The sequence below is a fragment of the Tachyglossus aculeatus genome, chromosome 16, assembly GCF_015852505.1.
Source record: "Tachyglossus aculeatus isolate mTacAcu1 chromosome 16, mTacAcu1.pri, whole genome shotgun sequence".
Taxonomy (NCBI): domain Eukaryota; kingdom Metazoa; phylum Chordata; class Mammalia; order Monotremata; family Tachyglossidae; genus Tachyglossus; species Tachyglossus aculeatus.
The window spans coordinates 46,822,859-47,111,216 of record NC_052081.1 but is presented as its reverse complement, the minus strand read 5'-3'; the positions used below and the strand labels follow the sequence as shown (position 1 = coordinate 47,111,216).

The following is a 288,358-nucleotide window of genomic DNA, read 5'->3' as shown; positions in this document are numbered from 1 at the left end:
GAAGCTCTAGGGGACAGGACGTGTTTTCAAAGGTTTGAGAGCCCAGGGAGACTGGTTTTTGGCTTTTTTTTGCATTCTTTGCTTCTTTATGGTATTTGTTAAACACTTACTTTGTGTCAGGCACTGGGATAAGTGCCTGGGTAGACACTAGCTAATCAGGTTGGGCACAGTTCCTGTCCCTGTGGGGCCCACGGTCTTAATCCGATTTTACAGAGAAGGGAACTGAGGGACGGAGAAGTGACTTACCCAAGGTCATGCAGCAGACAAGTGGCAGAGCTGGGGTTATTATCCAGGTGCTTTTGACTTCCAGGCTGGTGCTCTAACCATTAGGCCACGCTGCTTCTCTTGGAGGGCAATCTTGCAAATATGCTACAAATATATAATTTTTTTTACACTGTTACACAGTCTTTACCAGGTAACCAGGACCAGAGGAGAGCAAGCAGGTGGATGAGGTGTAAGTGCCAGAACTTCCCGTCGTTTTTCCATTTTTTTCAAATACCAACTCCCTCATGGTCTAATAATAATAATAATAATAATGGTATTTGTTAAGCGCTTAGTATGTACCAAGCTCTGTTCTAAGCGATGTAGTAGATACAAGGTAATCAGGTTGGACACAGTCCCTGTCCCACATGGGGCTCACACTCTTAATCCCCATTTTCCAGATGAGGTAACTGAAGCACAGAGAAGTTAAGTGACTTGCCCAAAGTCACACAGCAGACAAGTGGCAGAGCCTGGATTAGAACCCATGACCTTATGGCTCCCAGGCCTGTGCTCTCTCCACGACACCATGTCGCTTCTCACTTTAGGCCCATCTCTTTCTTTTGGGGTACTGGATTCTCCCGAGCACTCTCCATGCAGAAAGCATTCAATAAATACCACTGATGGACTGATCGATTGATTGACTGATTTGGCAGGAAATGTGTCTGTTTTTGTATTATGCTCTCCCTAGCACTTGCTACAGTGCTTTGCACACAGTAAGCACTCGATAAATACGATTGAATGGATGAATAAATGAATGAATTTGGGCCCGGGTTGCCTAATGCTTTCAGGCGGCATTCTTCCGGATCCTAGCAGCGAGGCGTCCTCCCTTGTTTCCCTGGTCCAAACTACCTCACCTTCCTGTCTCCACAGGGAGTCACCTCCACAGTCGACTACTCTCTGACAGATTATTCCTCCTTGTGCAGTCCCAGAGTTGCTAATGGGAGCTTCATTATCTGGATTTTTAGACTGTGAGCCCACTGTTGGGTAGGGACTGTCTCTATATGTTGCCAATTTGTACTTCCCAAGTGCTTAGTACAGTGCTCTGCACATAGTAAGCGCTCAATAAATACAATTGATGATGATGATGGATTGTTTGTAGACTCGATTCCGGCAAAGAGAGAGAGCCCCGGCTGATCGGGAAGGACGGCCTCCGCCTCACCCATTTGTGCCAGATGAACTGGCTAGTCCGTTTGACTGTGGGGAAGAGGTTGGGCATGAGAAGGGGAGGTGGAAAGTCCCTTGAGTAAGATTGGGGTTTAGTGCACCCCAAATCTAGTTCTTAATCTTCCCACAGTCACTGGCTCAGTAGATCTCAGTTCAGACTCTCCTGCCTCCTCCCGTGTTCACCATTTCAGTATTCCTCACTTCAGGCTGTCCTGCTTCCTCATGGGCTCACCGTCTCAATATTTCTCACTTCAGACGCTCCTGCCTCTTCCCGGTGTTTACCACCTCGGTATTCCTCACTTCAGACTCCTCTCTTGCCTCCTCCTCCTCTCGCCGTCTCAGTATTACCTCATTTCAGACTCTTCTGTCTCTTCCTGGTCATCCTCTCAGTATACCTCACTTCAGGTTCTCCTGCTTCCTCCCTCACTCACTATCTCAATAAACCTCACTTAAGACTCTCTTACCTCCTGCCATGTTCATGTCTCAATATTCCCCATTTCAGACTCTCCTACCTTCTCCCATGCTCACCATATCAATGATCCTTACTGAAGGCACATCTCCTCCAAGAGACCTTCCCTGACAGAGCTCTCATTTCCTCTTCTCCCACTCCCTTCTGCATCACCTGACTTGCTCCCTTTTATTCATCCATCCACCCAGCCCCACAGCACTTATGTATATATAATATATTTATTTCTATTAATGTCTTTCTCCCACTCTCTTCTGTAAATTCACTGTGGGCAGTGAACGTTTCTGCTATACGGTTTTATTGTACTCTCCCAAGCACTTTGTATGGTGCTCTGCACCCAGTAAGCGCTTAATGAATACGACTGATTAATTGATTGAAGTGGCAGAGCTAGTATTAGAACCCAGGTGCTCCGAATCCCAGACCTGTGCTCTTTCTCCTGGGCCACGCTGCTTCCCGTTAAATCCCCACTGATGCATGGATTGACTGAGCAACCCGTAATACAAGTGCTTCGTACAAGTCACTTCACTTCTCTTATCCTCCGTTTCCTCGGCTGTAAAATGGCAATTTAACACCTGTTCTCCCCCTCACTTAGAATTTAAGGCCTAAATGGGCGACAGAGACTGTGTCCGACCTGATTAGCTTGTATCTGCCCCAGCCCTTAGAGCAGTGCTTGATCCAGAGTAAGCGCTTAACAAATACCAGCATTGTATTTTATTAATAGTCCTAGCCTAATGTCATTATCCCCCCGGCCTTACCTCCTTCCCCTCCCCACAGCACCTGTATATATGTATATATGTTTGTACGTATTTATTACTCTATTTATTTATTTATTTGTACATGTTTATTCTATTTATTTTATTTTGTTAATATGCTTTGTTTGTTCTCTGTCTCCCCCTTCTAGACTGTGAGCCCGCTGTTGGGTAGGGACCGTCTCTATATGTTACCAACTTGTACTTCCCAAGCGCTTAGTACAGTGCTCTGCACACAGTAAGTGCTCAATAAATACAATTGAATGAATGAATGAATGAATCAGAAAGGTGGGCAGCTGGGCCTCTAGTCTGACCCAAAGCCAAAATATACTCTGTTTTTCTTATTTTTTTTTTTTTGGTATTTGTTAAGTGGATACTATGTGCCAGGCACTGTACTAAGCGCTGGAGTAGATACAAGCTAATCAGGTTTGACACAGTCCCTACCCCACATAGGGCTCACAATCTCAATCCTTTTTTTTACAGAGGAGGTAACTGGGCCCAGAGAGGTGAAGTGACTCTCCCAAGCTAACACAGCAGACAAGTGATGGAGCCAGAAGTAGAACCCAGGTCCTTCTGACTCTCAGGCCTGTGCTCTATCCACTAGGCCATGCTGCTTCTTGAAACTGCTTTCTCATGAATATGAGCAAATGTCCAACTAATACAGCAAACAACAAAGCAGTCTTATCTTATTAATATAGAAACGAACAGCAAACAACATACCTATACCTCTGTAGCATCTTATTGCTCCCACAGTAAACCAAAACAAAGCAGCAAACCTGTTTACTGTCATCAGACAGAAAATCAATCCAAAAATCTGAGGCAGGCATCAAACTCAGAGTATTCTATTAATCTCATTGTAAACCGATACAGAAACAGACATAAGGGAATCCTATATGCCTCCTCAAGTTATGATCGGATAGGCAACTCTATGCGCTTCGGGTCTGTTGCCAGAACCTATTTGAAATTTTATTTGGTAGGAATACAAGAAAACGGCAACCAGATAGTTACTCGTGTTCCAAAATGATAAGCCCCGAGGTATTTACTTACTCTATTTATTTATTTATTACTCTATTTATTTATTTATTACTCATTTATTTATTTATTTATTTATTTATTTTACTTGTACATATCTATTCTATTTTTTTTATTTTGTTAGTATGTTTGGTTTTGTTCTCTGTCTCCCCCTTTTAGACTGTGAGCCCACTGTTGGGTAGGGACTGTCTCTGTTGTCTCTGTTGCCAATTTGTACTTCCCAAGCGCTTAGTACAGTGCTCTGCACATAGTAAGCGCTCAATAAATACGATTGATGATGGTGATGATGATCTACTTGTGTTCCACTCTGGAGCTCACGAGAGTTTTTTGAGGGGGGATTTGAAGGGCCGGTGTCCAAGCCCTGTACTATGAAAAGTCTTCTGGGCATGGGAAATCATTAGTCATCTCTAGACTGTAAACTCGTTGTGGGCAGGGAACTTATCTACCAATTCTGTTACATTGTCCTTCCCCAAGCACTTAGTACAGTGCTCTGCACACAGTGAGCGCTCAATAAATACCATTGATTGATTGATTGAGTGCTTACTCTATGCAGAACACTGTTCTAGGCATGTGGGAGAATACAATGCATTAGAGTTAGTAGAAACATTCCCTGCCCATGACGAGCTTATAGTCGGTCCTGTCTTCTCTTCAGGAAATGGCCAAGGCAAAAGGGACTGATGGGAGCTTGGGCAGCAAGCAGTGATAATAATTATAATAATATTTTTTTTATGGCATTTGTTAAGCACTTACTAGGTGCCAAGCACTGTACTAAAACTCTGTGATAGATACAAGCTAAGCAGTTGAACCCAATCCCCGTCCCACAGTCTTAATCCCCATTTGACAGATGAGGTCACCGAGACCTAGAGAACTGAAGTGACTTTCAAGGTCACCCAACAGACAAGCGGCAGAGCCAGGATTAGAACTGAGTTTCTTTTGATTCCCAGGCCCAGACTCTATCCCCTAGGCCCCACTGCTTCTATTTGTTAAGCGCTTACTACGTGTCAAGCGTCGTTCCAGGCGCTGAGGAAAAATCAAGATGATCATGTCTGACACAGTCCCTGTCCCACAGAGCGTTCATGGTTGGAGTGATTGCTTCACAACCGGGCTGCAAAACAGCTGTCCGGGCCTCCCTGTCTGCATGCCGGCAGAAAGAGGAGCGCATTTCTAGACTGAGAGCCCATTGTTGGGTAGGGATTGTCTCCATTTGTTGCCGAATTGTACTTTCCAAGCTCTTAGTACAGTGCTGGGCATACAGTAAGCGCTCAATAAATACGATTGAATGAATTAATTCAGCTACCGTTGTCCCTTCTCATCATAAAAAACCCTCCCCACCTCATAAAAGTACCGGAGAAGGGAAAGGCACCGTCCCAGGGCCGGGGGAAATGCAGCTGGAGAAATGATACTCAGTTGGAGCCTCCAAGCTGGGCTATAAAAGCCATTGCCCAGAGCAGGGGCCGGGGAGAGGGAGGTGGAAGAAGCTGTGTCCAGACTGAGTTGTGAGCCCCATGTGGGACAAGGAAGTGTCCAACCTGATGAGCTTCTATAATAATAATAATAATAATAATAATGATGGCATTTATTAAGCGCTTACTATGTGCAAAGCACTGTTCTAAGCGCTGGGGAGGTTACAAGGTGATCAAGTTGTCCCAAGAGCGGCTCACAGTCTTAATCCCCCATTTTACAGATGAGGCGACTGAGGCTCAGAGAAGTAAAGTGACTTGCCCAAAGTCCCACAGCTGACAACTGGCGGAGTCGGGATTTGAACCCATGACCTCTGACTCCAAAGCCCGGGCTCTTTCCACTGAGCCACGCTGCTTCACTTGTCTGCTGTGTGACCCTGGGCAAGTCACTTCACGACTCTGGGCCTCACGGCCTAAAGGAAAGAGCACAAGTCTGGGAGTCGTTCTAATCTCAGCTCCGCCAATTGCTTGCCTTGTGACCTTCGCTTCTCTGTGCCTCAGTTTCCTCAACTGTAAAATGGGGCTTAAACCTGTTCTCCCTCCTACGTAGGCTGTGAGCCCAATGTAGGGCAGGGATTGTGTCTGACCTAATTAACTTCTAGACTTTGAGCCTGTTTCTAGACTGCGAGTCCATTGTTTGATAGGGACTGTCTCAATATGTTGCCAACTTGTACTTCCCAAGCGCTTAGTACAGTGCTCTGCACACAGTAAGCGCTTAATGAATGCGATTGAATGAATGAACTTGTACCTACCCCAGAGCTCAGAACAGTGCTTGACACATAGTAAGCGCTTAAGAAATACCATTTAAAAAAAAACCAACAAAAATTATTCCATCTGTAAAATGGAAAGAACCATGCCTGAGACTTCCGAAGGCCGTTTCCGGCTCTGCGAGAGCCTGGAACTATCCAGAAGCTCTGAACTGAGAAGAGATTGGGGCTGGGAGGGACAACTCTTGGGTTTTCATCATTGTTCCTCTCCTTGCCTGCCCCCATGTGACTTCATTTCACTTCCCGGGGCCTCAGTTTCCTTTTCTGTAAAATGGGGCTCACCTATCCTTTCTCCCTCTCCCTCCCCCTTAGACTCTGAGCCCCAAGTGGTGAGTGACCGTCTGATCAATCAATCAATCAATCAATCAATCAATCGTATTTATTGAGCGCTTACTGTGTGCAGAGCACTGTACTAAGCGCTTGGGAAGTACAAGTTGGCAACATATAGAGACAGTCCCTACCCAACGGTGGGCTCACAGTCTAAAAGGGGGAGACAGAGAACAAAACCAAACATACTAACAAAAAAAAAAAATAGAATAGATAAGTACAATTAAAATAAATAAATAAATAAATGGAGTAATAAATATGTACAAACATATATACATATATACAGGTGATCCCATTGTAGTTTTTCTAACCCTGTGCTTAACAGTGCTTAGCGCCCAGTAAGTACTTATCAAATACTGTGATCACTCTTATCATTATCATAATCATCATTATCCTTGTCAATCAATCAGTGGTATTTAGTGAATGTTTACTTTGTGTAGAGCACTGTTTTGAGTGCTAGGGAGTCCCTCTAGAACGTAAGATCGTTGTAGGCAGGAAACAAGTCTACCAACTCCATTCATTCATTCAATCACATTTATTGAACGCTTACTGTGCGCAGAGCACCGTACTAAGCGCTTGGGAAGTACAATCCATTATATTGTACAGAGAAGCAGAGTGGCCTAGCGTGAAAGAGCACGGGCCTCGGCATCAGAGAAAACACGTTCTAATCCCCACGCTGCCACACGTCCGCTGTGTGACCTCGGGCAAGTCATTTCACTTCTCTGGGCCTCTGTTACCTCATCTGCAAAATGGGGCTCAAGTCTGTGAGCCGCAGGTGGGACAGGGACTGTGTCCAACCTGATTACCTTGCATCTACCCCGTGCTTAGAATAGTGCTTGACACATAGTAAGTGCTTAACAAATACCCCAGTCATTGTTATTATTACTGTTATTGCTCTCCTGAGATATTTATTTATTTATTTATTTTACTCGTACATATCCATTCTCTTTATTTTATTTTGTTAATATGTTTTGTTTTGTCCTCTGTCTCCCCCTTCTAGACTGTGAGCACACTGTTGGGTAGGGACCGTCTCTATATGTTGTCAACTTGTACTTCCCAAGAACTTAGTACAGTACTCTGCACACAGTAAGCGCTCAATAAATGCAATTGATTGATTGATTGATTGATCTTTACTCAGTAAGCACCCAACAAATATGATCAGTTGATTGATTGATTGATTGGGAGAGTATAAAACACAGTATTAGTCGATCTGTTCCCTCCCCACAATTATCATTACTGCGTGACTTTGGGCAAGCCACTTGACTTCTCTGTGCCTCAGTTACCTCGTTTGTAAAATGGGGATTAAGACTGTGAGCCCCATGTGGGACAACCTGATCACCTTGTATCCTCCCCAGTGCTTAGAACAGTGCTTTGCACGTAGAAAGCACTTAACAAATGCCATTATTATTATTAAATTCATCTCAGAGCAGGGACTGTGAGCCCACTGTTGGGTAGGGACTGTCTCTATATGTTGCCAACTTGTACTTCCCATGCGCTTAGTACAGTGCTCTGCACACAGTAAGCGCTCAATAAATATGATTGATGATGATGATGATGACTGTAAGCTTTAGACTGTAGGTTTGTTGTGGGCAGGGAATATGTCCACCAGCTCCATTATACTGTCCTCTCCCAGTCCCTTAATAAAGTGATCTGTGCAGAGTAAGCGCTCAATAAATGCCATCGGCTGATTGATTGATTGGGACGCGGTGAGAGGTCCAGGTGGAAGAAGGGAGAGGAAGAGATCGGACACCTCGCAGCTGCAACAGGCCAAGGGACCCAGGAAACTCGAAGAGGAAAACGGAAAAGTGACAGCCTCTCGAGGGACCGAAAGAGGAACCGTGAAATTCGGCCGCACCCCCGACACGTGTTTCCCCCCGTAACCCGTTTCCCCTTCTTCAACTCGGGGTCCGCGAGTCCTTGCCCAGAGACCCCGCTGATTGGCAACAGCCGGGCCTGGGCATCCTTGAAATGCTAGCCCTCGGAACGATCTCCTTGCGCCTTTGGCTTAGGTCTCTCTCCCACTGACAATGACCCTGGCACAGGTTTCTGAAGAATCTCTGTAACAAAAAGAGGCTTTCACTCAACGGGTCGTAAAACCGGGATGGGGACTGGGCGGGAAGTTCGGCTGCACCCTCCAGACTTTCCTTTGGATTGAATTTACAAGCTGAAGGAAATAAAATAGAACGGCCTGGTGGTTCGTATTTTTAGCCGGTGGCTTTCCGTTGCTGTATTCGTCCATCCCTCCCAAGATGTGCACCGCATTAATCCCGCTCGTTTTATGGCTTTAAGGCCCCACGGAGAGTCAGACGGCTCGATATTAAATCTGTCAGGGGCCACGCCCGGGACACATCATTAAGGTCATGCTACATTAGTCGGCTAGAGAGAAACACCCAGGGAAATGGTGTGGCCTGAATAATAATAATAATAATGATAATTTTGGTATTTGTTAAGGGCTTACTATGTGCCAAACACTGTTCTAAACGCTGGGGTAGATACAAGGTAATCAGATTGTCCCACCTGGGGCTCACAGTCTTAATCCCCATTTTCCAGATGAGGGAACTGAGGCCCAGAGAAGTTAAGTGACTTGCCCAAGGTCACACAGCTGATAAGTGGCGGAGGTGGGATTTGAACCCACGGCCTCTGACTCCCAAGCCTGGGCTCCTTCCCCAGAGCCACGCTGCTTCTCTGGGTCCGGGACTGGGAGTCAGAGGACCTGGGTTCTAATCCTGGCTCTGCCACTTGTCTGCTTTGTGACCTGGGGTGAGTCATTTCACTTCTCTGGGCCTCAGTTCCCTCATCTGGAATATGGGGATTCATTTGCTTGTATCCACCCCAGTGGATACACCCCAGTGCCTGACACCTAAGTGCTTAACAAATACTATTATTATTATTAATAACAATCGATAATTGTACTAATAATAAGTAATATAATACTTATATTATAATATAATATATAATATAATAATAATAATAATAATAATCCACCTGCTCACCTTGATTTCCCTTGACCGCCCCATCTCCTCTCTTCCTTCCCCTCCCAGATGGCTCTTGGGGAAGCCAGAGGAGTTGAGTAGGGAAGAGGAGCAGGGGCGGGGAGTGGTGACTGATGATAGAGTTGAAAATAATAATAACAATAATAATAATAATACTGATGGTATTTATCAAACACTTACTATGTGCAAAGCATTGTTCTAAGCGCTGGGGAGGTTACAAGGTGATCAGACTGTCCCACGGAGAGGTCACAGTCTTAATCCCCATTTTACAGATGAGGTAACTGAGGCACAGAGAAGGGAAGTGACTTGCCTAAGGTCACACATCAGAAAAGCGGTCGGGCTGGGATTAGAACCCATGACCTTCTGATTCTAAGGCCTGGGCTCTATCCACAAGCAGCGGGGTCTTGTAGAAAGCTCCCGGACCAGAGGGTCAGAGGCTCTACCACAGTCCTCTAGACTGGAAGCTTATTATGGGCAGGGAACATGTCCACTAAGTCTGTTGAATTGGATTCTCCCAAGTGCTTAGTACAGTGCTCTGCACACAGTCAGCTCTCAACAAATACCATTGATTGATTGATTGACTGATTGCCTGCTAGGTGAGCTTGGGTAAGTTACTTTTTTCTGGCATTTGTTAAGTGCTGACTATGTGTCAGGCACTTTACAAAGCACGGGGGTAGATACAAGACAATCAGGCTGGACACCGTCTCTGTCCCACATGGGGCTCCCAGTCTTAATCTTCTGTTGCCAACTTGTACTTCCCAAGCGCTTAGTACGGTGATCTGCACACAGTAAGCGCTCAATAAATACGATTGATTGATTGATTGATTAATCCCCATTTGGCAAATGAGGGAACTGAGTTCCGGAGAAGTGAAGTGACTTGCTCAAGATCATGCAGCAGACAAGTGGAGGAGCTGGGATTAGAACCCAGGTCAATCAATCAATCAATCAATCAATCAATCGTATTTATTGAGCGCTTACTATGTGCAGAGCACTGTACTAAGCGCTTGGGAAGTACAAATTGGCAACACATAGAGACAGTCCCTACCCAACAGTGGGCTCACAGTCTAAAAGGGGGGGGGACAGAGAACAGAACCAAACATACCAACAAAATAAAATAAATAGGATAGAAATGTACAAGTAAAATAAATAAATAAATAAATAAATAGAGTAATAAATATGTACAACCATATATACATATATACAGGTCCTTCTAATTCCTGGGCTCAGGCTCTTTCCTCTTGGCCAAGCTGCTTCCCTGTGCCTCTGTAAAATGGTGATTCGATGTCTGTCCTGCCTGTTACGGGCTTAGTCAGGGAAGACCTTTGGGAGGTGACTTTTGAGGAGACTTTGAAAGTTGAGGGGGATGAGAATTGGCATCACTGAGGCAGACCGTGCCCTCCACGGGACTCACGATCTAAGTAGGAGGGAGTATGATTTAATCCCCATTTTACAGTTGAGGAAACTGAAGCAGAGAGAAGCGAAGTGACTTACCTAAGGTCATGTAGCAGACAAGCGGCAGAGCCGAGATCAGAACCCAGGCCTTCTGACTCCCGCCCCCCTGGGCCGTGCTGCTTCTCATTGTTGGACACAAATTTAGGAGGAACCAGAAGTGAGGTGGCTCTGTGAGCTGGCTGTGGGCAAGGAATATGCCTGTTTGTTGTTATATTGGCCTCCCCCAAGGGCTTAGTATAGTGCTTTGCACACAGTAAGCACTCAATAAATACGACTGACTGAGTGAATCAACGAGTTGAGAGAGGATAGCTAAGATTGAGGCCACTGATGGAGAATCTTGCAGGTTTCTGGCTCGAGAAGAATTGGGTGCGTGAGCTGGGGAGCGTGGGAAATTCAAAGGGAGGGGTTCAGTGTCAGTTTTGACTTCCTCTCAGTCTGGTGCCCTACTATCGGCCCCAGGTGACTCATAACGAGATTCATGCTAAAGACAGAAGGGATTGAGGTTAGACTCTAAGAAGAACTTTTTGCGTGAGACACTTGCAAAGCAAAGGAGGCCAGAGACCGCAGGATCAATCAGTCAATCGATCAATGGTATTTATTGAGGGCTTACTTTGGGCAGAGCACTTTACTAAGCATTTGGGCGAGTACAGTTGGTAGACACCTTCTTTTAATGGAGAAGCCAGACATGTAAATAAATAAATTAAGGTAATTGAAGCAACTATCAGGATTGATTTTTTTTTTTGGTGGGGGGTGGTAATTAGTTTCAATAGTATCTGTTAAGTGCTATGTGCCAGGCACTGTACTAAGCACCAGGATAGATGCCAGATAATCAGGTCCGACAGGGGTTTGTCAGGCACTGTTCCACATAAGGCTCACAGTCTAAATCCCTATTTTACAGATGAGGTATCTGAGACCCAGGGAAGTGAAGTGTCTTATCCAAAGTCACACCGAAGAGAAGTGGAGGAGCCGGGATTAAAGCCCTTGCTCATTCCACTAGGACATGCTGCTTCTCAGGATAATAATAATGATAATAATGATGGCATTTATTAAGTGCTGATTATGTGCAAAGCACTGTTCTAAGCGCTGGGGAGGTTACAAGGTGATCAGGTTGTCCCATGGTGGGCTCACAGTCTTAATCCCCATTTTAGAGATGAGGTAATTGAGGCACAGAGAAGTTAAGGGACTTGCCCAAAGTCACCCAGCTGACAAGTGGTGGAGCTGGGATTTGAACCCATGACCTCTGACTCCAAAGCCTGTGCTCTTTCCACTGATCCATGCTGCTTCTCTAAGCAGGATATGCACATTAATGCCCGAGGGAATCAGGGTTGGGGTGGGAATAACTAAGTACCATAGGAGTCCATTAAATCTTCTCTGCTGAGTTTAAGGATGGACTAGAAACACCCTTGGTTGGGATTGGCTAAATATAGTCTAGCCTGGAGGCCAGGGAGTGGACCTGATGACCTTTGGAAATCCCCTACAGCTCCTGGTTTCTATTATCCTTTGAAATTTGCCGCATGCAAAATTCTGGAAAAAAAGGAAAAAAGGTTTGTTGTTTCACTGGGGCTTTGTTTTTTCCTGCCATGAGTTCTCCATCTTCTGTATTTCTGGTTCAGAGCAGTTGTTTTTGGCTGCTTCTACAGCTAATCTGGGTCAACTGAGTCATCTAAGTGAAGAAAATCGATAGCGAATCCAATTTTCCTGTTTCAAATTTAGAGCTTTTTAAGTTCACATCAAATTGACTCAACTGGCCCAAATCTCAGCAGAAAAGGTTCCCATCTCTGGAGATGAAGCTTCCTTTAGAGACTCTCTCTTTCTCTCTCTCTCTCCATCTCTTCGTCCAGAAAAATCCAATAATGGGGCCTCTCCAGCGATCTCCCCTCTGATGGGTCGCGGAGTTTCTGGTGGGTTATTTTGGTTCCACTCGAGGTGATTAAGCTCTGCAAGGGAGAGTTCTACCGGACGCCCTCCGGGTGGTTAAGAGATGAAAGGCCACGCAGATGAGATTTGAAACCACGGCCCTGAACGCTTGTGGTCATTAAAAGGTGGCGTTACCACCCCCCCAAACATGCTTTCTAAATACAGAAAGTGACTCTCCATCCATCTGAACCAGAGAGAAACTTCAGGGTTTTATTTTTAGACTCCGGCCCGTTGGCCACAGGCCTCCGCTTCCTGCTCGTGAGGAGAGGCGGGTGCCAGAGAGGTAGAGTGGGCCCCCAAGAGCAGGGGGCAGGGGAGCAGGTGGGAGAGACCCCCAAGGCTAATCCTCACCCTCAACCCTCTACCACTGCTCTTCGCCTCCTCCTGCCCCCCAACTCACCTCCTCTGACTCCCCCCAAGGACCAACTGGGAGGAGAAGGAAGTGGGGAGATAGGGTGGTTAAGGGAAGTTCAAGATAAGATGAATTAATACTACTACTACTACTACTAATAATAGTATTTGTTAAGCATTTTCTATGTGCCAGGCACTGTACTAAGTGCTGTAATGATAATGGCATTTGTTAAGTTCTCACAATAATAATAATAATAATGGCATTTAGTAAGCTCTTACTATGTGCAAAGCACTGTTCTAAGCGCTGGGGAGGTTACAAGGTGATCAGGTTGTCCCACGGGGGGCTCACAGTCTTAATCCCCATTTTACAGATGAGGTAACTGAGGCCCAGAGAAATGAAGTGACTTGCCCAAAGTCACACAGCTGACAATTGGCGGAGCCGGGATTTGAACCCTTGACCTCTGACTCCAAAGCCTGTGCTCTTTCCACTGAGCCACTGAGAAGTTAAGTGACTTGCCCCTAGTCACACAGCTGACAATTGGCGGAGTCAGGATTTGAACCCATGATCTCTGACTTCAAAGCCCAGGCACTTTCCACTGAACCACGCTGCTTCCCAGGCATCAGGTCCTGCGGTGGATGCAAGCAAATCTGGTTGGGCGCAGTCCCTGTCCCACAGGGGGCTCATAGTCTTAATCCCCATTTTACAGATGAGGGAACTGAGGCCTGGAGAGTGAAGTGACTTGCCCAAGGTCACCCAGCAAAGTGGAGGAGCTGGGATTAGAACCCAGGTTCTTCTGACTCCAAGGCCTGGGCTCTAGCCGCGCTGCTTCTAGACTCTGAGACCGTCAACTCCACGAAGACAGGCCTGCGTGCTTCCATCTTCTGGCCCCTTCCTCCCAAGGTGGTCCATATGGGATCACTGGGATAATAATAATAACAATAACAGTAATGGTACTTGTTAAGCGCTTACTATGTGCAAAGCACTGTTCTAAGCACTGGGGGGATACAAGGTGATCAGGTTGTCCCACATGGGGCTCACAGTCTTAATCCCCTTTTTACAGATGAGGGAACTGAGGCACAGAGAAGTTAAGTGACTTGCCCAAAGTCACACAGTGGACAATTGGCGGAGATGGGATTTGAACCCATGACCTCTGACTCCAAAGCTCGTGCTCTTTCCACTGAGCCACGCTGCTTCTCTAAGCTGCAAGATGCAAGAGGGAGGGCAAAGGGAGAGAGGTGATCTTTGCCCCCTGACCCTGGAAGCGGTCCGTGACTCCCCCGACTCTTGTCAATTCCATCCATCAATCGAGGGTATTTCCTGAGTACTTACTGAGTGCAGAGCGCTGTGCTAAGCTCTTGAGAGGCTTCAACCTGATAGAGTTGGCAGACCCCATCCCTGCCCACAAAGCACTTACAGTCTACAGGGCCTCATAGGTCTGGGCCTCTAGACTGTAAGCTCGTTGTGTGAGCCCGCTGTTGGGTAGGGACCGTCTCTATATGTTGCAAACTTGTACTTCCCAAGCGCTTAGTACAGTGCTCTCACACAGTAAGCGCTCAATAAATACGATTGAATGAATGAATGAATGTTGTGGGCAGGGACTGTGTCTATTGTTCTCCCAAGTACTTAGTACAGCGCTCCGCACACAATAAGAGCTCAATAAATACGATTGAATGAATGAAAGGGGGATCCTCAGAGCATAATTAGAACAGTGCTTTGCACATAGTAAGCGCTTAACAAATACCATCATTATGGGGTCGAAACCCGTGACAGGGAGACGATGACTAGCAGCAGCAGGGATTTATTGCCTCAATCAGTCAATCAATGGTATTTATTGAGCGCTTACTGTTTGCAGTGCACTGTACTAAGCGCTTGGGTGAGGATAATATAACACAGCTGACAGACCTGATCCCTTCCCCTGAAACCATAGCAGAGAGAAGTTAAGTGACTTACCCAAGGTCACATAGCAGACAAGCGGCAGAGACGAGATCAGAACCCAGGGCTTCTGACTCCCGGCTTCCTGGGCCGCACTGCTTCTTATTGTTGGACACAAACTTAGGAGGAACCAGAAGTGAGGTGGCACTGTGAGCTGGTTGCGGGCAAGGAATGTGTCTGTTTGTTGTTATGTTGCGCTCAGTATAGTGCTGTGCACACAGTAAGCACTCAATAAACATGACTGACTGAATGAATAAATGAGTTGAGAGAGACAGAGCGCTTAGTACAGTGCTCTGCGCACAGTAAGCGGCTCAGTAAACCTGATATTGACCGACCGACTGACTGATCTTCCCCACCAGCGGGCCGCCACCCCGTCTTCAGAGGGACTGGCTTCTAGAGGCGATGGCCCCCCCGAAAATGGCCTAAACTTTACCTCAGTCGTCCATTCCCCGGGCAGCGCAAGCCAGGGCCAAGGCCGGGGACGGGACAAATGACCTCTGCGCTTCCTTGGCTTCCGGAGGCTGAGATGGAAAGCCCGATCAACCCCCTCTCTCTCCCAGGGACACTGCGGTCACAGGCAAAGTTTCCTCTTCCTCCTCCTCTCGCGCTCGAAATGGGCGATTTCAAATTATTCATGACTATAACCAAATGACATCTCTCGGAGACCCGTCCTGGGGGACCTCAGAGTGGAAAATATCTCCTACTCTCTCTCACCATCATCTGTCCCCCCTCCTCCGCCGCCCCCCACTTTCTTAACGAGCACATTAACAACAAAGGCCGCCAGCCCCAGTTTATTTATATCAATTTCAAAATCTCCAAAGACTCCGGGCCCCTGTAAGCCCTGCATCAAATCCAAGGGCTGTAATGGGTCGTTAATGTATTTTAAGTGAGAGGCAAGTTTGCATTGGCAGTAGATTGGCTCAGAAATGTTTTAAAGGACCAAGAGTGCCTTTTGATTGCTTCTAAATTCCCAATGAATAAATGAATAATAGAAAATAAATGAATAATAGATATATCAGTGGATTAGGTATTATAATGCAATGATAATAAGTCATCCTGTACGTCTGCCAGAATATTTGGTTAACGGCACAAATTGGGAAAGTCAATATATAAAATGGATGGGGAGGAGGTAATAAAACTCCCCCAATAGGGCTTCTATCGGAGCCTGGCTGCTTTGAGGCTCAAGTGGCGGATTTGGGGGCCAGATCTGACAGGTGCTTCTTGGGCTAGAGCCATCTTCCCCCTTTTAGACTGTGAGCCCACTGTTGGGTAGGGACTGTCTCTATGTGTTGCCAATTTGTACTTCCCAAGCGCTTAGTACAGTGCTCTGCACATAGTAAGCGCTCAATAAATACGATTGATTGATTGATTGATTGATCTTCCCTCATCTTTGGGGAGACGGGCCTGAGGTGGGGGAGCTCAGGTGGGGCACCACACCCCAGATGTGGAATACAGAAAGAGACCTGGCCTGGGAGCCTCCTAATTCCAGTTCCACCACTTGCCTGCTACGTGACCTTGGGCAAGTCACTTCACTTCTCTGGGCCTTGGTTACTTCGTCTGTAAAATGGGGAATGGGACTGCGAACCCCATGTGGGACAGGGACTGTGTCCAATCCGATTTACCTTTAGACTGTGAGCCCACTGTTGGGTAGGGACTGTCTCTATATGTTGCCAATTTGTACTTCCCAAGCGCTTAGTACAGTGCTCTGCACATAGTAAGCGCTCAATAAATACGATTGATGATTTACCTGTATCCTCCCCGGCGCTTTGTACAGTGCCTGACATCACTTAACAAATACCACAATTATTATTATTAAGGTGTGTGTCCCCTCTCAGAGCCCTGTCATCTCCCCCTCCATCCCCCCGCCTTACCTCCTTCCCCTCCCCACAGCACCTGTATATATGTATATATGTTTGTACGTATTTATTACTCTATTTTATTTGTACATATTTATTTTATTTATTTTATTTTGTTAATATGTTTTGTTTCGTTAATATGTTTTGTTTTGTTCTCTGTCTCCCCCTTCTAGACTGTGAGCCCACTGTTGGGTAGGGACCATCTCTATATGTTGCCAACTTGTACTTCCCAAGCGCTTAGTACAGAGTTTAAGCACTCAATAAATACGATTGAATGAAGGAATGAATCCCTCGGGCTGCTTGTTGGCAAATCAGAACCTTTTAAAGTGGTTACGCTATTTAATCCACATCATCATGATCACCAGTTATATTTATTGAGCACTTACCGTGTGCAGAGCACTCTACTAAGCACTTGGGCGAGCATGCTACAACAGAGGTGGTAGACAGGAGGAGGAGGACAGATGAGAGAGACAGAGCGCTTAGTACAGTGCTCTGTGCACAGTAAGCGGCTCAGTAAACCTGATTGACCGACCGACTGACTGATTTTCCCCACGAGCGGGCCGCCATCCCGTCTTCAGAGGGAACTCCCTGCCCACAGTGTGCAAATTGGAAAAGAAAGTTCGGAGCTCTCGATTTGATTTTAATCTCTTGTGTTAGTGACGCAAGCCCAGAGAAATCAATCAAGCAATCATCCTTAGCTATTGAGCACTTCCTGTTTGCGGAGCACTGTACTAAGCGCTTGGGAGAGGACAGTACAACAGAGTGGGTAGACACGTTCCCTGCCCACACAGAGCTTACAGTCTAGAGAGGGAGCTTACAGTCTACACCGCTCACCCTAGCCCTAGTCCCTCTCCCCGCTCCGTACCTCAGTTTCCCTATCTGTTCAACGGGGACGAGAGAACCCGATCGCTTTGTTTGTTGCCCTTTCAGTTTCAGGAACCCAGAATCTCCTTATCATTTTTCCTGGAAAGTATGGTGGAATTTTGTTGGACAAAGAGGCATTGAGGTCTCGAATCTGCCTGTTCCTGGTTCCTACCTGTTTATTTATTCACTAAGAATTTAGAAGCGATCAAAGGGAGCACTTGGTTCTTTAAAGCACATTGAACCCATTCTGCTGCCAAGTGAGAATATCAAAGGAAATCGTACTTTTAGGATTCTGCTAAAAAACATCCTCGCCACCTTTCTTCTTCACAAAGGTTTTACTCTGTTAACTTGGGAAGGAGGAATTGACTTTTCAAGTCAAGGGCTCCGGCCCTTCATATCCAACAGACAATGACTCTCCCCACCTTCAAAACCTTATTGAAGGCCCATCTCCTCCAAGAGGCCTTCCCTGACTAAGTCCTCCTTTCCTCTTCTCCCACTCCCTTCTGTGTCACCCTGACTTGCTCCCTTTATTCACCACCCCCTCTCAGCCCCGCAGCACTTATGTCCACATTTGCAATTTCTTTATTTACATTAATGCCCGTCTCCCCCTCTAGACTTTAAGCTCATTATGGGCAGGGAAGGTGTCTGTTGCATTGTTGTGCTGTATTCTCCCAAGCGATTAGTACAGTGCCCCGCACACAGTGAGCCCTCAATAAATACAATTAATTGATTGATCTGTAACATTTATTTCTATTAATGTCTGTCTCTCCCGCTAGTCTGTAAGCTCGTTGTGGGCAGGGAACGTGTCAACCAACTTTGTTAAGCTGTACTCTCCTGAGAGCTCAATAAATACGAATGCTTTATTGATTGATTGATTGATTAATTGAGGATGTGCTACCCTGGAGCTACAAGCCCGTGTGGATGTTCTCGGTTTCCAGCTGTTTCTCTCTCTCCCTCTCCAGAGTTTCACTGGAGCTATGGTTTTCATTTTGTGTTGATACCCTTACCTGACCAGTTCCGTTCATCCCGTCTCGGTAGATGCAATTTCTTCTTTCCTGAGACAATGTTCTCTGTTTGGAGCCTTTCCCCGTTAAGAATTAGTGGCAAAATGGAGAAGGTAGAACGGAGAAGGGCTTCCAGAAGATTCCACAGGAGATTCCTGTGGAAAGTTTGCTGTTGTAGCTAAAACAGCGGGGCAGGGACCTTATCTGATCTGATTAGCTTGTATCTACCCCAGGACTTAGAACAGTGCTTGGCACATAGTATGCGCTTAATTAACAAGTACCGTTAAAAAACAAATACACTGGAGGGTGATTCCTAATGGAAGGGGCAGATGCTTACTTGTGTTTTGCCATTCAGTACTCCTCTAGATGGTTAGCTTGTTCTGGGCAGGGAATGTGCCTGCGATACTGCTGTGTTGTGCTCTCCCAAATGCTTAGTACAGTGCTCTGCACAGAGTAAGTGCTCAATAAATACGATTGATTGACTGATTGAGTATCCTGTGACTGTGAGTCAACATAAGGGGCTGGGAAATGTAAAAGGGAAAGAGTATACTGATATTTATCCGCACTATGGGGAGTCGCTTGTTCTATTACAGTTCTTCCTTGAGAGGCGATGGGTCGGTTGGGTGCTTGAAATTGGTCTTTTTTATGGTATGTATTTGGCGCTTACTATGTGCTGTACTAGGCGCTGGAGTAGATATGAGATAATCAGTTTGGACACAGTCCTTGTCCCACAGGGGACTCGCAGTCTTAATCCCCATTTTACGGATGAAGGAATTGAGTCGCGGAGAAGTGAAGTGACTTCCCAAGGTCGTTCAGTGGACAAGAGGCAGAGGCAGGATTAGAACCCAAGTCCTTCTGACTCCAAGGCCCAGGGTCTATGCAATAAGCTTTGCTGCTTCTCCTTTTGAGCAGACTGCTCTGGGCTTGCATCGGGGGAGGAGGAAGCATTCAAAGGGTCCGAAGGAAAGGATCAGTGGACAGAGCCCGGACCTGGGAGTTGGAAGAGCTCGGTTCCGATCCCAGCTTCCCCACTTGTCTTCTGTGTGACCTTGAGCAGCTCACCTGACTTCTCTGAGCCTCAGTTACCTCATCTGTAAAATGGGGATTAAGACAGCGAGCCCTAGATGGGACTGGGACTGCACCCAAACCAATTGTTTTACACCTACCTCAGCACTTAGTAATAATAATAATAATAATAATGATGGTATTTGTTAAGTGCTTACTATGTGCCAAGCACTGTTCTAAGCACTGAGGTGAATATAAGGTTATTGGGTTGTCCCACGTGGGGCTCACAGTCTTAATCCCCATTTTACAGACGAGGTAACTGAGGCACAGAGAAGTTAAATGACTTGCCCAAAGTCACACAGCAGACAAGTGGTGGAGCCGGGATTGGAACCCATGACCTTTGACTCCCAATCCCGTGCTCTTTCCACTAAGCCATGCTACAGTGCCTGGCACATAATAAGCGCTTAACAAATACCATTAAAGAAGAAGGAAGTTCCCAGCAGGACTGCTGGGAGATCCAGTCTCGTGGTCCTCCTGCTTCTAGACCTGAGATGGCCTAAAGGTCGATCCCTAGCCAATGTGACCTAGGAGTCCGAGGACTCGGGTTCTAGAGAAGCAGCGTGGCTCAGTGGAAAGAGCCCGGGCTTTGGAATCACAGGTCATGGGTTCAAATTCCAGCTCTGCCAATTGTCAGCTGTGTGACTTTGGCCAAGTCATTTCACTTCTCTGTGCCTCAGTTACCTCATCTGTAAAATGGGGATTAAGACTGTGAGCCCCCTGAGGGACAAACTAATCACCTCCCCAGTGTTTAGAACAGTGCTTTGCACATAGTAAGTGCTTAATAAATGCCATTATTATTAATATTATTATTATTAATCCCAGCACTGCCAATTACTTGCTGTGTGACCTCTGTCAAGTCACTTTGCTTTTCCCTGCCTCAGTTTCCTCAACTGTAAAATGGGGATTCAATACCTGTTCTCCCTCCTACTTCAACTGTAAGCCCCATGTGGGTATGGGACTCTGTCCAACCTGATAAACTTATATCTACCCCAGTGCTTGCAATGGTGTGTGACACAGAGTAAGCGCTTAACAAATACCATGGTGATAGTTACCATTCTTTCCCAGAGCTATAGATCTCAGGAGCTGTAAGACTTTCCTCCTCTGCCCAGGACCACCCTAATAATAATCAATGTGCTATTTGTTAAACTCTTACTATGTGCCAAGCACTGTAACAAGCACTGGGGTAGATACAAGATAATCAGGTCCCACATGGGACTCACACTCTACTAGCACCTATCCAACTTCATTCAATTATTGAACGCTTACTGTGTGCAAAGCACTGCACTCAGTGCTTGCGGGAGTACAGTGCAACCATAAACAGACACATTCCCTACCCACGATGAGCTTACAGTCTAGAGGAGGGGACAGACATTAATGTGCCTCAGTTACCTCACCTGTAAAATGGGGATTAAGACAGTAAACACAATGTGGGGCAGGGACTGTGTCCAACCCGATTTTCTTCAATCTGCCCCAGAGCTCAATACAGTGCCCGGCATGTAGTAATTGCTTAACAAATACCATGATCGTTATAATTATTATCATTATATAAATTGAATTAAATTAGAGATATTCTGCTTGGAAGAGGAGCAGTGGAGTCACCATTTGGCCAAGGAGAAGTTTGGAAGTGTCTTTTTTTAGAACGCACTGTTCACGCTGAATCAGTCTTCTCCTGAGGTCTCAATTTCATGGTTATTCAGTGACTCATTATCCCAACGACTGCCCAATATTTGAAAGGCACAGAAAGGCTTTAGGAGGGCCTTTAAGCTTGTTGTGGGTAGGGAAAGTGTCCGCTATATTGTACTTTCCTAAGCATTTAGTACAGTGCTCTGCACACAGTAAGCGCTCAATAAATATGACTGACTGACTAAGCACCGGAGTAGCACAGCCCCTGTCTCACATGGGAGTAGGAGGGGAGGGAGAATGGGTATTGCGTGAGAAGCAGTATTGCCTAGTGGATAGAGCCCAGGCCTCGGAATCAAGAAGGACATGAGTTCTAATCCCGGCTCTGCCACTTGTCTGATGTGCGACCTGGGGCAAGTTTCCTAACTTCTCTGGGCCTCAGCTACCTCCTCTGTAAAATGGGGATTAAGACTGTGAGCCCCATTCTATTTATTTATTTATTTATTTATTTTACTTGTACATATCTATCCTATTTTATTTTGTTAGTATGTTTGGTTTTGTTCTCTGTCTCCCCCTTTTAGACTGTGAGCCCACTGTTGGGTAGGGACTGTCTCTATATGTTGCCAATTTGTACTTCTCGAGCGCTTAGTACAGTGCTCTGCACACAGTAAGTGCTCAATAAATACGATTGATGATGATGATGATGATATGGACTGTGTCCAACCTGTTTACTTTGTATCTGTCCCGGTGCTTAGAACAGTGCCTGGCACACAGTAAGCGCTTAACAAATTCCATTTATTTTTTAAAAGACTGTAAGCTCACTAGATGCTGGGAACCTCTATGCTAATTCTGTTGTATTGGACTCTCCCAAGCGCTTAGTACAGTGCCCTGTAGGTAGAAAATGCTCAATAAATACAATTGATTGATTGATTGATCGAATCCCCATTTTACAGATGAGGCTTAGGAGAAGTAAAGTGACTTGCCCAAGTTCTCACAGCACCTATTCAGGACAGAGGTCCGAAGCGTGAGCCCCACACTCGGGAGTCTGATTTACTTGTATTCACCCCGGTGCTTAGGACAGTGCCTGACACGTAGTAAGTGCTTAACAAATGCCACAGTTATTATTATAATTATTCACGAAGGGTCAGCCAGCTGGGGGGAGTTAGATGGCAGCCACAGCCTCCAATCGACGTTGGCTCCGCCACCACAGCGGTGGCCGGGTCAACCCCAAAGGGCCCCGGGAGTCGAACAAACCGAGGCCACAGTCCCCGTGGTGGGTTCCCCCAGCCAGAAGGCATGGTCTGCGTGGTCGGCCTCTCCGTGGCCGGTGGCTAAGACACCGAAGCCACAAATGTCTAAGGCCGCCACCTCGATCCCAGCCTCTAATGCCTATCGATCGGGAGTCGGTCGGGGCCTGGTCCCCGCTCAAGTTGCCGATTCTAGGAGAGAGAAGGCGGCCGGCCCCCTCCCCCTCGCAATCAGTCGGGCTCTCAGCAGTTTGGACGTGGCGTGGCCAAGGTCTTAAGTGGCTGCGGGTTCAGGGTGAGCAGAGAGAAGCCGACACAGTGGCAGTTACGAACAAGGGGTGAATCCCGGTCCTTGTCCAAATTCTGGTCTTAGAGAGGGTTTGGCTCACTTAGTTTCATTTCCTCTGGGCTGACCTCAACCCTCTGAGACCGACCCCGCCTCCGAGTTTTCCGCCTGACCTCTCTTCGGTCCCTCAGAGAGCTGGAGGGATTGATTTTTGATGTTCACCCTGACTTCAGTCAGTCAGTTGATCAGTGGTAATAATAATAATAATAATAATAATGACATTTATTAAGAGCTTACTATGTATATAATAATAATAATAATAATAATGGCATTTATTAAGCGCTTACTATGTGCAAAGCACTGTTCTAAACGCTGGGGAGGTTACAAGGAGATCAGGTTGTCCCACGTCGGGCTGTCTTAATCCCCATTTTACAGATGAGGGAACTGAGGCTCAGAGAAGTGAAGTAACTTGCCCAAGGTCACACAGCAGACATGTGGCGGAGCCGGGATTCGAACCCATGACCTCTGACTCCAAAGCCCGGGCTCTTCTCCACTGAGCCACGCTACTCCTCTATATATGTATATATGTTTGTACATATTTATTACTCTATTTATTTATTTATTTTACTTGTACATATCTATTCTATTTATTTTATTTTGTTAGTATGTTTGGTTTTGTTCTCTGTCTCCCCCTTTTAGACTGTGAGCCCACTGTTGGGTAGGGACTGTCTCTATATGTTGCCAACTTGTACTTCACAAGCGCTTAGTACAGTGCTCTGCACACAGTAAGCGCTCAATAAATACAATTGATTGATTGATATGTGCAAAGCACTGTTCTAAGCGCTAGGGAGGTTACAAGGTGATCAGATTGTTCCATGGGGGGCTCACAGGCTTAATCCCCATTTTACAGATGAGGTAACTGAGGCACAGAGCAATGAAGTGACTTGCCCAAAGTCACACAACTGACAAGTGGCGGAGCTGGGATTTGAACCCATGACCTCTGACTCCAAAGCCCGTGCTTTTTCCACTGAGCCATGCTGCTTCTCTGGTATTGACTGAGCGCTCACTGTGTGCAGAGCACTGGACTGAACGCTTGGGAAAATATGCAGCATGTAGCGGACTGGGCAAGGGCCTGGGATTCAGAAGGTCATGAGTTCTAATCCCGGCTTCACCACTTGTTTGCTGTAGGACTTGGACAAGTCACTTCACTTCTCCGGGCCCTTGTTACCTCATTTGTAAAACGAGGATTACGACGGTGAGCCCCGTGTAGGACAGGGACTGTGTGTGGTCTGATTACCTGATATCTACCCCAGTGCTTAACAAATACCATTAAAAAAAAATCAATGAATCAGTGGTATTTACTGAGCACTTACTGTGTGCAGAGCACTGTACTAAGCCCTTGGAAGAGGACAAGATAACAGAATGAGCCCGTAATGAGCTTTACAGTTTTCAGTGGCAAAACTGCCTTCCATCCCTTTTCCAGAAGACATTCCTGTTTTGGAATAAGAGTCAGATCCCACCTCCCTTGACCCCAGAGGGCCGTGAACCCTGGCCATCCTCCCCTCTCCCCCCCGATCATGAAAACCCTGAAGACGGCCTCCCACGGCCAGCTGATTGATCCGCCGGCGGGCTGGCAGACAGAAACTGACCGCGAGGCCGGAAGGAACTGAAATCGAAGGTCCATCTCACCGAATCTCTCTCACCGCCCCGCTGGCTGCTCGGAGGAGGCCGAAGGACTTCGCGGAGTGCTCCTCGGCCGCTGAAAATCTGTTTTATTGCGAGGTTTGACCACCTAAAATGAGGCGTGTGTCAGGTTTGCCAGTCTATTACTGTAAATATCATATATCATGGCTTAGAATAACTTCTTCCAGCTCCATGTGCTCCGCATTAAGCATTCCTAACTACTCCTGGCCTTTGCGGCACGCCCGATAATGCCTTAAAATAATATCTGAGCTGCGGATGTATATTATTTTAACGCTCCGTTGAGCCTCCGACGATGGGCTTTTGTGAAACTCTCTCCCGGCTGCCTCGTTCAGAAAGCAGTGTGAGCAAGTATCCTGTGTCTGACTTGTATCTGTCCCAGAGATTTTAGTACTGCGCTTGGCTCATAGGAAGAACTTAATAAATGCCATCCTTCTCATTATTATGAGGGCCAAGAGTTGATCCAAGAGGGAAAGGATTTCAGCTTGGAGTGTGCTATTTGCATATAACTTTCGTCTGTCTGTCTTCCCTATGAGACTGTAAGCCTCTTGAGGGCAGGGAACGGGCATCTTGCAGCTACTGCACTCTGCAGAGCGTCTTGTACAGTGCTTCCTATGCAGTAGGTAGTTGGGAAATATGGCGGATGGACTGCTGCCCTTGAAGCTCTTATGTGGTCAGGGGCAAGAGAAGATACAGGCTTCAGGAAGGAGCCAGGAAATGAGAAAGTAGAACCCTGTAGACTGTAAGCTCCTTGAAGGCAGGGGAACGTGTCTACCAACTCTGTTCTATTGTCTGTGTTTCCCCACTTCTCAAGAACCTCCAGTGATTGCCCGTCCACCTCCGCATTAAGCCAAAATTCCTTACCACTGGCTTTAAAACACTCAATCACCTTGCCCTCTCCTACCTCACCTGATTTCTCCCCAACTACAAGCCAGCCCTCACACTTCGCTCCTCTAATGCCAAGCTACTCACCGTACCTCAATCTCGTTTATCTCATCACCGACCTCTTGCCTACATCCTGCCTCTGGCCTAGACCACCTTCCCGCTTCATATCAATCAATCAATCAGTCAATCGTATTTATTGAGCGCTTACTGTGTGCAGAGCACTGTACTAAGCGCTTGGGAAGTACAAGTTGGCAACACATAGAGACGGTCCCTACCCAACAGTGGGCTCGCAGTCTAGAAGGGGGAGACAGACGACAAAACAAAACATATTAACTAAATAAAATAGAATAGATATGTACAAGTAAAATAAATAAATAAATAGAGTAATAAACACGTACAAACATATATACATATATACAGGTGTTGTGGGGAAGGGAAGGAGGTATCTGACAGACCATCCCTCTCCCCACTTTCAAAGCCTTACTGAAGGCCCATCTCCTCCAAGAGGCCTTCCCTAAGTCGTTTCCTCTTCTCCCACTCCCTTCTGCATCACCCTTGCACTTATATTTGCTCCCTTTATTCACCCCTTCCTCAGCCCCACAGCACTTATGTACATCAACTTGTACTTCCCAAGAGCTTAGTACAGTGCTCTGCACACAGTAAGCGCTTGAATCTCCCTCATTTATTTTTTTATAATTAGTGTCCGTCTCCCCCACTAGAATGTGAGCTCATTATGGTCAAGGAACATTTCTACCAACTCTGTTCCACTGTATTCTCCCAAGCGCTTAATACAGTGCTCCCTTGCACTTATATTTGCTCCCTTTAGTCACCCCTTCCTCAGCCCCACAGCACTTATGTACATCAATTTGTACTTCCCAAGGGCTTAGTACAGTGCTCTGCACACAGTAAGCGCTCAATAAATATGATTGAATGAATGAATGAATGAATGAATCTCCCTCACTTATTTTTTTATAATTAGTGTCCGTCTCCCCCACTAGAATGTGAGCTCATGATTATGGTCAGGGAACATTTCTACCAACTCTGTTGCACTGTATTCTCCCAAGCGCTTAATACAGTGCTCTGCACACAGCAAGTGCTCAATACATGTGATTGATTAATCGACTAATCCAGAGAAGGTCCTTGTTCAGTTGGAGTATCTTCTGGAAACATAGTCCTCAGAAGCAGCATGGTGTAGTGGATACAGCATGAGCTTAGGAGTCAGACGGTCATGGGTTCTAGTCCTGACTCTGCCACTTGTCTGCTGTGTGGCCTTGGGCAAGAACCTTCACTCCTCCGTGCCTCAGTTCCCTCATCTGTAAAATGGGGATGAAGACTGTGAGCTCCATGCCGGGCAGGGACTGTGTCCAACCCTATTTGCTTGGATCCAACCCAGCGCTTCGCACAGTGCCTGGCACCTAGTAAGCACTTCACAAATACCACAACAATTATTAATCAGCCATCCTCTCAGGCCCCTTCTTCCCAGTGACCCTCCACTGAAGGCCTCCGGCGACTCCGGCTGCCTTGACGGGATTCCGTGGGGTGACCTCCAAAACGGGGCTTGGAGCTGGCCTTTTGGTCCAAGTACCCTTCACCAAAACATCTGGGTCATTAAAAACCACAGCGTCTCCTCTGTTGACATCCCCATTAATGAGGAAATCGTTTCTGTTTGCAGGTCAAGGGCTGTGGTTTGCCAGTTTTCCTAATGAAGACTGTGGTGTGCCCTGGACCTGCCTGGGGCAGAGCCAAACCCGTGGAGAGTTTAACCGCCTTTGGTTAACTTTAACCAATCAAACAGAAGCGTGGCCTAGTCGTTACGGCCCGTGCCTGAGCATCAGAAGGACCTGAGTTCTAATCCACTCATCCGCTGGGGGACCTCGGGCGAGACCCATAACTTCTCTGGTCCTTGGTTGCCTCACCTGCAGAATGGGGAATAAAGACTGTGAGCCCCATGTGGGATGGGGACTGTGTCCAACCCGATAAACTTGTAAGTACCCTAGTGTTTAGTACAGTGCCTGGCACTTAGTAAGCACTTAGAAACAGCGTGGCTCAGTGGAAATAGCCCAGGCTTTGGAGTCAGTGGTCATGGGTTCAAATCCCAGTTCCGCCAATTGTCAGCTGTGTGACTTTGGGCAAGTCACTTCACTTCTCTGCACCTCAGTTCCGTCATCTGTAAAATGGGGATTGACTGTGAGCCCCCTGTGGGACAACCTGATCACCTTGTAACCTTCCCAGCGCTTAGAACAGTGCTTTGCACATAGTAAGCACTTAATAAATGCCATTATTATTATTATTAACAAATACCATTAAAAAATGGAGATCAAGCAGGGACTATGGCAGAGATCAGTCAATCAATCGATGGGATTTATTGAGCGCTTACTATGTGCACAGCACTGTACTAAGAGCTGGGAGAGTACCCCAAACGGCATCTGGGGATAATAATAATGATAATAATAGTTGTGGTATTTGTTAAGCACTCACTACGTGTCAGGCACTGTACTAAACACCGGGGTAGATACAAGATCATCAGGTCCCACCAGGGGCTCACATTCAAAATATGAGGAGAATGGTATTGAATCTTCATTTTACAGCTGAGGGAGCTGAACCACAAAGAAATGAAGTGACTTACCCAAGATCACACAGCAGGGAAGTGGCGGAGCAGGGTTTAGAATCCAAGACCTCTAACTCTTAGGCCTGGAACTCACGAAACTGCGGGAGCGATTTCCCATGCAGGGATCACAGTCTTGGAGAGGCCGGTAGATTCACCCTCTTTCTGAAGATCAGTCAGTCAATCGATGATATTTATTAAGCATGTACTGTGTACAGAACACTGTACTAAGCACTCAGGAAAGTACAGGGTTGGTGAACATGTCCTCTGCCCATAATGAGCTTACCACTTGCCCCACCTTTGAAGCTCTCCGAAAATCATGTCGCCTCCAAAAGGTAAGCGCTCAATGCCCCTCTTCGCCCTACCTTCTCTGTCCCCTCACCCCTTTAGCACTGATCTGAACCCCTTTAGTACTTGATAGTCACCCCAACCCCCAACCCCACAGCACTTTTATACAGATCATCCGCCTCTGCCAATTTCCCTATCTGTAGTCTATGTGAATGTCTATCTACCCCTCTAGACCATAAGCTCCTTGTAAGCAGGGAATGTGTCTTCTGTTGTATCGCTCTCTCCCAGGAGCTTAGGGCAGTGTTCTGCACGCAGTAAGTGCTCAAAAAATTACCACTGATTGACTGATCGAAAGGAATGAAAACCTCGGAATGTCCCTCATCCTATCAATCGATCAATCGATCTTATTTACTGAGCACTTGGGCTTCTACTAAACTTTAGGAATCTGATCGCTCTGGGATGTTTGGCATCAATCCTTCCACGTGCAGCAGGCTGGATGTGGTGACTTGTAGAAGATTTGGTCATCCCAAAGACACCATTGTGTCCTTCCCGTTTACGTAATTGGCCATTTTCATTTGTTGAGAACTCTGAGGAGAATGAGAAGCAGCATGGCCTAGAGGGCAGATGATGGGCCAATCAATCAGTAATATTTATTTAGCTCTTGCTATGTGCAGAACACCGTACTCTAGGTGTTGGGAAGAGGACAGTACAGCAGAGCTGGTAGACACATTCCCTGCTCACAGTGAGAAACAGCATGGAAAGAGCCCGGACCTGGGAAGCTTCTGCTTCCCAATCCCGGCTCCGTCACTTGTCTGCTGTGTGACTTTGGGCAAGTCACTTCCCTTCTCTGGGCCTCAGTTCCCTCATCTGGAAAATGGGGATTGCGATTGTGAACCCCACGTGGGATAGGGACTGTGTCCACCCCGATTTGTTTCCGCCCCAGCGCTTTGTACAGTACCTGGCATTTAGGGAGCGCTTAACAAATACCATTATTATTATTATTAAGTAAAATCCATCTGCTCCGGCAAAACTATTTCTATGCCGGAATCCTGCATTCCATTTTGAAAGACTTTTAAATCGTCTGCACAAAAGGACTCTATGTGGTTTACAGGGCATTTTCTGTTTAACTTGCATTAAAGTGTTCCAGAGAGTTACAAGTGCATTAGTGGTCTGGGTCAGGATTTGCTGTTGTAACCTTTGACCTCAGTCAATCCATCTTGCTGACACCCATTAAAATGAGCTCATGGTGCTGTTTTTACTGCCGGATTAAGTGGTGTATTTGTAGCACAGGCGGCTCTGGAGGGGGCGTCACGCTGCTAATGATTTCTTTATTGATCTTTAATGATTTCCTACATTAGTACGAGCAGCATTAGCCTCGACAACATGCTCCCCGTGAAGTGGACTGAATAATTCACCTCCCCAAACTGCAATCACGTTCCCCCTTGATTGGAAGAGCTTGCAAAAACGCCCCGTGGAACTCGGGGAGCGGTCGTGCCCCCACCTGGTCCCAGTCCCCCCTAAACCCCCTGCCCAACCCGGCTCCCTCACTAGACTGTAAACTCATTGTGGGCAGGGAGTGTGTCTTTTATATTGTTCTATTGGACTCTCTCAAGTGCTTAGTACAGTGCTCTGCACACTTCATTCGTTCATTCAATCATATTTATTGAGCACTTACTGTGTGCAGAGCACTGTACTAAAAGTCTGGGACAGTACAATATTCATTCATTCATTCATTCAATCATATTTATTGAGCGCTTACTGTGTGCAGAGCGCTTGGGAAGTACAAGTTGGCAACATATAGAGACGGTCCCTACCCAACAGTGGGCTCACAGTCTAGAAGACTCCGGAATATAACAATAAACAGATGCTTTCCCTGCCCACAACAGGCTTACAGTCTGGAGGGGGTAAGCGCTCAATAAATACCATTGATTGAGTGATTGATTGATCATTTGGGCTGCATCCAGGCTTCCCGTACTGGCTCCCATCCCCTTTCCCGCCCAGCCAGCAGGGATCGCGACTCGGCCCGTTCGTTCCAACTGGGATGAGTCTTCAGGAGGGGTCGGAAGTCACTGAATCCTCGAGCTGGGAAGCTCCTCGAGAGGTCAACGTGTCCATCCTCCCACCCTGAGGCAGCTGTGTACACACACATCCAGGCTCAGAAAGCCTTTACTCCGTTCCTGGTGTTTGTTTGCTTTTTAATGGTATTTGCTAAGCGCTTACTATGTGTCAGGCACTGTGCTAAGCTCTGGGATAGATACAAGCTAATCAAGTTGGACACAGTCCCTGTCCCACGTGGGGCTCACAGTCTTAATCCCCACTTTACAGATGAGGGGACTGAGGCACAGAGAAGTGAAGTGACTTGCCTGTGATCACTCAGAAGACAAGTGGCAGAGCCCTGCTCTTTCCACTCAGCCACGCTTCTTGTCAGCGTGGTGAAGTGCTCTAATAAGTGCTTACTTTGCACCAAGCGCTATACTAACCGCTGGAGTAGATAGAAGATAATCAGGTCCCATAAGGGGCTCAATGTCTAAGTAGGAGGGAGAACAGGTACTCAATCTCCATTTTGCAGATAAAGGAACTGAGGTCCACAGAAGTGAAGTGACTTGTCCAGGGTCACACAGCAGACAAGTAGAAAGGCCAGCGTTAGAACCCAGGTTCTTCTAACCCTCAGGCCTGTGCTTTAATCACTAGGCCACACTGCTTCCCCATCCGCCCACTACTAAGGGCTTGGGTGAATGTGATACAACGATATAACAGATGTGTTTCCTGCCCACAATGAGCTTACAGTCTAGTGGGGCCCTTTGGGAGCAAGTGGCAGTCGCCGCTTTGGGTTGTTGCTCTGAGCCCTGACTGAAGCTAGGGGTGGGAGGAAACGGAGATGGTGGGAGGGAGCGGCAAATTCACTGCCACAACTAAGATAGCTGCTGCCCCGGATTGTGTTTGTGGAGGGTTGAGGGCTGGAGAGGGGGCTGGGGAGTGGTGTCCCAGGTATCCAAACTTAGGGATGTGGGTTGGGGCCTGGTGAGGGCTTCCGGCTCCCAACGGAGAACTAAAAGTGACCAAGATGCCAAAAGGGAGTCCAGGATTCAGTGCAACATACCAGGAGGTTGGGTGGTTTAACTCCAGAAAATCGGTCTGCTGACAAGCATTGCAGTACTGGAGGGTCCTCCGCAGAAGCCCCATTGGGTATGGCATCCCAGGATGCCCAACCCAGCGTGGCTCAGTGGAAAGAGCACGGGCTTTGGAGTCAGAGAATCCCAACTCCACCACATGTCTGTTGTGTGACCTTGGGAAAGTCACTTAACTTCTCTGGTCCTCAGTTACCTCATCTGTAAAATGGGGATTAAGACTGTGAGCCCCACGTGGGACAGCCTGATCACCTTGTATCCTCCCAGCGCTTAGAACAGTGCTTTGCACATAGTAATAATCATTATGGCATTTATTAAGCGCTTACTATGTGCAAAGCACTGTTCTAAGCGCTGGGGAGGTTATAAAGTGATCAAGTTGTCCCACGTGGGGTTCACAGTCTTAACCCCCATTTTACGGATGAAGTAACTGAAGCACAGAGAAGTGAAGTGACTTGCCCAAAGTCACACAGCTGACAACTGGCGGAGCCAGGATTTGAACCCATGAACTCTGACTCCAAAGCCCGGGCTCTTTCCACTGAACCACGCTGCAAACGCTTAACAAATGGCATTATTATTATTATTAGCTCGGGGAGAGGGCAACCTGGACTGGGAGTGGGCAACGGTGATTTGTCCTAAAGCGTTCCATCTCCACCTGCCTCTCGTGTCTCCTCAGGAGGCCTGGTTCAGGACTGGGCCTGGCCCATTAGTTGAGCTCTGACCCTTGTGGTTGGTCCTTAGATGAAATCAGTCGGTCGGTCAGTCAATCATATTTATCAAGCCCTTATTGTGTGCACAGCACTGTACCACACACTTGGGAGAGTACAATAGAACAATAAACAGTCACATTCCCAGCCCCCAACAAACTTACAGTCAAGCGGGGGAGATAGACATTAAGAGAAATAAATAAATTACAGTTACGGACATATCATTGGCAAAGGGCTCCCAACGCAGGCTTCTAGGAAGAGGAGCCAAGTTTTGAAAGCTCATCTTTTTTGTTGGGCACACACACGCACAAATGCAAAACACACACACACATCACACAAACACTCACACCCCTTTTTTATGGTATTTGTTAAGCACTTACTATGTGCAAACACTATTCTAAGCTCCGGGATAGATATAATTTTTATCAGATATAATTTTTATCAGGTCAGACACAGTCCCTGTCCCACGTGGGGCTCACAGTCTCAGTAGGAGGGAGTAGGATTTAATCCACTTTTTACAGGAAACTGAGGCTCAGAGAAGTGTGTCTGTTTGCTGTTATATTATGCTCTCCCAAATGCTTAGTGCAGTGCTTTCTACAAAGTAAGCACTCAAATATGATTGAATGAATGAATGAATGAATGAAGCGATTTGACCAAGGTCCCACAGCAGTCAAGTGGCAGAGCCGGGATTAGAACTCAGGTCCTCCGACACACAGGCCTGGGCCCTTTCTACTAGGCTACGTTACTTCTCTTCTTCACAGCCTGCAGGTGCAATTTATCAGACGCCTCCTTTCCAACTTGGGACTCTCATCTTGGAAACAGTTCCTTTCTCGCCTGGAAAGCCTCTAAACATGACAAACCCATCAGCAACTTTTTGCCCTTCTGAAATCCCCATTCATCATTTGGCAGGAAAACTGAGGAATACGTGAAGGTCACTATCCCAACTTAGGTTGGTAGTGACATCTCCCTCCTCCCCTCAACAGCCAACTCAGAAACGCAGCCTAGTAAAAAGAGCTGGGAGTCAGAGGACTTGGATTCTAGTCCTGTCTCTGTCACTTGTCTGCTGTTTGCTCTTGGGCAAGTCACTTCACTTCTCTGTGCCTCCGTTACCTCACCTGCAAAATGGAGAACCAATACCTGTCCTCCTTTCTCCTTAAACCGAAAGCCCCATGTGGGACCTGATTATCTTGTATGTTTCCCAGTGCTTGGCACATAGTAAGCACTTAAAAAATGCAATTATTATTTTTAATAATAATAATCTATCCTACTTAAACTGTGAGGCTCATATGGGGCAGGGACTATGTCCAACCTGATTATATCTTGTATCTTTCTCAGTGTTTTGAAATTGCAAGCTTCACGTGGGACAGGGATTGTGTCCAGCCCCATTTGCTTGTATCCACCCCAGTGCTTAGTACAGTGCCTGGCACAAAGTTGGTGCTTCGCAAATACCTCAATTATTATTATTACAGTGCTTGGCACAAAGTACGTGCTTAACAAATACCATAATAATAATTGGTGTTAGCATGGGGGGAAAAATTGGAGGCTCTTCTTCTCCATAACTGAGTCACTCCAATTTCTCCCCTCAGGGGCCTGTCTTCTGGCCCTTGTCAACAATATTCTTTGAGTTTCTCCCCTTCCCTCTATCAGCTGCCCACGGGTTCCAAGCCCCAATAAATCTGCAGAGCTGAAGAGTCCATTCAATACAGACTGCATCTGCCCCAGAGGTTGGGTCTTCTAATCCTGACGAAGTCCCTGGATAAAGCTGGAGGATCCTAATACCAAAGAAGGGAAACTGTGGTGATAACCATAAATACGCTGAGCAATTAGTGGGAAGTGTTGCTCGTCGCCGGTCTCCACGGTTTAAATTCTGTGGTCTCTCACATCTAATGAAGGCCCATTCAAGAGGAGGCACGTCAGCTGTGACCTCCTTGTTCTTCGCAGTGGCCACACACACCACAGCGATACCAACAACGATTTGAGGGTGAAAGGAAAATTACTTATTGCGAGAGAGTGGGCTAATGAAACCCACCCCCTCCGCCCCCTCGACCGAACTCAGCGAGTCTGAAATAATGGACGATGTGGTTTCTGTCGGATCATCTGTCACGATGAAGGGATGGAAGGTGGATGGAGGGGAAAGATGGGGATTGGGAGGGTTGAATTTGGGGCCCCCCGGGGATCGGAGCGATCCTCTCAGGAGCAGCTTGGGTACATTGGTGCCCACTGCTCAAATGAGGAACGAGGGGGCCCACTGGGAAGGGTGGGGAGAAGCAGTTTGGCCAAGTGGAAAGAGCCCGGGCCTAAGAATCAGGAGACCTGGGTTCTAATCCCAGCTCCACCACCTGTTCGTTCAGTCGTATTTATTGAGCGCTTAATGTGTGCAGAGCACTGTACCAAGTGCTTGGGAGAGTACGCTATAACAATAAGCAGACACATTCCCTCCCCACAATGAGCTTACAGTCTACAGTTCACTGTCTGCTGTGTGATCTTGGGGCAAGTCACTCAGCCTCTCTGAACCTCAACTTCCTCCTCTGTCAAATGGTAATTCAGTATCTGTTCCCCTCCCCTTTAGAGCCCCTTGTGGGACAGGGACTGTGTCTGGCCTGATTATTTTGACTGTACCCCAGCGCTTAGTATAGTGCTTGGCACAGAGTTAGGGTTTGACAGATGCCACTATTATTAATTATAATAGTCGCAGCAGTCAGGGGACACAGGGATGAGGAGAAGCCTTATTCAGGGTGTCTTCTGGGGGCTTTTTTTTTGAGGGGAATAGGGGCCCAGGAAGCAAACTAGCTACAGGAGAGAAATTGGGGAGGAAGCAGGGTTGGCGACTGCAGATTTGGAGAAGAGGAAGGATGTTCTGTTCCGCTCTGTTGTCTTTCCACCAATCAGAGCAATTGACTCTGCTTAGGAACCATCCTAATTCTGGCCCTGGCTAATCACCGGTTCCAATGCACTTGGACTTGCTCTCACTGGGCCCCGGCTCTGTGGGCAATCAATCGATCAATCAATCGTATTTATTGAGCGCCTACTGTGAGTAGAGCACTGCACTAAGCACTTGGGAGAGTACAATACCACAGAGTTGATCGACGTGTTCCCTTCCCACAAGGGAGCTTACAGTCTAGAGGGGGAGACAGGCGGGAATATAAATAATAAATAAATAACAGATATGGACATGAGCGCTGTGGGTCTGAGGGAGAGGTGGGAGCAAATCCCAGTGCAAGGTTGATGCAGAAGGGAGAGGGAGTTTTAAGGTCCTGTAGACTTCAGCAATAATTTTATTCCTTTAGAGCCCTGTGTCTTAAAATCTCTTGAAGGACTTCCCAGAGGCTGATTTGAACAGTCATAACTATTCCATAAATACTCCAAACTATTTTCTTTCCACTTTATCAGGGGAGACAACTGAGGCACAGAGAGGTTATGCTCCATGCTGAAGCTCACACAACCAGTCATCGGCCGGGCGGGGAATAATAATGATGCCAAGCACTGTTCGAAGCACAGGAAGGGGATACAAGGTAGTCAGGTTGTCCCACGTAGGGCTTACAGTCTTAACCCCCATTTTACAGAGGAGGTAACTGAGGCCCAGAGAAGTTAAGTGACCTGCCCAAAGTCACACAGCTGAGAAGTGGCCGAGCTGGGATTAGAACCTAGAGACTTTATGATTTCCATCCACTGCATCATGCTGCCCCTTTCACATCAGTCGGAGTCTCAGCCCACAGACTGTTAGGGTGTCTGACCCACCGTTGTGAGGTGAGGAGGGGGCTTGGTTTCTCTCCATCCGGATTCTGCCATGTTAGGGCAGTTTCTACTTCCACTGTCCCATTCTCTGGGCAGGGAACTTGCAGACTGGCCTCAGGCAATGGGAATCTATCCAAGTCCTCCCTCTGACCTGTATCTTCCTCCCCGTCCATTTATACTAGACAACCACTCTCCCCACCTTTATAGCCTTATTAAAATCATATCACCTCCAAGAGGCCTTCCCTGAACAGCTCCCTTCTACATCACCTATGCACTTGAATCTTTAAGCGCTTGACATTCACCCCACCCTCAGCCTGGCAGAATGTTTTTTTTTAATGGTATTTGTTACGCACTTACTATGTGTCAGGCACTGTACTAAGCACCGGAGGAGATACGAGGTAATCAGGTTTTACACAGTCCATGTGCCACGAGGGGCTCACTATCCTAATCCTCATTTTACAGTTGTGGTAACTGAGGCCCAGAGAAGTTAAGTGACTTGCCCAAAGTCACCCAGTAGACAAGTTGTGGAGTTGGGTCCTTACGTACAGGGCTGTAATTTATTTGTTTATATTAGTGTCTGTGTCTCCCTCTAGACTTTAAGCTTCTTGAGGGTAGGGAACAGGTCTACCATAGCTGTTGTATTATCAATCAATCGATCGACTGATGGATCGATGGTATCTATTGAGCACTTACAGTGTGCAGGGCACTGTACTAAGCACTTGGGAGAGTGCAATATAACAGCGTAACAGAGTCCTCTCCCAAGCTCTTTAGTAAGTGCTCAGTAAATTCCACTGATTGGTTGTGATATGGAGAGAGATTTTCCAAGCTTGTGATCAAGAGATGCAGCTCAAAGGGGAATCTGTCTCTTCTGGGGCTCTGCTTCGACACTAGCAGTGTGGGGCAAGATAATTGGCACTGAGATGCTGGCGGTGAACCCTGGCAGCTTTGGGAAAGGGTTGAGAAGATTTCCGGGTCCCAGAGTAGGGCAGAGGGTGACGGGAGCTGGTCCAGCCCTTTTGGAGGTGGAACATAGGTGTGAGGGGGAAAGGACATTCCTGTGTCCTGGGGCCAAATCGGGAGGCTTGGGAAAGGGTCGAGAAGACCTCCGGGTACCAGAGTGGGGCACAGGATGATGGGAGTTGGTGCAGCCCTTTTCCAGATGGAACACGGGCGCGGGGGACAGGACGTTTGTGTGTCCTGGGGCCAAATTAAGCGGGGTACATCTGCTGTAAACCAATTAATAACAAATGAGAGATGGCTTTCCTCCAAAACCTCTGGAGGAGGTTTTATTTCCTTCAGGAATGCTCTCCAAGGGCCCTGGAGTGTCTCCATTTTCTAGCAGGGGGAAACTGAGTCACAGGGTGAAACATGCTGTTTCTCGTTCTCTCTCACACACACACGTGCACGCGCGCGCGCGCGCACACACACACACACACACACACACACACACACACACACACACACACACACTCTAGCTGCCTCCTTAGGGCTGACCTGCCACTTCCCAGGGTGTGGACCTGAGGACCCAGTCTCTCTCCAACTCCATTCACTCATCCAGCGCTTAGTGCAGTTCCTGGCACATAGTAAGCACTTTTAATAAATACCATAATGATTAATTATTATTATTATTCAGTCAATCATATTTAATGAGCATCCACTGTGTGCAGAGCACTGGACTAAGCACTTGGGAGTGTACAATACACCACTTAGCAGATATATTCCCCACCCACAATGAGCTTACAGTCCAGAGGGGGAGACGGACGTGAATATAAATAAATAATGACAGGTACGGACATAAGTGCTGTGGGGGCTGGGAGGAGGGATGAATAAAGGGAGCGAGTCAGGGTGACGCAGAAGGGAGTGGGAGAAGAGGAAAAGAGGGCTTAGTCAGGGAAGGCCTCCTTCTTTAGAGGTTCAGCTCATGTCCCAGTCCACACCCCAGACCCTTTAGAGAGACAGGGATAACGGGTAGGTGGGAACGAGAGAGAGAGAGTGAGAGAGAGAGGAGCAAAAGCCACCTCATCCGACCACAGGCCCTTGACCAAAAGCTGCCATCCATTGAGACCCCCAGGAAGAGAGGGAAGAGGGTGAGGTTTAAAACACGCCGCCCACCTCGTCCATACCCCAAGGTGGACCCTCTCTCCCTCTCCCATCCAACGCCGACCCGGGGCCATCTTCAGACTTTCCAGGAACTGGGCTGGGCATTAGTCTCCCGAAGCCATTTCCTCTAAAATCGCAGTCCACACCCCAGACCCTCTAGGGAGACAGGGATGAGGGTTAGGTGGGAACGAGAGAGAGAGAGGAGCAAAAGCCATCTCATCCGACCTCAGGCCCTTGACCAAAAGCTACCATCCATTGAGACCCCCAGGAAGAGAGGGAAGAGGGTGAGGTTTAAAACACGCCGCCCACCTCGTCCATACCCCAAGGTGGACCCTCTCTTCCTCTCCCATCCAACACCGACCCGGAGCCGTCTTCAGATTTTTCAGGAATCGGGCTGGGCATTAGTCTCCTGAAGCCATTTCTTGTAAAATCCCAGTCACCCCAGACCCTCTAGGGAGACAGGGATGAGGGTAGGTGGGAATGAGAGAGAGAGAGAGGAGCAAAAGCCACCTCATCCAACCACAGGCCCTTGACCCAAAGCTGCCATCCATTGAGACCCCCAGGAAGAGAGGGAAGAGGGTGAGGTTTAAAACACGCTGCCCACCTCGTCCATACCCCAAAGTGGACCCTCTCCCCTCTCCCATCCAACGCCGACCCAGGGCCGTCTTCAGACTTTCCAGGAACCAGGCCGGGCATTAGTCTCCTGAAGCTGTTTCCTGTAAAATCCCAGTCCACACCCCAGACCCTCTAGGGAGACAGGGATGAAGGGTAGGTGGGAACAAGAGAGAGAGGGAGAGGAGCAAAAGCCACCTCATCCGACCACAGGCCCTTGACCAAAAGCTGCCATCCATTGAGACCCCCGGGAAGAGAGGGAAGAGGGTGAGGTTTAAAACACACTACCCACCTCGTCCATACCCCAGGGTGGACCCTCTCTCCCTCTCCCATCCAACGCCGACCCGGGGCCGTCTTCAGACTTTCCAGGAACAGGGCCGGGCATTAGTCTCCCAAAGCCATTTCCTGTAAAATCCCAGTCCACACCCCAGACCTTCTAGGGAGACAGGGATGAGGGGCAAGTGGGAACGAGAGAGAGAGAGAGAGGAGCAAAAGCCACCTCATCTGACCACAGGCCCTTGACCAAAAGCTGCCATCCATTGAGACCCTCAGGAAGAGAGGGAAGAGGGTGAGGTTTAAAACACGCCGCCCACCTCGTCCATACTCCAAGGTGGACCCTCTCTCCCTCTCCCATCCAACGCCGACCCGGGGCCGTCTTCAGACTTTCCAGAAACCAGGCCAGGCATTAGTCTCCCGAAGCCGTTTCCTGTAAAATCCCAGTCCACACCCCAGACCCTCTAGGGAGACAGGGATGAGGGGTAGGTGGGAACGAGAGAGAGAGGGAGAGGAGCAAAAGCCACCTCATCTGACCACAGGCCCTTGACCAAAAGCTACCATCCATTGAGACCCCCAGGAAGAGAGGGAAGAGGGTGAGGTTTTAAACACACTGCCCACCTCGTCCATACCCCAAGGTGGACCCTCTCTTCCTCTCCCATCCAACACCGACCCGGAGCCGTCTTCAGACTTTCCAGAAACCAGGCCAGGCATTAGTCTCCTGAAGCCGTTTCCTGTAAAATCCCAGTCCACACCCCAGACCCTCTAGGGAGACAGGGATGAGGGGTAGGTGGGAATGAGAAAGAGAGGGAGAGGAGCAAAAGCCACCTCATCCGACCACAGGCCCTTGACCAAAAGCTGCCATCCATTGAGACCCCCAGGAAGAGAGGGAAGAGGGTGAGGTTTAAAACACGCCGCCCACCTCGTCCATACCCCAGGGTGGACCCTCTCTCCCTCTCCCATCCAACGCCGACCCGGGGCCGTCTTCAGACTTTCCAGGAACCGGGCCGGGCATTAGTCTCCCGAAGCCGTTTCCTGTAAAATCCCAGTCCACACCCCAGACCCTCTAGGGAGACAGGGATGAGGGGCAAGTGGGAACGAGAGAGAGAGAGAGGAGCAAAAGCCACCTCATCTGACCACAGGCCCTTGACCAAAAGCTACCATCCATTGAGACCCCCAGGAAGAGAGGGAAGAGGGTGAGGTTTAAAACACGCCGCCCACCTCGTCCATACCCCAGGGTGGACCCTCTCTCCCTCTCCCATCCAACGCCGACCCGGGGCCGTGTTCAGACTTTCCAGGAACCGGGCCGGGCATTCGTCTCCCAAAGCCGTTTCCTGTAAAATCTATTTCCACTGACCACAAGATGGAGCTGGGCCCGATCCTCTCCGTGTGCCGACCTGTGGTCCCCGCAGACTGGCTGTGGTCCTGGGCAGGAATGTTAACTAAATCGAAATTGGTTTTAAAGGATTTACTTTGCTACACTGAAAACATTTCCTGTACCACACATTACCAGCCGACATGTTTTCTGATTACAGCGTGCGTAGTAAATTAGAGCCCGGAGGCTGTAAAAAAAAATAAAATGACCGTGGGCCGCTTTCCTCACACTCGACGGACACGTTCCGGTCGTTTTCCCTCTCCTGCTCCGCGGTCTTGCTTACCATCTCGGACCGCTGGGGTCACAGAATGCTCTGGGAGTGGTGACTGGGGCTGAGGGGAATTCAAAAGGGCCTGAGACTAGATTCCCCCTGCCCAGGTTTAATAATAATGACAATAATAATAATAATAATAATAATTAATAATAAGTGTAGTTTTTGTTAAGTGCAACTGTGTGCCAGGCACTGTATCAAGCACTGCGGTAGATACAAGCAAATTGGGTTGGACACAGTCCCTGTCCTATGTGGGGCTCACAGTCTCCATCCCCATTTTACAGATGGGGCAACTGAGATTCAGAGAAGTGACTTGCCCAAGGTCACACAGCGGACAAGTGGTGGAGCCGGGACTAGAACCCATGATTTTCTGACCCCCAGGCCGGGGCTCTCTCCGCTACATCATGCTGCTTCTCCAGTGGGGGCTTACACTAGCCCGGCAAGTGGTTTATTTCCCCATTGCCATCTCCCAGATGCAGCGTGGCTCAGCGGAAAGAGCCTGGCCTTGGGAGTCAGAGGTAGTGGGTTCTAATCCCAGCTCTGCCACTTGTCAGGTGTGTGACTTTGGGCAAGTCACTTAACTTCTCTGGGCCTCTGCTACCTCATCTGTAAAATGGGGGTGAAGACTGTGAGCCCCACGTGGGACAACCTCATTTACCTTATTTTCAGTGCTTAGAACAGTGCTTGGCACATAGTAAGCGCTTAACAAATACCATTATTATTACTATTATTATCTCCCAACCCAAGCCAGACATTCAGAACTCTGTGGGCTCCACAACACAACACAACACTGAGTTTGGGGAAGTACAGTACGACAGAGTTGGGAGGCACGATCACTGTTTAGAAGGAGTTTAAAGTCTCATGGCCATCACAGGTTACCTCAATAGTTGAAGCATGGCCTAATGGATGTCCTAATCCCAGCTCTGTCACTTGTCTGCTGTGTGACCTTGGACAAGTCATTTCACCACTCTGTACTTCAGTTACTTCATCCATATAATGGGGATTAAAACTGTAAGCCTCATGCGGAACAGGGATGGTGTCCAATCTGACCAATTTGTCTCTATCCCAGAGCTTAGTACAGTGCCTGGCACATAGTAAGCGCCTAATAGATATCATTAAAAAAAAAAGAAAAGCATGAGACTGTAAACTCACTGTGGGCAAGGAACCACATCCACCTACTATGTCAGAGAAGCAGTGTGGTTTAGTGGAAAGAGCACAGGCTTGAGAGTCAGAAGTCATGGGTTCTAATCCTAGTTCCGCCACTTGTCTGCTGGGTGACCTTGGGCAAGCCGCTTCACTTCTCTGTGCCTCAGTTCCCTTATCTGTAAAATGGGGATTAAGACTGTGAGCCCCATGTGGGACAACCTGATTACCTTGTACCTCCGCTAGTGCTTAGAACAGTGCTTGGCACATAGTGCTTAACAAATATCATTATTATTATTATTATTGTACTCTCGCAAACATTTAGTACAATGCTCTGCCCACAGTAAGCGCTCAGTAAATACGATTGATTGATTGATTGATTAAAATAAATTACAGTTGGGGAGAGAATAGGAGAGAATACAGCTTTGGACATATAATAATAATAATAATGGCATTTATTAAGCGCTTACTATGTGCAAGGCACTGTTCTAAGCGCTGGGGGTATACAAGGTGATCAGGTTGTCCCACAGGGGGCTCACAGTCTTCATCCCCATTTTACAGATGAGGTAACTGAGGCCCAGAGAAGTTAAGTGACTTGTCCAAAGTTACACAGCTGACAAGTGGCAGAGCCAGGACACATATGTGTCACATGTGTGGTGAGGGGCCAGGGGGAGTAGGCTCTGTAGATCAATGCTGTACATACAACTTTCTAGTTACCAGATCTGACATCTGTACATACAACTCTCCAGTTACCAGATCTGACATCTGGACCAACCGATCATGCCAATATTAGATACCCGGAAGGCCGCCGGCATCTAAGAGGACGAGGCTGAAACTATCAATCAATCAATCAATCAATGGTATTGATTGAATGCTTACTGTAAGCAGAGCCCTGTATGAAGCACTTGGGAGAAGACATCGGTACAGAATTAGTGGACACGTTCCCTGCCCATAAAGAGCTAGGGTAGTAATAAGAATGATGGCATTTGTTAAGCACTTATTATGTGCCAAGCACTGTTCTAAGCACTGTGGGGGATACGAGGTGATCAGGTTGCCCCACGTGGGGCTCACAGTCTTAATCCCCATTCTACAGATGAGGAAACTGAGGCCTGGGGAAGTTAAGTGACTTGCCCAAAGTCACACAGCTGACAAGTGGCGGAGCTGGGATTAGAACCCATGACCTCTGGCTCCCAAGTCCATGCTCTTTCCACTGAGCCATGCTGCTTCTCTAGTTTAAGGTCCCTGTCCCACATGGGGCTCAGAGTCTTAATCCCCATTTTACAACTGAGGTAACTGAGGCCCAGAGAAGTGAAGTGTCTCTCCAAAGGTCACACAGTGGACAAGCAGTTGAACCAGGATTAGAATCCAGCTCCTTCTGATTCCCAGGCCCACGCTCTATCTACTAGGCCACGCTGCTTCTCGCTCGATTAATTGATCGATTGATGGTGCCTGTCACCCTCTCTAGGCTGTAAGCTCTTCGTGGATAGGGAACGTATCTACCGACCATTGCGTCGTCCTGTCCCAAGCGCTTAGTACAGTGCCATGCACACAGTAAGCGCTCAATAAATTCCACTGATGATAACAATCCAGTAGGGTTCTGTGCCCCTGTGGGAATCTCGTTCTCCCCACACCTCCAGACCGCCCACCTTGTTCCCGTGTTTAAGAGCGTTTTTCTGACGGTAGCTAGGGAGAGGCCAGCACAGAGGAGCCGCTTCCTCCCGAGAGATTAAAAGCTCATAAATTCCCATCTAAGTGCTGCACCCATTCCTTCTCTCTCTCTCCCCCTCTGTTTCCTGCAGAGAAAAGTGATCTGCTCCGACCCAGGCCTCGGCGGTGAAATCGAGTCCATTGAAGGATTCAGTGGAAGACGGCTGGGTCGAATTTTGGGTGAAAATCTGAAGGAAAGGGAAGAGGTCGTTGAGCCCGGAGAAGAGAAACCTAAAATCAACCTCCGAGTCCTTGGCGGACGTAAAAGTCATAGCATTTATTAAGCACGGATTGCGGGCAGAGCACTGTGGTAAGCGCTGGGAGAGGAGACACAGGTGGGGATCAGACATTGTCCCTGTCCCTCGGGGGGTGGGATCACCATCTAAGAGTCTGTGAAGGGTGATTATCTAGAGGATAGTTAATGGCCTTGACCGTACGGGGCAGAGACTAACGGCAGGTTTAAAAAATGTCCTGGATCCCACGGACCTCTTAATGGAGCTAATGGCTTTCTAAGGGGGATTTGATATGAGCACTCTGTCACCATTCATCACAGGAAGACAGGGTGTGAGCCAGTCAGACGGTCTGCCACCCTCTTACATCTGGACAGGGAATGTGCCTGTTGTATTGTTCTATTCTCCTCTCCCAAGCACTTAGTATAGCACTCTGCACGCAATAAGCGCCCGATAAAGACGACTGACTTGGTGCAAGCTGCTTAAGCCAACCTTCCAACCCGCTACTCTGTTGCCAGTGTTTGCCCCACTACCCTGCTCCAAAAACTTTCCTTGGGACCACTTCCCACCCTCCCACCCCCGCACCCCAAAAAGAAAAGTCGTATATCGGGCCCGGCCTGGACCGCTGGATCGGACAGCTGTCGCTTGCGCTGTAACAGTAGTTATCACTGTGGTATTTGTTAAGCGCCTACCATGTTCAGAGCACTGAGCTCAGAATCAAATCAGTCACAGTTCCTGTAGAGTGTGGGGCTTTCAGTCTAAAGGAGAGGGAGAACCGGTAATTCATCACCATTTTAAGGGTGAGGAAACCGAGGTACCAAGAAGTGAAGTGACCTGTCTTAAATCACGGAGGAGAAGAGTGGCGGAGATGGGATCAGAGCCTATGTTTCCTGACGCCCCAGTCTGTGCTTTTTCAACTAGGCTAGGTTGCTTCTCATTGCCTGTGATTTAACATCTGTTATAAAAGCTGGCTGTGAGCGATAACATTAGCAATACATTCATAAGTTCTCCTTGCATCCCTCACAAATCATTTTGGGGATTATTTGCTGAGAAGCAGCGTGGTTTACTGGGTACAGCACGGATCTGCGAGTCAGGAGGTCCTGGGTTCTAATCTGGACTCCTCCACATGTCTGCTGGGTGACCTTGGTCACGTCACTTCACTTCTCTGTGCCTAAATTAACTCATCTGTAAAATGGCGATCCAGCATCTCCTTCTGGAGATGGGCATTGATATAAATAAATAGATAAATAAATAAATGACGGCTATGGACGTAAATGCTGTGGGGCTGGGAGGGGGCGGTGGATAAAAGTCAGGCCAACACAGAAGGGAGTGGGAGAAGAGGAAAGGAGGACTTAGGGAAGGATTTTTGGAGGAGATGTGCCTTCGGTAAGGCTTTGTAGTAGTCATTGTCTGCTGGATTTGAGGAGGGAGGGCTTTCCAGGCCAGTCAGGACATGGGCGAGGGGTCGGCGGCAATAGCTTTAGCATAGTGAAGTGTGCAGTCTGGATTGTAATAAGAGAGTAGCAAGGTGAAGTAGGAGGGGGCAAGGGGATTGAGTGCTTTAAGGCCAATGGTGAGGAGTTTTACATCGATGTAGGGGTGGATGGGCAACCCCTGGAGTTTCCTGAGGAGCCGGGAAACATCCTGAACATTTTTGTAGAAAAATCATCCCAGCTTGGGAGAGGACAAGACAAAAGAGTCGGTAGGCGTGATCCCTGCCCACAAAGAATTTACCGTCTAGTTGGAGAGATAGACGTTAAGGGAAATTACAGCTAGGGGAAGCTAGGAGAAGAAGGATGTATCCTCACTGGACCTCAGTTTCCCCCCTGGACCGATCAGCCCCTTGGGCTTGATCGATGGCAGTCTAGAGCCATTGTCCTTCTGCTGGACAGAGAAGTCTGAGTCTTTAGTTGGTGGGATGGCTGGACATTCCCATTAAAATCCCAAAGCTCCTAATCTAGAGGTAGGAAGGTCTTGTGGCTCTCTGGGCCATGTTTTGTTTTATTTTGTTTTGCTGTCTGTCTCCCCCTTCTAGACTGTGAGCCCGTTGTTGGGTAGGGACCATCTCTATATGTTGCCAACTTTGTTCTCCCAGCCTAGGAACAACTGGAGGGGTGGTGATTTAATCATTATTTCTGAAATGCTACTACCTTAAATTTCGCTAAATTAGTACAAGAGAACACAGAAGCAGCGTGGCTCAGTGGAAAGAGCATGGGCTTTGGAGTCAGAAGTCATGGGTTCAAATCCCGGCTCCACCAACTGTCAGTTGTGTGACTCTGGGCAAGTCATTTAACTTCTCTGCCTCACTTTCCTCATCTGTAAAATGGGGATGAAGGCTGTGAGCCCCACGTGGCACAACCTGATCACCTTGTAACCTCCCCAGTGCTTAGAACAGTGCTTTGCACATAGTCAGCGCTTAATAAATGCCATCGTCATTATTATTATTGAACTTCCCAAGCGCTCAGTACAGTGCTCTGCACACAGTGAGCGCTCAATAAATACGATTGAATGAATGAGTGGGCTCTCTCGGCCACTAGGGGGCGACATAACCGCACACACAAAATCAAGGTGAATTGCACTGAGGCAGGGGGATTAAAGACCCCCCACTCTGCCATCTGGCCCATCTCTGGTAGCAGGCCTCTCCCATCTGCCAATCAACCAATCAATCGATCAACGATATTTATGGAGCGCTTACTACGCACAGCGCGCCGCACTGCGAGCTGGGGAGAGGACAATCCAAAGGCCGACTGATTCCCCTGCCCATAAGACGCTTCCAATCTAGACAGGCGATCCGACTCATTCTTCTCACACCGGATATGATCCCGAATCCAAGACGTTCCCCTGACCGGTGGGAGCTGAGAACTAGGGCCTCAAAGAGGGGCAACCGATGACGGGACAACGGCCACCATCTACCTCCCAGACTGAGCCCCTTCCTTCCTCTCCCCTTCGTCCCCCTCTCCATCCCCCCCATCTTACCTCCTTCCCTTCCCCACAGCACCTGTATATATGGATATATGTTTGTACATATTTATTACTCTATTTATTTATTTATTTATTTTGCTTGTACATATCTATTCTATTTATTTTATTTTGTTAGTATGTTTGGTTTTGTTCTCTGTCTCCCCCTTTTAGACTGTGAGCCCACTGTTGGGTAGGGACTGTCTCTATATGTTGCCAATTTGTACTTCCCAAGCGCTTAGTACAGTGCTCTGCACATAGTAAGCGCTCAATAAATACGATTGATGATGATGATGATGATACCTCCTCTTTCCCATCCTACTTTCTGCTTCCCGCCATCCTCCGCGCAGGCCGTACGTTATTCCCACTCTGCCCCCTTCCTTAGACTGGCAGCACTATAGACCCCAAAGGTGTCCTGGAATCCAAGGCCCCCCATCTCATCTCACCGGATCCCGCCGGGCAGGACGCAGAGGAAGAACAGCCGGGCAACGGGACTCTTCCAACAGCCTCCCTCCTCCGTTGGTGGGATACTGCAGGCCTCGAGATCCGGCAACCATCTCATTCTCCGGTCAGGTGTGAGGGCAGCTGGCTCCCTCAGAGGCGAGCACGCGTTTCTCATCTTCCTCCACTATTCCTGGAGATTGTCTGGAGCATCTGAGGGCAACGTCGAGACCCACAAGAGTTGAGAAAACATCCGTCTCCCAGGCAGCAAACCAGGAAAGCTTTCCCCCAAGTGTTTGTTGGTTTACTGAAGTAACCATGAAAGGCATGACTGAAAGATGAAGCTGATTTGGGTTTTGTTTTGTTTTCGGTGCATTTAGGTCAGCAAAAACCTACAGCTGTGGTCTCCGGGGTTTTGCGCATCATTGGAACCCCAGCCCCCCGCTCTCGCCCCAGCTGCTGGAAGGGTCCGCTCCACGCCACTCTCTCCCCTCCTCTGCCCGGCCCCCGCCCCCCACCAGGTCGGTTGGCAGGATGCCACGGCCCGGCCCGGGGTGCGGTGGGTGAAGGTGCTGGGTTGTGTTTCCTCCTTGGGGGAAGACACAGCCCAGGAGGGCGGGTGCCCCATGAAGGGCGTTGCCAGTCTGAGCTATGGTCCCTTGAGACTCCCTCGGGGCTACCAGATAGACCCACGAGCCCATTGTCCTCGCGTGGATCAGATGGGGCAGGTACTTGAGGTGCAGGCCTGCGCTCAAGGGGCCACCTGAAGGACTTGTCACATTTAATAATGATAATAATAATAATGGCATTTATTAAGCACTTACTACGTGCAAAGCACTGTTCTAAGCACTGAGGGAGATACAAGGCGATCAGGTGGTCCCACGGGGGGCTCGCAGTCTTAATCCCCATTTTACAGATGAGGGAACTGAGGCACAGAGAAGTTAGGTGACTTGCCCAAGGTCACACAGCTGACCATTGACGGAGCCGGGCTTTGAACCCATGATCTCTGACTCCCAAGCCTAGGCTCTTTCCACTGAGCCACGCTGCCACATGGGGCTCACAGTCTAAGTAGGAGGGAGAACATTTTACAGACGAGGGAGCTGAGGCTCAGAGAGGTGAAGTGACTTGCCCATGGTCACACAGGCAAGTGGGGGAGACGGAATTAGAACCCTGGGCCTCTGGCTCCCAGGCCTTCATTTTCCCCACTAGGCCACACTGCTTAGCTAATACCACCATTAGGATTATTATCACTCTGATCCGAGACATCTGCACCATCACGGGGAGGAGGGATGGAGAGACTCGAGGGAGGTGGGCCTGTGTTTGGGGCCCAAATGAGAAGAGGCAAGCACTGAGATTTTCCGCAGCCCAGAAACCTGCACCTTCCATCTCGGAAGGGAAGCCAGAGGTGGATCAGGATGCAATTCCTAAACCACTGGCCTGTGGTTTGACCCAAAGTCACAGCCGGATCGAAAGTCTGCCAGGTCGGTTGGAAAGCTTTTTCTCTGAGCCAACTACCGACTCTGTTATATTGTTCTAGTGTCCTCCCGCAAGCGCTTGGGGAAGCAGCATGGACCGGTGGATAGAATCGGGCTTGGGAGTCAGAAGGATCTGGGTTCTAATTCCGGCTCTGCCACTTGCCTGCTATGTGACCCTAGGCAAGTCATTTCTCTCTGCCTTAGTTCCCTCATCTGTAAAATGGGGATCAAGATTGTGAGCCCCACGTGGGACAGGGACTGTGTCCAACTCGATTAGCTTGTATCTACCCCAGCATTTAAAATAATGTATTAACAAAAACTGCTATTATTATTAGTAGTACAATTTTCTGCACACAGTAAGCTCTCAATAAATCCCATTGATCGATGGCAAGATCGGGCCCCGTGGGCAGGTAGATTCCGTGGGAGACGTGGACCTTCCAAGTGGATACAATCTACAACGGCTGACGTAGGTGAGCTTTTGATTTACAGTTTACCCAGTTTACAAATGACTAAGTGAACTATCACAGGGGAAAGAATTTGATGATGTTCTGCTTCTGCTTCATATCGCGTAATCCCCGAGTGGGTGGAGGTTTGGGAAAAGACAGTTCAGAATGGGGCAGGAGGGAGGGCAGAGCGAGTAAACAGGGTGGACTAGTGGAAAGATCCCAGGCGTGGGAGTCAGAGGACCCGGGGTCTAATTCCGGCTCTGCCGCTTGTCTGCTGTGTGACCTTGGGAGGGTCACTTTGCTTCTCTGTGCTTCAGTTTCCTCATCTGGAAAATGGGATTCAATTCTCCTCCTTCCTACTTGGATTGGGAGCCCAACCTGAATGTCGTGTATTTACCTCGGTGATTACTACAGTGTTTAGCGCTTAACAAGTGCCATTAAAAAAAATGGACAGGGAAGGGAGCTAGGTAAATTGGCTCTGGTATTTTTTAAACGCTTGCGTATGTGCCAAGATCGTGGGGCTCATAACCAATCCCTGATTTCCTGAGGGGAAAATTGAGACATGGAGCCGTTAAGCGACTCCCCGAAGATTATAGAGTGAGCCAGTAGCAGAGAAAGGCTTAGAATTTAGGCCTCTTATCCCCCATCCTCGTGTTCTTTCCATTAGACCACACTGTCTCCTAGGAAGGAAGAGAAACAGCAGGGCCTAATGAAAAAAGCATGGGCTTGGCTGTCAGAAGACTTGGGTTCTTGAGAAGCAGCGTGGCTCAGTGGAAAGAGCCCGGGCTTTGGAGTCAGAGGTCATGGGTTCAAATCCTGGCTCCGCCAACTGTCAGCTGTGTGACTTTGGGCAAGTCACTTAACTTCTCTGTGCCTCAGTTACCTCATCTGTAAAATGGGGATGAAGCCTGGGAGCCCCCCATGGGACAACCTGATCACCTTGTATCCTCCCCAGCACTTAGAACAGTGCTTTGCACATAGTAAGCGCTTAATAAATGCCAGTATTATTATTATTGTTATTATTGGGTTCTCATCCCAACCTTGAGCAATCCACTTTATTTCTCTGGGTGTCAGTTTCCTCATCTGTAGAATGGCTATGAAATACCTGTTCTCCCTCAAACGTAGACTGTGAGCCCATTGAGGACAGGGACTGTACCCAAACTAATTAACTTGTATTAAATTTAACTTGTAATCAGTCATGGGTTCAAATCCCGACTCTGCCGACTCTGCTGCTTGTCAGCTGTGTGACTTTGGGCAAGTCACTTAACTTCTTACCTCCGTCCCTTCCCCACAGCACCTGTATATATGTATATATGTTTGTACATATTTATTACTCTATTTATTTATTTATCTTACTTGTACATATCTATTCTATTTATTTTATTTTGTCAGTATGTTTGGTTTTGTTCTCTGTCTCCCCCTTCTAGACTATGAGCCCGCTGTTGGGTAGGGACCGTCTCTAGATGTTGCCAACTTGGACTTCCCAAGCGCTTAGTACAGTGCTCTGCACACAGTAAGCGCTCAATAAATACGATTGATTGATTGATTGATTCTCTGAGCCTCAGTTACCTCACCTGTAAAATGAGGATTAAGACTGTGAGCCCCCCGTGGGACAACCTGATCACCTTGTATCCCCCCAGCGCTTAGAACAGTGCTTTGCACATAAGAAGCGCTTAACAAATACCATCATTATTATTATTATTACTACAGTGCTTGGCACATAGTAATAATAATAATGATAATGATGGTATTTGTTAAGCACTTACTATGTGTTGGTCACTGTAGTAAGCGCTGGGGTGGATACAAGCAAATCGGGTTGGACACAGTCTCTGTCCCACATGGGGTTCACAGTCTCAATCCTATTTTACAGATGAGGTAACTGAGGCCCAGAGAAGTGACTTGTTAGTGAGCACTTAATAAATACCATTATTAATCAGCTTAATTGTCGGTTTCACTTGAAAGGCAGATTGTAGACTCTTCCCCTCTAGAACTGTGGGCAGGGAACATGTCTACCAGCTCTATTGTATTGTCCTCTCCCAAGCGCTTAGTACAGTGCTCTGCCCACAGTAAGCGCTCAATAAATACCATTGATTGATTGTAAAAACTGGATAGCATTTTACCCATCTTTCCTCGTCCAATTTTTGTGCCCAGAACTCCAGGGGAGAGAAGGACAGGGCATTCTAAGATACATTACGTGGCTCAGAAGAAGGAGCATGAGCTTGGGAGTCAGAGGTCATGGGTTCTAATCCCGGCTCCGCCACTGGTCAACTGTGTGACTTTGGGCAAGTCACTTAACTTCTCTGTGCCTCAGTTCCCTCAACTGGAAAATGGGGATTAAGACTGTAAGCCTCATGTGGGACAACATGATTACCTTGCATCCTCCCCAGCACTTAGAACAGTGCTTGGCATATAGTTTAGCGCTTAACAAATGCCATTATTATTATTGTTATTATCATTATTCACTAATTTGTGAATAACAATAATAATAATAATGATATTTGTTAAGTGCTTACTATGTGACAACTACTGTGGCAGATACAAGGTAATCAGGTTAGACACAGACCCCATCCCTCATCATCATCATCCTCAATCATATTTATTGAGCGCTTACTATGTGCAGAGCACTGTACTAAGCGCTCGGGAAGTACAAATTGGCAATATATAGAGACTGTCCCTACCCAACAGTGGGCTCCCTCATGAAGCTCACAGTCTCAATCCCCACTTTACAGATGAGGTAACTGAGGCAAAGTGAAGTGAAGTGACTTGGCAGAAGATCCATGGTAGAGATCGGATTAGAATGCACCTCCTCTGACCTCCAGGCCCGAGGTTCTTTCCACCAGGCCACGCTGCTCAGTTCGAACTGAGAACTTCATTGCCTTCCTGGACCTCAGTTTCCCTAGTTTCCCCAGTTATCCAAATTCTCCCTTCAATGATCTGCACATAGTACATGCTCAATGATTGATTGATTGATTGATTGACGGGATTGGAACCAGTTCTCTTTTACTCCAAACCCAAAGCTCGTGTCAGTCGCTCTGATTCTGCCAAAATCTTCCTCTCAGAGCTGGTTATGAAGAAGAACAGAATCAGAGCGATTGACAAGAGCTTAGGGTTTGGAGTTCAAGAGACTGGGTTCCAACCCCATCAATCAATCAATCAATTAATGGTGTTTACTGAACGCTCAGTATGTGCAGAGAAATATACTAAGTGCTTGGGACTGTGAGCCCACTGTTGGGTAGGGACTGTCTCTATATGTTGCCAATTTGTACTTCCCAAGCGCTTGGTACAGTGCTCTGCACACAGTAAGCGCTCAATAAATACGATTGATGATGAAAGCAGAAAATCATAGACTTGGTAGGCGTGATCCCTGCCCATAAGGAGCTGTCTGTCTACAGGGGGAGACAGATATTAAAACAAATTACAGAGAGGGGAACGAGTCGAGTATAAGGAAATTTACGTGCACGCTGTGGGTCTGAGTTGAGTATCAGAGCGTTTAAAAGATACATAGCCAAGTGCATAGTTGATGCAGAGGGGAGGGTGGAGAGGTGAAATAAGGACTCGGTGGGGGAAGGCCTCTTGGAGAAGAGGTGATTTTAGGAGGGTTTTGAAAGTGGGAAGAGTGATCGTCTGTCATCATCATCAGCATCATCATCATATTTATTGAGTGCTTACTGTGTGCAGAGCACTGTACTAAGCTCTTGGGAAGTACAAGTTGGCAACATATAGAGACAGTCCATACCCAACAGTGGGATCACAGTCTAAAAAGGGGGAGACAGAGAACAAAACCAAACATACTAACAAAATAAAATAAATAGAATAGATATGCACAAGTAAAATAATTAAATAAATAAATAAATAAATAAATAAATAAATAAATAAATAAACAGAGTAACAAATATGTACAAACATATATACGGGTATATCTGTCAGATATGAAGGGAAGAGAGTTCCAGGCCAGAAGGAGGACGTGGGCGAGGGGTCGGTGGTGGGATAGATGAGATCCAGGTTAATACAGTAAGCTCTCAATAAATACAATGAAATCAAGGTCGGTTGCTGGTAATCCCGGCCTCACCCCCGACTCGTTGTTTGATCTTAGTGGAGCGGTTTAATCACGCTGGGCCTCATTTTCCCCATTCGTAAAATGAGATTCAAAATTCCTGCCTCGTGGGAGCCAGAGGGTACATGGTCAATCAATCCATCAATCAGTCATATTTATTGATTGCTCCCCGTCTGCAGTGCAGCTTGGGAGAGCTCAACAGAGTTAGAAAATACGATCCATACCTGTAAGGAGTTTACAACGTAGCAGGGAGACACTGAAATTATTTCCAGTCAGTCAATCGTATTTATTTACCGCTTAGTGCGTGCAGGGCACTATACTAAGCACAGCGTGGCTCAGTGGAAAGAGACGGGGCTTTGGAGTCAAAGGTCATGAGTTCAAATCCCGGCTCCGCCAATTGTCAGCTGTGTGACTTTGGGCAAGTCACATAACTTCTCTGTGCCTCAGTTACCTCATCTGTAAAATGGGGATTAAGACTGTGAGCCCCCCGTGGGACAAGTTGATCACCTTGTAACCTCCCCATTGCTTAGAACAGTGCTTTGCACATAGTAAGAGCTTAATAAATACCATTGTCATTATTATTCCCTGCCCACAAAGAGCTTACAATCTAGAGTCTCCAGAGAGGTAAAAGTAGGAAAATCGATCAATCGGTGGCATTTGTTGAGTGCTTACTATGTGCAGAGCACTGTACTAAGCGCTTGGGGGAGTATGATTTAACAGAATTAGTAGACACATTCCCTGCCCATAATGAGCTTGCAGTCTGGTGGAGGAGAAAGACATTGATGAATAAATGAGTAATTTATATGTAATTTAATGATACGTACATAAGTCAAGTCATATTTACAGAAGCTTACTGTGTGCAGAGCAATGTACTAAGCGCTTGGGAGAGTACCGTATACAGTATACTTTCCCTGCCCACAACAAGGTTACAGATTAGAAGGGTGCTGTGGGGCTCGGGGGTGGCGCGAATATCAAATGCAGTGTGGCTCAGTGGGAAAGAGCATGGGCTATGGAGTCAGAGGTCATGGGTTCAAATCCCGGCTCCTCCAATTAGCTGTGTGACTTTGGGCAAGTCACTTAACTTCTCTGTGCCTCAGTTACCTCATCTGGAAAATAGGGATGAAGACTGTGAGCCCCCCCCGTGGGACAACCTGATCACCTTGTAACCCCTCCAGCGCTTAGAACGGTGCTTTGCACATAGTAAGCGCTTAATAAATGCCATTATAAAAAAATGTCCAGAAACCCCCAGGGTGAAGAAGAGAAAGTTGGGCTTTCAGATCAACATTTCCACAGTTCTGTTTCTGGTTACAGCCCAACCTCAGAGCCTGGGTTATTTCTGTCCAGACCTCTGGGCTGGCATCTGAGTTAGGAAGCTTCTGCTCACTCCCCCTCCCTCTGCTGACCCCTTGCCTTGCCGGGTAGACCTGACGGCAAGCCTAGTGACCAGGTAAGCCTCAGTTTCCCCACTCACCATCGTGGGAGGGGATAGGTGGGCCGTGCATGTTTCTCCAGAGCGAGCCCGAAGGGAGAAGGTGTTTGGCCTGGAGGGTGGAGAAACCTGCCACCACACTTCCTGCCTCTCGTGGGCCCTAGCCATCCACCTCAGTTAAGCAACAGAATCGGCAGTGGCGGAAGACCACACCGCTGGCCATCAGAAACCTAGAACTTCCTGGTCTGGCACCGACTTCCCTTTCTCAGGGCTCGAAAGGAGACGTGGTGGCTTTGAACCACTCCGTTGGCGTGCTGGAAGCCCCGACTGACTCTGTCTAGCATCTCTTATTCCCCTCGCCCCCACTGCCTTGACGTCACGGCTGTCGGAAGTTGCACCGGTGAGCTCATTGTCTGTCCCGTCCCTTGACTCTGAGGGGAATCCACCCCACAGATCGTGGGGCCCCCGGATCTGGGCCGAGCCCGTGGATTCTCCCCCTTTTAGACTGTGAGCCCACTGTTGGGTAGGGACTGTCTCTATATGTTGCCAACTTGTACTTCCCAAGCGCTTAGTACAGTGCTCTGCACACAGTAAGTGCTCAATAAATACGATTGATTGATTGATTGATTGATTGATTCGCCCCCTGAGGGGGCTTCCGGCTCCTGGACCTCAGGTCTCTGGGGAGGCGGGAGAAGCGGTCCAGGACGAAACTCGTCCTCTCCGCTTTGAAGATGGCCTCATCGGGTCTTGAGGCCTGGGAAACTCAAGACACTACTCTAGGAATTTCCATTCCTCATCGGCACCCAATCCTGGGTGTGGGGCCTCTGGTCTTCCCAGTTTGGAGGGAGGAGAATGAAAAATTTAGTTTTCAACCCAGATCTTGCAATGTCTTCCTCCTTGTGGCACTTCCAGCCAAGACCAGCTCCGTGCCAGATCTTGAGGGTGGAGACCATCTGGAGGCCAGCTTCAGCAAAGCGTTGATAGAGCAATCCATTAATCAGTGATATTTAGTGAGCAGTACCGGTGAGCAGAGCACTGGACTAAACGCTCCGGAAAGTATGATACAAGAGAGTCGGTAGACACATCCCCAGGCCACAAGGAGCTTACGGGCTATCGGTCGATCGTATTTATTGAGAATTTGCTTACTCTGTGCAGAGCACTGTACTAAATGCTCGGAAGAGAACAATATAGCAATGTAACAGAGTTAGTAGACATGTTCTCTGCCCACAGTAAACTGACAGTCTAGAGGGGGAGACAGACATTAATAGAAGCAGATGAAGGGGTGAATTAAGAGAGCAAATCCAAGTGCATGGATGATGCGGAAGGGAGAGGGAGAAGAGCATACGAAGGCTTAATCGGGGAAGGCCTTTTGGAGGAGATGTGCCTTCAATAAAGCTTTGAAGGCGGGGAGAGAAATTGTTGGATATGAGGAAGGAGGGCGTTCCAGGCCAGAGATTGGACGTGGGTGAGAGGTCTGTGGCGAGATAGACGAGATTGAGGTACAAAGAGAAGGTTAGCCTTAGAGGAGCCAAGTGTGTGGGCTGGCTTGTAGTAGGAAAGTAGCTAGCTGAGGTAGGAGGGGGCAAGGTGATTGACTGCTTTAAAGCCAGTGGTGAGGAGTTTCTCGTTCATGTGGAGTTGGATGGGCAACCACCGGCGTTTCTTGAGGAATGGGGAAACATGGCCTGAACATTCTTGTAGAAAACGCTTTGTAGGAACATTCAGGCCACGAGGTGACTGAGGCAAGTGAAGTGACTTGCCCAAGATCACACAACTCAGTTACCTCAGCTGTAAAATCAGGATTAAGAATGTGAGCCCCATATGAAGCATGGACTGTGTCCAACCTGCCCCACATGAGGCTCGTAGGAGGCAGAACAGGAGAATGAGGCATAGAGAAGTGAAGTGGCTCGCCCAAGGTCACACAGCGAGCATTTGGCAGAGCCAGGATTAGAATCCAGGTCCTCTGACTCCCAGGACCGTGCTCTTTTAAGTAAGCCATGCTGCTTTTCTAAAATCAATTTAACATCAATTATAGTTCGGGAAGCCTCAGAATTTCCCGAATTCTGGAAATACACCAAAGTGCCCTGAGGCTGGGGGAAGTGACCCCCCTTTTTTAATGGTATTCATTTGGCGCTTACTATGTGCCATGAATTGTACTAAGTACTGGGGTAGATACAAGCTAATTAGATTGGACAAAGTCCCTGCTCCACATAGGGCTCCCAGTTTTAACCCCCATTTTCCAGATGAGGTAACTGAGGCCCAGAGAAGGGAAGTGTCTTGCCCAAGGTCACACAGCAGAGAAGTGGTAGAGCTGGCATTAGAACCCAGGTCCTCAGACTCCGAGGCCTGGGCTCTTTTTTTTTTTTTAATTAAACGCTATGTGTAAAGCACTGTTCTAAGCGCTGGGGAGGTTACAAGGTGATCAGGTTGTCCCACGTGGGGCTCACAGTCTTAATCCCTATTTTACAGATGAGGTAACTGAGGCACAGAGAAGTTAAGTGACTTGTCCAAAGTCACACAGCTAACAATTGGTGGAGCCGGAATTTGAACCCATGACCTCTGACTCCAAAGCCCGGGCTCTTTCCATTGAGCCACGCTGCCTTTCTCTTTCCACTGCGTCACACTGTTTGACCTGTTCTTCATCCCTGTTACTACTAGTTATCCTTCTTCCCCGTGGCCTCGCTCTCTCATCTCCTCGTCTCTGTACCTGCCCCTGTGGAGAACTGTCTCTGGTGCTGCCGGAGAGGATCAGGAATCTGATCTGAGAAGGAGACGAAGCAGCGTGGGGTAGATTGAATATGGGCCAGGGAGTTGGAAGGTCACGGGTTCTAATTCCGCTCCACCACTTCATCATGAATCGTATTTATTGAGCGCTTACTGTGTGCAGAGCACTGTACTAAGCGCTTGGGAAGTACAAGTTGGCAACCTATAGAGACAGTCCCTATCAATCAATCAATCAATCAATCGTATTTATTGAGCGCTTACTATGTGCAGAGCACTGTACTAAGCGCTTGGGAAGTACGAATTGGCATCACATAGAGACAGTCCCTACCCAACAGTGGGCTCACAGTCTAAAAGGGGGAGACAGAGAACAGAACCAAACATACCAACAAAATAAAATAAGTAGGATAGAAATGTACAAGTAAAATAAATAAATAAATAGGTAAATAGAGTAATAAATATGTACAACCATATATACATATATACAGGTGCTGTGGGGAAGGGAAGGAGGTAAGACGGGAGGATGGAGAGGGGGACGAGGGGGAGAGGAAAGAAGGGGCTCAGTCTGGGAAGGCCTCCTGGAGGAGGTGAGCTCTCAGCAGGGCCTTGAAGGGAGGAAGAGAGCTAGCTTGGCGGATGGGCAGAGGGAGGGCATTCCAGGCCCGGGGGATGACGTGGGCCGGGGGTCGATGGCGGGACAGGCGAGAGCGAGGTACAGTGAGGAGATTAGTGGTGGAGGAGCGGAGGGTGCGGGCTGGGCAGTAGAAGGAGAGAAGGGAGGTGAGGTAGGAGGGGGCGAGGTGATGGAGAGCCTTGAAGCCCAGGGTGAGGAGTTTCTGCTTGATGCGCAGATTGATCGGTAGCCATTGGAGGTTTTTGAGGAGGGGAGTAATATGTCCAGAGCGTTTCTGGACAAAGATAATCCGGGCAGCAGCGTGAAGTATGGATTGAAGTGGAGAGAGACACGAGGATGGGAGATCAGAGAGAAGGCTGGTGCAGTAGTCCAGACGGGATAGGATGAGAGCTTGAATTAGCAGGGTAGCGGTTTGGATGGAGAGGAAAGGGCGGATCTTGGCAATGTTGCGGAGCTGAGACCGGCAGGTTTTGGTGACGGCTTGGATGTGAGGGGTGAATGAGAGAGCGGAGTCGAGGATGACACCAAGGTTGCGGGCTTGTGAGACGGGAAGGATGGTAGTGCCGTCAACAGAGATGGGAAAGTCAGGGAGAGGACAAAGTTTGGGAGGGAAGACAAGGAGCTCAGTCTTCGACATGTTGAGCTTTAGGTGGCGGGAGGACATCCAGATGGAGATGTCCTGAAGGCAGGAGGAGATGCGAGCCTGGAGGGAGGGGGAGAGAGCAGGGGCAGAGATGTAGATCTGGGTGTCATCAGCGTAGAGGTGATAGTTGAAGCCGTGGGAGCGAATGAGGTCACCAAGGGAGTGAGTGTATATTGAGAACAGAAGGGGACCAAGCACTGAACCTTGGGGAACCCCCACAGTAAGAGGATGGGAGGGGGAGGAGGAGCCTGCAAAAGAGACTGAGAAAGAACGACCGGAGAGATAAGAGGAGAACCAGGAGAGGACGGAGTCTGTGAAGCCAAGGTCAGATAACGTGTTGAGGAGAAGGGGGTGGTCCACAGTGTCAAAGGCAGCTGAGAGGTCGAGGAGGATTAGGACAGAGTATGAGCCGTTGGATTTGGCAAGCAGGAGGTCATTGGTGACCTTTGAGAGCGCAGTTTCCGTGGAATGAAGGGGACGGAAGCCAGACTGGAGGGGGTCGAGGAGAGAGTTGTTGTTGAGGAATTCTAGGCAGCGCGTGTAGACAACTCGTTCAAGGAGTTTGGAAAGGAATGGTAGGAGGGATATGGGACGATAACTAGAAGGTGAGGTGGGGTCAAGAGAGGGTTTTTTTAGGATGGGAGAGACATGGGCATGTTTGAAGGCAGAGGGGAAGGAACCAGTGGAGAGTGAGCGGTTGAAGATGGAAGTTAAGGAGGGGAGAAGGGATGGAGCGAGAGATTTCATAAGATGAGAGGGACCCAATAGTGGGCTCGCAGTCTAAAAGTGGGGGGGCACCACTTGTCTGCTGTGTGTCCCTGGGCAAGTCACTTCAATTCTCTGGGCCTCAATAACCTCATCTGTAAAATGGGGATTGAGACTGTGAGCCCCACGTGGGACAAAGACTGTCAAACTCCATTTGCTTATATCCACTCCAGTGCTTAGTACAGTGCCTGGCACATAGTAAGCACTGAACAGATACTATTATTATTATTATTATTGATATCTGAGAGGGTTGTAGGAGGGGAGGAGCCAAAGAAAGCTCCCTTCCTCCATCGGCCCCCACACTCTATCCCCCACACTCCATGTTGGAATCACCCCCAGAAGGGTTAGGGGTAGGGTTCCATTTTCCAAGAAAGTTTTCCTGTGCCCAGCGAAGAAGAGTCTTCCCTCCCTTCATTCCTTCATTCATTCAGTCCTATTTATTGAGTACTTACTGTGTGCAAAACATTGTTCGAAGCACTTGGGAGAGTACACTATAAAATAAACAGACTATCCCTACCCACAAGCCACGCTTCCGGAGGCAAGCTGCCATATTTCCCACCTCACCCCCCAGCTCAGAGGCCTTCTTCCTCCCAGAGGCCTTCCTCGACTAATCCCTCCTTTCCTCCTCACCCACTCCCTTCTGCGTCACCCTGACTAGCTCCTTTTATTCATTCCCCCCATCCCAGCCCCTCCGCGCTTATGTCCATATCTGTAATTTTATTTATTCATATTCATGTCTGTCTCCCCCTCTAGACTGTAAGCTCTATGTGGGCAGGGACTGTGTGTGTTCTATCATTCTAATTTACTCTCCCAAGTGCTTAGTCCAGTGCTTTGCACATAGTAAGTGCTCAATAAATACGAATGACTGACTCAGAGCCTTCCGACTCTCTAGCAAGGGCTGAGGTGTCCGCCTTGAAATCTGGCGGCCCTGCCTCTCCTTAAATCTGTTTCCAGGGGCCCCGTGTTCCGAGACTGTCACACAGACACACAGACACACAGACACACACACAAACACACACAAACCCCTCCCCTCTCGGTGACCATAAACTGTCATTCTGTGGTGGGAACCCCTCAGGTCCCCAAAAAGAAACAGTACCCTGAGGTCACAGCCTCAACCCAGAGTGGCAGGTCGTGAAGGAACCCAGAATGAGGGGGTGGAAGGGAAATGTGGACCACCCCTCTGCTCCCACACTCCGCTAAGTGGCTTACTTCTTTTCCCCGGACTAGCCCATTCCCCCGCATAGAGACCGGCAGGCCCAGGGAACCTTGGGACTGCTGGTTTGGGGAAATAGGTTGTATTGTACTCTTCCAAGTGCTTAATACAGTGCTCCGCACACAGTAAGCACTCAATAAATACGATTGAATGAATGAATGATAGGTTGCCATGTTTTCTGGAAAACAGGGTGGCTTAGCGGAAGGAGCCGGAGCCTGAGAGTCGGAGGATGTGGGATCTCATCCCGGCTCTGCCATTTGCCTGCTGTGTTACCTGGACAACTCACTTTACTTCTCTGAGCCTCAGTTCCTTCACCTGCAAAATAAAGATTCCATACCTGCTTAGTCTCTGGGAACCCCATGCAGAGCATAATTGTCTTATATCCTACCCCAGCACTTAGTACAGTGCCCGGCACATAGTAAATGCTAAACACATTTCACTCCTCTAAAGCTAACCTCAATATATCTCAATCTCGTCTATCTCACAGCCAACCCCTCACCCATGTCCTACCTCTGACCTAGAAGCCCCTCCGTCCTTATACACAGCCGGCAATTATTCTCCCCACGATCCACATCTTACTGAAGGCCCATCTCCTCCAAGAGGCCTTCCCTGACTAAGCCCTCTTTTTCTCTTCTCCCACTCAGCTTGACTTGCTCCCTTTATTCGCCGCCCCCTCCCAGCCCCACAGCACTTCTGTCCTTATCTGTCATTTATTTATTTATCTATTTATATTAATGCTTGTCTCCCCCTCAAGACTGAAAGCTTGTTGTGGGCAGGGAACGTGCCTGTTTATTATTATATTGTACTCTCCCAAGCACTAAGTACAGTGTAAATGGTCAATAAATTCATTCATTCGTTTATTCAGTTGTATTTCTTGAGTGCTTACTGTCTGCAGAGCACTGTACTAAGCACTTGGGAGGGACAAGTTGGCAACATATAGAGACGGTCCCTTCCCAACAACGGGCTCACAGTCTAGAAGGGGGAGATAAAATATGATTGAATGAATGAAATACCATAATTAATATAAATATAAATATGATTGAATGAATGGAATACCATAATTAACAAACACGACTACTATCATTATTATTATCATGATTATGTTTTCTTGGCCTGCTCAGCAGTAAAAGAACTAGTGTCTAGAGCACAGGCCTAGGAGTCAGAAGGCCCTGGGTTCTAATCCCAGCCCCGCCACTTGTGTCTTGGTGACCTTGGGCAAGTCGTTTCACTTCTCTGTGCCTCAGTTACCTCATCTGTTAATCAGGAGTTAAGATTGTGAGCCCCATGGGGCTCACTTAGTGCTTAGTATAGTGCCTGGCACACAGTAAGCACTTAAATACCATAAAAAATAAAAGGCAAGGGATTTCCAGACATAGGTGACGAGAGGAGTCAGGGAAGCCTCAGACTAAGATTTATGCAAATTACCAGGGGTAATCTCAACACGGACTGTTCATCTCCTTTCCTGGGATGAATGAATGTGGTTTCGAGATTTGCCCTGGATGAATCATCCCCTTCACCCTCTCTGTGAACATGATTCAGAGGGAGAGCAATTACAAGAATTCAGAACTGAAATCTCCAGGGCGTGTGAGGGAGACGCAGGCCTAAAACCGGGGGGCCGAAGTGGGCGTCCCTGACGAATTTGGTGACTGAGGGAAGACCTTTTCTCCCTCCCCCTTAGACTGTTGAGCCCCATGTGGGACAGGGACTGCATGTGACCTGATTAACTGTATCCATCCCAGCGCTTACAACCGCATCTGGCACGTAGTAAGCGCTTAACAAGTCAGTCATTCAATGGATGGCATTTATCGAGCGCTTTACAGTGTGTAGGGCACTGTATTAAGCGTTTGGGAGAGGACAATACAGCAATATTACAGACACATTCTCTGCCCACAGTGAGCTTACGGTACCTCAATAATAATAATGAAACGCTGCTTTCTTCTTCCTGCTTCAAAGCTTTCCCGCTTAATAATAATAATAATAATGGCATTTATTAAGCGCTTACTATGTGCAAAGCACTGTTCTAAGCGCTGGGGAGTTTACAAGGTGATCAGGTTGTCCCATGTGGGGCTCACAGCTTAATCCCCATTTTACAGTTGAGGTAACTGAGGCCCAGAGAAGTTAAGTGAGACTTGCCCATAGTCACACAGCTGACAAGTGGTGGAGCCGGGATTTGAACCCATGACCTCTGACTCCAAAGCCCGGGCTCATTCCACTGAGCCACGCTGCTTCTCTTCAGCCATGCCGCTTGAAGTTAAATGATGTTAATTGAAGTAATGATGGCGGCTGAGGTGTTTCAGAAACCATCAGGCTCCTCCTCCACCTCTGTGGTAAAGAGGCCCACCCTCGAAAAGCCCCCCAACCCGGTGGGGGTCCCCCACAGAGCAGGGGTGAGTTTGGCAGCGACGTCCTGAGTCGGGTCACGGAGATGTTTCTTCAGATTCTGGGTGACTTGAAAGGCTAGAGATTGATCTGTCCCCCTCTGTCACCTCTTTGCTTTGGCAGGGAATGTGTCTGCTGACTCTGTTGCACTGCCCTCTCCCAAGTGCTTAGTACTGTGCTCTGAATATAGTAAGCGCTCAATTAATATCTGTGATTGATTGACTGATTGATCTAAAACAATGAACTGGGCAAAGAAACCATCCTGGGCTTGTGGCAAGAAAGGGCAGAGAAAGTACGCCCAGACCACAATGAGGTGGGATCTGAACCCTGAACCTTGACACTTAGAAGTAGAATCAAGGGTAACCTTCAGATACCTTGCAGTGCCAGTGTGTTTGTGCATAACGACAATAAGAAGAGTTAAAATCATAACATTATTATTTGTAATAATAATAATATTTGCTAAGTGTTTACAATATTATTATTCATTCATTCATTCAATTGTATTTATTGAGCACTAACTGTGTGCACAGCAGTGTACTAAGCGCTTGGGAAGTACTGGTATTTGCTAAGTACATTTACTACATGGAGAAGCAGTGTGGCTCAGTGGTAAGAGCACCAGCTTTGGAGTCAGAGGTCATGGGTTCAAATCTTGGCTCAGCCAATTGTCTGCTGTGTGACTTTGGGCAAGTCACGTAACTTCTCTGGGCCTCAGTTCCTCATCTGTAAAATGGGGATTAAGACTGTGAGCCCCCTGTGGGACAACTTGATCACCTTGTAACCTCCCCAGTGCTTAGAACAGTGCTTTGCACAGAGTAAGGGCTTAATAAATGCCATTATTATTATTATTATTACATGCCAAGCTCTGTATTAAGAGCTGAGGTAGCTTCAAAATAATCCAGTTGAACACAGTCCATGTTCCACAGTGGGGCTCACAGTCTAAGTGGGTATTGTTTAGCCGTGTCAAGGGACTGGTTTTGTAGTGGAGAAGCAGCGTGACCTAGTGGCTAGAGCACAGGCGGGGAGTCAGAAGGACCTGGGTTCTAATCCTGGCTCTGCCACTTGGCCTCTGTGTGACCTTGAGCAAGTCACTTTGCTTCTCTGGACCTCAGTTACCTCAGCTGTAAAATGGGGATTAAGACCGTGAGCCCCATGTGGGACATGGACTGTGTCCAACCCGATTTGTTTGTATCCACCCCAGCTCTTAGCACAGTGCGTGGCACATAGTAAGTACTTAAATGCCATTGTTATTATTATTATTCCACCCCAGCTCTTAGCACAATGCATAGCACATAGTAAGTGCTTAACAAATGCCATTAATATTATTATTATTTCTAGCAAGCCTGAGGTGTTTGACTCTGCTTCAGAGCATTTGGGTGGATGAGGTGCACGTTTTGCATCTGGGGAGGGAGGAGGAAGGAGGAGGAGGAAGGGGAGGAGGAAGAGTAGGAGGAAAGAAGTGGCAGAGGAGGAAAAAGGAAGAGGAAGAGGAGGAGGAGAAAAAAGAGGAGAAAAAGGAGGATGAAGAAGAGAAGGAGGAGGAAGATGAGGAGAAGGAAAAAGGGAGGAGGAAAATAGGGGGAAGAGGAGGAAAAGGAGGAGGAGAATCAAGAGGAGGAGAGTGGGGAGAAAAAAGGAGGAGGAGGAAGAAAATAGAGGTGGGGCAGCACCTCTGACCCGCCCCAAGCCCTAGCTCCCATCCCATCCCATCTGGGGTCTCCACGATTCCCCATGGACCTCTCCTCTGGAAGCAACACCCAGAAAGCTGGTGTGTTTGAGGAGACTGGTCAGGCTGCTGTGGGAAATCATCCAATCCCGCCTACCAGCCTCCAGCAGGAGCACGTCCTTCTAAGACTTCTTCTCATCAGCTCTTGTAGTCAACTTTGCTTTATCCCCGGGGGTAGAGAAGCATCTGGAAAAGACTACATACACACAGACCAATAAGCATACATAGACATCCCCCCCACCACACACACACACACGCACACACATACACGCATACGTGTGCACGGGCAAACACACATACTCTCTTTGTGGTGTCTCTCACCTTGGTAGCAAGATGCACAGAAACGAAACGCATTAGCTGAAACCCAGCACCCTTGTGGCAAGCGACACGTCTCCCAGCCATTTTGGTTCGTGGTGAGGGGTTAGAGTCGGCTTCCTGTCCCTGCAGACCCCAGTTTCCTTTTAAGGGGATGTCGTCTGAGCTTAAGAAACAAACCCACGTCCCCTGGGCCTGTATCTATCTCTTGTTGGGGCGCCTTTGGGGCTCTCAAACGTCTTCAAACCCACGGCTTGAGTGCCCCCAGCATACCATGGGGCGATGGTGGGTTTTGCAGAACCGGAGCTGCAAGTGGGGAGGTGTCACCTTCAACTTTCTGGCTTGGCTACAAGCCCCTCGCCCCAGATGTTACTAGCTGGAGACCGATTCTCCCAGCCGTGGTTGTGCCCTGAGCTGGGCAAGTTGTAGCCACACTTTCCCCAGTGCCCTCTAAAGTGGCCAGCTACACAGTCCCCCACCCCAACTCCTGCTGACGCTTAGTTTCCCCCCGCTTTCCGGGGACTCTCTACAGGAAGCGGGATTCTTCACCAGCCCAGGCTGGTCCTTTCCCTCCCTACTGCCTCAGCTGGGGTGGCAGGGATTGGGGAGCGCAAGAAAAGGGAGCAGGCGAGGAGGGCGAGAGGAAATCCTTGGGGCCAAACCTCTTTGGATGAGCCACCAGGCTGGAGCTGGAAGACGGGAGTTGGGTCCAGGAGCTAGGAATCAGAGCTTCCCTCCCCGTCACCATCGGTCTCAAGATTGAAAGGCCAGAGTTTGGACTGAGTCTCTAGGGGTAGAGAAGCAGCGTGGCTCAGTGGAAAGAACCCGGGCTTTGGAGTCAGAGGTCACGGGTTCAAATCCCAGCTCTGGCTGTGTGCCTTTGGGCAAGTCCCCTAACTTCTCGGTGCCTCAGTTACCTCATCTGTAAAATGGGGATTAAGACTGCGAGCCCCACGTGGGACAACCTGATTACTTTGTATCTGCCCCAGCGCTTAGAACAGTGCTTTGCACATAGTAAGCGCTTAATAAGTGCCATTATTATTATTATTATTATTCCTTCACAAAGAACCCCCACACCTGGCCCTGTTCCCCACCGAGATAGAGGACGGGTTTGAGTCAACTCGATTTCCCACAAACAAGCACCACCCTCAGCTGCCCGAGGCCGGAGGCTCAAGCCCAGTTTGGGGAGGCCGTCGGCCGGAGCAAGATCAGGTGAGGTGGTCCCCGATTTATCTGGAGCCTTGGGGTCTCCGGGGCAGGAGGAGCAGGGGCCCTGTTGTGTTTTACAGTGAGGAAACCAAGTCAGGAGGTGACAGAGACGGCCTGTCGGCCAGGGGAGCGGCAGTCAGACCTGCCCAGAAGAATTCTCGTCGGGGTCCACGTCCTGTCACGCTTCTTCACTTTCTGTCGCTTCTCTTGGCGACATTTTCAGACAGCAGGAAACGCCTGCAGCGGAGGGCGGGATTGGACAAGAAGATACAGGGGGCGGGTGCTGTTTTACAAACAACCTAAAATCGAAATTCAAATGATCGGGCATCCATCAATCAGCCAATAGTATTTACGGAGTGACTTCTATGGGCTGAACACTGGATTAAGGGAGCATTCCATAGAGGCAAATGACAGATAAGCGGCACTGCATAGTGGATAGACTAAGGGCCTGGGAATCAGAAGGTCTTGGGTTCTAATCCTGATTCCACCACTTGTCTGCTGTGTGAACTTGGGCAAGTCACTTCACTTCTCTGGGTCTCATCTGTAAAATAATAATAATAATAATGTTGCCAACTTGTACTTCCCAAGCATTTAGTACAGTGCTCTGCACACAGTGAGTGCTCAATAAATACAATTGATTGATTGATTGATTGATAATAATGTTGGCATTTATTAAGTGCTTACTGTGTGCAAAGCACTGTTCTAAGAGCTGAGCACTGTTCTAAGCACTGAGCACTGTTTGAACCCCACAAGGACTGTATCCAAGATGATTTGCTTATGTCCACCCCAGTGCTCAGTACAGTGCCTGGCACACAGTAAGCACTTAACAGATACCACTATTATTATTATAATGGGGGCTTTCAAACAACTTTTGACCCAATCGGCCTCCTTCAAGACGCTCTCCCTGACTAAGCCCTCTTTTCCCACAGTTCCTCTCCCTTGTACATCACCCTAGCACTTAGATCTGTAACCTTTAAGCACTTGATATTTACCTCACTTTAGCCCGACAGCACTTACAGACAAACCCAAAATTTATATTAACATCTCTCTCCCCCTCTCCCCCTCTAGACTGTAAGCTCCTTGCCGGCAGGAAACGTGCCTTCCAACTCTATTGCATTGTCCTTTCCCAACTGCTTAGCACAATTCTCTGCGCAGACAGTAAGCGCTCAACAAATACCGTTGATGGATTGATCGATCAGGGTGACAGACACTAAATCATTCAAAATTAGGAGGATAATCAATCAATCATATTTATTGAGTGCTTACTGTGTGCAGAGCACTGTACTAAGTGCTTGGATAAGGATAAGGATACCATCAGTTTCACCAGAAGACTGGAAAGATGGAGAAGTGAATAAATAGGTTCTTAAATAGTAGAGAACATAGACTGATATTTACATAGGTGCCTCCTGGGAGTTGGGAGCAGTTGACCTGAGGAGAGGAAAAGGCTTCCAGGAAGAGATCGGCTTTGAAATCAATCAATCAATCGTATTTATTGAGCGCTTACTGTGTGCAGAGCACTGTACTAAAGCGCTTGGGAAGTCCAAGTTGGCAACATATAGAGACAGTCCCTACCCAACAGTGGGCTCACAGTCTAAAAGGGGGAGACAGAGAACAAAACCAAACATACTAACAAAATAAAATAAATAGAATAGATATGTACAAGTAAAATAAATAAATGAATAAATAGAGTAATAAATATGTACAAACATTTATACAGGTATATATGTGAGGGGACCCTTGGTCTGGCAGATTTGTAAAGGGAGAGGGGGAAGCATCGTGGTCTAGTGGAGAAAACAAGAGCCTGGTAATCAGAGGATCTGGGTTCTAATCCCATCTCTGCCACTTGTCTGCTGTGAGACCTTGAGCAAGTTGCTTCACTTCTCTGTGCCTCAGTTACCTCATCTGTAAAATGGTGATTTAGATGGTGAACCCCACATGGGACAACCTGCTTACCTTGTATCTACCCCAGGGCTTAGAACAGTGCTTGGCACATAGTAAGTGCTTAAGAAATACCATTATTATTATTATTATTATTATTATTATGACTTCTCTGCACTTCAGTTTCTGCACCTGTAAAATGGAGACTAAGATTGTGAGCCCCATGTGGGACAGGGACTGTGTCAACCCTGATTAGCTTGTATCTACCCCAGTGCTTAGTACAGTTTATGGCATCTACTAAGCACTTAACAAATATCACAACTATTTTTTAGGGTATTCTGTAAGCACTTACTATGTGCCAGGCACTTTACTAAGCTCTGGGGTAGATACAAGCTAAAAAAGTTGGACACAGTACACCTCCAAGGGTCTCACGGCAGACAAGTAGCGAAACCGGGATTAGAACCTACGTATTCTGACTCCCAGGACCATGGTATTTCCAGTAGGTTACCATTTTTTCAAGGTATTTATTAAGTGTTTATAAACTGACAAGTCAGAAGGGCCTGGGTTCAAATCCCGGCTCCACCATTTGTCTGCTCTGTGACCCCGGGTAAGTCAATTCACTTCTCTATGACTCAGTTACCTCATCTGTAAAATGGGGATCAAGACTGCGAGCCCCATGTAGGGCATGTACTGTGTCCCAACTTTTTAGCTTGTTTCTACCCCAGTGCTTAGTACAGTGCTTGGCACATGTGAGCGCTTAAAAACTACCATAAAAAATAAGGGACTTGCTAAGCACTTACTATGAATCAAGCGCTATTCTAAGTGCTGAGGTAGATGCAAGTTTATAAGGTTGAACACAGTACTTGTCCCTCATGGGACACCCAATCTAGGTAGGAAGGAGAAGCAACGTGGCTCGGCGGAAAGAGTACGGGCTTGGAAGTCTGAGGTCATGGGTTCGAATCCTGGCTCCGCCACTTGTCTACTGTGTGACTTTCGGCAAGTCACTTCACTTCTCTGGGCCTCCGTTACCTCATCTGGAAAATGGGGATTAAGACTGTGAGCCCTCTGTGGGGCAACCTGATCACCTTGTAACCCCCCCAGTGCTTAGAACAGTGCTTTGCACATAGTAAGCGCTTAATAAATGCCATCGTTATTATTATCATTATTATATCATTATTATCATTATTACCATCTGGGATGCTGGCTGGGCTATTCCCTGGGGAACTCCCCTGTTTCCCCAACCCAAGTTAGGGTTCAATATAGGGGCAGGAGGCAAGGTGAGTGGATCTAGCCTAAATCACAGGGGAAACTTGGGTCTAATTGCTAGAACTGGAATTCAGCCATGGCCCCGTGACAGCCCTCTCTCAGTTTATGCAAAGGACCTGGGGATTTTCATTCCCACAGCGGTCTAGCCGTAGATTTGACATCTCCTCCGAGAGACGGCCTTCCCCTTTCCGAGAGAGGTCTGAAACCCAAGTGGCAGACGGCCGCCCGGGGTGGGGGTGGGGGGTTCAGGAAAGAGGGGAGCGTTCGTCGAGATCCTTTCTGGACGGTCACAGGATCGACGAGAAAACCCCCAACCCCGGATTCCCATTGCGGGGAGCCGGCCGTGAGCGGACACTGAGGATGCGGTCGATCCTTGGGGCCGACCCCACCAGAAGTCCCACGGCCGGTAAGGCCGTAGAAAATCCTGAAATTAGTGGCCAATAAAGTCTGGGGCTAGAGGATGGTCAAACCAAAATGACTTTTCTTGTATCCACTTCTGCTTCCTGACATAGCTGCTGCTGCTCTGGGCCTCCATTGCTCCCTCCCCATCAATAATAACAATAATAATAATAATGGCATTTATTAAGTGCTTGCTACGTGCAAAGCCCTGTTCTAAGTGCTGGGATAGATACAAGGTGATCACGTTGTCCCACGGGGGGCTCGCAGCCTCAATCCCCCTTTTACGGATGAGGTGACTCAGGCACAGAGAAGTTAAGTGGCTTACCCAAAGTCACACAGCTGACAAGTGGCGGAGATGGGATTTGAACCCATGACCTCTGACTCCAAAGCCCAGGCTCTTTCCACTGCGCCATGCTACTTCTCAATCAATCAATCAATGGTACTTGTTGAGCACTTTCAAGTGCAGAGGACTGTGATAAGCACTCAGGAGAGAAGCTGCATGGCTCAGTGGAAAGAGCCCGGGCTTGGGAGTCAGAGGTCGTGGGTTCTAATCACGGCTCCGCCACTCATCAGCTGTGTGACTTTAGACAAGTCACGTAACTTCTCTGTGTCTCAGTTACCCCATCTGTAAAATGGGGATTAAGAATGTGAGCCCTGCGTGGGACAACCTGATTACTGTATATAACTCAGCGCTTAGAACAGTGCTTGGCATATAGTAAGCGCTTAACAAATACCAACATTATTATTATTATTATTACAAGGCAACAGAATTTGCAGACATGGAGGTCTTAATAATAACCGTGGTATTTGTTAAACGCTTACTATGTGCCAGGCACTGTTCTAAGCACGAAGGTAGATATGAACTAATCAGGTTGGACCCAGTCCCTGTCTCACATAGGGCTCGCAGTCTTAATCCCCATTTTACAGATGAGAGAACAGAGGCACAAAGAAATGAAGTGACTTGGCTAAGGTCATGCAGCTGACTCCCAGGACTGTGCTCTATCCACTAAGTCATATTGCTTCTCAGTCTTGAGGCACGCTCTGAAAATAAGAGCTTCCCCTTCTGTTAATCAATCAATAGACGGTATTTATTGAGTGCTTACTGTAGACTGAGCACCTTCAATACAAATCTCTAATTTTTTTATTTATATTAATGTCTGTCTCCCCCTCTAGACTGGAAACTCATTGTGGACAGGGAATGTGTCTGTTTATTGTTACACTGTACTCTCCCAAGAGCTCAGTACAGTGCCCTGCCCATAATGAGCGCTCAATAAATCAGCAGAAACGTTCCCTGCCCATAATAAGTGCTCAATAAATCAGCAGAAACGTTCCCTGCCCATAATGAGCTTACTTGACCTTCTGGGTCGGGAATGCATCCGCCATCTCAGTTGTTTGATCCTCCCAAGTGCTTAGTACAGTGCTCCGCATGCAGTAAGTGCTCAATGATATTTATTGAATGCAAACCCACAAATCCCTTTCTTAAAAGTCTCCCGGGAAGAGACTTGCCCAACCCCCCTTAGGAAATGCCCAACCCTCCCAAGCGCTTAGTACAGCGCTGTGGACACAGTAAGCGCTCAATCAGTACGACTGAATGAATGGGAAGTCAGAAGGACTTGGGTTCTAATTGGACATTTGTTATTTGATTCACCCCCAACATTTATGCACATATCTTTAAATTATATATTTTAAGCTACTTATTTATTCATCTTAATGTCCATCTCCCCCTCTATAATAATAATAATAATGATGACATTTATTAAGTGCTTACTATGTGCGAAACACTATTCTAAGTGCTGGGGAGGTTACAAGGTGATCAGGTTGTCCCACGGGGGGCTCACAGTTTTAATCCCCACTTTACAGATGAGGTAACTGAGGCCCAGAGAAGTGAAGTGACTTGCCCAAAGTCACACAGCTGACATGTGGCAGAGCCGGGATTTGAACCCATTACCTCTGACTCCAAAGCCCGGGCTCTTTCCACTGAGCCACGCTGTATTCTCTATGGACAGGGAACATGTCTGCTAATTCTGCTGTATCATACTCTCCCAAGCGCTTAGCACAGTGCTCTGCACATAATAATAATAATGGCATTTATTAAGTGCTTACTATGTGCAAAAAGCACTGTTCTAAGCGCTAGAGGTTATAAGGTGATCAGGTTGTCCCACGTGGGGCTCACAGTCTTCATCCCCACTTTACAGATGAGGGAACTGAGGCACAGAGAAGTGAAGTGACTTGCCCAAAGTCACACAGCTGACAAGTGGTGGAGCTGGGATTAGAACCCATGATCTCTGACTCCAAAGCCCGTGGTCTTTTCACTGAGCTGCTTCTCTGTAATCTCTGAGTAGAGTAAGCGCTCAATAAATACGAATGAATGAATGAATGAATGAATGAATGAATGAGCCGCCTCCTTCCTCTCCCCTCCCCCCCCCAACTTACCTCCTTCCCCTCCCCACAGCACCTGTATATATGTTTGTACAGATTTATTACTCTATTTTACTTGTACATATTTACTATTCTATCTATTTTATTTGGTTAATATGTTTTGTTTTGTTCTCTGTCTCCCCCTTCTAGACTGTGAGCCCACTGTTGGGTAGGGACCATCACTATATGTTGCTGACTTGTACTTCCCAAGCGCTTAGTACAGTGTTCTGCACACAGTAAGTGCTCAATAAATATGATTGAATGAATGAATGAAAGGTGCTCAACAGACGCCATTGATTGATTGATCAATTCTAATCCTGACTCCCTCATTTGTCTGGTGTGTGACCTTGCCAGTCAGTCGGTCAATTGTATTTATTGAGTGCTTACTATGTGCAGAGCACTGTATTAAGCGATCAGGAGAGTACAATACAACAATAAACAGACACATTCCCTGCTTACAATGAGCAGTCACTTCACTTCCCTGGGCCTCAGTTCCCTCCTCTGTAAAATGGGGATTAAGACTGTGAGCCCCATGTGGGACAGAGACTGTATCCAACCTGATCAGTTTGGATCTATCCTGGCACTTACTACACTGCCTTGCACATAGTAAGCACTTAATAAATACCATTAAAAAAAGGGGGGGCCAGGCTCCCCTGACCATCACCAACTCCTTTCTAATTTTCAATGTAGCTGTTTCTCCCACTGCCGCTTAAAATGGGGATGAAATACCTTTCTTTTTTTTTACCTTTCTTCCACTTGTTTTCCCTCCTACTTAGACAGTGAACCTATCGAGTTCTGATACTTCCCAAGCGCTTAGTACAGTGCTCTGCACACAGTAAGCACTCAATAAATACAATCGAATGATTGAATGAATGAATGTGCCAAGCACTATTCTAAGCTCTGGGGTAGATACAAGTTAATCAGGTTGGACACAGTCCCTGTCCCACATGGGGCTCACACTCTTAATCCCCATGTTTTACCAATGTGGTGACTGAGGCATGGCGAATAATAATAATAATAATACTAACCGCTTACCATATGTCGAGCACTGTTCTAAGCGCTGGGGTGGATACAAGGTAATCAGGTCGTCCCACGTGGGGCTCACAGTCTTCATCCCCATTTTACAGATGAGGCAACTGAGGCACAGAGAAGTGAAGCGACGTGCCCAACACAGCGGACATGTGGCAGAGCGGGGATTAGAACCCATGACCTTCTGTCTCCCAGGACTGTGCTCTATCCACTATGCCATGCTCCTGCATCAAATCCCCTGTCACTCACCCTGCCTGGTTTGGTGGTGTCTCTGAGCTCAGCCTGGCGATTTTTTTGGTCCTATGCCCCCGGCTCCCTCCACTCAGGGCCCTGGAGTTTTCCGGGCAGTTAGAACCACATGTTTCCGACTCTTTGGCCCATAAATCCCGATGACAGGGAAGAGCTGTCCGATTCTGAGCACAGTCCAGGCCCTTCGGGGTTTTCCCGGTTTTCATAGAAGCAGGAAGCATTTTCATCAGGCCTGAACCAACTTCAGTTCCGCTGGAAGGAATTTTTTGTAATGGTATTTGGTAAGCGCTTACTAAACGCCAGGCATTCTACTAATGGCTGGGGTAGTTTCATTCGTTCAGTCATCATCATCATCAGTCGTATTTATTGAGCGCTTACTATGTGCAGAGCACTGTACTAAGCGCTTGGGAAGTACAAATTGGCAACGTATAGAGACGGTCCCTACCCAACAGTGGGCTCACAGTCTAAAAGGGGGAGACAGAGAACAAAACCAAACGTACTAACAAAATAAAATAAATAGAATAGATATGTACAAGTAAAATAAATAAATAAATAAATAGAGTAATAAATATGTACAAACATATATACATATATACAGGTGCTGTGGGGAAGGGAAGGAGGTAAGATGGGGGGATGGAGAGGGGGACGAGGGGGAGAGGAAGGAAGGGGGAGAGGAAGTCATATTTATTGAGCGCTTACTGTGTGCAGAGCACTGTATTAAGTGCTTGGGAGAGTACGATATAACAATAAACAGACACATTCCCTGCCCACAGAGAGCTTATGGTCTAGACTGCCATCTAGATACACGACAGTCAGGTTGGCCACAATCCATGTCCCACATGGGGCCGACAGTCGCAATCCCCATTTTACAGATGAGTTAACTGAGGCACAGAAAATAATAATAACAATATTTGTTAAGCACCTACTACGTGCCAAGCACTGGTCTAAGCACTGGGGTAGATACAAGGTGAGCAGGTTGGACACGGTCCCTGTCCCTCACGGGGCTCACAGTCTTAATCCCCATTTTGCAGACGAGGGAACTGAGGCCCAGAGAAGTGAAGTGACTTGCCTAAGGTCACACGGCAGACATGTGGCAGAGTTGGGATTAGAACCTGTATCCTCGGGCTCCTAGGCCTGTGCTCTTTCCCTTAGGCCATGCTGCTTCTCTATTAGGCCACGCTGCTTTTCTGAAGTGAGTTGACCAAGGTCACAGAGCAGACAAGTGGCGGAGCAGGGATTAGAACCCAGGTCCTTCTGACTTCTAGGCCTGTGCGCTAGCCACTAGGCTGTAGTAGATATAAAATTTTCCCTGGCCTGGAATGGCCTCCCTCCGCACATCCGCCAAGCTAGCTCTCTTCCTCCCTTCAAAGCCCTACTGAGAGCTCACCTCCTCCAGGAGGCCTTCCCACACTGAGCCCCCTCCTTCCTCTCCCTCTCTTCCCCCCCGCCTTACCTCCTTCCCCTCCCCACAGCACCTGTATATATGTATATATGTTTGTACGGATTTATTACTCTATTTTATTTGTACATATTTATTCTATTTATTTTATTTGGTTAATATGTTTGGTTTTGTTGTCTGTCTCCCCCTTCTAGACTGTGAGCCCACTGTTGGGTAGGGACCGTCTCTATGTGTTGCTGACCTGCACTTCCCAAGCGCTTAGTACAGTGTTCTGCACACAGTAAGCGCTCAATAAATACGATTGAATGAACGAATGAATGAATGCTGCTTCTCTGGCTGTGAACTGCCATGCGTCCCACAGTTTGGGATGCGTCCATCCGTCCCTTGCCTCATTCCCCTCCCCTGGCAGGTCTGCCCCTTGGCTGAGCGCTCTCTGAAGGGGCTTGGGCAAGATGGTAGAGGTGGCATCTAGCACACTATCAGTACTGGACCCAGAGTGACAGAGCTTCATCAACCTCCATCTTGGCCGGGGTGCTTTGTCCCAATCTGCCAATCGATCGATGGTATACTTTGCGCAGAGTAAGGGAAGACCTTATGGAGAAGCAGAGTGACTCAGTGGAAAGAGCCTGGGCTTTGGAGTCAGAGGTCATGGGTTCAAATCCCGGCTCTGCCAACTGTCAGCTGGGTGACTTTGGGCAAGTCACTTCACTTCTGTGCCTCAGTTCCCTCATCTGTAAAATGGGGATTAAAGCTGCCCGTGGGACAACCTGATCACCTTGTAACCTCCCCAGCGCTTAGAACAGAGCTTTGCACATAGTAAGCGCTTAACAAATACCATTATTATTATTACTATTACCTTCGGAGAAGCAGCTTGGCCTAGTGGAAAGAGTACGGGTCCAGGAGACAGAGGACCTGAGTTCTAATTCCAGATCTGCCAGTTGCTTGTTGGGTGACCTTGGGCAAGTCACCTCACTTCTTTGGGCCTCAGTTTCCTCAACTGTAAAATGGGGATCGAATACCTGTTCTCCCTCCTACTTAGACTGTGAACCCCATGTAGGACAGGGATTGTGTCTGACTTAATTAAGTTGTACCTACCTCAGTGCTTAGAATGCTTAACGAATACCATAAAAAAGGAGGTGTAACTGAATGGGAATGGCCCTGGGATGAGGCTCAGGAATTCTTGATCTCATTCTAGCCAACTATGACTTTCTCTTCCCACCCGTCTTGCCCCAGATCTGGTAATCGAGGTTGAATTAGTCCAGAGCCGTTTCCCAATGTGGGGGTCGAGCATTTTCAGAGATGATATTCAACCCAGCCATCCTGGTGGTTAACATAGGGGACTGATAATAATAATAATAATAATGATGGCATTTATTAAGCGCTTACTATGTGCAGAGCACTGTTCTAAGCGCTGGGGGGGATACAAGGTGATCAAGTTGTCTCACGTGGGGCTCACAGTCTTAATCCCCACTTTACAGATGAGGTAACTGAGGCTCAGAAAAGTTAAGTGACTTGCCCAAGGTCACACAGCAGACATGTGGCGGAGTTGGGATCATCATCATCAATCGTATTTATTGAGCGCTTACTGTGTGCAGAGCACTGTACTAAGCACTTGGGAAGTCCAAGTTGGCAACATATAGAGACAGTCCCTACCCAACAGTGGGCTCACAGTCTAGAAGGGGGACACAGAGAACAAAACCAAACATATTAACAAAATAAAATAAATAGAATAGATATGTACAGGTAAAATAAATAGAGTAATAAATATGTACAAACATATATACATATATACAGGTGCTATGGGGAAGGGAAGGAGGTAAGATGGGGGATGGAGCGGGGGAGGAGGGGGAGAGGAAGGAGGGGGCTCAGTCTGGGAAGGCCTCCTGGAGGAGGTGAGCTCTCAGTAGGGCCTTGAAGGGAGGAAGAGAGGAAGGGAGGAAGAGAGATGCTCGGGTTAACCTGCTCCAAAGCGTCTGGGACATTTTCTGAACCTAACGGACTCTGAGCATCATTCGAAGGGTCTTGGAGAGGGAGCTGGAGGAGTTTTGGAGCACCTCGAGATGAGAAGCTCCTTGGGGACAGGAATTGCGCTTACCAACTCTAGTGTATTGTCTCCTGAGAAGCAGTGTGGCTCAGTGGAAAGAGCCCGGGCTTGGGAGCCAGAGGTCATGGGTTCTAATCCCACCTCAGCCGCTTGTCAGCTGTGTGACTTTGGGCAAGTCACTTAACTTCTCTGGGCCTCCGTTACCTCATCTGTAAAATGGGGATTAAGACCGTGAGCCCCATGTTAGAGAAGCAGCGTGGCTCAGTGGATAGAGCCCAGGCTTTGGAGTCAGAGGTCATGGGTTCAAATCCCTGCTCCGCCAACTGTCAGCTGTGTGACTTTGGGCTAGTCACTTAGCTTCTCTGGGCCTCAGCTATCTCATCTGCAAAATGGGGATTAAAATTGTGTGAGCCCCCCGTGGGACAACCTGATCACCTTGTAACCTCCCCAGCGCTTAGAACAGTGCTTGGCACATAGTAAGCGCTTAACAAATACCAACATTATTATTATTATTATTATTATTATGTGGGTCACCTGTATCCCCCAGCGCTTAGACCATTGCTTTGCACATAGTAAGCGCTTAACAAACGCCATCATGCTCTCCCAAATGCTTAGTCTGATGCTCTGCTTATAGTAAGCGCTCAATAAATACCAGTGATTGACTGATTAACTGATAGGCTGTAAGCTTTTTTGAGGGCAGGGAGTGGTGGTTTTACAGTCCTTTAGACTAGAAGCCCTTTGTGGGCAGGGACACAAAGTATTGTCCTCTCCTGGCACTCTGCCTACAGTAAGTGCTCAATAAATACCACAGACAGACTGATTGACTGGTAGGCTGTAAGCTCTTTGAGGGCAGGGACAGTGCTTTTACAGTCTTCTAGACAAGAAGCTCTTCGAGAACAGAGATTGTGGCTTCCCATTCTAAGGTTTTGTCCTCTCCCAAGCGCTTAGTCTAGGGCTCTGCCACCCAGGAAGCGCTCAGCAAATATCACTGATTGAATGATTACACTGCTTTGGCCACCGGGCCCAGCTCTGCGACCCAATGTTAAATAGGAAGAATTAAGGCGATGCTATCAGATCGCACCCGTGAAATTATCATCCGACTGAAGATATTCTCAGACAGTGCCTAACTGAATGGGGTTATCAATTTCTGTCACCTATGCAGGATACCGTACAACATTATAATGATCCACAAGGAACCCAATCAGGGTAGCCGGAATACGCAAAGCCAAAAATTCAGAGTACACTGAAGATGGATGAAGCAACATTGTTGTCCAATCCATCAATCAATCAAGCAGTGGTATTTTTGGAGTGTTTACTGTGTGCAGAGCCCTGTATGAAAGGCTTCGGAGAGTCCGATATGACAAAGGTGGTAGACATGTTCCCTGCCCACAAGAAGCTTACCATCCAAACTTCTATATAATAATAATAATAATGGCATTTATTAATAATAATAATGTCATTTGTTAAGCGCTTACTATGTGCAAAGCACTGTTCTAAGCCCTGGGGGGATACAATGTGATCAAGTTGTCCCACGTGGGGCTCACAGTCTTAATCCCCATTTTTCCAGATGAGGTAACTGAGGCTCAGAGAAGTGAAGTGACTTGCCCAAGGTCACACAGCAGACTTGTGGTGGAGCCCGGGATTCGAACCCATGACCTCTGACTCCAAAGCCCGGGCTCTTTCCACTGAGCCACGCTGCTTCTCCAAGCGCTTACTATATGCAAAGCACTGTTCTATATAGTTATGTGACCTCCACCCTCCACAGTTGCTAATTTCTGGCTCTGTGACCAATCGATCAATCCATCTATCAGTGGTGTTTATTGAGAGTTTCCTGTACAGAGCAGAGCACCGGGCTAAGTGCACCGCAAAAAGTTTAGAGTGCGAAGGGGGAGACAGACATTAAAATAAATTACAGATAGGACAGAGTATGAGGAAACTGAGGCACAGAGAAGTAACTTGCCCAAGGTCACAGAGCAGGCAAGTTGGGATTAGAACCCAGGACCTTCTGACTCGCGGGCCCGGGCTCTAGCCACTAGGCCATTGGGTCCACGTGACGAGGGACCGCCTTCAATTTCAGTCTTCTTTATATATTCCCGAAGGCCCGGGGAGCTCTATTTGTGCTATGGGCTTCTGGGAAACGTTTTTGTCCATGATGATGATGATAATGATGATGATGAGAAAGACACAGACGTGGAGGTCTTGACCTCATAAATCATTTAACACTCTCAGCTGTCCTGGCCTCTAGCAAATATTAAAAGCATCTGGTCGCTCCGAAATGTTTATCGAGATGTTTATCGCCCCACCCTCAACCTCACAGGACGTATGTACATGTCTTTAAATTATATATTATTAATTATTTATTTATATTAATGTCTGTCTCTCCCTCTAGAGCATAAATTCACTGGTGGGCAGGGAACAAATATAATAATAATAATAATAAGGGCATTTATTAAGCACTTACTATGTGCAAAGCACTGTTCTAAGTGCTGGGGAGGTTAAAAGGTGATAATAATAATAATAATGGCATTTATTAAGCACTTACTATGTGCAAAGCACTGTTCTAAGGTGATCACGTTGTCCCACGGGGGGCTCACAGTCTTCATCCCATTTTGCAGATGAGGTAACTGAAGCACAGAGAAGTGAAGTGACTTGCCCAGAGTCAAATCTGCCAACTCTGTTTTATTGTACTTTCCCAAGCGCTTAGTACAGTGGTCTGCATACAGTAAGCACTCAATAAATACTGATGATGACGATGATGATGATGAAATCTAAAGCTGGTGCCAGAATATGATTCAAACATCCCAGAAACTCTTCCAACTCAACAGGTGAGATGGTCACCGAGAGTCTTTAATCCTTCAAAGAGGATGACGAACAAGAAAACATGCAGATCAGTATGAATCTCTTTTTGGAATCAGTCGATCAATCGTATTTATTGAGCGCTTACTCTGTGCAGAGCACTTTCCTAAGAATACGGTAGAACAGACTCTATCCACGAGGCCACACTGCTTCTCAAAAGAGAGGACAGAAGAAATCTTTTAAAGACACATGAAATGATCCGGCTTGATGAGAGGCAGCAGCAGAAGACAGACTGGTCTGGCCTGCAGCAAATAGAAACGGGGAGATTGTCGCGGAGTAGGGCCAGGTATCAATCAATCAATCAATCGTATTTATTGAGCGCTTACTGTGTGCAGAGCACTGTACTAAGCGCTTGGGAAGTCCAAGTTGGCAACATCTAGAGACGGTCCCTACCCAACAGCGGGCTCACAGTCTAGAAGGGGGAGACAAGAGAACAAAACCAAACATATTAAAATAAAATAAATAGAATAGATATGTACAAGTAAAATAAATATCAACCAATCATTCAATCGTATTTATTGAGCGCTTACTGTGTGCAGAGTACTGTACTAAGCGCTTGGGAAGTCCAAGTTGGCAACATACAGAGACGGTCCCATCGGAGATAGCAAACGTGACGATGCTGACCGGCTGACAATATCAGCCACATTTCATTCTTATCAACACCACTCACACACCAAAACACACAAGCACATACACACAGACACACACTCTCTCAGTTCTTTTCCTAAATTGGAGTTAATTCCCCGATGAAACTCGCATTAAGGAAAAGTCCAGCATCACCTGACTGGAAACCCATATGCTGCGGACGAGCATTTCTCTGGACCTCGCGATCAATCAATCAATCAATCAATCAATCGTATTTATTGAGCACTTACTATGTGCAGAGCACTGTACTAAGCACTTGGGAAGTACAAATTGGCAACACATAGAGACAGTCCCTACCCAACAGTGGGCTCACAGTCTAAAAGGGGGAGACAGAGAACAGAACCAAACATACCAACAAAATAAAATAAATAGGATAGAAATGTACAAGTAAAATAAATAAATAAATAAATAAATAGAGTAATAAATATGTACAACCATATATACATATATACAGGTGCTGTGGGGAAGGGAAGGAGGTAAGATGGGGGGATGGAGAGGGGGACGAGGGGGAGAGGAGGGAAGGGGCTCAGTCTGGGAAGGCCTCCTGGAGGAGGTGATCAATTGCTTTTATCAAGTGCTTGCCGTGTGCAGAGCATTCATTCATTCATTCAATCGTATTTATTGAGCGCTTACTGTGTGCAGAGCACTGGACTAAGCGCTTGGGAAGTACAAGCTGGCAACGTATAGAGACGGCCCCTACCCAACAGCGGGCTCACAGTCTAGAAGGGGGAGAAAGACAACAATACAAAACACATTAACAAAATAAAATAAATAGAATAAATACGTACAAGTAAAATAGAGTAATAAATATGTACAAACATATGTACATATATACAGGTGCCGTGGGGAGGGGAAGGAGGTAAGGCAGGGGGATTCATTCATTCATTCAATTGTATTTATTGAGTGCTTACTGTGTGCAGAGCACTGTACTAAGTGCTTGGGAAGTACAAGTCAGCAACATATACACAGTCCAGAGAAGCAGTGAGGCCTAGAGGATAGAGCACGGGCTCCGGAGCCAGAAGGATCTGGGTTCTAATCCCGGCTCCACCTCTCGTCTGCCGGGTGACTTTGGGTAAGTCACTTCACTTCTCTGGGCCTCAGTTCCCTCATCTGCAAAATGGGGATTAAGATTGTGAGCCCCACGTGGGACGTGGACTGGGTCCCACCTGAGAGCACTGTACTAAGCACTTGGGAGAGGACGGTGTAACACTATAACAGACTCATTCCCTGCCAAGATGAGCTGACCGTCATTGCATTCTATCCAGAGAGACGTGCTTTGTGAGAAGAATGGGAAGCTGCATGGTCTAGGGGAAAGAGCACAGGCTTGGGAGTCAGAGGAACTGGGTTTTAATCCCGCGTCCCCATTCCCGCCCCCCGCCGCGTGTCTGCTGAGTCACTTCCCTTCTCTGTGCCTCAGTTTCCTCATCTGCAAAATGGGGATTAAATCCTATTTAAACAGTGAGCCCCATGTGGACAGAGACTGTGTCTAACCTGATTAGTTTACATCGACTCCAGGATTTAGTACAGAGCTGGGCACACCGTAAGCACTTAACAAATACCACCATTACTATTAGTACAAATGTTCTTTTAGACTGTGAGCCCACTGTTGGGCAGGGACTGTCTCTATATGTTGCCAATTTGTACTTCCCAAGCACTTAGTACAGTGCTCTGCACATAGTAAGCGCTCAATAAATACGATTGATGATGATGAAATGTTCCCTAATCCCCTAACAGCATTCTATGCAAAATGAATCATTCAAACACATGACGGATGAAATGAATGTGCATAGATCTGTGCAAATCTGCATGTATCTACATATATTCATTCATCCAATAGTATTTACTAAGCATTTATTGTGTATACTGTACTAAGCACTTGGGAAAGAACAATACAACAGTGAACAGTGACATCCCTGACCACAACGAGCTTATAGTCTAGAGGCGGGGAGACAGATATCAATACAAATAAATAAAATTACAGATACATACATAAGTGCTGTGGGGATGTGGGAAGCAGACAGCAGAAAAGCAGCATGGCCCAGTGGAAAGAGCATGGACTTTGGAGTCAGAGGTCATGGGTTCAAATCCTGGCTATGCCCCTTGTCTGCTGTGTGACTTTGGGCAAGTCACTTAACTTCTCTGTGTCTCAGTTACCTCATCTGTAAAATGGGGATTATGACTGTAAGCCCCCCATGGGACAACCTGATCACCTTTCAACCTCCCCAGTACTTAGAACAGTGCTTTACATATAGTAAGCGCTTAATAAATGCCATTATTACTATTATTATGTGGGGGAGAAGAGCAAAGGGACCAAGGCAGGGTGACACAGAGGGAGTGTGAGATGAGGAAAAGTGGAAAATATGTATGTGCAGTTGTGTATATTTACGTGTATATTTGCACAAATCTCTCTGACCTTCAGGTCAGTCAATCAATCAATTGTATTTACTGAGCACTTACTATGTCCACTTCTCTGCTGGGTGACCTTGGGCAAGTCACTTCACTCCTCTGTGTCTCAGTTCCCTCATCTATAAAATAGGGATGAACTCTGTGAACCTCATGCTGGAAGTGGACTGTGTCCAACCTGATTAGCTTATATCTACCCCAGTACTTAGTACAGTGTCTGGCGCATAGTAAGCATTTAACAGATACTATAAAAAATGCAGAGGGCTATACTAAGCGCTTGGGAGAGAACAATATAAAGTCACGCAAATACATGTATGTTGGCTGTGTTCCAAAGTCTAGGATCCTAGCTAGTCCCCCATATTAGCTCCTTCCCTGGGCAGAATATCCGAGGAGAATGAATTCATTCATTCATTCATTGAATCGTATTTATTGAGCGCTTACTGTGTGCAGATCACTGTACTAAGCGCTTGGGAAGTACAAGTCGGCAACATATAGAGACGGTCCCTACTCAAAAATGGGCTCACAGTCTAGAAGTGGGCGACAGACAACAAAACAAAACATGTGGACAGGTGTCAAGTCATCAGAATAAATAGAAATAAAGCTAGTTGCACATCATTAACAAAATAAATAGAATAGTAAATATGTACAAGTAAAATAAATAGAGTAATAAATCTGTACAAACAGATATATAGGTGCTGTGGGGAGGGGAAGGAGGGAGGGCGGGGGGGATGGGGAGGAGGAGAGGAAAAAGGGGGCTCAGTCTGGGAAGGCCTCCTGGAGGAGGTGAGCTCTCAATAGGGCTTTGAGTGAATGAATGATAGCAGGATACCCAAACAGATGCCACACGGTGAACCCAAATTGGGGGAAAGCAAATAAAGAGAACAAAAGAACTGTTGTGAGACATATGGAAAGGAAACCTCAGGCATAGTTTTCCAACAGGTCAAAGCAAGGACCACAGCAGCAGTCTGGTTTAATGGATAGAGCACAGGCCTTGGAGTCAGAAGAACCTGGGTTCTAATCCCACTCCTCCACTTTTCTGCTGCGTGGCCCTGGGCAAGTCACTTCACTGCTCTGGGCCTGAGTTTACCTCATCTGCAAAATGGAGATTACGAACCCCATGTGGGACAGGGACCGTGTCCAACCCGATTTGCTTGCCTCCACCCAAGCACTTAGTACAGTGCCTGGCACATAGTAAGCGCTCAACAAACACCACAGTTATTATTAGTAGTAATTAACACACAGACTTGCTGCCTTTTAGGAATGGGCCAATGCTCTCTGACAATCAATCAGTCAATGGTAGTTATGGAGTACTTACATGAGCAGAGCACTGTGATAAGCCCTTGAGAAGTACAACAGAGTTTTTTTGTGTGTGTTTCTTTATGGTATTTGCCAGGCACTGTACTAAGCGCTGGGGTCAATACCAGTTTATCAGGTTAGACACACTCTCTATTCCTAATGTATTTTAATGTCCATCTCCCCCTTCAGACTGTAAGTTCCTTGTGGGCAGGGCTTGCTTCTACCAACTCTGTCATACCTTCCCAAGTACTTAGTACAGTGCTCTGCAGACAGTTAAGTGGTCAATAAATACCACTGATTGATAGATTGATTAAAGTTCTTCTGCAATTTGGTACGCCCAAAAAGTCACCTGATGATGAAAACACACCTTCCAGTGTGTAAGACATGGCCTAAAGTTTCCCGACAACACTGTGTGTGTGTGTGTGTGGTATTTTTAAGCACTTACTATGTGTCAGACACTGCACTAAGCCATGGGGTAGATATTCATTCATTCATTCAATCGTATTTATTGAGCGTTAGACTGTGAGCCCACTGTTGGGTAGGGACTGTCTCTATATATTGCCAATTTGTACTTCCCAAGCGCTTAGTACAGTGCTCTGCACACAGTAAGAGCTCAATAAATACGATTGATGATGATGATGATGATGATATGAGCTTAACAAGTTGGACTCATTCACATGGGACTCACAGTCTCAATCCCCATTTTACAGATGAGGGAACTGAGGCGCAGAGAAGTTAAGTGACTTTGCCCAAGGTCATACAGCAGACGAAGTGGTGGAGCCGGGATTAGAACCCAGGTCCTCCTGACTCCCAGTGCTCTATCCACTGGTGGGGAGGGGGAGGAGGAGGAGAAGGAGAAGGAAGAGGAGGAGAAGAAGGAGGAGGAGAAGAAGGAGAAAGAGAAGGAGAAGTAAGTGGAGAAGGAGGAGAAAGAGAAGGAGAAGGAGAAGAAAAGAAAGACTCAGCTGCCAGTAGACTTGCTTAGAGCGAAGAGAAAAGGCCTAGGTGGTGAGGGAGGTTATGTGGCCTGGGGCAGAACCGGCGGAGCCCTTGAAACAAGAGTGAGAAGCGTGGGCTGGATGCAGATGCAAAGCATGATTGGGATCCAGGGGAGGCTTTTGAGGCTAAGTGTGATGTGGTCAGAGCGACTGGCTAGGAAGATCATTTTAGAAGCAGCATATCCACTTGGAAAGCCCCACGGCCACCTCTCGCTCCACCCAAGATATCCCAGCACCTTCCAAATGGCTCCCCTTTCCCAAGATCCCCAGCCCCGCAGGGACCCCGGGCCAAAGGTGGAATTTGCACTCTGCTCCCTGGGTCTTGATCCTCACAGTGGGGGAAGAGTTGAGGCCGACAGATTCCTCCCACCCGGAAAATAAAGGCCCCCACAAGGCCCAAATGCAGACGGACTGTTTTTTGTTCTCAGCCCGAGTGTAAAAAAAAAAAAAAGATTCTCGCTCTAAGTGACTCTGAGTCACCAGACAAGAGAAGAGACCCACGGCTCCCTCCGTTTCAAGAAACCACACATCTGAAGAAGTTTCCCACGGTGAGGGCTTTAAATAGACACAGAGAGAAGTGGATGGACCATGTTCCGTCTAAAAAATGGTCTCTCCCCTTGTCCCCCACCCCAGACACGGTCTCCCCCGACCACCCCAAATCCCCAGCCTCCGGTCCTGCTGCAAGAAACAAATCCAGCCCGGTGGGGCCGTGAAAGCAGATCAGACTTGCTTTCTGAGAGTAAGAAGCGTGAGATCCGGTGCAGGACTTTGAAGTCCTTGTGGGGGGACGGTGGGGGAGGTTGGGGAAGTGGGGGCTGTGGGGGTCGGGTGGGGGGGGGTACTCTCTCCAAACGGCTGAGGGCCAGGAGGAGCCGGGCCGAGGCCAGGTTCGCGCCTCACAGTCACTCAGGGAATCCAGGTGCAGGCAGATTCATAGGTTTTCTGGTGCTGACTGTGGCTTCCTCACTGTTCTGATCGCTGCAGATAAGCCTGGGGGGGCTGGGAGGCCTGGTTGGGGAGCAGGGGGGGTCAGAAACTGCAAGCTTTTTGCACTAGAGCGGAGCTTTCTGCTGTGCTGAGCTTCCTTATAAGTCACCTGATCGTCTCCCCCCCCGCAACCCCCCGTCGGTGTTCGTGACTGAACGCCAAGCTGCGTTTCCGGAGCGAGGGAGACGGGGCTGCTGACGCATTTGTCTGCTCCCCTGGTCCGGCCCGAACATGGTGAGAAAAGTAATTGCCCACCAAAGGGGGCCTGGCCTGCCTCTTTCCAGTAAGTGAGCTCAGCTGCCACACACTCCAGCTCAGCTCACCTACCTTGGGGGATGCTGGGTGTTGGGTTGAGCCGCCCCGGGCCTACTTCCTTTCAGCGTTTTCTCATCAGGCTGCTGGGCCGCTCCGGTGGGCGGCCGATGGCCCAGATCCCAGGCCCCACCGGGTGGGCCTCCCAAGGGTTCTGTCCCAGGGATAGAGCCCTGTCCACCGATATCACTGAAGACCGGAACCTAGCCGGTGGATGAGTAAACTGAGGCAGGGAGGGAGGAAGCCGTTTCCACCCACTGGCTTCTCTGTTACCTTATCTTATAAAATGGGGATTCAGAGTGTGAGCCCATGTGGCTCCCCACAGATCGTATCCAACACAACTTGCTTGTACCACCCCAGTACTTAGTACAGTGCTTAATGTGTGTGAGTCCGCTGTTGGGTAGGGACCGTCTCTATATTTTGCCAATTTGTACTTCCTAAGCACTTAGTACAGTGAGCACTCAATAAATACGATTGAATGAATGAATAATAATAATAATAATGATGGCATTTATTAAGTGCTTACTATGTGCAAAGCACTGTTCTAAGCGCTGGGGAGGTTACAAGGTGATCAGGTTGTCCCACGTGGGGCTCACAGTCTTAATCCCCATTTTACAGATGAGGGAACTGAGGCACAGAGAAGTGAAGTGACTTGCCCAAAGTCATACAGCTGACAATTGGCGGAGCCAGGATTCGAACCCATGACCTCTGACTCCAAAGCCCGGGCTCTTTCGTGCTTTACTGATATCACAGTTATTATTATTACTATTAGAAGGGGCTGATGCTGGCCAAGATTGGAGTATTTCACAGGCAGAATATTTTAACTGCTCTAATCTGTAAGCTCCCTGTGGGCAGGGTATGTATCTACCAACTCGACTGGGCTTTTCCCTCCCAAGCACTCAGAACGGTGCTCAGAACTCAGTGAGTGCTCAATAGATAGCACCAATTGAAGCCATACACAGGTCCCTGTAGTGTCCCCTCCCAGTCAGGACCAAGGACGTTCAAGCAGACGACGACTCTTCCCTCCGGGGAACCTGGTTTCCGGGACCTCCCAGGGAGGACCAGCCTGTGGAATTTGTCTGGGAAATGTGCCCACCAATGGAATTTGCCTCATCTAATGTTGCTGTCAATAATAATAATGAAAGTATTTGTTAAGCACTTACTATGGACAAAGCACTGTTCTAAGCACTGGGTGGCTACAAGGTGATCAGGTTGTCCCAAGTGGGACTCACAATCTGAATCCCCATTTTACTGATGAGGTAACTGAGGCCCAGAGAAGTTAAGTGACCTGCCCAAAGTCACACAGCCGACAAGTGGTGGAGTCGGGATTAGAACCCATGACCTCTGACTCCCAAGCCTGTGCTCTTTCCACTGAGCCATGCTACTGTTCTGCACACTTAACGGTATCTGGATTCACAATCCAGCCCAGAACACTGGAACTTCCACATTCCTCTGGCAAAAGCTGCTGTGCGAAGCCTGTCACCCTTTTTGGTAATTTCCCTGGACTCGATCAGTGGTATTTTTTGAGCGCTTACTGTGTGTGGAGCACCGTGCTAAGCACTTGGGAAGGCACGGTACAATAAAGTTGGTAGGTAAAATCCCTGCCTTCAAGGATCTTACACAGAATCAATCCATCAATGGCATTTACTGAGCACTTTCTAATCGCAGAGTCCTGTACTAAGCACTTGGGAAAGTACAATAAAATAAAGTTGGGAGTTGGTAGGCACAGTCCCTGCCTTTAGAGATATTACAGCTTATTAATCAACACTATTTATTATTTACTGCATGCAGAGCACCATACTAAGAAGTTGGGGAAACACAAATAAAACAGTTGGTAGACGGGACCCCTTCCCAAAAGGAGTTTAGACTCTACAAAGGGAGGTAGACAATAAAATGAATTATGGAGAGGGGAAATAGGAGAGAATTAAGGCTATTTACGTAAAAATTGTGGGGATGGGGTGAACATAAGAGGTACTCAGCCTACAGTCGATGAAGAGGGTCGGGTGGATAGAGGAATTGAAGCTTAGTCAGGGGAGGCATTTTGGACGAGATAGGATTTTAATTGGGCTTTGAAGCTGGAGAGAGTCCCACGGAGGGCTCACAGTCTTCATCCCCATTTTACAGATGAGGTAACTGAGGCACAGAGAAGTTAAGTGACTTGCCCAAAGTCACACAGCTGACAAGTGGTGGAGCCGGGATTTGAACCCATGACCTCTGACTCCAAAGCCTGGGCTCTTTCCACTGAGCCACGCTGCTTCTCGAAATGAGTCGAAGATGGTGCCAAAGTTACGTACAGGCTGGTGAGACAGGGTGGATGGTAGTGCTGTCTACAGTGATAGGAAAGTCTGAGGGAGGACAGGGTTTGGGTGGGAAGATGAGTAATTCCATTTTGGACATGTTAAATTTGAGGTGTTGGCAGGACAGCCGAGGACAGATGCCTTGAAGTCTCAAGGAAATACTAGACTGGTCAGAGAAGCAGCGTGGCTCAGTGGAAAGAGCCCAGGCTTTGGAGTCAGAGGTCATGGGTCATGGGTTCAAATCCTGGCTCTGCCAATTGTCAGCTGTGTGACCTTGGGCAAGTCACTTCACTTCTCTGTGCCTCAGTTCCCTCATCTGTAAAATAGGAATTAAGGCTGTGAGCCCCCCGTGGGACAACCTGATCACCTTGTAACCTCCTCAGCGCTTAGAACAGTGCTCTGCACATAGTAAGCACTTAATAAATGCTATCGTTATTATTATTATTATTAGACTGCAGAGAAGAGGGGCCAGGGCTGGAGAAGTAGATTTGGGAAGTCTAGTGGGGAAATTCAAGAAGTTGGGGCAAAGATAATTTTCAAAGGATAGAGGCTCCCACCACATCAGGAAAATGTCATCTTTGCAAGCCACTTCCCTTTGGAAAGGGACAGCGTTATTTAAGGAGAGAAGATAGTTTGCAAGAGTAATTTGGGATCAGAGCTTCATAAAAGAGAACAGGCATAGGGTTGGTAAAAAAAAACTTTCGGTGGAAATGGAATGCTGCATCATTGTCTTCTAGACTAGGCTGTAAGCTCATCAGTCAGTCAATTCTATTTACTGAGTGCCTACTGTGTGCTAAGCGCTTGGGAGAATACACTGTAACAAACAGAGAAGTAGCGTGGCTCGAGGGAAAAAGAACGGGTTGAAGAGCCGAGGTCATGGGTTCTAGTCCCGGCTCCACCACTTGTCAGCTGTGTGACCTTGGGCAAGTCACTTAACATCTCTGGGCCTCAGTTCCCTCATCTGAAAAATGGGGATGAAGACTGTGAGCCCCACCTGGGACAACCTAATTACCTTGTATCTATCCTGGCGCTTAGAACAGTGCTTGGCACATAGTAAGCGCTTAACAAATACCAACATTATTATTATTGGCACATTTTTTGTTCACAACAAGTTTACAGTCTTGTGGGCAGGGAATGTATCCACTAATCCTGTTGTCCTTTTCCAAGCGCTTAATTAACTGCTCTGCACATGGTAAGCGCTCAATAAATATCATCGATTGATAGACTCACTGAACCCGACTCCCATGGTTGACTTTCTCCCCTGGTATCAGAGTTTCCCGGGGGTTTACAGGAGTGGTCAAGAGCATCAGGGAGAAGGGCTTCATAAACACCTGGAGAAATTTCGGCTGCTTGCAGTCCAGAGGGAGAGAAGCACGTTTTAATCATTTACAGAGAGGTGGAAGAAGGAAAGTTAGATATGGAGATGAGTTAGTGCTTAACAAGGTATATAAACAGCGTGGTCTAGTGGAAAGAGCCCCAGCCTGGGAGTCAGAGGACCTGGATTCTAATCCTGGCTCCTCCATTTACCTGCTGTGTGACCTTGGGCAAGTCGCTTCACTTCTCTGAGCCTCAGTTTCAGGCACAAGACAGGATTCAATATCTGTTCTCCCTCCTCCTTAGACCATGAGCCCCACGTGGGACAGGGACTTTGAATAATCTGTACCTTTCCCAGTGCTTAGAATAGTGCTGGACACATGATAAGCATGTAACAAATATAATCACAATAATGTAAACTATATTCAGAAATGTTGTAGGTTATTGTGAGTTCACAACTATTGAGAAGCAGCAGCGGCCTAGTGGAAAGAGCGCAGGCTTGGGAGTCAGAGGTCATGGGTTCTAATCCTGACTCCGCCGCTTGTCAGCTGTGTGACTTTGGGCAAGTCACTTAACTTCTCTGTGCCTCAGTTACCTCATCTGGAAAATGGGAATTGAAGACTGTGAGCCCCATGTGGGACAACCTGATTACCTCATATTTCCCCAGTGCTTAGAACTTAATACCAAAATTATTATTATTATAGAGCACGGGCCTGGAAATCAGAAGACCTAGGTTCTAATCCCAGCTCTGCCATTTGTCTACTGTGTTACCTTGGGCAAGTCACTTCAAACTTCTCTGGGTCTCAGTTATCTCATCTGGAAAACTGGGATTAAGACTGTGAGCCCCTATGTGAGACGGGGACTAGGTCCAACTTGATTTGCTTATATCTACCCCAGTGCTTAGTACAGCACCTGGCACATAGTAGGCATTTAACAAATACCACAATTATTATTATTAGGTGGGGAGTCGGCAGGAGACATTTGTTTGGGCCAGGCTGACCGGAAAAGTAGTTTATTCCTTGCAACAAGCTGGGCTGTGGAAATCCTGTCATAGAGCCGAGCCAAGAAAATGTTGGGATGAGTCTTCATTTTAGCCCCAAACCGTTTTCCTTCGATGGTGTCAGAGACCAGGGAATCGCAGAGGTTCTGGGATGACTGATCACTGACAGCAAGACTTTTCTTGTTCCATCGATCAATCCATTGTATTTATTGAGCGCATCCTGTGCGCGGAGCACTGTACTAAGAGCTTGGGAGAGCACAGTGTAATAGCGTGGTAGACATGTTCCCTGCCCACAAGGAGTTGTCAGTCTAAGTGATATAGTCCTGTTCCATTTTAACCTGGCAGTCAGGACCTGGAACTCTTTGGGTGGGACAAAAGAGAGGAAGATAGAGCCTCCAGAGAAAATAACTGGTCTGGACTGTGAAGTTATCCTTCCCCTTGTCCTCTCTCTGGTCTGAAACTTCCTCCCTCTTCATATATGACAGACCACTACTCTCCCTATTTTCAAAATATTACTGAAATCACATCTCCTCCAAGGGACCTTCCCCAGTTAACTCCTCTTTTCCCCAACTCCCTCTGTCTTCTGAGTTGCTCTGTACTCTTTAAGCACTTGATGGTCACCCCACCCCTCAGCCCCTCAGGATTCATGTACATATCTGTAATCTATTTTAATGTCCGTCCGTCCTCTCCGCTGTAAGCTCCGTGTAAGCAGGGAACATGTCTACCAACTCTTGGACTGTATTCTCCCAAGTGCTTAGTGAAGTGCTCGGCACACAGTAAGAGCTCGATAAATGTCACTGATGGATTCATTGACTTGTTATTCAGCAGCCTGGAGGCAGTTTGTGTACCGATTCTTGTACGGTACTCTCCCAAGTGCTTAGTAAGTGCTATACATACAGTAAGGGCTCAATAAATGTCACTGATGGATTAATTGACTTGCTATTCACTGGCCTGAAGGCAGACAGCAGAATCAACAGCAGCAACCGGAAGTCCTTATTATTATTATTATTATTATTATTATTGTATTATACTTCAGTGCTTTCTCTGTGTCAAGCTCAGGACTGGAGTAGAAACAAGTTAATCAGGTTAGAAACAGTCCTTGTCCCTCATGGGGTTCACAGTTTGAGTAGGAAGCAGAACAGGCATTGATTCTCCATTTTACAGATGAGGAGACTGAGGCCCAGAGAAGTGAAGTGACTTTCGCAAGGTGACACATCAAACAACTGGCAAGTCCTCCAACTTCCAGGCCCGTGCTCTTTCCACTACGTCACGCTGCCCCTTTCAGCTCTGAGAGTCCGTGATCTCGTCGGAAATTGCAAGAGGGTCCGCGAGTCGCCCCCAGGCCTCGGCTTCTGTCTCGTGCTCTTCAGCATCGCCGTTCACACGCTCCTCGCTGAGCCGCTCGACAGCGCACACTTCCTGCTCCCTGCGATTTCCTCTCTGGAACTAAGCGTGTCCCAGGAACCATTCCCAGCCACAGTCCGGTGCAGACAATAGTCAGAAACGGCCTAGAGTCAAGTGATCTGTCTGGAGATGGGGAACTCCTGGAGGGGAGGGGACAACGACTCCGAAATAGCCCATGACCTCACCCAGGCTGAGCTTTTCTCGGTCTGAAACGAAGGGTCTATTTATAAAAATCCAGCTTTAAGCAGCTGGCTTGGATTTCACTGCAAAGAGGAAGTTTCAGTGTAGAGTGCTTTGGTGTTCCTTTGAAAGGTTCCCCCGTACCCAAGCTGGTTCCTAGGGGATTGGAATTTCTACCCTTGCCGAGGGAACAACCCATCCGCTATTGGCCTGGAATGCCCTCCCTCCACACATCCGCCAAGCTAGCTCTCTTCCTCTCTTCAAAGCCCCACTGAGAGCTCACCTCCTCCAGGAGGCCTTCCCAGACCGAGCCCCCTTTTTTCTCTCCTCCTCCCCATCCCCCTCAGCCCTACCTCCTTCCCCTCCCCACAGCATTTGTATATATTTGTACAGAGTTATTACTCTATTTTACTTGTACATATTTACTATTCTATTTATTTTGTTAATGATGTGCATCTAGCTTTACTTCTATGACTTGACACCTGTCCACATGTTTTGCTTTGTTGTCTTTCTCCCCCTTCTAGACTGTGAGCCCATTGTTGGGTAGGGACCATCTCTTTATGTTGCCGACTTGTACTTCCCAAGCGCTTAGTACAGTGCTCTGCACACAGTAAGTGCTCAATAAATATGATTGAATGAATGGTTGTGGCCGAGGTAAGGGAGTCTAGGCCTGTCTAAACTGGAATCTCTTTGAGGGCAGGGAATGAGACTTCCAACTCTGTTATACTGTCCTCTCCCCAGTGCTTAGTGCAGTGCTCTGCCCACAATAAGAGCTCAATAAGTACCATTGATTTCCCAACCCGAGTCACAGTGGAGAACATGGCTCCCTTAGGACCCCCCTACTTGGCCACTCCCCAATACCTTCACTAGAGTGAAAGCTCCTTGAGTGCAGGATCATGTCTTCCATCTCTGTCGTGCTTTCCTTAGTGCTTAATTCAGTGCTCTGCACACAGTAAGCCCTCTGTAAATACTACTGATTGATTGAAGGATCATCACCTTTAATAATAATGATGGTATTTGTTTAGTACTTACTATGTGCAAAGCACTGTTCTAAGCGCTGGGGAGGTTACAAGGTGATCAGATTGTCCCACGGGGAGCTCACAGTTTTAATCCCCATTTTCCAGATGAGGTAACTGAGGCCCAGAGAAGTGAAGTGTCTTGCCCAAAGTCACACAGCTGGCAGTTGGCAGAGCTGGGATTTGAACCCATGACCTCTGACTCCAAAGCCCATGCTCTTTCTACTAAGCCACGCTGCTTCTCAACCTTTACCCAGGAATGTCTCTAATAATGGTATTTGTTAATATCAGTGGTATTTCTTGTGTTTATTATATGTTGAGCACTGAACTAAACCCCATGGTAGATACAATATAATCAGAATGGACACAGTCCTGCCACGTGAAGGGCTCGTGCTCTAAGTAGAAGGGAGAAAAAGTACTGAATCCTCATTTTACAGATGAGGAAAAAGCATATAGAAGCAGCGTGGCCTAGTGGATTAGAGCCCGGCCCTGGGAGTCAGAAGGACCTGGGTTCTAAACCCAGCTCTGCCGCTTGTCTGCTGTGTTACCTTAGGCAAAATCATGTCACTTCTCTGTGCCTCAGTTCCCTCCTCAGTAAAATGGAGATTAAGACTGTGAGCCCCATGTGGGACACGGACTGTGTCCGACTTGATTAACTTGTATCTACCCCAGCGCTTGGTATGGTGCCAAGTTTTCTGGACTGTGAGCTCGTTAAGGGCAGGGAGCATGTCTGCTAATTCTCCCGTATTGTACTTACCCAAGCACTCAGTACAGTGCTCAGCACATAGTAAATGCTCAGTAAACACCACTGATTGCTGCAGGACCAGGACTGAGAAGCAAAAAATCTCCCCCATTCCTCTTCTACTGGCAGCCGATTAGCTTGTACTTACCCCAGCACTTAGTATAGAGCCTGGTACATAGTAAGCGCTTAACTACTATAGTCATTATTATGATTATTGTTAGGTGGGATCTGACCTGGCCTGAGAGGAAAAGGAAGAAAAGGGTGAGGCTGGGATGGACAGATCCCCACCCTCTGCTCCAATTAGTTGCAATGAAGCCCATTCTTCGGACTCCCGCTTCACAAGCCTGTAGCCTTGGCTCTGTCCTCTACTCAGCTCTCTCATTCCACCCATATATTTGATCTGTCACCAAATCCTGTCCGTTCTACCTTCTGATTGATTAATTGATTGACTGATTGATTCAGCTCCCACTCAGCCTTCACTTCCCCAGGCTAAACCATCTCTCTTTCTCCAACACGCTCCCAGGGCCTACCTTTTGTCATCTTTGTGACCCTCTAACCACAACGCAGAAACCGGGGAGGGAACGGGAGGGGAGAGAAGCTCAGAGAAGTTGAGAGACTGATTCAAGGTCAACCGGCACGTCAGAGAGAGAGCCCAGACCCCCAAGCTGTGTAGCCACCTCTTCAGGTATAAGAGCGAGTGGGAAATTTCCCTCCCTCTGCCCATTCATCCTACCTGGGAGTCAGGTCAGACTGGTTCTCGTGGTTCTTCCACGTGTCGGACTTCACTGAATGAGGGCGGGTATCGTATCCCCACGGGGCAGACTGAGTCGGATGGAAACCTGCGGAGGTCGAGGGTAACCACTTTCTACTCCATCCCTAAATCCTCAAAGGCTCCTCAGGGATAATGTGCATCATTTCCCCCTAAGCGTTTAGTACAGGGCTCTGCATGCTCGATAAATATCGATCTACTGATGGACTCGCTGCATTTTAGAGAAATGACTAGTCTCCCTTTCTAGGTGGAGCCAAAGGCAATCTGACTTCAAGGACTCTTACATCTTGTTTCACGATGTGTGCTTGTATGCTTTGACCTCGCTGTGCTTCACTTCTCCTATCTCGGCTGCTCCAAATATAGGTGGCAAATGTGTGAAGAACCGTGTGAAGAGCCCGCCTGGGCCACCAGACTATGCAAAGGAGGTTGGTCCGTGGGGAAGGCCCACCAGAGAGAATCGTTCACTCGCCTGAAATCTGTACCGTGGAATATCTGGGCTTGAGCCTAAGGACCTCCACTCCTCCCCTGCCCCTAGGACACATCCTTCGCCCTCCTCCAACACCACGTCGCCCTCAAACGTAGGCCGGCTCCCCTTCAAAGCAACACACATCTGGCAGCCCCATCTCCTCTCCAGCTTTCCCTCTCAGCCGCCTGCTCCCCGCCTCCTCTTCCTTCCTGGCTGATCCCGTTGACTCCTTCATCTCTCCTTCTTGGCCTGGGCTCCTTCCACCCGTTCTATCACTCCTGACAGCCTGGAGAAGCATGGTGACCTTAGTGGAAAGGGCTCAGGCTTGGGAGTCAGAGGAGCCAGGTTCTAATCCCACCTCTGCCACGTACCTGCTGTGTGACCTCGGGTAAGTCACTTCACTCCTCTGGGGCTCAGTTCTCTCATCTGCAAAATGGGAATTCAATACCTGTTCTCCACCTTACTTAGACTGCGAGCCTTAAGGGGGACCTGATTATCGAATAATAATAATAATAATAGCATTCATTAAGTGCTTACTATGTGCAAAGCACTGTTCTAAGCGCTGGGGAGGTTACAAGGTGACCAGGTTGTCCCACAGGGGGCTCACAGTCTTAATCCCCATTTTACAGATGAGGAACCAAGGCACAGAGAAGTTAAGTGACTTGCTCAAAGTCACACAGCTGACAATTGGCGGAGCTGGGATTTGAACCCATGACCTCTGACTCCAAAGCCCATGCTCTTTCCACAGAGCCACACAGGGAGTGAGGCCTACGACTAAGAAGACACACAGCTACTTACCTGCTGTGTGACCTTGGGCAAGTCCTTTTATTTCTCTGCGCCTCAGATCCATCATCTGCAAAATGAGAATTCAGTACCTCTTTTCTCTCCTACTTAGACTGTGAGCCTCACATGGGACAAAGACTATGTTCAACCTGATTATTTTGTATCTACCCAGTACACAGAACAGTGCTTGGCACATAGTAAGGACTTAACCTGTTATTATTATTGTTATTATCATTATTACCCCAGCACTTAGTACATTGCTTGGCACACAGTAAGTACTTAACAAATACTACATTATTATTATTACCTCAGCATTTAGTATTCTGCCTGGCACACAGTAAACGTTTAACTAATACTACATTATTATTGTTATTATCGTTATTGTTAACCCAACGCTTAATACACTGTTTGGCACACAGGAGGCACTTAAAAAATACTACATCATTATTATTTTTATCATTATGATTTCTTTCCTACCATCCTCTGTTCTCTTTGTCTGCCCAGCCTGCGGTGATTGGCTCAGGCTCACTTATCGCCTATCGCTGACCCACCTTGGGATGACGTTTGGGTCCACATCCGTCAGGATGGGTGAAGGGAGAGGGAAGAAGAAGGGGGGCTTGACTTGGGGGCTGTCAGCCCAGAGATTCAGAGGGAGGTGCCACCCCTAAAGATGGGAGAGCTTGTCGACCAACTGAAAGTTGCGGAGTGTGGTGAGGGCTTCGTCAATTCCAGGTTAAGAACCAAATCTGGAACAGGAAAATCCGGGTCCCCCCCCCAACCCCCCTCCACAGCGTGAGCTAACCGCCTCCGAGCTCCGAAACACTCCATGTTTTCGGATTCTATTTCCCCGGTGGTCCTAGCAGCCGAGACAAGAATTACTCTCCAACAAGCATCTTTATTGTTTTCACAGTACAAGCTTCCATTTAGGGAGGAGAGAGCCATGTGGCTTTGATTTAAATTTCACCCTGGAAAAACAATGGTTTGGATTAAGGGGAAGAAATATTTGGTGAAACTTTGGGGGAAAAAATATGGTTTGCGAAAATCCAAACTTTCAAACCAACATTCCAGAGGTTTTTCAAGGCCTGAAATGTAACAGGGCTCTCCATCCCCAACACGCTTCTGGGTGTGCTTCGGTAGCTCAAGACATCGCTCCAGGAAAAATGGGCAGAGGGAGGGAAATTTCCCTTTTGTTCCTATACCTGGAGAGTGTGCCACGCAGCTGGGGGTCTGGACTCTCCATCTGAGGTGCTGGGTGACCTTGTATCAATCACTCAACTTCTCTGAGCTTCCGTACCCTGCCCGGTTCATGCAATGTGACCTTGATCACTCCTGCCCCACTAGACCTCTTGGAAGCTACGGAAGCGAGAGGGAGGTTATGTTAGCGAGCCTCAAAAATGGTAAAAACTGGACTTTGGGAGGTTGTTGAAGAAGGAGAGATGGTTTAGCCTGAGGAAGGGAAGGTGGAGGGGGAACTGAACTATGGACTTCAAACTTCTTTCCACACCAGCTGAATGAGAGGGTTCTCTTCATTGTGACCAGTCTGTGGTATCCATTCATTCACTCATTCATTCAATTATATTTATTGAGCACTTACTTTGTGCAGAGCACTGTACTAAGCACTTGGGAAGTACAAGTTGGTAACACAAAAAGACGGTCCCTACCCAATAGCGGGCTCCCAGTCTAGAAGAAAAGGTGATCAGGTTGTCCCACGGGGGGCTTGCAGTTTTAATCTCCATTTTACAGATGAGGTAACTGAGACACAGAGAGGGTTTACTTTATGTAGAGCCTTCCAATAAGCACTCAAGAGAGTACAATCATCATCATCATCATAATAATAACAATGGTACTTGCTAAATGCTTACTATCTTCTGAGCACTGTTCTGAGCGCTGGGATAGATACATGTTAATCAGGTTGGACACAGTGTCTGTCCCACATGGGGTTTACACTTTTAATTCCCTTTTTACAGATGAGGTAACTGAGGCACAGAGAAGTGAAGTGACTTGCCCAAGGCCACAGAGTAGACAGGTGGAGGAGCCAGGATTAGAACCCAGGTCCTTCTGATTCCCAGGACCATACTCTATTCACTAGACAATGCTGCTTCTCATCTAAGAAAATGAAACCGGCAGACATATTCCCTTCCCACGAGGAGTTTACAGTCTGGAACTAGTGTGGCCTAGTAGAGAGAGCCCAGATCTGGGGCATTAGAAAGACCTGGGTTCTAATCCTGGCTCTGCCATTTGTCTGCTGCATGACCTTGGGCAAGTAACTTAACTTCTCTGGGCCTCAGTTACATTATCTGTAAATAATAATAATAATAAAGATGGCATTTGTTAAGCGCTTACTATGTGCAAAGCACTGTTCTAAGTGCTGGGGGGGGATACAAGGTGATCAAGTTGTCCCACATGGGGCTCACAATCTTAATCCCCATTTTACAGATGAGGTAACTGAGGCTCAGAGAAGAGTACAGTGCCTGGCACACAGTAAGCCCTTAACAAACACCATTAAAAATAGAAGAGCATCTCACCTCTCCAGAGTTGGTTAGGTGTCAGAGGCAGCAACAGTTTTTATTTAACATCCACCTTTGAGCAGTACAGCGAATTAATAGCGCCAGGACGTACCCTAGATGTGAAAGTCAGGCTCTCCACCCTCGAGAAACTCATAACTCCTAGACAAACAATAGGCACAAAAGTAAAATCAAAGATTAAAAGGGTGCAAATAAGAGCAAAGATTAAAATGGTGCAAATTGAGTAAGCAGTTCATTCATTCATTCAATCGTATTTGAGTAATTACTGTGTGCAGAGCACTGTATTAAGCGCTGGGGAGAGTACAATATAACAATAAACAGAAGCCTCCCCTGCTCACAATGAACTAAATCAATAGCTAGCCTGTAAGCTCTTGACTGTAAGCTCGTTGTGGGCGGGGAACATGTCTGTCGACTCTGTGGCACTGTCCTCTCCCAAGCGCTCCTCAGTACTGTGTTCTACCATCTCCCCGTCTAGACAGTAAGCTTGTTGTGGGCAGGGAATGGATCTGTTATATGGCTGTGCTGTACTCTTCCAAGGGCTTAGTAAAATGCTCTGCACACAGTAAGCCGAAAATAAACACCACTGATTGGATTGATTACTGTGTGCAGAGCGCTGCAATGGAGAAAGCCCAGTATGATGAAGTCGATGATACACATGATCCCTGGCCACAAGGAGCCGACCGTCTAATCATCATCATCGTCATCATCATCAATCGTATTTATTGAGCACTTACTATGTGCAGAGCACTGTACTAAGCGTTTGGGAAGTACAAATTGGCAACATATAGAGACAGTCCCTACCCAGCAGTGGGCTCACAGTCTAAAAGGGGGAGACAGAGAACAAAACCAAACATACTAACAAAATAAAATAAATAGAATAGATATGGTCCAACATTCAAATAAAATTCAGATGGGGGAATGGCAGAGGACAGGGACACGGATGTTGGTGCCGTGAAGCTGCACATTCTCTCCTGGGCCCAATCTCCCTGTGCTTGGCCCTGTCTCCATTCACAAGTCAGCCAGGAGCTGAAAATCCATCAATCAGGTGTATTTATTGAGCACTTATTTGGTGCAGAGCACTGTACTAGACTCTTGGGAGAGTGCAATACAACAGTAAGACCCTTTTATGGTATTTGTTAAGCGCTTACTATGCTCCAAGTACTGTACTAAGCGCTGGGGGAGGTACAAGCTAATCAGGTTGGACACAGTCCATGTCCTTCATGGGGCTCCCAATCTTAATCCCCATTTTACAGATGAAGGAACTGAGGCAAAAAGAAGTGAAGCTTTCTTATGGTATGTGTTGAGCACTTGATATATGCCAGACACTGTAGTAAGTGCTGGGGAGGAACAAGCCAATCAGGTTGGCTTGTTCTCGCCTGTCCCGCCGTCGATCCCCGGCCCACGTCACATCATGGAATGCCCTCCCTCCACACATTCACCCAGCTAGCTCTCTTCCTCCCTTCAAAGCCCTACTGAGAGCTCACCTCCTCCAGGAGGCCTTCCCACACTGAGCCCCCTCCTTCCTTTCCCCTTCCTCCCCCTCCCCATCCCCTCCGCCTTACCTCCTTCCCCTCCCCACAGCACCTGTATATATGTATATATGTTTGTATGTATTTATTACTCTATTTTATTTGTACATATTTACTCTATTTTATTTTGTTAATACGTTTCATTTTGTTCTCTGTCTCCCCCTTCTAGACTGTGAGCCCACTGTTGGGAAGGGACCGTCTCTATATGTTGCCAACTTGGACTTCCCAAGGGCTTAGTACAGTGCTCTGCACACAGTAAGCGCTCAATAAATACGATTGAATGAATGAATGAAAAGGTTGGACATAGTTCCTGTCCCACGTGGGGCTCACAGCCTTATTCCCCATTTTACAGATAAGCTCATTCATTCATTCGTATTTCTTGAGAGCTTACTGTGTGCAGAGCACTGTATTAAGTGCTTGGGAAGTACAAATCGGCAACATATAGAGACGGCCACTACCCAACAACGGGCTCACAGTCTAGAATAGGGAGACAGACGAAAAAAACCCCCCCAAACCAAACCAAATAAAAAAAAAAGTAAGATAAAGAAACTGAGGCACAGAGTGAAGCAAAGTTACGTGCCCAAGGTCCTACAGAGGACAAGTGATGGAGCTGTGATTAGAAGCCAGGTCTCTCTGTTTCCAAGGCTGGTGATCTAGCCATTAGGCCTTGCTACTTCTCCTTCTTCACCCATAAGAAGGTCCCGTCAAATCTTGGCCTTTAGGGGAAAATCACCCGCCTCATTAAGAAAAGTACCAACTGGAAGCCATCCGCTCTGTCCCTAAAGGGATTCGCATCTCTGTTGCACATATGCTATCTCTCAGATCAAACTCTAACGCTCCCATTTTTCTCCCCTCATATTTTGTGCTGTCAGTGGGAGATTAACTACAGATTTGCCCCACATGTGATCAAGAGAAAACATCTGAAGGCCGGAGAGAAAGAAAAAAAAAATCGGAGGCAAGATTATTTCGTTTAGCCAGTAACTCGTTTTATGAATGAGAAGGCGAGCAGCACCATTCCAATCCCTCTAATTTCACCACCAGCCTTTAAGCCATTAGGCGCTCTGGTTTGAATCTACATCCCCTGGAGGAAAGCAAGTAACTCGCTAAATGGCGTGGTAAAGCGCTCTTTTCGGTGTCTAATGTTTCAAGTTTGGAAGCTGGAGACCGAGCCCGGAACAAAGCTGGGAGCTGAGAATTTGTCAGAACCCCAAGTAACCATCACCTGAACCTTTTATTTTTATGGTCTCTGTTAAGCGCTTACTTTGCACCAGACACTGTACTAAGCGCTGGTGTAGATACAAGCGAATCAGGTTGGACACAGTCCCTGTCCCACGTGGGGCTCCCAATCTTTATCCCCGTTTTCCAGATGGGGTAACCGAGGCCCAGAGAAGTGATGTGACTCGCCCAAAGTCCTACAGTGGTGGAGCTGGGATTAGAATCCATGTTCCTCTGGCTCCCAGGCTGGAGCTCTATCCACTGGGCCACGCTGCTTCCCAACCCGACGGGTGGGAGTCGAAAACACGTGTGGCACAGCCGTGAGCAGGACCCCGAAATGTCTCAGCCTCAAACGGGAGCTCCCAGGGCTGGAAGTGGAATTTTTTTTTTTTTTTTTTAGATTTTGGGAGAAGATGTTTTGTTTTAGGACATGAACTTTTACCACCCCACACACCATCCCTATGAGGCCAGCTGGAGAGAGAGAGTGAAGGGAAGAGAGACCAGAAAATGTGAAACAAACCAGCTCCCCCTTTCAGAGGCCCCTGAAGGCATCACCCAGATTCTCTGAGCATGCGCTTCAGAAAGGCAATCTAAGCAGCCAAGATCTCCCCTAGTCAATCAGTCGATCCAGCGTATGTATTGAGCGCTTCTGCATGCCGAGCCCTGTACTAAGCACTTAGGAGAGGACAACAGTGTTCCATATTTTTCTACTACTATTTTTGTACATATCTATCCTATTTATTTTATTTTGTTGGTATGTTTGGTTTTGTTCTCTGTCTCCCCCTTTTAGACTGTGAGCCCACTGTTGGGTAGGGACTGTCTCTATGTGTTGCCAGTTTGTACTTCCCAAGCGCTTAGTACAGTGCTCTGCATATAGTAAGCGCTCAATAAATATGATTGATTGATTGATTGATTGATTGATTACTACAACCCCCAGCCCACGTGCTTTGCTCTTCTAATGCTAATCTTCTCAATGAACCTCGATCTCGTCTATCTCGCCATCGACCTCTCGCCCACGTCCTGCCTCTGGTCTGGAACGCCCTCCCTTTTGATATCCGACAGACAATTACACTCCCCACCTTCAAAGCCTTATTGAAGACAAGTCTCTTCCAAAAGGTCTTCCCTGACTAAGCCCTCTTTTCCTCTTCTCCCTCTCCCTTTTGTGTTACCCTGACTTTCTCCCTTTATTCATCCCCCTTCCCAGCCCCACAGCACTTAATAATAATAATTTTGGTATTTGTTGAGCACTTACTATGTGCCAAGCACTGTTCTAAATGCTGGGGGGAGATACAAGGTGATCAGGTTGTCCCACGTGGGGCTCACAGTCTTCATCCCCATTTGACAGATGAGGGAAGTGGGGCACAGAGAAGTTAAGTGACTTGACCAAAGTCACACAGCTGAAGAGCCAGGATTAGAACCCACGACCATGAATATCCATATCTGTCACTTACTTATTTCTATTAATGTCTGTCTTCCCCTCTAGGCTGTATGCTCATGGTGAGCAGGGAATGTGTCTGTTATGTTGTTCTATTGTACTCTCCCAAGCGCTTAGTATAGCAGAGAAGCAGCGTGGCTCAGTGGAAAGAGCACGGGCTTGGGAGTCAAAGGTCATGGGTTCTAATCCCGCTCCACCACTTATCGGCTGTGTGACTTTGGGCAAGTCACTTCACTTCTCTATGCCTCTGTTACCTCATCTGGAAAATGGGGATTAAGATTGTGAACCCCATGTGGGACAACCTGATCACCTTGTATCCCCCCAGCGCTTAGAACAGTGCTTGGCACATAGTAAGCGCTTAACAAATACCATCATTATTATTATTATTATTACTCTGCACAAAGTAAGTGCTCAATAAATACAACTGAGTGACTGAGTCTGTAGACTGGTTCCCTGCCCACAACGAGCTTACTATCTCGTCCCCCTCTCCCCCTCATCCCCTTCTCCATCCCCCCCATCTTACCTCCTTCCCTTCCCCACAGCACCTGTATATATGTGTATATGTTTGTACATATTTATTACTCTATTTATTTATTTATTTATTTATTTATTTTACTTGTACATATCTATTCTATTTATTTTACTTTGTTAGTATGTTTGGTTTTGTTCTCTGTCTCCCCCTTTTAGACTGTGAGCCCACTGTTGGGTAGGGACTGTCTCTATATGTTGCCAATTTGTACTTCCCAAGCGCTTAGTACAGTGCTCTGCACATAGTAAGCGCTCAATAAATACGATTGATTGATTGATTGATTGATCTAGCAGGAACTAGGCTTGTCCCAGAAACCAATTTCTCTCAGCCTCAAATCCACCCAGCACCAAAGCCAGGCTCCAGGGGTTTGGGTGTTCAGATGAAATTTTCGGATCATCGATCGATCAATATATTGAATTTATGGAGCTCTTACTGTGTGAGGAACACAGAAGCAGCGTGGCCTAGTGGATAGAGCAAGGGCCTGGGAATCAGAAGGACCTGAGTTCTAAAACCTTCTCCACCTCTTGTCTGCTGTGTGACCTTGGGCAAATCACTTCACTTCTCTGTTCTTCAGCTATCTCATCTGCAAAATGGGGTGAAAATTGTGAGCCCCACGTAGGACAGGGACTGGGTCCAACCTGATTAGCTTGAATCTACCCCGGGGCTTAGGACAGTGCCTGACACATAATAAGTGCTTAACAATAACAAATACCATCATCACCATCATCACTGGTGGTGATGATACCATTATCACCATCATCACCATCATCACAGACTATGATGGAGTTGGCTCATCTGATTCCTGTCCAGGAAATGCTTACAGTCTAATAATTATGGTACTTTTAATTTTTTTTATGGGATTCGTTAAGTGCTTACTATGTGTCAAACACTGTTCACCAGGGTAGGTGCAAGTTAATTAATCTGGACATAATCCCTCCCCCGCATGGGACTCACAGTCTAATTAGGAGGGAGAACAGGTTTAAGCCCCATTTTACAGTTGAGGAAACTGAGGCCGAGAGAACTTAAGTAACTTACCCAAGGTCCTACAGCAAGCAAATAGCAGAGCAGGGATTAGAACCCAGCTCCTTCTTATTCCTAAGCCTGTGCTCTTTCCACTAAGCCAGAAGCACTGTTTTAAGCACTGAGGTATATACAAGTCAATCAGGTTAGACACAGGCCCAGTCCCATTTGGGGCTCCCAGTCTAAGTAACAGGGAGTAGGATTTAATCCCATTTTAGAGATGATGCAACTAAGGCTCAGAGAAGTGACGTGACTGCCCAAGATCACACAGCAGACAGGTGGCGGAGCCAGGATTACAACCCAGGTTCTCTGACTCCACGCTTTTTCCACGCTACCTTTCTGGGGGATTCGGGTGGGAGAGCCAGACTCTAAGGTAATTTATGGAGAAGGAAAGAGAAAAAATGTTTGGGGGCAGAGATAAGTCCCTGTAGCCCCCGCCTGGAGCTGCCCTTTGGAATTCTCTTCTGCCCTCCTCTTTGTAAGAGAAGTGACATGGATTAGTGGCTAGAGCACGGGCTTGGGAGTCAGAAGGTCATGAGTTCTAATCCTGGCTCTGCCACTTGCCTGCTGTGTGACCTTGGCCAAGTCACTTCACTTCTCCGTGCCTCAGTTCCCTCATCTGGAAGATGGAGATTAAGACTGTGAGCCCCGTGTGGGACAGGGACTGTGTCCAACCTGACTTGCTTGTCTGCATACCAGCACTTAGTACAGTGCCTGCCACATTCATTCATTCATCCATTCATCCTTCCAATTGTATTTATTAAGTGCTTACTGTGTGCAGAGCACTGTACTTGGGAAAGTACAATACAACAATAAACAGTGACATGCCCTGCCCACAATGAGCTCTCAGTCTAGTAAGCACTTAACAAATACTACAATTATTATTATTAATAATAATAATAATAATAATAATTCCACTATTGCCACCATAGGATCTAGGGGATTCATTCATTCATTCACTCAATCATATTTATTGAGCGCTTACTGTGTGTAGAGCACTGTACTAAGCGCTTGGGGAGTACAAGTTGGCAACATATAGAGACGGTCCCTACCCAACAGTGGGCTCACAGTCTAGAAGGGGATCAGTCCCACATGACCCCAGCAGGTCATCTTGTCCCCACTTTCACTGCTCCCCCAGTCTTCCTCTCCCCCTCCTCCCCCTCCCCATCCCCCCACCTTACCTCTTTCCCCTCCCCACAGCACCTGTATATATGGTTGTACATATTTATTACTCTATTTATTTTACTTGCACATATTTATTCTGTTTATTTTGTTAATATGTTTTGTTTTGTTGTCTGTCTCCCCCTTCTAGACTGTGAGCCCGCTGTTGGGTAGGGACCGTCTCTATATGTTGCCAACTTGGACTTCCCAAGCGCTTAGTACAGTGCTCTGCACACAGTAAGCGCTCAATAAATACGATTGAATGAATGAATGAAGAAGAACAGGTGCCACCGCAGGGGGATGGCTATAGAGGACCAAGGAAAAACAGGGCTAGGGGACATCAACTGCCAATCATGTGGCCTCAGGCGTCGATTAGAGGTCACAAAAGGCAACCTAGGCCCTAGACTCACCTCCGTGAGCCCATCTCTGTCTCCCCCTTTTAGACTGTGAGCCCACTGTTGGGTAGGGACTGTCTCTATATGTTGCCAACTTGTACTTCCCAAGCGCTTAGTACAGTGCTCTGCACACAGTAAGTGCTCAATAAATATGATTGATTGATTGATCCTGGCCTCTATCAGCAGATTGGGCTGCTCTGGGATAAAAATGGCTCAGGCCCGGACTTCCCTCTCCCGTGGAAGACAAGCCTGGAACCCCCTATCAGTTGAGCAGCTGCAGGTTGGACCCAAACCATTTTTTCTTGTTTTTCAAACTGCTATGTCGTGCGCCCCGTATAGATAAGACCTCAAAGAGCTCTTTCTTTTTAACCACTTGAGTCTGTCTCAACTTTCGCTTTCCTGCTGGAACTCGAGAGGAGAGTGACCTGAGAGTGACATCAAAGTGAACCCCCCCCCCCCAAAACAACCAGAAAACCAGTTATTATTGTAAAAGGTTGAGATGGGGTGTGAAGAGTTAATACAGTCCCCTCCCCTTCCCGACCTCCAACACAAACAACTCACGCACATCCACACAAATACAGATGCTCACACAAAAAACGGAGGATTTTTAAATCGTCTCCCTGGAGCCCAGAGGAGGTTCAAAGCCAGAAAGTGTGGATGTCTTTCCATTCTAGAACATTCTGGAAATCCTCTTCATCACCCTTAGTCCCTCGCCCCAAAGGTGGGTGAGGAAAAACCCACAAGCAATTACCAACAAACTTCACACCTGCTGTTTTTTCCACTAGCGGATTTCCCCTCAGCCCTCAGTCTCTAACTCCACAATTCTGTCAGCTCCAAAGCTGCATCCTGGGGGCAGAGCAATGTTTTGTAGGAGTGGATGGTCCGTAGAAGACAAAGGGGATGGTTGGGAGATGGAGTCGCAGAGGAAATTTGGTGTCCTCCAAGATTTTTTAAATGATATTTGTTAAGTGCTTCCTATGCTCCAAGCACCGAACTAACTCCTGATGTAGATACAAGATACTCCCATGTGCTGGCAGTCCAAGTAGGAGGAAGTAGGATTTCATCCCCATTTTACAGATGAGGAAACTGAGGCCCAGAGAAGTAAAGTGACTTGACCAAGTTCACACAACAGACAAGTGGCAGAGCTGGGATTAGAGCCCAGGTCCTCCATCTCGCAGGCCCCTGCTTAGTACAGTGCTCTGCACACAGTAAGCTCTCAATAAATGCAGTTGAATGAATGAATGAATATCTACTAGACCACACTGCTTCTCTTGCCCAGATTGACACCAGAAAAGTCAGAGCGTTATGCTGGTCACCCCTAGCTTGATTAAAGCAGAAGAACTGGAAAAACCTTCCGGAAATCAGATCGAGTAGATGTCATGAGGCTGGAAACCAGGCCCGATGACTCTCCTCACTTTCAAAGCCTTATTGAAGGCACATCTCCTCCAAGAAGCCTTCCTTGACTAAGCCCTCATTTCCTCTTCTCGCACACCCTCCTGGATCACCTTTGCACTTGGATTTGCTCCTTTTATTCACCCCTCCCTCAGCCCCACAGCACTTACGTCCGTATCCGCCATTTATCCACATATGTTAATGTCTGTCTCCCCCCCAGACTGTCAATCAATCAATCAATCGTATTTATTGAGTGCTTACTGTGTGCAGAGCAGTGTACTAGGCACTTGGGAAGTACAAGTTGGCAACATATAGAGACAGTCCCTACCCAACAGTGGGCTCACAGTCTAGAAGGGGGAGACTTCGTTCGTTTGTCAGCTCGTTATGGGCAGGGAATAATAATAATAATAATAATGGCATTTATTAAGTGCTAACTATGTGCAAAGCACTTTTTCTAAGCTCTGGGGAGGTTACAAGGAGATCAGGTTGTCCCACCTGGGGCTCACAGTCTTAATCCCCATTTTACAGATGAGGGAACTGAGGCACAGAGAAGTTAAGTGACTTGCCCAAAGTCACACAGCTGACAATTGGCAGAGCCAGGATTCGAACCCCTGACCCCTGACTCCAAAGCCCGTGATCTTTCCACTGAGCCATGCTGCTTCTGTTTACCAACTCTGTCACAGTGTCCTCTCCCAAGTGCTCCGTACCATGCTCTGCGCAGAGGAAGCACTCAATCAATACCACTGATTGATGCCTAGGAAGATATCCTCTCTTTCCATAATTGGCGCTCATCTGATTTTTGCTCTTAAACAGCCAGCTTCTCCCAGGCCTTAAAATAGCTTGCTTTTCCCCAGATCCTGGGTTGAAATCCACAGAAGAAGCGGCTGTTGAGTTGCTAGGGTTTTTTTTCAAATGGTATTTGTTAAGTGCTTACTCTGTGCCAGGCACTGTACTAAGCGCTGGAGTAGATACAGAGAGCTAGAGTCCATGTCCCACATGGGGCTCACAGCTTTCATCCCCATTTTGCGGGGGAGGTAGCTGAAATACAGAGAAGTGAGATGACTTACCCAAGGTCGCACAGCAGACAAGTGGAAGAGGTGGGTTCTGACCAGTAGGTCTAGCTGGGTTGGGTGCTGGGTGCGGGGTAAAGGTAGGGAGCAGTGTGAGGTGGACATTCCGGGGCTCCGGTCTCCCCCACCACCCCGGATGACCCTTGGGGAAGTGGCCAGAGCATCTCCCGGGACTCCGGACTCCCACCTTTTGGGCCGGTCCCTGGACAAGCCAGGCAGGCAGGTTCCAAATGTCGACCAGCCTCTACAAGAGGGGCTGTGGGAGGCTGGCTACCTGTCAGGAGGCCAACGGAGCCAGCCTGAACCATGTCATCACCTAAGGAATTATTTCCTGGGAAGGTCCAGGAGCGCGGTCTCTTCCTCTTCCTCTTCCTCCTCCTCCTCTTTCTTCTCCACCTCCTTTTCCTCCTCCTTCTCTTCATCTTATTCCTCCTCCTCCTCATTCTCATCCTCTTCACCCTCCTCGTCCTCCTCCTCCTTCTCCTCCTCCTCATTCTCTTTCTCCTCCTTCACTCCTACCCTTCTTCTTCTCCTTCTCCTTTTTGTTCCCTCCTACCCTTTCCATCCTCCTCCCTCCTCCTCCTCATACTCTCTTCCTCCCCTTTCCCTTCCTCTTCTTCCTCCTTTTCCTCCTCCTCCTTCTCTTCTTCATCCTCCTTCTCCTTCACTTCCTCCTCTTCTTCCTCGTTTTCCTCCTCCTCCTTCTCTTCTTCTTCCTCCTTCTCCTTCACTTCCTCTTCTTTGTCCTCTTCCTTATTCTCCTCCCCCTTCTCCTCCCCCTACTCCACTTCCTCCTTTTCTTCTCCCCTTTCCTCTTTCTCCTCTTCCTTCTCCTTCTCCCCCTCCTCCCCTTGGGAAAGCAGGGGAGAGGGACAGTATGGACACCTTGGACACTGACAACAAGGACCTCCCCTGCAGAGGACGGATGAGCTAGAGAGGGCAGTTTCCCAAGCCTTGTTTTCATTCTCCACTTACAATAAAGAGCATTGTTTGGAGCGGAAGGGGGGGAACTGGAGAGGGGAAGGGGCAGGAGGAAAGCATTATTTATTATTTTTATTGCCCTACTCAAATTTACAGTCTTAAGCCCCCTTTATGAGAGTCCTGGGATTTTTAAAGTCTCCATCTCAGACTTGGATCACAAGCAGAAAAACTCCAACGGCTTTCTACCACCCTGGAACTGAAAGCAATCGTCAGAATGGGACTCTGGTTTTCAGGCTACTGGATAATAATAATAATGATGATGATTGTTTCTGACGCTAAGGTGGATTAGCAACCACTGGAGTTCCTTGAAGAGTGGGGAAACATGGACGGAAAGTTTTTGTAGCAGCATAGCCTAGTGAAAAGAGCAAGGGGCTGGGAGTCAGAGGACCTGACTTACCACCACTTACCTGCTGTATGACCTTGGGCAAGTCACTTACCTTCTTTTTGCCTCAGTTTCCTCAACTGTAAATGGGGATTCAATACCTATTTTCCCTCCTGCTTAGACTGTGAGCCCCAAGAGGGCTAGAGACTGTGTCTGACCTGATTACCTTGTATCTACAGCAGCACTTAGAACACTTCTTGACACATAATAGACTGTAAGCTCATTGTGGGCAGAGATTGTGTCTGTTTATTGTTATACTGGACTCTTCCAAGCGCTGAGTGCAGTGATCTGCATACAATAAGTACTCAATAAATATGATTGACTGACTGACTGGCTGATATAGTAAATGCTTAACAAATACCATTTAAAAAAACCAGTGCGGGCAGAGGAGTGAAGTATGGAGTGGAGTAGGGAGTGACAGGAGGCAGGAAGGTCAGCAAGGAGGTTTGACGGAGTAAGTCATCAAGGCGGGACAGGATAAGTGGCAACCGTGGAAGTGGGTGGGATGGCGGTGATGGCCATGTTAGCACTAAAATCCTTAAGTTCCAACCATAACTATGGAAGAATGGATGGAAGGTGGGAAGTCCAGGGAGTCGGGGGGGCAGTCCATGGTATGGAGGCATAGGAGAACACCTGAGAGCAGGGCAGGGGGTACTGTTACTTCCCCGACAAATTCACAAAAGTGGAAACCCCTGCTGGCAGCCGCTACCTACGAGAGGAAGTGGCATGGCCTCAGCTGGGCCCCGACCCACCGTGTCTCTCCGTCCTCCCGCTCTTAGGGTCTCAGGGAAGGAAAGCAGGGGGGTGGTGGAGCAAACCACAGCTCCGGGGAAAGGTAAACTTCTGCAGGGTCCCCTGGCCTCCCGCAGTGGTTTCAACCATTTCCTCCTGTGCTGCCCAGCGTGGAGCTGGAGAACAGCTGGCGCCCACCTTCAGAGAGAATCCCCCTTTATGTAAGCCGAGGCTATTTTTAACTTTCCTTTTAGCCTTTTCCGATGAAATATTCCCAACTCTTTTAACCTCCCCTGATATTTTCCAACCTCTTAATCATTTTCATGAATCTCCAATGGACCCGCTCCAGGTTCTCCCGTGAAATACGGAGCCAAAAATCGGGCCCAACAAGCCCCAGCCAAGTTTGCTGTGTCTCCCAAAACTCACCTCCTGGCTTCCCTTTACATTCGTTCCTCGTCACCTGGACTCAATAGTCCCTGGCCCTGGGAAATTGAGGAGCAAGCAGAGCAGGGGGGCATGGGCAGATCCTCATTATTAGTATTATTATTATTGTGATATTTGTTAAGTGCTTACTATGCACCAGGCACTGTACTGAGCGGTGGATATCAGCAAATTGGGTTGGATACATTCCCTGTTCCCCATAGTCTTAATCCCCATCTTCCAGATGAGGTAACTGAGGCCCAGAGAAGTGAAGTGACTTGCCCAAGGTCACGCAGCAGACAAGTGGAGGAGCCAGGATTAGAACCCAGGTCCTTCTGATTCCCAGACCTGTGCTCTATCCACTAGGCCACGCTGATCTTTGCAAATCTGCTCTGCTGGAAAGTATTCGGCCTGGAGATATTGGGTCTCGGCTGACTCCCTACTTTCCTCTTCTCACACTCCTTTCTGTGTCACCCTGATTTGCTCCCTTTATTTTTCCCCCCTCCCAGCCCCACAACACTTATGTCCGTATCTGTCATAATGTCCACCTCCCCTTCTAGTCTGTATGCTCGCTGTGGGCAGGGAATGTATCTGTTTATTGCTATATTGTACCTTCCCAAGTGCTTAGTACAGTGCTCTGCACACAGTATAGGCTCATGATTGAATGAATTTATTGAGTACTTAGTGTGTGTGCTGACCAAATTTTCTCCATCTCTGCAGAGGATCAAATGGAAAGACATGGGCATAAAATAAAGCAGAGGAGGTAGCAGGTGCTCTCAGTGTGGAAAAAACCTTGGGAAAGGCTTGAGGACTGAGGAGTCTTCTCTGGCTGGGAAATCCTCAAGGAAAACAATCAATCAAAGGTATCTGTTGAGCGCTTACTATGTGCAGAGCAATGTACTACGCACTTGGGAGAGTACAATACAACAGCGTTAGCAGGCACGTTCCCTGCCCACAATGAGTAGACACTAATATAAATAATTTATAATGTATAATTTATAGATACCTAAATCCTGTGGGGTTGAGGGTGGCAAAAATATCAGATGCTCAAAGGTCACAGGTCCAAGTGCATAGAAGATGCAGAAGGGAGAGGGGGTGGGAGAGAGAGCAGGGAAAGAGAGAAGGAAAGAAAGGGAATGTCTCAGCCCTGGATGACTTACTGGTTGTCTTTCACCCATTTGGAGGCAGAGGGCTGGACCAGATGACCTCCTAAGGTCACTGGGAATCTGAAAATTTTAAAATTCTGGGCTCCCGCCACCTTAAGCTCTGTTGACCAAGAGTGGAAGTCAAGTATAAAAGGTTCGTGGCCTTACTCTGCCGGAGTCACCTTGACCATCTGACCAGGCTCCTTCTCCGAGCACCATTTCTTCCATCTTTAAATGCCTGCCTCATCCTCTGTTCCTGGGAGGTTGTGGGATCTCGGAAGCTGAGGCCTGAAATAATAAAAATGATGGTATTTGTTAAGCGCTTACTACTACTAATAATAATGATGGCATTTGTTAAGCACTTTCTATGTGCCGAGCACTGGCGAAAGCCCTGGGAGAAATACAAGGTAATCAGGTTGTCCCATGTGGGGCTCACAGTCTTAATCCCCGTTTTACAGTTGAGGTAACTGAGGCACAGAGAAGTTATGACTTGCCCAAAGTCACATAGCAGACAAGTGGCAGAGGTGGGATTAGAACCCACGACTTCTGACTCCCAAGCCTGTGCTCTTTCCACTGAGCCACGCTGCTTCTCACTTCTTACTATGTACCAGGCACTGTACGAAGCAACTAACTGGGAATAAATCATGCGGCAGGAAAGAGAATTCAATCAATCACATTTATGATTAGCAATAATGATAATGAGAATGATAATAATAATGACAGGTGTGGTATTTGTTAAGTGCTTAGTATGTGCCAGGAATTGTACTAAGTGCTGGGTTGCATACAAGTAAATCAGATTGGACACAGTCCCTGTCCCACATGGGGCTCACAATCTTAATCCCCATTTCACAGATGAGGCAAATGAGGCCCAGAGAAGGGAAATGACTTGCCCAAGGTCACGCAGCAGAAAAGTGGAGGAGCCGGGATTAGAACCCAGGCCTCTCTGACTCTCAGGCCAGGGCTCTATCCACTTGGGCTTGCTGCTCGCGCAGAGCACTGTACTAAGAGCTTGGGGAAGTACAGTCCACCAGAGCTCGTAGATGGGATCTCTGCCCACAAGGAATTTACAGTCTGTGGGGGAGTTTTCAAGGGTCTCGAGCTTCTCAGGTGCTTAGTACAGTGCTCTGCACACAGTAAGCGCTCAATAAATACGATTGAATGAATGAATGAATGAATGAAGATAAAGAATCACCTTCCTGAGGGGAAGACTTTTAATTGTCAGAGGGCTTATTTAGCAACTCTTCCTCTTTTGTGCACCTTATTACCGTTGTGGAATCCTTTGAAATGAGTAATTATGAAGCTGGGCTCTAGTCCCAGATTGAGGATGATTCACTCTGTGACCTTAGGCAAGGCACTTTCCCTCTCTGGGCCTCTGCTTTCCTCACTCATACCTCTCCAGGAGAGCTCATGAAAACAGAGCGGGGTGAAAATTTGGTCCTCTGGAGGAAAGGCGAGATAGAAATACTTCTGGTCCTCCATCCGGGCCTGGGTGTGGGTAGGCAGGAAATGTGTCTGCTTTAATGTTCTACTGTATTCTCCCAAGCACTTAGTACAGTGCTCTGCACACAGTAAATGCTCAATAAATACGATCAACTGACTGATTAGGAGAGGCTGGCTTACATCCAGAGGAGGAGAGCAGTTCTGAAGAATAAAGATAACTCTTCCCCCCTACCTCTGTGGGCAGCTATCACAGTTCAGCAGAATTCACACCCTCCACGGGGGAGTCAAGAGTGAGGACTCTGGTGAACCCCCTCAGCCAGGCAAGGTCTCTGTCAGCCTTTTGATCTCTTGACTGTAAGCTCATCGTGGGCAGGGAATGTGACTACCGATTCTGTTATATCATATTCTCCCAAGTGCTCACTTCAGTTCTCTGCACTCAGTAAGCACTCAATATATGTCATTGACTGAATGATTGATCGATTGATAATAATAATAATAATAATGGCATTTATTAAGCGCTTAGTACGTGCAAAGCACTGTTCTAAGCGCTGGGGAGGTTACAAGGTGATCAGGTTGTCCCACAGGGGGCTCACAGTCTTAATCCCCATTTTACAGATGAGGTAACTGAGGCCCAGAGAAGTGATGCGACTTGCCCAAAGTCACACAGCTGACAAGTGGCGGAGCCGGGGTTTGAACCCATGACCTCTAACTCTAAAGCCCGGGCTCTTTCCACTAAGCCACGCTGCTTCTCACCAGGCTCAGTATAATGAGGGTGAGCAGGCGATCATCACCCCTACCCGCCAAACACCCCCAGCCGGGTTGGTGTTAGGGCTTCAACCAGGAGGTGGGAAAAGGGGAGTCTGAAAGTTTCGGGTTTTGCGAAACTTTCTGGAGTTTCGGAAAATCTTGTTTTCCCCTTAATTTAAACCATTGTTTCCAATGGAAATTGAATTAAAGGGGGCGGGCGAGGGGGGGGGGGCGTGTAGTGGGGAGAGAGGGAGATCACCAACCAACATGTTTTTCTAACTAAATGAAAATCGGTGCCGGGCAAACAATAAAGAGAGTAATTCTCGCTCAGCCTCCCGGACCACCAGGGGTAGAAAATCCAGTCGGACTCCCGGGACAGCTCAAGCGGCAGTGTCGGACTCTGGCATGGCCCAAGATCAACAGAGATATGGGAGAGTTGGTTTAAATATAGCCACCACCCTCTTGGAGAGATCATCAAACTGACCTTGGGGGAATCCATCTTACACCCCACCAATGCCACGCACCCCAAGACCCCCTCACAAGTCCCTGGCCATGACCGCCAGTCCTCTCCCAGCCATCCCCTTGTCCCGCCAGGATGCTTGGCCCAGGCCGGACCAAACCAGGGTGACCTTTCAGACGGAGGCACGAGGCTTGTTTTTAACTTTGCTACCCACTCTGCTTTATCAGGGGCCAGCCGAGGAGGCTGTTCTTAATAAGACCAGACCATAACAAAGTCATTTGCCCCGAACATCAAGAAATAACAGAGTTGAAAACCAGATGACAGTTCTGGCTTCCCCATAAATTTTGCAAATTGAAATACCTTCAAGGGTGCGGGGCTTGATTGAAGTAATTTACCTTGTTAAAAAAAATATTTAGACTCATTTAAATTGTAAAAATGTTACTGTGGAGAGCGGGCCCCCGCCCAAGCCAGAAATGAGGAAAAGAATCCAAGATTGGGTTAGTGGCTGCCACTAGAGGATTTCCGTGGAGCAGAGGGAGGCGGAGATTTAAACTGGAATAACAACAACAGCAAAAATCCTAGACTAGGTCAGAGTAGGTGGACCCGGAGGGGTCATTTAGTCTATCCCCCTGTCTCTGAGCAGGACTGCCAGGACAGTAGCCTTCCTCCCACTCCCCACCATTTTTTTTTTGCGGTATTTGTTGAAAGCTTACTGTATGTCAAGGACTGTTCTAAGCGCTGAGGCAGAGACAAGTTAATCAGGTTGGACACAGTTCCAGGCCCACGTGATGCTCACAGTTTCAAATCTCCGGCACCGGGGGGGGCCACAGTTGCCCTGGTAATGCCAAGATCTCTCACCCATTCAGGCCGAAAGTTCTTTCTGCAGTCCAACCTAATTGTTCCTCCTGCAGTTTTAATCTGTTCCAGTCAAACAATCATATTTATTAAGCGCTTAACTCTGTGCAGAACACTGTACTCTGTCCTGACGATGCCTCGCTGTGGAGTTGGCCCCTTCTTGGGGGTGGGGTGCTTCAATCTCTGATCTCTGATTTCAATCTAATCCTGATCTCATTCCAGCTCCGCCATTTGTCTGCTGTGTGACCTTGAGCAAGGGGCTTCACTTCTCTGGGCCTCAGTTATCTCGTCTGTAAAATGGGGATTAAGACTGTGAGCCCCGTATTGGAACATGGACTGTGTCCAATCTGATTATCATCTATCTCAGCAATCAATCTATCAACCGTAAATCCGGCGCTTAGAACAGTACTTGGCACATTGTAAGCGCTTAACAAATACCATTATTATTGTTATTATTTATTGAGCACTTACTATGTGCAGAGCTCTGTACTTGAGTGCTTCAGAGAGTACAATATAATGGACACATTTCCTGCCCACAACACGTTTACAGTGTAGAGGATAAGCTTAGAGTCTAAAGGACTGTAAATTTAGTATAGTGCCCGGCACATAGTAAGCCTTTAACAACTTCCATTAAAGAAAAAAAAAGGATCAGTCTGGATCTCTCATTCATTCACTCAGTCGATCGTATTTTTTGAGTGCTTACTGTGTGCAAAGCACGGTACTAACTGCTTGAGAGGGTACAATACAACAATAAGCAGACACATTCATCTCTCCTCCTGATCATGCTTGGAAAGGTGAAAGAAGAATGATTCTCCCAGTTTTAAAAATGAACTAATGGGGGTCTAGAGGGGACAAAACACCCATCTTGGGAAACACTAAAATCAGCGGCAAAAAGAGGGACAGCATTGCCTAGAGGATAGTGGCTAGGCTTGGAAGTCAGAAGGAAGAAGCATGGCTCAGTGGAAAGAGCCCGGGCTTTGGAGTCAGAGGTCATGGGTTCAAATCCCAGCTCCACCAATTGTCAGCTGTGTGACTTGGGCAAGTCACTTAACTTCTCTGTGCCTCAGTGACCTCATCTGTAAAATGGGGATTAAGACTGTGAGCCCCATGTGGGACAACCTGATCACCTTGTATCCTCCCCAGCACTTAGAACAGTGCTTTGCACATAGTAAGTGCTTAATAAATGCCATTATTATTATTATTATTAAGGACCGGGGCTCTAATAGCTCTGCCACTATCTGCTGTGTAACCTCGGGCGGGTAACTTCACTTTTCTGTGCCTCAATTACCTCATCTGTAAAATGGGGATTAAGGCTGTAAGCCCTACGTGGGACATGGACTATATCCAACCTTGTATCCACCTCAGCACTTAGTACAGTGCCTGGCATACAGTAAGCACTCAACAAATACTATATAAAAGAAAGAGGATGGACATATCATAGAATAGATCCTGGCACTCGTGTTGTTGAACAAAAATGTGCAAAATCCCAGAACTTTATGGCTAAAAACAACTGGGAATGGGACAGCTTTGAGAATATTGAAATATGCCTCAGAAACTTCTTGGGTAAGGAAAAAATGCCGGCACCTCTCTGCCCTACCCCCAAACTGCAGTGGTCTACAGTAGATGTCCTCTTTTAATCAATCAATCGATTGAGTGCTTAATAAAGCGCTTTGCACACAGTAAGCGCTCAATAAATACGATTGAATGAATGAATCAATGAGTGGTATTTATTGAGCGTTTATTGTGTGCAGAGCACTGTAATAAGTGCTTGGGAGAATATGATATAATAGAGTTGGAAATACGATCCCTGCCTCTAAGGATCTTACAGTCTATGGGGAGAGACAGACATTACTGAGCGCTTGGAAGAGTATGATACAATAGAGTTGGTAGATATGATTCCTGCCCACAGGTAGCTTACAGTCCACAGTTTATACTGAGTAAACTACTAGGTATGAAGTCTGTCTCTCCCATCAAATTGTAAATTCCTTGTGTTCACGTGCCTTATTATGACTGTATCCTCCCAAGCACTCATTACAGTGTTTGGCATTCAGTAGATACTCAATAAGTGCCAAGGGTTGATTGGACTGATTAGATTATTCTACTATTTTCCCTACTTATAATCTGTTTTAATGTCTGTCTCCTGTAGGCTGTAAGCTCCTTTCGGCAGGGAACATGCCTAGCAACTCTGGTGTTACGTACTTTCCCAAGCGCTTAGTACAGTGCTTTTCACAGAGAGAGCATTAATAAATACCTTGGATTGACTGATTGATGCCTTTCTCCCCGCCAAACTGTAAAATCCTTGTAGGCAGGGATCATATCTAGCAACTCTACAGTACTCTCCCAAGTGCTTAGTTCAATGCTCAGCACATGGCAAGCACTCAATAAGTACCAATGATTGATTGATTAGGTCCTATTTGATCCACTCTCACCCCCAAAGAGTGACCCCCGTGTTTTTTACCTTCCTTGAAGATCAGTCACAGGGTGGTGAGCCTTGGTTGGAGACAGAAAAGGACCTGTGAAGGTAGGGTAGATCATGACTAGTTGGAGAAATCTCCCATCCTGGAGTCCTTGAACAGGAAGAAGCAGCTTGGCCCAGTGGATAGAGTCCAAGACTGGGAGTCAGAAGGGTCTGGGTTCTAATCCCGGTTTCCACCACTTGTCTGCTGTGTGACCTTGGACAAGTCGCTTCACATCTCTGTGCCTCAGTTACCTCATCTGTAAAATGGGATTAGGACCGTGAACCCCATGTGGAACTTGAATTTAGATCTGTGACCTTTGGACATTTGATATTTGCCCCCAACCCCGCAGCAATTACAACCACATCTTTCAATTATAAATTACTTATTCATTCATAACAATGTCTGCCTCCTCTTCTGGACTGTAAGGTCATTATGGGCAGGGAAAGTGCCCGCTAATTCTGTTGTAGTGTACTTAGTACAGTGCTCTGCACATAGAAGCAGCTTACGATTGGATAAGCGATAAGCAGCACCACGTCTTAGTGGAGAGCATGGGCTTGGGAGACAGATTGTGGGTTCTAATCCCGGCTCCGCCACTTATCATCATCATCATCATCAATCTCATTTATTGAGCGCTTACTGTGTGCAGAGCACTGTACTAAGCGCTTGGGAAGTACAAGTTGGCAACATACAGAGATAGTCCCTACCCAACAGTGGGCTCACAGTCTAAAAGGGGGACTGCTTATCTGCTTTGTGACTTTGGGCAAGCCACTTAACTTCTCTGTGCCTCAGTTACCTCATCTGTAAAATGGGGATTAAGACCATGAGCCCCATGTGGGACAACCTACTTACCTTGTATCTACCCCAGCACTTAGAACAGTGCTTGGCACATATTAAGCGCATAACAAATACTATAATAATAATAATGATTATTTTTATTATTATTATAGTAAGCTCTTAATAAATACCCTTGATTGATTGACTGACATGGACAGTGTCCGACCTGATTTGTTTGCATCTACCCCAGCATATAGTACAGTGCTTGGCTCATAGTACGTGCTTAACAAATGCTATTAAAAAAAAAGAAAGAAGGAAAGAGTCTCGCCTTTCTGGGGATGCTGACATGGAGGCAGGAAGATTCCCCATCGTGACCTCATAAGGTCCCTTCCATTTTACAGAGTTTCCTCGCTGTGGTTTTCCACTCTCCAAGGTGAAGTTTCATGACAGACGGGGAGGGGAGGGTGATGAGTGAGGGGGAGAGAAAAGGAGGAATTCTCCATTGGAGTCGGTTTCTTTGAGTGAAATTTTCGCACTCAGCTCCTGCCAGAGGACATTAGCCGTCAATGGCTGCATTGGACACCGAGAGTCTCACAGATGTGGTGTTTCAGTAAATGTCTGGAGATGGTTGTGGCGGACCCGGGACACGCCCCAGAAACCCACTCAGAACCCTGCATGCCTCCTTCAACCCAGAATGCTGGGATTGGATCCTAGATCCGAGAAACTCAGCCATCCCCTCTGTAACCTCAATCCAGCCAGGAGGCGGGGAAGAGGGGTAGGGAAGTCGGGGAGACCAAGGAAGTGAGAGAGACAGAGGCAGAGAGTGTGTGAGAGAGAGAGCTACCTTCCAAACCTGGGTTCTAATCCTGTTTGCCTGCTGTTTGTGACCTTGGACAAGTCACCTCATCTGTAGATCAGTTACCTCATCTGTAAAATGGAATTAAGATCCCCAGTTACCTCATCTGTAAAATGGGATTAAGATTGTGAGCCCCATGTGGGACATGGAGTGTCCAACCCTGTTACTGCCTCAGTGCCTAGAAGAGTGTTTGGCACATAGTAAGCACTTAACAAATAGCATCAAAAAAAAAGGAATCTCAGGCATCAGACTGTGAAGAGTGAAATTTGAAAATACTAACTACACCTTCCTTCGGATTGAGTGCCAAGCTCATTCTCCAGGATAATTCCACTTCTCCCTAGGGCAGCCTGTTGTTGGGTAGGGACCATCTCTATATGTTGCCAACTTGTACTTCCCAAGCGCTTAATACAGTGCTCTGCATACAGTAAGCACTCAATAAATACGATTGAATGAATAAACCCCCAAGGTAAAAGATAATAATAATGGTAATAATAATAATAATAATAGTGGCATTTGTTAGGTGCTTACTTTGTGCCAGCCACCGTACTAAGTGCTGGGGTGGAAACAAGAAAATGGGGTTGGACACAGTCCCTATCCCATGTGGGACTCACAGTCTGGATTCCCATTTTACAGATGAGATAATTGAGGCCCAGAGAAATGAGGTGACCTGCCCAAGGTCACAGAGCAGACAAGTGACAGAACTGGAATTAAAACCCATGACTTTCTGACTCCTGAGGCCTGTTCTCTATCCACTAAACCATGCTGCTTCTCATATTATATTATTATTATTATCGTCCTGGAAGTGGGGAAGTCCACTGGGTCTGGTTACTAGTATCCCAAGGAGGATGTAAGACCTCTACCTAAGGCACAGAGGCAGCAAAGTCACTGCCCACCTCCCTCTCCTTAGCTGCTACCCAGCTAACCTGCTTGGCAGGATGGAGGAAACATGGGCCTTAGTTGCAAAGGTGAATTTCCCCCACGTATCCCTGCCCGGGACGCATTCGGACACACTAAGGGCTAAATTTTGAGGGAAGAGAGAAGCAGAACTGGATTGCTTTTGATATTTTAAGCCTAATAAATGTCCCCTCCTCACCACTGGTGCTCTAAAACCTTTTTTCTTTTTTTAAAGGTATTTGTTAAGCACTGACTATGTGGCCTATGTGCACTGTACTACGAGCTGGAGCAGATACAAGGTTGGACGTAGTCCCCGTCCCACATGGAACTCACAGTCTAACGGGGATTAAGCCCCGTTTTACAGATGAGGTAACTGAGGCACAGAGAAGTGAAGTGACTTGACCAATGTCACACAGCAGACAAGTGGCAGAGGCGGGATTGGAACCCAGGTCCTTCTGGCTCTAGGGACCGTGCTCTACCCACTAGGCCATGCTGCTTCTCTAGCCCTTCTGCCCCTCTCTTTCCTTAAACTGTCCCTGGCCCAAGTTCTTCTTTTTTTTGAGGGTTTTTTTTCTTTCCATCTCATGTCAGTTTTCACTAAACCGGCATTCTCCCCATTCCACTCTGTCTCTAGCCTTGGGCTCATTTTGCTCTGCTTAGGTTCGTTCTATTTTTAATTTTGGTTTGCTGTGGTTTTTCCACTTAAAGGTGGGAGGCGATAAGAACACTTTCAACCAGTCAGTCAATCGATGGTATTAATTGAGCACGCACAGGGTGGAAAGCACTGTACTAAATGCTTGGGAGCTTGGGACAGTACAACACCACAGAATTAGTAGATGGTTTTCCTGATTACCAAGAGTTTACAGTCTAGAGGGAGAGGCAGACATTAAAATAAATTATGAAAAAGTGTATAAATGCTGTGAGGCTGAGGGCAGGGTGAATTTCTAGAGCTTAAAGGGCAAAGGTCTAGATGCTTATAATGATAATAATAATAATATGCATATGCAATGCAGAAAGGGAGCAGGAGTAGAGGAAATGGGGGTTTAGGGAAGACCTCTTGGAGGAGATAAGGGTTTGAAGGTGAGAAGAGTCATTGTCTCTAGGATATGAGGAGGGAGGGAGGGCATTCCAGGCCAGAGGCAGGACGGGGGTGAGAGTTTGGCAGTGAGATACAGTGGATTGAGGTACAGTGAGTAGATTGGCATTAGAGGAGTGAAGTATGTGGGCTGGGTTGGATTACCATAGTAGCAAGGTGTGGTAGGAGGGAGCAAGGTGACTGAGTGCTAGATAGCCTGGGGGAAGGAGTTTCAGTTTGATGTGGAGGTGGTTGGGCAACCACTGGAGGATCCTGGGGAGAAGTTAACCTAACTTTTCTTTCGTATAAAAATGATCTGGGTAGCAGAGTGACTTATGGACCAGAGAGAGAGGAGGCAGGGAGGACAGTGCAGACACTGATGCAGAATAGTCAAGGTGGGATTGGACAACTGTTGGGATCGGCATAGTAGCAGGGTGATAAGATCCTTTTCCACCTTGGAAGGATGTACCCTGATCTCGTCTATCTCGCCGCTGACCTCTCGCCCACGTTTTGTCTTGTCCTGAAGTGCCATCCCTCTTCATATCAGTCAGATAATGACTCTCCCCACCTTCAAAGCCTTATAGAAGGGGGCATCTCCTCCAAAAGGCCTTCCCTGACTAAGCCCTCATTTCCTCTTCTCTCACTCCCTTCTGCTTTGCCCTTATGTTTGTATTTACTCTCTTTATTCGCCCCTCCCTCAGCCCCACAGTGCTTATATCCATTTCCATAATTCATCTATTTCTATTAATACAGGTCTCCTCCTCTAGACTGTGAGCTCACTGTGGGCAGGGAATGTGTCTTCCAATGTCCTCTCCCAACCTCTTAGTAAGCACACAGTAAGCGCTCAATAAATATGACTGATGGATTGGATCATCCTGATGATCATCCTGATGGATGGATGTCCTCAACTCAGTTTGCAGAGAGATTCTGGCTGGGGAGTTTGATAGTGGGAAAATCCTGGAGGGCATTCGGCTACGGGTCTACTTGGGAGGTGCCGCTGGATGCAGGGGGTTTTCGCCAGGGGTCCAAGCACCCTGAGGGGCCCTTGAGGAACAGTAGGAAGTGTGGCTAGTAAGGGTAAGGACATGGTCTCTTGGGCCTGCTGCTGAGTAATAATAATAATAATAATAATGATGGTATTTGTTAAGCGCTATGTGCAAAGCACTGTTCTAAGTGCTGGGGAGCTTACAAGGTAATCAGGTTGTCCCACGTGGGGCTCACAGTTTTAATCCTCATTTTACAGATGAGGTCACTGAGGCACAGAGAAGTTAAGTGACTTGCCTAAAGTCACACAGCTGACAGTTGGTGGAGCCGGGATTTGAACCCATGACCTCTGACTCCAAAGCCCGTGCTCTTTCCACTGAGCCATGCTGCTTCTCAAGCCCAGTGAGTACCTTCTCACTGGGCTCTGGGACTGAGGTGATCAACCAGTGGAATTTATTGACCTCTGACTAATAATTAATAAGCATAATTATGGTTCTTGTTAAGCTTTTACTATGTGCCAGGAGCTGTTCTAAGTGTTGGGTAGATACAAGGTAATCAAGTTGGACACAGTCCCTGTCCCACATGGGGTTCACACTCCTAATCCCTATTTAACAGATAATAATAATAATAATTATGGTATTGGTTAAGGACTTACTATGTGCCAAGCACTGTTCTAAGCGCTGGGGTAGATACAAGGTAATCAGGTTGTCCCACGTGGGGTGCACAGTCTTCATCCCCATTTTACAGCTGGGATTAGAACCTGGGTCCCTCTGACTCCAGGGCCTGTGCTCTATACACTAAGCCATGCTGCACTAAGTGCTCAGGAGAGGACGATACAACCAAGTCGGTAGAAATGTTCCCTGCCCACAAGGAGTTCACAGTCTAGAGGGGGAGGCAGACATTAATATGTCTTTAGACATATTAGACTGTGAGCCCTTTTAGACTGTGAGCCCACTGTTGGGTAGGGACTGTCTCTATATGTTGCCAACTTGTACTTCCCAAGCGCTTAGTACAGTGCTCTGCACACAGTAAGCGCTCAATAAATATGATTGATTGATTGATTGATTGATGAATAAATAAATTGCGGATATGCATGGAGGGGTGAATGAAGGATGCGAACCCCAGTGCGAGGGCAACGCAGAGGGCGAGAGAGATGAGGAAATGAGAGCTTTGTCACGGAAGGCCTCTTGGAGGAGGTGTGCTTTTAATATGGCTTTGGAAGTGGGGAGAGAGATAGTCTGTCGGATATAAAGGACGAGGTAGATGGGGAATCTGGCAGGAAACTGAGCTGGAGGAGGCGAGAAGCAAAACCAACCCTGCCGCTGCCAAGTCCAGAGTGCGCATCTGGGCATGGAGCACTGCTAAATGGAGCTCGGGAGCAAGAACTGGAAGGAGCAGGGGTGGCGGAGGATGTTTCTCTTACCTCCTCAGACTCCAGCTGCTCCAGACCCATGTGTAAGTGGAAACGGGTGTACGAGAGGGCCCGGAAGGAGGGAGGGAAAGGGCTGAGTAGGAGGTAGAGCTGGGGGAGAGGAGGAAGTTGGGAAGAGGGTGGGTGTGAAGGGAGGCCAGCAGATGTGAGAGAGGCAGGCGCGTTTGGGTGCGAGGTGGGTGGTGCCCGGGTGAAACTGCCAGAGCGGTTTGTAAAAAGGGTAAAATCCCCCTGTTCCAGAAAGCACACTAGGCGAGCCAAACTGCTTCGTTGTGTGACCTTGGATAAGTCACCTAACCTTTCTGGGCCTCCAATTCCCCACCTGCAAAAATTTCTTTAGTCTGTAAGCTGGTCGTGGGCTGGTAACAAATCCACCAACTCACTCTCCAAAGTGATTAATAAAGTGCTCTGCACCAAGTGTTCAACAAATACGACTGATTCATTTTTTTTGTTTTGTTTTTTAGTATCTGTCAAGCACTTACTATGTGTCAAATACAAGTTAGGTTGGACCCAGTCCATGTCCCACATGGGGCTCGCCACAGTCTTAATCCCCATTTTACAGATGAGGAAACTGAGGCCAAAAGAAGTTAAGTGACCGGCTCCAAGGTCACACAGCAGATGTGTGGCGGAGCCAGGATTAGAACCCAGGTCCTACCACTCCCAGGCCCGGGCTCTATCCATTAGGCCATGCTGCTATTCTTTGCAGTCTGGAGTCGTGATAGATAAACCTGTGCATCTAAATCCAACCACAAGAGTAAATAACAGGTTTATTTTTTTTCAGGAAGGTGCAGGCACTGGTGAACGTTTTAGCTGGCGGATTAATTTTTTTAAATCTGGAAAGGCCAAAGCAAGAAATTTATAAAAAAAAAACAATCAGTAGTATTTATTGAGTGCTTACTGTGTGTAGAACACTCTTCTAAGCAATCGTTCAATCAGTGGTATTTATTGAGCATGTGCAGAGCACTTGGGAGAGTACAACAGATTTGGTAGCCAAGTTCGCCGCCCACAGGGAGTTTACAGTCTAGAGGAGAGACCACTGCCTCCAGAGAAAAGGTCATGGGGTTCAAATCCCGGCTCTGCCACTTGTCAGCTATGTGACTTTGGGCAAGTCACTTAACTTTTTAGACTGTGAGCCCACTTTTAGACTGTGAGCCCACTGTTGGGTAGGGACTGTCCCTATATGTTGCCAACTTGTACTTCCCAAGCGCTTGGTACAGTGCTCTGCACACAGTAAGCGCTCAATAAATATGATTGATTGATTGATTGATTGATTAACTTCTCTGTGCCTCAGTTACCTCATCTGTAAAATGGGGATTAAGACTGTGAGCCCCCCGTGGGACAACGTGATCACCTTGTAACCTCCCCGGGCTTAGAACAGTGTTTTGCACATAGTAAGCGCTTAATAAATGTCATTATTATTATTATTAATACTAATCATGGTACTTGTTCAGCTCTTACTAGGTACCAAGCACTGTCTTCGTTCGTTCATTCATTCCTTTAATCATACTTATTGAGCACTTACTATGCGCAAAGCACCATACTAAGAGCTTGAGAGAGTACAATGTAACAATAAACAGATTCCCTGCCCACAGCTAGCTTACCCTGGGTCGATACAAATCAGACCGGACACCATCTCCGCCCCACATGAGGCTAACAGTCTAAAGGGGAGGAAGAACGGGTATCGAATCCCCATTTTACAGATGAGGGAACTGAGCACCCGAGTCGATACAAATCAGACCGAACACCATCTCCGCCCCACATGCGGCTAACAGTCTAAAGGGGAGGGAGAACGGGTATCGAATCCCCATTTTACAGATGAGGGAACTGAGGCCTGGAGAAGCTAAACGACTAGCCCAAGGGCCTCAAGGCAGGCAAGCGAGTAGCAGGTCCGGGATTAGAATCCAGGCCTCCTGACTCGCTGTCCATCAGTTAGGCCACCCTGCTTCTCTGGGTTGAGAGAGGCCGGGAACCATGGCAGGAGACAGAGCAGGGGCGGGTTGGGCTCTGTACATGTCGATACCAACCTGGGCGTGGGCATGGCCCAGGAGCATCGGTGGCTAGGGGCTGGGAGGGTATGGGGAGTTGGTACCCCCCACCTCTTAGTCATTTACCGAACCACTTCAAAGGCAGTTGATAACAAACACCAACCCACTGCTGTTCCTCGGTATCACAGATGTGAAAACAAAGGGAGTTTCATTCTCTGGACCAACCCTGGGTGGGATAAAAGGACCCGGTTTTCTATCAATCCATCAGTGGTACTTAGTGAACGCTTAGTATGTAGAAAGCACTGTCCTGAACACTCAGGAGGGTACAACAGAGTTAACAGACACGTTCCCTGCCCTCAGTGGTTTCCCTCATTTAACTGCTGGGGAGGGGAAGAGGTGTGTGGGAGAAGACCATTAAGCCATGTGCTTCAGACCTCGGGTTTGGGGTGGGGATGGGTGGATTTTTGGGGTTTTTTTATGGTACTCGTCAAGTGCTTACTTATGCATCTAGCAAGGTACTAAGCACTGTTCTAAGATACAAGCTAGTCAGGTTGGACTATCCCATGTGGGACTCACAGTCTTGGTCCCCATCAACTTGTACTTCCCAAGCGCTTAGTACAGTCCTCTGCACACAGTAAGTGCTCAATAAATACGATTGATTGATTGATTTTACAGATACAGAAACTGAGGCCCAGAGAATAATAATAATAATAATGGCATTTATTAAGCACTTTCTATGTGCAAAGCACTATTCTAAGCACTGGGGAGGTTACAAGGTGATCAGGTTGCCCCACGTGGGGCTCACAGTCTTCATCCCCATTTTACAGATGAGGGAACTGAGGCCCAGAGAAGCCAAGTGACTTGCCCAAGGTCACATAGCGGATGAGTGGCGGAGCCGGAATCAGAACCCACATCCTTCTGACAGCCAGGCCCGTGCTTTAGCCACGCTGTTTTCTCCGCCCCGGTTCCTGTTCAAGGCCGGACATGCCAGGATTGGAGTCCAAAATGCACCGCGGGAAATTAATTCACTCAACTGGATTTATTGAGTGCTTACAGTGTGCGGAGCGCTGTACTAAGGCTTGGGAGAATTAACGCCAGCAGTTGATTCTGCTGCAGAGAGAGTCACCTCCAAAGCACCTCTCCTCCACCCGCTGGGCAAAGTGGATTCTGAGCCAGTCTATCCAAGTGGGGTTCCCCAGGGTGCAAATCCAGCCTGACGGGGTCTTCCGGACGCCTGGGTTCTGCCGCCTCATTTTGGGCCTCTGGCTGGGGGGATTATTGGTCACCGAAGGCAGCCAGGCCGACCTAGGGTGTGTCTGCCATCCGATCCGGGGGGCGAAGAGGGGTGGAAACCGAAGCACTCGCGGGGGGCAGGTTTCTCCTGTGAGTACGGAGACTGTTTTGCAAAGGAGAGGGCTGTGGGCTCTCCCCTCTGCCTCTGTTGAATGTGGTTTGCGAGCGTAGGAAACAACAACAGAGAGAATGAGAAGAGACGGCCGTGGAGACCAGGCTGGAGAAGAAGAGTGGAAAGTTACCGTGCTGAGATCTTTGAAGCTGCCAAATTGTTTTCACCACAGCTATTTGCAGCCAGAATAAACCCCCAAGTACGTTCAAAGCCTTAGCCTTGATCGAGGGTTTTGCATTTTCAACTAGCTCCCGGGCTCACGGACGCATCTTGCCAATCGGGATGGACCTGGGATGCGGAACACCAGCCCCGGTGCTTCGTTTCCGAGGAATTTTCCGGCTGGCGAGCGGTGGGAAGGTGGGAGAGAAGGCAGATGGCTCCTCACTAGCTTCACTGTGGGAAAGGAAGCGGAAGGATGGAAACAACCAGTTGGTCATGAGGCAGTATGGGGATTATCAGGCGATTTCGTTGATCCATCTGACCTCTGACCCCTCCTGTATGGAAAACAGAGTGGCTGTACTTATGAGGCGGTGTGGCCTAGTGACTAGAGCCCTTGCCTGGGAGTTAGAAGGACCTGGGTTCTAATCCCAGCTCTAATTGACTGCTGTGTGACCTTGGGAGAGTTACTTCACTTCTCTGGGCCTCAGTCCCCTCATCCGTAAAATGGGGATCCAATACTTGTTCTTCCTCCTAATCAGACTGTGAGCCCAAAGTGGGACCTGATGATCTTGAATCTACCCCAGAGCTTGGCTCGTAGTAAGCGCTTAACAGATACCCCAATTATTATTACCTGGAAAAGTCACATGGCCTAGTGGATAGAACACGACCCTGGGAGTCAGAAGGTCATTGATTCTAATAATAATAATAATAATAGTGGCATTTATTAAGCGCTTACAATGTGCAAAGCACTCCCACAGCTCATCTGCAGTGCGACCGTAGGCAAGTCACTTCACTTCTCTGTCTCAGTTACCTCATTTGTAAAATGGGGAATAAGACTGGGACCGTCATGTGGGTCCCCTGGGCTGTGTCCAACCCTATTTGCTTGTACTCCCTACCAGTGCTTAGTACAGTGCCTGGCACATAGTAAGCGCTGAACCAACACCACAGTTACTACTATTATTATTATGTTATGAGTGTTTGGGAAAAAATTTTCCCTGCTTACGTTGGACCAATAGAGGTTTGGCTCTGAGCTAATAGAAAACTCTTCCATCCCTTTCTTCCTTCCGTTGCCCTGAAACACAGTGAAAAGCATTCTCCCATCAGAGGCCCTGGCTCTCAGAAAGCTGCGGGAGACTCTACTCCTCCAAACAGGTGAATTCAGAGAATCGAGTTACAGTTTCCAGGAGTCCACAAGAAGCGGTGTGGCCTAGTGGATAGAGCATGAACCTGGGAGTCAGAAGGACCTGGTTTCTAATACCAGTTCTGCCACTTTTCTGCCATGTGACTTTGGGAGAGTTGTTGAACTTCTATGTGCCTCGGTTACCTCATCTGTAAAATGGGGATTAAGATCGTGAGCCCCGTGGGGGTCATGGACTGCATCCAACCTGACTAGCTTGTATCTACTCCAGCGCTTAGTAAAGTACCTGGCACATAGTAAGCACTTAAAAAATACCATAAACCACCCCCTTCAGTCCTCAATCTGTTTCATTCCCCAACTCTCAGTTAGCGTCACCTTTAAATCGTCCAGGAGACTCCATCCCATCTTGACAGATTCAACAGTCATTATTATTAGTTGTATTGATGTCTGTCTCCCCCCGCCCAACCCCCCGCCACCCCAGATTGTGAGCTCATGGTGGGCAGGGAATGTGTCTGTTTGTTGTTGTATTGTACTTTCCCAAGCGCTCAGTACAGTGCTCTGCACACAGTTAGCACTTAATAAATACAATTGAAAGAATGAATGAATGAATGATGTCTTTGTCGATCGCATTTTTAGTGTACTCGATAAATACCTACTATGTACCCAGAACTGTACTAAGCACTTGGAGTAGAAAACAGTTAATCAGATCAGACATAGTCCCTGTCCCACGTGGAGCTCGCAGTTTTGGTAGGAGGGAGAACGGGTCCTGAATCCCCATTTTGCAGACGAGGAAACCGAGGACCGGAGCAGCTAAGCGACTTGTCCCAAGACACACAGCAGGCAAGTAGCAGAAGCCGGATTAGAAGCCAGGTCCTCTGATTCCCAGGCCCGTGCTGTAATAATAATAGCATTTATTAAGCGCTTACTAGGTGCAAAGCACCGTTCTAAGCGCTGGAGCCACAGAGCTATACCAGCTCCCATGAGGGAGAGAACTGGGGTGAGGAAGTTTAAGGCTGAGAGGTTCCTTGAGGCTTGGAGGTTAATTAGGGACCCCCTAGAAAGAGAGCCTGGAGCCTGCCAGACAGTAGGAGCCGAAACCGAAAGCAGGAAAACCTCCCAGGGGTCTGTCCCCATCTCTGGATCGTGTGATGTGGTTATTTCCGCAGAGCTCCAGGGATTCTGGATAAGTAATGGCGTGGACTCGGGAGGGAGGGGCCAGGCCTCATGGGGTGTCCACCAAGCGAGAGCGGGAGACATTTCCCTGGGGCTACCGCGGAGAGGGCGATTAGTTAATAATAATAATAGCGGTATTTGTTAAGTGCTTACTATGTGCTGTGGTTATAAACAAGTTAATCGGGTTAGACACAGCCCCTGTCCCCCATGGGACACACACTCTTAACCCCCATGTTACAGATGAGGTAACTGAGGTCCGGGGAAGTGAAGTGACTTGCCCAAGGTCACGCAAAAGATACGTGGCAGAGCCGAGACTAGAAACCACATGCTCTGATTCCCTGGCCCGTGGTCTCTCCTCTAGGCCATTCCGCTTCTCGACTGGATGATGAGCCAGGGGCAGGGGTGAGATGGAAGGAGTCCCACTGGGGAGCCCTGCTAGCCGAGGTCAGGGTGGGAAAGATGGGATGGGGTGGGGAGGGGGTGCTGATGGGCTCTGTTCAGGGGCCCTCATTTTAGTCTCCCATGTGGGTGCCAGAAACAGGGCAGATTTGCATCTCGAAGGGAGGGGAGGCTTCGAACTTCTTCCCGGAGATCAGCCGGGCAGGAGGGACCCCTCATCTGAGCCGGGGGAGGGCCATGTGACTTCCGCTGATGTGGATTCCCAGTGGAAGTGTCCAGTCCAGGCCAGGCAGGGACAGAATCCCCAAAGGCCTCGGCCCCTGCCCTTGGGAGCCACCGTGGGGAGCTCGGGGAGCCTGTGGAACCGCTCTCTCATTCACCCCTCACATCCAAGCCGTCACCAAAACCTGCCGGTCTCAGCTCCGCAACATTGCCAAGATCCGCCCTTTTCTCTCCATCCAAACCGCTACCCTGCTCATTCAAGCTCTCATCCTATCCCGTCTGGACTACTGCACCAGCCTTCTCTCTGATCTCCCATCCTCGTGTCTCTCTCCACTTCAATCCATACTTCATGCTGCTGCCCGGATTATCTTTGTCCAGAAACGCTCTGGGCATATTACTCCCCTCCTCAAAAATCTCCAGTGGCTACCAATCAATCTGCGCATCAGGCAGAAACTCCTCACCCTGGGCTTCAAGGCTCTCCATCACCTCGCCCCCTCCTACCTCACCTCCCTTCTCTCCTTCTACTGCCCAGCCCGCAACCTCTGCTCCTCCACCGCTAATCTCCTCACTGTACCTCGTTCTCGCCTCTCCCGCCTCGACCCCCGGCCCACGTCATCCCCCGGGCCTGGAATGCCCTCCCTCTGCCCCTCCGCCAAGCTAGCTCTCTTCCTCCCTTCAAGGCCCTGCTGAGAGCTCACCTCCTCCAGGAGGCCTTCCCAGACTGAGCCCCTTCCTTCCTCTTCCCCTCGTCCCCCTCTCCATCCCCCCATCTTACCTCCTTCCCTTCCCCACAGCACCTGTATATATGTATATATGGTTGTACATATTTATTACTCTATTTATTTATTTATTTATTTTACTTGTACATTTCGATCCTATTTATTTTATTTTGTTGGTATGTTTGGTTCTGTTCTCTGTCTCCCCCTTTTAGACTGTGAGCCCACTGTTGGGTAGGGACTGTCTCTATGTGTTGCCAATTTGTACTTCCCAAGCGCTTAGTACAGTGCTCTGCACATAGTAAGCGCTCAATAAATACGATTGACTGATTGATTGATTGATTGAGAGGAGATCGACGGCGGTCAAAAAGGGGGAGACAAGCCGGCCCGGCCAAGGCCCGCTCCCGGAGACCCAGGACTGGCTAGGTCTCCGTTGCTCCCCTCAGGCCTCAGGTTCTGCTGCGGGAACCCTGCTGACCCTGGCCGGCCCTGTGGGCAAAGGTTCTTTCCACAGCGGGTGGTCAAGGGGGAGCGAAGGCGGGGAGGGCTGCCAAGGGAGACTGGAAGAGCAAACTGTGCAGTTGAAAGCTTCCAGGCAGTGGATGGATTGTTGGCTGCCCAGGGTGGCCCAAGGTACCTCCACCAACTAGCTCTGTGGTTTTTGTCAGATGAGGAAATGGAAGATACTTGGTGTTTCCTGGCCTCCTGGAGGCCTCTTGGCCTGGGTGGGCCGTTCTGGTCCACCCGGCCCTCGCCATCCAGGGGACTTAAAAGAAGGCGGCTAGCGGGTCTTGGGAGGCAGAGCTCCAGTCGGGCCGGCTCCCAGCTCGACAACCTGCCAAGAGTCGCCTCGGTTCCAGGCAACAACGACACGGACAGTCCTCTAGACTGTTAGCTCCTTGTAGGCAGGGAAGGTGTCTACCAACCCTGTTGTACTGCAATCTCCCAAGCGCTTAGTACAGTTCTCTGCACAAAGTATGCCCTCAATACATATCATTGATTAATTGATAAAAGAGAAGCAGCGTGGCTCAGTGGAAAGAGCCCGGGCTTTGGAGTCAGAGGGCATGGGTTTGAATCCCGGCTCCGCCACATGTCTGCTGTGTGATGTTGGGCAAGTCACTTAACTTCTCTGGGCCTCAGTGACCTCATCTGTAAAATGGGGAGGATGACTGTGAGCCCCACGCGGGACAACCTGATCAACTTGCCCAGTGCTTAGAACAGTGCTTTGCACATAGTAAGCGCTTAACAAATGCCATCATTATTATTATTATAATTATTATTATTATAATTATTATTAATTGATTGGTCTGCTCCTTTCCGGGGCACTGGACGCCTTCATGTCCAGAATTTTGATTGTCAGAACCTCCTCTTTGGTTCCCGCCATCCAGGTCCGTGGCTCAGATTGGAGGGGTCTTTGAGGGGAGCACATGGCTGAGGGTTGGGGGCTCCCCCTGGGGATGCGGTCTAGGTTTGGGGCAGGGGGTGCTCATGGTATTTGCTGAGCATTTACTATGAGTCAAACACTGTTCTAAGCGCTAGGGTAGATACAAATTAATTAGGTTAGACAGAGTCCCTGTCCCGCAAGAAACTTAAAGTCTAAATAGGAGGTAGAACAGGAGAACTGAGGCACAGAGAAGTGAAGTGACTTGCCCAAGGTCACACAACAAACAATTGGATGAGTCAGGATTAGAACTCAAGTCCTCTTAATAATTATGGTATTTGTTATGTGCTTACTATGTGCCAAGCACTGTTTTAAGCCCTGGAGTAGATACGAGGAAATCAGGCTGTCCCATGTGGGGCTCACACTCCTAATCCCCATTTTACAGATGAGGTAACTGAGGCACAGAGAAGTTAAGTGACTTGCCCAAGGTCACACATCCGACAAGTGTACTAAGCACTTGGGAGACCACAATACAAGGGAGTTAGTAGAAATGTTCCTAGATACAACATAAGGAATGGCTCTAGCTACTGAATTGGCCAAGGGGCACCCAAGTAACCCCAGAGCAGGGGGTGTCAGGACCACCCTACTCACCAGATAATCAGCCAAGAACCTGATATGAAAAATAATTCTGGGGGTCTCTTCTTACAAGAGTAAGGGTGCAGCATGCAGGACCACCCTACTCACCAGATAATCAGCCAAGAACCTGATATTAAAAATAATTCTGGGGGTCTCTTCTCACAAGAGTAAGAGTGCAGCATGGCATAGTGGATAGAGCATGGGCCTGGGAATCAAAAGGTCATGGGTTCTAAGCTAATCAAATCTCCCCCACTTGTCTGCTGTGTGACCTTGGGCAAGTCATTTCACTTCTTTGTGCCTCAGTTATCTCATCTGTAAAATAGGGATTGAGAATGGGAGCCCAACACGGGACAGGGACTGTGTCCAACTCAATTTGCTTGTAACCACCCCAGCACATAGCATAGCACCTGGCACATAGTAAGTGCTTAACAAAAGCCATTATTAATTCTATAATTCTTTTGCCTGGTTTGCAAGACACATGAGCAATCCCCTGCCTCCAAGCTCAGGGAAGATTCACCAAATGGATGCAAATGCTTAGAGCTTCCGTGGCCCCAGCAGGATTTATCCTGATCTTCCCCTCGATTAAAGGGCAAGACATTGTGTGGGAAAGTGGCTCGGAAAGTCGAAACTGGGAAAGAGGAGTGAGTAAGCTAGTCCCTAGTGCCCCATGGAGGCCTGCCAAGCTGTACCTCCTCGCCCCCCTCGCCCTCCACTCACCCCCGGCTCCCTGCCCAGCTCAATAACGCTAATGATCCCCTCTCGAGAAAGAGTAGGTGTCATCAGGGCCTAGAGCTTTTAGCCCAAAGAGGGAGGGCGGCTTCTCCATTTCAGAAAGGGCAGCCAGGCCTGCATCATGCCTCCGGCCTCCTGCTTCTGTAGGGTTCATCTGTGGGGTTGTCCTCTATTGATTTCAGATTGGGATAAAAACATCTGCTTACCCCAAAGCTGATGGCACCGGATCAATACAGCCTGCCCTTTCTGCCCACCTCCCAAGACCTACCGGAGACCAATCCCTCCTGGAGTTACTTTGCCGTTGAGCTAGGGATTTGGATCTATACGGGCTTGAGATCTTTTGAACTCTCCCATTTTTCAGCATCTGTCTTGGCTTCTTTCCCACTCTCGTATCCTCCCCGTTCCGGTCTCCTTTCCCTCCTTTCCTTATTCATTCCCTAGCCGGATAGGGAATGAAAATTAATTGCTTGGTTCTTTCTTCTAGAAGCGGGACCGAAGAAGGCAACTGAATCCATTGAAATGTTTTCCGTTCCATTGTGAGAAGAAGAGAAGCGATGATTTTTTTTTTCTTGACCCTTGATAAATACTTACTCCATGCCAGCCACTCTATTAAGTGCTGGGAGAGATAATTTAGATAATCAGATGGTACACAGTCCCTGTCCCACTCGGGGCCTCACAGTCTAAGTAGGAGGGAGTAGGATTTAATCCTCATTTTACAGACGAAGTTACTGAGGCAGAGGGAAGTGAAGTGACCCTTTCATTGTATTTGTTAAGCGCTATGTGCCAGGCACTGTACTAAGAGCTGGAGTAGATACAAGATAATCAGGTTGGACACAGTCCGTGTCTTACATGGGGCTCAGTCTTAACTCCTATTTTCCAGATGAGGGAACTAAGGCCCAGAGATGTGAACTGACTTCCCCAAAATCACACAGCAGACAAGTGGCAGAGCTGAGATTAGAACACAGGTCCTTCTGACTCTCAAGTTCCCATGGCAGGCAAGTGGTGGAGTCAGAATTAGAACCCGGGTCCTCGATTTGTCAAAAAGGCAATGAGGCTCATTAACCACCCCTCAGGAAATTCAGTTTGAGTTTCAAATGAATCTATTCTAGGAAAAAAGTCTTGAGGGCAAAGAGAGATAACGATAATGATAAAAACGATATTATCCCTCCAGACTGGAAGCTCATCGTGTCCGTTTAATGTTGTATTGTACTCTCCCAAGCGCTTAGTACAGTGCTCTGCCCACAGTAAGTGCTCAATGAATACAATCACTGACTGACAATAATAATAATGATAATAGGCTCTGTTATATTGTCCTCTCCCAAGTGCTTACTACAGTGCTCTGTACATAGTAAGCATTCAATAAATACAGTTCATAGATAATAATAATGATTGTGGTACTCATTAAGCACTTACTATGCACCAGGCACTGTACTAAGTGTTGGGGTAGATACAAGGTAATCAGGTTGGACACAGTCCTTATCCCACATAGGGCTCTTATTCTTAATCCACATTTTACAGATGAGGTAATTGAGGCACAGAGAAGTTAAGTGAATTGCCCAAGGTCACACAGCAGACAAGTGGTGGAGCTGGGATTAGAACTCGGGTCCTTCTGACTTCTAGGCCCCTGCTCTGTCCACTAAGCCATGCAGTTTCAACAGTCACAACAACAACAACAATGATGGCATTTATTAAGCGCTTACTATGTGCAAAGCACTGTTCTGAGCATTGGGGGGGATACGAAGTGATCAGGTTGTGCCACGGGGTGGGGGGGGTTTACAGTCAATCTCCATTTTACAGATGAGGTAACTGAGGCACAGAGAAGTGAAGTGACTTACCCAAAGTCACACAGCTGACAATTGGCGGAGCCAGGATTTGAACCCATGACCACTGACTCCAAAGCCCAGGCTCTTCCCACTGAGCCACGCAGTCCACACTGCTTCAACAATTAGTAAGCAATGGTGTTTGCTAAGTAGTATTAATAAGCATTAGCATTTGCTAAGCACTTTTTATGAGCCAAGCGCAGCAGAAAGCACTGGAGTAGATACAAGATAATCAGGTTGGACACAGTCCCTGCCCCACATGGGGCTCACAGATTAAGTAGGAAAGAAATCAGATATTGAATCCCCATTCTACAGATGAGGGAACCGAGGCCCTGAGACGCGAAATGACTTGCCCAAGGTAACACAACAGACAAGTGACTGAACTGGGATTAGAAGACTGGAATGCCCTCCCTCTGCCCATCCGCCAAGCTAGCTCTCTTCCTCCCTTCAAGGCCCTACTGAGAGCTCACCTCCTCCAGGAGGCCTTCCCAGACTGAGCCCCTTCCTTCCTTTCCCCCTCGTCCCCCTCTCCATCCCCCCCATCTTACCTCCTTCCCTTCCCCACAGCACCTGTATATATGTATATATGTTTGTACATATTTATTACTCTATTTATTTTACTTGTACATATCTATTCTACTTATTTTATTTTGTTAGTATGTTTGGTTTTGTTCTGTGTCTCCCCCTTTTAGACTGTGAGCCCACTGTTGGGTAGGGACTGTCTCTATATGTTGCCAATTTGTACTTCCCAAGCGCTTAGTACAGTGCTCTGCACACAGTAAGCGCTCAATAAATATGATTGATGATGATGATATATCCACTGACTCCTGGACCTGGGCTCTTCCCATTAGGCCACACTGCTTCTCAGCTGATATAGTCAGTTCTGCTGTATCGCATGGTTTCCCTACAGGTTGTGGATGAAGCACAACTGTGGATATTAGGGCCTGTCTTCTAGTGACACATGTCTGTCTGGGTAGGACGTGACATCCTGTCAGAAGAAACAGTGGTATTCTGATACGTAGCAAGGGTCATATTAAGAAGATGATCCCCCGATATCAGGAGAACTGACTACTTATAAAAACACGCATACCTACAATCTTAGATCTGGAAGAAGCTTCAGGGGAAGCAATGTCACCTAATGATGATGATGATTGCATTTATGAAGCGCCTACTATGTGCAAAGCACTGTTCTAAGCGCTGGGGAGGTTACAAGGTGATTAGGTTGTCCCACAGGGGGGCTCACAGTCTTAATCCGCATTTTACAGATGAGGTAACTGAGGCCCAGAGAAGTGAAGTGACTTGCCCAAAGTCACACAGCTGACAAGTGGCAGGATTTGAACCCGTGATCCCTGACTCCAAAGCCCGGGCTCTTTCCACTGAGCCACGCTGCTTCTCTTAATGGTTAGAGCCGGTACCTGGAAGTCAGAGGACCTGCCTTCTAATCCGAGATCCACCACTTGTCTACTGTGTGATCATAAGCAAGTCAGTTCACTTTTCCATGCCTCAGTTGCCTCATCTGGAAAATGGGGACTAAGACTGTGAGACCCATGTGAGAGATGGACTGATTTCAACCTGATTAGCTTGTATCTACCCCAGCACCTACAGTGCTTGACACATAGTAAGTGCTGAGTATCATTTTTTTAAAAAAAAAATTCCATCTCATCCAGTTCCCCACCTCGAGATGGGAGCCTGTCTCTTTAAACAGATGCTATAACCACCAGTGGCTTTATAATAATAATAATAATAATGGCATTTGTTAAGTGCTTACTATGTGCAAAGCACTGTTCTAAGCGTTGGGGAGGATACAAGGTGATCAGGTTGTCCCACGGGGGACTCACAGTCTTCATCCCCATTTTCCAGATGAGGGAACTGAGGCCCAGAGAAGTGAAGTGACTTGCCCAAAGTCACACAGCTGACAATTGGCGGAGCTGGTATTCGAACCCGTGACCTCTGACTCCAAAGCCCGGGCTCTTTCCGCTGAGCCATGCTGCTTATCACCTTGTTTAGGGTTTTTTAAATGATATTTGTTAAGCACTAACTATACGCCAGGCGCCATACATAGTGAGTGAACAATCAGGTTGGATACAGCAAAGTGACAGAGCCAGAATTAGAACCCAGATCCACTGACTCCCAAGTCAGCTCTTTCCACTAGACCACACTGTTTCTCTTTTCTTTTTCTTCACAGCATTTATTAGATGCTAACTATATGCCCGGCACTGTACTAAGCGCTGGGGTAGATACAAGCTAATTGGGTTGGACACAGTCCATGTGCCCCAGGGGGCTCACAGTCCTAACCTCCATTTTATAGGAGGTAACTGAGGCCCAGAGAAGTGAAGTGACTTGCTTAAGGTCACACAGCAGACAAGCAACGGAGCCAGAATGGAAGTTATTACGGTCTGCTAGACTGTAAGTTTGTTGTGAACAGGGAATGTGTCTACCATCTGTGTTGTAGCAGCGAAGAAGCAGCAGAGAAGCAGCATGGCTTAGTGGAAAGAGCCGGGCTAGGGACTCAGAGGTCATGGGTTCTAATCCCGGCTCCGCCACTTACCGGCTGTGTGATTTTGGGCAAGTCACTTAACTTCTCTGTGCTTCAGTTACCTCATCTGTAAAATGGGGATTAAGACTGTGAGCCCCATGTGGGACAACCTGATTACCTTGTATCTACCCCAGCACTTAGAACAGTGATTGGCATATAGTAAGCATTTAACAAATACCATCATTAATTAATTGTACCATCCTCTCCCAAGTGATCAGTTCAGTTCTCTATACACAGTAAGCTCTCAATAAACACCACTGATTGATCAATCAACCCAGAGTAGTCTCTCTATAACATAAACAACTCCATCCCTTTAAGCATTTCTTCTTTGGCTACAGATGACCTGTTTCAGCAAACCAGGGGTCCGGGCCTGAAGGAGAAGTGTGGCCGAGTGTGAGCGAAGAGGGGTGGAGCTGAGCTAGTCAAGAGCAAGGAGCCCCAATAGTAATAATTATGGGACTTGTTGAATGCTTACTACATGCCAAGCACTGTTCTATGCGTTCTAAGTTGGACACAGCCCCTGTTCCACATGGGGCTCACACTCTTAATCCCCGCTTTCCAGATGAGGGAACTGAGGCCCAGAGAAGTGAAGGGACTTACCCAAGGTCACACAGCAGGCAAGCGGCAGATCCGGGCTGGATCCCAGGCCCAGCCTCTAGCCACTAATCCAACAAGATCCCCCAAACCCGGCCCTTCCCCAACTCTTCTCCCTCCCCACTGCCAGATTTCTTTTGGATCTGAAGAGAGAGAGAGAAGCAGCGTGGCTCAATGGAAAGAGCCCGGGCGTTGGAGTCTGAGGTCATGGGTTCAAATCCCGGCTCTGCCAATTGCCATCCGTGTGACTTTGGGCAAGTCGCTTCACTTCTCTGGTCCTCAGTTCCCTCATCTGTAAAATGGGGGTGAAGACTGTGAGCCCCCTGTGGGACAACCTAATCACCTTGTAACCTCCCCAGTGCTTAGAAGAGTGCTTTGCACACAGTAAGCGCTTAATAAATGCTATCATTATTATTATTATTATTATTATCTGGCTGCTCAGCTACCTTCCCAGGACTAGTAATCGGGAGAGCCCGACCGAAAGGCGATTTTGTTCATCTCCCCTCCCAGTGGGCTTCTCTGGGGAAGGGAAGACTTGGAACTGGGGAGGTTGGAGTGGGGCGGGCAGCAGGGAGAGCAGCTGGCCAGATAGGGGTCCTTATCGACTAGGCCGATCTGGGCGTTCTTCTCTCACGTGGGATAACACTCTGGCCTCTGCGTTTACTTGTTTCACACAGGAAATTCAACTTGGCCTTGGTCACGTCCTGCTCTCAAGAAGAAGAAGAAAAAGGGGCCCCTACAGCGTGGTACTACACGGATTCTGAGGCACGGTCCGAGAACACGCGTGTTCTGGGGACCACGTGGTTGGCGGGAAGGGCCTGCCTGTGGCGACTTCCTCCTGCCCTTCCTCCTTCCGTCCTTCCTTCCCTCCCTGTGCCCGGAAGCGGTTCTCCCCGCCAGTCCCTCGGAGGTGGGTCGAATAAGAGTGCTCCAGCAATGCTCTCTCTGGGTTTGGCTTGCGAGGAAAAATGTCCTCAATAACATACCCCATCTGACCACAGACCAGACACAAAAATTCACTTTGTGTGCCATAAATTGTTGTTTGTTTTGCGTTGCTTGTTTGCCGACTCCATAGTTAACAGGACGCGCCTTCCTTACTGGGGTCCTGGCGCTCCCCGATCTTGGTTCCAGGGGGCCAGCCATGGCGGGGGGGGGGGCTATGTCGACATCCTCTCCAAGCTCTGGGTTACCCCTTTTTAATGGTATTTGTTTTAAATGCTTACTTTGTGCCAGGCGTTGTTCTAAGCCCTGGGGTAGGTACAGGCTAATCAGGTTGGATGAAGTCCCTGTCCCACGTGGGGCTCACAGTCTTCATCCCCATTTTCCAGATGAGGGAACTGAGATATGGAGAAGTGAAGTAACTTGCCCAAGGTCACACAGTCAATGTCAGTCAGTCAATTGTATTTATTGAGCGTTTACCGAGTGTAGAATCCTGTATTAAGCGCTTGGGAGAGGACAATAGAACGATATAACAGACACATTCCCTGCCCACCTTATAGTCTGGAGGAATTGTCGGCACAGAGCAGACAAGGGTGCGGAGCCGGGATTAGAACCCAGGTCCTTCTGAGTCCTAGGTTCGGGTTCTATCCCTTGGAGTGGGACGCTCCTCCTCCCCGCCTCTATGTTTGTGTTGGAGCCCCAGCGAGGCTGGGCTGAGCCAGGAGGTTGTGTGCCAACAGGATGGCACCCCAGGGCGCTCTGCTGACGTGAGCAGAGGAGAGGGGCAGTTCTCAACTTCGGGGAAGCTGTCTGTGACACACACAGATGGAGGAGTTGGCGTCAGGGCTCCCACAACACAACACAACCCGACACAACACAAAAGGGTTGAGCTCGCAAGAAAGCCCCGCAGGGTCGGCTTCCATGGTCCGATGGGGAAACCGAGGCTCAGGAGAGCCCGGGGACTGATGGAAAAAGAGTCTAATCAATCAATGCTACTTATTAAGCCTTGGGAATCAATCGATCAACAATCAATCGATGGTATTTATTGAGCACTTACTATGCACAGAGCATTGGACTAAGCACTTGGGAGACGGTAATAATAATAATGGCATTTATTAAGCACGTACTATGTGCAAAGCACTGTTTTAAGCTCTGGGGAGTTTACAAGGTGATCAGGTTGTCCCACGGGGGGCTCACAGTCTTAATCCCCGTTTTACAGATGAGGGAACTGAGGCCCAGAGAAGTTAAGTGACTTGCCCAAAGTCACACAGCTGACAATTGGCAGAGCTGGGATTTGAACCTCTGACTCCAAAGCCCGTGCTCTTTCCACTGAGCCACGCTCTTCTCTGCAGGGTGGGCAGATCTGGTAAATATAAGCTAATAGGGTTAGACACAGTTCATTTTACAGATGAGGTAACTGAGGCACAGAGAAGTGAAGTGACTTGCCCAGAGTCATACAGCTGACAAGTGGCGGAGCCGGGATTTGAACCCATGACCTCTGACTCCTAAGCCCGTGCTCTTTCCACTGAGCCACGCTGCTTCTCGTGTAATACTGTGACACCCCACCACCCCAATTACCTTGTACATACCCCAGCGTTTAGAAAAGTGCTTGGCATATAGTAAGTACGTAACAAATACCATCATCATACCCCCTCGTCCCCCTCTCCATCCCCCCCATCTTACCTCCTTCCCTTCCCCACGGCACCTGTATATATGTATATATGTTTGTACATATTTATTACTCTAGTTATTTATTTATTTATTTTACTTGTACATATCTATTCTATTTATTTTATTTTGTTAGTATGTTTGGTTTTGTTCTCTGTCTCCCCCTTTTAGACTGTGAGCCCACTGTTGGGTAGGGACTGTCCCTATATGTTGCCAACTTGTACTTCCCAAGCGCTTAGTACAGTGCTCTTCACACAGTAAGCGCTCAATAAATACGATTGATTGATTGATTGATCATTATGGTTATTACCATTATATGAAGAGGGAGGGCATGCCAGGCCAGATCCAAGGAAGGATCCAAACTTTGGCTCCCCATTCTCTTCCTAGGTGAAAGTGTTTTGCCAACCTTTGGCCACGGTTCAGTAGATCAGTCCACGGAATTTTATTGAGCGCTTACTGCATGCAGAGCTCTGTACTAAGCACTTGAGTATAGTACAATAATAATAATAATAATAATAATGGCATTTGTTAAGTGTTTACTATGTTCCAAGCACTGTTCTGAGTGCTGGGGTAGAAACAAGGTAATTATTCTTTCATCCAATCGTATTTACTGAGCGCTTACTGTGTGCAGAGCACGCTTGGGAAGCACAAATCGGCAACATATTCATTCAATCATTCGTTAAATCGTATTTATTGAGTGCTTACTGTTTGCAGAGCACTGTACTAAGCGCTTGGGAAGTACAAGTTGGCAACATATAAAGACAGTCCCTACCAAACAATGGTCTCACAGTCTAGAAGGGGGAGACAGACAACAAAACAAAACATGTGGGCAGGTGTCAAGTCATCAGAATCAAGTCATCAAGTCACCCCGGCTCTGCCACATGTCTGCTGTGTGACCTTGGGCAAGTCACTTAACTTCTCTGAGCCTCAGTTACCTCATCTGGAAAATGGGGATGAAGACTGTGAGCCCCACGTGGGACAACCTGATCACTTTGTATCCCCCTCAGCGCTTAGAACAGTGCTTTGCACAAAGTAAGCGCTTAACAAATGCCATCATTATTATTATTATCAGAATAAATAGAAGTAAAGCTAGTTGCACATCATTAACAGAATAAACAGAATAGTAAATATTTATTTTGTTAATGATGTGCAACTAGCTTTACTACATATAGAGACGGTCCCTACCCAACAACGGTAATCAGGTTGGACACAGTCCCCGTCCCACATGGGGCTCACAGTCTTAATCCCCATTTTACAGATGAGGTAACTGAGGCGCAGAGAAGTTAAGTGACTAGCCCAAGGTCACCCAGCAGAAAAGCGGTAGAACCAGGATTAGAACCCACGTCCTCTGAGTCCCAAGCCCGGGCTCTTGCCACTAGAACATGCTGCTTCCCTGCCCACAAGGTCCTTACAGTCTAGAGGGGAAGACAGACGTCGAAATCAATTATGGCTAGGACAAAAGGCTAGGTATTAGAATTTATGCTCATCATCATCATCATCATCATAATAATGGCATTTGTTAAGTGCTTACTATGTGCACCGCACTGTTCTAAGCGCTGGGGGTGGATACAAGGTGATCAGGTTGTTCCACATGGGGCTCACAGTCTTAATCTCCATTTTACAGATGAGGTAACTGAGGCCCAGAGAAGTGAAGTGACTTGCCCAAAGTCACACAGCTGACAAGCGGCAGAGCCAGGATTAGAACCCATGACCTCTGACTCCCAAGCTTGGGCTCTTTCCACTGATCCATGCTGCTTCTCATGGGCAGGGATGGTACTTACTGACTCTGTTGTAGGTTCACAAGGGCTTAGTCCAGTGCTCCCCACACATTTACTGAGTGGGGAGCACAGTGGCTCTGCCACCTCCCGTAAGACCTTGGGCAAGTCACTTTACTTCTCTGTGCCTCAGGTCCTTAATCTGCAAAATGGGGAATTCATATCTGCTCTCCTTCCTACTTAGCCTGTGAGCCCCATGTGGGGCCCCAATCATCTTGTATCTACGCCAGTGGTTCTGCACTTTCTATGCAGGGTTAAAGCATCTTTGGTAGGGCCAGGGCTCTGCCTTGTCAGTCATATTTATCGACTACTTCCTGGGGGCTATTCTAAGCTTAAGATTCATTCATTCAATCGTATTTATTGAGCGCTTACTGTGTGCAGAGCACTGGACTAAGCGCTTGGGAAGTACAAGTTGGCAACATATAGAGACGGTCCCTACTCAACAGTGGGCTCACAGTCTAGAAGGGGGAGGTCCATCTCCTCGCCCACTCCTATCTCACCTCTCTGCTCTCCTACTCTAACCAGCCCGCAAACTCCGCTCGTCTAATGCTAACCTTCTCATAGTATCTCAATCTCATCTATCTCACCACTGACTTCTCTCCCGTGTCCTGCCTCTGACCTGGACCGCCCTCGCTCTTCATATCCGACAATGACTCTCCCCTCCTTCAAAGCCTCACTGAAAGCACGTCTCCTCCAAGAGTCCTTCCCCGGCTAAACCCTCATTTTCTCTTCTCTCGATCCTTTCCGCGTCACCCTCGCACTTGGATTTGCTTCCTCTAATTCACCCCTCCCTCAGCCCCACTACATTTATGTCCATCTCTGTAATTTATTTATTTCTATTAATGTCTGTCCCCCTTCTAAAGTGTAAGCTCCTTGTGGGCGGGGACTATGTCTACCATTTCTGATGTACTGTTATACTGTCCTCTCCCCAGTGCTTGGTACAGTGCTCTGTACACAGTAAGCGTCCAGTAAATAGGATTGATTGTGGGATTCATCATCATCATCATCATCATCAATTGTATTTATTGAGCGCTTACTATGTGCAGATCACTGTACTAAGCGCTTGGGAAGTACAAATTGGCAACATATAGAGACAGTCCCTACCCAACAGTGGGCTCACAGTCTAAAAGGGGGAGACAGAGAACAAAACCAAACATACTAACAAAATAAAATAAATAGAATAGATATGTACAAGTAAAATAAATAAATAAATAAATAAATAAATAGAGTAATAAATATGTACAAACATATATACAGGTGCTGTGGGGAAAGGAAGGAGGTAAGATGGGGGGGATGGAGAGGGGAACGAGGGGGAGAGGAAGGAAGGGGCTCAGTCTGGGAAGGCCTCCCAGAAGGCGAGTGAAGCCGAGGTCACACAGCAAGCAATTGGCTAACTGGGATTAGAACCCAGGTCCTTCTGACTCAGAGATCCGTGTTCGCTCCACTAGGTCACGCTGCTTCTCAGGAATGGGTGGAGAGGGCAAAGATCTGGGGAGTAGGAGGGGGAAGTGCTTAGTTCAGTGCTCTGCACACAGTAAGTGCTTAATAAACACAATTGAATGAATGACTGAATGAATGATGGGGGCACCATTTTACTCTGCTACATTGCTGCTGCCCTTCTGAAGACCTGAAACCAGGGGTGAAACCCAGCCACCCTCTTCACCCCCATAGTAAGCATTTAGCAAATGCCTGGAGAGATGCCCATCCTCTGGGAGCCACCTGGGCCACCAGGTCCCACCTCCCCGTAGCCAAACAAGGCTGACTTTGGGGCAGGGAATGTGTCTGTTCATTGTTATCCTCTCCCAAGCACTTAATACAGTGCTCTGCACAAAGTAAGTGCTCAATAAATGTGATTGACTGACTTTTGGGCTTGCCTTTCAACCCCTGAGATTTCTTCAGATGCTTTGGAGTTTGGAGTTGACTGAAAAATACTCCAGGGTACTTTCACTCCCCACTGACTTTTGCAGGGGTGTAAAACCCCCGGAAGGTTGGAGGGAAATGGGATCCATCCATTTCCAATTGGCTGATGACCAAATCATCCAGGCCCTGCTGTGGACTGGGATACTCTGGCCCCAAGACCCAAACCCAGAGGCCTTTGGGAACCTGTTTTCTTAAGAACAGAAGTCTCGCAATAATTTATTCGTGCTTTGCACACAGTAAGTGTTCAATAAATACGATTGAATGAATTTATACATTTATATTAATGTCTGTCTCCCCCTCTAGACTGTAAGCTTGTTGTGGGCAGGGAATGTGTCTGTTAATTCATTCAGTTATATTTATTGCACACTTACTAAATACAGAACACTGGACTAAGCGCTTGGGGGAGGACAATACAACAATAAATAGACACATTCCCTTCCCACTACAAGTCTTCAGTCTAGAGGGGGAGATAGATATGAATATAAATAAATAAATGACAGATACGGACCTAAGTGCTGTGGGGCTGGGAGGAGGGATGAATAAAAGAAGTAAGTCAGGGCAATGCAGAGAGGAGTGGGAAAAGAAGAACTGAGGGCTTAGTCCAGGAAGCCCTCTTGGATGAGAGATACCTTCGATAAGGCTTTGAAGTGGGGGAGAGCAGTTATCTGTCTACTCCAGGCCAGAAGCAGGACTTGAAGGGAAGGTCAACTAGAGAGGTAGATGAAATAGAAATACAACGAGTACAACAGAGGGTCTCTTTCCTGTCTGTTTAGGGCAGGGGAGCAAAGAAGCAGTGAAGTAGTGTGGCCTAATGGATAGAGCCGGGGCCTCGAAGTCGGAGGACGTGGCTTGTAATCCTGGCTCTGCCCCTTACCTGCTGTATGACCTTGGGTAAGTCGCTTACCTTCTCTGGGCCTCAGTTCCCTCATCTGCTAAAGGGGGATTCAATACCTGTTCTCCCTCTACTTAGACTGTGAGACCCACATGGGACCTGATGATCTTGTAGCTACCCCAGGACTAAGTACAGTGCTTGCCACATAGTATGCGCTCAATCAATCAATCGTATTTATTGAGTGCTTACTGTGTGCAGAGCACTGTACTAAGCGCTTGGGAAGTACAAATTGGCAACATATAGAGGCAGTCCCTACCCAACAGTGGGCTCACAGTCTAGAAGGGGGAGACAGAGAACAAAACCAAACATATTAACAAAATAAAATAAATAGAATAGAAATGTACAAGTAAAATACATAAATAAATAAATAAATAAATAGAGTAATAAATATGTACAAAATAACAAAATAATATTAACAAAATAATATTATTATTGAACAAATTGAGTGGACCCCAGGCCAAATCTGACTTGGATGTCCAGAATTACATGTTGTGTATTGTTAGGAGCAGAACGAGTGAACACAGCCAATGCTCAAGAAGTACCACTGATCGATCGATTGATTGATTGATGGAGAACTTTAAGACTGCCCAGGTCTTTTTAGATTGGGAGCCCCAGAGGGACAGAGACCACTGTCTAATTCTCACCTGTGCATTCCCTTCCAGCACCTAGTACAGTGCTCTGCACACAGCAAGTGCTCAAGAAATACCACTGATAGATCAATCAATAATAAATCATATTTATTGAGGGATTACCATGTTAGAGCACTGTACTAAGCGCTTGGGAGACTACAATACAATAAAACAACAGACACATTCCCCGCCGACAACAAGCTTTCAGCAATCGAGTGATTGATGGAAATTTTTAAGACCTCTTTGTAAATTCAGAGTTCTTCAAGGATTAGGGAATATGTCCAATTCCCAACTCTGAATTCTCTCCCAGCACTTAGTACAGTGCTCTGCACACAGAAAACGCTTAATACATTCTATTACTTCGACTACTTCAGTACCTCAGTCCTCCCCTAACTGAAGGCCCAGGAGTTTGTGTGTAAAGAATTAATTACCCAGGCCAGGAGTGTTATCAGTTTTCACCCCACAGCACCTACATCCATATCTATTAATAATTTATTTTTATTAACTTCTGTCTCTCCCTCTGGACCGTAAGCTCCAACTCTTTTGTATTGTTCTCTTCCAAGTGCTTAGTGCAGAGCTCTGCACACAGTAAAGGCTCAATAAATATCACTGATCAATCAATCCAGAATTTGGGACACCCTAGGGAAACTAGTTCTCTCCAGGCTGGAAAACCTAGGTCCCTAAAGGAGAGAACATGCAAAATCTCAATCCATCCTATAATAGAAGCGGTGTGGTCTCATGGAAATAACCCAGGCCTGGAAGTTAGAGAACCTGGGTTCTAATCCCAGTTCTACCCCTTGCTTGCTGAGTGCCTTGGGCAAGTCACTCCACTTTGCCCAGCCTCGGTTTCCTCATTGGTAAAATTGGGATCTGTTGCCTGCTCTCCCTCCTACTAGACTGTGAGCCTAGTCTGGGACAGGGACTGTGTCCGACCTGATTATCTTGTATCTGCCCCAGCACTTAGTGCAAGACAGCACATAGTAAGCACTTAACAAATACAGCAAGCCATTGGCAGATCTGGGATTAGAACTCAGGTCCTCTGACTCATTCATTCATTCAATAATATTTTTTTGAGCACTTACTGTGTGCAAATCACACACAGTCTAACTAGGATGGAGTAAGGGGTAGGGAACATGTCTGTTAATTCTGTTGTATTGTCCTCTCCCAAGTGCTTAGCATAAGTAAGTGCTCAATCAATACCATTAATTGATTGATTTCAGTCCTGAACCGAGCAGACCAACTGAAAAACACACCGTCCAGTTTTAACCGGGGACAGTGACGCAAATCTCACGGCCTGAAGTTGGGTTGCCTTGAGTGGGTGGGAAGGAGGTTGATTTATCAATCGAAGGTCCAAATTAAACCAGATCTTCAATCGGGCTCTAGTCCTTGCCGGGGCTGCTCTGAACTGGAACTCTGCTCCTCTGCACTGAGCTCTCCTGGGACCCCCCTCCAGGTAGCGAAGGAGCTGTGAGACAGAAAAGTAGCTGTGAGAACCACAGACAAAAACTCGCCTGGTTCTGTCTGACACCTCCACCACAGCCAAAATGATCTTCTTATCTGATGAGCCCTAACTGACAGCATCAACAAAGACTAAGGGAAATGCCTTGATTTCTCTTTTGCTTTCTGTCTGATTTCCCTGGGAAAGATGGACACTAAGGGACACGGGGGCCTTCTCCTTTACTCCTGAAGACCGGTCCTTAGCCAATTCCACGGGGAGGCAAGGGGGACCAGGTGGGGGCTCAGGGAAAGGAGGTAGGCATCCCCATGGATATCCCCAGGAGAAGCAAAGTATGCTGGAAATGCCTTAACTCTCTTTCTTTCTGGGATAGTACTGCCCCTCCTCAATCTCTGACTAGAGCCCGGGGGGAGACAGAACTCAGAAACCCACTCCAGGGGCTCGAGGATGCTCTCCGGCAGAGCCCAGTGCCCTCGGGAGCCGTGGAGGGCACTGCACTGTCCCTTGGGCCCCCTCCGTAAGCAGGGAATGTGTCTACCAACTCCGTTGTATTGTCCTCTCCCAAATATTTAGTAAAGTACTCTGCACACAGTCAGCGCTCAATAAATACAGTCCTTTAGACTATAAGCTCATTGTGGGTAGGGAACATATCCATTTATGGTTACACTGTACTCTCCCAAGCGCTCAATAGAGTGCTTTGCCCCCAGTAAGCGCTCAGTAGATATGATTGAATGAAAGAAGCTGCGGGGTTCAGTGGAAAGAGCATGGGCTTGGGAGCCAGGGGTCGTGGGTTCTAATCCCAGCTCTGCCACTTGTCAGCTGTGTGACTTTGGGCAAGTCACTTAACTTCTCTGGGCCTCAGTTACCTCATCTGGAAAATGGGGATTAAGACTGTGAGACCCACACGGGACAACCTGATCACCTTGTAACCCCCCAGCGCTTAGAACAGTGCTTCACACATAGTAAGCGCTTAACAAATGCCATTGTTATTATTATTATTATTAAATATGATTGAATAAATAAATGCAACTGATGGATTGATTGATTTGGAAAGCAGAGCCATTCCCCGGCTGGCAGATTCTGCATTCCCTCTGCATCCCTCTCCTCCACTCCTCCCCAAGAGTTACAAGGGAAGCTAAGCAGGAGTCACGGGGTGCTAGTGTGGGAACTTGCCGCCCCCTCCACCTCCCAGCCACTCCCCACCCCTCTCCCAAAGGATCACCTAGTGCTGGATTCAGGGGCCTCCCTGCATCCTGCACTAGAAGCAGTGTGGCTTAGTGGATAGAGCACAGACCTAGGAGACAGAAGGACCTGGCTTCTAATATCGGCTCTGCCACATGTCTGCTGTGTGAACTTAGGCAAGTCACTTCTCTGTGCCTCAGTTATCTAATTTGTAAAATGGAAATAAGAGAATGAGCCCCTTGTGAGACAGGGACTGTGTCCAACCTGATTGACTTGTGTCTACCCCAGCACTTAGAACAGTACTTTGCACATAGGAAGGGCTTAACAAGTGCCATAACTATTATTATTAATTATTGTCATTATTAGCCTCCCCTCTCCACCTCCATCCTGTTACATTGTTTTATTGTACTCTCCCAAGTGCTTAGTACAATGCTCTGTGCTCAGTAGGCACTGGATAAATCTGACTTTCTGACTGACTCCAGCAGTCGGTTTGGTTCTCCCAGATGTTGGGCAGAATTGGGCTATGGTTGGGAAAGATCAGGATCCAGAGTCTGGCTACAGAGGAAATGGGTTAGGATAACTCCTTAGGTCACATCAACCTACTCTATCGCCCTCTCCCAAGCACTCAATCCAGTGCTCTGTACATAGCAGGCGCTCAATAAATACCACTAATTTATTAGCAGGCAGCTACAGTCAGAGGACCTGGGTTCTAATCCTTCCTCTGCCATTTGTCTTGGGCATGTCACTTTACTTCTCTGGGTCTACGTTTCCTCATCTGTAAAACAGGGGTTAAATATTTGTTCTCCCTCTTTACTTAGCCTTTGAGCCCCTGATGGAGCAGGGACTGTATCCGATCTGATTATGTTGTTTCTACTCCAGGGCTTAGTACAGTTCTGGGCACATAGTAAGCACTTAACAGACTTTTTTTAAATTACATAATTATTATTGTAGACTTCCAAAGACTTTAAGCAAAATGACAGATGAGAGTTTAAATAATCTCTTCGTGTCATGGCTGTTCTGATCATTTAATCGGACAATCATTCATATTTACGAACACTTACTGTGGGCAGAACACTTAACTAAGCACTTGGGAGAGTACAGTATAACAGAGTTGGTAGACACGTTCCCTGCCCACACTGAGCTTACAGTCTAGAGGGGGAGATGGACATTAATAGAAATAAATAAATTATGAATATGGACATAAGTGCCGTGGGGCTGAGGGATGGATGAATAAAGGGAGCAGATCCCAAGTGCAAGGGTGATGCAGAACGGAGTAGGAGAAGAGGAAAAGAGAGTTTAGTCAGGGAAGACCTCTTGGAGGAGCTGTAGTTGTAAATCTCCCTTGAGGGTGTTTGTTATATTTTGACCAAAGACACCTTCTTTTTCCTTATTTAGGATCATCACCCTTGCCACTGGCCATTCTCTGCTTATGTCATTTCTGTGCTCAGTGTCCTGGCTTTCTTTCTGTATCCTCCCCTCCTCCAGTCTCTTCCCCTCTCCTTTTCTCTCCTCCCCTCCTTAGAACAGTGCTTTGCACATAGTAAGCACTTAACAAATGCCATTATTATTATTATTATTATTGCACATAAACAAATGCCATTATTATTACTATTATTATTATTACCCACCCTCCCTGAGAAGGAGCCTGGCAGCTGCTTGCCAGAGATCTTGTAAGCTCCTCGTTGTCAGGGAACGTGTTCACCAATTCTCTTCTCTTTTCCTATAAATGGTAGTTGTTAAGCTCTGACTATGTGCCAGACACTGTACTAAGCGCTGGGGCGATTACAAGATAATAATAATAATGGCATTTGTTAAGCACTTACTATGTGCAAAGCACTGTTCTAAGTGCTGGGGGGATACAATGTGATCAAGTTGTCCCACGTGGGGCTCACAGTCTTAATCCCCATTTTTACAGATGAGGTAACTGAGGCTCAGAGAAGTTAAGTGACTTGCCCAAGGTCACACAGCAGACTTGTGGTGGAGCCGGAATTCGAACCCATGACCTCTGACTAGAAAGCCCGTGCTCTTTCCACTGAGCCACGCTGCTTCTCAAGGTATCTAGATCATAGAGGACAGAAAATACGAGCCTCTACTCAGCAGGAAACAGGGCTCCTTGTGACCTCTGGGACCCCAGGCAGGTGACTGCACTTCCCCAACTCACTGGTTAATTGCCCATCTCTTGATTTTCCCAGTATGGTGGTTGGCACTACTGCAGCTGGCTGCATCTACATGACCAGAATGGCCAAGGCCTCCTGCTCACAGAGAATGGGGTTGAGGTCAGCTGGCCAGTGGAGAGACCCCCGGGCCAAAAACCCAAGCCTCTGACCACCCCTCATTCATGATCCGCAAATCGACTCGATGGGCAGCGACGGAAGAGCTGCCAAGGGGACTTGTTAAACTCGATGAGAAGATGTTGAGAAGCAGCATGGCTCAGTGGAAAGAGCCTGGGCTTGAGAGGCAGAGGTCATGGGTTCTAATCCCAGCTCCACCTCTTGTCAGCTGTTTGACCTTGGACAAGTCACTTGACTTCTCTGGGCCTTGGTTACCTCATCTGTAAAATGGGGATGAAGACTGAGAGTCTCACGTGGGACAACCTCATAGTCTTGTATCCTCCCCAGCACTTCGAATGGTGCTTTGCACATAGTAAGCGCTTAATAAATGCCATTATTATTATTATTATTATTATTATTATTTTACCTACTTTGAGGTAGGAGAGGTCCAGGAGAGGGTTTGCCTGGGCAAACTTTAATAATAATAACCATGGCATTTTTCTATGTGCCATACGCTGTACTAAATGCTGGGATTAGATAGAAGATAATTGAGTCGGGTCCAGAACCTTGCCCTTCATGGGGCTTACAGTCTAAATAGGAGGGAGAATGGGAATTGACTACCTTTTCATATCCTACAATGACTCTCCCCCACTTCAAAGCCTTTTTGAAGACACATCTCCTCCAAGAGGCCTTCCCTGACTAAGCCCTCCTTTTCCTCTTCTCCCACTCCCGTCTGCATCAGCCTGATGTGCTCCTTTTATTCACCACCTCCAGCCCCACGGCAATTATGTTCATATCCGTAGTTTATTTATTTATATTAATGTCCGTCTCCTCCTCTAGACAGTAAGCTCATTGCGGGCAGAGAGTGGATCTATTATACTGTTGCGTTGTACTCTCCCAAGCATTTAGTACAGTGCCCTGCACACAGTAAGTGCTCCATAAATATGATGGATTCATTGACCCACTTTACAGAGAAGGAAACGGAGACCCAGAGAAGTGACATTCATTCATTCATTCAGTTGTATTTATTGAGCGCTTACCGTGTGCAGAGCACTGTACTAAGTGCTTGGGAAGTACAAGTTGGCAACATATAGAGACAGTCCCTCCCCAACAACGAGCTTATTGTCTAGAAGCGGGAGACAGACAACAAAACAAAACATGTGGACAGGTGTTAAGTCATCAGAACAGACATGACTTACCTAAGTTCACCCCGCAGGCAAGCGGCGGAGCCAGGATTAGAATCCAGGTTCTTCAGATTCCCGGGCCCGTGCTCTAACCATTAGACCATGCTACTTCTCCTCCTCGGGTTTGGAGCAGAGTAGCATTCAAGGTGAGAAAGTATGATGGTGCCCTGCCTCCTGGGAGCTTGTGGCTTAGACTTAGCACGGGTGCAGCTATCCACGACAGGCACACGATCACTTAGCATTCAGAGAAAAGCCAACAGTTTTCCCCCTTCAGTCTCCTTCTCACACCATCATTCATGCATTCATTCATTCAGTTGTATTTATTGAGCACTTACTGTGTGCACAGCACTGTACCAACTGCTTGGGAGAGTACAATAGAACAATAAACAGACCCATAACTTGTCCACAACAAGCTTTCGGTCTAGAGGGGAAGACAGATATTAATAAAAATAAATACATTACAGATACAGACGTGCTATGGGGCTGGGAGGGGAGATGAATAAAGAGAGCAAGTCAGGGTACGTAGAGGGAGTGGGAGAAGAGAAAAGGAGGGCTTAGTCAGGGAAGGCCTCTTGGAGGAGATGGGCTTTCAATAAGGCTTTGAAGAGGGAAGGCTTTGAAGAGGGAAGGCTTTGCTTCTCCAGGGTCAAGCTCCAGATGGATTGTGAATAGGGTGACTTGTGTGGAGCCGGGCCCCCGTGGTCCGACAGGCCGGCCAAGCCCCCGTGGCGCAAGCAAAAAACCCCACCACAAGTTCGTACATTTCCCCCTGCCCAGCTCAGAGAGGGGACGGAAGAATCCTGAGCATCTCCACACCCGGGACACTTTCCCCAGGCCACGTGCTTTCCTCTTCTTCAGGACGCGTCCAACAAACCGCCCTCGCTGACATTTAGAAAATGAAAGGCCCCTGCAGTGAATTATAACCTTGAACAAGCTGAATTTCGTGAGAAAGGGGAAGCAGAGGAAATGTCCAACCACCGGGTTGGGAGCGACAGCCCAGAGCCGCCTTTCTCGAGGCAGAGAGAGGATGGAGAGGCCGAGGGGAGGCCTGGGGGAGTCCCATGGGGAAACGCAGTCTGAGCCCCGATCCCTTCCCCTCCGAAGCCCATGGACCACCTCCTCTGGACTGGAGGCTCAATGTGGGCAGGGAATGGATCTGCTCTACTGTTATATTGAGAAGCATCATGGTCTAGTGGATAGAGCCTGGTCCTGGGAGTCAGAAGGAGCTGGGTTCAAATCCCGTCTCCGCTGCTTGTCTGCCGTATGACCTAGGGCAAGTCACTTAGTTTCTCTAAGCCTCGGTTGGAGATTAATGGGGATTAAGACTGTGAGCCCCATTCTTAATGTGTGTCTGACCTGATTAGCTTGTATCTGCCCCAGCACTTAGTACAGTGCTTGACACATAGTAAGTGCTTAACAAATACAGCATGGCTCAATGGAAAGAGCATGGGCGTTGGAGTCAGAGGTCATGGGTTCAAATCTCAGTTCTGCCAATTGTCAGCTGTGTGACTTCGGGCAAGTCACTTCACTTCTCTGGGCCTCAGTTACCTCATCTGTAAAATAGGGATTAAGACTGTGAGCCCCCCTTGGGACAATCTGATCACCTTGTAACTTCCCCAGTGCTTTGAACCGTGCTTTGCATATAGTAAGCACTTAATAAATGCCATTATTATTATTATTATACTCTCCCAAGCATTTAGTACAGTTCTCTGCACACAGTAAGTGCTCAAAAAATGCAATTGATTGACTGACTGACCACCCCACTCTCCCCATCTTCAAAGCCTTAATGAAATCACACCTCCTCCCAGAGGTATTCCCAGAGAAAGCCCTCATTTCCCCTACCCCTCTCTTTCGTCAACATGTGTGCATTTGGAGCTGTATCCTTTAAGCATCTGATAATCCCCCCACCCTCAGCCCCTCAGCACTTACGTCCATATCTGCAATTCATTTAACATCTGTCTCTCCCTCTCGACTGTGGAATCGCACCTACCAACTCCGCTGTAGTGCTCTGTGCACAGTAAGCGCTCAATAAATATGGTTGAATGAATGAATGACAGGATAATACATTCATTTATTCATTCAATTGTATTTATTGAGCGCTTACTGTGTGCAGAGCACCGTACTAAGCACTTGGAAAGTACAATTCAGCAACAAATAGAGACAATCCCTACCCAACAATGGGCTCACAGTCTAGAATGGGGGAGACAGCAAATAGTCTAGGCTCTGCACACAGAAAGCGCTCAATAAATACCATTGATTGATTGATTGATTGATCAGCCAACCAATCATCTCAGATGTTTGAGGTTAGGATGGCATCCCCTGTATACTGCAGCTCACCTGCTGTGTGACCTGAGGAAAATCACTTCACCGCTCTGGGCCTCACATTTGACCCCTGGGGAAAACACCCCTCCCCCCACCCGGCCCCACACACGTGTGGCTTAGCTGAAAGAGCCCGGGCTTGGGAGTCAGAGGTTGTGGGTTCCAATCTCGACTCCACCACTTGTCAGCTGTGTGACTCTGAGCGAGTCACTTAACTTCTCTTTGCCTCAGTTACCTCATCTGTAAAATGGGGATTAAGACTGTGACAACAGGGACAACCTGTTGACCTTGTATCAACCCCAGCGCTTAGAACAGCGCTTGGGACATAGTCAGTGCTTAACAAATACCATCATTATTATACAGTAAACATTCAAAAAATGCCACTGATTGATTGGTTGACACCAGTCATGCTGACAATGGTGATGAGGAGGTTGATGAGGATGATAAAAATCATTTTTTAGGATTCATGCCCTGATGGATGAGGGTTGCTAATACCTGCTCTCTGTAAAAAGCAGTGTGGCCTAGTGGAAAGAGCATGAGCCTGGGAGTTAGAAGGTCCTGGGTTCTAATCCTAGCTCCACTACCTGACACTTGAGTGACCTTGGGATGCACTCAGATACTTCAGATATTTCATCTGAAAAATGGGGATGAAGACTGTGAGCCTCATGTGGGACAGGGACTGTGTCCAACACGATTATCTTGTATCTACCCCAGAGCTTAATACCGTGCTTGGCACAAAGTAAGCGCCGAACAAATACCATTATAATTATCATTAGTGCATGAACATTGTATCAAGCATCCGGGTGGATACAAGAGAGTCCAAAATTGCGGGTCATTCTGGGGCAGGGGAAACTCCCAGAAAGTCCAAAGCCGACTCAGCTCCCCCAATCAACTTCCCTCAACTGCTCTGCCCCCCGACATGGTCAGCCCCTCCCATCGACCGGCCTCCTCCATCCAGCCCGTTGTTGGGTAGGGACCGTCTCTATATGTTGCCGACTTGTACTTCCCAAGCTCTCAGTATAGTGCTCTGCACACAGTAAGCGCTCAATAAATACGATTGAATGAATGAATACCTGCGGGCTTCCAACTGGCCAATGTTCTGAGCAGGCTGCTTCCTCAGCTGCCTGGAGAAACACAGGTTTTTCTCTGGCTGGATTTAACCGTTGGCAGGCTAAAGACACCTTGAAGGGTTTGGCTCTAGTCTGGGGCTAAAGGCGGGTGGGATCTCACCACAGTTAGCCCAGGGGCCTCGGGTGGGAGTTCGAATTTGCTCCTCCCTGACCGTCCCACCTATCCTGTCAAAGGAAAGGCTCTGCTGCCTTAGTGGGGGATTTTTCCCCCTAATGCCTCACCTCTTGTGCTTCTGGTGGGTGTCTAGTCACCTGACCACTGAGCTAGGTGGGGAGGGAAGAACTAAACCACTTCCTGGTCTCCCCAGAGAACTGCAGTGTGAGTTTAGAACGAGGCAGATGAAACCTTTAGCAGTAGATCCTGGTCACGTTCCTCTCTTTGCGGATGAAAAGCTCCCAGCAGCACCAGAGGCCGCAGGGCCAAACCTCTGCCCTCAAGACCCCAGAGGAGGCTTTTTTGGCCTGGTGTGAATCCGGCCAAAGGTTCGGCTGGAGAAGGTCTGGTCTGGGCCAGCATTCCCCAAGGCAGAGAAGTTTTCGTGTTTGTGTTCCCCGACCAGAGCCGAGGGAGCACAAGAACAGCCTTGTCTCGGACGTTCCAAGCGCTTCGGCCGTGAGCCGAGGAGTGTAGCTCCGGGAGCCCTGTCCGATTGGGAATTTCAACCCCCACTCCGTCACGGCCAGCCGCCCCCTCCCCACCCTCCTCCCCGCCTGTCACTGAGCCTCTCTCGGGGATGGCACAATTGGGGGGGCTCCCTGCTCTGACCCCTCCTCTCCTGTCCATCCCGCAGAAGGTGGATTTACGCACTGAATTTCCTACCAATCAATCGATGCCATTGATTGAGTGCCTATTGGGTGTGGAGCACTGTACTAAGTGCTTCTACCGAGACAGCTACATCTTTTAGGTCCAGTATGGATTGGGGGTACAGGAAGCAATTTCCACGAGGAGGCTAAATGTGGCAATGATCTAACAGAAGCAGTAATAAGAGTAAATACGGCATTTTGTAGCAAGGGGCCCAAGTCACGTCTGGACTCTAAATGAATGGGGCAGTGAACAGGAGGAGACAATCAACTGCACTTATTGAGCATCTGCTTCTCTTCCCTTCATTCCTCCCCCACTAGACTGTAAAGTTCACTGTGCTCAGGGAACGTGTCTGTCAACTCTGTTGTACTGAACTCTCCCAAGGTGGTCAGGGAACATATCTAACAACTCTGTTGTACTGGACTCTCCCAAGCACTTAGTACTGTGCTATGCACACAGAAAAGACTTAATAATAATAATAATGGTATTTGTTAAGCGTTTACTATGTGCAAAGCACTATTCTAAGCGCTGGGAAGGTTACAAGCTGATCAGGTTGTCCCGTGGGGGGCTCACAGTTTTAATCCCCATTTTACAGATAAAGTAACTGAGGTGCAGAGAAGTTAAGTGACTTGACCAAAGTCACACAACTGACAGTTGGCAGAGCCAGGATTTGTACCCATGACCTCTGACTCCAAAGCCCATGCTCTTTCCACTGAGCCACGCTGCTTCTCCAATAAATAAATACAATTGATTAATTGATTTATCAAACTGTCTTAAGACCTTCCACCGAAGCAGAATGTGCCAACATGCCTCATTTCCTCTTGACTGTAAGCTCCCCGTGGTAAGAATTGTGTCTACCAACTCTGTCATACTGTACAATCCCAAGTGCTTAGTACAGTGCTCTGTACATGGTATGTACTCCATAAGTTCGACTGATTGACTGATTGATTAAAATATCCTAAGTCCTTCCACCAATGCAGAATATATTAAGAAGGCTCATTCCCCGATTGTAAAGCTCCCCATGGGCAGGGATTGTGAATACCAACTCCATCGTATTGTACATTCCCAAGCACTTAGTACAGTCCTCTTTCCACAGAAAGCTCTCAATAAATCCCATGGATCCTCTCAAGGATTGGAGAACCAGAGAATGGCAAGCTACTTGGGACATTTTCCCACTGAAGCACCCTCCCCGCCCCGCCAGCCAACACTGTACCCAACACTAGAGGTGGAACCCAAGTGGGCCAAGAGGGAACTCAGACAGCCCAAAATTTGACCAGCCCACACCGTATTGACCAGCCTGCCATTTCCCCACCAAGTGACACCAGATAATTCAGTTTTTAAGACCAGAGATTTGGCTGGTGGGCAAAGCACGTGGCCCGTAGGAAGCAGTGTGGCCCAGTGGGAAGAGCCTGAGCTTGGGAGTCAGAAAGACTTGGGTTCTAAACCCAACTCTGCCACTTGCCTGCCGTGTGACCTTGGGCACGTCACTTAACTTCTCTGTGCCTCAGTTACCTCATCTGGAAAATGGAGATCGAATCCTCCTCCCTCCTCCTTAGACTGTGAGCCCCATATGGGACTTGGTGGTCTTGTATCCACCACAGTACTTGGCATATAGTAAGCGCTTAAAAAACACCACAGTTATTTATCATGGGGTCGACAGAAGTTGAAAGTGCGCTGGACCTTTGCCCGGGAGAAAAGCGAGATCCTTGCCCTCAGCGGCCTCTCATCCCCTCAGACCTTGGCTGCCCGGGTCTGCACGTGGACACAGTTTTGTTGTTCCTCCTACTTATTTTGGCTTGGCCAACCTGTTAACACCTAGTTTCTGTCGCTCGCCTCCCCTGAAAATGTGAATGAATCCACACAGCCGCCTCTGAGGCAGGTTGCAATTACCTTGTGGAGGCCAAACATAGGCAGCCTTCGATGTAAGGCTACACACACAAACCACAGCAATCTAAATACCCCCGGTGTCCACGAAAGCACTCCGCTTATCTTTGAAGCTTCTCCTATCAAGTGACCAACTTCTCCCCTGAGCGACCCCAGAATGCAGAGGTGATAGTGGGGGGCAGTCCCGCCGCCCAGCCCCTCTTCTCTAGGGCTCTCCCAGTCACCGACTTCCAGTCCTGCTTGCCCCCTCCCCTCTTCCTCTCAGCCACCCACACAACATGAGCAGGACCTGCTGTCCTGGTTTTCCCCGCTTCTGTCAAAGCTGCAGTCTTCAACTGCCTCTGCCGAGAGAAATTGTGTGTGTGAGAGAGAGAGAGGAAACCTTCTGAAAGCCACAGCCATGTATTTGGATGTTCTCTCGCTGCCACACACAAAAAATAATGGTATTCGTTAAGCGCTTGCTATGTGTCAAGCATTGTCCCAAGCACTGGGGTAGAAACAAGGTAATCAAAATGGACATAGTCCCTGTCGCACATGGGGCTTATAGTCTTAATCCCCATTTTACAGATGAGGGAACTGAGGCACAGAGGAGCGAAGTGACTTGACCAAGGTCCCACAGCAGACAGCGGCAGAGTCGGGATGAGAAGCCAGGTCCTTCCGACTCCCAAGTCTGAGCTCTATCCACTAGGCCCCGCTGCTTCTCTGCTGCTTCTCACAGCAAAGTAAGTATTTAGTAAGTACTGTTGGACGATGTAGCTGAATTTCATCAGCTATACTGTCAATCTAGATGAACGCATCTCTGTGAACCCCTAATCATTCCTCCTGCTTTATAAATGCAGGGATGTGCCACACAGAAACACAGGCAAATACACACACCTACACATATCCATATAATACTCGGGGCCCTGACTAGTTAATTTCCTAATTTCCTTGAGTGACAGTAAAGACCTTGGGACACTGTATCGACAACATATGGAATACCCGTCAATTTACAGACCACGTAATGACCCCTTCCCTTTGACTGGGAAAGCAAAATTGGTGTGTTCAGAATTTCAGACACACCCATGGAAAAGTGTGGTCATTCTAAGAAGACAGGAGAAAAAACATTTTATCATCAAGAATGGAGCTCGGGACTTCCCTTGGGGCAGGGGTGGGTGTGGAGGGGCAGTTACAGAACAAAAGGAACTGGAGGAAATAGCCACTTCACCAATCAATAAATCAATCAATGATATTTACGGGAGCGTTTAGGAGTGGAGCACTGTAGTAAGCAATTGGGAAAGTACGATACAATAGAATTACCAGTCACCATCCTTGACCATAACAAGCTTGCAGTGTAGGGGGGTGGGGGAGAGACAAGCATTAATATGAATAAATAATTTATAATATATAATTTACACATACACCAGAGTATGTGACCAGAAACCCAAGCGATCAATGACATTTATTGAGCTCTTACTGTTTACAGAGCACTGTACTAACCACTTGGAAGAGGGTCATAGAGTTGGTAGCCCCAAACCCTGCCCTCAAGGAGTTGGACAGTACAATAAATCAGAAAAAGAGGAAGCAGGAGAATATAAGGATATGCCCAAAACTCTGTGAGTTTGGGGTGGGGTGAGAATCAAAATGTTTAGCGGGAACAGAACCAAGTGTATAGGATACAAGTGCGTAGACATAGTAGGGAAGGAGAAGAGGGTAGGGAGATGAAAGTTTAACCAGGGAAAGCTTCCTGGAAGAGATATGATTTTATTAGGGCTTTGAAGATCAATCAGTCAATCAGTCATGTATTTATTGAGCACTTACTATGTGCAGAGCACTGTACTAAGCGCTCGGGAGACTACAATGTGACAGACATATGGGGAGAGATACAGCCCGTTGTTGGGTAGGGACCGTTTCTATATGTTGCTGACTTGTACTTCCCAAGTGCTTAGTACAGTGCTCTGCACACAGTAAGCGCTCAATAAATATGATCAAATGAATGAATGAATAATAATAATAATAATAATAATTGAGGTATTTGGTAAGTGAATGAATGAATGAATGCTGGGGTGGATACAAGATAACCCCTGTCCCACCTGGGGCTCATGGGTACTCACAGTCGAAGCAGTAGGGAGAACAGATTTCGAATCCCCATTTTTTAGATGAGGGAACAGAGGCCCAGTGAAGTGAAGTGACTGGTCCAAGGTCACACAGGAGACAAGAGGTGAAGCAGAGATTAGAACCCAGGTCCTCTGACTGCCAGGTCTATTCTCTTTCCAATAGGTCACACTGCTTCTCAGTTTGAGGACACTGTCCATGTCCTTTCCCTCTGAACATGGAACTAATCTGACAGAAGAAGGAATGGAGAAAAATAATTTTTTGAGCCAAAGCAAACCACTTTTCTTTCTCAGCTGGACCGGTGAAAGGTTGATCTAGGGGTTAAACGGTTAAAGAAAAGCCCCAGTCCCAGCCAGAGGAAGCCCACCCCCACCCCAGTTTCCAGAGCAGAAAGGACTGTGGTGTGAAGCCACCATCTATTTATTCTGATGACTTGACACCTGTCCACATGTTTTGTTTTGTTGTCCGTCACCCCCTTCTAGACTGTGAGCCCATTGTTGGGTAGGGACCATCTCTATATTTTGCCAACTTGTACTTCCCAAGTGCTTAGTACAGTGCTCTGCAAAGTAAGTGCTCAACAAATACGATTGAATGAAAAGCCAGGGATGAGGGGGCCACTTTATGATCCTACCCACCCTCTCGAGTCGCCGACTCCCCCGTTCCCACTATTCCCACTTGTTCCAGAGTGGAGGAGCCCAGCGTCCGAGCCCCCGTGAGCCGGAGCCCAAGTGGCCCTCAAAGCCACAACTCGGCAGCCTCCCGGTGTTCCCCGGCCAGCCGGCATCATGCTTTGTGGCACTTGGAAAACGCCTTGTTTTCATATTGTGACGGGCGATGGGGAGGCCGGGGAAACTGTGAGACGAGCTGGCATTGTGGACGGAGAGAGGCAGGGAGAGAGGGAAGGAGAGCCAGAGGGAGGGACGGATGGAGCCGTAGCCGCTTCTCTATTCGGCTCCCGGATGGCCCAAACGGACCGTGCAGATGCTCTGCTTCTTCCTCTTTGGGGGCGTCAAGATTGGAGCAAAAGAGAAACCAGAAAAATAGCAAATTTTAAAAAAAGAGCAACGTTGTTCCTTAATTCGCACCAAATCCCAGATCTGTTCAGTGACGTTGGCCTGGGAGCAACTGGTCAGCACTCCTCCGTGGGCACCCTAGGGAAGATGGACATCGGCTTCCAAGATTCCCTCCGCTGCCCCACCCTCAACCCAACAGCACTGATGGGCGCATCTATAAATGATATATTATAAATAATTCGTTTCTTCATATTAATGTCCATCTCCCCCGCCAGACCGTAAGCTTGGGGGCAGGGAATGACCAACTCTGTTGGGTCATCCTCTCCCAAGTGCTTAGTGCTCGGCACACAGTAAGCACTCGGTAATTATGACTGAATGAGTGAATGAATGAAATATGACTGATTGATTGATCGACGGATGGAATGAAAGGAGAGGAAGTTCAAGCCCAAAGAGCGGACACGGGCAAGATCTCTGAGGCCACAGCGTCCCACGCTGACAGATGTTCAATGGTTCCCCTTTCCCAGATGGGATTGGAGTGGGAAAGTCGGGGAGGGAAGCCTTGACCCCAGCATCCCTCTTTCTCTCCGCCATTCAAGTCGGTTCAATTGGACTGTAAGCTCCTTGAGGGCAGGAAATGTGTGTCTTTCTCATGTTTCATTCCCCCAAGCAGTAGTGGAAAGAACACAGGCCTGGAGGTCAGTGGGCCTGGGTTCTAATCTCGGCTTCACCACTTGTCTATTCTGTGAACTCAAACAAGTCTCTTGACATCCCTTTAGACTGTAAGCTCGTTGTGGGCAGGGAAGGTGTCTACCAACTCTGTTACACTGTTCTGTCATACTCTGCCTAGCATTTAATACAATGCCCTGCACACAGCCCGCACTCAATAAATACGATTCTCTGATCGATTGATTTTCTGTGCCTCAGTTTCCTCATCCATAAAATTGGGATTAAATACCTGTTCTCCCTCCTACTTGGACTGTGAGCCCCACTTGGGACAGAGACTTGAAACTTGTATCTATCCCAGTATTTAGTACAGTGCTTGGCATATAGTAAGCACTTAACGAACACCACAATGCCTTAGCATGATACGTCTAGCAGGCACTCAATAAATACCACTGATGGTTGATTCAATTCTGTTTCTGCTGATTAAACAGCCCAAGGGCCAGGGATGCAAAAAACCTGGGAAAACTATTCTGATGATCCAAGCCCAAGGGCTGATATGAAGGGTTAGGTCTTTTGATCATCTCCAAGAAAGAGATCACCCTTTGAGTCAGTTCCTGGGGCTCCCTCAGAGAGAGACTTTGAAATTCCACCAATCTCTGGGAGATCTGGAGAGGTCACCCACTGCTTAACATGGTGTTTGGCACATTGCAAGCATTTTACAAGTACCACAGTTATTACTACTAGCAGTAGTTATTCTCATCATCATCATTATTATTATCCCCTATTTCCCAACAACGCAGAAAGACAACAACCAATCCCGCCCATTAAAAATCCTGAGGACTTTTTTTAATAATATTTTTTTAAGCGCTATGTGCCAACCACTGTACTAAGCCCTGGGGGAGATACAAGCTAATCAGGTTGGACACACATAGGGCTGGCAGTCTTAATCCCCATTTTACGGATGAGGTAAATGATGTACAGAGAGGTTAAGTGACTTGCCCAAGGTCACACTGCAGACAAGTGGTGGAGCCGGGATTAGAAACCAGATCCTAACCAGATCCTAACCAAACCAGGGGAAGCAGCGTGGCTGAGTGGAAAGAGCCCGGGCTCTGGAGTCAGAGGTCAGGGGTTCAAATCCTGGCTCTGCCGCTTGTCAGCTGTGTGACTTTGGGCAAGTCACTTAACTTCTCTGGGCCTCAGTTACCTCATCAGTAAAATGGGGATTAAGACTGTGAGCACCCCGTGGGACAACCTGATCACCTTGTATCCTCCCCAACGCTTAGAATAGTGCTTTGTACATAGTAAGCGCTTAATAAATGCCATTATTATTATTATTATCCTTCTGCCTCAAAGGCCAGGGCTCTCTTCACTAGGCTATGTTATTTTATCAGTGAATTTCCTTGGTAACTCTATCCACAGCCTTTTTTAACCCACCCTTTCAAGACATTTTTTCCAATGATCTTCCCACCACATCTCTCTTCCCGATAATGGCCAGATTCCTACTCCCTTCTCTCCCGCTTCAAGTGGAAACCAAGGTCAACAATACGGGCAATGGAGCAGAAGTAAGACCCGTGTTCTGTTTTTGTTTTGTTTTTTATGGTATCTGTTAAGCACTTACTATGTGTCAAGCAGTGTTCTAAGAGCTGGGGTAGATACAAGTTTGTCAGATTGGACACAATCCATGTCCCACATAGGGCTCATGGTCTAAGTAGGAGGGAGAACAGGTATTTATTTAATCCGCATCTTACAGTTAGGGAAACTGAGGCGGAGAGAAGTTAAATGTCTAAGGCCACAAAGTAAGCAATTCCATTGTTGGGCAGGGATTGTCTCTATTTGTTGCTGAATTGTACTTTCCAAGCACTTAGTACAGTGCTCCGCACACAGTAAATGCTTAATAAATACGATTGAATGAATGAATTAACAGAGCTGGGAGAAGAATACAGGTCCTCTGACTGTAAACTCTTGTGGGCAGGGAATGTGTCTGTTTATTGTTCTATTGTACTCTTCCAAGTGCTTAGTACAGTGCTCTGCACACAGTAAGCGCTCAATAAATACGATTGACTGACTGACTGACTCTGACTCCCAGGCTGCTCAAGAGGTGCTTAAAGTGAACATGGTGCAGTTCATTCCTGGGAGTCTTTCGAGGTCTAGGCAACTTAGTTCGTAGCTCCTTTCAGCCCGGAGTGATTTTTTTTTCAATCATATTTATTGAGCACTTACTATGTGCAGAGCACTGTACTAAGCGCTTGGGAAGTACAAGTTGGCAACATATAGAGACAGTTCCTACCCATAGAGCAAGGACCTGCGAGTCCGAAGGACCTGGGTTCTAACCCTGGCTCTGCCACGTGTCTGCTGTGTGACCTTGAGCCAGTCACTTCACTTCTCTGGGCCTCATTTCCCTCATCTATGAAATGGGGATTAAGACCGAAAGCCCCACGTGGGACAGGGACTGTGTCCAACCCAATTGGCTTGTAACCACCCCGACGCTTAGTACAGTGTCTGGCACATAGTAAGCACTTAACAAATACCACAGTTATTATTATTATTTTAGCAGGATACGGACCACAGAAGGCTTAGGTCTGCCGGTGCAATGATAAGACCCCTCGTTCATCTCAGTGGGTGATAGGCGAATGTAAAGAGTTTGTGGGGTCCTAATATAGTGGCAGGGGACCCCAGAATGAGTGTAGATTATATCGCTCTTTGGAATCCGGGTCCTTTTGACCAGTGCAACCGATTCTTACACTGTGGTTATTGAAACACTTAGGGAATATATAATATTATCGAGTGTCATTTTGGGATGGACCTGCCATTATTTATGGTATTTGCTAAGCACTTACTGTGTGCCAAACATTCTACTAAGAGTAGAGGTAGCTACAAGCTAATCCGTTTTAGCTAATCAGTAATTCCATGGGGCTCACAGGTTTATGAGGCACAGAGAAGTTAAGGGACTTATTATTTATGTTCCCTACGCTATTGTAATTTGTGGAAACTAAAATATAGGGTTTCATTTCCAAACTCCGATAGAGAACCACCCAGTCCATACACTGTGTGACTTTGGGCAACTCACTTAATTTCTCTGTGCCTCAGTTACCTCATCTGTAAAATGGGGATTAATCAATCAATCAATCGTATTTATTGAGCGCTTACTGTGTGCAGAGCACTGTTCTAAGCGCTTGGGAAGTACAAGTTGGCAACATAAAGACTGTGAGCCTCATACGGGATAACCTGATTACCTTGTATCTACCCCAGTGCTTAGAATAGTGCTTGGCATATAGTGAGAGCTTAATAAATACTATTATTATTATTACTTAGCTCCTCTAATGCCAACCTATTCACCGAACCTCAAATCTCTTCTATCTCACCGCTAGCCCCTTGCCCATGCCCACCCTTTGGGCTGGAATTTCCTCCCCCTCCAATTGATTAATAAATCAATCACTTTTATTAATAATAATAATAATAATGGCATTTATTAAGTGCTTACTATATGCAGAGCACTGTTCTAAGCACTGAGGGGGATACAAGGTAATCAGGTTGTCCCACGGGGGGCTCACAGTCTTAATCCCCATTTCACAGATGAGGTAACTGAGGCTCAGAGAAGTTAAGTGACTTGCCCAAGGTCACACAGCAGACATGTGGCGGAGATGGGATTTGAACCCGTGACCTCTGACTCCAAAACCCGGGCTCTTTCCACTGAGCTATGCCGCTTCTCTATTCTTTATTGAGTGCTTACTGTGTGCAGAGCACTGTACCAAGCTGTAGAGAAGCAGCGTGGCTTAGTGGAAAGAGTGCAGGCTTGGGAGTCAGAGGTTGTGAGTTCTAATCAAGCACTCCACCACTTGTCAGCTGTGTGACTTTGGGCAAGTCACTTAACTTCTCTGTGCCTCAGTTACCTCATCTGTAAAATGGGGATTAAAACTGTAAGCCCTACATGGGACAACCTGATTACCTTGTATCTACCCCAGCACTTGGAACAGTGCTTGGCACATAGTAAGTACTTAACAAATACCATCATCATCATCACTTGGGAGAAGATGACCCAACAGAGTTGGTAGACACATTCCCTACCCACGAGCTTATGGTCTAGAGGGAGAGACAGACTTTAATACAAATAAATAATTTATATAATTTATAGATACGCACGTTAAGTGCTGTGGGGTTGAGGGTGGAATGAATATCAAATGCCCAGAAGTCACAGATCCAAGTGCAAAGATGTCGCAGAAGGGAGACGGAGTCGGGAAAAAGAGGGCTTAATCGGAGAAGGGCTTCATATACAATAGACCAGCGCTCTTCCCACCTCCAAAGCCTTATTAAAATCATATCTCATCCAAGAAGCCTGCCCCAACAAACCTCTCTTTTCCCCAACTCCCTCTTCCTTCTGCTTCACCTAAGCAGTTGCATCTTTCCCCTTTAAGCACTTGATATTCACCCCATCCTCAGTCCCCCAGCACCACATCCAAATCCGTAATTTATTTTAATGTCTGTTTCCGCCCCTAGACTGTGTGCTTGTTGTGGGCAGGGAACCACCTGCTGTATTGTCCTCTCCCATGCACTTAGTCCAGTGCTCTGCAGAGTAAGCATTCACCGTTTGCCAGGCACTGTACTGGGGGAGATACAAGCACTTAGAACAGTGCTTTGCACATAGTAAGTGCTTAATAAATGCCATTATTATTATTATACATACAAATCTGGTTGGACACAGTCCCTGCCAGAGAAGGCAGATGTTATTATAAGTGAATAAGTTACGGATATGGACATAAATGCTGTAATATCTGTGTCCCCTTGTAGACGATGAGGTCTTTGTGGACAGGTAAATAACTCTGTTGTATTGCACTTTTCCCAGCGCTTATTCCAGTGCTCTGCGTGGGCCACAGTTCGCTCATCTATAAAATGGGGATTAAGACTGTGAGGCCCATGTGGAACAGGAACTGGGTCTAACCTGATGAACTTGTGTCTACCCCAGTGCTTAGAACAGTGCTTGACATAAAGGGAGTGCTTAAAAAATAACATCATCATTATCATCATCATCAATAAATACAGTTGATATTAAAATAGATTATGGGTAGGGAAAAAGGGAAAATAAAAGGAGCGTGGCAGAGTGTGCCCAGGAGTCAGAATGTCATGGGTTCCTATCCCAGCTCTGCCACTTGTCTGCTGTGTGAATTTGGAAAAGTCACTTCACCTCTTTGGGCCTCAGTTACCTCATCTGGAAAATGGAGATTAAGACTGCAAGCCCCATGTGGGACAGAGACTGTGTCCAACCCAATTGGCATGTTTCCACCCCAGCGCTTAGAACAGTGCCTTGCACAAAGTAAGCACTTAACAAATTCCATAATTATTATTTTTATTATCATTGTTACGTACATAAATGTGGTGAGGTCGGGGTGAGCTTCCAAGTGTTTAAGGGGTGCTCTGTAGATCTAGAGGGGAGAGAACAATCCATGCCCATTCTTGGTCCTCCCAGCCACCAGGGATCACAGCCTTCATTCATTCATTCATTCAACTGCATTTATTGAGCACTTACTATGTGCAAAGCACTGTTCTGAGCACTTGGGAGAGTACAATAGAACAATAAACAGACACATTCCCTGCCCACAACCAGCTTCCTCATCATTCCAGAATCAGTAGTTCCCAAAGCCACATGGCATCTCTGGGAGGTTGGAAGTTTCCGAGGAGACCAGAAGACCAGTCGGTCAGTCAATTGTACTCATTGAGCACTTATTGTACTAAGTGCTTGGGGGAGTATGATAAAACAACAGAACAGACACATTCCCTGCCCACAACGAGCTTCCAGTCTAGAGTATGTAGTCTAGTCTACAGTCTAGATAACCGAGACGTCATCTGCTGTGAGGTGATTTTCTCCCACTCTTCTCATTATAAGAGAGAGGGAGCTGGGACTCGGGAAGGGAAATGATACCCATTCTGCCCGCCAGTCCCTCGAGGCTGCTCTGTGCCCCCACCAGTGGGCTCACAGCCAGCCCCCCAGGATAGACGTTTCTGGGCTCCCAAACCAGCTCCGTGGAAATGTGTCGAGCCGCCATGTCCCCCGAAGCCTGAAACGGCTGTGACCTTGGTTACCCTTCTCATGGGGGCTCCGGGGTTGGTCTTTTAAGAAACATGAATGGCGGGAAATGGAGGAGCGAGTGAGCAATGTTTATGCTGCTGCATGTGCTTCATATTTCTACTTAATACTAATTCACATAAAATCCCCATAAAGAACCACCCATCCACACATATGGAAATAGTCTCAACAGCAACAATAGTCAAATACAAAGGGCTGGAGTTTGACGGGCGTGAACGGCAGAAATTATGCTTCAGACACGTGGTAAATGTGGGAGAAAAGGCAGTTAAAAGAAGAAAACCACTGCATGTTAATGGGCGATTACTCCCATCAACCCATTAGCCATCAACATTGTTTCTCTGCTCTTCTAGGACAACACTGTCATTAATTAAGGAAAGGATCAACTCCCCCCCTCCCCAAAATGTGAACTGTTTTCAGTTCTGCTTCTGGGTGCTTCAACCAGCAGAAGCCGGGGGAGTCAACGCGGCTGCTTACGAACCAACAAATCTAAACCATAATTTTTTTTTTTTTTGAAAAAGAAGAAGGAGAAGCCACAGTGATATTGCAAGGGACTCGTTGACATCACGGGTCAGGTGATGCCCGCCTTCCAATCGGCCAAGAGCGGGCTGCCGTCTTTTCAGCCCCTAGAGCCGAAGTTGACTTGACTCTCTTTCGGGCCTTGCCTATAACCACAGAACCACAAGCACACACAGCCTTCTGCCACCGAGCAGAGTACCTGAGGCGAACGGTGGGTTACTCTTTCCCCCCGGGTTTTCACGCCAGCCGAGTTTTTTTTGTCTGTCTAGGGTAAGTTTCATTCATTCCCTTTGGCCTCAGCATCCAGCTCCCCTCCTGCTCGCTGCTGCCTGGTTTCTGCTCCCCATCCTGTGGTTCTTGCCCCTTCTCCTGCTAATGATACACTATGCATATGCTTCTGTTGAAAACTTGTGGCTAGACATTCCTGTGGGACTGAAAATCCAAATTCTTGGTTACAAACAGGCACTTAGTTTCCTTTGGGATTTCTCTCTCTCCTTCTTTCCCTCCCTCTCCCTCCTTTTTCTCTTTTGTCACAGCCCCCGCCTCTCCACCACACACACACACACACACACACATACACACACACACAAAAAAAGTTATTTTCGAAAGTAGCAGAAAAAAAAACCAAACCCAACTCCACAGGACTGAACCCTCGCCTTCTCTGGACGCGGGCATGGCGTCAAACAGCATCTTTGATTCCTTCACGACATACTCTCCATCCTTCCTCCGGGGTAAGTGCGGGCATCTCCGTTGCCTCCAAAGCCGGGGCGACTCGTGTGGGAGGGGGAGGCCTGGGGGCTCGGGCGGACTGGGTGGCCCGCTGGAACCGCTCTTCAGGCTGGTCTTTACCTCCCGCTCAAGCCGCTTCCAGCCCCGCGCCCCTCCCTGCCCCTCAGACCACAGAGTGCCATTTCCGTGGTGAGGTGACCACACGTGGGGTCCCTCGGTGTGGTTTTTGGGTCCAAGGAGGACCCGGGCCAGGAGAGAGGGTGGGAGGGAGGGGGTCATAGCGGCGGAGTCGGGATCTGGATGAGTTCCCCCGTCCCCAAATCTTTCCTCCCCAACTCTCTCTGGGAAGGAGGACCTCGGGTCATCCGGGGGACTCACCCCAAGGGTTGACATTACAGACTTTGGATCGAAGCCACTGAAGCAAAGGCGTGACTGCGTTTTTGGCTCTTGAGGGAGGGTGGTGAGGCCACCCGTGGGGACTCCAGGAGTGGGGGGCGGTGGGGCTTCTTGAGAGTTCGGTTAGGTACCCGCAGACCCCTGCGGCTGGGGGCTGAGGCGCCAGGGGTCCCAAGCTTGTTGAAACGCCTCTCCTCAGTCTATCTCTGCCTATCAGGAAGAAATAGGTGTCAAATGGGTCCCAGGAAGCGGGCGGTTCGGATTCTTCACCTTGGCATCCTCTCCAGCTCCCACCTCGGCCCAGCGAGTCGGGCTCAATGCCTGCGAGGTCACGGCGACAGACGCTGGAGGGGCCGGGGCCGACCCCGGGCTCCGACCGGTGGGCCGGCGGTCTGGGGGAACCCCTCGCCCATAGCGTGAAAGCGTTTTCCAGTTTTCTGGGGATTTGTTTGTGGTCTTCTCCCTTTTCATTTCAGCGGGTCTGGGAAAACAGCAGGGGGAGAGAGCACAAAGACTTTTGAGAAGGATTCAAATGGCTTTCGTCAACACCCAAAGCTGGGAGAGTGAGCGGGGTCGGCCTCTGAGCGTCTGAGAGCCGGATTGGTCTTCCCCTCAGGGGGTCTTGGGATAAACTGGGGGCTATTGAGCCCCACAGAGACTCAGAGGTGGTCCCCAGCTGCGACCCGAACTCGATGGGATGGTGGTGTGGGGCAGGGAGGCGAACAGATCTGGAGCTGAGGAGTGGCCATTGTCCCTCTGATCGCCCTGTGAGTCGTCAGAGTTTCCTGTGGGATTTGGCCAGGGGGCTGAGGAGGGAATCATCCCCAGGTTGGAGTGGCAAGGGTTTGTTCGGTGAGCCAATCCTGGAAGGGTCTCTCTGCCCCAGCCGACTGGCCTGGGGTTCCACACTGTCCCTGCCTGTCAGTATCACTATCTACTGAACGCTTAATGGTTGTGGAGCACTGTACCGAGCACTCGGGATGTAGTAGTAGTAGTAGTAATAGCATTTATTAAGCACTTACGTACTAAGCGTTGGGAGATTATACACAGTTGGAAAGCAGACACAACTCCTGAACTTCGGTGCATCTGCCCATCCAGACCTCAAATCCCACCTTCCCGGCTCGTCAGGCCAAGCCTCCGCTGTGGGAATGAAATGGTGGTAGTCGGAGGGTTGGATAAAGGCTGCGTGGTGGAGAGGAGGGGGAGATCGAACGGCGGGAAGGAGGGGAGAGGCGTGAAGAGTCAGGGCGTGATGCAGGCTCAGAGCAAAGCGAGCACTTGAAAGGCAGAAAGCAAAGAGCCCGGCGCCGGTGCCAGGTTTCCGAAATGGCCCGGGCAGTGAGGAATCCGGCCTCTTGCCCAGACCGTCCCCAAATCAAGCCAGGCGGTGCCACAAGGAAGGAAAAGAGAAGGCGCTAAGCCGGCCCGTGGTCAGGACACCCCGGCGGGCTCCCTGGGAGTCTGAGCTGGGGCCAGGGTGGGCAGCGGGGAAGGCACTGAGGCAGTGGGGGAGGGTAGCCAGCTGGCTCGGCCTCCCGCCACAAAGCGGGCTTGGCCGCCGGCACAGCTAGGCCCAGCAGCCTGAAAGCACCATTCCCCAAAGGTTCTCTCGCCTCTCCGAGATGCTGGGATTAGAATATTCCCTTTGTACTCCGCCCAGCTAATTAAAGGCAGTTTCATGGCAAGAAATTGAGAGACGTTTATAAAAAACATTTGCTCATTTCTTTGTAATCTATATTCCCCGGCCCCCCTTGAGCCAGATGAAGAAATGTCGGGATTTCACTTGGGTCAGTCGTAAGAACCAGAGACAGTACGATGTTGCCTTGAGTTCAATTTCCATACAAAGACGAGCTCATAAGAGCAACGGATGGTGGCATCTTAATTGTTTTAGAAGGAGGTGGGGAAAAAAAAAATCAGCTGGGTTTGGGCCAGATTGCCCAACGTTTCTTTAAAATTAGAGGGACTCGTCTCATCGAAATGGTTCCGACCCTCAGCCGGGGCTCAGGGTGCGAAATGGGACAGATTCCTCTTTGTGGAAGTAGCCATCGGGCAGAAGATCTGGGAAGGAGGAGAAAGAGGTCTTTGGGGACAATGTCACGGTGTAGGAGGAGCCAGGGTGTGCGGGACAAAGTTATCCAAGGGGTTAATGTGCTTTTCCTGGGGTGCCGAAGGCGGACTGTTTCAGAGAGTCTGTGGGAGGCATAGTCTGTTTAATGGCCAAGTGTCTGTAAAAGTCCCTCTGAAGAGGGTCTCTCTGGGAGGTGAATTTCTGTCCCACCCACTGACCCTTACCATCAGTTTAAGGCACTCAGGCAGCTCTCCCCCTTCTCTCTTACCTCGTTGCTTTCCTACTACAAGCCAGCCCACAGGCTTTGCTTCTGTAATCCCAAACTACTCACTGTATCTCGATCGCCTCTATCTCACCGCCGACCCCTCGCCCCCGTCCTGCTTCGGGCTTGGAACTCCTTCCTCTTTGTATCCAACAGATGATCAGTCTCCCCACCTTCAAAGTCTTATTAAAAGTACACCTCCTCCGAGAGGCCTTTCCTGATTAAAGCCTTCATTTCCTCCTCTCCCGCTCCCTTTTACATTGCCCTTGCTCTTGGTTTTGTACCTCGCATTCACCCCTCCCTCCGCCACACGGCACTTATGTCCATATCCCTAGTTTTTTCTACATTAATGTCTGTCTCCCTCGTTAGGCTATAAACTTGTTGTGTGTTATATTGCCCTCTTCCAAGCACTTGGTACAGTGCTCTGCATGCAGTAAGCCCTCAATAAATATGACTGATTGATTGATTGATGCCGCTCTGATCGGCCCTAGAGCAGCTTGGCCAGCTCCTTGGGACCTGCTCAATCCCATGGCCACATTCTGGGCAGATCAGGGAACTCTTGGCCAGCTGGCCCTTTTGCAAGTCTGCTTGGGGGGTCCAGGGAGCCTCCGGAGGGGGACTGAGAAGACCCAAGGAGCCAGATTCTCCCCGAGAGAAAGCTACCGAGGGGGTGGGGAAGAGAAATTAGAGTGGGGAGCATGGGGGAGTTTCGGTCTTGCCCAGGGAGAAGGAGAATCATAGTCACAACCTCCCTGGGCCCCCATTGTTTCCTACCTTCTCACCAGGGGTAACCGTCCTCTCCTTCCCCCGTACTGACGGCATGAGGGGCCAATCAATGCTCCTGTGGTTGGCTGCACTCTCTAGAGGTCACTGGGGTCATCCTCCTGTCTCTAGGAGGGACCCTCCCAAATCCTTCAATGAAAGGTCGGGGGGTGAGGGGGATGCCTGACCTCGTCCACCCATTCCAAGATCCAGCAACTTTTCTGGGCCACGAGTCTGTGGAGTTGTCAGCCTAGCTCCCGAGCTGGGGTAGAAGCTCATTTCCTCATTCTACCCTCAGTGGAGACAGAGAACAGCGGCTCGGTGTCTTCCTCTTACAACCCCAGGCCAGGTGATTCTAGGCCATGATGAAGTTCCCCCTCAGCTTTCTTCCCTCCAGGCTAATTTCTTCCTCTAAATCCTGACATCCTCCCGGCAAGCCCTCCCCTCCGATCCCTCGTGGTACGTCTTTTGTTCCCCAGGACCGAGGTAGGGAGGGGCTCCCACCCAAGGCTGGGCTGGGCCCCCAGGGAGGGTGACCCTACAGAGCACCAGGAGGCAGGAAGACCAGCCAGGGCCATCGCCCTGGCTTGGTTTGGACGCCTCCACGGGCTGGCCTCATTTTGGAAGGAGGGGACTGAGCCCACTCAGACTGAATCCTCTGCTTCGGGGACTTGACGCGTTCTGTCCCTGGCTCCACGGTCCCTTCCCTGGGGTCATCCTCATGGGGCTGGAGGTGTCCAAAGGTCCTGAGCTTGGTGCCCTAGGCTAGTACTTAGATTGGGAGCATCCCTCAGGAACAGGGGCTACATTGAATTCCCACCTGTATATTCTCTCCCAGCACTTAGTAAAGTGCTCCACACAGAGAAGCACTTAATAAATACTATTACCACCGTTGTCTTCCGGGCCCTGACCGGAGATAAACCAAACAGTGGACCAGAGGGCTTATCACTGGGGCTTTATGACCACAAAGACCTGAAACTCAACTCCTTTAACCACGATGCCCCATCCCTCTCATCTCTGTTGTTGTCCTGTCTTTTACGTTGATTTTGGGAGGTGTCTGTCTCCTGATCCCCTATTCACTCTCTTACTCTCAGATAGTGAGACCCTGTAGGGCCAAGGGCTGCATCTCACCGCCCCCTGGGATTTTTCTTTTTCCCAAGAGTTGGTAGAGAATGCTCAGTAAAAACCATTTCTACTACTTCCATAAGGAAACTCTCTAGCCATCCTCCCTCCCTCAGGTCTCCGTAGGAGATCCAGGCTAGAGGGGAGAAGGTGTAAGTCATAGAAGGGAAGGAAGGAGAGAGGGAGCCCCAGGACAGAGACTCCCCCTGGGCCTCAACCTCCTCCTTTTCAGGCCCACCGGGTTTTTAACCTGGCTCTGGTCCAGGTCCCCATCACCTCCCAGAAGACAGACAGACTTCCTGCCTACGTAAATATGTATTTTGAGGCACTATTTTCCCTCTCCCCTGAGGTTAGGACAAGAGGAACTGGGCTGAAATTGCAACAGAGGGCTTCGATTAGTCCTCAGAATCTCTGGCGATAAAGGAGGTCAGCCCCTGGAGACGATTCCTGAAAGGATTTCAGAAATCCCACCTCCCGAAGGCACCTCTCCCGGCTTAGGACACATGAGGCCTAGAGGCAGTGGAATGGACCAAATGACCAAATGCAGTCACCCCATGCCCACCCCTCCCTCCAAGACCCTTGGAAAGCTTATGTCCATTCTCCTTGCCTCTGTTCAGATCCCCTCCCTGGCCAGAGCCGCCTTTCAGCGAAAGAGGGGTCCGTTGCCTTTTCCCATTTGCCATGGGCATTGCCCACTTTCTTCGGAGTGGGCATGGACCCCGATGGCCAAGCCAGTGGTCACAGCCCCCAGAGAGGACCCAGGGAACCAAGCTCCTTTGACTCCTCTCTGTTCCCCTCCCGGGGACCCCCAAGCAGCCCAACTGCACCCTGAGCGGCTCAGAGGGGGCTGGAGGAGGGCTGGCCCCACAGGTGGAGAAGGGCATCTCCACACCAAAGCCTCAGCCATTTCAATGCTGGCGCCACATCTAATGCTTCCCCCTCTGATGCTTGTTTTTGAAACTCCTTCTCCCAGGACCCAACCCCAAAGACCACCCCATTCGACGAAGGTGATGTTGTGTTGTCGGCTGGCGGGTCGGGGGAGGGGGAAGGTGCGGAAAAGCAGGATTCATGGGGAAAATGCTTCCCTCTCTCCCCACACTTCTGGCAAACCACCCCACCTCAGCCCTCCCAAACCTCACCCTCTTCCCTGACACATCTGTAAACAACCGGGACTCTATTTCCCGACACTACCGACCGCCGGATGAATAGTAGGTCCATTTAAAGGCTCCAGCTGGCCTTCCCTAGCTGCCTCCTTGCCCTCATGAAAGGCCTGGGTTTTCCAAAACCCACCCGCCAAGGCCGGAGGGGCTGTCTCCCCCAGGACCCAGCAAGCGCAGAAAACCTGGCCCACCAGAAAGATCTAACAGCCCCAGATCGAATGGATCAGCGGCCAGCGGCCTCCGTCTATGAGGGATCTGCTCCCTCTTGGCCTCCTTCCAGTCCCACCGAGCCCGTCGAATCCAAGCCCGTGCCTCCCCACTCCAGCCGGGAAAAGGCGGCTCCAGTCCGGTAGTGTCTTGGGACCAGAGCAGCCAGGACACATGCTTTTGGCAATGACAAGGGGCTATTTGGGCCTCTGGAGAGTTGGTCATCATCATCATCATCATGGTATTTGTTAAGCACTCATAATAATAATAATGATGGTACTTGTTAAGTACTTACTATGTGCAAAGCATTGTTCTAAGCACTGGGGGATACAAGGTGATCAGGTTGTCCCATGTGAGTCTCACAGTCTTAATCCCCATTTTACAGATGAGGGAACTGAGGCACAGAGAAGTTAAGTGACTTGCCCAAAGTCACACAGCTGATGATTGGCGGAGCCGGGATTTGAACCCATGACCTCTGACTCCAAAGCCCGTGCTCTTTCTGCTGAGCCACGCTGCTTCATTGTCAGGCATTGAACTAGTTATTACATGCCAGGCACTGTACTAAGCGCTGGGGGGATACAAGCAAATCAGGTTGGACACAGTCTCTGTCCCACACTGGGCTCACAGCCTTAATAATCGAGGTATCTGTTAAGCACTTACTATGTACCAAACACAGTACTAAGCACTGGGGTAGATACAAGGTAAGTGTGTTGGACACAATCCTTGTCCCTCATAAGGCTCACAGTCTTAATCCCCATTTTACAGATGAGGTAACTGAGGCACAGAGAAGTGAAGTGACACAGAAGGCAAGTGGTGGAGCCAAGATTAGAACCCAGCTCCTTCTGTCTCCCACGCCCATGCTCTATCCATTAGGCCATGGTGTTTTCTGCCTCACCCTGTGTTTAGAGTTTCACACTATTATCCAGTGAGTGGATTAATGTGACCCCTTCCTTCCTCTCCATCTCTCTCCCGCTGCCCTCCTTTTAACAAGCCCCAGCGTGTGCTGGAGAAGGAAGAGGGAGGGATACTCAGATCTGTCCACGTTGTCCTTTGCCCAGTAGCCCAAATGAAAACACCTGTTGGGGAAGGAGATACTTGGATTATCTCTGTGGAGTCAATGATCTTTGCTCAGCCATCCCCAAAATGGCTCAGAGAAAGAAAAGTTGGCTGTCCGATAATAATAATGATGGCATTTATTAAGCGCTTTCTATGTGCAAAGCACTGTTCTAAGCATTGGGGAGGTTACAAGGTGATCAGGTTGTCCCACGGGGGGCTCACAGTCTTAATCCCCGTTTTACAGATGAGGGAACTGAGGCACAGAGAAGTGAAGTGACTTGCCCAAAGTCACACAGCTGACAATTGGTGGAGCCGGGATTTGAACCCACGACCTCTGACTCCAAGGCCTGGGCTCTTTTCCACTGAGCCACGCTGCTTCTCCTATGGGACGGCGGACCCACAGGGCCTGCTGGCAGGACAAAGGCCTAAAACCCATTTCTGTTTCTGTGTCGGAGCCTGCGAGGAGAATCGCCACAGAGGAGGCCAAAGTTTTTTTTTTTTTTTTTTTTTTTTTGCATTTGTTAAGCGCTTACTATGTGCAGAGCACTGTTCTAAGCGCTGGGGGGGCTACAAGGTGATCAAGTTGTCCCACGTGGTGCTCACAGTCTTAATCCCCATTTTTTACAGATGAGGGAACTGAGGCTCAGAGAAGTTAAGTGACTTGCCCAAGGTCACACAGTGGACATGTGGTCGAGTCGGGACTCGAACCCATGACCTCTGACTCCAAAGCCCGGGCTCTTTCCAATGAGCCACGCTGCTTCCCCTGAGCCATGCTGCTTCCCACTCCTTCAAGTGAAGTTCCTGCCACTCCCCACCCAAGCCCAGCCAACAAATCGGCTTGGCTTCCCGGAGGAGCGTCTGAGCTCTGGCCCATCTCCATCAGCCCCTTCCCTAACCCAAGATGGCCTTCTGGGCCTCCCACCCCGGGAAGCTGGTTCAGAGAGCAGGATGAATCCATGGCTGAGGCCCTCGGATACTCCTCCCCGTCCCTAGCAGAGGCTCGCTCTTTTCCAAAGCTGCCAAGGAGAGCACTTAGGCCCAATTCAGAAATACTCAGAGCACTCTGGTTCTGGCCTGCAATGATCTAACTGTTTAAGGGTTGATCCGGCAAGAAAAGGCCCCCAGGAAATGTTGCCCAACAGGGAATTCCTCCTTTGAACTTGGGCCTCTGAACTTTTGACTCACTCTGTCTGGGTCTCTCCCCGCTCCCTTGCTCTTTTCTTTTATGGTATTTGTTAAGCGCTTACTGTATGCCAGGCACCGAACTAAGCCCCGGGGTAGACATGAGCTAATCAGGTTGGACACAGTCCTTGTTCCACGTGGGACTCAGAGTCTTCATCCCCATTTTACAGATGAGGGAACTGAGGCAAAGACAAGTGAAGCAACTTGCCCTAGGTCACCCAACGGACACGTGGTGGAGCCGGGATTAGAACCCAGGTCCTCTCATTCCTTTTTTCTGCTTTTCTCTCCCCTGCAGGAAGGGGCGGGGAGACAGCTGCCATGCCGGAACTGGCGGGCTCCACGCAGCAGGAACTGATGGGGGAACAGGTTCCTCCCGGGTGAAGTGGGAGGTGCTGAGGGGGTGGGGGCACTGGGGAGGAGAGGACGGTTGTCCTGGAACCCAAAATTACCTCATCTTGGTTCTGCGTGTGAGAGATCCCCCTGACCCAGAGATCAGGGCTGAAGGATGATTTTGAGGGATGTAAGAAACAGGCATCTGTCTCAGAGGGTGCCGGCCTGCCTGGAGGCTGGGGGCTGGACTCCCTGACCTCCAGAGGCTTTCGGATTCATGGGCTTGGGACCGCTGACCTGTCCTGGATACGAGACACCTCAGGACTGAAAGGTGGAGGGGGTGGGGCGGGAAAGGGCTACCCGAGAGGGAGCCCCCACGTCAAGCTTACACAAGAGGTCACCTCATTCCCTTGGGAACAGATACCACGCATCCCTGGGGCAGCTTTCATCTCCTTCATCTGTGCAAGAACAGAAATGGGGTTCTCCTGAAATGAGATGTCACCAATTAGCACACCGCGTGAATCATCAGTTTCAGGATGAATGTTTTCAGGAGACTGTGGCCTCTAGGAGATGGCTGATAAACCTTTTCTAGGCAGCTGCTGCTGCTGTTGTTACTGATGCTCGGGGGAGTCGGGGGTTGGGGACGGTGAGGGGTGGCAAGATTGTGGTCCCCTCAGCCTTCAGGAAGAGCCGGGTGGTGGGAGGACTCAAGTAGGACCCTAAAGAACTGTGGGTGCTTCTCAGGGTGGGGGACAGAGAGAGACAGGACCAGACAGCAGAGTCCCCCCAGTACCAGTGGAGGCCCACCCCAGCCTGAGATGTTACATTGTCACAGTGACTACCTGGTTGTGGAGACCTCTTTTCTTGCTGTTCGGATTTTGATATCTCCCTCACTTCTCCTTTTCTCTCTCCTTCTGACTATCCATCTGTCTGCCCGCCTGCCTGTCTTAGGGTCTCTGCCTCTCTCCTTCCAATGAGAGGAAATGCTCTTGGCAGGCTTTCAAACTGAGAATGATACCAGGTTTAGAGTTTAGATCCTTCACCCAGATGGATTTGGTTCAATGAAGTTTCCCAGCGGAGAGGAGACCAGTTGGAGGGAGGTTGGTAGGGGGCTGGAGTGGGGTGGGGGAGATGTACTAAGCACTCTGGACTTTCTTCCAAGTCGGAGGATCTCTGAGTATCCGTGCTGCCGTTGCTGAGCAAGGGTGCCTCGTTCTCTCCCTCTCTCCTTACTGTTCCCCACCCCCAGCCTGGGGCTCCCCATTTCCCTCCCCAAATCCTCCAAAGCCCAGCCCTCCCCAACTTCATATCCCTCCCAAAATCCGGCCTCCTCTGTCGAACTAGCTGCCCCAGTTAGTTATAGAACCCCAGGGCCTTCTAATCTGCCAGCCATTTCCAGCACTCAATTACTCTAAACCCACCTTCACCACTTTTGTGTAAATGTTTATTCAAATGCACATTCAATTATTTACTCTGATTACTCTATTTGTAAATATTTTTTTATGTCTGCCTCCCCCATTAGAGCGAGAGCTTGTATAGAGCGAAAATGTCACTTCTCTGTTTTGTGCTTCCCAAGCACTTCGTACAGTACGTTGCACTCACTGGGTGCTCAGAAAATACTACTACTGCTATTAGTAGTAGCAGCGTGGCTCAGCGGAAAGAGCACGGGCTTTGGAGTCAGAGTTCATGGGTTCAAATCCCGGCGCCGCCAATTGTCAGCTGTGTGACTTTGGGCAAGTCACCCAACTTCTCTGGGCCTCAGTTACCTCATCTTAAAATGGGGATGAAGACTGTGAGCCCCCCGTGGGACAACCTGATCACTGTAACCTCTCCAGCACTTAGAACAGTGCTTTGCACATAGTAAGTGCTTAATAAATGCCATTATTATTATTAATAATAATATCATTTCTACTACTATTACTATTACTACTACTACTAACCACCACTACTAGCACTGTTTCTACTACTGCTGCTAATACCATTACTACCTCTATTATCATTACTACTACTATTAGTACATCTAGTAATCAATCAATCCAGAGGCATTTATTGAGCTCTTACTAGATACAGAGCAGCATACTAAGCACTTGGGAGAGTACAGTACAACAGAGTTGGCAGACACATTTGCCACCCACAGGGAGCTTAGAGTCTGGAAGGAGCTTAGAGTCTACAGCCCTACTATTACTACTGCCCAAAGTGAACTCTGCTTTTGCTGGTCAAACTGGGGGAGAGACATAGCCTATCCTGGAGAGGAAGACCAGTGGTAGATTTGCTCTACCTTACCTTTCCCCTTCTCCTAACTCCTGTCCTCAGTCTCCTTCCTTTTCTGCCCTCCTCCTTCTCTATGTCTCACGTGTCTGGCTTCCATCACCTTAAATCCATCACTAATACTCTACCGTTAACATATAATTACGAAGGGGCTGGTGTATTATCATGATAAAGTTTATAACAGACTATTAATATCTAATGGAGGGAATTACAAATCATATTGATGACAATCATATGATTGGTGACATTCCCCTTCTAATAACAATAATTATTATTTTGGTATTTTTTAAGCTCTTACTATGTGCCAAGCATTATTCAATGTACTGAGATAGATACAAGGTGGGACAGTATTAGTCCTCATTTTACAGATGAGGTAACTGAGGCACAGAGAAGTTAGGTGGCTTGCCCAAAGTCACACAGCAGAGAAGTGGTAGAGCCGGGATTAGAACCCACGTCCTCTGACTCCCAAGCCCGTGCTCTTTCCACTAGGACACGCTGTTTCTTCTAGACTGTAAGCTCCTTGTGGGCAGGGAAAGTGTCTGTTCATTGTTACATTGTACTCTCCCAAGTACTTAGTACAGTGCTCTGCACACAGAAAGCGCTCAATAAATACAATTGACTGGGGTGGGGATGTAACTGGAGGTTGGCAGGAGGATTAGGGCAGGCTGAGTACAAGTAATAAGATGCTGCTAATGAGCCAGGAGAGAGGAGAGGGAGAGGACTGTGACCAGAGGAATTCCCACTCTCCCTTTCTTTGAGGTTGGGGGCTGGGGTTCAGTGGAGGTGTGTAGGCAGGGGGATCAAGCTGGGGCCATGAGGTTCCCCTCATCCACTCTGGCGACAGAGTTAAATAATAATAATAATGGCATTTTTTAAGCACTTACTATGTGCAAAGCACTGTTCTAAGTGCTGGGGAGGTTACAAGGAGATCAGGTTGTCCCACGGGGGGCTCACAGTCTTAATCCCCATTTTTCAGATGAAGTAACTGAGGCACAGAGAAGTTAAATGACTTGCCCAAAGTCACACAGCTGACAATTGGCAGAGTCGGCATTTGAACCCATGACCCTTAAATGGATAAAGGGTAAAGCTCTCCCTTATTGCTTATGTCTCGATACTGTAAGCTCCTCGAGGGCAAGGACCGTGTGTACCAACTCTACTGTACTCCCTCACTCTGCACACAAAGCAGACTGTGAGCCCGCTGTTGGGTAGGGACCGACTCTATATGTTGCCAACTTGTACTTCCCGAGCGCTAAGTACAGTGCTCTGCACACAGTAAGCGCTCAATAAATACGATTGAATGAATGAATGAAAAGCAGAGCCCGGCAAATACCACTGATGGACGGATTGAACTTAGGCATCTGGAAATGGGCTACTCTTCAGCATGTGAGGCCAGTATGGACTCAGCTCAAACATATACAGATTAATGTTTAAATTAGCAACCTGGCCAGCAAAGCCCGTGCTTTCTTCGGGTGGGGGAGAGGGGTGTGTGAGCATCAGCAGGGGAGCACTGAAGGCTCGCCCCGGGGATGTTCCAGGGGTTCCCAACTTTCATTCATTCATTCAATCGTATTTACTGAGCACTTTCTGTGTGCAGAGTGCTGTACTGAGCACTTGGGAAAGTACAATACAACAATAAACAGACACATTCCCTGCCCACAACAGGCTTACAGTCTTCTCCTCCACCCCTCCCCTCTCCCCCCATCGCCAACCCTCTACCTCAAGTGGCTGCTTGTCAGCCATTACTGACAGGCGGAAGGGGGAGAATTCCTCTCACCACACTCTTCTCCCTCTTCAGGGGACAAACCCTGAGAGCCTGCACACTTCCCTCCTCATCTCCCTCCATCCCCTCTTCCCATCAACTGGAGAAGGTGCGTCTTCAGGGACTGGTTATAATCCCAGACCAATCCCAGACCCAGTCAAGACCCAAACAAGATGGTGGGAGAGAAGGGCGAGAAGGAAGAGCCAATACCTAGATTGTGAGCTCCGTGTGGGACCGAGATTGTATCCGACCTACTTAACTTGTAACTCCCCAATGCTTAGAAGCAGCGTGGCTCAGTGAAAAGAGCCCAGGCTTTGGAGTCAGAGGTCATGGGTTCAAATCCCAGCTCCACCACTTGTCAGCTGTGTGACTTTGGGCAAGTCACTTCACTTCTCTGGGCCTCAGTTACCTCATCTGTAAAATGGGGATGAAGACTGTGAGCCCCCCATGGGACAACCTGATGACCTTGTAACCTCCCCAGCGTTTAGAACAGTGCTTTGCACATAGTAAGAACTTAATAAATGCCATCATTATTATTATTCTCTGGGCCTCAGTTCCCTCATCTGTAAAATGGGGATGAAGACTGTGAGCCCCCTGTGGGACAACATCATCACCTTGTAACCTCCCCAGTGCTTAGAACAGTGCTTTGCACATAGTAAGCACTTAATAAATGCTATCATTATTACTAGAACAGTCTTTGGCACATAGTAAGTGCTTAAGAAAAACCATTAAAAAAAATTGTCTTCATCCAATCACTATTGGACTCTCTGAACCATTCAGTCCAGTGCTCTGCACACGGTAAGCCCTAAATAAATACCAGTGCAAGTTGAAATGGAGGACCTGCTTTCTGATCCCAGATCCCGTCACGAGGGACGTGGGAATGCTGCCCTTTAAGAGGCAAGCCGTATCCTGGCAGGGTCAGGAGAGGTGACCAGGGCTCCTAGAGGGACTCTAGGAGCTATGGGGCTGGAGAAGGGGTGGGCCTTAAAGAGGTAAGCACCAGGGGTCCAAAATCTGGGTTTTTAACTCACTTGGGCCACCACTTTGGTGCTGGGGGTGGCCTTGGCCCCACTACCCTTCTCCTCCACCCCCCAGCCTGTTCCAGTTGAAAGCAAGCAGAAGCACTCCTTCTTTCCCAGAAATTCAGGGGTTCAGAATTCCCACTCTCTGAACATCTCTTTAATGAAGGTTGGAGGGCAGGGGGGAGGATTTGTGGGGTGATGAGTGTTTCTCAAAACCACAGAAAACTATAAAGCCAAATTCTCCCTCAAGTGTTAGCTTCTGCCTATCCCTTAGCCGGTCGAAGCTCTGGGGACGGGGTGTTAACTCTTCTCGGTCAGTGGGAAAGACGAGGGTGTCTGAGCAAGACTTGAGTAGGCTCCTGTTCCCCATCTGCTGCCAGTCAACCCTTTAATCAATGGTATTTATGGAGCTCTTACTGTGTGCCAAGCCCTGTATTGAGCACTTGGGAGAGTACAATACAACAATACAATAGGGTTCCCTGCCCACAGGGAGCTCACAGCTGAGAGGGGGAGGCTGACATTAATACAAATAAATAAATTACAGATATGGACATAAGTGCCGTGGGGCTGAGGGTGAATAACAAGTGCTAAAAGGGTGCAGATCCATGACCATAGGTGCTGCAGAAGAGAGAGGGAGTAGGGTAAAAGGGGGCCTAATCAGGGAAGGCCTCTTGGAGAAGATGTGCTTTTAATAAGGCTTTGAAAGTGGGGAGAGGGGTGGGCTGTCTTGTAGAAAGGGGAAGGAAGTTCTGGGCCAGAGGCAGGACATGGGTGAGGGGTTAGCAGGGAGATAGACAAGATGGAGTTCCAGTCAGAAGGTTGGCACTGAAGGAGCCAAGTGAGCGGGCTGGGTTGTAGTAGAAAATCAGCATGCAGTATGGAAGCAACGTGGTCTAGAGGAAAAAGCATCATTCATTCATTCAATCATATTTATTGAGTGCTTACTGTGTGCAGAGCACTGTACTAAGCACTTGAAAATGTATAGGGAAGCAGCATGGTCTAGTGGAAAGAGCCTGGGCATCAGAAGACATGGGTTCATTCATTCATTCAATTCAGCGCTGTGTGCAGAGCATTGTACTAAGCACTTGGAAAGTACAATTCAGCAATATAGACAATCCCCACCCATACCAGGCTTACCCAGTCTAGAGACAGACATCAAAACAAGCAAACAGGCATCAATATAAATAAATAGAATTATAAATATATATACACATCAAAACAAGTAAACAGTTCTATTCACAGTCTACTGTGGGACCTTGGGTAAGTCATTTCAGTTCTCTGGGCCTCAGTCACCTCATCTGTAAAATGAGGATTAAGATTGTGAGCCCATTGTGGGACAGGGATTGTGTCCAAACTGATTGCCTTGTATCTACCCCAGTGCTTAGAAGAGTGCAAGCAGTGCTTAGAACTGTTCACATAGTAAGCTCTTAACAAATACCGCAATGATTATTATTATTATTATTATTTAATCAGGGTCGAACCTAGCATCAGGAGAAGCTACAGGGGGACAAGGCCAGTTCTGCCTCTCTCTAGCTTCCTGCTCCTCTCCTGTCGAAGGGCCCCAGCATGAGGCAGAAGGGTCTGGGTGTTGGCTGATCTGGGACGCCTCATCCCGGAGCCCCTGATGTCTAGAGAATTGTCTGCTGCGTCCATAATTACATCACATTCTTTTGAAAGGAAAAGCCAGAAATTTTTTTCTGTTCCCCTAACTCCCGGCAAGTTCATCGCCAAGCAAAACCGGCAACATGGTGGATGGCGATTTCCCCACAGAACTCTTGCCACCCATCAGTAACGGTCCCGGCCCAGTGGGCTTCCCCCCAAAAACCGTGGGGCTAAGCTGTGGCGATCTCAAGACCTGGAGCCTGCCCCTCCGAAACCCTTCTCCCTCTCTGTGACTGTTGCGAGGACCACTTGACGATCCCCAGGCTTTGCTCACCCCAGCCTGATCAATTGGGAAGCCTCATGGCCTAACGGAAAGAGCCCAGGCCTGGGAGTAAGAAGGAACGGGGCTCTAATCCTGGCTCCGCTGCTTGCCTGCTGAAGACCTTGGACAAGTCACTTCATCTCTCTGTGCCTCATCTGTAAATTGGGGATTCAATACCTGGGTTTTTTTTTTTAATGGTATTTGTTAAGCTCTTACAAGAAAATCAGAATGAACACAGTCTATGTCCCATATGGGGCTCACAGTCTTAACACTCATTTTACAGATGAGGTAACTGAGGCACAGAGAAGTGAAGCGACTTGCCCAAGGTCCCACAGGAGACACATGGCAGAGCTGGGATTAGAACCCATGTCCTCTGACTCCTAGGCCCAGCCTCTTTCCACTAAACCATGCTGCTTCCCTACCACATTTTAATGTAAGGCACAGAGAAGTTAAATGATTTGCCCACGGTCACACAGCTGACAAGCGGTGGAGCCAGGATTAGAACCTAGGTCCTGTGACTCCCAGCCCAGCCTCTCTCCAATAGGCCATGTTGTTTTTCTCTCGTTCGCCTCAGACTGTGAGCCCCATGTGAGACAGAGACTGTGTCCTACCTGATTATCTTGTACCTACCCCAGGGCTTAGTATAGTGCTTGGCACATAGTAATACCATTCTTATTTATTATTATCCAGGAATCAGAAGCCCAGGCAGGGAGAACGGGGTCTGTCTTCTAGACTGTGATCCTGTCTTCTAGACTGTGAGCCCGTGGTTGGGAGGGATTGTCTCTGTTGCCAAATTGTAGTCTCTAAGCACTTAATAGAGTGCTCTGCACACAGTAAGCGCTCAATAAATACATTAAATGAATGAATGAATGAATGAATGGGAGGGTTGAGGGGAGAAGGGGCTCTCTTTCCAGTCATGCAGTCCACTGGCAACGTTGGACGGGGTCCCAGATAGGGTTCAAAGAGTTTAGCCCGCCAAGTTAGCTCAGTTCAGCTCAGTGAGTAGAGGGTGACAATGGGCGTCCAACTCAAGAAACCTCCTCAGGGACCCTTAAACCCCAGACACATTCTAATTAAGACCCTCCAGTATGTGAAGTTTGCATCATTCTTTTACGAAGAGCACAATACCCCCTGAGAAAAAGGTAAAGGAAATGGGATGTTAGTTGGAGAAGGCTGAGGAGGGAATGAAAGACTTGCCTTCAAACCCAAGAAGGACAGCTAATACAGAGGAGGTCTGGGAATACAGTGTTTCACATCTTCCCTGAAGGTGAGACAAAGGAAGTCCAATTTAGACAGTGTGGAGAGATAGGTTAGGCTCAGTAAGAACATTTGACAATGTTATCTATTCTATCCCGGATCTGCCACTTGTCTGCTGTGTGACCTTGGGAAAGTCACTTCACTTCTCTGTGCCTCAGTTGTCTCATGTGCAAAATGGGGATTGAGACTGTGAGCCCCATGTGGGACAAGGGACTGTGTCCAAACCAATCTGCTTGTATGCACCCCAGCGATTAGTACAGTGCCTGGCGCATAGTAAGCGCTTAACTAATACCATAATTATTATTATCATGAGCAGGCTGGCCCAAAGGCGGGGGACTGGATCTGATGAACCCTGAAGGGCCTTTCCTGCCTGAGGATTCCATGACCCTCAGTTATAGGAAGGATAGTGGCCTGTGACTAAGTCAAGGTCTCATCACATCGTAGGGTCGGTTGGATCTAGACTGTAGGTCTTCCCTCACCCAGTAGTCTAACCATTAGACCACACTGTCTCTCAGTGCCGGAGGAAAGAGGGGAATGGTTGGAAGGGTTTGGTTTTCCCGAACCCAGCCCAGGATTCCTAGGGAGAGAGGGGGCAGGAAAATTCTTGGAGCCAGCGCTGTTCTCCTTGGGAAATGCAGATTTCTCACTCCACCATCCAGAGGTTGGGAAACTAGCTTCATCCCTGGATGGGGGACATCTTCCTTTTCTCGGCAACACTCCGGCCCCGCCTTCTCCTCATTCCCGATTGGCCCTCCGCTCCCCAGAGCCTCCCTCTTGTTGGCCGGGCCGGCATTCCGTGTGAGAATCCGAGGCCGCCCTGGGCTCCCAATGCCTCGTTACGGGCCAGGGAGGTGAAAGGGGTGGGTTAGGGTTTCCCTTCGCTGGCTTTTAATTCCCGATGATTTTGAGGCTTGATCTCCTTAGCTTTCTCCGAAACAGCGTATGAGTGAGGGCCCACAGTTTGGCCAAGTGCAATTTGGAGAACAAAGAATGAAAGTCCCGGCCGGGCCGTCTGGGCCTCACACATGGGAGGCATTAGGGCTCGGAATGCCGCGTCTCCTCGTCGAACAGCAGGCCCGCCTCCAGGGCCCACCAGGCGTCAGGATGGGGCTGGGGCATTTGGAAAAGGACCAGACCATGGAAGGGAAGCAGTGTGGCTCATGGGCCTAGGGGTCAGAGGGACCTGGAATTCCGGCTCTGCTGTGTGAACTTGGGCAAGTCACTTAACTTCTCGCCTCAGTTTCCTCAACTGCAAAATGGGGATACCGGTTCTCCCACCTACTTAAACTGGGAGCCCCAAGCAGGACAGGAAATGCACCTGACCTAATTAACTTGTATCTACCTCAGCACTTAGAACAATGTTTAACATGCTTTGCACACAGTAAGCGCTTAACAAATACCATCATTATTATTATTATGTAGTAAGCGCTTAAATACCATGAAAAAAAAAGAGAGAGTAGAAGCCCTCTGGGCTCCCAATCCCCAAACTTTCAATTTTTCACCTTCCAACTGATCAATCAATCAATAAGTGGCATTTTTGAGCACTTATGGTGGGCAGAGCCTATACTAAGCTCTTGGGAAAGAACAATATAATAAAGTTGGTAGAAGCAATCCCTGCCCCGCAAAGAGCTTAGTCTATCAGGGGAGACTGACATTAAAATAAATTACAGAAAGGGGAAATAGTAGAGTATGAGGATATTTAAATTAGTGTCCTGGGGCTGAGGTAAGTTTCAAAGTGCTTAAGGGGTTTTCAGCCAAATACATAGTCAATGCAGAGTGGGGGGTGGGGGTGGGGGGAATCAAGAGCTTGGTCTGGGAAGGCTTCTTGGAGGAGAAGTGAGTTTAGAAGAGCTCTGAAGGTGTGGAAAGGGTGGACTGTTGGATATGAAGAGTGAGCGAGTTCCAGGGCTGAGGAAGAATGAGGTCAAAGGGGTCAGCGGCGGGATAAAGGATATCAAGGTGCAGAGAGTATGTTGATGGTAGAGGAGTGGGTGTGTGGATTGAGTCGTAGTAGGAGCCAAATGTAATAATAATAATTGTGGTATTTGTTAAGCGCTTTCCATGCGGCAAGCACTGTACCAAGTACGAAGACAGATATAATAGAATCAAGTCAGACAGTTTTCCTGTCCCATATGGGGCTCACAGTCGAGAAGGGAGGGAGAACACGTATTGAATCCTCAATTTAACTGACAAAGAATCTAAGTCACACAGTAGGCAAGTGGCGGAACTGGGTTTAGAACCCAGGTCCCCTAATTCCCAGGCCCATGCTCTTTCCACTAGACCACATAACCTTCCAGTTGTTGGCCTGCTGACACAGGCTTCTCCATTTGGACACCCGGCCAGGTTCTTAGGAGCCTGCCTTTCCCATCACTGTAGACAAAACCACTATCCTTCTCTGTCTCTCTGTCTTCTCTGTCAGTTTCTAGACTGTGAGCCCACTGTTGGGTAGGGACCATCTCTATATGTTGCCAACTTGTACTTCCCAAGCAGTACAGTGCTCTGCACACAGTAAGCGCTCAATAAATACGATTGAATGAATGTCTCACAAGCCCATGACCTGGGCATTATCCTTGTCGCATCTCTTTCATTCAACCCACGTATTCAATCTGTCACTAAATCTTGTCGGTTCTACCTTCACAACATGGCTAAAATCCACCCTTTCCTTTCCATCCCAACTTACTACTATGCTTAGCCAAGCAATTTTCATATCCCACCATGACTAAAGCAAATGCCTCTTCACTGACCACCCTGCCTCTCCCCTCTCCAGTCCATACTTCACTCTGCTGCCCGGATCATTTTTCTTAAAAACCAGTCGGTCCACAACTCCCCACTCCTCAAGAACCACCAGTGGTTTCCCTCCCACCTCCACATCAAACGGAAACTCCTTATCATAGACTTTAAGATATTCTATCAGTTCTCCCCCTCCTACCTTACATTGCTGATTTCCTATTACAACCCAACCCGCAAACTGCACTGCTCCAACACCAACCTATTTATTTTACCTCGATCTTGTCTATCTTGCCGCCAATCCCTTGCCCACGCCCTGCCTCTGGCCTGGAATTCCCTCCTCCTTCCTGTAAGACAGACCATCACTCTCCCCACCTTCAAGGCCTTATTGCAATCACATCTCCATCAAGAAGTCTTCCCTGACTAAGCCCTCATTTCCCTGATCTCTGCATCCTAGGCTCTTGCATCTTTAAAATCCTTAGCCCCACAGTACTTACGTATTTAACCGTGGATAATTTATTTCAATGTCTGTGTCACCTTCTAGACTGTGGGCAGGGAACTTGTCTACTAACTCTGTTGTACTTTCCAAAACACTTTGTACAGTGCTCTGCACATGCTAATCGCTCAATGAATACCATTGATTGATTGACTGATTAATTAATTGTCCCCAGCCTTTATCACTGTCCCATCAACCTCCAGTGGGGAGAGACAGGGAGGCAAGGGGATGACTTTCTGGTAGGAGAAGCCGAGGGAATGGAACCAAAAAACCAATCAGCAGTATTTTTTTTGAGCACTTACTGTGTGCAGAGCACTGAACTAAGCACTTGGGAGAGCACAATACAACAGCATTATATTGTACCCACAATGAGCTCCCAAGCAATATTGGATGAGCCCAAGAGTCAAACCGGCATCAGTTTCAGTCTGGGCAATGGGTCATTGGAGGAATCCTCCCAGCCCCCATCACGCAGCGGCCCACCAAGCAAGCAGCGTGGCTCAGTGGAAAGAGCCCAGGCTTTGGAGTCAGAGGTCACGGGTTCAAATCCCGGCTCTGCCAACTGTCAGCTGTGTGACTTTGGGCAAGTCACTTAACTTCTCTGGGCCTCAGTTCCCTCATCTGTAAAATGGGGATGAAGACTGTGAGCCCCCCGTGGGACAATCTGATCACTTTGTAACCTCCCCAGCGCTTAGAACAGTGCTTTGCACATAGTAAGCACTTAATAAATACCATTATTATCCCTCTCAATAAAGCATCATGGGTCTGTCGCCGCGACTGCATCCAAAGCCCCCTTGAACCGGCTGCTACGCTCTGCCTGTACAACTTCCTGTGGTAACAGATTCCATATGTCTACCACCCACTGTGCAAAGAAGCATTTCCTTTTGTTTGGTTTGAACCTACCACCTTCAAGCTTCAGTGGGTGCCTCTCGCCCTGGTGGCGAAGGATTTGGTGAACGGCAATTCTCTGTTTGCTTTGTCTTCCCCCTTCATGGTTTGGTAAACTTCCATCGTGGCTTTTTACGATACGCTGCTATGGATTAAGCGCTCACTCTGCCAAGATAAATGCTAAGTGCTGCCTTGATATAAGATAATCAGAGCAGACATGACCCCTGCCCCAAACTAAGAGGTAGGGAGAAGAGGTATCCCCATTTTACAGATGAGGAAACAGACTCAGAGGGGTTAAGTGACTTCTCCGAGGTCACTCAGCAGGCCAGGGGCAGAGGTGGGGTTAACACAATAATAATAATAATAATAATAATAATGGCATTTATTAAGTGCTTACTATGTGCAAAGCACTGTTCTAAGCACTAGGGAGGTTATAAGATAATAATAATAATAATAATGACATTTATTAAGCACTTACTATGTACAAAGCACTGTTCTAAGCACTGGGGAGGTTATAAGATGATCAGGTTGTCCCACGGTGGGGGCCTCACAGTCTTAATCCCCATTTTACAGATGAGGTAACTGAGGTCCAGAGAAGTTAAGTGACTTGCCCAAAGTCATAAAGCTGACAAATGGTGGAGCCAGAATTTGAACCCACGACCTCTGACTCCAAAGCCTATGCTCTTCCCACTGAGCCACACTTGAGTGTCCTGGCTCTCAATCCCGTGTTCCTTCCCACTAGGCCACTCTGCCTTTCCCTTCCGGATGTTGGCCTGTTGGTTTTCCTTCAGCTTTGCAGACGGGAGTCATCTATCCTTTCAGTGTGCCCTCTTCAAGAAATGGCATGCCAGCATCTGGAACAGGATTTTTCCTAGCGTTTCCTGAGCCACCTTTTGTCCACGCAATAATAAAAATAATAATAATTATGGCATTTAAGTGTTTACAATGAGCCAAGCACTGTTCTAAGTACTGGGGTAGATAAAAGATAATCAGGTTGGACACAGTGCCTGCCCCTCAATAGGGCTCATAGTCTTAATCCCCATTTTATGAATGAGGGAACTGAGGCACAGAGAAGAGAAGTGACTTTCCCAAGGTCACACAGCAGGCAAGAACAGGCTTAGAACAGTGCTTTGTACATAGTAAGTGCTTAATAAATGCCATTATTATTATTATTATTATTAAGTGGTGGAACCGGGATTAGAACCCAGGTCCTATCCTGCCCCTTCCTGGGATCTCTTGGCCTCTAGAAATGGCAGGCTAGTCTCAGATGGGCCACAGGAGGGTAACAGACAGGTCCTGGCCTCTGATGTCTCCTCTTGACAGAAAGGATTGTGGAACTTGCTTTCCTGTCTAAGGTGAGGTGTTTTTGGCATGGCTCTGTGGAAAGATCACGGGTTTGGGAGTCAGAGGTCATGGGTTCTAATCCTGCCTCTGCCATTTATTATTATTAATAATAATAAATAATAATAATAATGGTATTTGTTAAGCACTTACTATGTGCAAAGCACTGGCATTTGTCAGCTGTGTGACTTTGGGCAAGTCACTTCACTTCTCTATGCCTCAGTTCCCTCGTTTGTAAAATGGGGATTAAAACTGTGAGCCCCACATGGGACAACCTGATTACCTTGTATCACCCCAGCACTTAGAATAGTACTTGGCACATAGTAAGCACTTAACAAATACCATCATCATCATTATTATTATTATTCCCCCGTAATGGGCCATGATTCAGCCTGAGCTTTCCCAGTTGTAGAAAGAGAACTTAACATTAGGGGTAGCTCCATGCCATGGGGCACTGACTCCGACCCCCTGCCCAGCCCTTGGATGGTTCGGCCAGACGGAGGGTAAGAAAGAGGAATGAGATGAATGCTTCTTGGTAACTCCAAAATGTCACGGATCACCAGCCAGGCCCAGGCACATTCCCAGAGAATCTTCTGGGCCCAATGCCCCTAAAATTCTTTGGGAAAGAACCATGATTTAAAGTCAGCATTAAGGGAGAAGTGCCCGGTTATCATGGCTACAGTAGCTAAGGTAATTACCTGCAGAACCTTCTTCCTAAGGCCCCGAGCCACTTTTTCCTTTCGATGATCTTCACCCTCCACAGTGACACTGACATAGACTCTCTCCATTTTACAGATAACTATAGTATTTGTCAAATGCTTACTAAGTGCCAGGCACTGTACTAAGTGCTCTGGGGTGAACACAAGCAAATAGGGTTGGACCGCAATCTCTGTCCCACGAGAGGTTCACAGTCTCAATCCCCCTTTTACAGATGAGGAAACTGAGGTCAAGAGAAGTCAAGTGACTTGCCCAAGGTCACACAACAGATGAGTGGCGGAGCCGCCATTAGAACCCAGGTCCTTCTGACTCCCAAGCCTGTGTTCTTTCCTGGCTGGCTGGGGGGGTCAGTTGGGGGCTGGATGGGCGACAGTGAGGGTGGCAGGAGTGTGGACATTTCTAGTAAGCGCTTTCTTGGCCCTGCCAAAAAAGCACTGTGGGCTCTTCCCAGTGAATACCTCAATTTTGCCAATACGCTTTTCTACAAAGGCCTCTCTGTGCCTCTGGAAACAGGGAATGAGAGAGCGCACCCAATGCCGCAAATAAAATAGGCTCATATGTGTGTACCGGTAAATCCACACCCATGGGCAGCGGGGTTTCGGGACCCATGTCTATGCAAGCTCACGCGCTTCTTAGCAGGTTCAAGGACAGACCGATATCCTCTAGACTGGAAGCTCGCTGGGGACAGGGAATGTGTCTTAATTGTTCTATTGTACCGTCCCAAGTGCTTAATACAGTGACCCGCACACGGGAAGTGCTCGATGAAGATGATTGAACGAATGAATGGTTAAGTACCCGTGCAGGTCACAGACCCATCAAGTCGCGTGTGCCAGCCCGTACAGATGTGATGCCCGATGGGGGCAGGGGGGCAAGTTTGTAAGCGGGAGCGCTCTCCAGGGGAGGCAGCCGCTGAGATCGCAGACAGAGGAAGTGGTTTCCCCAGCAGTGGGAACCACGAGAAAGTTCTCAGAACGGTCTCTGGCCCTCCCAGGCCCGGCTTCCTCCTCCTCCTCACTGAGACGGGAGTCGGGGCGGGGGCGGGAGGCAGGTTGGGGGGGTGAGGGGGCTTCAGGGTGGAGCCCCAAGAGAGGAGCCCCCATCCCTCTGTGATAAAGTAGCTTGGCGGCTTCGATCGGATGCTGCTCTCCTGCCAGGGTTCGAAAGTGTGTTCCGTGGCCTGGAACCACCGACCTGACCTGCGTGTCAGGTGGCTGACTGAAGGGATTATTCATGCGTTTGGAATTCCCCTGACTTTACCCAGGCCCCCGCTGCTGAGGTTTGTGGCACACACACACGCACACACAAACACCCCCCACCACCACCACCATACACCACATACGGTATTCAGATTGGCTCTCAGAAAGAGAAGGTACAGAGGAGGGGGTCTCTGCTCCCTTTATCCCCACAGCGCTTATGTCAATCAATCAATCATATTTATTGAGCACTTACTGTGTGCAGAGCACTGTACTAAGCACTTGGGAAGTACAAGTTGGCAACATATAGAGATGGTCCCTACCCAACAGTGGGCTCACAGTCTAGAAGGGGGAGACAGAGAACAAAAAACATATTAACAAAATAAAATAGAATAGATATGTACAAGTAAAATAGAGTAATAAATACGTACAAATATATATATACATATATACAGGTGTTGTGGGGAAGGGAAGGAGGTAAGGCTAGGGGGATAGAGGGGGGAGGAGGGGGAGAGGAAGGAGGGGGCTCATTTGTTTCTTTCTATTTCATTCATTCAATTTTATTTATTGAGCGCTTACTGTGTGCAGAACACCGTACTAAGCGCTTGGGAAGTGCAAGTTGGCAACATATAGAGATGGTCCCTACTGAACAACGGGCTCACAGTCTAGGAGGGGGAGACAGACCACAAAACAAAACATGGGGACAGGTGTCAAGTCGTCAGAACTAATAGAATTAAAGCAAAATGCACATCATTAAAATAGAATAGTAAATATGTACAAGTAAAATAGAGTAATAAATCTGTACAAACATATATACAGGTGCTGTGGGGAGGGGAAGGAGGTAGGGCAGGAGGATGGGGAAGAGGAGAGGAAAAAGGGGGCTCAGTCTGGGAAGGCCTCTTGGAGGAGGTGAGTTCTCAGTAGGGCTTTGAAGGGAGGAAGAGAGCTAGCTTGGCAGAAGTGTCTGTTCATGTCTATTCCTGTCTGTCTTCCCCTCTAGACTGTAGGCTCGTTGTGGGCAGGGAATGTGTCTGCTTATTGTTACACTGTACTCTCCCAAGCGCTTCATACAGTGCTCTGCACATAGTAAGCTCTCAATACAATTGAATGAAAGACTGAATGCTTTGTGAGGGTCTTACCTGGGGGAGACAAGGGCTCCTGTCCTAAAGCAAGAGAAATGGCCTGCATGGCCGGGCTCTGGGTGAGTGATAAGTAGCCCAGTGGCCAGCTGGCCACCCAAACTTCTGGGTATGATAATAATAATTATAATTGTGGTATTTGCTAACTGCTTACTATGTGCTTTTACTATTCTAAGCACTGGAGTAGATGTAGTGACTCCTAGAGCACGGGCCTTGGAGTCAAAATGTCATGGGTTCCCATCCCGACTCTGCCACTTGTCTGCTGGGTGACCTTGGTCAAGTCACTTCACTTCTCTGAGCCTCAGTTACCTCATCTGTTAAATGGGGATTGAGACTGTGAGCCCCCTGTAGGACAGGGATTGTGTTCAACCCAATTTTCTTCTACCCACCCCAGCTCTTAGTACAGTGCCTGGCAAAGAGTAAGCGCTTAAATGCCACATTCATCATCATTATTATTATCATCATTATACAAGGTAAAAAGGTTGGACAAAGTCCCTGTCCCTCATAGTTCTCACTCTTAATTCCCATTTTACAGATGCCAGAACTGAGGCATAGAGAAGCGAAGGGACTTGTCCAAGGTCACACTGCTGGGATTGTGAGCCCCATGTGGGACAGGGACTGTGTCCAACCCAAATATCTTATATCTACCCAGTGCTTAGAACAGAGCTTGGAACATAATAAGCGCTTAACGAATAACATTATTATTATAATTATCTTCTACCAACTCTGTTGAACTGTACTTTCACAAGCACATAGTACAGTGCCCTACACACAGTGACCACTCAATAAATACCCCTGATTTATTTGTCTCTGCTCCAGAGCTTAGTACAGTGCTCAATGCTCTCTCCACTAAGCCAAGCTTGTTCCCTCAGATGGAGTCCAGGAAGCGAGATTGGGCTGTTGCCTTCCACGTGTGCCCACGACAGTTTGAAAGAACCCGTGAACATTCCCAAAGGCCAATTTAACTGCTTCACTGATGAGGGATTGGAGGAGTTCCCAAGAGCCATGGCCCTGGAACAAGAGAAAGGAACCTCAGACTCCTTTATTTGTGGGAAGGCATCAAGGATGCTGATCCCTCTGCAATCTGGGGCTATTTTCCGTAATATAAACACATTAAACTCTGAAACCGTCGAGCTCACCATTATCCAGGAAGGAGGGCGGGCTCGGGGAACATGCTGAATGGATTACAGGCGCTTTTGATTTCGTAAAATCAAAGAAAAACAACCTCGAGAAAGCCAAATCCATCCCGCACGTTCAAAGGCCTTATCTATTGAGATTCCATGGAATTTTGCTGGAATGAGCTACCCGGGGAGCTGTCGAACTCCTTCCTGGGCCCCAGTGGTGATAGGGAGTTGAAGGTGGTGGCCCAGCCCTTTCTCTTTCCCCAGATAGATTAGATAAGCTTCTCAAGGGCAGGCTCTCAGCTTCAGGTCGACCAGTTGTCCGGAGCTCAGCCTCCTCACGGGTGACGGAACGCTTCCCCCTCACCCACCGTTCTCTCCCCTGCTTGCCCAGCCAGGTGGAGGAGAGAGTGGGAAACCCCCATCTCCTGGAAGTAGAACATGCCAAGCTGGAACTCTTTTTCATTTCAACTGTGGAGTGAAAATTTCCACCAGAGGCATCCTGCCCCTTAAACAGCCTTGTAAACGAGCTCAAGAGGAGCCCACCAAAGCAGCTTCACGACCTGACTTCTTCCTCCTCCCTGCCCGTCCCCCGCCCGCTCCACGCCTCACCAGGAACCCTTAGCCTGGGCCTGAATTCCACATTACCCCCTTTCTCTTGAGCCAGTGGGCAAGCAGTTCTTTGCAAGGCTGCCTCGAGGGCAGAGTGAAATTCCATCCACCCTCTCCCGTTCTCAGCTTGGGGACCGAGCTCTGGAAGTTCCCTAAAAGCCGGCACCGTCCAACAGACTTCTAATTAAAAGGAGAAGGCGCTAGGCCGGTCCTCTCTCCGGCTTCAAGGGAAAGAGGAATCTGTCGTGCTAAGGGGCCTGAAATGAAACCAATCCTGCCCAGCTCCCAGGGCTTCCACTCCTGGTTTTATTGGCTCTTTTTGTTCCCAATTACATTGAACCCTGTAATTAAACACCTTTTTATAAGAGCTGAGAGAGTTTGGAACCAGCCGCCCAGCACGCTTGGCTCTCTCTGGTTTTTCCAGAGCGGCCAGTGGAAGAGGCCCTTTCCCCCTCCCGTACTTCCACCACCTCTCTCAAAAGACCTGGGTTCTAATCTCCGCTTTGGCACTTGCCTGCTGAGGGACCTTGGGCGAATCACTTCACTTCTCTCTGGACCTCAGTTATCCCATCTGCATACGGTGGATTAAGACTAAGAGTCCCATGTGGGACATGGACTGTGTCCAACCCGATCAGCTTGTATCTACCCCAGCATTTAGTACAGTGCCTGGCACATAGTAAGAGCTTAACAAATATCTCTAGACTGTGAGCTCATTGTGGGCAGGGATTGTCACTCTTTATTGTTGTATTGTCCTTGCCAAGTGCTTAATACAGTGCTCTGCACACAGTAAGTGCTTAATATGATCGAATGAATGAAATACCACTTAAAAAAAATCCATTTAGCTTCCCTGTGCCTCAGTTACCTCATCTGTAAAATGGGGAGCCCCATATGAGACATGGACTGTGTCCATCCACCTCAGTGGAAAGAGCATGGGCTTGGGAGTCAGAGGTCATGGGTTCGAATTCTGGCTCCGCCATATGTCTGCTGTGTGACCTTGGGCAAGTCACTTAACTTCTCTGAGCCTCAGTTACCTCATCTATAAAAAATGGATATTAAGACTGTGAGCCCCACATGAGACAACTTGATCACCTTGTATCCCCCCCAGAGCTTAGAACAGTGCTTTGCACATATTAAGCGCTTAACAAATGCCATCATTATTATTATTATCAATTTATTTATCCATTTTAATGCCTGTCTCCCACTCTAGACTGTAAGCTTGTGTGGGCAGGGAATGTGCCTGCTTATTGTTATATTTTACTCTACCAAGTGCTTAGTACAGTGTTCTGCACACAGTAAGCATTCAATAAATATAATTGCATGAAATAGCTTGTATCGATCTACCCCGGCACTTAGCACAATGCCTTGTACATAGCAAGTGTTTAACAAATACCTTAAAAAAAAAAAAGAAAGCAGCTGCAGACGGGCTGGCCCATAGGGTGGAAAGGGACTGAACTCTGGCCAGGATGTCCAAAGGCTTGGCTCCACCCTTAAATGGGGACAAATCATTTTTCCTCCCCCGGGAGAAACTGATGGCTATTCTAATGAGGCTGATAATGCTTCCTTCACTGACCTCAGGATTGCTGCAAGGAAGTGAGATAGGAGATGTGGAAACCTTTGAGACCTGTGAAGGTAATAACAATAATGGCATTTATTAAGCGCTTACTATGTGCAAAGCACTGTTCTAAGCCCTGAGGAGATTACAAGGTGATCAGGTTGCCCCACGGGGGGCTCACAGTCTTAATCCCCATTTTACAGATGAGGGAACTGAGGCCCAGAGAAGTGAAGTGACTTGCCCAAAGTCACACAGCTGACAGTTGGGCGGAGCCGGGATTTGAACCCATGACCTCTGACTCCAAAGCCCGCACTTTTTCCACTGAGCCACGCTGCTTCTCTAAGGTACCGTTATTAACTTAATAGACCACTTAATAGACCACTTATAACCAGCAATCATATGTGCAGAGCACTGTACTAAGCACTTGGGAGAGTACAATGGAACAGGGTTGGTAGATATGCTCGCTCATAACTCCAGGCCTTCCTTCCCTCCTCACCCTCCAAAAAGACCTAACAAAGTGAGATTCTCAATCAATCAGTGGTATCTACTAAGCACTTACTATGTGCGATCAATCAATGGTACTTATTGAGCTCTTACTTTATGCCAAGCACTGGATCAATCAATCCCTCCTCATCCTCCAAAAAGACTTTGCAAACTCTCAATAAATCAGTGGTATCTACTAAGCGCTTATTATGTGCAATCAGTCAATCACTGGTACTTGCCAAGCTCTTAATTTGTGCCGATCACTGTATCAATCAATCACTTGATGGTATTTATCGAGCCCTTACTATGTGCAGGGCACTGTATCAAGTAATCACTCTGTGTGGAGCTCTGTACTGAACACTTGGAAGAGTTCAGTCCTCTAGAGTTGGTTGACATGATTCCTGCCCTCAAGCAGTCTACAGTCTCCCTGACCTGTGAACACCAACTAGCCCAGCAATGGGTGGGATAAAATGAGGGCTCTCATCCATAATTAAATATCTCCAAGAATCTCTCCACCACACCTCGGTATCGCTGGGCAGCACCTTCCTAGAAACACACTCACCTCCCCCGTATCAACCAACCAGTTGATGGCATTATTATTAATAGTAATAATAACAACGGTATTTGTTTAGCACTTACAGCAACTAGCCCCCCAATGGCTCCTCCAGGAGGCCTTCCCAGACTGAGCCCCCTCCTTCCTCTCCCCCTCCTCCCCGCCTTACCTCCTTCCCCTCCCCACAGCACCTGTACATATGTATGTTTGTATTTATTACTCTACTTTATTTGTACATGTTTATTCTATTTATTTTATTTTGTTAATATGTTTTGTTTTGTTCTCTGTCTCCCCCTTCTAGACTGTAAGCCCACTGTTGGATAGGGATCATCTCTATATGTTGCCAACTTGTACTTCCCAAGCTCTTAGTACAGTGCTCTGCACACAGTAAGTGCTCAATAAATACAATTGAATGAATGAATGGGTGGGATAAAATGAGGGCTCTCATCCATAATTAAACATCTCCAAGAATCTCTCCACCACACCTCAGTATCCCTGTGCAGCACCTTTCTAGAAACTTACTCTCCTCCTCTGTATCAACCAACCAGCTGATGGCATTAATTATTATTAATAGTAATAATAATCAATCAATCGTATTTATTGAGCGCTTACTGTGTGCAGAGCACTGTACTAAGCACTTGGGAAGTACAAGTTGGCAACATATAGAGACAGTCCCTACCCAACAGTGGGCTCACAGTCTAAAAGGGGGAAACAGAGAACAAAACCAAACATACTAACAAAATAAAATAAATAGAATAGATATGTACTAGTAAAATAAATAGAGTAATAATAATAGCAATGGTATTTGTTAGGCACTTACAACATGCCAGATGCTGTTCTAAGCACTGCTAATCAGGTTGGACATAGTCCCTCTTTCCCAAAGTGCTCACAGCCTTAATTGCCATTTTCCAGATGAGGGAACTGAGGCCTAGAGAAGTGAAATGACATGCTCAAGGGCACACAGCAGACAAGTGGCGGAGCAGAGATTAGAACCCAGGACCTTCTGACTCCCGGCTCCACCTCTGAGCCATGCTGCTTTTCAGATAGTGGGCAGCGCTCTGTACTAAGCACTTGGGAGAGTTCAGTAGAGCAAGGAGCCACGCTGGGACAGTTGTCCAAGCTAGGAGTCGTGGCAGAGAACAGGGAGAGGCAGATATCTGCTTTCTCAAGGGCTGCCCAGAGTGAGGCTCAGGGGGGCATGCCTGCCAGGTGGGGTGGCCCAGGTGGGGCCTGGGGAGGGCTGGGCGCGGGGGAACCCAGGGGCCGGAGGAAGTGAGACCGAGAGAGGTGACACAGTCCAGGCCGAGCCAGTGAATCAGCACAAATCAGGGGGGAAAAATGGCCACCCGTGGGAGCCTCGTCCTCTCGGTTGAGGTAAAGAACTTCATTCATTCAATCAATCATATTTATCATCATCATCAATCGTATTTATTGAGCGCTTACTGTGTGCAGAGCACTGTACTAAGCGCTTGGGAAGTACAAGTTGGCAACACATAGAGACAGTCCCTACCCAACAGTGGGCTCACAGTCTAGAAGGGGGAGACAGAGAACGAAACCAGACATACTAACAAAATAAAATAAATAGAATAGATATGTACCAATCAATCTGCATATCAGGCAGAAACTCCTCACCCTGGGCTTCAAGGCTGTCCATCCCCTCGCCCCCTCCTACCTCACCTCCCTTCCCTCCTTCTCCAGCCCACCCCACATCCTCCGCTCCTCTGCCGCTAATCTCCTCACCGTACCTCGTTCTCGCCTGTCCCACCATCGATCCCCGGCCCACATCATCCCCCGGGCCTGGAATGCCCTCCCTCTGCCCATCCGCCAAGCTAGCTCTCTTCCTCCCTTCAAGGCCCTACTGAGAGCTCACCTCCTCCAGGAGGTCTTCCCAGACTGAGCCCCTTCCTTCCTTCCTCTCCCCCTCGCCCCCCTCTCCATCCCCCCATCTTACCTCTTTCCCTTCCCCACAGCACCTGCATATATGTATATGTTTGTATATATTTGTTACTCTATTTATTTATTTATTTTACTTGTACATATCTATTCTATTTATTTTATTTTGTTAGTATGTTTGGTTTTGTTCTCTGTCTCCCCCTTTTAGACTGTGAGCCCACTGTTGGGTAGGGACTGTCTCTGTCTCTATATGTTGCCAACTTGTACTTCCCAAGCTCTTAGTACAGTGCTCTGCACACAGTAAGCGCTCAATAAATACGATTGATGATGATGATATGTACAAGTAAAATAAATAAATAGAGTAATAAATATGTACAGACATATATACGTATACACAGGTGTTGTGGGGAAGGGAAGGAGGTAAGATGGGGGGGATGATGAGCGGGAGAGGAATACAATAAGCAGACCCACTCCCTGTCCACAACGAGCCGACAGTCTAGAGGGGGAGACAGACATTAATAGAAATAAATAAATAATTGACAGATATGGACATAAGTGCTGTGGGGCTGGGAAGGGGGGATGAAGGGAGAAGAAGGAAGTGGGAGAAGAAGGAAGCAGGGCTTAGTCAGGGAAGGCCTCTTGGAGGAAATAGCTTGACCTCATATGGTCCCTGGACCTTGGAACACAACGAAAAATGGGGTACCAGGCTTGTCTGAATGAAGGCCTGCTAATAGGCACAAAAAGCCACTCCTCATCCCAAAACAATGGGCGAGATCACCTCCTCCCTCTACATAGACTAAGCACTTGGCTTTGTGTCCCCTTAAGAAGTTTTTAAATGGTATTTGTTATTAATAATAATAATAATGTTGGTATTTGTGAAGCGCTTACTATGTGCCAAGCACTGTTCTAAGCGCTGGGGGGGATACAAAGTAATCAAGGTTGTCCCACGTGGGGCTCACAGTCTTCATCTCCATTTTACAGATGAGATCACTGAGGCACAGAGAAGTTAAATGACTTGCCCAAAGTCACACAGCTGACAATTGGCAGAGCCAGGATTTGAACCCATGACCTCTGACTCCCAAGCCCGAGCTCTTTCCACTGAGCCACGCCGTTTCTCTTTCTATAGCTCTATATGCTATAGATGCTCTTTTCATCCTGCTTTTTCACTGTCCAGCTTTTGAATCCATGCATTGTCACTGGCAACACCATAGAATTGACCAGTTGCATTTTTGTGGCAGTTGTTACAGCAGCACATTCAGCACATTTCAAAACAGTGAGATGCCCCCAAATTGGCCACATTTCCCACAAACCACTCTGAGCGAGGGCCTGCTCTGTGCCCAGGCTCTGCGGCTGAGCGTTTAGTACAGTGCTCTGCACACACTAAGGGCTCAATAAATACGATTGAATGATTTGGCAGAGCAAGGCAGAGGAACCCTAGCCGGATGCCAGGGCATCGGCCCTGGGCACTGATTTCTATGAATGTTGGTCTCCCCCTCTAAACTGTAAGCTTGTTGTTGGCAGAGAATGTGCCTGTTTATTGTTCTATTGTACTCTCCCAAGCAGTTAGTACAGTGCCCTGCACACAGTAAGCACTCAATAAATATGACTGACTGACTCTGGGAGTGCCACTTGATTCCTTACGATGGGTGGGCGGCTCATCAGAACTGCTATTGGCAGGTACAACATTGGAAAGCAGTGTTGCTTAGTGGCTAGAGCCCAGGTCCTGGGAATCAGAAGGACTTAGATTTTAATCCCAGCACTGTCCCTTGTCTGCTGTGTGACCTTGGGCAAGTCACTTAACTTCTCTGTGCCTCAGTTACCTCATCTGTAAAATGGGGGTAAGAGCTTGAGCCTTGTGTGGGAAAGGGACTGTGTCCAACCTGATTAACTTGGATCTAGTCCAGTACTTAGAACAGTGCTTGACACATAGTAAGCACTTAAGTACCATAACTATCATTATTGTCACTTCATTTTTCTGTGCCTGTTCTCTCTCCCCCTTCGACTGTGAGCCCCACGTGGGGCAGGGATTCTGCCCCGATTATCGTGTATTTATACCAGTGCTCAGCCCAATAAGCACTTAATAAATGCCATTATCATTATTGTTGTTATTAGTATGATTAGGAGTAGTGTTTGTTAAGTGCTTACTATACGTCAGGCACTGTACTAAGCAATTCGATAGATACATGCTAATCAGATTGGACACAGTCCATGTCCCACATGGGGCTCACAGTCCTAATCCCCATTTTACAGGTGAGGTAACAGAGGCGCAGATAAGTGAAGTGACTTGCCCAAGATCACGCAGCAGACAAGCGGCTGAGCCAGGATCAGAATCCAGGTCCTTCTGCCTCCCTGAGGAGAATAATTCACCTGTCTTCGGAAGAAGGTGGAAGTTCCCACGACCTTGATGTGACCTTTATCTTCGGTTCCCTGTTGAGCCCACTAAAAATACCCCCTAGAAACCACCCTTTTCTCTCTGGGTGTCTGAAGGACCAGCCCCCAGCTCAGACTGTGGAAGTGATCCAAAGAGTGCAGGACTCAGCTCAGGGCCGATGACAGACAACTCCGCCTGGAGCTTCAGATGTTGGGCTAGACTGAAACCACCATGGCCCCCTTGGGCCTGGCCTGCTTTTCGATTTTGGTCAGCTCCACTGCTCCGCCCCCCGAACCTTTCTCTGAATGACTCTCCGTCCCCCGGGGCGACCGGGGACCAGCCTGAGACGGTCGCATCCTCCCCAGAGGCAGCCCTGGCTTCCCAAGTGAACACCTGTTTCATGAGGCCGACCCTCCCCTTATCACCCTTCTGACCAGGTCAGGGAGCCGAGAATCAGTCACTGCATATTCTGATCACCTGTATGCGTGCAAACCTCCCTCCAGCATGGACACTGGCATGGCAATAATAATAATTGTGGTATTTGTTAAGCACTTACTATGTGCCAGGCCCTGGGGTGGATAGCCCAGCCCTGAATGCCCAAGGTGTGCTCAGGAACCCAAGAGGGGGGCAGGGAAAACTCTGGCATTTTCAGACTCTCAATCAATCAATCACTTTCAAATCATTATTAAGGTCACATTTCCTCCAAGATACCTTCCCTGATTAAGTCCTCTTTCCCCCGACTCTCTCTCCCTTCTGTGCACTTGGATCTGTGACCTTTGGACATTTGATATTCACCCCACCCTCAACCTCACCATACCTATGTACATATCTTTCAATCATATATTGTAAATTATTTATTCATATCAATATCTGTCTCCCTCTCTAGACTGTAAGCTTATTATGGGCAGGGAACATATCTGCTAATTCTGTTGCATTATACTCTCCCAAGCACTTAACACAATGCTTTGCACATAATAAGCACTCAATAAATACCACTGAATGGTATTCACTGAACACCTATTGTCCTGCCTCAGTGAGGATGTCTGGTCCACCTCCACTTGGGAGGGTATTTTTTCAAATGCCTGAAGATCAGGGCTGTACACACACACACACACACACACACACACACACACACACACACACACACTCTCTCTCTCTCTCTCTCTCTCCCCCAAGCGTTTAGCACAGTGCTAAGCACATAGTAAATGCTGACACACACACACCAGCTTATCTCAGCAGCCAATGGGAGGTGAAGCCAAAAAAAAGTTCTGAGAGCTGCAGGAGTCTAGATCCATAAAAGTGGAGCCGAGAGGTTGAGCAGAAGGGACCAAGCTCGGAAATCTCCGAGGATGAGGTAGAATGGACTTAGGTCTTTTTTTTTCTTTATAGTATTTATTAAGTGCTTCCAGTGTGTCAAACACTGTTCTAAGTGCTGCAGTAGATACAAGTCAATCAGGTTGGATGCTGTCCCTGCCCAACATGGGGCTCACAGTCTAAATTGGAAACGGTAGGATTTAATCCCCATTTTACATCTGAGAAAACTGAGGGACAGTTATACGAATTGCCCACAGTCACACAGCAAGCAATTGGCAGAGACGGGATTAGAACTCAGGTCCTCTGACTCCCAAGCCCTTGTTCTTTCCAGCGGGCCACACTGCTTGATGTGTAGAAGGACTTCCTGTCAGGGGTGAGCGAGCCTAAAACCGCTCTCAAGGGAGGATATGGACCTTCCGCTCTGGGACTTTAAGAAAAGGTCAGGGCCAGAGGCAATGGCAGGTCAGAGGGTGTTTAAGGGCAGTTTGAGAGGGACCCAGCCTGGGGACCACGCGTCCACCCTCTTCTCTTGCAAACAGGACTCTGTCAGGGTCAAGGGTGTCATGAGCTACCCATGGGACAGTGGGGGCCTCCTCAGGCCCAAGGTTAGCTCCTCCAGGATCCTCAACGCCCTGCCTTGTTAGCTCCTCCAGGATCCTCAACGCCCTGCCTTTCCCTGTGTGCTGTGGGGCCGGCAACCACATGAGACACCCCCGCCAGTCTGCCCTGCCTCCCGTGTGCCTCTGCCCCTGGAGACGGCTGCCCGGAAATGCCTGGAACTCGACCACAAACGGCCCGGGCCCAGGGGCTTCCACACCAGGAAAGGCCAATTAGACTTGTCTCCAGTCCCAGTTCTGCCACCTTGTTCCAATCAGACGTCTCCCTGCCACTTGGAAGGAAGCCGTCTTTCTCCTCGCCTTCCCCCTCCTCCACTTTTCTTCGTCCTCCCCTTCCCTGGGCCCTCCCTCTCTCCCCCTCCCAGCTAGGTGGCCCTTGGGGTGGTCTCCCCTGCAAGTCATCAGCCATTTCAACCTCTCCCTCAGATCTTTTTCTCTCTCTCCATTTCTCCTGAGCCTCAGGATTTTCCACTGACCAGCAGCTGTGTAGATAACCTCAGTGACTATCTTGAACCCCATTTTCCTGGACCCTGTTTCTTAGCAGGCTCTCTCTCTCCCCCCCACAGTAAGCATCCCCTGGGATGTCATTCATGGTAGAGGCTCTGTAGGCCATGGAGAGACTGTGTGGAGGGACTTTCAGGGTGAAGAAGTGGGTCCCTTCAGGGATAAGATCCAGGATGAGAGGTGTTGCCCCTTTCCTTCTTGGGTGACTCCTTCCTCCTTTCCCTGGCTTCCTGCCTTGAGATGTGCAGGGGATGCCTTGTGGGCATTCATGGAGTCCTCTCAGCAGCCATGACTCTCAATGGGGACCTGTGGGTTGGCCTCATGCTTGGTCTGGGCTTAAAAAAAAAAAATCCTCTGATAGTTGAGGCGGGAAGGGATAAAGAGTAGTGGGTTTAGGGGTCTTCCCCCTCCTGGTTTAGAGTTGGTTTTAGCTGAGCCGTTTGATGATGGTCTGTGCAGCTCATAGGCCAACTTGCGGGAGAATCCTCTAGGGCTTGGTCTGCAGCATCCTGGCCCCATCAGGGGGGAAACCTAGCTAACTCACCCCTACCCCAAAAACCTCCTCATTTCTGGGATAAATAATCCCAAACTCTTTTACTTGCCTCAGAAGGTCTGCTTTCCATCCTCTACATTGTTCTCCTCTGGACCCTCCCCTTGGTCTCACAACTCACCAACCAATCCAATCTCCCAGAACTCAGCTTGGCGTCATTCATCTCCCAGATTGGGAGATGAAGAAACGGTTGATGTGAAGTCCCAACATGGCCTAGAGGGAAAAAGCACTGGCCTGGGACTCAGAGGACCTGAGTTTTAATCTCAGCTCTACCACTTTCCTTCTGTGTGACCTTTGGGCAAGTCACTTGGCTTCTCTGTGTCTCAGTTTCCTCAACTGTAAGGTAGGGATTCAATACCTGTTCTTTCTCCTACTTAGACCATGAGCCAAGTGTAGGCTAGGGACTATGTCTGACCTGATTAACTTGTATCTTCCCCAGTGCTTAGAACCATGCTGGAAACATAGTACGTACTTAAATAACAGTTTTTTGGTTTTTGGGCTTTGTTTTGTATATATATATATGTATATATATATATAAAATATATGTGTGTGTGTGTGTGTGTGTGTGTGTGTGTGTGTGTGTGTTTTAAAAGGCCTCAGGCTTGCTTCGCAGCTTCAGAGAAAGCATATCATGCACTAGATGGGAAAGGGTTTATTTTGACTGACGTGAGGCCTCGGGAGTGTTTTTTTTTTTTTGGTTTGTTATGAGATTTGTTGAGTGCTTACTATGTGCCAGGCACTGTGACTAAGCGTTGGGTAGATAAGAGATAATCAGGTTGGACACAGTCCCTGCCCACATGGGCTCACAGTCTTAGTCCCCATTTTACAGATGAGCTATCTAAGGCCAAGAGGAATTAAGTGACTTGCCCAAGGTCACGCAGCAGACAAGTGGCAAAGTCAACATTAGAACCCAGATCCTCTGACTCCTAAGCCCATTCTCTTTCCACTAGGCCACACTTTTTCCCCTACTGCACTTTTCTGTAGTACTTTTCCAAGCTTTCAGTACAGTGCATTGTACTTTATAGGTGCTCAACTAATACAACTATCACTGCTCATTTCTTTTTTTTTTTCTTGGCTAAACTAGCCTCCATGGTTAATGGATACTTTTTCTCTGATTTGCTCTGAGTTATAATCTAGGTTTCCTAGAATCCTGAAGCTAACTAGATCTTTGTCAGCTTTCTCGTGTCCAAGCATACAACACTAAGGGCATGACAAGGAAGTAGCTCTTTATCATTACCCAGAAGGCATCCAACTGTTGCCATCTCTGAAAGAGAGACGTGAGTTCCAATCTCATCTCTTCTAAACTGTAAACCCATTGTTTACAGGAATCATTGAAAGCAGCATGGCTTGGTGGGAGTCAGAAGGACCTGGGTTCTAATCCCGGCTCTGGCACCTGTCTGCTTTATGACCTTGGGCAAGTCACTTCACTCCTCTGGGATTCAGTTACATCACCTGTAAAATGGGGATTAAGACTGTGGGCCCTATGTGGGACAGGGACTGTGTCCTATCCAATTTGCTTGTATCCTCCTCGGCACTTAGCACAGTGCCTGGCACAAAGTGAGTGCTTAGCAAATACCATCATCATCATTATGATCATCAGCCTCTCTGATCTTTACAGAGACAAGAATCAAATCCAAAACTGCCATGCCAGTTCTTGGACTTCCCTGGAACATTTGTCTTACTGTGGAGCAAAATTTTCACTTCCGCCTACCTTCCAGGGTAGGATGGATCACAGAAGCTTCTGTCTGGGCCATTCCAAGGAGATGTTGGCTCGAGGCAGGCAATTGGTCCCCCAAAATGCTGGGACCACTCAATTCATCCATCAGTGGTATTTATGGTATTTACTGAGGTCTTACTATGGGCCCAGTACTGGATTAAGAGCTTGGATGAGTCCACCGGTGAAGGAGGATTGGCGGGGAGAAGGTCTGATGTGCTAATAAGGAGCTTAAGATCATCCTCTAGATTGGAAGTTAGGCATGGGTAGGGATCATGTCTACCAACTCTGTTTTATTGTATTCTGCCATGCTCTTAGTACAGCACTCAATAAATACGATTGATTGATACAACCTAATGGTGAGGACAGGCAGCCATAGATTATTTACCAAGAGTGAAAGCAGGATGAGGAAGAATAATGACATTAACTGGGAATAGTGGGAGTAGCAAATCAGTCAATCAGTGGTATTTACTGAGGGCTTTCTGTGTGCAGTGCACTGTACTTAACGCTTAGGAAAGTACAATGTAACAGAGTTGGTAGACACAGTACCTGCCCATAACAAGGTTTCAGTCTAGAAGGGGAGGCAGACATGAGAAACAGCATGGTTTAGTGGACTGAGCATGGGCCTGGGAATAACAAGGACCTGGGTTCTAATCCTGTCTCTTCCACATTCCTGTTATATGACCTTGGGCCTGGGTGTCAGAAGAACCTAGGTTCTAATGCCAGCTCCACTTTGTGTCTGCTGTGTGACCTAGGGCAAATCATGTGACTTCTCTGGGCCTCAGTTACCTCATCTGTATAATGGGGATAAGAGTGTGAGCCCCAAGTGGGACAGGACTGTGTCCAACCTGATTAACTTGCATCTACTCCAGTGCTTGGCACATAGTAAGCACTTAAATACCATAATTATTAATCATTATTATTATTATTATTACATGAAAGCAAATTACAGTTGTCCATAAGTGTTGTGGGGATGAGGGTGTGGTGAATAATAAGTGCTTAAAGGGTACAGATACAAGTGCATAGGCAACGCAGAAGGGAGAATGGGTGGAGGAGATGAGGGTTTAGTCAGGGAAAGCCTCTTGGAGGAGATGAGATTTTAATAAGGCTTTGTGTGGGGGCCGGGGAGCGTGGTGGTCTGTCGTATATGAAGGGGTAGAAAGTTCCAGGCCAGAGGGAGGACAAGCCAGATTAGTTGAATAAACCATTGAATAGACAAAGGTGCAAAGTGCCGAGGGAGGGTGAGCAGACAAGTGTTGTTGGGTGGATGCACCCTGGGGGCTTGGCAGTTAATCAGGGAAGGCTTCCCAGAGGAAGAGTTTGCCAGCCTGGGAGGACACCGGCGGGCTTGATGTGCCTAGAGAACCATTTCAAGGGCCTGACCAACCTTGAGGCTTTCGGAAACAGAGGGCCCCTCTCTCCCCACCCCATCCCACTGGGCCTCCTTCTCCAAGGAGAATTTTCCAGCCCCAGAGAATAATCTGCCCCTCCCCATCAAGGAGGCCACCACTTTTCTGAAGCCTAAAGTTCTGGGTCCCTCCCTCCATCTCTGAACTGACCAGCGCTTCACAAACACACACACGCCACACAAAATGAAACTGCATTCTTGCCACTGTCAAAACCCCAGAACATTGCATTCCATTAGCCTGAATTTGACTTGCCCTTTAATTTATTAGCCTTCCCCTCTCCTTTTGTTACAATCTGCCCACAGCATAACTATGTCCTTAGGGGACAAGCTTCATAAAAGTAATTAGCGGGCACACACTTATGCCCCCAGTATACGTAATGTCAAGTTGGGATCCTAGATGGGAGAAAGAAGCAGCGTTGTCTATTCAATCATATTTATTGAGTGCTTACTGTGGGCAAAGCACTATACAAAGTGCTTGGGAGAATACAACAACAGATATATTCCCTGCCCACAGCAAGCTGGAGTTCAGGCTTAGGAGTCAGAAGGACCTGGGTTCTAATTTCGGTTCTGCCTCTTGTCTACTCTGGGACCTTGAGCAAGTCACTTCACTTTGCCTCAGTTACCTCACCTGTAAGAATGGGGATTAAGATTAAAAGACCCATGTGAAACAGAGACCGTGTCCAACCTGATTAGCTTGTTTCTACCCTAGCAGAACATATAGTGCCTGGTGCATAGTAAGTGCTTATCGAATACCGTAAAAAAAGAAACACCAGGGAATTCAGAGGTCAACTTTCAACCTCTGGATGATAGTTGAGCCTCACCTGCCAAGTCACTTCCCTTGGGGTCCTCGGAGCATCAGGACTCACGGCTCCTGGGGCAGCTATGGATGTTCGAAGTTGATCAGCAACAACTTCCCCGCAACATTTATGGACATCTGTAATTTGTTTTGCTCTGAGCTGCTGAGCACTCTGGGTACATCAAGGTGAGCCACCCCTGAAGCATTAAGAGGATGGGGCTGGGGATCCTAGCTAAATCTAGGCTGGATTCCCCGCTGGCCAGGACTAGTTCACCTTAGGCTCTCGCTGACGTCAGGAGAATATGAGGAAGACAATGGCAGAGGACACACATGATGGAGAGCCATCCGTGCATGAGACCGACTTTGTCCCACCATTCCCCAGAGGGTCTCAAGGTCCTTCTGGGGTAGAACATTAGGCAGTACTACAAAGAGCTCGCACCAGAGCTGCGGAGCTGTCCTGACAGCACACTGTGGGGGTGACCAGGCTACATAAACCAGAAGCCACTGGAGACAAGAATTGGAATCTTCCAAAGCCCAACGGGACTCAGAGGCAGGAGACCAGGCCCTCCCCAGGTTCCCAGGCAACGGGAGGAAATGAATGCCCCCCCAACGCATCCAACCCCTCACTCGCCTATGTGGGTGTGTATGTGTGCGTGCGAGCACACGCATGTGTGTGTTTGCGTGTGCACGCGTAGTAGGCTGATTTGCGTGCATGCTTGTGTCCCGGGGACAACCAGCCAGATGGGGTTTTTTTTCATGATTATTATTTTGCAATCCTCGCCCCTCTGAAAGCCCGTCTTCCAGACCGCGACACTCTGTTACCAATGCACAGCCCGACGGGTTTTATAGCCATGTAACAACCCCTGGAAAAGAGGGGTTTATTGTGGAAACATTGACAGGGCCTTAACGCAAGTGGAAAAGAAGGTGTCTCCACAATAAAGAGGTGTTTTATAATGAGGGCAATTACGGTATAATAGGGGTTACTCACCATGGCTACCAGGCAAGGCACAACAGGCTTTTATCCCCACTGCAGCCAAAGCATTCTGAGGGGGGTGGAAAAGGACAAGGTGGGGGCCCAGACAGAGCGTGTAATGGGGGTCTCCAAAGAGCAGCCCCTGCGCTAGATGATTGAGGACTGGCAAGGCAGAGAAGGGAAGATGAGGAGGGGAGGGATGATAGTCTTCGAGACGAAGGGAACGCGGTCTCGGTGATGGCGAGTCACGTGTCTTGGCTTGTGGGGAGGCCAGGACACGAGAGAACAGGCTCAACTGCAGCAGGAGGGGGTTGGGAAGATGGCGTGAAGAACATTGGGACCACGGAGCTGAGAGACGCAGAGCGTCTTTCCCGGAAATAGGCTGAGAGGCTCCTGAGGAAAGGGTGAAGGCCACCAGTGAGGCCCCCAGTGTCCAGGGTTGGGGAGAGTGGGGGCCCACTTGCAACTGGAGGCTAAGTAGCGGGACAGCTTCAGGAGGTGATGCTGGTGGGAACAGGCTGAAGTCAGCCCAGGGCTGACCATACCTTAGGGTGGCAAGCTGACCCCAGGTTGGGAATTTTTCCTGGCTTAGCCAAGAAACAAGATAACCGGAGGTCCAAGAACAAGGTTACAACTGGCTCAGACAAGTGGTCTGTCCAGGCCACAGTTCTGTCTCCAACAGCAGTTGCGGGATGCCTAGAAGAATTGGGTAACGGCACTGATTCTAGACATTAGGAACACATCACTTAATGTCCCAAACTTGCCCCCCGCTCCATTCCTGAGCTGCCTTCTAGAGACCCAGGATGGACCTTCCATCAGTGAATTGACCCAAACCCTTCTTGAACCTACTGATCATTTCAGGCTGCACAACTTCCTGTAGGAACGATGGAGCCAGGATTAGAACCCATGTCCTCTGACTCTCAAGAGCCATGAAGTCCCCTAAGTGAGAAAGGGCCTTTAAAGGTCACCTGATCCCACCTCAGTCTCTAGGACACGTCATGCACCTCCTCCTGACTCGTATTCCCTTCTCTATCCACATTCTTCAACTCCACGTTTCATTTTCTCACGCAAGGCAGAATGGGAAATGTCTGATTTTTTTCCCCCCTTCAACCCTGCTCCTAATTACATCGTGCTCTGATAACAGCTTGGGTCCTCTTCCATCCATCAACCTCCTCATTTTTTTTTTATGGTATTCTTTAAGTGCTTACTATATCAGACATCGTACAGAGCACTGGAGTAGACACAGGCTTATCAGGTTGGACACAGTCCCTGTCCCACATGGGGCTCACAGTCTTAATCCCCATTTTCCAGGTGAGGTAACTGGCCACAGAGAAGGGAAGTGACTTGCCCAAGGTCCCGAGCACATAGCAGAGCCGGAATTAGAACCCAGGCCCTTCTGACTCCTAGGCTATGCTGCTGTTATTCCATCCATCATCCTTTAAGCTCCTTGTGGTCAGGGGACATGTCTACCAAATCTGTTAGAGGGGTACTCTAAGTACTTAGTACAGTGCACTCACTAAGAAAGCACTCAATAAGTAGCATGGATTGATCGATTCTCCTCTTCCAACCACCACCCTCCTTTTCCTCCTCCCCTCACCCTTCTCAGCGAGGCTCAGCACCACAAGGAAATGGAACCTCTGAAAATGTTGGTAAGCGATGCCAGTGGAGGTTCATGCTCTCTGCCAGGTTAAACCAATGGTCAGAGGGTGACCCCAGCCCTAGCACTATTGCAAATTAACCCCTAGGGCTGGATAGATGAGATTCATTTCCAAGTGATTTTTAAATCCTGCAAAGTGACTGGCAGTGAGAAATAACAATAATAATAATAATTGTGGTGTTTGTTAAACATTTACTATGTGCCAAACACTGGGGTAGATACTAGATGATCAAGTTCCATATGGGATCACAGTCAAAGTAGGAGACTAGGTATTGAATCCCCACTTTGTAGATGAGGGAATTGAGGCCCAGAGAAGTTAAGTGACTTACCCAAGGTCACACAGCAGACAAGAGGCAGAGTTGCATAATAATAATAATAATGGCATTTATTAAGCGCTTAGTATGTGCAAAGCACTGTTCTAAGTACTGGAGAGGTTACAAGATGATCAGGTTGTCCCACGGGGGAGGCTCACAGTCTTCATCCCCATTTTACAGATGAGGTAACTGAGGCCTAAAGTCACACAGCTAATTGGCAGAGCCGGGATTTGAACCCATGACCTCTGACTCCAAAGCTCTTTAGTGGGCCACGCTGCTTCATCCTCTTGTTAGGTCAGGTCCTCTGACTTCCAAGCCTCTGCTCTTTCCATTCATTCATTCAATCGTATTTATTGAGGGCTTACTGTGTGCAAAGCACTGTACTAAGCACTTGGGAAGTACAAGTTTGCAACATATATGCACTATGGAAACATTTCCACTATGCCACGCTGCTTCCAGCTAGTCCAGAGTCCCCGACTATGACCTGTCTTCAGGTAGCCAATACCACAAGCCAACAGGCCCCAAGGGGTAAAGAGAGCATGGGGCTGGGAATCACAACTTAGCCCCAAATCTATCACTGGCCTACTAGGTAACCTTGGGCAATGTTTTCTCCAGCTGGAAAACAGGAAATAAGATATCAGCACTCCTTACCTCTTAGACTGTGAACCCCAAGTGGGATATAGACAGTGTTCAACCCGATTACCATAAACCCACCCCAAACTTAACACTTAGTAAATGCTCAATGAATGCCACCCTTTTTGTGTGTCCAAGGTAATTTGGCCTTTCCGTTCGTTCATTCAATCCTAGTTATTGAGCACTTAGGGTGTGCAAAGCACTGTACAAACACTTGGGAGAGTACAATATAACAATAAACCAACACATTCCCTGACCGCAGCAAGCTTCCAGCCACCCACATCCTCTTAGATGAATTTCACAATAGGTGGTATCTTCAACTCGAAAGAGTGCATAGAGATCTAAGAAATACCTCAAACAAATAGAGATTGTTTACCTTATTCCTCCTAGACAAGGTAGCTAAGATGAGTTGCTGCTGTCATGAGATTTCAAGTCAGGTTAGTTCTACCCCTGAAGCCTCAGCAGTCCCTTAGGTGGTGGGGAGAGGCCAATATTTGAATCCTTACCCACCCATTTCCATTGGTTATCAGGGTTGTGACTCTATCATTCTCACCTGAGAAATGGCTCACCTGTTCACACTCTCCCTCCTTCCCTCCAGACCTTGAAAATTGGCCTTTTGGCTCATCACCTGCTGGGAGAATGTTGGTGGGCAGTGGGAAGGGGTTGTTGGCCCATTCACTGGGAATTCACCCATAATAATGATGGGATTTATTAAGCGCTTAGTGGGCGCCAAGCACTGGGCTAAGTACTGGGAGAGGTCAGATGCAGTCCCTGTTCCACACGGGGCTCACAGTCTAAGAGGTAGGGAGGTAGGGAATTTATCCCCATTTACTAGAGAAAGAGACTGAGGCACAGAGAGGTCAAGTGACTCAATGAGTAACACACAGCCAAAGCCAGGACTACAACTCAAGTCTCCTGAAACCCAATCTGAGGCTCGTCCCACCCGGCCATGCTACGAAGGGGTAGAATTTGAACTCAGGACACCCTGCATTAAACTTTCCCCACTCATACCTCCACTGGTGGGCAGTGGCTCTTGGAACCGAATCACTGCTTCCATTCCCTCCTTTTCCGCTGGATGTTGGGGTTTTTATTTTTGCTTTTTTTTTTAATGATAGCTGTTAGGCACATACTATGAGCCAGGCACTGTACTAAGATCTGGGGTAGTTACAAGCTAATCCGGTTGGACACAATCCCTGCCCACATGGGGCTCACAGCCTTAATCCCCATTGTACAGATGAGGTATCTGAAGCACACGGAAGTGAACTGACTACTCCCCTCTCTCCCCATCCCTCTCCACCTCCTTCCCCTCCCCACAGCACCTGTATATATGTATATATGTTTGTATGTATTTATTACTCTACTTATTTATTTTATTTGTACATACTCTATTTATTTTATTTTGTTAATATGTTTTGTTCTGTTGTCTGTCTCCCCCTTCTAGACTGTGAGCCCGCTGTTGGGTAGGGACCGTCTCTATATAGTGCCAACTTGTACTTCCCAAGCGCTTAATACAGTGCTCTGCACACAGTAAGCGCTCAATAAATACGATTGAATGAATGAATGAATGAAGTGACTAGCCCAAGATCACACAGCAGAAAAGTGGCAGGGCCAGGTTTAGAACCCAGGCTCACCGATTCCCAGGTCCGCGCTCTATCCATTAGGCCACACTGTTTCTCAACGGTTGAAAGTGTTTCTCCTCCAAGGAAGTGTGGATGACCTGTGTCAGCCTCCCCCATTAGATTGAAAACTCCTTGAGGGCAGAGACCTGATCGCCATTACTCAATTATTCATGCATTCATTCAATCGTATTTATTGAGCGCTTACTGTGTGCAGAGCACTGTACTAAGCGCTTGGGAAGTACAAGTCGGTAGCATATAGAGACGGTCCCTATCCAACAACGGGCTCACAGTTTAGACTCTCCCAAGTACTCCGTAGAGTGCTTCTCCCACAGAAGGTGCTTAGGACAGTGCTTGACACATAGTAAGCATTTAAGAAATACCATAACGATAATAATAAGGTGCTCAATAAATGCTACTGATTAACGGACCCGTTCTTAAGGCTTGACATCTTTGGGCTTTGCAACAGTTCAACCTCAACACTCCCCTCCACGGTATATAACAGGCCTAAAGCTCTTAACTGTTCCTTGAATATTTATGACCAGTTTTTATCTCATGCCATGCATACAAAACATAGTTGATTTTTTTCCGAGAAGTTTTTTCTTTCTTTTTTTCAAATGCAACGTTTTAAAGCCATGTGGCTTTTATTGCAGGCAGGAATGTACAACAGCATTCCTTCTCCCACCACATTAAATGGGACAGTAATCTTCATATGCGTAAGGGCAAAGCTTCCCTGTTTCCTCTCTGCAATCAACCTCTGAAATTAATTAAGTCTCAAAAAGAACTGACAGTCATTAGAATCTTTAAAAGGAGGTGGAAAGTCTTGAGGGAGCCCACACGGAAAGGGTCTGAGGGGAGGAGGGGGAAGCCAAGCGGGGGGCAGATGTGATATCGGCTGCTCCTGGGGAGGGAGAAAATCGTGTGACTGAGGGATGCGTGGAGGCTTTTGAACTCGATAAACAATTTATTTTCAGTCAGAGCGCCCACGGGGGTCGGTTCCTTCGTTCGGTTGTGTTTATTGAGCGCTTACTGTGTGCTGAGCGCTGGACTAAACACTTGCGAGAGTACAACGGAACAATAAACGGACACATTCAATGCCCACAACGAGTTTATAGTCTTCCTGAATGGTGTGTATCGTGGAAGGTGGGTGGGCGGAGGGGGCTCTAGGGGAACTCAAAGAACTACTTAGTCTACTCCTACTTAGGCTGGGAGCCCCATGAGAGAAGCAAGGTGGCCTAGTGGGTGGAGCACAGGCCTGAGAGTCACAAGGACCTGAGTTCTAATTCCGCTCCTCTACTTGTCCGCTGTGTGACCCTGAGCAAGTTGCTTAACTTCTCTGTGCCTTGGTTACCTCATCTGTAAAGTGGGGATTAAGACCGCGAGCCTGATGTGGGACACGGTCTGGCTCCAATTTGATTAGCTTGTGTCTATCCCAGTGCTTAGTACAGTGCCTGACACAGTAAGCATTTAACAAATACCATAAAAAAATTTTTTTAATGTGAACAGGGAATCCCACTGTTTAGTACAGCGCTTGGCATGTAGTAAGCACTTAGACAGTAGAGTGTAGATCTAAACTCCCCCTCTAGACTGTAAGCTCATGTGGGCAGGGAATTGTGTCTGTTTATGGTCATATTGCACTCTCCTAAGTGCTTAGTACAGTGCTCTGCACACAGTAAACGCTCAATAAATACGATTGACTGACTGGCTAACACAGTGTAAGGAGCAGCGTGGCCCAGGAATCAGAGGATGTGGATTCTAATCCTTCCCAAGCACTTAGTACAGTGCTCTGCACACAGTGAGCACTCAATAAATACGATTGAATGAATAATCCCGGGTCTGCCACTTGTCTGCTCTGTGACCTTGGGCAATTCACTTCATTCCCAAATCGTCGTATGTATTCTCCCAAGCGCTCAGTACAGTGCCCTGTACACAGTCAGCATTCAATAAATAGGATTAGTTGACTGATTAATTTCTCTGTGCCTCAGTTCCTCATCTACAAAATGAGGATTGAAACTGTGAGCCCCGTGTGAGGCATGGCCTGTGTTCCATCTGATGAGTTTGTATTTACTCCAGCGCTTAGTTCAGTGCCTGGCACATAGTAAGCGCTTAACGAATATCATAAATAATCTCCAGCTGATGGCCGGGCCCTCTTACTGCACCGACATCGCTCTGAGGCATCAGCTCGGAGGCGGCGGCGATTAATTTTTAATGGGTAACTTCCTCATAGGAGCAGCTCTCTTCCTTGGACATAATGCCAGGAGAGCTAGACACCAGGGAATTATCCTGGAGGCCGGTCTGGAACTCTCTCCCTCTTCATCAATAACTCAATCAATCAATCACATTTATTGATCGCTTACCATATTTAGAGTACTGTTTTAAGCGCTCTCGGGAGGGGACAACATCACAGAATTGTTAGACAAATTCCCTGCTCACAACGAGCTTACAAGAGGATAACTCTCCCTTCATTCAAAGCCTTATTACAAGCACACCTCCTCTAAGAGGCCTTCCCTGACTACGCCTCTTTTCACTCATTCAATCGTATTTATTGAGTGCTTACTGTGTGCAGAGCACTGTACTAAGCGGTTGGGAAGTCGAAGTTGGCAACATATAGAGACGGTCCCTACCCAACAACGGGCTCACAGTCTAGAAGGGGGAGACAGACAACAAAACAAAACAAATGAACAAAGTAAAATAAAATAAATAGGCAAATTAACAAAATAAAATAGGCAAATTAACAAAATAAAATAGGCAAATTAACAAAATAAAATAAATAGATTAACAAAATAAAATAAATAGCCTCTTCTCCCACTCCCTTCTGTGATCACCCTTGTACTTGGATTCCCACCCTTAATTCACTCCTCTTTCTCCCCACACACAATACAATGCTTAATAAACACAATTCTGGAACAGGATTGGGACCCAAAGGGGCCAAATTGTCGAGCTGTGACGTGAACCATGCGTAGTGTCTTTCTGTTTGAAAGCACCCTTGCCGATGATGATGATGATTATCATATTTGCTTAAGTGTTTACGATATGTCAAGCGCTGTTCTAAGGGCTGGGTTCGATACAAGTTAATCGGGTTGGACACCTCAGTTGCGTCATCTGCAAAATGGGGATTAAGACTCTGAGCCCTATGTGGGACACATAGAAAGCGCTTAACAAATGCCATTTAAAGAAAAATGTAAAAAGAGGGAGGCAGTCCAGGACAGCTTTGCGCTGCTTCAATCAATCCATAGTATTTATTCAGCCGTTTTCAGGCACGATATGGCTCAGTGGAAAGAGCACAGGCTTGGGAGTCAGAATGGGTTCGAATCCAGGCTCAGCCACTTGTCAGCTGGGTGTGACCTTGGGCAAGCCACTTAACTTCTCTGTGCCTCAGTTACCTCATCTGTAAAATGGGGATTAAGACTGTGAGACCCCGTGGGACAACGTGATCACCTTGTATCCCCCCCAGTGCTTAGAACAATGCTTCGTGCATAGTAAGCGCTTAACAAATACCATCATTATTAGTAGTAGTACATTCCAGCATTTATTTGGCACATAGTAAGCACTTAAATGCCATGAAAAAAAAAATGGATGACCTATTGTCAGTTGAATTAGCAGACATGGGCCCTGCCCTCAAACAACTGTCAACCTAGTGAGATGGAGAAGCTTAGAAAAGAATGGCTAGGGACCTGGGTAATAATAATAATAATAATAATAAGTTATTTTTAAGTGCTTACTATGTGCCAGACACTAAGTACTGGAGTTGATACAAGCTACAAGACATTTGGGCTGTATACAGTCCCTGTCCCCCATGGGGCTCATAGTCTTAATCCCCATTTTACAGATGAGGTAATTTAGGAACAGAGAAGTGAAGTGACTTGCCCAAGGACACACAGCTCCCTTAGCATATCTCCTCCTCTACACTATAAGATCCCTGTGGGCAGGGACTGAATCTACTAATTCTGATGTATTGTAATCTCCCAAGAGTTCAGTACAGTGTTCGCTGCACACAGTAAGTGCTCAATAAATACCATTGTTTGATTGATTGATTGATTGAAGAGTAAGGCAGATGCAGGCTCTCAAGGCCTCATATCTGGACCCCTTTTCTGGCAGGTGAGATGTGATTGTGTTGGGGATAACTGACCTCAATAGCCTAAAGGTTAAAAAGTCTCGTGAATTTATTTGGAATCATTTAATCCAGTTTATAACTGTTGTCGAGAAACACTCTCAACCAAGGTAGTATTCCTCCCTTGGATTTTCAGGCCAGTGTCTTACACCAATCAGTCAATCGGTTAATCAATGGTATCTATTGAGCACTTACTGCAACCAGAGCACTTTACTAAGCGCTCAGGACAGTACAATCCAATGGATTTGGTAGCTGCTATCCTTGCCCTTAAGGCATTTACAAGGGGAGACAGGCATTAAAATAAATTAAAGACGGGGAAATAATAGAGAATAAGGACACGTAACAAGTGCTGTAGGGCTGGGGTGTGTATCAAAGTGCTTAAGGGGTACACAGTTAAGTGCATTGTCAACACATTGTTAAGTTCATTGTTAGAGAAGCAGCATGGCTCAGGGGAAAGAGTTAGAGGTCATGGGTTCAAATCCCAGCTCCGGCAATTGTCAGCTGTGTGACTTTGGGCAAGTCGCTTCACTTCTCTGGGTCTCAGTTACCTCATCTGTAAAATGGGGATTACGATTGTGAGCCCTCCCATAGGATCACCTGATCACCTTGTAACCTCCCCAGTGCTTAGAACACTGCTTTGCACATAGTAAGCACTTAGTAAATGCCATCATTATTATTATTATTATTAACAGAGAGGGGAGGGCAGATAGCCGAAATGAAGAACCACCTGCAATTTTAAAAGACAACCCTCTCAGCTCTTCCAAGCATCCTGTTGGTTTCTGTGACATTCAGAGAGGCTCCCTCCTTTTTGTGGTATTTGTTGAGCGCTTACAATGTGCCAGGCAGTGTAATAAGTGCCGTGGAGGATACAAGCACATCCAGTAGGGCACAGTCCCTGTCCCACATGGGACTCACAGTCTTCATCCCCATTTGACAGATGAGGTAACTGAAGCACAGGGAAATGAAGTGACTTGCCTAAGGTCACACAACAGACAAGGGGCAGAGCCAGGATTAGAACCCGGGTCCTCTGACTCCTAGGCCCAGGCTTTAGCCACTAGGCCGGTTGAGACGCTGATTCAGGCTTGGCCTGGCTGATGGGTTTGTGTGCTGGCCTCACTAAAGTTTCTGCGTTTCACACCACTGCAGCAGGGATTCTGGATACATATTTATTACTCTATTTATTTATTTATTTTACTTGTACATATCTATCCTATTTATTTTATTTTGTTAGTATGTTTGGTTTTGTTCTCTGTCTCCCCCTTTTAGACTGTGGGCCCACTGTTGGGTAGGGACTGTCTCTATATGTTGCCAATTTGTACTTCCCAAGCGCTTAGTACAGTGCTCTGCACATAGTAAGCGCTCAATAAATACGATTGATGATGATGATGATGATGATGATGGTGGAAGGAAAGTAACTTCTGAGGCCCCTAATCCTTTTATTTTCCCTTGGAGGGAGGGTCGGACGACCTGACCAGTAGATTCCCAGATGGAAGCAGCCCCTTTCTATGATTTGCTCCGCTCCCCCGACCAGAGAGGCAGAAGCTGTGGAGACCCCTGGTCCTCTGAGTGCGCTTTGAAATCCCCCTTCTGCTGGACACCGCCTTCACCTGGACCCAGGCCTGGACCAGGCTGGGGCTGGGACTGCCCCGTCCAATAAATCAATCAATCAATCAATCAATCGTATTTATGAAGCGCTTACTGTGTGCAGAACACTGTACTAAGCGCTTGGGAAGTACAAGTTGGCAACATATAGAGACGGTCCCTACCCAACAGTGGGCTCACAGTCATCATCATCATCATCATCGTATTTATTGAGCGCTTACTGTGTGCAGAGCACTGGACTAAGCGCTTGGGAAGTACAAGTTGGCAACATATAGAGATGGTCCCTACCCAACAGTGGGCTCACAGTCTAGAAGGGGGAGACAGGGAACAAAACAAAACATATTAACAAAATAAACAGAATAGACATGTACAAGTAAAATAAATAGAGTAATAAATCCGTACAAACATATATACATATATACAGGTGCTGTGGGAAAGGGAAGGAGGCAAGGTGGGGGGGATGGAGAGGGGAAGGAGGGGGACAGGAAAGAGGGGGCTCAGTGTGGGAAGGCCTCCTGGAGGAGGTGAGCTCTCAATAGGGCCTTGAAGGGAGGAAGAGAGTTAGCTTGACGGATGTGCGGAGGGAGGGCAGTCCAGGCCAGGGGGATGATGTGGGCCGGGGGTCGACGGCAGTCCAGTACTGGCGAGGTCCCTGAATGGGGGTGGGGGGATGCTGGGAAAAGGGGGCGACCCCCGGGAGAGTTTAGGGTCGGGGGCTGAGCTCCCGGGGAGCTGGGCCGGGGGATCATGGCTTAGTGGATAGAACCCGGGCCTGGGAATCAGAAGGACATGGGTTCTAATCCAGGCTCTGCCACCCATCTGCTGTGTGACCTTGGACAAGTCACTTCACTTCTCTGGGCCTCAGTTACCTCATCTGTAAAATGGGGATTAGGGATGTGAACCCCATGTGGGACAGGAACCTGCTTAACTTGCATCTGCTCCAGCGTTTAGAGTTCATTCATTCATTCAATTGTATTTATTGAGTGCTTACTTTGTGCAGAGCACTGGACTAACCGCTTGGAAAGTACAATTGGGCAACAAATAGAATCAGTCCCTGCCCACAACGCCCAGCTCCCCTGCTTACCTGCTGTGTCACCTAGGGCAAGTCACTTCACTTCTCTGTGCCTCAGTGACCCCATCTGGAAAATGGGGAGCGAGACTGTTTGCCCCACATGGGACCGATTTGCTTGTATCCACTCCAGTGCTTAGTACAGTGCCTGGCACGCAGTAAGCGCTTAACAAATACCATAATTATTATAATTGCTTCTAGACGTGGGTTCTAATTCCGGCTCCCCCACTGTCTGCTGTGTGACCCTGGGCAAGTCACTTCACTTCATTTCACTTCACTTCTCTGTGCCTCAGTTAATCTCATCTGTAAAATGAGAATGACGAGTGTGAGCCCCACGTGGGACAACCTGATTAGCTTGTATCTACCCCAGCGCTTAGAACAGTGCTAGGCACATAGTAAGCGCTTAATAAATACCATCACTATTATTAGGGGATAGCCTGGACTCCATCCGGCTCAGAGGGATACACCCCGGCCCACTTCGAAAGAGTTTTCTGGAGCAAGCCAGAGCTAAACTGGAGGCTTAAAAATACCCCAGGGGCTAAATATAACCCAGGAAAGTAAGAATAACAACTTTCCGGAAAAATGAACCGGGCGGGGAGTATTTATAGAAACTGTTTCCAATCAGGAGTCTGTGGTCGAGGACGGACGGGGATCCCGCCCAGGATCCCCCCGAGATAGGGCAGGCGTGGGAGGTGGGGTAGCTTTGGCAACCCACTGGCCAAATCCTGTTTTCTCCACCCCTTTAGGGATGGGAAGACCCCGGGCTGCCGAGTTGGACCCCTGGGTTCTAGTTGTGAACCTGCAGTTGATTCGTTGTAATAATAATAATAATAATAATAATAATAATAATGGCATTTATTAAGTGTTTAATAAATGCCATTATAAAAAAAGCACTTACTATGTGCAAAGCACTGTTCTAAGCGCTGGGGAGGTTGCAAGGTGATCAGGTTGTCAATCAATCAATCAATCAATCGTATTTATTGAGCGCTTACTATGTGCAGAGCACTGTACTAAGCGCTTGGGAAGTACAAATTGGCAACACATAGAGACAGTCCCTACCCAACAGTGGGCTCACAGTCTAAAATGTGAGCCCACATGGGGCTCACAGTCTTCATCCCCATTTTGCAGATGAGGTTACTGAGGCACAGAGAAGTGAAGTGACTTGCCCAAAGTCACACAGCTGACAAGTGGCGGAGCCGGCATTTGAACCCATGACCTCTGACTCCAAAGCCCTTGCTCTTTCCGCTGAGCCACGCTGCTGTGTGATGGTTTGGCCTCTCTGGGCCTTCGTTTTCCAACCGTGGAATAATAATAATAATAATAATAGTATCTGTGCCTCAGTTACCTCATCTGTAAAATGGGGATTAAGACTGTGAGCCCATGTGGGACAGGGACTGTGTCCAATCCAATTTGCTTCTATCCACCCCAGCACTTAGTACGGTGCCTGGAGCATAGTAAGTGCTCAACAAATATCATAATAATAATTATTATTATTTTGCACTTACTATGTGCCAAGCATTGTTCAAAGCGCTGGAGTAGATACAAGGTAATCAGGTTGTCCCATGTGGGGCTCAGAGACTTAATCCCCATTTTACAGATGAGGGAATTGAGGCACAGAGACGTGAAGTGACTTGCCCAAAGTCACACAGCTGATAAATGGTGGGGCCAGGATTAGAACCCACGACCTCTGACTCCAAAGCCCGGGTGCTTTCCACTGAGCCATGCTGCTTCGTTAAATGCTTACTCTTTGCCAAGTAATAATAGCAATAATTGTGGTATTTGTTAAGTGCTTACTATGTGCCAGGCACTGTAATAAGCGCCGGGGTGGATATAAGCAAATTGGGTTGTATACAGTCCCTGTGCCGCATGGGGCTCACGGTCTTAATCCCCATTTTACAGATGAGGGAAGTGAGGCACAGGGCAGTAATGTACTGTTCTAAGCGCTGGGTAATAATAATAGCATTTATTAAGCGCTTACTATGTGCAAAGCACTGTTCTAAGCACTGGGGAGGTTAACAAGGTGATCAGGTTGTCCCACGGGGGGCTCACAGTCTTCATCCCCATTTTACAGGTGAGGGAACTGAGGCCCAGAGAAGTTAAGTGACTTGCCCAAAGTCACACAGCTGACAAGTGGTGGAGCGGGGATTTGAACCCATGACCTGTGACTCCAAAGCCCGGGCTCTTTCCACTGAGCCACGCTGCTTCTCCAAATACAATATTTGGATACAATGTAATCAGGTTGTCCCACGTGGGGCTCACAGGCTTATCCCCATTTTAGAGATGAGGGAACTGAGGCACAGAGAAGTTAAAAGTGGCTCGCCCAAGGTCACACAGTAGGCAAGTGGCGGAGTAGGGGTTAGAACCCACGTCCTCTGACTTCGAAGCCCAGGCTCTTGCCATGAATCCAGACTGCTTCTCTAACCGGTTTGCCATTACTCGCCAGGATAATAATAATAATAATAATGATGGCATTTGTTAAGCGCTTACTATGTGCAAAGCACTGTTCTAAGCGCTGGGGGGATACAAGGTGATCAGGTTGTCATCATCATCATCATCAATCGTATTTATTGAGCGCTTACTATGTGCAGAGCACTGTACTAAGCGCTTGGGAAGTACAAATTGGCAACATATAGAGACAGTCCCTACCCAACAGTGGGCTCACAGTCTAAAAGGGGGAGACAGAGAACAAAACCAGACATACTAACAAAATAAAATAAATAGAATAGATATGTACAAATAAAATAAATAAATAAATAAATAGAGTAATAAATATGTACAAACATATATACATATATACAGGGGGGCTCACAGTCTTAATCCCCGTTTTACAGATGAGGGAACTGAGGCTAAGAGAAGTTAAGTGACTTGCCCAAGGTCACACAGCAGACACGTGGCAGAGCCAGGAGACATGCGGATGTAAAGGAGAGGACCAATTCTAACCGAGGCTCCGTTGACCCCAAATTTCTCATAATCAATCCAAAATCTTCAGACACAATATTCTCATATACTCACGTGGCCTACTGAAAAGAGCACTGGCCGGGAGTCAGGTGCCCTGGGTTCTAAAATCCCAGCTCTGCCACATAATAATAATAATAATAATAATAATAATAATAATAATGCATTTACTATGTGCCAGGCGCTGTTCTAAGCACTGGGGTAGATACAAGGTGATCAGATTGTCTCACGTGGGGCTCACAGTCTTCACCCCCATTTTACAGATAAGGTAACTGAGGCACAGAGAAGTTAAACGTTTGCCCAGGGTCACACAGCTGACAAGCGATGGAGTCGGCATTAGAACCCACGACCGCTGACTCCCAAGCCCATGCTCTTTCCATCTTCTCTGTGCCTCGGTTTTCTCATCTGTAAAATGGGGATTAAGACTGTGAGTATTACGTGGGACCAGGACTTTGTCCAAACCGATTCCTTCATTAAATCGTATTTAATAATAATGGCATTTATTAAGCGCTTACTGTGTGCAAAGCACTGTTCTAAGTGCTGGGGAGGTTACAAGGTGATCAGGTTGTCCCAAGGGGGACTCACCATCTTAATCCCCATTTTACAGATGAGGTAGCTGAGACACAGAGAAGTTAAGTGACTTGCCCAAAGTCACACAGCTGACAATTGGCTGAGCTGGGATTTGAACCCATGACCTCTCACTCCAAAGCCCAGGCTCTTTCCACTGAGCCATGAGCACTTACTATGTGCACAGCACTGTTCTAAACGCTTGGGAAGTACAATTCAGCAACAGAGACAATCACTGCCCATAACGGGCTCATGGTCTAGAAGGGGGGAGACGGACATCAAAACAAGTAAACCGGCATCTGTAGCATCATTATAAATAAATAGTATTATAGATATATTCACATAATTCATAAAAATAAATATAATTATAGATATATTCACATAATTCATAAAAATAAATAGAATTATAGATATATACACATCATTAATACAAATGACCTGGCCACCCCCCGCGACCCCCTCAGGGTAAGCGACTCTGCCTCTTGTCTGCTGTGTGACCTTGGGTAAGTCACTTCACTTCTCTGTGCCTCAGTTAACTCATCTGCAAAATGGGGGTTGAGATTGGAAGCCCCACCTGAGGCAGGGACTCTGTCCAAACCAATTTGCTTGTATCCACCCCAGCGCTTAGTACAGTGCCTAGCTCATAGTAATTGCTTAACAAATACTACAATAAATACCAGAATTATCATTATTATTATTATTATTATTATTATTATTATTATTATTATTATTATTATTCGGACTGTGACTCCCATGCGGGATAGAGACTGGTTAATATGTATTTTCTCCAGCTCTTAGAACAGTGATTGACACATAGTAAGCACTGTACAAATACCATAAAAAAACGCATATACCCACTCTGTTGTATTGCCCTCCCGAAAGCGTTCAGTACAGTGCTCTGCCCACCATTAGCGCTCAATAAATAGCACTGGTCGACTGGAGAGATCCCTTACAATCCACGAGGACCTTTCCGGTACCGAGCTCATTCTTGAGTGCACCAAACATCCCGCTCGTGGAACTTGGCCTGAAATGAGCAACCCCACTCACGAATATTTTTTTAGTGACATCCATTAGGCGTTTATTATATGCCGGGCACTGTGCTAAGCGCTAGGGTGGATAAAAGCTTCTAATAATAATGATAATAATAATGGCATTTATTAAGTGCTTACTATGTGTAAAGCACTGTTCTAAGCGCTGGGGAGGTTACAAGGTGATCAGGTTGTCCCACGGGGGGCTCACAGTCTTCATCCCCATTTTCCAGATGAGGGAACTGAGGCCCAGAGAATAATAATGATGATGATGGTATTTATTAAGCGCTTACAATGTGGCAAAGCACTGTTCTAAGCGCTGGGGAGGTTACAAGGTGATCAGGTTGTCCCACGGGGGGCTCACAGTCTTCATCCCCATTTTCCAGATGAGGGAACTGAGGCCCAGAGAATAATAATGATGATGATGGTATTTATTAAGTGCTTACAATGTGCAAAGCACTGTTCTAAGCGCTGGGGAGGTTACAAGGTGATCAGGTTGTCCCACGGGGGGCTCCCAGTCTTCATCCCCATTTTCCAGATGAGGGAACTGAGGCCCAGAGAATAATAATAATGATGATGGTATTTATTAAGCGCTTACAATGTGCAAAGCACTGTTCTAAGCGCTGGGGAGGTTACAAGGTGATTAAGTTGTCCCACGGGGAGCTCCCAGTCTTCATCCCACCTCCCCCACATGTCTGCTGTGTGACCTTGGGCAAGTCACTTCACTTCTCTGTGCCTCAGTTCCCTCATCTGTAAAATGGGGATTAAGACTGTGAGCCCCACATGGGACAACCTCATCTCCTTCTGTTCCCCCCAGCGCTTAGAACAGTGATTTGCACATAGTAAGCGCTTAACAAATACCAACATTATTATTATTATTATTATCCCCATTTTCCAGATGAGGGAACTGAGGCCCAGAGAATAATAATGATGATGATGGTATTTATTAAGCGCTTACAATGTGCAAAGCACTGTTCTAAGCGCTGGGGAGGTTACAAGGTGATCGGGTTGTCCCACGGGGGGCTCACAGTCTTCCTCCCTATTTTACAGCTGAGGGAACTGAGGCCCAGAGAATAATAATGATGATGATGGTATTTACTAAGCGCTTACAATGTGGCAAAGCACTGTTCTAAGCGCTGGGGAGGTTACAAGGTGATCAGGTTGTCCCACGGGGGGCTCACAGTCTTCATCCCCATTTTCCAGATGAGGAAACTGAGGCCCAGAGAATAATAATGATGATGATGGTATTTATTAAGTGCTTACAATGTGCAAAGCACTGTTCTAAGCGCTGGGGAGGTTACAAGGGGATCAGGTTGTCCCACGGGGGGCTCCCAGTCTTCATCCCACCTCCCCCACATGTCTGCTGTGTGACCTTGGGCAAGTCACTTCACTTCTCTGTGCCTCAGTTCCCTCATCTGTAAAATGGGGATTAAGACTGGGAGCCCCACGTGGGACAACCTCATCTCCTTCTGTTCCCCCCAGCGCTTAGAACAGTGATTTGCACATAGTAAGCGCTTAACAAATACCACCATTATTATTATTATCCCCATTTTCCAGATGAGGGAACTGAGGCCCAGAGAATAATGATGATGATGATGGTATTTATTAAGCGCTTACAATGTGCAAAGCACTGTTCTAAGCGCTGGGGAGGTTACAAGGTGATCAGGTTGTCCCACGGGGGGCTCACAGTCTTCATCCCCATTTTACAGCTGAGGGAACTGAGGCCCAGAGAATAATAATGATGATGATGGTATTTATTAAGCGCTTAGAATGTGCAAAGCACTGTTCTAAGCGCTGGGGAGGTTACAAGGTGATCAGGTTGTCCCACGGGGGGCTCCCAGTCTTCATCCCCATTTTACACATGAGGGAACTGAGGCCCAGAGAATAATAATGATGATGATGGTATTTATTAAGCGCTTACAATGTGGCAAAGCACTGTTCTAAGCGCTGGGGAGGTTGCAAGGTGATCAGGTTGTCCCACGGGGGGCTCCCAGTCTTCATCCCACCTACCCCACATGTCTGCTGTGTGACCTTGGGCAAGTCACTTCACTTCTCTGTGCCTCAGTTCCCTCATCTGTAAAATGGGGATTAAGACTGGGAGCCCCACGTGGGACAACCTCATCTCCTTCTGTTCCCCCCAGCGCTTAGAACAGTGATTTGTACATAGTAAGCGCTTAACAAATACCACCATTATTATTATTATTATTATTATTATTATCCCCATTTTCCAGATGAGGGAACTGAGGCCCAGAGAATAATGATGATGATGATGGTATTTATTAAGCGCTTACAATGTGCAAAGCACTGTTCTAAGCGCTGGGGAGGTTACAAGGTGATCAGGTTGTCCCACGGGGGGCTCACAGTCTTCATCCCCATCTTCCAGATGAGGGAACTGGGGCCCAGAGAAGTGAAGTGACTTGCCCAAAGTCACACAGCTGACAAGTGGCAGAACTGGGATTTGAACCCAAGACCTCTGACTCCAAAGCCCGGGCTCTTTCCACTGAGCCACGCTGCTTCTCTGGTTATGAAGTTGGATACGTCCCACGGCGGCGGGACGCGCCACTGGCGCCAACTAGCGGCCCCGTTGGGAACTGCGCGGCAGCTGCCCCCAGCCCGGGGGGCGAGGGCCGGTGAGCGGGGAATCAATCAATCAATCATCAATCATATTTATTGAGCGCTTACTATGTGCAGAGCACTGTACTAAGCGCTTGGGAAGTACAAATTGGCAACATATAGAGACAGTCCCTACCCAACATTGGGCTCACAGTCTAAAAGACTGTCTGTCTCACAGTCTGTCCTCTCCCAAGCGCTTAGTACAGTGCTCTGCACATAGTAAGCACTCAATAAATATCACTGACTGATTTAAAGCTCTCAAATATGCCATTTTCCCCTCCCCACAGCACCTGTATATATGTTTGTACGTATTTATTACTCTATTTATTTTATTTGTACATATTGATTCTATTTATTTTATTTTGTTCATATGTTTTGTTCTGTTCTCTGTCTCCCCCTTATAGACTGTGAGCCCACTGTTGGGTAGGGGCCGTCTCTAGATGTTGCCAACTTGTACTTCCCAAGCGCTTAGTACAGTGCTCTGCACGCAGTAAGCGCTCAATAAATACGATTGAATGAATGAATGAATGAATGAGGGCCTGGGGGGCTTTGCCGGCCAACAGACCCCCACCCCATCCCACCACCCCTCCACGGGCCTCGGGGCCCTCCCCTTGTCTGCCCGGGGGTCATCATCATCATCATCATCATCAATCGTATTTATTGAGCGCTTACTGTGTGCAGAGCACTGTACTAAGGTCTCCTCTGCCCCACGACCCCCAGCCCCTTCCCCTCCCGGGGGTCGGGAGCAGAGGAGGGGGCGAGGCTGGCAAACCTCCCCACGCTGCCCGACAAGGAGCAGGGCCCAAGAGGAAGGGAAGAAACAGACAAAACGAAATATGTTGCCAACTGGTACTATATGTTGCCAACTTGTACTTCCCAAGCGCTTAGTACAGTGCTCTGCACACAGTAAGCGCTCAATAAATACGATTGATTGATAAAAATGAAGAAGGGAGCCCGGTGTCTCCCTTCCCCCGGCTCCTCCCAGCAGGGTGGCACCGGGCACCAGGGTGGCACAGGGGGGCTAGCGTGCCTTGGTGCAAAACAGCCCGGGTTCTAATCCTGCTCCGCCACTCGTCTGCTGTGTGACTCTGGGCAAACCACTTCTCTGTGCCTCAGTTACCTTTCATTCATTCATTCAATCGTATTTATTGGGCGCTTACTGTGTGCACAGCGCTGTACTAAGCGCTTGGGAAGTCCAAGTTGGCAACATAGAGAGACGGTCCCTACCCAACAGCGGGCTCACAGTCTAGAAGGGGGAGACAGACAACAAAACAAAATATCTGGGAATGGGGGATGAAGACCGTCAGCCCCGTGTAGGACCACCTAATTACCTTGTAATAATGATGATGGTATTTGTTAAGCGCTTACGATGAAAATGATAATGGCATTTATTAAGTATTTGTTAAGCGCTTACGATGATAATAATAACGGCATTTATTAAGCGCTTACTATGTGCAAAGCACTCTTCTAAGCGCTGGCGAGGTTATAAGGTGATCAGGTTGTCCCACTTGGGGCTCACAGTCTTTATCCTCATTTTACAGGTGAGGGAACTGAGGCCCAAAGAAGTTAAGTGACTTGCCCAAAGTCACACAACTTTTAAGTGGTGGAGTCGGGATTTGAACCCATGCCCTCTGACTCCAAAACCCGTACTCCTTCCACTGAACCACGCTGCTTCTCTATGTGCCAAGCACTGTTCTAAGCGCTGGGCGAGATACAAGGTCATCAGGTTGTCCCACGTGGGGCTCACAGTCTTCATCCCCATTTTACAGATGTATCTACCCCAGCGCTTAGAACAGTGCTTGACACATAGTAAGCGCTTAACGAATACCATATACAATAATAACAATAATAATATAATAATTATTATTCCCTTACCCTCCTAATGACCGGGTTCTGGACATCAGGAGAAACCTCTTTCCTTCGGGAGTTTACGCACTCCTTTGACTCACTAGTAATAATAATAACTATGATATTTATTCAGCGCTTACTATGTGCCAAGCACTGTTCCGAGCGCCGGGGGAGATACAAGGTAATCAGGTTGTCCCACGTGGGGCTCACAGTCTTCATCCCCATTTTCCAGATGAGGGAACTGAGGCACCAAAGAAATTAAAAGTGGTTTGTCCAAGGTCAACCAGCAGACAAGGGGCGGAGGCGGGATTGGAACCCACGTCCTCTGACTCCCAAGGCCGTTCCCTTTCCACTAAACGACGCTGCCTCTCTTTTTTCGTTCATTTCGCGACTCCCTAAAGCGACAACCCGTTCTTAAGGGAGGAGCGGGTATCGGTGGTGATTCATAATCATTATTTATTTTCATTGGCAGGCTGGTGGGAGCCAATATTAATTAACGCTTGCTGCTAAGCAGCTTTCCCGCCCGGATTCCCGTTCCCCTGCAGTTTCCAAACCCGCGACCACGCAAATCACTGGGAAATTTGAGATTTCATCCCAACGAAACCCAACGGGCCCCGAAAGTAACCGTCGCTTGCCCCTCCGGGGCTGTGGTCCCTGCCCATTCCTTTTTTTTGCCTCCGATGCCCAGGAATCGGATGATCGGTGGAACTAGCATGGTGTAGTAGCCTGAGCTTGGGAGTCGGGTCATGGGTTCTAATCCCACCTCCTCCACTTGTCTTTTGTGTGGCCTTTGGGCGAGTCGTTTCCGCTTCTCTGGGCCTCAGTTCCCTCATCTGTAGAATGGGGATGAAGACGGTGGGACAGGGACTAAGTCCGATCCAATGTGGTCGTAACGACCCCAGCGTTTAGTACAGTGCCCGGCACATAGTAAGCGCTTAACAAATATCACAATTATTATTATTATGTGGGCGGGGCGGAGGGAAAGGAGAAAACCCACTCCGCGTCCTGCTCCTAAATGGACGGGTTCTCCATTCGACCCCTTTCCCGTATTTTTATCTCGTCTCCGATTTGGGGAAGGGGACGAAGGGGACGCTCAGGGAGAAGACGGATTGGAAAAATCTCCTACAGGGAAATAGCCTCAACGGTAAATCGGCTCAACAAACATACAAACACACACACACAAACACACAAAGCGTCTGACCCGGGAAGGAGGGGGCGTCTTAAGGAGCAGGCCTTGGTCTCCACCAGCAGTTCGGGAAAACTTTCCGGGAAAACCAGGAAAAGCACCGGGTCGAAACGGTTTTTCCTGAATAGATTCTGCTTTCACCTCGACTTTGTGCGTGTCGACCCGGTTGGAGAGAGCGATTCCCTCGAGCGGACCCTTTCTCGGGGATTACAAAAAATATAGTCCAGGGCGACTATCCCGAGGCTCCGGATTCCCAGGTCTTCCAGGGTTGGGAAGATCAGAGGGACGGCAGGTCTCCCGGCTGCTTAATAGAAGGGGGAGCTAGTGGAGTTCATTTGATGTGCGTGGCTCCGGTCCTTGCGGCCGAATACCGTCCGGGGGGCAAGAGGGGAAGGCCTCCGGGTGGAGGTGGGCTGGGGGGGAGAAAGTATCCTTTCCCTTTCTCCAAAAACTGACCCTTCACCCCCAGGGGCTTCGGGCCTTCGGTTTCCTTCCCGCCCCCGGGGCTTCTCGAAGCGGGTGAAATTGGGAGAGAAACGGAATTGAGGACATTGCGCTCCTAGGGAGTGGCAGAGACGGTGATCCGGGAAACTTAGGCCCCAGAATAAAGTAAATAACTTTAATTTAATAATAATAATTTAATAAGAAGTAAATAAGAAGTAAAGTCAATAACACTCCCTCCTCCAGCCCTCCCTGATGAAACTGGGGTTGTAGGGGGGAAAGAATCTTTTATTCCAAATTACCCAGGTTGCTTGTCTACACAGCTCAACGCATCTTTGCTGGTGTGGGTGCGTTCATTCATTCATTAATGGTATTTATTGAGCGCTTATTGGGTGCAGAGCACTGCACTAAGCGCTTGGGAAGTACAAATCGTTAACATACGAGACGGTCCCAACCCAACAACGGGCTCACAGTCTAGACAGTCCCCACACCCCGCAACAGACACACATACACACATCACACACTCATCACACACACCCCACAAACGTGTGGTTTTGGGAATAACACTGACCCGCGACGGGAATCTCGGATCCGAAGGAGGAAAGGTTTTCGCTTTTCAGAGGTTCGGCCTCCCGTCCCCCTCCCCACCTGATCACTGAGGCCGTGACTTTCCCTTGGGCAGACCCAGACTCGGGGACGGGAGAGTCGGCGCCCACCTAATAATAATAATAACGGCATTTGTTAAGCGCCTACTATGTGCCAACCACTGTTCTAAGCGCTCCTTTGGGGGGGAAAAAAACCAACAAAACCAGAAGTGGGTGTTCAGGGAGGTGAGGCCTTCCAATTGAACCGGTTCAAAAACGAATATTTCTATACAATAGCAATGCCACACCCCCTGCGCCCCACCACAAAAAAAAGAACCCTACTAGACGCCAAGAGGACTTTTTGGGCGCCCTTCGCGGCAACCCACGGAAGCCTCCCCCTCCCCCGAGGGAGAGCACGGGTGCGCCCCGCCCCCCGCATTGTGTGTGTGTGTGTGTGTGTGTGTGTGTGTGATGCTGATGATGGTATTTGTTAAGCGCTTACTATGTGCCAAGCACTGTTCTAAGCAGTGGGGGGGATACAAGGTAATCAGGTTGTCCCACGTGGGGCTCACAGTCTTCATCCTCATTTTACAGATAATAATAATAATAATAATGATGATGATGGCATTTGTTAAGCGCTTACAATGTGCCAAGCACTGTTCTAAGCGCTGGGGGGATGCAAGGTGATCAGGCTGTCCCACGTGGGGTTCACAGTCTTCATCCCCATTTTACAGATAATAACAATAATAATAATAATAATAATAATAATAATAATAATAATAATAATAATAATGACATTTGTTAAGCGCTTACTATGTACCAAGCATTGTGCTAAGCGCTGGGGAAGATACAAGGTACTCAGGTTGTCCCACGTGGGGCTCACAGTCTTCATCCCCATTTTACAGATAATAATAATAATAATGGCATTTGTTAAGCGCTTACTATGTGCCAAGCACTGTTCTAAGCAATGGGGGGGATACAAGATGATCAGATTGCCCCACGTGGGGCTCACAGTCTTCATGCCCATTTTACAGATAATAATAATAATAATGGCATTTGTTAAGCGCTTACTATGTGCCAAGCACTGTTCTAAGCAATGGGGGGGATACAAGATGATCAGGTTGCCCCACGTGGGGCTCACAGTCTTCATGCCCATTTTACAGATGAGGGAACTGAGGCCCAGAGAAGAATAATAATAACGGTATTTGTTAAGCGCTTACTATGTGCCAAGCACTATTCTAAGCGCTGGGGGGGGGGGAATACAAGATGATCAGATTGTCTCACGTGGGGCTCACAGTCTTCATCCCCATTTTACAGATGAGGGAACTGAGGCCCAGAGAATAATAATAATAACGGTATTTGTTAAGCGCTTACTATGTGCCAAGCACTGTTTTAAACGCTGAAGTGATACAGGCAAATCGGGTTGGATGCAGTCCCTGTCCCCCGTTCATTCATTCAATCGTATTTATTGAGCGCTTACTGTGTGCAGAGCACTGTACTAAGCGCTTGGGAAAATAGAAACGGTCCCTACCCGACAGCGGGCTCACAGTCTAGAAGGGGGAGACAGACAACAAAACAAAACATATTAACAAAATAAAATAAAGAGAATAGTAAATATGTACAAGTAAAATAAATAGAGTAATAGATATGTACAAACATATATACAGGTGCTGTGGGGAGGGGAAGGAGGTAAGGCGGAGGAAGAGGGAGACAGACAACAAAACAAAACATATTAACAAAATAAAATAAATAGAATAGTAAATATGCACAAGTAAATAGAGTAATAGATATGTACAAACATATATACAGGTGCTGTGGGGAGGGGAAGGAGGTAAGGCGGGGGAGGAGGGAGACAGACAACAAAATAAAACATATTAACAAAATAAAATAAATAGAATAGTAAATATGCACAGGTAAAATAAATATAGTGCTAGATATGTACAAACATATATACAGGTGCTGTGGGGAGGGGAAGGAGGTAAGGCGGGGGAGGAGGGAGACAGACAACAAAATAAAACATATTAACAAAATAAAATAAATAGAATAGTAGATATGCACAAGTAAAATAGAGTACTAGATATGTACAAACATATATACAGGTGCTGTGGGGAGGGGAAGGAGGTAAGGGGGGGGAGGAGGGGGAGAGGAAGGAGGGGGCTTTTCATTCATTCATTCAATCGTATTTATTGAGCGCTTACTGTGTGCAGAGCACTGTACTAAGCGCTTGGGAAGTCCAAGTTGGCAACGTATAGAGACGGTCCCTACCCAACAGTGGTCTCACAGTCTAGAAGGGGGCTCAATCTTCATCCCCATTTTCCGGATGAGGGAACTGAGGCCCAGAGAAGTGACTTGCCCGGGTGCTAGCCCCCTCCCCCCGGGTGCCCCGTTGGTGGCACCGATTGCCCCCCACCCCCAACAGCCGGTCCTTCCCGGGTCCTCGCCCGGTTCCCGGCCCCCCGTCGCCCCCCTGGGCACCAACCTCGGCCCTTCCTTCCCCCTCCCGGGGACCCCCGGGGGTCGTTCTCCGCGCAGCAAGCCGGGGCGAGCGGGGGCGTTGCGGGAGGGGCGGGGAAGTTGTTGGCCACGTGTCCCGCGGGGCTCGGAGGGAGGCTTCAAAACGGCCGCAGAGCCCAAGCCCAACCCCTCAGCCCTCCCTCCCTCCCTCACCCAAAAAAAAAATTAAAAAAAAATCCCCAAAAGCCAACATCGTCATAATAAAGAGTTAAAGGCATCCTCCCAGCCGGGGAGCCGGGCCGCCGCGCTAGGCCTCGAGGCCCGGGGGTGGGGAGCCGGGGGGAAGACCCTCGGAGGACCAGGCCCGGCCGGGGCCCGGACACTTTGCAGCCCCCTCCCCTTCGGCCGGGGGTGTCTCCCCCAGTCCCGAGGCCCCATCCCCTGGTTCCCCCCGGCCGGGCCCTCTAACCCCTCCCGCTGTTGGGATGCGCATTCCCGTAGATCCCAACACCAGCCGGCGCTTCACACCTCCCTCCGCGGCCTTCCCCGGCGCCGGAAAGATGGGCGAGAACAGCGGGGCGCTCAGTACGCAGGCCGCCGCCTCCGCCGGACCGCTGGGCAGGGCCCGGCCCGAGGGGCGCTCCATGGTGGACGTACTGGCCGACCACCCGGGAGAGCTGGTCAGGACCGACAGCCCCAACTTCCTCTGCTCCGTCCTGCCCTCCCACTGGCGCTGCAACAAGACTCTGCCCGTCGCCTTCAAGGTGAGCAATGATAATAACCTTAGAATCAGCAGCAGCAGCATCATAGTATTTGCTAAGCGCTTACTACGTGCAAAGCACTGTTCTAAGCTCTGGGGAGGTTACAAAGTGAAGCGCTTACTACGTGCAAAGCACTGTTCTAAGCTCTGGGGAGGTTACAAAGTGAAGCGCTTACTACGTGCAAAGCACTGTTCTAAACTCCGGGGAGGTTACAAAGTGATCAGGTTGTCCCACGGGTGGGCTCACAGTTTTCATCCCCCTTCAACCAATCAATCAATCAATCAATCGTATTTATTGAGCGCTTACTATGTGCAGAGCACTGTACTAAGCGCTTGGGAAGTATAAATTGGCAACACATAGAGACAGTCCCTACCCAACAGTGGGCTCACAGTCTAAAAGGGGGAGACAGAGAACAGAACCAAACATACCAACAAAATAAAATAAATAGGATAGAAATGTACAAGTAAAATAAATAAATAAATGAATAGAGTAATAAATATGTACAACCATATATACAGGTGCTGTGGGGCTGGGCCTCAGTTCCCTCATCTGGAAAATGGGCATTAAGACTGTGAGCCTCCCCGTGAGACAGCCTGATCACCTTGTATTCCCCCAGCGCTTAGAACACTGCTTGGCACATAGTAAGCGCTTAACAAATACCATTATTACTAGTATTATCCCCATTTTACAGATGAGGTCACTGCGGCACTGAGAAGTTAAGTGACTTGCCCAAAGTCACACAGCTGACAGTTGCCGTAGCCGGGATTTGAACCCATGACCTCTGACTCCAAAGCCCGGGCTCTTTCCGCGGAGCCACGCTGCTTCTCATCATCATGATGCTTCTCATTATCATCATCATGATAATAAGTTTAGAACGGTCCGGCGCTTAGAACGCGTAGTGAGCGCTTAACAAATGCCATTATAGTAGTAATGATTAGAATAATAATAATGATGATGATAATTGTCACCCGTCTATATGTTTTGTTTTGCTGTCTGTCTTCCCCCCTTCTAGACTGGGAGCCCGTTGTGGGGTCGGGACCGTCCCTATCTCGTGCCGACTTGGACTTCCCAAGCGCTTAGGACAGTGCTCTGCACACAGTAAGCGCTCAATAAATACGATTGAATGAATATAATAATAATTATAATAATAATGGTGATAATAATAATGGCATTTGCCCAGCGCTTTAGAACAGTCCAGCGCTTAGAGCAGTGCTTTGCACATTGTAAGCACTTAACAAATGCCATAATAATAATAATGATGATTATAATAATAATGATGATGATAATAATAATAATGACACTTGTCCAGCGCTTAGAACAGTCCAGGACTTAGAACAATGATTGGCACATAGCGCTTAACAAATGCCATTATTATTATTATTATTATTATTATTATTAAGCGCCTACTGTGTGCCAAGCACTGTTCTAAGCACGGGGGAGATCCAAGGTCATCAGGGTGTCCCAACTAGGGCTCACAGACTTCATCCCCATTTTACAGATGAGGGAACTGAGACCCACATAGCTGACAAGTGGCGGAGCCGGGATTAGAGCCCACGACGTCTGGCTCCCAAGCCCGGGCTCTTTCCGCCTAAGGCACGCTGCTTTTTAATGATAATGGTGGTATTTGTTAAGCGCTTACTATGTGCAAAGCAGTTCGTCCAATTCAGTCCTTGTATCGTATTGACTGAGGGTTTAACTGTGTGCAGAGCACTGTACTAAGCGCTTGGAAAGTACAATTCGGCCACAGACAGGGACAGTCCCTACCCAACAACAGTCTAGAAGGAGGGAGGGGGAGACAGGCGATAAAAAATATTAAAAAATAGGTAGTCAGGCATCGATAGGATCGATAGAAATGGTCCAGCGGCGACCCGGCCGGGACGGACCTCCGTGGGCACTCCATGGGCACTCGACCCCCTGTTCCCAGAATAACAATGATGGTATTTGTTAAGCGCTTACAATGTGCCAAGCACTGTTCTAAGCGCTGGGGGGACACAAGGTGATCAGATTGTCCCACGTGGGGCTCACAGTCTTAATCCCCATTTTACAGATGAGGGAACTGAGGCACGGAGAAGTGAAGTGACTTGTCCAGGGTCACAGAGCAGACCAAAGTGGCAGAGCCGGGATTAGAACCCACGACCTCTGACTCCAAAGCCCGTATTCTTTCCACTGAGCCACGCTGCTTCTCCGGCTCCGGAAGGGCGGGGGGGAAGGAGAAGGGCAACCTCTGTCCGGAGGGGCACGGGCATGGTACGGCTGGGCATCTCTTCGGGGTCCAGAGAGTGAGCTTTTAGACTGTGAGCCCACTCTTTTAGACTGTGAGCCCACTGTTGTCTCTATATGTTGCCAACTTGTACTTCCCAAGCGCTTAGTACAGTGCTCTGCACACAGTAAGCGCTCAATAAATACGATTGATTGATTGATTGATTGGTCACCAGGACCTCCGAACCCAAGCTGTGCCCGCCCTGCCATCCCTCACACTGCCCAGGCCCTGCCCGGACCCGGGAAAGGGGGACCTGTCGAGGGAAAGGGGCGAGTAGGGGCAAGTGCCAGGCTGAGATTAAGGAAGCCCAACTCCCCCCACCTCCAAACCCCTCACCAACCTCCCCCTCGCCCCTCTCCATCCTTGGCAGGAGCATTTTTACTCTATTTATTTATTTATTTATTTTATTTGTACATATCTATTCTATTTATTTTATTTTGTTAGTATGTTTGGTTTTGTTCTCTGTCTCCCCCTTTTAGACTGTGAGCCCACTGTTGGGTAGGGACTGTCTCTATATGTTGCCAATTTGTACTTCCCAAGCGCTCAGTACAGTGCTCTGCACATAGTAAGCGCTCAATAAATACGATTGATGATGATGATGATGATTTATTTTTGCGGCGTCGCCCTTTCGATCAGCCTCCCTTTTGCAAAAAGAAAAAATCAGACAGACAAAATGAAAGGTTTGCCTCTCCCCACGCCCCGGGTAAGATGCCACCGCGGGCAGAGCGGCCACAAAAACCCGGAGCCCAGCTAGGAGGGGCGGCCAAAAATCTGTCCTCGGGACCAACCGGGAAAATTTCGGGATAAGAAAAAAAAAGAGGGAGAAAATTCCCCCCCGGTTCCCTCCGGTGAGCCCTTCCCACACCGGGGATGGAAAGGGTAGAGCCACCGCCGGGCGCTGCGACTTTTAATCGCTGGATCATGACTTTTTACTGTCTTTGGGAGATTAAAGACATCTTTGAAATTAAAAGGAGACAGGATGTTGACAGGAAATCTGGCCTTTTTTAATCAGAGCCCCCCCCCCCCCCCCGCAATTTTTCTCCCTTGAAATTTCTTCCATCTGGATTCATATTTCTTGCACGGCGCAGTCACATTGAAATGACTTTGAGTCAGATTCGGATGAGCGCCTCAGATCTCGCCCCCTTTCTGATTCCTTGACTCAAAAATACGACCCGCAACCCTGCCTTCACACAACCTAGTGGTTTTGTTTTTAACAGGACGCGTGGAAAGTTCTCCATTCTGGGTACCTTTTAAGGCAGAATAACAGGTGCATCCTTTAGCATTTTTGGTTAGTGTTTTAAATCAAATACTACCTTTCCATAAGCTCCAGTTAAAAGTTTCTGGCTTGTAAACTAACCCCTCTTCCCACCCCACCCCACATACACACCACCACCACCACACACACACACACACACACACACACACCCCACACACCCAAATCACCCGTATTGGGAAATTTACAACAAACTACAATGTAGCAGGACATGGATTTTCAGATAGTCGCTTTGTAGGTGATCTATTAGATCATTCCTGTCCATTTTAAACCTGTCCGAGAATCCCACTGAATGACTGAAAGTCATATTTATTGCTACCACAGTGATCTCTTTGCTACAGCTTTAATCCATTTTGCCAAACCAAACGACCATCCTGGAGTAGACATTCGCCTACCCGTTGCAGGCGGGTGATCTATTTTTTTTTGAGGTGGTTCACCCCTATCTTTGAGCGTTTTCTGACAGATTATTTATATTTCCTGGGGCTTTGATTCTGTTTTTCATGCCTACCGGTTTTTAACCGAGCTCCCCTTCTCGGCGGGTCGAGCTGGAGCATGTGGGGACAGAAGGGGGATCCCTCAGTATCCCCACTCATCCCCCAAGCCCTTCCTACCCCTAACTAAGCCATCTTCTCCACGGCTCCCTGCAGGTGGTGGCCCTGGGAGATGTCCCGGATGGGACCGTGGTGACCGTGATGGCCGGGAATGACGAGAACTACTCGGCTGAGCTGCGGAATGCCTCGGCCGTCATGAAGAATCAAGTGGCCAGGTTTAATGACCTGAGGTTCGTGGGGCGAAGTGGCCGAGGTAGGTGATGGGGTGTCCGGGCAGGACCCCGGAGATGGGCGCTTGGGCATGGCCGGGAAGGTTTGGAGGAGAATGTTGGCAACCAGGGGGCACCCAGAAAGGGAAGGGGCTGGCGTGGTCTCAGCAGGGAACTTGTTGTGGAAGGTAGACAGGGAAATGGGCTTCCTTCTTGGTGGGGGCAAGTCAAGGTCCGGAGGGACAAGGAGGCCTAGAAATGGTGTATTTTGTAGCATTCGGCCAGGGGGAACCAGGCCAGAGAGGGAGGAAAGGGAGACAGGCTAACCAGGCAGCTTTACTGGCATTTCCTCCCCAGCATGGGGCACGCAGACCAAATGCCTCCGTTTGCTCGGTAATAGGTCCGATGGTGGGGTGGCCAAAGGAGGGTCCGGGAAGACTTCCCAGGTGACGTTAACTTGGTCCCCGACTCGGGGGGATCAGGAGACATGAGCTCCGAGTCCTAGAGGCCGGACGTTCGGTCTGACGGTGAGGCGGATGCTGAAAACGGCCTGGAAATGGTCACGGCATCACCGCGGTGGATTTTGAGCTGAGCATTATGAAACCAGAGTCAGGGGTGGCTGGGTCTCTGCCCCCACCCCCACCCCCCTCAACAAACACACACACACACACACACACACACCCCACCCACCCCCCTCCCCAGCAGAGCCGAGATGTGAGGCCTAAACTGGTCATGGGGACCTGGGCCTAGCCACAGGTGAAGCGGTCTTAGGGTGTCACTGTCATACTGGCGAGGCTCCTCTGCAGGGAATTACCTTCCCCCCGGGGCCGACTGGGGCAAGACGATCTGAAACTGAAACCCATTGGAACTGACATCGTTTCGGGTGCTGGGGGTATTAGATTAAAGCTAAAGAAACCGTAAAGGATCATATTCTGGATGAGGCCCGCCAGCTTTTTAAGACCGACATGAAGGAAATGACATTGTACCGTAGTATTAGCAGCATTAATTCCCTAAATCGCAGCGAAACCCAGAGCACTTGCCAACTTTCTAAGAAAAGCATTGTGTTCCTGCCCCTTTTGCACTGCCCATTTATTTTATGTAAACTGCTATGGGCTCGGAGCTGCATAGACAGAACTGGATATTTCATCACCCATAACCGCGGCGGATTTAAGGTTTTGGTCCTTTTAAAATATCCAAACCTGGGCTTTAATTGCTAGCTGGGCAGCATTTTTTACCCTTTAACTATTCAAACGTATACATCCAAATGTCCAACATATTTTGACTTTTCAGCATTAATTAAAACCAGGGCATTATTTGCATGTAATAACTGTTTACTTGTTACTTTTTTATGAAACTGAAATAGTTTACATTCTTTCAGACATTTCCTTTTTCCTGTTGGCCCGTTTTCCGAGTTGCAGATTTCTTTAAAACATCACTCTTAACTGGTTGCAGGTTGATGGATGGAAAATGTTTTCTTTTATGAATTAAGCTTTCATTGCTGTACTCAATTATTCTGTTAGGCTCTTTTTTCATCCTCCTTACACAAATTTCCAAACTGAATGCAACTTAATCTGAGCCCGATTCTTGAAATCATTATTTGCTCTGCTCCAGACGCCCCCCCCCCCGCAACCCCCGTCCACCCCCACTCCCACCCCCACCACCGCCCCATTTCATTCAGAAATAGCATCGTCCAGTCTCTCTGTTGATCAGCGGGTGGGTCCCTTCTCCTGGCTCAGGACACCCCCCCCCACCCCCCGCTAATGCCCCCCACTCCCCTCCACCCACATAAGGTTATTCAGATAATTTGGACTCAGATCCTTCTGATGAGGGAAAAGATGACTGAGCCGATACAAACAGAACCCGATGAATAATCCGTCCCCTTCTATTTACCTTTGCCAGGAGACAAAAAGGATAGGTCCTTAATAAGGCATCAGCTTACAGGGGTCTCTCTCAGCCAGTGGGGGCAAAAGAACAATTCAGGATGTACCAAAAACTCCACTTTTCACTTCTTAAATTATTGAATCTTTTTGGGGAAGACCCACCAAAGGGATCCAATTTGCCCTTGGCAGTGTCTTAGGCCCGTGTGGGCCCTTAAGGTAGCAAACCGTGCTACGCGTTTCCATAAATATTTGATGTCTGACGAGTTAAGTCCGCAAAGAAACCCGTGGATAATAAATCAGATGAGATAGAATCCGCTCGGAGCGGGTTCTCGGCTAAGGAGGCCTGGGGAGAGACTGACCAAGATCATTGCCCACCCTGGTTGGCCAGACTCTCCCTCATCAGCCCTGAGCCCGGACAGGCTGCATCTCTGCTCTGAGAAGCAGTGCTGCCCAGTGGGTAGAGCACAGGCCTGGGAGTAAGGAGGACCCTAATCCCTGCTTCGCCACTGGTCTGTTGCGTGACCTCGCCTGTCTGTTGTGTGACCTCGGGCAAGTCACTTCACTTTGTGCCTCAGGTACCTCATCTCTAAAATGGGGAGTAAGACTGTGAGCCCCAAGTGGGACAGGGACTGTGTCCAACCTGATTAGCTTGTATCTACCCCAATGGTTAGTAGTGCCTGGAACATAGTAAGCTCTTAACAAATACCATTAATATATACATATAGATATAGATATCTATATATGTATATCTGGATCCTGGAGTAATTTACAGACCGGTCCACAGGATTGGGGAGTTGGTGGGGGGGCGTGTTTAGGGGGAACAGAAAAATGCAAATTGCCTTGTCTGGCTCAAGAGAAGGAGGATGGAGATGAGTCAAGAGTAATTTGCACTTCTGAAGTCAGGCGAGGCTAAGGGGGAACAGTCCTTCTCAGCCGTTGTCTAGCTCTTCCTCCCCCCACCACCATCAACCCGCCACTCGCTCCCCCTCTGTGCAGCTGCGGCTTTTGTACCCATTTTACAGATGAGGAAACTCCCAGTTCAGAGAGTGGGGCAGAGAGGAATCTGGGATTGACGCCAACGCCCAGGGCCTCTCTGGGGAACAGATTGCACCCGCACCTCCTGGTTTCCAGCCCCCGGCGTTCTTGGCCCTGACGCGGCAGAGGAGAACAGCAGATGAAAATAGGAAATGGCCACCAGGCATGGCGACCACCTTCCCCCCCCACCCCCGGCCCAGGCCAGCCTTTTCTGCCTGCTCGGCCGGAGCCCTGCGGGTGGATGGGTCAACCTTCCGGGTGAATCTGTCATCTGGAGGGCTGCCCTGCTCCTTGCTGCCAGTCAGTCGGTTAATCGTATTTATTGAGTGCTTACTGTGTGCCCAGCACTGTACTAAGTCCTTGGGAGAGTACAATAGAACAATATACCTGTTGGTCTGAGTCCCACCAGGATGAGGAGCGGGGTCTGACTGACTGGAGTGCCCGGCCCTGGAGTAGTCAGTTCCCACCTCTCCCTCTCCCCGAGGGTACCCAGACAGGATGGTGAACCATCCCAGCAAAACTCCATCCTCGCTGGAGAGGGAGTAAGCACGAGGTTGCCCACACCCCTCCTTTCCTCTGTCCTGGTTCCCTGGCCCCCCACGGTGTCCCCCGGCCTTTTCTCCAGGCTTTTTTTAAATGGTATTTGTTAAGCACTTACAATGTGCCAGGCACTGTACTAAGCTCTGGGGCAGATATAAACTAATCAGATTGGACACGGTCCATGTCTCACATGGGACTCCCAGTCTTAATCTTCATTTTACAGATGAGGGAACCGAGGCCCAGAGAAGTAAAGTGACGTGCCTGAGGTCCCGCAGCAGGCAAGTGGTGGCAGCAGCAGAATCAGAACCCAGGTCCTGACTCCCAGGCCCAAGCTGTATCCACTAGGCCATGCTGGGCCATCCCTTTCCCGTCTGTCTCCTGGCCGAGGAAGTGGGAAGAGTCAAATGCCAACGGCTCGGATTTGGTATTTAAGTAGCATTTTCCACAGACAAAGCACACCACAACCCTGATTTTCTAACTCCCTTCTCTCCATGGGCTTCTCCTTCTGCTCCGCCCAGCTCCTGGCCCGCCGCAGGAAGTGGCCAAGCCCTCCAAAATGACTTTACCCTGTAATTGCGGGCCTAGCCCTGGCTGATTGTTGCCATTCCACAGGGTAGCCCCTCATGGAGAGCGGGCAAGCAGGCGACCGCTCCGCCCGCTGCGCCACCCGCCCCTCATCCCATCCACCACGCCCGGGAAGAGCCGAGGCTCCCGGCCGTGGCCTGAGATTGCCCACCGGATTTCCGGGACCCTGAGTCCAAACAGGCCAAAGGATATAAAAACAAATCCATCTGGGAGCGAGGGGAAGGCACCTTCCGCCAGTTCTCCCCGTCCCTCATCCTGCTGTCCAGACACCCAGTTTTTTAAACCAGTCAGTTTGGATTGGGAGAGACAGACAGGCAGACAGACAGGCTCACAAAAAACCCAGTGACAGCTACGCAATTAGAGAGAGACACACACACGCACACAAACACTCAGAGGTCTAGGGCTTCGAGTTGAGTCCAAACCACCGCCACCCCCAAGGTGTGGTGAGCAGTGAGCAGGGTGGGAGAGAGTGCAGAGTTAGAGCCCCCAACCAACCTTTCACTACATGTGTGGGAACGAGGGGAACTTCCTGGGACACCCCCCTCACCTCTAGCCGCCACCCGGGCCCCACCGCTTCTCAGTGAGATGGCGGCCGTGAGGGAGAGTGAAGGCGGCGGCGAGGGTGGCAGCGGTGGCCCTGGCACTGAACTCCGCGGGCCGAGTTGCGGCCGGACCACCGTCCCCCGTGCCTCGCCCCCGGAGCCACCCAGCCCACGCCTCCCTTCTTCAAATTGGGCTCTCTAGCAACCCACAGTGTGGTGACTCACCCCACCCGTCCCCTGCCCCCACAGGGGCCTTCACACTCTCTCCACCCTCCCATTGCCAGCATGCCTCTCCTCTTCCTTCCTCCCCGCCCCACCACACCCCAAGGTGCTTTTGAAGGGTGAGGTTCCGTGGGCTCTGGGCTGTGGTCACGGGGCGTCCGTGTGGCGTCCCTCGGGGAGAGCCCGAACCCTGAGCCGTCACCCTTCGTCCCCACCCTCCCACCGCGGAGCCCGTGGGAATCGCTCCTGACCGCTGGGGTGGAAGGGAGAGCGAGGCCGCCGTTTCTGATTAGACTGCCTGGGGGTGGCCATTTCTGATTAGGTGGCCCCCGGGGGACCGGGGGTCAAGGAGGGGTCAGACCATAGACCCCTAATGGCGGTGCTTCTTCGTTTTCCCACTGAGCACAATGGTTGTTTTTATTGAGCGCATACTTTGTGCCTAGCACTGTACTAGGCGCTGGGGTAATAATAATAATGATGGCATTTGTTAAGCGCTTACTATGTGCAAAGCACTGTTCTAAGCTCTGGGGAGGTTACAAGGTGATCAGGTTGTCCCAAGGGGGGGCTCACAGTCTTAATCCCATTGTACAGATGAGGTAACTGAGGCCCAGAGAAGTGAAGTGACTTGCCCAAAGTCACACAGCTGACGGCGGAGCCGGGATTTGAACCCATGACCTCTGACTCCAAAGCCTGGGCTCTTTCCACTGAGCCACGCTGCTTCTCTGATGTAGATATAAGACAATCTGATTGAACATAATTCCTGTCCACCTGGGGCTCATATTCTAAGGGGGAAGGAGACCAGGTGTTTACATATGAGGAAACTGAGGCATGGAGAAGTGAAGTGGCTTATCCAAGGTCATACGGCAGGCAAGTGGCGGAGCCGGTATTGGAACACCAGTCCTCTGACTTCCAAGCCTGGACTCTTTCCATTAGATTACGCTGCTTCTCCAACACCCTGTATTGTGGGAAAAATTCTACCGTCAAACTGTGGGTCTCCAAATATCAGACATGTTTTTGGCCTGCCCTGATTTCACGCTAACAGGGGAAACACACCCTGGATGTGGCCACGAGGGTGGTGTCAGGACGCGCATGACTTAAAGGGTGCAGATTTAGAGGGTGCTGCTTATATAAGGTGTGGGTGGGTCCTACACAGTTCAATGTGGTGATCCCAACCGTGCTCTTAGGAATTCCTCCTCATGCCTCTTACTGCAATTTCCTGTCAGATAGTGGCTATCTGCACTTCGTACGAGGGCAAGAGAGGGAGATGGTTCTGTGTCCGACTCCTGTCCTGAGGGGTGGTCACGGGGTCCGGCTGGGAGACCAGAGCTCTTAGGGGACCTGGCCCCGGAGTGGGGGGAGCCTCTTGGAGAAAATGGCCCTTGGTCTGGAGTTAGGAAGATTCATTCAATTGTATTTATTGAGCGCTTACTGTGTGCAAAGCACTGTTCTAAGCACTGGGAAGGTTACAAGGCAATCAGGTTGTCCCACGTGGATGCCAGCCACGTAGTCCTCCCTGGAGGCTCCTCAGGCCTCTCTGCCTCACTGCGTAGGCTTTGGACAGATCTGTCCCCTGTCCCCCCCAGGAGGATGCCCAGGCTAAGTAATAATAATTTTGGCATTTGTTAAGCTCTTATTATGTGCCAGTGCTAAGCACCGCGGTGAATTCAACCAAATCGGGTTGGACGCAGTCCCTGTCTCATAAGGGCTTTAGTCTCAATCCCCATTTTACAGATGAGGTAACTTCAGAGAAGTGAAGTGACTTGCCCAAGGTCACACAGCAGAGAAGTGGTGGAGCCACGATTAGGACCCGTGACCTTTTGACTCCTAGGCTCATGCTCTATCCACTATACCATGCAGGAGCTGGCAGCACCAGAGAGGGGGGCTTGCCATGGGACGGGATGGCTTGGTCCTGGGCAGTGAGCCTGGGAGAGAGCCCTGCAGCCAACTGGGGCTGAAGGGTCTGAGGCCATCTCTGGACGCTCACTGTGGGGGTCTGAGTCTCTCTGTGGGGGTTCAAGGCTGGGTCAAGAGGTGGTTAGTGTTCTGCACACAGTAAGCGCTCAATAAATATGATTGATTAACTGATTGACTGCAGGCCGATAGGGGCCACTTAGGAACTACTGACCGACTCAGAGGCACCGTCCATCTCCCGTTGGGGCTAGTGGTCCGCTGCTGAGCTCCAGAGGATGTCCGCATGCATACATTCATTCATTCATTCAATCGTATTTATTGAGCACTTACTGTGTGCAGAGCACTGTACTAAGCGCTTGGGAAGTACAAGTTGGCAACATATAGAGATGGTCCCTACCCAACAATGGGCTCACAGTCTAGAAGGATATACGTGCACACATGCATGCATATGCACACGTAACACCCCATGTATATGCACACACATGCACATACCCGAGGGCATACACGCACTTGTACGTACACATCCTCCTGAGGAAGACGTTTCCACCCTGTAGCCCACCACCCCCAATCTGGCCTATGGGGCCTCACTCCCCACTTTCATTCATTCATTCAATCATATTTATTGAATGCTCGCAGTGTGCAGAGCACTGTACTAAGCACTTGAGAGTATTATACAGCAATAAACAGACACATTCCCTGCCCAGAAAAAGCTCACAGTCTGGCCTGCAGCTGCCGCTCTTCCAACTCCAGTGCCACCTCTGCCTGGCTCCGTGATTCTCGCCACCAGTCCCAGGGTGGCACAGGAAGGGGACCCTCTTGGGAGAGGGCAAGGGCACACCACAGAGGGAGTCTGGTGGGCACGAAGAGGCTGAGGCCTGCAACATGTCTGGGGCCGATCAGAGTGGCGATGGGGTGACAGCCAGCTGGCTCCGGGGTTCTCAGAGATCACCCAGCCAGGCCCTGGGGAGCCTCCTCCCCCTCAGCCCCAGCCTTAAGAGCAAGCGAGCACCCCTTAACTCTCCCTGAACCCGCCACTGACTCCGATCTCCTCCTCCTCCTCCTCTCACCTCTAGGAAAAAGTTTCACCCTGACCATCACCGTGTTCACCAACCCCACTCAGGTTGCCACCTACCACCGGGCCATCAAAGTGACCGTCGACGGACCCCGGGAGCCAAGAAGTAAGTGGAGTTCTGCAGAGGGGGGCGGGGGTGGCCAATAAGCTGTGCCGGTAGGGCTTCCGAGGCCGGGTTCGAGAATATACGCCCAACTCGAGTGTGGGGAGTCTTAATGGCCTCTCTGCTCCTGCTGTGCTGTGTGACCTCCGGCAAATCTCTTACCTTCTCCGGGCCCTGCAGCGATCGGCAGGACCGGGGTGCCCCAGAGGCAACTCTCTGGTCTCAGGGAATCTGAACTTTCCGAGGGGACTTGGTGAGGTGGCCCAGTGACAGGCGATGGGAAGACAGGGTCGGCTTCCCTGTGGCTGAGCCTGATTGTGGGGAGCTGGGCCGCCTGAGGAGGAGGAGAAGAGAGCGGTTTGTGCTGGATCCAAAGCTGCTGATTTGCATCAGCCGAGGAAGTCCTCTGTGATGGAAAAAAAACTTAAAATACATGGAGAGAAACCCACCGAAGAGGCCTTGCTCTCCTCGTTTCCTCTGCAGGTGGTCTCGGCTTCTGTTCCTCAGCGAAGTCAGTGGCAGTAAGGTTGGCACAGCAGCCTAGGGAGGTGTAGTGGGCATGGTCTCCCGCCTCGACTTGTTTCTGGGGACCCGTTAGTGTTGCCCCTGCTATAATGCAGCCCTTTTCAGTCTCCGACCCCCTCCAAATCAGAAAGCGCGCCGTGCTCTCTAACCCAAACCCTACGTGCTGCAAGTGACCCTTTTGCCTTTCCTTAAGGGCCGAGAGCCTTCTAAGGATTTGGCCGGGAAGGGAGGTAATGAAGGATGGCGGGGAAGGGGACTGAGAAGGAACAGATTTATTTTGTTAGTAATGAAACATGAAATACGTGATGCAGGATACGTTTTTGACTCCTCCATTTGCTGGGCCTGTCACCATTTGCGAACACCGGAAAATGAGTCAAACAGATGGCCCTCGGCTACTGCCCCTGAGCCACGTGGGCACCGGAGTCCCGTACCCCCTGGCTGTCTCTCACTGCCCGGTCTCCTCCAGAGAAGCAGCCTCTGCTGAGGGCTGGGGTCGGGGGAGAGGGGTGACAGGGCTCCTCTAGCCCCACGGCGGGGCAGAAGAACCAGGCACCCCTGTGGGGAGCCCTGCCCCAAGGCAGGAATAATTATATTGTACCCTCCCAATATATTGAAGAATAATTATATTGTATCTCCCAAGCGCCTATAACAGTGATTTGCACACAGTGAGCTCTCATTAATATGATTGACTGGCTGAATGAATGAATAAGAATAACTGTGGCATTTGTCAAGCACTTACTATGTGCCAGGCGCTGTACTAAGCGCTGGGGTGGATACAAGCAAATGGGGTTGGACACACTGTCCTGCATGGGGCTCACAGTCTTGATCCTCATTTTACAGATGAGGTCACTGAGGCACTGAGAAGTTAAGTGACTTGCCCAAGGTCACACAGCTGACCTCGTGCCTCCCAGCTCGTTCGTTTCAGATAACTGGAGTCCTCCCGGAGTCTTGCCCCATGGGAGTCTCATCACCTGGGGTTTTGAACCGGCCCTGTTGCCTGGGCAAGGCCAGGGGGAGAGAGCCCGGGGATCCCGTGGCAGAAAGGCTGATGGGGGTATTATTGGCAGGCTCCACCCGATGGGGGAGGATCTGGTGGATGAGATCCTGGGGGGCACCTTCCATCTCAACGGACTCTGGGGAGGTGGAGAAGAAGCAGAGGGAGCAGAGATCTGGCGCTCTCAAGTACCCCACAGTAGCTAACACCAAAATTCTTAGAATCACAGGGGAAACCCCTAAATCTTTCTAGTGATGGTTCAGTGAAGTGGATGGGGGAGGAAGCAGGAGGAGGAAGAGGAGCAAGACAGGGAGGGAGGGAAGGGGGAAATTACCACGACAGAAGCAGTAAAGGCCCAAAGCAGAGACATCCATGTAAGCCGTCTTCCCCGGACCCCGAGGCGTTAAAGTCTAACTGTGCCCATCTCCTCAGTAACTTCAGGCTTCCCACTCCTCTCCCTGCTCTCCCCTCGGGCCTTTCTGCTCCCTTTAATACTCCCTTGGGGCTGCTAACCCCAAGATAGAGGACTCTTTCTCTGGGGAGCCCTAGGCATTTAAATCTACTCTTATTATTATTATTATTATTAATAATAATAATAATAATAATGACATTTGTTTAGCGCTTACTATGTGTGAAGCACTGTTCTAAGCACTGGGGGGGATACAAGGTGATCAGGTTATCCCACATGAGGCTCACAGTCAATCCCCATTTCACAGATGAGGCAACTGAGGCACAGAGAAGTTAAGTGACTTGCCCAAAGTCACAGCTGACAAGTGGCAGAGCCGGGATTAGAACCCATGAACTCTGGCTCCCAAGCCTGGGCTCTTTCCACTGAGTCACGCTGCTCCTCTTTTGTATTATACTTTCCCAGTCAATCAATTAACAGTATTTATTGAGCACTTACTGTGTGCAGAGCACCATACCAATCAATCAATGGTATTTATTGAGTACTTACTGTGTGCAGAGCATCGTAGAGTTCTATGGAGTCGGTAGATACCTTCCGTGCCCGCTCGGAACTTACAGTCTAGAGGCGGAGACAAACATTAAAATAAATTAAGACTATGTTACATAAATGCTATGGGGCTGAGGGTGGGGTGAATGCCCAGTGCCCAAAAGGTAGGGATCCAAGTTCATAGATGGCACAGAAGGGAGAGGGAGCCGGGGGAAAGAGGTGGGAAAGGGAAGGGAAGACCATTTGGAGGAGATGTGATTTTAATAAGGAAGAGGTGGGAAGGGAAGAGCTGTTGGAGATGTGATTTTAATAAGGCTTTGAAGGTGGGGAGAGTGGTGGTCTGGACTCTTTGGAGGGGGAGGGAGTTTAAGGCCAGAGGGAGGATGTGGGAATGGGGTCAGCGGCGAGAGAGACGAGATCAGGGCACTCTGAGCAAGCTGGTGCCAGAGGAATGAAGTGCACAAACCGTGCTATAGCAGGAGATCATTGAGGTAAGATAGGAGGGGGTGAGCTGACAGATTTTTGGGGGTTTTGGGTTTTTTTATGGTATTGGTTAAGCATTTACCATGTGCCAGGCACTGTTCTAAGCGCTAGGGTAGATACAAGATAATCAAGTTGGACAGAATCCATGTTCCACATGGGGCTCACAGCCTTTATCCCCATTTTCCAAATGAGGTAACTGAGGCACAAAGAAGTTAAGTGACTCACCCAAGGTCCCACAACAGACTAATGGCAGAACAGGGTTTAGAACCCAGGTCCTCTTGACTCCCAGGCTTGAGCTCTATCCATTAGGCCGTGCTGCTTTTCTATTGATTGCTTTAAAGCCGATGATAAGGAGTGTCTGGTTTTCATGGAGATGGTTGGGCAACTACTGGAGGTTCATGAAAATTAACTATTATATTATTATAATTGTACTTGTTAAGCACTTATTATGTGCCGAGCACTGTTCTAAACTCTGGGGTAAAAACAAGTTAATCAAGGTGGATTCATTCATTCATTCAGTCGTATTTATTGAGCGCTTACTGTGAGCACTGTACTAAGCGCTTGGGAAGTACAAGTTGGTAACATCTAGAGACGGTCCCTACCCAACAGCGGGCTCACAGTCTAGAAGGGGGAGACAGAGAACAAAACAAAACATATTAACAAAATAAAATAAATAGAATAAATATGTACAAATAAAATAGAGTAATAAATACGTACAAACGTATATACATATATACAGGTACATTCCCTGTCTCACATGGGGCTCAAACTTTTATCCAGAAGCAGTGTGGCTTAGTGGCAGAAGCGTGGGCTTGGGAGTCAGAGGACGTGGGTTCTAATCCTGCCTCTGCCACTTGTCTGCTCTGTGACCCTGGGCAAGCCACTTAACTTCTCTGTGCCTCAGTTACCTCATCGGTAAAATGGGGATGTGGGACAACCTGATTACCTTGGAACTACCCCAGTGCTTAGAACAGTGCTTGGCGCATAATAAGCACTTACTTGTTTTGATGTCTGTCTCCCCCCTTCTAGACTGAGTCTGCTGTGGGCAGGGATTGTCTCAATTTGCTGCTGAATTGCACTTCCCAAGTGCTTAGTACAGTAGTGCTCAATAAATACAGTTGAATGAATGAACAAATACCATTATTATTATTATTATCCCCATTTTACCGATGAGGTAACTGAGGCACAGAGAGGTTAAGTGACTTGCCCAAGGTCACAGAGTAATAATAATAATGTTGGTATTTGTTAAGTGCTTACTATGTGTAAAGCACTGTTCTAAGTGCTGGGGAGGTTACAAGGTGATCAGGTTGTCCCCTGGGGCCTCACAGTTTTAATCCCCATTTTGCAGATGAGGTAACTGAGGCACAGAGAAGTTAAGTGACTTGCCCAGAGTCACACAGCTGACAGTTGGTGGAGCTGGGATTTGAACCCATGACCTCTGACTCCAAAGCCCGGGCTCTTTCCACTAAGCCACGCTGCTTCTAGACATGTAGACATGTGGCAGAGGCAGGATTAGAACCCAGGTCCTTCTGACTCCCAGGAACAGGCTCTAGCCACTAAGCCACGCTGCTCGTCTATTGAGGAGTGCCCTGCACGTAGTAAGCACTCAATAAATACCATCGACTGATTGATGGATTGATTCATATATATATATGTTTGTACATATTTATTACTCTATTAATTTATTTATTTTACTTGTACATATCTATTCTATTTATTTTATTTTGTTAGTATGTTTGGTTTTGTTCTCTGTCTCCCCCTTTTAGACTATGAGCCCACTGTTGGGTAGGGACTGTCTCTAGATGTTGCCAACTTGTACTTCCCAAGCGCTTAGTACAGTGCTCTGCACAAAGTAAGCGCTCAATAAATACGATTGATTGATTGATTGATTGATTCAGGGAGCTCCCACAGTAAGCAGCCAGAGCAAATAGCGTTTTCACACATACAGGCTTAGTGCAGTGCTCTGCGCAAAGTAAGCGCTTGGTAAATGCCATGGATAATCATGATGGTATTTGTCAAGTGCCTGCGAGATGTCAGGAGCTTATGATGATGACCATGGTGATGATGTGGGTGAGTGATGGTGACCACCAATCCTGAGGCTCTTCCACAGGGGCCGGAGGCAGGAGACCAGCGGGAGACGGGCGAGGCCGCTAGAAGGACGCGGCCGTCTGGGGCGAATTATGTGAGGGACCATTTTTCACTCCGACACATTGACGTTCTAAACAGATTACATGTCGGGCCCTGAGTGTTGACACGCTTGTACAAACAGGAAGTCATAAATGACTTGAACTTCCGGTGGAATTTCCTTGAGCCGTTCTTTATTTCGACAACGCTGGCCTCTGAAAGTGCCAGCCCCCGGGGCGGAAGGCCTTCTAGATCCCTGCTCCGCTAGGAAAGGCCCAGATGGAGCTGAATCTTGCAGGGAAAAAGAAGGAATCTTTTCTCTCTAGCAAGCCTGCCGGGCCCACTGTTGGGTAGGGACTGTCTCTATATGTTGCCAACTTGTACTTCCCAAGCGCTTAGTACAGTGCTCTGCACACAGTAAGCGCTCAATAAATACGATTGATTGACTGATTGAATGATTGATTGATTAAATGTTCCTCCCCGGCAGAGCGGAGGGAGGGAACGTCTCCGGATGGAAGGTCCAGGAGCTGCCCGGTTTCCAGAGAAGCAGCATGACAAAGTAGATAGAGAAAGGGCTTGAGAGTCAGAAGGTCATGAGTTCTAATCCCTCCTCTTCTGCTTGTCTGCTGTGTAACCTTGGGCAAGTCATTCAAGTTCTCTGTGCCTCAGTTTTCCCTCATCTGTAAAATGGGAATTGAGACCATGAGCCCCGCTTGGGACAGGGATTGTGACCAACCTGATTTGCTTGTATCCATCCCGGTGCTTAGTACAGTGCCTGGCACGTACCAAGAACTTAACAAATACCATGTAATTTCCAGAAGGCTGGAGAGCGGGGCCTGGGAGCCCTGAAACTGGGAGAGCCCTGGGCCACCGTGCGTGTGAGTGTTGGGTTCAAGTGCCAGTGGATAGTAGGGGAAGTGGTCCTCCATTAAAAGTTTCTCGTGGGCAGGGATTGCCTCTCCCTGCTTTATAATAATAATTGTGGTATTTGTTAAGCACTTATTATGTGCCAGGCATTGTATTAAGCGCTGGGGTAGATACAAGATTATCGAGCCCATTGTTGGGTAGGGACCGCCTCTATATGTTGCCGATTTGTACTTCCCAAGCGCTTAGTACAGTGCTCTGCACACAGTAAGACTCAATAAATACAATCGAATGAATGGATGGATGGGCTGGACAAAGTCCCTGTCCCACATGAGGTTCACAGTCTCAATCCCCATTTTCCAGATGAGGGAACTGAGGCCCAGAGAAGTGAAGTGATTTACCCAAGGTAACAATAATAATTCATAATTATGGTATTTGTTAAGCACTTACTATGTGCCAAGCACTGTTCTAAGCACTAGGGTAGATACAGGTTAATCAGGTTAGACACAGTCCCTGTCCCACAAGATGTTCACAGTCTCAATCCCCATTTTCCAGATGAGGGAACTGAGGCCCAGAGAAGTGAAGTGACTTGCCCAAGGTAACAATAATAATTCATAATTATGGTACTTGTTAAGTACTTACTATGTGCCAACCACTGTTCTAAGCACTGGGGTAGATACAGGTTAATCAGGTTGGACACAGTCCCTGTCCCACAATCAATCAATCAATCAATCAATCAATCATATTTATTGAGCGCTTACTATGTGCAGAGCACTGTACTAAGCGCTTGGGAAATACAAATTGGCATCACATAGAGACAGGCTCAGACTCGTAATCCCCATTTTCCAGATGAGGGAACTGAAGCCCAGAGAAGTGAAGTGACTTGCCCAAGGTAACAATAACAATTCATAATTATGATACTTGTTAAGCACTTACTATGTGCCAAGAACTGCTCTAAGCACTGGGGTAGATACAGGTTAATCAGGTTGGACACAGTCCCTGTCCCACAAGGGGCTCAAACTCTAAATCCCCATTTTACAGATGAGGTAACTGAGGCCCAGAGAAGTGAAGTGACTTGCCCAAGTCACAAGTGGCAGAGCCCAAATTAGAACCCAGGTCCTTCTGACACCCAGGCCCGTGCTCTATCCACTAGGCCATGCTGCTGCTTTATTCTGTTGAATTCTCCTAAGTGCAAGGAGACTGCTCTACCTCCCCAGGACACTAGCCCAGCATGCCTCCTCCCTCCCTCCCTAAATCTTTTTTTTCAAGGTATCCGTTAAGCACTTACTATGTCCTAGGCACTGTACTAAGCGCTGGGGTAGCAAATCAGATTGGACACGGTCCCACAAGGGGCTCACAGTCTTAATCCCTATTTTACAGCTAAAGTAACCAAGGCAGTCAGGCAGCCAACAAGGGCCGGAGCCGGGATAACAATAATAATAATAATGGCATTTATTAAGCGCTTACTATGTGCAAAGCACTGTTCTAAGTGCTGCGGGATCAGAACCCAGGTCCCTCCATCCCCCAGGCCTGTGTTCCACCCACTAGGTCACATGGCCTGTCATTTTCTTCCATCCTTCCCTTCCTCCCTCCCTCAGTGCCCAGGCTGGGTGTCCCTCCACCGCCCCAAGGCCAACCTGAACCAAACTCCATCTTTCTCCCCTCGCTCCGCCCCTCTCCAGATGGCCCGAGGTTTAAGGTAACCACTTCCAAAGGTCTTGTGGTCAGAGCCCAGGCTTGAAAATCCAGGCTGGCAGCTTCTCTCCCCAATGCCTGAGCCACTTCCCCGCCTCCAGAGAGCAGCGGGGCAGGGCTGGGCTGGGCCGGGCTGGAGTTGTGGCTGGGAATGCTTTGAGATCCAGGATTATTGCTAAGTATACACCCTTTTGCTTCCCAGGGTCACCCAGTGCCAATGGGAGAGTGTGCCCAGGCTGCCGGGGGGGCAGTCAGTCGGTCATATTTATTGAGCACTCACCGTGTACAGAGAGCAGTACTAAACACGTGGGAGACTACAAAATCACAATAAACAGACACATTCCCTTCCCACAATGAGCTTACAATCTAAAAAGGGAGCCAGACATTAGTACAAATAAATAAATGACAGATATGTACATAAGTGCTGTGGGGCTGGGAGGGGGAAGAATAAAGGGAGCAAGTCAGGGCAAAGCAGAAGGGAGTGGGAGAAGAGGAAAGGAGGGGTTAGTCAGGGAAGGCCTCTTGGAGGAGGCGTACCTTCAATAAGGCTTTGAAGGAGGGAGGGCTGGAAGGAGGGAGGGCGTTCCAAGCCAGATGCCGGATTTGGGCGTGAGGTCAGTGGCAAGATGGATGAGATCGATGTACAGTGAGAAGATTGGCATTGGAGGAGTGAAGCGAGCGGATTGGGTTGTAATAGAGTAGCAAGGTGAGGTAGGAGGGGTGAGGTGATTGAGTCGGGTTTGTGTTCTGAGAACGGCCCCAAAATCTGGAATCGCCCCATCTTCCCCCCCGACCAGCCTCTGTAGGAGCTCCGTTGGAACACACTGGCTTTGCCTGGTGGATTTGGCCGTCACCTGTGGCATTTTAAAATGGAAACATTTTTTTCCCTTCAGCCCCTTCTGCATCTCCCTGATTTGCTCCCATTATTCGCCACACCCTCAGCCCAGAGCACCTATGTCCACATCCGTCATTTATTCATTTCTATTAATGTCTGTCTCCCCCTCTCGACTGTAAGCTCATCGTGGGCAGTCAGTGAGTCAGTCATAGTTGGGCACTTTACTTTTTGCAGAAAACTGTACTTATGGCTTGGTAGAGGACAATATAACAATATAACAGTGTCACATTCCCTGCCCACAATGAGCTTACAAGTCTAGAGGAATATGTCTACGAACTCTCTTGTATTGGGCTCTCCCAAGCATTTGGCATAGTGCTTTGCATTCAGGAAGCGCTCAACAAATACAATTGATTGATTGAATCAGCCATCATAAGGGCAGCCCTGCCCCTCTTCCCACGGCTGGAAGGGGGGGGGAGGTGGTCTAAGGGAGGATGGTCATTGATTTTATCCCCTTGCCTCCAGACACCTTGGTATTTACCCAGTTGGCTACTTTTGGCCCTTCCTGGGTCTAACCCCTGGGAGGTTCAGACTCCATTCCTGGCATCCTACTTAGACTAGGGCCCAATGAGGGATGGGGACTGTACCCAACCTGATTATCTTGATCTACCTCAATGCTTAGTACAGTGCTTGGCACACAGTAAACGCTTAGCAAATACCAAAAACAAAAAGAGAGAGAGAGAGAGAGAGAGAGAGAGAGAGAGAGAGAGAGAGAGAGAGAGAGAGGAGAAATAGGCATGGGGAGACTTCAAAAAGTCGGCAGAAAGGCTTCCTGGACCTATTTTTGGAAGAAGTGGGATAGCATGGCAGGGTTCCAGGGAGCAGGCGGCGGAAAGCCAGGCCAGATTGTACTAGTGAGGGAGGCAGAGACACACTAGAAGGAGGAAGCAGCTTGATATTGGTTTTCCACCGTATGGTTGTCTCATTGCTGCCTTTTCTCCCCTCATCCACACCAGGTAAACTCTGCCAACAGGCATCTTGGCCCTTTCCAGTTTGCGTCTGGAATCAGTCAATCAATCAATCATATTTATTGAGCACTTATTGTGTGCAGAGCACCGGACTAAGCACTTGGGAGAGTACAACATAACAAAGTTGGTTGGCACATTCCCTGCCCACGAGCTTACCATCTAGAGGGGAAGACAGACATTAATATAAATCAATAAATTATGGATATAGACATAAGTGCTGTGGGGCTTAGGGAAGGGTGAATAAGAGGAGCAAATCCAAGTGCAAAGGTGAAGCAGAAGGGAGTGGGTGAAGAGGAAATGAGAGCTTAGACGGGGAAGGCCTCTTCAATCAATCGTATTTATTTACGTATTTATTTATGATTTATCTCCTCCTCTTGGAGGAGATGTGCCTTCCATAAGGCTTTGAAGGTGGGGACCCAGGACTGAGCCCCTGGGGATGATGAGAGTGATTCTTGTAATGGAAAGCCATAGCCCTCACATTCCGGCTGGGATGGCATAGGGAAAATGTTTTTGATGCTCTCTGAGATGAGGTGCACGGACATTCCTGTATTACTGAGAGATGAGCCGGACAGGTGTGGAGGGGCTAGATTCTGTGTCCAGAGAGGGTCGGGGGCCTAGGATTCTAATCTAGCCTGGGTCTCCAGGGGGCCCTGCCCCTGGGGCATCAGCCGACAGGATTCAGGATCCTTGGGTGGAAAGCTCAAGACCCCTGAATGGCTGTTCCCCTCTCCCATTGTCCCCCCACAACAAGCGTCACGATTCAGGGGACACTGTTTTGTGTAGGACACCCAGGTCTCTTCTGCCAGTGCCTTGCGGGGGTCGGAGGGGCAAGGAGGGGTCTCACTGTTACTCCTTCTCCCCTGCTGGGCTACATCTTTGAAAGAGTGGTCACTAGGGAGGAGGAGAGGATGGCAGCAGCGTGGCTCAGTTGAAAGAGCTCGGGCTTTGGAGTCAGAGGTCATTGGTTCAAATCCCGGCTCCACAACTTGTCAGTTGTGTGACTTTGGGCAAGTCACTTAATTTCTCTGGGCCTCAGTTACCTCATCTGTAAAATGGGGATGAAGACTGTGAGCCCCCCGTGGAACAATCTGATCACCTTGTAACTTCCCCAGCACTTAGAACAGTGCTTTGCACATAGCGCTTAATAAATGCCATTATGTATTTTTTTTAAATGAGGATTAAGACTGTGAGCCCCACGGGGGACAACCTGATCACCTTGTAACCTCCTCAGCGCTTAGAACAGTGCTTTGCACATAGTAAGCGCTTAATAAATGCCATCACTATTATTATTATTTTTATTATCTCCCAACCACCCCCAGTTTCACAGCTCCCCTTTACCGGCCACCTCCCAGTTGTCGGTGCCAGGCAGCTGGGCATAGGGCACACTCTCCATTGCCACTGTCTCCTCTGATCATTTTCAGTGAGTGCGGTGCCTTCTGCTCTACGGAGGTGGCACCACAGTAGGACAGACCCAGTGATGCCCTTTAGCCGCCCCCCCCCCACCACCATCAGAGTGGGGCTCGGGGGCTTCCCGAGGGGTGTGTGGGCCTGGGATGTTGGCAGGTGGTTAGGGAGGATTTGGAATTGAAAGGGAAAAAGCAAGAGGAAGCTCAGGATGGGTCAGGGGGCAGACTTCCAGCACAGCAGCCTCCCTTGGTCAGCTTTGAGAGATGGAGGTAAGAGGAATTCCCTGACAGACAGTGGCTGGCATCTCCCCCTCTCCCAGCCCTCCGTTCCTGGGAGACGTGAGTCAGAGGCACCAATAATAATAATAATAATGGCATTTATTAAGCACTTACTATGTGCAAAGCACTATTCTAAGCGGTGGGGAGGTTACAAGGTAAGCAGGTTGTCCCACGGGGGGCTCACAGTCTTAATCCCCCTTTTACAGATGAGGTAACTGAGGCCCAGAGAAGTGAAGTGACTTGCCCAAAATCACACAGCTGACAATTGGCGGAGCTGGGATTTGAACCCATGACTTCTGACTCCAAAGCCCGGGCTCTTTCCATTGAACCACGCTGCTTCTCCAGCCCCGCTGCTTCACCTTACGTCCCCACCTCCTTGGGCTCTCTGGCTCTGGTGGGCTCCAGCTGGGGACCCCCAGGGTCAAGGACCTGGCTGCCCTGAGCTGGAAATCACGGCACTCCCAAAACCGATGGAGTGAAGAACTTTTATCCCAAGGCCGGCAGAGGCCGAAATTCAAATGTAGTCCACTGTGGGCCAGGGTCCCTGGGGCGGGAAGTGGTCTTCCCACAGCCTCCTAGGGGGGCTTCCTCCCAGCCTCCTCGAGACAGAAAAGGGGGCAGGCGGGTCTTCCTGCCAGCCTCCTCATGGGCCTTCCCCAGGGTTTGCAATGCCAACTGAGGGAGCTTCCAGGAGATTCAGGTCCTGAAATCATCTTTCCCATCAGGACTTCTCAACCCTGGACCAAACCTCAGCTCTGGGGATTTGGGGGCCCCTGCAGTGTGTGTATTGGGGTGGGGGGGAGTCCAGGCACCAGAGGCTTCTGAGAACTCAGAACTCAGACATCCACCCTACCTGCCGGCCTCCACTGGCCTCTACTGAGGTGACCAGTTGTAACAGTGTAGCACTGTACTAAGTGCTAAAGAAATACAGACTAAGGAGGTGACATGTTTCCTGCCCACAGGGAGGAAACAGGGGAGACAAATATAAAAATATTTACAACTAGAGAGATCAAAAATAAATTGAGCTGACATATATATATATAAAACCTCAAAGGATGGTATAAATAAGTTAACAAGTTAGAGAAGCAGCATGGCTCAGTGGAAAAGAGCATGGGCTTTGGAGTCAGAGGTCATGCTTTCAAATCCTGGCTCCGCCACTTGTCAGCTGTGTGACTTTGGGCAAGTCACTTAACTTCTCTGAGCCTCAGTTACCTCATCTGTAAAATGGAGATTAAGACTATGAGCCCCTCTGTGGGACAATCTGATCACCCTGTAACCTCCCCAGCACTTAGGACAGTGCTTTGAACGCAGTAAGCGCTTAATAAATGCCATCATTAATTAACAAGTGCTTGAGTCAGCCAAATAGTAATAATAATTATAGTGGCATTTGCTAAGCACTTACTATGTGCCAAACAGTTTTCTAAGAGCTTGGGTCAGTACAAGATCAAGTCCCACATGGGGCTCACAGTCTAAGTAGGAGGGAGAACTGCTGAAGGAATGATATGGCTCAGGGTGCTAGAAGATTAATGGGGGGAAGCTTGGAGGAGGAGGTGGGATTTGCTCACTGAGGGCAGGAATGTGTCTGTTGTGAAAGTGTACTCTCCTAAGCACTTTGCACAATGCTTTACACACAGTAAACACTCAATAAACACTTAATAAACACTTCTAGACTGTGAGCCCACTGTTGGGTAGGGACCATCTCTATTTATTGCCAACTTGTACTTCCCAAGCACTTAGTACAGTGCTCTGCACACAGTAAGTGCTCAATAAATATGATTGAATGAATGAATAAATATGACTGAATGTGTTTGGGTTGGGATTTAACTGTGAGGAGAACTGTAGTCGGGGGAGGAGGGAAGGAAGGACAGTGTCCCAAACCCTGGAAACAGCGCGAGCGAGGGGTCTGAGCTGAGAGAGTGGAGAGCATCCTGTTTTCAGTGGTCCATCCCGATTTGGGTCTGGAGGCAGACAGGAGGCCCTTTGGCACTGGGTATTTGTACTTTCAGCCCCCAGCCCTCCTCTGCCACCCAGACCCGTGGCTCAGACATGACACCCGTGTACACAGGGACCCTAGAAAAGAGGGTGGGCGGGGGGCGCTGGGATCGGGAGGCCCCCACAGTAAGCACTCAATAAATACGATTGATCGATTGACTGACTGTCTGAACGTCCACCCTAGGCTAGGCCGCATTTCGAAGGACGTTACCCTTGTCTGTCTCCCCCTTCTAGACTGTGAGCCTGTTGTTGATAGGGACCGTCTCTATATGTTGCCAACTTGTACTTCCCAAGCACTTAGTACAGTGCTCTGCACACAGTAAGCGGTCAATAAATACGATTGAATAAATGAATGAATGCTTGTGACATGACCTCATCTGACGTAGCTGCTTAAGATGGGAAGTGGGGCTTCATAAGTGGAGCTCATCTCTGGCTTTGAGGTGCAGCTGAGGAAGCACATAGTAAGCGCTCAATAAATACGATTGATTGATTGATTGATTGATTGATTGAAGCGGCCTACCCGGGCCCATGTGAGAGAGGACAGTTCGGCACCCACATTCCCCGCCCGCATTCCCCGTTGCCCCCTTTAAATTCATTCATTCATTCAATCGTATTTCTTGAGCGCTTACTGTGTGCAAAGCACTGTACTAAGTGCTTGGGAGAGTACAAGAGTAAAGTGTTGTTACTTGCATGGTGGACAATCACCTTAAACCTCTGCCTTTCATGACTTATCTCCCATTGCAGCCTCCCCAGTCCGGGGGGCAATTAACTCATTAGTTACCCAAAGCTATGCCTCTGAGAAGTGGATTTTGGGGAGGGGCTTCCCCGCCCACCCCCCAGCTGCCGCCAACGGGACACTCCTTAATACCCAGCCCATTAAGAGGAACATCAAAGGGCTGTGCCTGCAGGCAGTCTGGCCCCAGGGGAACCAGCCCTGGCAGACTGGGCAGGGAGAGACAGCAGAGCCCTAGGGGTCAGAGTCTCCCCTGCCCAGAGCTTGGGTGCCAAGGCAGCCCCCAAGCTGATGTGGAAATGGATATGTACTAAGGACTAGAGAGTGTGGGGAAGGAGTGGAGCAGGGAGATTTGGGGTGGGAAGCAGTAGCCTAGTGGATAGAGCTCGGCCTTGGGAGTCAGAAGCACCTGGGTTCTAATCCTGACCACCATTTGTCTGCTCTGGAACCTTGGGGAAGTCACTTCATTTCCCTGTGTCTCAGTTTCCTCATCTGTAAAGTGAGGATTACGATTGTGAGCCCCATGTGGGCTAGAGACTATGTCCAACCTGATTAGCTTATAATTACCCCTGTGCTTAGTATAGTGCCTGATGCAGAGTAAGTGCTTAACAAATACTACATTTAAAAAAAAACAAAGCCTGAGTAGCTCATATCCAAGTGCTTAGTACAGTGTCTGGCACCAAGTAAACGCTTAACAAATACCATTTTTTTAAAAGCCTGTCTACCCGGGTCTTGGTGGCAGGGCAGTGGACTAATTGACCTCCAGAGGCTGCTGGGATTGGCGCCTCCTCCCCTAGATGTTATGGGGCCAGGGGAGGACCAGAGCCCTCTGGTTTGCCAGGCCCAGTTCATCCAGAGCTCTCCGGTGGTCTGTTGGCCGAGCCCCCCGGAGCAGGAGCAGAGGTAGGGCTGCAGATGACAGGGTGGCAGGGAGGAGGGCTCATGTTGGGAGTAGGGGGTCAGGGAGAGCTGCAGCTTCACTATCTATAGGCTGTTAATCCCCAAACTGCAGCACACAGGAGAGCTTCAACCCTTTCTTCCCTGTCCACCTGCTGGGCCATTCCCCAACAACATAGTTCAAAAACAGCAGAGCTCAAATCCACCCCCAGCTACTCTCCCCTCTTCCAAGGTGGCACCGAGCCTAGTGCCAGAGAAGGCCACCGCAGGGCAGAGGGGGAGGAGGCCCGGGAGGACCCGGATAAGCCGGCATCTGGCTAAGCCGGGCCTGAGGGATGGGATGGAGACTTGTCTACATTGGCCAGTGGCAGCGCCTGGATCTGTTGTATGGTACTCTCCCAAGTGCTTAGTACAGTGCTCCGTACACAGTAAAGGCTCAATAAATACCATGGTTGATTATCTAGATAAATGTCAGGTAGCGTCACCTGCCCCCTTTGTAAGTAGAACTCAGCAGGAGAGGATTTGTGTGTGTGTGTGTGTGTGTGTGTGTGTGTGTGTGTGTGTGAGAGAGAGAGAGAGAGAGAGAGAGAGAGAGACAGAGAGACAGAGAGACAGAGAGAGAGACAGAGGTGGGGGGAGAGGGCCAGGACGGAGCCATGACCCTGGAGGTGATGGCGAGCCTGGGTCCCAGGGAGAGTCCAGGCACAAGTTCCTGGGGACCTTTATGGCCTCCCATGAGGGAGAGAGTGTGACCCCAAATGGACTGTGCCCTCCCTGACTGGGAGAAGAACCCAGCGCAGATCACGTTGAGTACCCAGATATGCCAGGTGCATCTGGACCTCTGCATTCATTCCCGGGGTCAACCCAGAAGGGTTGGCTTCCTGGTCCCGCCTCCTCCTCCTCCCCCTGGGCCTCAACAGCTCAGGCAGCTTCTCTCTGCAGACCCGGGAGTTGTTCTACCAGAGGAGGTGGTGGACAGAGAAGGGGCTGTCCGAGGTGTGCGGGTATCAGAAGCGCCCACTTACCCACCCCGCCCTTTGAGGAAACGGAATTGGAGCCAGGATTTCTGGGCTCCTCCAGCATCTGGGCCTGTCCCCCAGGGTGGAGTTTAAGGAGCCCAGAACCTATGACTCTATATCAGTCGCATCTACTCTTCTTTCCCCTTATCTGGGCAACTAAGGCAACAAGCAGTACTTTACCTGGATCAGACCTCCGACTCTGACTGGATACTCGGAGGAATCATGCCCTTGTTGCCCTCCTGGACACTCACCCTCATAGTTGGGGTGGACCATCCCACACTCCTGACACTGCCCTCTCCATCCCTGACTTCAGTGACCCAGCATAGATCATCCCACACCTCTGACCTTCCCCTCTCCCAGGCCCTCCACTTACAGGCAAGAGGACCAGGGGGTGGCGAGGAAAAGCCAGCTCACTTCCCCCGTGCTGCCCGAGCCCGACCGGCCCAGAGAGGGGAGAGGGGAAGAAGGAGTTAATGGCCGGGAGAAGAAGAGGGTTTGGATCCGAAGCGGGGTTTAAGTTCAGATAATCAACAACAGGCTCATCTAATGAATATCTCTCCCACTTGGGGAAGTTCAGATTGTAAAGATCTACCGAAGCGGCGGCAGCGACGACACATCTCTCTCTCTCCGCCAGCTGGAGGGGGGCCAACTCCTTCCCTTCAAAAAGGATATTTACTTTCATCCGTTTATAGGCAGCCAATTCACCCCAGACCACCACGGGCTAAAAAATCTTTCTAAATTATCAGCGCTTTCTCTGCTTTAATATCCTCCTCCCCGTGCCGTTAAAGTCGGCGTAAATCTTCCGCCGGGCCCCGCAGGCTGCAGGCCATCACGACCCGCCCCTCACTCTGAAGGTTGCGGAGAGACAGTAGCTGCAGTGTCTGTGGAGCGCCGAGGGGAGCCAGGGCCCAGAGCCGGCGTGACCCATTCTCTTCCCACATGGCGTAAGCAAACCGACTTCAAACACGTGAATGATGAGTTATCTGTGGGGGACTTTGTTAGCGGCAGAAGACACTGCTCCCTTCTGCTACTTTGGGGGTTTTTTTGGTTTTTCAAAGCCCGTTCCCTCTTCTCTCCGCTCCCAGTGTCGGGTATGACTCCCCCTCCCCCAGGCCAGGGCCCACCTCCGTGGGAGCCGACCCCCTCCCCGCCCCGCATACAGTGTGCTGGACCCCCGATCTGGGGTGGGTGAGCTGGTGCTCAAATCTGGGTAGGGTCTCATCTGGCTGGGGGCCGGGGGTAGAGTCAGTCAGTCAGTCGTACTTGTCGAGCGCTTACTGTGTGCAGAGAGCTGTACTAAGCGCTTGGGAGAGTACAATATAATTATATAACAGACACATTCCCTGCCCACGAGAAGCTTACAGTCTAGAGTCGAGCAGAGGGGGGCCTGCCTGGCTGAGGGATGGATTAGATAACCTCGTAAGGCTGGGGCCTGCATGGAGACAGGGGGATGAGCTAAACGACTTCTTGAGGCCCCCCATCAAGAAATCTATGATGGGATCAATGGGGATGGCAGCATGGGCATTGCTTGTGGGATCCGTGGGTGTGCATGAGTGTGAGAGATTGGGGGAATGGGTGGGGAGGGGAAGGAAGTATCCCAGCTCCGCCGCCGTACGCCCAAGGGAGGGGGCAAAGCCCCAGTTGTTTCCATCCCATATGGCATTGGGGCTGCCCAGGCTTGGGGACTACCCGATGGGTTGCCTAACTCGAAGTTTTCAGAATTAATTGAGCGAGTCGCAAGATGACACATGTAGTAAGGATTTCACAAGGGCCATTGTTCCCGGGCCCCGCGGGTGTCCTGGACCCGGACTCCGTTAATCAGCTTAATGGACGCTAATTAAGTGAAGAAGTATCAGATGAAATGGGCCCCGGTACACTCACAGCCTCCCATATGGGTTCAGGTGCTGGGGGTCCTAAGCCTGGATTTGGGGGAAGACTCTGCAATGAGCGGGAGATGTGCCAGTCTGGGTGGGTATAACCGAGCTGGCCCACGGGGGATGAGGTTGGGCCACGGATGTGGCGAGGCCAGGAGCCTTGGCCCTGGGGCACTTGGGCAGAGAGAGGTGTTCGCCCCTCGCACCTGCCCGGAGAATCTGCCGTGGGACCACCATCCCAGAGTCCATCAGGGAAGGGGGGCAGCCACCCACCACTTCCCCACCCACCTACAGAAGGCTTCTTCCCCTGCCCACTCCACTTCTTTCCTCCTGCCCTGGAGCATCCCACCATTAGGTGGAGGCCCACAGGCCTCCAAAGTCAAGGTGTGATCAGCTAGTTGGAGGGAATAGTAATTGTAGTACTCATTAAGTGCTTACTATGTGTCAAGCACTGGACTACACGTTGGGGTAGATACAAGCTAATCAGTTTGGACATACGTCCTAGCTCATATGGGGCTCCTAGTCTAAAGGGGAATGAGGAGGGAGGACAGACATTTTCATCCCCATTTTACAGATGAGGAAACTGAGGCCCAGACAAGTTAAGTGACTTGCCCACCAACTACAACCTGTCTGGGCTTAGGGCAGTGGCTTGGAGCATTAGTGGAGACTTCAGAGGAAAGTACTTGTACTTTCCCAAAAGCTTTGTACAGTGTTCTGAACACAGTAAGCAGCGTGAGAAGCAGCGTGGCTCAGTGGAAAGAGCACGGGCTTTGGGGTCAGAGGTCATGGGTTTCAAATCTCGGCTCCGCCAATTGTCACCTGTGTGACTTTGGGCAAGTCACTTGACTTCTCTGTGCCTCAGTTACCTCATCTGTAAAATGGGGATGAAGACTGTGAGCCCCACACGGGACAACCTGATCACCTTGTAACCTCCCCAGCGCTTAGAACAGTACTTTGCACATAGGAAGAGCTTAATAAACACCATTATTATTATTATTATTTGTAAGCACTCAATATTATTCCTATTATTATTTGTTAAGCACTTAGTCTGTATCAAGCACTGTTCTAAGCTCCGGGGTAGGTACAAGGTCATCAGGTTGGACTCTGTCCCTGTCCTACATGGGGCTCACAGCCCAAATTGGAGGAAAAGGAATTTAATCTCCATTTTACAGATGAGGTAACTGAGGCACAGAGAAACTAAGTGATTTGCCCAAGGTCACAGAGGAGACATAGGGTTGTGGCAGGATTAGAACCCAGGTCCTCTGACTTCCAGGCCTGTTCTCTTTCCACTAGGCCACTCTGCTCCACGTAGAGCATTGATTGATAGAGGGGAGAGGCTGGACTCTGTTTCCTTGCTATCATGGGTGCCGGAGACCAGAATTGGCTTGTAGTCAGTCGCCTCATGGCCCCCTGCCAGCTGGGGGAACCTGAGCACAGAAACAAGCAGAAAAGGGGGTGTAGGCACCCCCATCCTTCCATCCTGTTTCTACCCTGAGAAAACTGGCTATTTGGGTGACTCAGGGGCACCGGGCACCCTGCCCCTGTACCTGGTAGAGAAAAGGTCCCGTCATGCCCGGGGGTGGAGGGGTGGAGGAAGAGAAGGAGCTGTTCTGGCCACCGGCCGAGCCTCGGGAACCTGAACGGGGCCAGAAGCTGGGCCGAGGCCGAGACCGAGAGCGGCGGAGACAGCACCGTGGGGAGCCGGGCCGGACGAGATGTTCCCGCCGATGCTGGCCGTCCTGGCCCTGGCTCGGAAGGTTGTTTTGGCTTCGGCCAGACCTGGCAGCCAGGAGCACAGGTATCCCAGGCTGCAGAACGCCTACTGGGGGCTGCCAGAGGGTTGCCCACCTAATGCAGGCCCTGCTTGGAAGTCGGACAAGGGGCATCCAGTACAGGGGGCCGGTCTCTAGGTCTACCACCAGGGATGCCTGGCTTTGGATTCCTTGGGGAGGGGGGCAGGGGAGAGCCTGAAAATGGCCCGGAATCACATCTGGATGGTGGTTTGGATTTCTGCTGGCCCGGCTGGAAACCCCCAGCTCCTGCTGCTGTTATTACTGCTGCTGTTGCTCTTTCATGCTGGCGGGAGTGGGGAGGGGGCCGCTTTGCCACCATCTGGACCAAGGGAGCACCAGGGGAATGGACAGAAGGTGCCAGGGAAACAGATGGGGGACACCAGGGGAATGGGCAGGGGGTAGCAGGGAAAGAGACAAGTGGTATGAGGGAAATGGATGGGGGTGCCAGAGGAATGGGCAGCATGTACCAGGGGAATGGGCAGGGGCACCGAGGAAGTGGGCAGGGGGATGCCAAGGGAATGGACAAGACCCGGCCCTACATTGCAGAAGTTCAGGAACATTCCGGGGGTGGGGGCAGAGGACAGTTGGGTTTCTGGCCTCCAACAGCCAGCCCCGAGGGCACCTGCCCACACCATGCCACTCACAAAGCCACCCATGCCCCTCCTGTGCCTGCATCGCGACCTGGCTGCTGAACCCACGGGATATTGTGCTCCAGCCCCAGCTGGGTTTGGGGCCAGTTTCACCCATCTTTATGGCCATCACACTCCCCGCACCAGACGACTGTTTTCAGGCGAACTCACTGGTAGGAGTAATTGTATTTAGGAAGCGCTTACTTTGCCGAGCACTGTACTAAGCACTGGGGAAGAGTACACAGGTTTTTTTTCCTTCGTCCCCTTAGGAACAGGAAGCTACATTTTGCCAAATGATCAATGGCCTCAAACGCCCAAAGGTTTGAAGCCCCAAAGCAACAATGTTAAAAGGGGTCTAGCTCAGCAAGAAGTGCCAACTTTCCCGTGTCCAGAACCCGCAATGGGCCAGTCCCTCCCCCAGACCCTGAGGCGACCCTGCCCGGGTGGGAGTTTCACAAAGCCCCACATGGCAACAGGGGTGAGAACTCTAGACCCCTTTCTCTCCTGGCAGATGCGGTGCCCCGGCCAGGGGGCAGAGCCTGAGGGTCCCTAAGACCATCCTTTACCCACTGGCAGGTGATGGGCATGGAGAGGCTTTGAAGGGATGGGTAGACGCCCCTGGTAAAGCAGGAATCAGGGGCTCAGTTGAGCCAGTGGCACTTTGAGAAGCAGCGTGGCCCAGTGGATAGAGCATAGGCCTGGGACTGTGAAAGACCTGGGTTCTAACCTCAGGCAGAGCTGGCTTGGCAGAACTCTGCCATTCGTCTGCCGTGTGTGAACTCAGGCAAGTCCCTTCACTTCTCTGTGCCTCCGTAACCTCGTCTGTAAAATGGGGATTAAGACCGTGAGCCCCATGTTGGGCAGGGACTGCGTCCAACCCTACTTACTTGTATCCACCCCAGGTGCTTAGTACAGTACCTGGCACGTAGTAAGCATTTAACAAATACGACAATTATTATTACTTTGGAGGCAGAGAGAGAGCCAGGAGATTGTCAGCTTGTCGTGGGCAGGGAATGTTTCCATTTATTTTTGTAAGCATGAAGTACAGTGCTTTACACATGGTAAGTGCTCAATAAATACAATTAATTGATTGACCTCCCAGGCTATTGAATGAGGTTGGTGAGCGGGAGTCTGGGAGGTCAATCGATCAATTGTATTTATTGAGCACTTACTGTGTGCAAAGCACTGTACTAAACGCTTGGGAGAGTACAGTATAACAAGAGACACATTCTTGCCCACAACGAGTTCACAGTCTAGCCTCCCAGGGGACCGTCTTCCTGTCTCTGCTCCCTTCCTCCCTCCTCTTTCTCCTCTTCCCCCCAGCTCGGGGCCATGGTGGGGATAGTTTGTGCTGCTCATCCGTGGAGAAAGCTAGGGGAAGCTGGGCCACCCTCCTTGGGTTTGGTTACTTGCGGGGGAAAGAGGGAGACCTTGCACTTACAGGGCTTTGAGATCCTCCATTACGGAGCCGGGATCCCCTGATCCCACTGGGGTTTCAGTCTGGTAGAGCCGGACCATGGGGTGCTGGGAGTCAGATTTTTGAGTCAGTTGTCTTGGGAGGAAGAAGAGGCCAGAGGAAGAGCATCTTGCCTGGGATGGTGGTAGGGGGTGGGCTTGGCTCCCTGTCCCTGAAAGCTTTAAAACAAGGGCACTGCTGGGTAATAATAATAACAATAATAATAATAATAGCATTTATTAAGTGCTTACCATGTGCAAAGCACTGTTCTAAGCACTGGGGAGGATACAAGGTGATCAGGTTGTCCCACGGGGGGCTCACAGTCTTAATCCCCATTCTACAGATGAAGTAACTGAGGCACAGAGAAGTGAAGTAACTTGCCCACAGTCACACAGCTGACAATTGGCAGAGCCGGGATTTGAACCCCTGACCTCTGACTCCAAAACCCGTGCTCTTTCTGCTGAGCCACGTGTAGTTGGAGGGTATGCTGTCTGCAGGCAAGATGAGGGATTTGGTGAACTGTAGAACCCCATTCCCCCCCAAGGACTCAAGGATTCTGGGATGCTAACAGGGTCTTCCCCCTGGATCTTTCAGGGCACAGGCAGAAGCTGGAAGACCAGAACAAGTCTTTCACTGAACGCTTTGGCGAAATCGACCGGCTGAGAATGAGAGTCACCCCGGCCACCCCCAGCCCCCGCGGCTCCCTCGGCACCCCCGGCCACTTCAGCACCCAGGCCCAGACTCCCATCCAAGGTACGAGTCCCGCCGGGCATGGGCTCCTGGGGTCAGGGAGATGGCCAGCGGGGAGGGGAACGGGGCTGGGAGACGGGGAAGGATTCTGACAATGAGCCGCCAGCCTTTGCTGCTGCTTTTCAGGACTGCAACTGAGGGGAGGAACACGGCTGGGATGTTAGGGCAGAGCCAGGGAGCATGTGACTCTCTGCCTGGCCCTCTGGGTGCTAAGCAGCTCAGCCATTTCTCTGACTGCTGGGGTGGGGAGAGGTGGCAACTGGGAATGGAGAAGAATGCCCATCTCATTCGTCTTCTGGGTGAGCTCCGCTAGGAAACGCGGGCAGGACAGAAGCGAAGCAGCAAGGGCTAGTGGAAAGAGCCCAGCTTGGGAGTCAGAGGACTTGGGTTCTAATCCCGGCTCCGCCACTTTTATCTACCTCGTCGCATAGTACAGTGCCTGGCACATAGTAAATGCTCTACAAATACCATAAAAAAGGAAGTGTGAGGACCAGGGCGTGGGTACCTATGCTGCTCCCCCCAACCCCAGAACCATGGAAGAGTATGGATACCCACTTGAACCTGAGGGTTGACAGGACCCACAGATTCATACCTATGAGGCAGAAAGGAGACCAGTGCCGGCTTCTTCTTCTTTTTTTTTTTTTAATGGTATTTGTTACGCGCTTCTTAAGTTCCAAGTGCTATTCTCAGCCCTGGGGTAAATACAAGTTAGTAATAATAATAATAATGTTGGTTTTTGTTAAGAACTTACTATGTGCCAAGCACTGTTCCAAGCACTGGGGTAGATACAAGGTAATCAGGTTGTCCCACGTGGGGCTCACAGTCTTCATCCCCATTTTACAGATGAGGGAACTGAGGCCCAGAGAAGTTTAGTGACTTGCCCAGGGTCACACAGCAGACAAGTGGCAGAGCCGGGATTAGAACCCACTATCTCTGGCTCCCCACTGAGCCACGCTACAGTCCGTGTCCCACATGGGGCTCACAGTCTTCATCCCCATATCATGGATGAGGTAACTGAGGTAACAGGAAAGTTAAGTGACTTGCCCGAGGAGGGTCACACAGCAGACGAGGGGCAGAGCCGAGATTAGAACCCAGGTCCTTCTGACTCCCAGGCCTGGGCTCTAGCCATTAGACCACACTGCACAAAGCAGGCATTCAAACTGTTTTTGGTGATGGTGATGGGGAGGGATTGCCTACCTTTGGCTCCGGGCTTGTTCCTCTCCCTTCTGCTGAGCTGTGGCCCAGGAGTAATGATAATAATGAATAATTACCATGGTATTTATTAAGTGCGTCCTAAGTGCCAAGCACTGGGTAGATAGGAGATAATCAGATCAGACAGTCTCTCTTGCACTCGAGGCTTACTGTAATTGTGGTAGGGAGAGTGGGGATCTTAGCCCCATTTACCGGTGAGGAAACCAAGGCCCAGAGAGGTTAATTGATTTGCCCAAGGCTTCCCAAGGAAGACCAGGGACAGAGTCTGGATTAAGGTTCGGATCTCCCGACTCCCAGGTCGCCAGTGGTGCCTGTGAGTTCAACCGCTGCCATGCTGTAGCCCAGCCCTCCCCCCGGCAAGACCCTCAGACCGGTTCACCAGGTGCCCCCCACCCCAACCTCCTCCTGGCCAGGGGTGCAGGGTGGAAGGGGCTGGCGATTCCCAAGGCCAGTGGCCCCACAGAGACATAGCTGGGTAGCGGAGATACCCATCCATCCCTACTAGGCTTCGGGTCAGAACCACACTGAAGTCCTCTCCAAGCTGGGCCAGACTGAACCCCAAGGGGAAGAACTCGGACCACCGGGGTCTGGGCTAAGGTTCTGTCCTGTGGACTCGAGCTCTGTTTCAGCCAGACCCACGACCCAGAGTCTCTCCTGTTTCCCGTCGTCCCTGTCCCAGGGTTCTGGAAAATGGGGTGATCCAGACTAAGGAATGGGGCCCAATTTGGGGACTGGGCCCTGGGGGACTAGGGTCAGAGAGCCGGACATCCGGGACCGAGCAGATACGAAGGCTTGTGCCCAGAATAACCTCTCCCCGAGTTTCCCCGGCTCCCACCCGTGCCACGTGGACAGGCGGCCGCCCTTTCTGCTGAATATCCCGTGGCCTGGGCTGACTCAGGTGGTGCCCTCTTCCCGGGACCTGAGCTTCTCATTCTTTCATTCAGTATAATTTATTGAGCTCTTACTGTGTGCAAAACACCGCACCAAGAGCTTGGGAGAGTACAATAGAACGGTAAATGGATACATTCCCTGCCCACAACGAGCTTATGGTCCTGTGGCTTGCATATCCCCCGCAGACACAGGGGTGCAGAGGGAGGCCCAGGGACAGGGACTCCTGGGGCCTAGCTGAAGGCTGCCCCAAAAGTTCTCACCCAGGGAGTGCACTCCCCCCGGCTCCTCTGCCGTCGCGGCCCTGAGAATCGCTGGGAATTATCCCTCATTATGGGGCTTGCACGGACAGGACCCCACTGCCGCCGGGAGCTGCCAGGAGCCTCCGGGGGCCCCCGTCTCCGTGGGCCGCCCCCAGTTCCTCCCCTGTTACAGGCTCTCACCTCGGGGCTCTGCCTCTCAGGGAGAAGAGCTGAAATGGATTGAAACGTTAAAGGCCGGGGGCTGCCTAACGGGACCCGGGTTGGGCAGACGGGGGTCTTCCTTCCCCATTCCACTCCCCAGTGGGGTGGGGGCCACAGCATAGTCCGGCAGACAGCAGCAGGGCAGAGTCCGGCCTCCTGGCTGCTCCCGGGGCCGGCTTGGGTCTCCCCGACTCCTCCGTTGATGAGCTCCATGCTGAGCGCTGACCATGGGCGGAGCACTGAGCTGAGTGCCGACAGTGGGCAGCCCGCTGGGCAAAGGTCTGCCCCGCGGCTGAGGCTAATGATAATAATAATTGTCATATTTGTTAAGCGCTTACTATTCGCCAGGCACTGTACTAGGCGCTAGGGTGGATACTGGCTGGCCGCCCCTGTCCCACATGGGGCTCACAGTCTTCATCCCCATTTTACAGATGAGGGAACTGAGGCACGAGGAAGTCAAGTGATTTGCCCAGCATCACATAGCAGACAAGGGAAGCAGCGTGGCTAAGTGGAAAGAGCCCGGGCTTTGGAGTCAGAGGTCGTGGGTTCAAATCCCGACTCTACCACTTGTCAGCTGTGTGACTTTGGGCAAGTCACTTAACTTCTCTGGGCCTCAGTTCCCTCATCTGTAAAATGGGGATGAAGACTGTGAGCCCCACGTGGGACAACCTGATTACCTTGTATCCACCCCAGCGCTTAGAACAGTGCTTGGCACATAGTAAGTGCTTAACAAATACCAACATTATTATTATTATTATTATTATTATTAGACAAGCAGTGGAGCTGGGCTAAAAACCCAGGTCCTTCTTTCTGACTCCTAAGCCCAGGCTCTATCCACTAGACCACACTGCTTTGGGCAGGCTAGCACCCGCCTGCCTAGACTATAATCAATCAGCCAATCTATCAATGGCATTTATCAAGCGCTTACTATGTACAGAGCACTGTACTGAGCCCTTGGGAGAGTATAATACGACAGAGTTTGTAGACACGTTCCTAGCACACAACGAGCTTTAAAATCTAGAGGGGGAAGACTGACATTAAAACAAATTACAGATAAGGACTTAAGTGTTGTGGGGCTGGGAGTGGGGTGAATATCTAGTGCTTCCAGGGTACAGACCCAAGTACATAGTTGGCACAGAAGAGAGGGTGAGGGAAATCATCATCATCATCATCATCAATCGTATTTATTGAGCGCTTACTGTGTGCAGAGCACTGTACTAAGCGCTTGGGAAGTACAAGTTGGCAACATATAGAGACAGTCCCTACCCAACAGTGGGCTCACAGTCTAAAAATAAGAACTTAGTTGGGCAAGGGCTCTAAGAGATGTAATTTTTGTAAGGCTTTGAAGACGGGGAGAATGGTGGTCTGTCGGATATGAAGGGGGAGGAAGATCCAGGCCAGAGGGAGGATGTGAATGCCGTAGAGCCGATAGGAAGGAGTTGCCATCATCATCATCATCAATCATATTTATTGAGCGCTTACTGTGTGCAGAGCACTGTACTAAGCACTTGGGAAGTACAAGTTGGCAACATATAGAGACAGTCCCTACCCAACAGTGGGCTCACAGTCTAAAACTAAGAAGTTAGTTGGGGAAGGGCTCTAAGAGATGTAATTTTTATAAGGCTTTGAAGACGGGGAGAATGGTGGTCTGTCGGATATGAAGGGGGAGGAAGATCCAGGCTAGAGGAAGGATGTGAATTCTGTAGAGCCGATAGGAAGGAGTTGCCATGGTGTGCCGAGCTGATTTTATCCCTTTCTTGGGGCTTGGCTGGGGCAGAGAAGGATCTGGGAAATATCTCAGATCCCTGAGTGATAGCGTTGTAGCTACGCTCTCAGCCCTGCCTCAGGGGCAGGTGGGGGCGTGGGCCGGTGGTCAGCGGGGGAGCCCCGGCTCTGGGTAAGAGCCTCCACACGCCCGGGGATTCCGTCTCCCGGTGATGTGGTGCCGCCCAGCCGGGACAACCCGTCTCCCCACCCCCCTGCCCCCCGTCTCTTGGCAGCACCTCTGGGTGGTTTGCGGAGGACGGGTTTGGGTGGCCAAGGCGGGCAGTGGGGTCCTGCCAGACTTTCCACTTCCTGAATCGTCCCTCTGGGCCCAAGTGCACTGTAGGATGTCCCTTCCTCCCCCCTCCCACACTCGGCGGGGCGATGGAGAACAAAACCGGCCTCACCGCAGCCTCCGTGTGAGTCCACGGCCCAACTGGCGGAGGAGGGAGGAGGCGAGAGAGACAAGAAGGGGAACTTGAGACTAGGGGTAAACCTAGGAGGGTTTGAAGACCCTCTCGGTGCCAGCCAGATCTCTGCCCTTCAGAGGCCTTGGACCCATTAACTAAGGCAGATGGGCCCTGTCTGCCCTGCCAGTCAATCAATCAATCAATGGTATCTATTGAGTGCTTACTGAGTGCGGACCACTGTACTAAGCACTTGAGAGACTACAACAGAATGGGTAACCACATTCCCTGCCCACAATGAGCTGACGGTCTAGAGGGATTGTGGGCTGCTGATCCTGCCACAGCCTCTCCGGCCCTACTTGACGTTGCTTTAGTGCTTGGCGCATAGTAAGCGCTTAACAAATACCATAATTATAACTGAAAATATCGGCGTTTCGGTGAAGAAGTAGGCGGTGCCTTGGAGGCGGCCCCAGCAGCAAGAGAGGAAGCTGGGCCAGGGTGAGGGAGGAGGAAGCGCATTTAGTGTGGGTTTGGTAGAGAGCGGCGGGGGTGGGCTGCCACCGCCCAAGTTCCCTCCGGGGCCTGAGAGAGCGGCCGGCCCCTCCTCGTCTGGGCCCCCGCCGTGAAGAGGGTGGGGTGAAGGTGGAGGGCTTTCTCTCTCTCTCGGGTGGCAGGATGCCACGGGCCCACCTGCGCTGCCAGTGGCAGCCTCTTTGAGGTCAGAGGGCTATCCTCTCTGCACCTAGATCCATAAAAGAAATCAGGCAGCAAGCCTAATGGAAGTCAGGCATTCAGCCTAAAAGAAATTAAGGGTCCAGTTGATCTAGTCAGGCTGTTTTGGGGTTGAGGGGAGTCTACTTCAGCCCAAGTGTGGGAAGCAGACTCTCCAGGCAGAGGGTTTTCCTGTGGCCCTCGCCGGAGCCGCGGGGGCTCGCCTGGTCCCGACGGGAAAATAGTCTTCCTAGAGGGACCCAGACCAGTGTCAGACCTGACCCCAGGCCAGGCTGGTCACTTGCCTCCTCTTGCCCGGTGCGGCAGATGCTGAAGGTTTAGGCCAGTGAAGGACAACGGACCGCGGGCCCTGACCCAGGACGGGAGGGGTGGTGGACTCGGCTGGCTTGGAGTGAAATGATCACCTTGTAACTTCCCCAGGGCTTAGAACAGTACTTTGTGCATAGTAAGCACTTAATAAATGCCATTATTATGAGAAGCAGCATGGCTCAGTGGAAAGAGCATGGGCTTTGGAGTCAGAGGTCACGGGTTAAAATCAATCAATCAATCAATCGTATTTATAGAGCACTTACTGTGTGCAGAGCACTGTACTAAGCGCTTGGGAAGTACAAGTTGGCAACATATAGAGACAGTCCCTACCCAACAGTGGGCTCACAGTCTAGAAGGGGAGACAGAGAACAAAACCAAACATATTAACAAAATAAAATAGAATAGATACGTACAAGTAAAATAAATAGAGTAATAAATATGTACAAACATATATACATATACACAGGTGCTGTGGGGAAGGGAAGGAGGTAAGACGGGGGGGATGGAGAGGAGGACAACTCCGCCAACAGCTGTGTGACTTAGGGCAAGTCACTTAATTTCTCCGTGCTTCAGTTCCCTCATCTGTAAAATGGGGATTAAAACTGTGAGCCCCCCCACCGCCCGGGACAACCTGATCACCTTAGAACCTCCCCAGCACTTAGAACAGTGCTTTGCACATGGTAAGCGCTTAACAAATACCATCATTATTATTATTATTATTTAATGAGGAGAGGAGTGGTATTTATTGAGCACTTACTGTGGGCAGAGAACTGTACTAAGCGCTTGGTACAATATGACCATAAACAGACACATTCCCTGTCCACAATGACTTTACAATCTAGAGGCCTAGCAGGGCCCGGGGGGAGAGGCAGAGGTCGGTGGGAGCGGGGAGTCAGAGGGAGAGCTGTCAAGGTGCCTCTAGGCTCCTTGAAGATGCTGTTCAAGGTGGAGGTCTCATCCAGCCCCGTCCATCCAGCTCCCCTCCACCCCCCAGCCCCCTGCCACGCGAAGCTGCTTGGCTGTTCTCTCGCCCCCGTAGCCCCGTGTCAGGCTCGGCTCGCTGTGTGAGGGTGACAGCATGCAATGCCCCTTGTCATCATCATCATCATCAATTGCATTTATTGAGCACTTACTGTGTGCAGAGCACTGTACTAAGCGCTTGGGAAGTACAAATTGGCAACATATAGAGACAGTCCCTACCCAACAGTGGGCTCACAGTCTAAAAGGGGGAGACAACTTGTCTTGTGAGGCGGGGAACCGCCTGCCCTCAGCCAAGGGACAGCTGGTGGCCACCAGCAGCAGAGGAAGTCAAGGCAGGGACTGCTTTCATGCGTGCGAGCGTGTGTGTGTGTTTGTTTGTGTGTGCACGCGCACAGGCGCCCACGCCTTAGATGTAGAAGAGCCGGCCTCTCGGCCCGCAGGCTGACTCTGCACTTAGCTTCCTTCTGCTTACACGCACGCGAGCTCACACACATGAACTGACACACACACACGTGAACCGACGTAGAGAGGAACCCGAAGTGACCTTCGGCCTAGCCGGTCATTCAGTCAGTCAGTCAATTGTATTTATGGGGAAAAAAAAAGATGATGGTACTCGTTAAGTACGTCCTGTGTCAAGCCCTGTTCTAAGCGCCGGGGTAGCTGTGAGTTAATCAGGTTGGACACAGTCCCTGTTCCATGTGGGGCTCAGAGTCTTAATCCCCATTTTCCAGATGAGGGAACTGAGAGACGGAGAAGTTAAGTGGCTTGCCCAAGTTCACACAGGGGACAAGTGGCAGGGGTAGGATTAGAACCCAGGTCTTTCTGCCTCCCAGGCCATGCTGCTTCTCCTTGGGCACTTAGCGTGTGCAGACCACTGTACTAAGCATTTGGGAGAATACCAGAAGACGATATAATAGACAAATTGCCTACCCACAAAGTGCTTCAGACTAATAACTACGATTGAATGAATGAATGAGTAATAATATTAATCATTGTGGTATCTGTTAAGCGCTTACTATGTGCCAAACACTATACTAAGTGCTGGGGTAGATACAAGATCATCAGGTCCCACATGGGGTTCACATTCGAAGTAGGAGGGAATTCCCATTTTGCAGATGAGGGAACTGAGGCACAGAGAAGCAAAGTGAGTTGTCCAAGGTCACACAGCAGGTAAGCAGCAGAGCCGGGATTAGAACCCAGGTCCTCTGACTCCCAAGCTAGGGGCTGGGGCCAGGCTCCCCGCTGAGGGACAGCGTGACTCAAGTGATGATACCAAATAAGCCCTTCCTAGGAGAGAACCAGATTGGATCCGATCCGTGTCCCACCTGGGGCTCGTGGTCTGAGAGGAAGTCAGTCAGTCAGTCAGTTGTATGTATGTATTCATTCATTCAATCATATTTATTGAGCGCTTACTGTGTGCAGAGCACTGTACTAAGCACTTGGGAAGTACAAGTTGGCATCATATAGAGACGGTCCCTACCCAACAGTGGGCTCACAGTCTAGAAGGGGGAGACAGACAATAAAACAAAACATGTTAACAAAATAAAATAAGTAGAATAAATATGTACAAGTAAAATATTCAGTCGTATTTATTGAGCTCTTACTGTGTGCACAGCACTGTACTAAGCGCTTGGGAAGTCCAAGTTGGCAAACTATAGAGACGGTCCCTACCCAACAGCGGGCTCACAGTCTAGAATAAATAAATAGATTAATAAATACGTACAAACATATATACATATATACAGGTGCTGTGGGTACGGGAAGGAGGTAAGGCGGGGGGGATGGAGAGTGGGAGGAGGGGGAGAGGAAGGAGGGTGCTTACCATTTGCACAGCAACGTACTAAGTGCTTGGGAAAATACAACATAGTTCAACTGCGTTAGGTTAGCACTAGGGACTGTGAGCACATAGCCTCTCCCCACTTTACAGACAAGGAAACTGAGGCCCAGAGAGAAGTGACTTGTCTAAGATTACACAGCAGGCCAGGGACAGGGCCGGGACTAGAACCTGGGTCCCCCGACTCCCAGCCCCATGCCCATTCCCCCCGGGCCATGGCGCAAGATCAGTCAGCCAGTCATATTTATTGAGCGCTTACCGTGTGCAGAGCACTGTACTAAGCGCTTGGGAGAGTCCACTACAACAATGTAACAGACACATACCCCATCCACAACAAGCCTACAGTCTAGAGGGAGGGAGGCCGGGCCCACCCAGCAGGCGGGGGAGGTGGGAGAGTGTTTGACGGTGGAGGGGACGGTGGGCCCTTCTGTGTTCACGGGCCGCCTCCGGTGTCGTTTCCCCGCTGTGTCTATTCATCACCACGTGTTGACAGGATCCTCCCTGGGTCCCTGCCCGCCAAACACACGTCGGAGCCCCCACACACACACACGCAGACACACGCACACCCACAACTCGGGCCGAGCCCCTGACCTTGCCGTGGCTCCTCCGCCCAGCTCCCGTCCACCCGCAGCCCGGCACTTCCGCCGATAGGCCGGGTCAGCGTCCATGAGCACCGGGGACCGCCCGCCGCCTTACAATGGGCAAATTCTTACAGCTAAATGGACTTATTCAGTTAGCGCAGCAGCTGGGGCGATTTCGAGAAGAAAATAAACATTTCCTTCAAATATTTGGGTTGGCCCGGGGACAACGGCAATAGCCGCTCGGGTTTCCAGGGGCCGCCGAGCGGGGCATCTCGGGAGGATGGCAGGCGAACCGAGCTGACGGGCACTCGCAGCGGCGGCCAAGGGGCGTGGGTGGGTGGGTCGAGGAAGCTGAGGGGGCTCCCCGGGGTCCGGCTGTAATGTGGTTGCCCGTCATTCAGGGTGCCGAGGCTGAAAATAGGGTGCTCATCTGGCTGGAGGAACCCATGTCCTTGGTTCCCACAAACCCATAGTCCCATGTGCTTGCCACCCCTCTGCTTCCAAAAGGCTCAGGGCAGTCCCTGCTTCCTCATCTCTGCGTCACAGTGGAGGTAAAAGAAAGGCAAGACATTCTGACCATTTCTCGGCCAGAGGAAAAGGAGGCTCAGAGAAGTCAAGTGGCTCTCTCAGGTTACACAGCAGTCAGAACTAGAATCAAGTCTCTCAGTCCCATACCCTGCCTCTGTTGTCTGGTCCTTGGTGTTACTTGGAAGGCTTGGAACCTCAACGGGCCTTGAGCCAAAGGTCATGGATGTGGGCTGAATCCCGCAGGCGGCAGGGGGGAACAGGCCCCCTCTCACCCAGCAGGGGTCAGGGACAGAGGCTGTGATGGGTGGCGTCCAGGCTGGCACCCACTCCCCGCTTCCTCCAGGTGCCCTGCCGTTACAGCCGGGGAACCACGGGCCTGAGCCAGAAACATTCCCGCTCACAGTCTGGGGTTCAAGCACACGTGTGTGTTCAGTGTCCTCGGCAAACCTGCTGTGGGCATCTTTGTGCCTGGGCATGGGGTTCCAGAAGAGGATGAGGTCTGAGGGTGGGAACGTGCGCGCATCTGTGCCAAGGGCGTGAGCTTGTGGGTGTCTGCCGGGACTGGGCATCTGTGTGTTGGCGGGCTGAGCTGGTCGGGACTGGTATCTGAGCTCGGCCGCCTGAGTGAGTCCCAGTGCCCCTCTGGCCTGGGTTTGCGTTGAGATGCCCACTTGGGGGGATGAGGGTAGAGAGGGGATGTACCCTCCCCCTACTTTGCTGCTGTGTGAGGGAGAAATGCCGCCCCCACCCCGACCGGGGTTCCCTCCTGGGTTCAGGCCAGAGTTTGCTTCCAGCTGGGCCGGGAGAGGATCAGGACCCATTAACTTGGAGCCTGACCTCGGCTGCCTCCCAAAACTCTTGGGGAAGGAGCCACCCATTGGAGCAGCCCCGCCCCCCCCGCTCCCAGCCCCCCCGCTCCTCTCCTGCAACTCGGAGAGGTCGGCGAGTCTGAGGGGGGCACTTCCCTATCATGCCCTGGGATCGTATCCAGGCACAACGAGACAGCTAGTCCACCCTGGAAGGCACTGCCACTCTAGGACCCCTTCGCCCTCACCATCACCCTGACCCTGGTGGCAGGAGGGGCACGTTGGGTCGCTCTCTCTCCTCTTGGTGAAAGAAGAGAACAGCAACCCAGAGAGGGAGAGCAGCTGGCCGGGGGTGACCCAGCAGGCCGGGGCAGGAATGGGATGGTCCTACCGGCCGTAAAATGGGCATCGGCCTTGGCCTGGGCTTCCTCCCTGGGCATCTGGGGGAATGAAGGTGGAAGGCAGGGAGCGTGGGGTGGCGGCTGACTGCAAGGCGACTATTTGGCTCCCGGTCGACCCAGCGGACACTGTTGGTGGTGAGGTCCTTGGCCATCCATCCTCCGGGAACAGAGCCATTGCGTGTCACCCCACTGTTTAGATTGTCAAACCGAAACTGGAGTCCATCCATCCATCATTCTGGGGGTTACGGCACAGTCAGTCCAGCAGACTTAGACTCCGGCGGGATGCTTGTGCCCGGCCCCGGACAGCTGACCCCACCCCCCATTCCCCTGCGTCAGTCCAGCCACTACACACCCACACGCACACAGACAGATACACGCAGACATACACTGCCCTGGACACACAAGCACGCTTCCTCGGACACACAAATGCAGATACACCCCACCACGAGGACTCCAAGGAAATGCTCTTATGCAGCTATTTGGCCTGTCCTGGTCCCAGGGTGGGTACGGGGTGGGCAGTGGATGAGCCCCTGGATTCCCCCTCTGCCTCAATCAATGATATTTATCAAGCACTTTACTGTATGCAGAGCACGGTACTAAGCACTTGGAAGGGGACAGTATAATGCAGTTGGAAGACATGTTCCTTGCTCACAGGGAGCTTACAGTTTAGAGGGGGTCCTGTATTCCTGGGCCAGGCCAGAAAGCCCTTGGTCAGGCTATGGGGAATTCAATTTGGTCCCCAGGTGGCTCAGCCCAGCCTCTCCCAGCCCCAAGGAGAGACCTCCCTCCAAGGTGATGATGGTATTTATTTAGCCTCAAGCACTGTTTTAAGTGCTGGGATAGATACGAGCTCATCGGCTTGGACACGGTCCCTATCCCACATGGGGCTCACAGTCTTAATTCCCATTTCACAGATGAGGGAACTGAGGCCCAGAGGGTGACGTGAATTGCCCAACGTCACACAGCAGACAAGAGGCGGAGCCGGGGTGAGAAGCCAGGTCCTTCAGATCCCCAGGCTCGGACTGTACCCACTAGGCCACACTGCTTCTAAGGTGGCAGATGGGCCCATTGTGCCTGTTATATAGTGTTGTCCTCTGTTAGGCCCTTAATCCAGTGCTCTGCTCACAGTAAGCGCCCAATAAATACCATTGATCGATTGATTTATTGTGGCTCCGAGACCCCACTGTCTCCAGGCCAGCCTTGTGGGCGGCCAGCGGGATTCCGAGCCAGCCGGCGTCGATGGCAGGACCCCTGGCCGGGCACCACCCTCACCCGCCCCGCCCTTCAGTCCATCTCTCCTCTCTCCGCCGCTGCAGGCACGCCGGACCTCAACCAGTTCGACCCGCGCCAGTTCGACCGCTCCTTCCCCACCCTGCCCGCCCTCACCGAGACCCGGTTCTCCGACCCGCGGATGCATTACCCGGGCGCCATGTCGGCGGCCTTCCCTTACACCGCCACCCCCTCCACCACCGGCATCGGCGGCATCAGCATGACGGGCATGCCCGCCGCCACCCGCTTCCACCACACCTACCTGCCGCCCCCCTACCCGGGCTCAGCCCAGAACCAGAGCGGACCCTTCCAGGCTAACCCCTCGCCCTACCACTTGTACTACGGCACGTCCTCTGGGTCGTACCAGTTCTCCATGGTGGCGGGCGGGGAGCGGTCCCCCACCCGCATGCTCTCATCCTGCACCAGCGGCCCTGCGGGGAACAACCTCATGAACCCCAGCCTGGCCAACCAGAGCGACGGCGTGGACGCCGACGGGAGCCACAGCAACTCCCCGACGGCTATGACGACCACCGGCAGGATGGACGAATCCGTGTGGCGGCCTTACTGACAACGGACTGATCGCCGAGCCCAGGGCAACCCGGGGCAGTGGGGGTGGGCGGGGAAGAGCGCGAGGGGTCAGCCGGGCGGGAAGAACAGACCGGCGGGCGGCCCGGCTGGACACATTTCAGAGCACCGGGTGTGCGTGAGACTCGAATCGCGGCCACCCGCCCCGGGCCCCGTGGGCCGGTCTCTGTAAATAGGACCCCGTTGGGGAATCTGTATAGCTGGTGTTTGTGTTTTAAGAAGAAACTAAAGTTCATCTCATTCTGATACCCAAAAGGAAACCCAAAGAAACTCTCCTTCCTCCCCACCGCCACAACTAGAGTTCTGAGCCCCAGCCCCTCCCTCTCTTGCCTTCCCCCTCTTCCGGTGGCCCCCCGCAGTGGGGCGGCCCTTGTTTACAGAGACCCCTCCTTGGAGCGGTGAAGGGGTCAAGAAGGTCTTGGGGGAGGGAGAGATCAGGTGGGAAAAAGAGGGCTGAGGGACTGCCTCCTCCTGCTGCTTCCTCCAAACCTGTCCCCCGGCACTAGCTCCCCACCATGACACAGCTGCCCAGGTCCACTCATTCATTCAGTCGTATTTATTGAGCGCTGCCTGTGTGCAGAGCACTGACTAAGCGCTTGGGAGAGGGCAACACAACATTAAATAGACACGTTCCCATTTGATTCTGGGATGTGTTTTCCGGGCAGCTCTCCCCTCCCCGTCTGGGTCCCCCACCTCACCACGCTGGACTGGATGCGGCAGGGCTGGGGGGCGAAGGGACTTAGGGCGTTTGGTTGGGGGCATCTCGGGTGTCGGTGGGCAGGGATGGTACCAGAAATGCCGTCAAGCTCGCGGCATGACCAAAGCAACAGTATCTTCCAGAGGGACAGGGCTGAGTGTGCCAGCCACTGAGGGTCATGGTTCTCACCACCCCCTGCCCGCCCCAGCCTAGTGACCACCCTGGCTAGAAGCCGAGTCCTCAGGCGCCTCTGGGGCACGGCCCGTTTGGCTCACGTCCAGCCCAGGGTGCGATTCCCTCCAAGAGGCCTCAGCCAAACGGGGCCCAAGCACTTTAACGTCCCTGATTCGTCCCCTACGCCACCCCAGCCAGGACCATGAGAAGGCATCGTGGTCGACCCATCAGTAGTGTCCACTGGGCAACCGCTGATAAACTCCTCAAAGGCAGGACGGCCGGGCCTCTCCCTTGGATTGCACTCTCGAACCCTTAACCCAGCCCCCTGCCCTTGAGGAGTTTACTGTCCAGTTAAGGAGCCAGGCAAGCCCAGGGTCATCCGGGGACATCCCACCAGGGTTCATGAATACCACATTTACTCACCTAAGAGTTGCACTTTCAGTTCTGACTGCAAATGGGTCTGGGGGCAGTTCTGATTGGAGGGTTACTTGGGTGAGGAACTACTGTATTCAACACCCCCTGCCCCTCTCTAACCAGACCACCACACTCCCGTGAAGCTGATCCACCTCTCCCCTCTCTCAGACCAGCTAAAGGTCATTCTGCCCATTCCCCTGTCTCCTGTCAAGAGAGTTACTACAATGCCCCAAGCTGATGGAGATCAGACCTGTCCCTAGAAATAAAATTCCAACCTTTCCTTTAGTCACCCCTGTGCGTCTGAATAATCCCAAGGGGGAGGAAGTTCTCGCTGCAGTCTGACTCAAATTCCTCCTGCTGCAATTTTGGGGCTCCCCTCCGAGTCTCCCCAAGGCCCCAGCCAAGTAAACCATCCCAATCTGCTGAACCACCTCTCCACCCTGAAGCCCCCCTGCCCCAGCCCCCCTGCCCCAAGCTAGTCTGCCCCAGCCCCCCACCACTAGCCCGCCTGCCCCAGCCCCTGGGCAAGAGCATAGAGCCACTTCCCCGCTCACCCAGGCATTGGCGGTTTGGGGCAGGCCAGAGGCAGGGCCGGGCTCCCATCTCGGGGCAGGGGAAGGAGCGGGATGTGGGGGGAAACTGAGGCGCAGGGGGTCCAGCCCCCTGGGAAGCGCTCTCCCCACCCTTCCAATCGGGCCCCCAGCCCCGAGGGCACAAAAGCCCAGTAAAGTGGTCCATTCTGCTTTTGTATTAGAGATCTCGATGTTAACCAGTGTACGTGACTATATCGCCGAGGCGTACGGATCGGTACTCGTCCTGATTTTGACGCATTTTAATTTCCTTCCCCCTTGGAATAATGTTGTATGGGTACAGTATACACGGTGTTTCCAACTGCCCCTCTCGCCCGCTCTGTTTTACCATGTAGCATCCAGCTTGGCACGAATAAACAGACGTGGTGAAGTCTCCTCCCGCTTCTCTTCTTGCCACTGGGAGCCTCAGGTTTGGCCTCGCAGGGCGGCCCACCCTGGGTTTGCCGGATCCTGCCTTCCGGCCCTTATAGTCTGACCTGGTCCACGATCTTTCTCCCCGGTAAGCAGGATCCCCAATTTCAGCTTGAAGCAGCTTATTGGGACCCCCAACCTCAGGCCTGCCTGGTGGCCACCAAACTCACAACCCCTGAAGCCTCCAGGCCCCACCCAGGCTCACTGTGAGCACCCTCCCTCCCCAGATCCAGACTTCTGGGAAAAACCAAACTGAAGGTGGCCAAAAAGGTGACTGATGTCTTCTAGGCTTGGGCACAAGATATTCCCGGGCCTGGGTGTTGGCTTGCCGGCTACAGCAACTGGCTCGTGCAAAAGCATCTAAATTTCATCTCGAATAATAGTAATTACAATTGTGGTATTTGTTATGCACTTACTATGTGCCAGACACTGTACTAAGCACTGGGGTGAATACAAACTATTCAGGGTGGACACAGTCCCTGTCCCACACTAAACCTGTCCCTGGGTTCTAAACCTAGTTCCACCACTTGTCTGCTGTGTGAATTTGGGCAAGTCACAACTTCTCAGTGATCTCATCTGTAAAATGGGGATTAAAGCTGTGAGCTCCACATGCAACATGGACTGTGCCCAACCTGATTATCTTGTACCTTACCTCAGAGATAAGTACAATACCTGACAGAGAGTAAGCTCTTAACAAATACAAAAACAAATAGAGAGAAGCAGCGTGGCTCAGTGGAAAGAGCCCGGGCTTTGGAGTCAGAGGTCGTGGGTTCAAATCCCGGCTCCGCCACTTGTCAGCTGTGTGACGTTGGGCAAGTCACTTCACTTCTCTGGGCCTCAGCTCCCTCATCTGTAAAATGGGGATGAAGACTGTGAGCCCCTCATGGGACAACCTGATTACCTTGTATCTACCCCAGCGCTTAGAACAGTGCTTTGCACATAGTAAGCACTTAACAAATACCAACATTATTATTATTATTAAATACCAAAAAAAACCCAAAGTGACTTACCCAAGGTCACCCAGCAGTCGAGTGGAACAGCTGGGATTGGAAACCAGGTCCTCTGGCTCCCAAGTCCATGCTCTTTCTATTAGGTCACACTGCTTCTGATCCAAAGTATGAACAGTACCACCACCGGGCAATGGCAAATGCCAGTCATGACCCCAGTGGCCTGTTAGCAACAGAACCACTGCCAAGAAGGGGATACTGTGGGAAGAAACCATGAAAGCCCCTCACCTCACTTCCAGAGGACTTGCTGAACGACCGGGTCAGTTGGTCCATATTAGTTCTACCTCCACCATTCAGCACAGGTGTCTCCTCCTATGCCCCATCTGGGAGAGGCCAGTGTGGGCCAGCTGGTTTTTGCGGGGGGTTTTAAATGGTATTTGTTAAGCACTTTCTGTGTGCCAGGTGCTGTACTAAGTGCTGGGGTAGATACAAGCTAATCAATCAATCAATCGTATTTATGGAGCACTTACTGTGTGCAGAGCACTGTACTAAGCGCTTGGGAAGTCCAAGTTGGCAACGTATAGAGACAGTCCCTACCCAACAGTGGGCT

General features: G+C 48.8%; 1 protein-coding gene across 1 annotated transcript; it reads left to right on the top strand.

Moving 5' to 3' along the window:
- The first annotated feature begins 170,014 nt into the window (after positions 1–170,014).
- On the top strand, positions 170,015–284,509 carry RUNX3 (RUNX family transcription factor 3). The gene is made up of 6 exons (XM_038758433.1): positions 170,015–170,075; positions 236,987–237,249; positions 241,427–241,583; positions 249,328–249,432; positions 271,599–271,757; positions 283,978–284,509. The coding sequence occupies exons 1-6, from the start codon at positions 170,018–170,020 to the stop codon at positions 284,496–284,498; spliced, it is 1,263 nt and encodes a 420-aa protein (XP_038614361.1). The 5' UTR covers positions 170,015–170,017; the 3' UTR covers positions 284,499–284,509.
- Positions 284,510–288,358: the final 3,849 nt, after the last annotated feature.

Excerpts from the sequence above, each read along its gene's own strand:
- RUNX3 (XM_038758433.1), top strand. The coding sequence starts at position 170,018 with ATGGCGTCAAACAGCATCTTTGATTCCTTCACGACATACTCTCCATCC. Across the intron at positions 170,076-236,986 it reads CTCTCCATCCTTCCTCCGGG|ATCCCAACACCAGCCGGCGC; the intron begins GTAAGTGCGGGC and ends GCATTCCCGTAG. Across the intron at positions 271,758-283,977 it reads GGCCCAGACTCCCATCCAAG|GCACGCCGGACCTCAACCAG; the intron begins GTACGAGTCCCG and ends CCGCCGCTGCAG.